Source organism: Channa argus, chromosome 8 (genome assembly GCF_033026475.1).
Source record: "Channa argus isolate prfri chromosome 8, Channa argus male v1.0, whole genome shotgun sequence".
NCBI lineage: Eukaryota > Metazoa > Chordata > Actinopteri > Anabantiformes > Channidae > Channa > Channa argus.
The window spans coordinates 52,149-340,506 of NC_090204.1; the positions used below are offsets into that span (position 1 = coordinate 52,149).

General features: G+C 38.8%; 5 protein-coding genes and 1 long non-coding RNA gene across 15 annotated transcripts; 3 read left to right on the plus strand and 3 right to left on the minus strand.

Annotated features, from left to right (window-relative positions):
* The first annotated feature begins 16,886 nt into the window (after positions 1-16,886).
* On the plus strand, positions 16,887-29,516 carry LOC137131478 (desmoglein-2.1-like). The gene is made up of 14 exons (XM_067512800.1): positions 16,887-17,055; positions 19,040-19,168; positions 19,491-19,649; positions 19,875-20,016; positions 20,147-20,307; positions 22,009-22,143; positions 22,333-22,518; positions 22,753-23,225; positions 23,308-23,450; positions 23,927-24,148; positions 24,979-25,209; positions 25,730-25,860; positions 26,036-26,356; positions 26,848-29,516. The coding sequence occupies exons 1-14, from the start codon at positions 17,011-17,013 to the stop codon at positions 27,919-27,921; spliced, it is 3,552 nt and encodes a 1,183-aa protein (XP_067368901.1). The 5' UTR covers positions 16,887-17,010; the 3' UTR covers positions 27,922-29,516.
* A 1,350-nt stretch (positions 29,517-30,866) lies between these two features.
* rfc4 (replication factor C (activator 1) 4) lies at positions 30,867-36,230 on the minus strand. The gene is made up of 11 exons (XM_067512802.1): positions 36,072-36,230; positions 35,532-35,655; positions 35,119-35,197; positions 34,556-34,635; positions 34,312-34,431; positions 34,030-34,173; positions 33,813-33,933; positions 33,556-33,681; positions 33,387-33,467; positions 31,545-31,658; positions 30,867-31,210 (listed from the first exon to the last, which is right to left on the minus strand). The coding sequence occupies exons 2-11, from the start codon at positions 35,645-35,647 to the stop codon at positions 31,115-31,117; spliced, it is 1,077 nt and encodes a 358-aa protein (XP_067368903.1). The 5' UTR covers positions 35,648-35,655; positions 36,072-36,230; the 3' UTR covers positions 30,867-31,114.
* A 1,220-nt stretch (positions 36,231-37,450) lies between these two features.
* On the plus strand, positions 37,451-135,896 carry mcf2l2 (MCF.2 cell line derived transforming sequence-like 2). The gene is made up of 34 exons (XM_067513021.1): positions 37,451-38,093; positions 65,130-65,213; positions 70,337-70,451; positions 71,133-71,223; positions 71,359-71,478; positions 73,769-73,885; positions 73,986-74,135; positions 75,140-75,264; positions 75,382-75,496; positions 75,879-75,998; positions 76,099-76,290; positions 78,091-78,282; positions 78,653-78,842; positions 79,260-79,357; positions 80,102-80,190; positions 96,332-96,398; positions 96,686-96,801; positions 97,924-97,993; positions 100,341-100,433; positions 100,812-100,904; positions 102,198-102,320; positions 104,878-104,958; positions 105,993-106,133; positions 108,189-108,281; positions 109,542-109,620; positions 118,241-118,277; positions 118,585-118,682; positions 121,608-121,703; positions 123,295-123,393; positions 124,379-124,450; positions 124,760-124,867; positions 125,495-125,604; positions 128,034-128,128; positions 133,416-135,896. Exons 1-33 carry the CDS (start codon positions 38,015-38,017, stop codon positions 128,115-128,117), a joined length of 3,537 nt encoding a protein of 1,178 aa, XP_067369122.1. The 5' UTR covers positions 37,451-38,014; the 3' UTR covers positions 128,118-128,128; positions 133,416-135,896.
* Positions 80,562-95,042, minus strand: b3gnt5a (UDP-GlcNAc:betaGal beta-1,3-N-acetylglucosaminyltransferase 5a). Of its 4 annotated transcripts, none has more exons than XM_067513022.1 (2): positions 94,416-95,042; positions 80,562-84,720 (listed from the first exon to the last, which is right to left on the minus strand). In XM_067513022.1, exon 2 carries the CDS (start codon positions 84,198-84,200, stop codon positions 83,013-83,015), a length of 1,188 nt encoding a protein of 395 aa, XP_067369123.1. In that variant the 5' UTR covers positions 84,201-84,720; positions 94,416-95,042; the 3' UTR covers positions 80,562-83,012. The 4 variants fall into 4 exon arrangements, with proteins under 4 accessions (XP_067369123.1, XP_067369125.1, XP_067369124.1 ...); XM_067513024.1 differs by lacking the exon at positions 94,416-95,042 and adding an exon at positions 94,266-94,406; XM_067513023.1 differs by lacking the exon at positions 94,416-95,042 and adding an exon at positions 87,960-88,113.
* A 10,684-nt stretch (positions 135,897-146,580) lies between the features above and the next one.
* ect2 (epithelial cell transforming 2) lies at positions 146,581-183,025 on the plus strand. Of its 7 annotated transcripts, none has more exons than XM_067514060.1 (26): positions 146,581-146,924; positions 147,483-147,662; positions 148,872-148,951; positions 150,954-151,046; positions 153,366-153,548; positions 154,217-154,306; positions 154,432-154,539; positions 155,045-155,118; positions 155,348-155,478; positions 156,612-156,727; positions 157,229-157,291; positions 162,152-162,434; positions 163,535-163,659; positions 164,192-164,311; positions 164,404-164,472; positions 165,036-165,146; positions 165,362-165,458; positions 165,754-165,835; positions 166,118-166,196; positions 166,321-166,440; positions 168,791-168,929; positions 169,877-170,031; positions 172,970-173,077; positions 174,897-175,031; positions 177,518-178,085; positions 181,586-183,025. In XM_067514060.1, the coding sequence occupies exons 2-25, from the start codon at positions 147,530-147,532 to the stop codon at positions 178,052-178,054; spliced, it is 3,231 nt and encodes a 1,076-aa protein (XP_067370161.1). In that variant the 5' UTR covers positions 146,581-146,924; positions 147,483-147,529; the 3' UTR covers positions 178,055-178,085; positions 181,586-183,025. The 7 variants fall into 7 exon arrangements, with proteins under 7 accessions (XP_067370161.1, XP_067370162.1, XP_067370166.1 ...); XM_067514061.1 differs by having other exon boundaries at positions 162,152-162,368; XM_067514067.1 differs by lacking the exon at positions 177,518-178,085 and adding an exon at positions 162,519-162,707 and having other exon boundaries at positions 146,763-146,924; positions 162,152-162,368.
* A 73,904-nt stretch (positions 183,026-256,929) lies between these two features.
* LOC137131270 (uncharacterized) lies at positions 256,930-285,065 on the minus strand. Its single transcript, XR_010914975.1, has 3 exons — positions 284,747-285,065; positions 257,874-257,937; positions 256,930-257,033 (listed from the first exon to the last, which is right to left on the minus strand). It is a non-coding gene; the product is annotated as an uncharacterized lncRNA (long non-coding RNA).
* Positions 285,066-288,358: the final 3,293 nt, after the last annotated feature.

The window sequence follows — 288,358 nt, forward strand, 5'->3', positions numbered from 1 at the left end:
AACAGTAACTAGTTTTTGCATAAAACCACAAATAATTGTGAAAAGGTCACTCTCTTCACTTTTCACTAGGCCCTGTATTTCCTAACATTGCCAATGTTTTAAGTTATTATTTATATTATGTTTATATTATTGTTTTCTAGTATAAGGGTCTGTTGTAACAGAATATAAAGAGGTATAGGCACTTTGTGATGTTTGCCGTAAATTAGATTTCTAGTCCTTATATTTTGCCGATTATTTAAGATAATCTGTTTATTTTACTATGGTCGTCACCATATGCTTAACTGTACTGGAGGTAGGTTCCAGCACAGTAAGAAAATAAAATTCTGCGTTGTTGAGAGGAAGTAGTAGCTTGCTTTGAGGCTGCCATTTTTTTTTTATTAATATAATTTTCCTTTTGTTGTTTTAACTTAGGCTTTTGTTAATTTCCTGGGGGTTTGATTTGTCTCTGTTGAATATTTGTTAATGAATGCCACCTTTTATGTACTTTTATGCACCTTTTCCTGCCTGGTAAGCTTGACCATAATAATCTAATGATATAATGTGCACTGCTGAAGACATTTTTCTATATTAAGCCATTTTTTGTTAACACATTTTTGATAGTAAAGACTTGACTTAAATTTGCAAAAGTTGAGTTTTAAACATCTCTGGTAAATTGAGTGTGTATCTGGCACAGTTAACTTTTGACAATCAGTTGACCTTTGGCTTATGAGTTTGAGGGGAGGCAGGAGGGGAATTGCATCATGACCTGCATAGGCCCATATCATCACATCGGACATGATGGTTGCCTCGTGTCTCTTATTCGGGACTGCTCCCACATGATCAGTTAGCACCCTTACAGCACTTTACTCAAGTGATCATCTGTTGTTTATCAGCTGATGAAGATCGGCATCAACTCAGCCACCTGCAACTGCTACATAACAACCAGCATACTGGCAGGGCCAAATGGAAAGTAACTATTCTAACTAACTGTGGATGAGCTCCAGGAAGCAGAGGTTGAAATAATTCGTCATTGCCAGCCGAAGAGCTTTCCGGATGAAATTTCAGCTCTGCTAAAAAAGGAACCAGTGAAACAGAGCAGCAACATACATGGACTTAATCCAATGATACAGGATGGAATCCTTCATGTAGGCGGATGGCTCAGTCGAGCTGCCAATGCCAGAGGAATCCAAGCACCCTGCTATTCTCTCTAAAGATTATCGGGTATCTCAGCTTATACTGCAGGACATCCATGAGCATATAGGCCATGGTGGTCGCAACCATGTCTTATCTACCTTGTGTCAGAGATCTTCTTTTCCTTTCGGCTGTTCCCTTTCAGGGGTCGCCACAGCGAATCATTTGCCTCCATCTAACCCTGCACTTAAACTCTTAAACTCTGCTCCCTGTAACCTGACCGTTCCACCTGGGTCCCTCTCATTCACACACATGTATTCTGTCTTACTGCGGCTAAGCTTCATTCCTCTGTTTTCCAGAGCAGACCTCCACCTCTCTAGATTTTCCTCCACCTGCTCCCTCCTCTCACTACAAATCACAATGTCATCTGCAAACATCATAGTCAATGGAGATTCCTGTCTAAACTCATCTGTCAGCCTGTCCATCACCAGAGCAAACAAGAAGGGGCTCAGAGCCGATCCTTGATGCAGACCCACCTACACCTTGAACTGAAGAGAGAACACCATAGAAGAATAGTCATGATGTTTGTAGGTTATTGTATGATTTGTTTTGTGTTTGTGCAAAGTAGCTTAGTATTCGTTTCCAACATTAAATGTTTCTAATATTGGAGCACAATTAAGGGCCCAGGTATGTAAGAGCCAACCAAGGGTTTCCTCAGTTTAGTTTTTGTTTTATGTAGTATGTAGTGTGAATTGTCAACTGTACTGTAATGTGTGTTGTGTTATATTTCTGCCTACGGATGTAATTAGTGACGTCATACCGATTTGATAGTTTGCCTTTGATGTTGCCTTTGTAGTTTATCCTTTAAGTTTGTTGTGCGGTTGTCAAGGCAACAATGCAGCGCAAAGGGTTTGTGGCAAGAGAGGCAGTTTAGCTCATCTACTGAAAGGAGCAGACGTAATGCAACCGCAAGGGGGCACAAGCCAGTGTCTTCTTGTGCCAGTCCCAAGTCTGGATAAATGCAGAGGGTTGTGGCAGGAAGGGCATCCGACGTAAAACACATGCCAAATCAAACATGGAATCGTGACAAAGACTTCCATACCGGATCGGTCAGGGCCCGGGTTAACAACGACCGCCACCGGTGCTGTTGACCTACAGGGTACCGGTGGAAATTGGACTACTGTTGGTCGAAGACGAAGAAGAAGAGGAGGAAGGTGTGTTCGTAGGCAGAGAGAGAAGAGGAAAGCTAGGAATGTAGGACTGACAGTAGGGACTTTGAATGTTGGTACTATGACAGGGAAGGCTAGGGAGTTGATCGACATGATGCAGAGAAGGAAGGTGGACATACTGTGTGTCCAGGAGACCAGGTGGAAAGGTAGCAAGGCTAGAAGCTTAGGAGCAGGGTTCAAGTTGTTTTACCATGGGTCAGATAGGAAGAGAAATGGAGTAGGAGTTATATTGAAAGAGGATTTTGTGAGGAATGTTCTAGAGGTGAAAAGAGTATCAGACAGGTTGATGAGTCTGAAGCTGGAAGTTGAAGGGGTGATGTTCAATGTTGTGAGTGGTTATGCCCCACAGGTAGGATGTGAGTTAGAAGAGAAGGAGAAATTCTGGAGTGAGTTAGATGAAGTGATGCAGAGCATCCCCAGAGGTGAGAGAGTTGTCATTGGTGCAGATTTCAAAGGGCATGTAGGTGAAGGGAACAGAGGTGATGAGACTGTTATGGGCAGGTTTGGTGTTCAGGACAGGAACGCAGAAGGTCAGATGGTGGTTGACTTTGCAAAGAGGATGGAAATGGCTGTAGTAAACACTTTCTTTCAGAAGAGGCAGGAACATAGGGTGACGTACAAGAGCGGAGGTAGAAGCACTCAGGTTGACTACATCTTGTGTAGACGCTGTAATTTTGAAAGAACTCAGTGACTGTAAAGCATTGGAAGGGGAGAGTGTAGCCAGACAACACAGGATGGTGGTGTGTAAAATGATGCTGGTGGTGAGGAAGATAAGGAGGACTAAGGCAGAGCAGAGGACGAAGTGGTGGAAGTTGAAAAAGGAAGAATGTCGTTTAGTTTTCAGGGAGGAGCTGAGACAGACTCTGGGTGGTTTGGAGGTGCTTCCAGATGACTGGACTACTACAGCTAATTTGATCAGGGAGACAGGTAGGAGGGTACTCGGTGTGTCATCTGGAAAGAGGAAAGCGGACAAGGAGACTTGGTGGTGGAACGAGGAAGTTCAGGAGTGTATACAGAGAAAGAGGTTAGCTAAGAAGAAGTGGGACACTGAGAGGACTGAAGAGAGTAGACAGGAGTACAGGGAGATACAGCGTAAGGTGAAGATAGAGGTGGCAAAGGCCAAACAAAGAGCATATGAGGACTTGTATGTTAGGTTGGACACTAAAGAGGGAGAGGTGGATTTGTACAGGTTGGCCAGACAAAGAGATAGAGATGGAAAGGATGTGCAGCAGGTTAGTGTGATTAAAGATAAGGATGGAAATGTATTGACAGGTGCCAGGAGTGTGATGGGAAGATGGAAGGAGAACTTTGAAGAGATGATGAATGAGGAAAATGAAAGGGAACGAAGAGTAGAAGAGGTGACTGGTGTGGAGCAGGAAGTAGCAAAGATTGGTAAGAGTGAAGTGAGGAGGACATTGAAGAGGATGAAGAGCGGAAAGGCAGTTGGTTCCTGATGACATACCTGGAGGTATGGAAGTGTCTAGGAGAGGTGGCAGTAGAGTTTTTGACTAGTTTGTTTAACAAGATCTTGGAGAGTGAGAGGATGCCAGAGGACTGGAGGAAAAGTGTACTGGTACCAATTTTTAAGAACAAGGGAGATGTGCAGAGCTGTGGCAACTACAGAGGAATAAAGCTGATGAGTCACACAATGAAGTTGTGGGAAAGAGTAGTGGAAGCTCGGCTAAGGGCAGAGGTGAGCATTTGTGAGCAGCAATATGGTTTCATGCCTAGAAAGAGTACAACAAATGCAGTATTTGCTTTGAGGACGCTGATGGAGAAGTACAGAGAGGGTCATAGGGAGTTGCATTGTGTCTTAGTATGTTAGAGTGGTGCAGGACATGTATGAGAGCTGTAAGACAGTGGTGAGGTGCTGTAGGTGTGACAGAAGAGTTCAAGGTGGAGGTGGGTCTGCATCAAGGATCGGCTTTGAGCCCCTTCTTGTTTGCTCTGGTGATGGACAGACTGACAGATGAGGTTAGACAAGAATCTCCCTGGACTATGATGTTTGCAGATGACATTGTTATTTGTAGTGAGAGGAGGGAGCAGGTGGAGGAAAATCTAGAGAGGTGGAGGTCTGCTCTGGAAAACAGAGGAATGAATGGTGAGACCAGCAATGTTGTTCGGCTTAGAAACAGTGGCACTGAAGAAAAGACAGGAGGCAGAGCTGAAGGTAGCAGAGCTTAAGATGTTGAGGTTCTCTTTGGGAGTGACGAGGATGGACAGGATCAGGAATGAGTACATCAGAGGGACAGCTCATGTTAGATGTTTTGGAGATAAAGTCAGAGAGGCCAGATTGAGGTGGTTTGGACATGTTCAGAGGAGAAACTGTGAATATATCGGTAGAAGGATGCTGAGGTTGGAGCTGCCAGGCAGGAGGTCTAGAGGAAGACCAAAGAGGAGATTTATGGATGTAGTGAGGGAGGACATGAAGTTAGTTGGTGTGAGTGAAGAGGATGCAGAGGATAGAGTTAGATGGAGGCACATGATTCGCTGTGGCGACCCCTGAAAGGGAGCAGCCGAAAGGAAAAGAAGACTGAAAGGAGCAGACGTGACACGGTCGCTGGAGCAGAGGAACTGACTACAAGGTGGTGTGGACTGCAACAAGGTAGAAGAAAAAGGTTCATTGTGTAGCTGTGGAGTTCTGCGAGTTCAGTGAGTTCAGTCATACTTTGAGAAATTTGTTTGATGAAGCTGTTTGCGAACGTGCTAGTGGGATTAGTGTACTTAAACTTGTATGTACAATTGACATCGTCATCGGCTAAGTGGAGAAGCAAGTACAATAAACGTGGCTCTCCGACTAGATCCGGGAACAACGCACCAAGCTCAAGAGTGCTGAGAGGAAGTGGAGCAAATCCAAGACTCCATCTGCCCTTGCTGAGTATCAGGATCTGCTTGGATCTTTTTCACACAGTATCACCAGGGCAAAGATTGATTACTACCAGGATAGGCTCAGCAACACCTCGGACACCAGAAAGTTGTTCTCCACTTTCAAATCACTCATCTACCCACCTTCACCTCCGCCATCTTTGTACCTCTCTCACTGCTGACAACTTTGTCGACTTCTACCAATAAGGTGGCACCTTCAGCTCACAGTTCTCTCCTCCAGACGATGACATCCGTCTAACTTCTCCCAACAATGCATTGCTCAATTCTGACTGAGGATGACGTATCCACCTTCCTCCTCTCAAACCATCCGACCACCTGCTCTCTTGATCCAATCCCTTCCACTCTCATCAAGCAGTTGCACCTGCACTAATGCCAGCTATTAGACAAGTCATCAACACGGACTTTTCTGACTCATTCAAGCCGGCCCAGATTACCCCACTGCTCATGAAGCCTTCTCTCGATCCGATCTGTCTCCCTTCTTCCATTTCTGGCCAAGACAATGGAACAAGCGGTCTTCAATCAACTCTCAGACTTTCTTTCCAAGAACAACTTCCTCAATGTCAACCAGTCTGGCTTCAAGAGGGGTCACTCCACAGAAACGGCACTCCCTGACTGTTTTACAATATCTTCGAGCTGCTAAAGCCACAGGTCAGTCTTCTGTCCTAATTCTACTAGATCTATCGTCAGCCTTTGACAGTTCAATTCAATTCAACTTTATTTATATAGCGCCAATTAACAACAAAGTCATCTCAAGGCACTTTACATAATAAAATCCACTGCAGGTGGTACAGTATTATAAAATCCACATCAGATCCTCTTGTCCACACTCCACGATGGTGGAAGGAGCTACCAAACTGCACGCTCAGCGGACTCTCTCTCAATATTCAAAAAACTGCTGAAAATAGAACTCTTCCACTCTTCTTTCTCACACTTGCATCTCGTGAAACTTTTCACTTTTCTGATAGGACTTTGCTTTCATGGTTTCTCCTTGACTTAGATTTTTGCTTGCCTTGTACCTCACTTGTAAGTTGCTTTGGATAAAAGCGTTTGCTAAATGACTAAATGTAAATGTTCAGTGTTCGTCTAACGACGATCTCTGGAGTTAAGTTTTTGCTGGAGTGTCAGATTCTTCAGATTCAAGTAAGACCACCTCTCTATTTTACATGCACAAAGGATCAAATCATTGCTAACTTACTCTGATCTTTGCATTTTAATTAATACCTCTAACTGTAGTTTGACTCAGGAAGTTGCACATTGCCATATCATCATTACAGTCTTTGTTTTGCCATGAATTGCAACAAAGGGTGGTTTGCTAACTGTGCTGTCTTTGTGAGGATGTGCATAATTCATCTTTACTGGGATAAATTACAAACGATGTGCCTGCGGCTCCTTTTGGATTGAGATGGAGCACAGGAAGTGGAAAAGCATAAGGTTCTGGCTGTTTGCTTAACATTGGGTTAAGCCTGGGTAAGTCACACTAGACAGAATGTAGTATTTCTCCTTGTGGTTCTAAGTCACTAACTAACCCTAAACTACCGTAAAACAAATTCAGGTAATTAACAATAACAAAATATAATTTATACATTTCCGAGCACTATGAGACAGGTCACTTACTGAAACTAATGAGACGGGCGATACTGAGATCTTGATTGCAGTATATGTTGCAGGTCAGGTTTCAGAGCAGTACTAGAGATGTCTAAAATGTCACTTAGGTGGTATTCAGTGAGTCTGAATTTCATAGTTCATAACAGAGAATGCTTGCTCAAACAATTATGTTTGCGAAGAAGCCCGACCCGATCTGTTCCACCTTCTGTTCCGGACTTTGGACACCCCTGGTCTAACTGTAATTTTCCCATGTTAGGAAAGATTTTCACCGGTCAAAAAGTAATTGCCTGGCACCTGTCTAACCCAGCTATTTTTGCAAGTACACGTATTAAATTACTGAAAGGACCAACTAACACTCGCTGACACATACAACAGCTCTCAAAACACCACTCCCTGTTTGCCTATTTTGTAGCAAGCACACATGCCTGCACAGCTAATTTTTATCACAGAAAAATGGTTTTTTTAAGTTTCACAGAATTTCTTTACTTCTTACTTAACTGTATCTTCCTGACAGCGTTATTCCAAATATAATGGTACAAAGTTTGAATCCTCATCCATCCATTATCTGTAATCACAGGGGTGCTGGAATCACAGCTGTCATAGGGTGACAGGTGGGGTCCAACCTGGACAGGTCCCAGTATTTCAGGGCCAGTAGAGAGACGGCCATTCACACTCACATTCACAGGAAATTGAGTGACCACTTAACCTAGCATGTGTGTCTTTGGACTGTGGGAGGAAACAAAGAGTACCCGTAGGAAACCCACACATGGACAGAAAAAACATGCAAACTCCACATACCGAGGCCACAGGCAGCAGGTAGATTTGAACCAGGGACTTTCAGTCTGTGACCTACCAGTGCTTACCATTTCATCAGTGTGCTGCCCTCTGCTCCTTACAGATTGCAAAACATACTCATCTTAATACAACATCTGCTCTTCATTATCTTATTTCAAGTTGCTGCATGTGAACATTAGTCTAGTCTTTTTAAGCATCTCACCATTAAAGCAGGCCTAGACTTGCAGACAGTGTCTCAGAGTTCACGTTCCCTAAATATCACTTTTTGCCCTCTAACAGGTGTTTCAGAATTCCTCGGTGTAGGAGAAACATGCTAAAAAAAACTATTCTATATGTATGTTGTTGAGTTTTGATGTGTTTTTCTATTATTCCTAAATATTGTTGCTTTTGGTGTTCGCGGGTGCTTTTGATTAAGTAGCAAAATTTAGTCAATCGAACTGACTATAAAGTTGTATCATATTTTATTGATTTGTATTGTGTTGTATCACATCGTAGTGTATCTTTGTTTTTGCATTGTTATATATTGTATTTATTTATTTTTGTCCTTCGGCTTATTCCATCCATTCAGGGTCGCCACAGCAGCTCATTAGTCAGCATTTTGATTTGGCACAGTTTTTATGCCCTTCCGGATGCAACCCTCCCCAATTTCTACTGGGCTTGGGACTGGCATTGCGCAGCTCGGGATTGGCAATGGGCTGTTGGGAGTTTAGTGTATTGCCCAGGGACACTTCAACATGTTGTTGGAAAGAGCGGGGCGTGATCCTCCGACCTTATGGTCAGTAGGTGACCTACTGCACCGCTGCCACTGTTTTATATTGTATTATAATGTATTGTATTCATATTGTATTATAATATTTACATTTACATTTAGCATTTAGCAGAAACTTTTATCCAAAGCAACTTACAAGTGAGGTACAAGCAAAAATATTAAGTCAATATCAAAAAGGGAGGGAAAACCACAGCTTTACCTCGACATATAAGGAGATAGAATCTGATATTCAGCCATATCATTGCATTTTTACTGTGCTTTCTCTGTGTTACAATGGTCAAACCTGCGTAATATTAGAAAACAAATTTGATGCCCTTGCCAGGACAAACATCACAGTGTGCTGTGAAGTTCAGTTCTCATACATCCCCTCATATGTACGATAAAACAGTTAAAACAGCAGTTGTTCACAGCGATTCACTCACACTAGAATACAGATTTTGATGCAAGGACTGAGAAAGGAAATTTAAACTAAGCACATGGTCCGTGAAATGCTAATATGTGCTGTACCATATAAAAGCCACATGTGACAGTTAGGTAGTCTACCAACTTTACAGCAGCAAATTGTATTTACACATATTACACTTAGTGTAACTAAAAGTTTCGGGGTTCGCCTAACTTAACAGTTTCATAATAAAATAATAGGGGTACAACTTTAAGCAGTCAGTACTTCACTTTACCATATTTGTCAACACATGTCTAGAGCTTTACAACCATTCCTATCTAGGGTTACTCATCTAATACACAAAACCACAGTCAACATGCTGTAAGACAATCTTAGATATGCCCCCCCTCCCCCCCAAACAAAATGTTCCTTGTTCCACTCTCAGAAAAACAGCACAGGGCACCACCCCAAACAAAACTGCATATTACATAACAAACGCCCAAACCAGGTACTAGACAGGTCAACTTTACATTGAGAAAACAGAGATATAAACAATACACAAATGTACAACTGTGAGCGTACAAAAAGAGTAAATGCATGGTACAACTGGTTCCTTCAAAGTTAACACAACTTTCAATAAGTACTGCAGACGTTTATATTTTATTTTCACACTTTCAAATTTTATAGGTCGGGATCCCAATTTCACTTCATACCTGTGATACACATGTTTGTGTGACTGACAGTTTTTGTTTGATCTGTTCTATTTAATCACTACTCTGCTACATACATGTGCTTAATTAATAATACTGTACCACCTGCTAGTTTTTAATGTTGTGGTGGATGGGGGCCTGCATAGTCGGAGCCTGTTCAGCCTCAAAGTACATTTGTTCATCATAGCCACCATTAACTTTTTTCGAATAAAAAATAATAATTTTCAAGGATAGACATGCCTGCTACAATAGCCACCAACACTATAGCCATCTAGGTGAAAGAGTTTAATGACGACTGTCTCAGTAACATCGGGAGCATGTGCACAATGAATGCTGCTGTTATTTCTAGATGCTCTAGATGAAAATTCCTAATGAAGTTTGTCCAGTTTATTCAAGTTTAGCCATTACCTTAGAGGGCACTCAGGGCAAATGACAGGTGGGACATCTCATTGGTAAGGTGAATACTACTCCTGAATATCTATATGTAGGTGAAAGAAATAACAGGTTTTAAATCATAAAAGCTCAAACAAAAATCAATGAGCATCCGCAATAACTGTTTTAAAGGTTCAATCAGGGCTGACTGTTCATTTTTACGAACATGTTGGTTGGATTGGAAGTAAAAGCTAAACTTTCAGAAACAACCAACAAACACAACTTTAAGCATTTTCATTGTTTATTCCTTCTAGTTATCAGTTGTGGTTATCTCCAAACATGTCCAAACATAACCAGAGCTAGATGCAGTTTGAGTTTTGTAGCCTCCCTAAGGTACTGTAGGAATTAATTCCCTGTCCTCTTGCTGTCACATTTCCATACTTCGATAGAAAAGATCCACTAAAACCTTATTTTAAATTTAATAGCACTTTAAATCAGAGTGTCAACTTCCATTATTAGCAGTCATTAAAAATATGAGTGAATTGAATGAAGGCCTATTTAGCCCAAAGTGCTAAAGTGCTTTCCCAGCCTGCTGGCTCTGCCTTGTTATCCTTGGCTAGATTTGTTCTGATACACAAAAATACAAAAATGAAAACACAGAAAACTAAGGGCTGCCAAAGAAAATCATATTTGTGTTCTGCACATTTAATTTCTTTGTCATATTGCCTTCAGACACTGCTGTAACTTACCTTATATTTGCAGAACATTAAGCCAAAGATGTTATGCTGTGCAGCTCCTTTTAATGAGCACATTATTCCAGGGTTTCTGCTCTAACACAAAAGGTTGATTGTCAGGTTTGCTGTATCTGGATGGAACATTATAAAATATTAAGAAACATGTTAAAAGAGACACTGTTAAGTCCTCTTTTTCTAATTTTAGGAATATACAGCCATACGTACTTGTATATGAATTACAGGTTGGACTCAAACTACAGTCTCAGCCCAATATAGTCTATATCTATGCCTGGAATTTTATTTTCAAATGTTAAATGTTTACAAAATGAGATATAAAATATGAAACATTCTTTTGTGGACAAAAGTATACTACAAAATATAATACAAATGGTTATTTTTAACCAAAATGACAAAAGTGGCATAAAAACACTTTGATTTTAACACGGGTCATTTTTGACCCACTTATGGAGTGGTGTCTGGTCCAATCACTCATGCATCTAAGGGTTAAAATGATGCACAGTTTTTTCCCATGTACTATGACATTTGGTTAAAAAATGTTAATTATATAAAAACAGTTTTATTCATAGGTATATACAACAAGACTGCAGTCAGACATTCGGACAGACCTGACATAGCCTCCATTAATTTTTTAACAACTTGTTTTCCCTGTGCCAGAACAGCCTTGAACAGCATCATAAACAAACATTTGTGTTTGCGTTCCAGGGTAAGCTAAGGGGAAACAGTAAAAGCCCTGAAGCCCTGCATCCCAGTATTGTATTGACCAGATAAGCAATCTCCTAATCAGACTGTTTGACTGTAGTTATGATAATAATCTATGCAGAAAAATGTTTATTTGAAATATTTAATGTAAACAATTTTCAAAATAGAATTTAAAGAGGAAAAGTTCAAAACATTCTTAAAATCTTCAAAATCTGCCCCAACACAACCACCCTTGTCAAACTTTGACTTGTGGCATTCTGAAAGATAACAATTTGCTGTGACAGTTAAGTGGTTAATAGGTATTGGGAGTGTCTAGTATCAGTAATGCTAAAAAACTGGTTCATGCACTTCTTCTAGACTAGACTATGGTAAACCCCTACTATTGTAATGGCCCAGAAACTAGTCTCCAGTACACCAAAAGAAAAAAACTGTTGTGATAGTACTGACTGGACTTAGCAAGAGAGATCATACAGTATTTCTCCTTCATTAGTTTCTCTCCCAACAGACCACGTCTCTCTCTCAGTGCAGGTCTACTTGTGCTTCTCCCTCTCACTGTACTTTTTTATGTATCCCTGACTGTGGATACCTTTAAATTTAGACTTTTCCAATTTGTAGTTCCTGGCCGTAACAAACTGCCCAGTGTTTTTCTGGCACTTTTTTTTGTCCCTCCTCTTTCTTTTCTCCACTCTCCACTCACTCAAATTGGTCAAGGCAAATGTCCACCCAACCTCAATGTGGTTTTGTTGGAGGTTTCTGCCATTAAAAGGAGTGTTTTCTTTTGCACTGTTGCCTAGTGCTTGCTCAAAGGAGATTTATTTGGTTTTCTCTTTAGTTCTGCGAAGTCTTACCTTGCTATGTAAAGTCCCTACAGATGATTATTGATGTAAAAAAACACTATATAAATAAAATGGAATAGATTTGATAAACCCCTATTGGGAGGTCTAGTAGATCTTTTGTTAGCTGAGCAGAAAACGTAGATGGTACATAATTTCATTTTAGCATCCTTCTGTAAAATGCGTTTATGTTGGTCATTTTTGCCAGTTTGTACAAACGACCTACCGAGTCTCCAGCATCAGTAGGTTTATAAACTGGGTCTTCAACAGCTGGAATTTTAATTTTGACCTCATACAACCATAAAACATATGAACACTAATATATTGTGGTGGGCTAACAGATACAACTTCAAGCAGACCCGACCCAAATGTAGACAAGCAGACACAATGACTGGTGAACTTTATTGCTGTATTAACACAGTAAATTTTCTTGCTTGTCTCCAGCATGTGAGATGACTTTGAAATTATTTAGATCAATTTATGCTCAAGCCAATAAAGTCAGGATAGGAAACTGACAGTATCACCACTGTCATCTAGTGTAATGAGAAAAATACAACATGTCACATTTTAAAAACGTAACGTATTGAAAGTGACAGACTTTGTACAATCCCAATTCAAAAAAAGTTGGTACAATGTGTAAAACATAAACAGAATAAAATAATTTTTTTTAAATCTGATGGTAGTAGCACATGTCAAAAAAGTTGGAACCCTTGGATTGGTGAGTGCTCAGCTGTGCACTTATATCATTCACCTGATGGTTTTACTCTGGGTTTAGTATGTATGCTTAGTCTGTCCTTAATATGTCCTTGTCTCCTGTTTGTTGAGTGCATATGTTGAGGGACTGCAGATTAGCTATTAGTAACAACATATCTTTTCCTAATGAATGAAATTAATATTTTCATGCATGGTCTCTGAAACAAGACATTAATGATGATAATGCTGATGATAACACTGACTGATGATAATACAGTGAAGGGGTAGTATCACTGTAAAACTCACAAACTTTCTACTAATGTGATATTTTATCCAAATCAGTGTAGTAGCGTCAGATACACAGTATATTACAGTATCTGTGACTACAGGAGTAATACAGTGCTTTGGTATGAGTATCAGCCAGAAAACTGCAGCTGGCAAATAGTGGTTCCCTTTAGCATTGCAAATGCATGTGTCAAGTTTATTGTTGCTCAGCTGAGGTTGCACACATTGAACACCAGCTGGTATTAAAATTTGCTTAAAACTTTTTTCTATTTTGGTGAGAAGTTATCATCAACATCTTTCTTTGAATTAATTTGTGACTAACAAGCGACATCAAATTACAAATCACATGACCACACAATATTTGCACATCTGTCTCAGGGCAGATGAGTTGCTAAGTAAACATCTCTGGACATGTCTAAATAACTAAATTAGTCAGCGTCTGTAGGTATATGTTTGAGTGCTGGTGCTTCAGGTTGGTAGTGGAACCTGTTTTCATTGTAATGACACTGAACAGAGTCACTCCACCCTCCTAGTCATTGAGACTTTTTACTGATTTCCCGTAAGTGTTCAACACATATACACATATATAACACCAACAAATATGTGTGTATATATATCTATATATATATATATATATATATATATATATATAGATATAGATATATATATAGTCCTAGTTTATAGTCTATAGTCATAGTTTAACATGTCAATTGTTTTAGTGAGCCCTCTGGTAAAACTAAGATTTCTTTGACAAACCAACAAGGTTTCTTTACTCAGTGTAAAACTCTAACAGTCCATCTGCAACTGAAACACAAGGGAAGCTCCTCTAAAGACAACATATTCCACATTTGACCGAGATTCTTCTGTTCATTCTTAAACTGTCTCTAATATTTTTTTTTATCTCCGTGTGCTTTTTGTGTATACTTTTGGTCACTGTCTTTTTTGTTATTTTATAATTGTAGAGATTTTGTGTGTACAATGTTTTGTTTCTCTTTTAGGTCATCGTACATATTTTTTGGTCATGGTACATGTTTTGAGCTCTAGGAAGAGGCTAAATATTAACTTTCACTTCATACACAGGCTCTGGCCCACGGGCCACTTGACCTCCTTGGCCCCTGAGTCTGTGCTCTTCAGCAATAAATTTACTTAACCTTTTGTCTATTTCCATGATGTTAGCTCAGATTCCAAGGTAAAAAATATATATCAATTATCTACAGATTATTCTTCGGTTCATCTTGGATCATGTAGGCATAATGACTCAGTTTTTAACAGTGATGTTTGCAGTCATTTGATTGATTGTAAAAAGGTTTTTTCTCATAATCTGATGCTTTGTAACTAATTTGGTCTGGGTCAGGTCAACCATGCAGCAGACTGTATTTTACTATGATCTAACTCAATTATAAAGTGGATCGGCCTCAGGGTCCCAGAAAATCCTAAGGTAGGTGGACAACCACCCTATCTCGGTACAAGTTCCTGGTAGAGCCAAAGGTTTCAGGTAATGCTGTCTTCGCCACCCAGGCCCCAGGGCTGGCTAACGCAGCCATTACTTTTAGGGTTATAACTGCCAAATTGCTAAAGGCACCAACAGAAACTTCCCAACCATTTTTATTTAACAACACTGTGTTGCATGACTCACAGATGAAAATACCTGCACGTACTTGTAGAAAAAGAGCACGCCCTGTTTGTTTTCTATCAATACACAAATCCATCCACGACTAGTTTATCTGATTCAAGGTGAAAGGAAATAAAAATCTTTTAATTACAGTTCCACAGAATTTCTTTCCCCTTTAGTTCCCACTGGCACAGTATTCCCTCACCTAACAGCTTTAATCCAAATTTAATGGAAATTCCTCTTAACCCAAATCAATAATATAGTCATGGAAACACACACAACCCAAAAGAAAAACTAAACACTTAAGTTGTTGCATGTGAACTTTTGTTTAGTTAAAACCATCACCTCCACCTATAATGTCACAGAACTCTTTCATCTATACACATTTTTACAGAGCTCTATGTTGACAAATTGCTGGTTAACTCTTTAAATCAGAGATGTTTCTTTCTAAAATATGATCAACTAAGGGGAAATGAGAGGGTACCACCCACATTTATTTTCAGTTGAAGTAATTTATTGTTTGGAATTCATGTTCAGATTGTACATACAGTATGTCACTGACTGTAGATTTGGGGTTTCTATTCACAGTTCTCACACTTAGAGGCAGGATACAGACAAAGAGACAGTACAAGGGAGATATGGCGTGTCCTAAAGTCAACCCAGAATAACAATCATACAAACATATCAGTGGACACTTGTGTATATTTGTTACATAATTTATCATAAATACAGCAGAAATATGCAAGATAAATCAAAAATAACTTGCATGCAAATCTTTAAGAATTGAGGATGTTAGGGAGAAGGGCAGGTCAAATTTCTACCTAACATCCTTTTTATTGTAAGCATCATACAGTGACAATATAGGGTACATATACACTCATAGTGTGTGCGTGTGTGTGTGTGTGTTTGTGTGTACAGGTATATATGTGTATGTGCATATAACCTAATTTTGCCTTGAACCAAATAAACAAATCTAAAACAGTACAATTTTGTACAATCAACCATTCCTACCTTGATAAACAAAACAGTTATCAAACCTGTTGATAGGTTAAAATCTAGTTCCCTCAACATAACAAGGCACTTTTGCGCTGTGAAGTTCAGTTATCATTCATTCTTTCTTTTCAAAAGACACATGGGATATTGAATATACAGACACACAGACATGAGGTCTGCAGCAGTCCAGTAGAATAGGAACAGGAAGTCTATTACTTTTGTAACATGGCTTATAGAACTGTGCTGCAGGCACATCTCATCACAAAAAAGGACAACAAGATCCTACTCCAATGGAACAAACATTACATCTTCTGAAGGCCCTATCCTCCCTGACAGCACAGACTGATGTCTCTATGGCAACGCTTGTTGTCTGCAGGGCAAAAGAAGCAAAGGTTTCACAAACAAAACATTGTTCGCTCAGACGGAATTCAGAGTTACTCATGTTACAAGGGTGTGACACCATCAGAACACTAAATGGGATAGGTACAATTATAGTTTTATGTCACTACCCATTGTACTCTTACCTTTCTGGAAAAACAACTTTCACCCAGTATCTAGATGTCTAGAGAAGGCTTAAAGAGATATCAATCTGACAGGATGTAAAATGCGTGTCAAATCTGTAAAAAGTAACAGGCTCTACATTTCTAAACTATTCTAACAAATCTAGAGTATTGATTTGTGCTTTAGCCTGTGTAGGTCTATTTGAGACATAAACGAGACACTGACTCACTGATTATGCAGGATGATAAATACAACCTGTCAGTCAACTTAACCAAAGAGATTTGTTTTAGATGAAGTCATTGATAATATGAAAGTGTCCTGTTTCACTTCTACTTGTTGTGCAGCTGCTGCCACTTTCTGATGGTCACAGCTGTTTTACAAAGCCAAAGAAAAAGGAGGCATATATGCTTAGTTTATTAGTTTAAAATTGTGTCCATTGTATGTTCTGGCTTGTGACCTGAAATCATTTGAACATCAGACAGGTGTGGTTTTTGTGTCACCTGATCTCTGGGTGGCACTGGCAGAACCTGGCACACCTGAAGCTATGCCATAGCTATGAAAGTTCCTGTTGTGTTCAAATATTTTAGCCTAACAGCAGCCATCTCACTTTTTTTTTCTCCCTTTATTTTCAGGATGCAGGGGAGTGGTGGAACACTCCCTTGTCTGTCATAAACCTCCTCCTTGCATCTATTAACTCACAGTCAATCAGGAACTCTTGTTGTTGACATCAGGACTCAATCGCTTTACCTTACAGACACCGCATACGGACTTTTCTTCAATCATGATTCTGGTTTATTGGCCAGTCTTTGTGCTGTTGCTCTTTGATGTGAGTACTGGACATGTCTCCTTATTCTTCTACCTACCCTTTTTTCCCTCTAGGTTAAGATTTCTTTGTTGCTTACCTTGAATACTTGGGTTTATTTGTAGTAATTGGGAAATTCTGTGGGTACCTGGGTTTGTATGTAGGTAGCCAGGTACAGGACCAGCATGCACAAGAGGAGGGACTGTTTGTTTACTACTGGATTGAATAAATATTGTGAAACGTAAATATTGGATTGCACAATAAACTGTTTTGCCTCAGCACCTTCCTGTTCCCACAGTGCATCAGTGGTCTTGACGCTAACTTTGTTTTGACTTTACAGTTTCCGTCATTTCTTTAAACTTTATTTCATGTTCAGGTCTGGAAGACCCTTTTAAATGTGTACTATACAAAATATAGACAAAGTATGAAGAAAATAGTAGGCTTTCTTTATATCTATATCAAACAAACAGCCTTTAATGGTGTGGAGATGAAAACTTAGTTCTATGACAATATAGGTTGGACTTTTCATTTAAGAACCCTAGTTGATGACATCCTGGAGCTTTTTTTTATTTTGGTTGAGCGCTGCTTTCCCCTCTCTGCAGTGTTTACTAAAGTTTAAAAGCGTTATTAAAGGAATTATTGTCCTTAGCTTAGTTTTTGTGAAGAACATAATAAAAAAACTTGTGCTGTCAAGCCGTTAAAAAACTAATATAATTAAATACATACCTTGCATTAATTTATCTAAAATAATTGCATACATGAATTTTTGCTTTAAAAATACTTTTTGTAAGGGCATCCAAACTTAACCCTAAACCTAACATAATAACTATCCACATTTAGCGAGTACAAATGTTATTCCATCTATAGACGTAAAAATAAAACGTTGCTTACAAAAGTTATAGTAAAATAATAAAAACTATAATATTGCAAAAATGTGCTTGAATAAATAAAAACTACCTTTAATTTTTAATTAAGGAACATTTGTACTAGGTCAATGTGTATTATATATTCTATTGATAGATATTATATTGATGAAAAAAATCTTTTTCCCTTTTCAAAATAAGGGTATGCAAACTTTTACCCCCAACTGTATATCTCGTGTACTCTCTTAAGCTAAAATAAAATATTAATTACCCTATATATTATCTATTTAATTGAGGGAACAATAGCAACATCCTCAGAGATATTTTCTCACACTAATTAAGAACTAAGAACATTTTGTGCTCAGCACCTTTTCATGCATGTGCTGGTGAGTCAGACTTTCTCGTTTCTCATTTTCTATGCAAAATTTGAGGCAACTCCCTTTTCTTGTTCTTTTCCTGACATGCCCAAGCATTGACTGAATAGTTGAATCCCCAAGGAGTGGTTGGGTGTGTTGGCCTGGCCTCTCCACACTCAATCAGGCACTCACAGTACCTGACGTGGATGCTGTTACACAGCTTACACACATTTTTATTGTGTGTGTGAGTGCGTGTGTGTGTTTGCGCAGACTTTGAATACAGGGATTTTATACTCATGGGATATGAAGAGATGGCTACTACATGACAAGCATATGATATAGAATTATGTGTCTTCAAAAGGGTCTTTAGTTTTGTCACCATACCTGCTCTCATTTAACAGTCAGATTAAAAAAAATCACATCTGGGAGAAAATGTAAATATTTGTCCTATTTCATGCTCTTCCCTGCTGCAACCTTCCCAGTATATCCTAACTCGGGAAGGGCACCAAGGCAGCCCTTGGTGGCTGGGCGGGGCCACACTTGGTGGGGTGGGATTCAAACCCACGACCTAAGTCACACATGCCATTTTATTATGATATGCAGCTTAACTGGGTAATGGAGGTGTTAAAAAAAAAAAAGTATTTCAGCCTTTTTTTCAGTTTATGAAGCAGCAGAGGGCCACCAGGAAGCCTTGAGTGCTATAGCTGCAGAAGCAGCCTTACATGTACAGACTGGATTAATCAGCAAGCTGAATGTTATTGTGAAGTAATGATATGTGTTGTGTTACAGCTCCAGGCTGTTGATATGGCAAGGGCCAACTCTGAAGACAATCTGGTTAGAAAAAGAAGAGAATGGATTCCTCCGCCAAAACAAATTCCTGAAAATGAAGACTGGACGCATATGGAGTATGTTGCCAAGGTAAGTTGGCAACATAATAAAGCCTGTAATCGACTTGAATGGCTATGATTACATAAACTTTGTGTCCCCGGTTTTGTGCATGTTATTTCCAAACTTACCCAGAAGTCATACTACTATCCTGCAGTATATATCAAATTATAAATAGACCAAAATGACCAAATCTGCAATGCATGAATGACTGTATTCATTAGGTTTCCAGATTGTTTGTGGTCCCCCTCCTCTAATGAACTTCACTTGTTTTTCTGCCACAAATGTTTTAGTTTCCTTCCTTCTGGCAAACTAAAAGTGTAATATTTGAACCATCTCATGTTCTCTGTTTTAGATTCATTCCGATTTTGATGATAACACTGGCAACATTTACTATCTTCTCGAAGGCATTGGTGCAAATGCGTATCCCTTTCATGTGTTTGTAGTGGACCCTAGAACTGGATTCATTCGTGTGACCCAAACACTTGACAGGGAGATAATTGACACGTACAATGTGAGTGATCCATGACAGAATTTATTCTGATTTGTTGCTCTTTTTTATTTTGATGTCACATTACCCTTCTTATGATTCAGTAGCCAAAGCTTTCACGTTTAATATTGAAAGATTTGGAAACCACTTACTATGCATTAAAGTCAGCCTCTAGTTTTCCTGTCAATATACTCACTAAGACAGAGAATTCAGATGACAACTTTGAAATGTGATTTTCTGCTGTTTCAGCTGTCAGGTGTTGCACGATACAATAATGGCGACCTGGCAGAGCAAAACATCGACATTCGATTCAAGGTTTTAGATAAGAACGACAATCCTCCAGTGTTTGGAGACATCAGTCCTGGGCAGGTGGAGGAGTGCAGTTCTGTTGGTTAGTGCTTCCGATTTGTGTACAGATCTTGGCTTTATGAGTAATGTGCACTAATCTCAGTTCAACGGGGAAGGTTTTTCAGGAAACCTTTTTCTAAGGAAGTTTGATCACTGTTTCATTTTTATTACAGACACTTCAGTTATGAAAGTCTTTGCAACTGATGCTGATGAACCAGGGCATAAGAACTCTCAGATTGCCTATAGCATCATAAATCAGAATCCACCTCATGACATGTTCTACATGAACCGTGATGGAACAATCTATGTCAAGAAATCTACCCTAGACAGAGAGGTATTGTTTTTAAAATTTATTTCTAAATTTGTCAAATGATACAGTGTTTTCATTGCATAAATCAAAGGAGATGCGTGCATGTCGCAAATTGATAGGAAATCATACAGTTCCATGGAATTTAATGCAGCTTATATTATTGGGGCGACTTTGGCGCAGGAAGGTAGAGCGGTCGTCCACCAATCTCACAGTTGTTGGTTCAATCCCCGGCTCCTCCGGTCACATGTCGAAGTGTCCTTGAGCAAGACACTGAACCCCAACTTAGTTGCTCCCGGTGAGTGTTGGCCAGCTGCAAAGTAGCTCCCCCACCGGTGTGTGAGTGTGTGTGTGATTGTGAGTGTGAATGGGTAAATAAGAAGCAGTGTAAAGTGGTTTGAGTGCCAATAGGTAGAAAAGTGCTATATAAGTGCAGACCATTTATATTAGAGAACTGACACATGTTCCCTTATTTTCTTCTGGACTGCTTTTTATTTCCATCATCTGATGATTTCAAACTTTTTTTTGACCTGTCAGTTGCTATCTGTCAAAAGACATCATTCACTGCTCCTTCAAGGCAAGCCCACACGTGATTTTTATTGGAACTGTCACTTCCCAGGAAAATCTTTGGAAAAGTGTGCCTGTTTTAGCTTCCAATTTAGATGCCTATAATTAACCTTCTTCAGCGGTAAAATTATTTTACTTTTTCCCTTTATGAGTTTCTCTCTTGCAACTTCACGTTCTTCTCTGTTATAAACCCCTTGGTGCAAACGTACAGTACATACCCTTATAGAGAAATTAGGTTGTGGCCATATGCAGATTATGAACTGCAGGATTTAGAATGGTTTTTACTATCATTCGTATTGTGCTAAAAATCTAAATGGGCTGGTGCACACATGTTATGTACCTATTTTCGCATGCAAAGCAAGAACATTTCTGAGAATGTATTGCTAAAGTGTTTGCAGCAGCAGCAGGTAGATAAAAAAAATAATAAAAAATTGAGTTAAGGCAACATTGGGGAAACATGCTGGATATTCAGCTGAATTATATGCCTCTTAGTCATGCCTGCTACAAGCTTTATGTTGTATTTCATCTTGACTGAAGTCCACTTTAAAGTCATGTTGCAGTGTACCCACTCTGTACTGTACTGTAAATCTGAAAACAAAGTTTGCTAGAATCATTTATAAAAAAGTAGCTAGTAAATGCATTAGATGTGCCAAAACCTCAAACAAACAGCATTTCAGTATATGCTTGTATATTTGTTGACTCTGGTTTTACAAAACTTTATTTTAGAGCAATTACTGAATTCATCAAAGCAGTGCCCACAAAAAAATCTAAGGATTATTTCTAGATTTCCAGATGCTGGTGGTGTTCAGTGCCATCACTTCCACCTATACAATGTCCATGAATGAGAATCCAGGGTTTAGGCACAAGTGAATAATATATTTTGCAATGTGTAGCCATGTGTAACAGCTGTTACCTTAGCTGACATGATATATTTATAAGGATGCTAAATTCTTTAAAATGCAAGTGGATGTTTGTGGGTATGGTTAGGGGTGGTTTGAGACAGATTCAGAGCTACATCCTTCTAAAAGTGAGACACTAATAGACAGGTAGGGGGGATGTGACATGCCATCTGGTTTCAAACCTGTTAATAAAAGAAAAAGTATACATAGCCTTTTCTTATTATAGCCCAAATGAAGATATATTCCTTTTTTCTAATATCAGACTTTAGATCAGTACACTCTAACAGTGAAAGCTCAGGACCTTAATGGCGAAGTTGGAGGAAACACTGCAACAGCAACTGTTATCATTAATATCCTAGATGTGAATGACAACCCTCCCATTCTGGAGAAAGAGCAGGTAATTTTTACTTTCCCATTCCTCAATATCAACATGTTAAACTATATATTGATGGCTCCCATGAAGATTTTCAGAGTCAAGAATAGAAATTAACATATGCAAAAATTGGATGTGCAGATGTTATATGTGATCAACAAATGTCATTAAAACAAACACTGAACTGAACCCCAGTACCATTTTTTATTTCAGTATGAAGGGAGCATTATGGAGAACACACAGGGTGTGGAGGTGATGAGACTCAAAGCAACTGACTTGGACCTGAAGAACACCGACAACTGGGATGTAGTATATGATATTGCCAAAGGCAATGAAGCAGGGTACTTTAGCATTAGAACAGACCCCGTCACCCACGAGGGCATCCTAATGCTCGACAAGGTACTGCAGGTCTATTTTAAATTAAGTTATTTGTTGGTTGTATTGTGGTATATATACAGTGATCATGCTCCATTCACAAAAAAACTGAAAAAAAAAGGAACTTTGACATCAGTCAGAGGTGTGACAAGGGCATGACTTGAATAAGCAGTAACTCAGCCCTCATGAGCCTACCTTGACAAAGGGTATTTGTACAAATTATAATATTTTTCTTTGTTTCTGTTTGTCATTTCTAAGGCTGTGGATTATGAGGATGTGAAGAACCTTGACCTGGGCATAACTGTGAGAAACAAGGCTCCACCATTTAATGGACACTGGACAAGCACAGGAGGGAGTATAGGTTTTGGAGGAGGGGGAGGAGGAGGTGGAGGAGGAGGGGGAGGAGGAGCAGGAGGAGGAGCGGGAGGAGGAGCGGGAGGAGGAGCGGGAGGAGGAGCGGGAGGAGGAGGTGGAGGATCCTCAGGAATAGGAGGAGGAGGTGGAGCAGCTACTGGTGCTACTAGTGGAAGTTCATCATGGCAGAGTCTGACCGGAAGTAAAACCTATCCGATCAAAATCAATGTGATGAACCAGCCGGAGGGGCCACGTTTTGACCCCAAAGTCAAAGCTTTTCCTGTATCAGAGGGGGACCATACAGTCAATATTAAAGATGTTATTGGTTACTACCCTGCAATGGATGGAGACACTGGGAAACCAGCTGAGAATGTCAGGTTGGTGTAAACAGAAGCATTTACAGTTAAAACTACAATATCAGCTTTGTTAATTGTAACTGACACTGTATTTTTGCTGTAGGTATGCCAAAGGCTCAGACCCTGATAACTGGCTAACCATCGACCCAAAGACAGCTGAGATCCGACTAAACAAGAAGCCTGACAGAGAATCTAAATACCTGGTCAACGGGACATATATTGCTAAAGTGATCTGCATTTCAGATGGTACATGCTTCCATTAAATATCTGCTACAGCTGTAGGTGTAAAATACAATCACATATTTATATAATCTCCCACAATTAACACCAATTGTCAGGACAAAAATCAAACCAAAAAAACTGAACCCAGTGAAATTGTGATACACAGTGCAGGACAATGGAATAGATACTGTACATATATATATATTTTACAAATGTAAGTACCTGCGTGCACACAGTGGTCTCAATAATTGTGAAACAGAAGAGGTACCAGATCTCTTTTTAGACTTGATTATTAAGGAATCAGACAAAAAAGAATCAAAAGTTAAACTCCACCAGTTCAAAGCCACTTCCCAGCCATACTGATGGACGCTGAAAGGATCTGTCAGAGCAACCAGTCCTGTATACCTGCTGTCAAACTGCAGTAGGAATAAAGTCTTCTGTAAAGAAAGTCAATAAAAATGCTTAATGTTCTTCTCCTATTTTGGTTTTTTCCATCACAGACATGCCAGATAAAACAGCCACTGGCACCATAGCTATCCAGGTGGAAGATTTTAATGACCACTGCCCCACCCTGAGCAGTAACGTGCAGAATATGTGCACCACGGATGATGCAGTTATTGTGAATGCTGTAGATGAGGATGCATACCCCAATGGACCACCCTTTGACTTTGTCATTGTCCCAGAGGGGACTCAGGGCAAATGGCAAGTGGAACATCTCAATGGTGAGGAGCAAACCACTATCACGTGCATGTATTAAGCAGCTTAAGATGAAGTACGCACAGATAAGTAGAATTATTTGGAATAAATAAATCAACAAGTACAGTATATCTAATGGCCAAAAGACACTGAGCCGACTGTCAGTCTTTAGTTAGTGTCAGGCTGTTGGAGAACATCCCTCAATCCTAGTCCTTGAGGTAGCCCATACTGTCCATGCTTGTCAGATGCCTGGTGGCAGCCTTTCAGTCAATTCCACATGTTGAATGGGGGCTGTAGCTCAGCTGGTTGAGCACATTCATGAACCACAGAGTCAGTGGTTTGACTCCTGGTCTTCCTGGCTACTACTGAAGTGTCTCTGGGCAAGACGCTATACCCTACAGATTTCCCTATTGCCTACTACTTGCTAGAAAGTGGGTTTGGGTAAAGTAATTTGCTAAACAAGTAACTATAATCTGCATCTTTGAGAGATCACTGTGATTGGCTGTTCAGATAAGCAAATCAGTGTTAGAAGATAGAAGATACCACAGTATTGACAATGCAGAACTTATTTTAGGGCTGTATTTTAATTATACTTTGTCAGAACTAGTTTTTCTTCATACCAGATTGGTGGTTCATGGTGCTATGACAGAAATCCAGGGCTGAGGGTTCAGTTAGTATGTATTTACAGCAGCATAGCCTGCTTATCAATGTAAATCCCAGTTATAGAACAAAACATCTTTTGACATGAATACTGGCTTTAAAGGCTAACATATTTAAAAATGTATTTACAGCTGTCAGTGTGTTACTGTTAACCTTACAACAAAGCGTACTGATATTCTACTTGTCTTGCCTGCAGACACTGCAGCGATCTTGAGGGCCCACGAGCCTCTGTGGCCTGGTTACTATGAGGTGGAATTCGTTGTGAAAGATGAGCAGGGTGAATCCTGTCCAGAACCACAGAAAGTCAAGGTTCAAGTTTGCACCTGTGAGAAGGGAGTGATGTGTGGGCAACGAGGTGTCAACAAAAAATCTGAGTTAGGACCTGCAGGCATTGGGCTGCTATTGCTGGGCCTGCTGCTCTTACTATGTAAGTATATCATCATCATGCTAATTCTAATAAATGGTTAGCAATTAAAACTAGAATGTAGGCAGTAAACATTTCCTTTTAAATGTGACATAATGGTTATAGAGGTGAAGGGTGTTACATTTAAATATTTCAATATCCCAACAACCCTCTGAGGAGTTATGTTGCCTTACCACTTTTCTTTACCCCTAGTTACCAAACAGAATTAGGACAACCCTATATATACCGTGCAAAATAGAGGGTTAAGGCTAAGATGTAGGGGCATTGAGGTACAAATGGGTTGGACCCAAACAAATGTCTCTCTTAAAATAGGCAAAACATTTAGTCTATACCTGAAAGCTTCAATTTGAGGGGCTATGTAGCCTCAACAATTTGCCCTACCCTTGCTGCCAATTACAATTGTAACACCCTTGCCCTATACATGGTTGTTCAAAATAAAATTAAACTACACTGTTGATGATCACTGCAGTCTCCTCACCAAGTTTGACTTTTGAGAACAATTAAGATTTTTATGTTTTCGCAGTTATTCCTCTGCTGCTGCTCTTCTGTCTATGTGGAGATGGTGCTGGTCTGACAGGGAAATTCACTGACATGCCTTTTGACACCAAATCACACCTCATCAACTACCGCACTGAGGGCCAGGGAGAGAACACGGTAACACTGTTGAGGACAGGAATAATGAAAGGAATAGTAGCTTACTCACTGGTCACTTGCTATTAAGATTATATCTGCTTTAAACCATTTTGTTGCATTTGGTGATTTATAACCACTAGGCAGCTGACAAAACTGTTGAATCTGTTTTAAAGTTTGGATGCTTGGCCTATTATAGGAGGTGCCACTGCTGACCATGCCAACACAAGGGGATGCATATACAGTCAATACAGGAATGGGCATAAATAGGAGAACTTCAGTAATGGTGCCCATGGAAAGTTTGGATTTCCGTAAGTCAGTCACTTCAATGGATGGTATGAACAGAGGAGTCTATCAAGGTGCTGCAAGTGACCATGGAGAAGGAATGTGGGGAACGATGAGCCAGAGGAGAGGTAGTGGCTTCTACCGGGAGTTTGAGGGTGTAGAGTCAAGAGAAGGTGAAGGGATTTTTGACAGCATGGCTCTACCAGACCACTTCTTCAGACATTACTACAATGAGGTGAGAAATAATTTATTTATTCTAACTTAAAAGCTTTCTGTATCCGACTGTAAGCTTTTATTATCCTGTACACAATAATGATCATCTGTGGTGCACATACTCTGGTTGTTACGGGTCAGGGTGAGGCAGTGGTCATTAAAATCTTCCACCTGTTTGGATATGGTGCCGTCAGCTGTTTTATCAGGCATGGTTGTGATGGGTTTTAAAGGACAAACCAAGGGCTTATAAAGACAAACTTGAAAAACTTTATTGTCTACTGTAAGTCTGATGTTATGTGAACGTACGCATCAGCCTGGTGTTTTAAAATGACTCATAATGAGATTATTACTATATGATTTTCAATTTGACAAGTTGTTTTACCTTGGGTGATTACCTACTACTTTCATAAAAAGTATTATTAAAACAGACATTTTACTCTGACTATCTACAAATGACCTCAGTAGACCAAATAGAAACCCTGAAATTGTTTGCTTTATGTGTTTTGCCAACAGAAGGCAATGAGTGGAAATGAGAACCTAACAGTGAAGGACAGTCTGTTGGTGTATGACTATGAGGGCCAGGGCTCTCCTGTTGGCTCAGTGGGATGCTGCAGTCTCCTGGAGTCTGAGAATGACCTGCAGTTCCTTGATGACCTCGGACCAAAGTTCAAGACCCTTGCAGAGGTGTGTGGAGGAAAGACCATCCCAACTGAAGTCAAACAAGTGTCCACACCCATGCCCAGCTTATCCATCAACACTCAGACATCAGTATCAAGTGTTGTCAGTCCCCCTCAGTTGCCCCCTCCACCCAAGCTGCAGCAGAGTGTCACCGAAACAAAACAGAATTTGGTCAGGAAGACACCTGAGCGTTCCCAGGTGGTGAATGAAAGCACGGCCACAGCAAAGGGAGGGGTAACTACGGTCAAGCAAGGGATGGGAAATCAAAGCCAAATGCTCTTGGTACAACAGCAACCTGTCTACTACACCACCACCCCGATGCTGCAGCCCGTGCACTATGTAGTCCAGCCACAGGTTCAGAACACTGTGCTGCTGGCTGAAGCTCCAGCTGCCAACCTGCAGGGCATGGTACTAGTTAACGGCACCCAGACAACACCTGCTCAAGGTATGATGCTTCAGGGCCAGACGGTGATATCCAGTGGACAAGCCCAGGGACCCGGTATGGTGCTGGTGGAGCACAGCGGGGTCCAGGGGGCTGGTTCCAACCTGATTCACAGTGGAAAGCTGTCTGGGTCCCAGACAATGCTAGTCATGGAGGGTAAGGTACCTGCAGGGTCATTAAAAACACTTAAAGGGAGCCAGACTGGCCTTTTACAAGGGGGTACTCTGCAGGCAGGAGGGCTTTCAGGATCTCAGAGAGTCCTGGTGGTCGAAAGTTCAGCAAGCAATGGAGGTCAGCTGCTCCAGGAACCAAGAGGATTGTCCCAGTTGAGTAGCCTCTCTGGATCTCAAAACGTTCTCTACAATATGGGCAGCACACTCCATGGTTTTCAGAGTAATGTGGTGGGTTCCTCTACAACCCCCACCTACCAAAAGGTGGTGGTGCAGGAGACCAGAGAAACTCATTGAACTGTGGTGGAAGAAATTTCTATTTTTTTATTATTTTTTTTAATGAGACATTGTGTCTGCAAGTCAGCTTTTGGTGGAGGGTGGGCTGCCACAGTTTGTCAATGAAAAAAGCTACAAGTGCTTGCATCCACATCTTTTACTTGGCACAAACATGTACAATTTTCTTAATCAATCCAACATACAGGTTAAGTACGTCATTAACTTTCAATATTATTAACATTTCCATTTCTGAAATTTAAATCTTAACATAGATTAGGCTGGTAGGCAAAAAGGTTTGTACAGACCAATAACTTTGGTGACGCACATTATCAGGTTAGTTGCCTGTAAATTAAGTAGTAACACATTCTACATGTAGTTGGATGAGTAGGGAAGACAACATTTTTAACTTGGTCAATGTCATCATCACTGTATTTTTTAGTACAAACACCATGACACTCACAAAGTGTTACCATGCACTTCCAACTTTGACCACAGGTGATTCTCTTGGTGATTGATTCTCAAAATGAGCCAATTTCAAAAGGTGCAAAAGGTCTATGTGGATTCAGGAAATGCCTTCAGTACTTGATTAAGTGTTGTAAAACAGTGGTGTAGTTTAAGAAAAGGTCACCAAGAATTGATCTCCAGGCTCATCAGTAGGTCATTACTGTTGCCTTAAGGGGTGACTTCACCAATTTTTAACTTGCTTTCTATGGCATTAGTTAAGAGTGTAAATGTACATTAATGCTTTTAAACTTTTCTCTGACATCTCTATATGAAATTATTTCTCCAATTCTAGCTGAAAACTCCCTCCACATGACATCACCCAGAGGAGATTCTTATCATTAGTTCAGTGATATCATCTGGGGGGAGCTCTGGAAAAGCAATATGCCCATTATTACACACTCCATAGTGTGAGCAACAAGAATTATAGTCTGAAGTGAAGGTTCCTCCAAGTGATATCATCTGGAGGTATTTTTCAGTAGTAGTATTTTGATATAGAGATGTCAATGGTTAGTTTAATGTCATTTATGTACATGTACTACCCAAAATAGAACTATAAGAAGCAAGTTCAAAATCTGTGAAGGCATCTTTTAAAATGTATAGCAATGTATGAGAGGCACAAGCTGTGACTAATGGTGATCAAGACCTTAAGACCTTAAGTAGAATCTAACTTAAGGCCTTAAGTTTGTGCTGTTGTTGAACTGTAATGTTTCTGTTATTTAGCCTCAATACAATTCAGCAGCACCACAAACTGTTTTAAAAGATTAATCTACTTTTATTGTATGAGATTTGAATGAACTAGAGTAAACCATTTTTGTCCATGTTGGACCAAACCTGTAAAATCGCAAATTAGTTAAGGTTCACACTGATTTAACTCCAGTATTTAAATCAGATTAGCATTACTTCTCCTAAATGTTCTTCGAGGCTTTCTTCCATTTTGGGTGGCCCTACACTGCATTTTTTGTGTTTAGGTATTCATAGGTAAATGTGCTAATCTCATGCTAATGCTATATTGAAAAACTCAAAGTCATGAAACAAAAATGATTTTGATCAGAATGTAAATTTAAAATTTCATTGTATATTGTATGCAGTGACAATAAAGGCATCTCGATCTATCTGAATGGATATTATTACATCTGAGCTCTTCCTCCTGATTAGCTTTTGCTGATAGCATCTGATACAATGATAGCATTGTGCTAACAACAGTGTTTTGACCAAAACATTCGTTTTGATTTACTTTTATTTGGACTGTTTTTGGACACAATATAAATTAGTTATTTTGACATCTGAAGAGCCTCTTTGCTATTTGTATATTTAAGGATATTTTTTGCAAGCCATATTTGGCAGTAGTTGAAGAGGTGGCTGTAGCTCTGTGGTTCGATCTCCACTCCCGGCTATATGTCGAAGTGTCTCTGGGCAAGACACTGAACCCCTAACAGCCCTTTCCCCTCCCTAGCTGTGCAGTGCCGGTCCAAGCCCGGTAGAAATTGGGGAGGGTTGCGTCAGGAAGGGCATCTGGCATAAAAACTGTGCCAAATCAACATGTGGACAATGCTCTGCTGTGGCGACCCTGAACTCACGGGATTAGCCGAAAGGACAAAAAATAAAAATAAAAATTTAGCAGTTGTTGGTAATTGACAGGAAGAAAACTGCCTGAAGGAAAAATCACAATGTGATGATTAATTTCAGCATCCAGCAGGTTTAGTTTCATGGTGGCTTTCAAATCATCACATTGAAATATGCCACAAGTATCTACACTTTGTGGATATTGTTTTTACTTGCATTTGACTTATATGTATCTCTTAAGTAAATGCCAAATAATTTGGTGTTTCATCAAAGAGAAAAAAAATTAAATTTAATGATGACTCAAAACGATACGCCCCAGGTAATTATCTCCATAACGATGTGCGCACAGGACATCAACATTTTAATAAAGATACATGAACACAATACCTAGTATTACCTCTACAGACTGCCACATTACTTATAGTCCCATTGCATATCCCATTAGACACAGTGGTATTTAACTTCTCTTGGTGAGCAACTAACAGCAGTCCTTGCTGTACCAGTGACTTGAATGCAGCTTATGAAGTCTAAGTTGCTACTCTCACTATCAAAACCAGCAGGTATACAAGTTCTACATGCAGGATATTGAATAAATGGGAGGAGATTGGAGCGCAACTGGCTTAAGCACATGCCCTTTACCTTTACAGGCATAAATGTTTACAAGAGAAGTTTATTTTTCTCAGTTAGCAAACAAACATTATCCCAGATGTTGTTTTGATATTGTATGTAAACTGATTCCGAAGCAGAATCTGACCAGTTTATTTCTAATTGTTGATTTGTACAAACATTTATCTCTATATAAACATGGTTGTAATACATAATACACTTAATTTTAAGAAATTACTCATTTTGTGTTTGTCCTAATCATATGAGCAATGATTTCACAGACACAAACAGTAAAACATTTACAAAACATTATTTATTACTTTCAAAATACAAAAGTGTATACAGGTCTGTATGCAAGTAGTTACATGACATCTCACTGGTATCTAAATTACTCAAGGGCTCATTGCAGAGCAAAGGAGACAATAGGTGCAACAGTCTGAAGATCCACCACAGTCCTCCGGTGTCCACTGGTAGGCATGATATCTCAAACTCTAACTCTGAACAATCCAAATGTAAATCTGAGTGAAACACTGATGTCTCTTTAGTTATTCTGGGCAACCTGCTGCATGATGACTGAACAGAGACTCAACATCTGCAGATACTCGTCCGCCCCGTCTGAGAGGCACTTCCCCACAACCTGAGCCAGAGCAGACAAGCACTATAAACCAGAGCACCCAAAGCCCACTACAGGGCTTTAGTATAAACCTGATATAACTGTAGTTTTTAAACATATGTAGTCATATTTACACTATTGCTAATGACTTGAATCTGCATACTGTGTGCTCACTGCATACCTCCTTTAATTAATGGAAACTAAAAGGTTTAATCTGTCACTGCAAGGACAAACAGCTCTGATTAGTTCAAGAAATTAGCTGCTGTCACCTGCTGCACTGATTTTTATTCATATTATTGACACTTCCACCAGAATCTCTAATGCTCATCCATAGGTAGCGATGTCTTTCATCACTTACCGCCATCTTCTCTGTAATTGCTGACTTCTGCTTGTCAGTAAGGTCCCCCTCTATAATGGCCTCATGGAGCTGGATCAGAATCTGTGTAGCTGCGTAGCCTTCATCCACCATGTTCTAACAGAGAAAACGTCATTTGAGAGAATGTGATGTACAACGTGAACAGCAAAGTCAGCATAATACATGTGCTCACCAACATCCCTAACACCTACAGCAGTATAACTATTATCCTCACTATCCATAGTATTGTCTCTGGCCTGAAACACATTTGTTTTTGATGCATTTTGTGTATGATGTACTGTCTGCTTCTTCCTACTGCCCACTCAAACATCTCTACCTTAAAGACACTAGGGAAGACCCACAGAATGTTCGTGATTAAAGGTAGCTCAAATCACACTCTAGAACTCTTTACCTACCTATTTAGCACAAATCCAGTGAGATCTCAGAAAACAGCTGAATGCCATGAGGTGCATTTATTTTATTTTTTTTTATAAAAAGAGAAACATACAGACTCTGTTCAACATCCCCTTATGATTATAATGTTAATTTTATATATTTATATTTATATTTATATATATATATATTTATATATATATATATATATATATATATATTTTATAATGTTGGCATTGTCAAATTCATGGAAAATAAGAGGTAAGTTAAAATGGATGTAAAACAGACCTGACCTGTTTCACAATTTGTAATTTTAATAAAAATGTTACTAACGATAATAAAAACCAATGGTCACATAAGGTAAAGGCAAAAGTAATGAGAGCATAACGGTTTTATTTGTGTTTGCTGCCATCTAGGGGAATGACACAAAAGTTCAACCTTGTATCCTTTCTTCCTACTAACATATTCTTAATGGTACCACAAGTGCAAACAACAACAAATGTTGACAAAGAAAATGGAAACGTTATTAATTAAAATGAAGACCCTGGTGCCCCCAGAGACCTCTAGTCCTAGTTCCTATTGTTCTGATCCTTGCCTCATGTTCTACCTATATAAATAATGGAAATTCCCCATTATTCTCAATATCTAACATGCACAAATTGAACTAAAACTTTACTATTATTTATGTTTCTTGTCTCTAATGCTGTAGGCCTGTTCCAAACTTTGCAATGAAGCCTGAACAATATGGGAAAATAATGTACTTACAGCTTTTGAAATGCATTTTATTTTTATTCACTCAGCTGTCTGGATTCTCTATACAGTCTGCCTGAAGTGCAGTCTCTGTGTGAGGGCTGCTGTATCACTTAAGTATTATAAACAAGACCTTAAATCTGGCCTTACTCACTTATGTAATTTCCTACAAACTTAGCTATGACCTGCGTAATGTCCTGGTGTCACGAATGTCTATCTACTTGAAAACTTGTATGTCAGGTTTAAAAACAGATAAGGTTTATGTATTTTTCTAATTGTTTAGAGAAACATATGAATTTTAAAAACTGTAGCTTTGCAATTAAAAAAAAAATTTAAATATAAAATGTTTGTTCAAAATGATTAACTGCCTTATTTGCCATCTGTCTCAGCCATGTCTAAACAGCTTTCCTTCAAACTATTTTGATTAAAGACATGCAGGATTTTTGCATGTGGTAGGTCCTTGAGAACTTTGACATGACTGATGAAATCTGTCTGATTTAGTGGCTACAAACCCACGTCCGTTTCTGTAACCTTACCCAAATTAGGCAAAACTGTCAAATTTCATTCTTTAATAAATATTTTGTTCCCCACATTCATTAAGATAGAGGATCATAATTCAACATTTAAGCAGATCGTCCACCGCTACTAAACCGTTAATAACCACATCTCATGTAGGACAAAGTACTGACATTTTAGACCTACCCTGACTGTCACCTCTAGCTTTTCAAATGTTCCTTTAAAGCAAATCTGCAGCAAGTTGTCAATCATCTTGGGAGGGACAACCTGTAATAGAAAAAGACAGAGTCACTGGAATATATAGTATAGCAAAGTTAGAGGTGGACAGGCGTCTGCATCCTGTAATACATCTCACCCCAGCTATTTCAATCACAGTGCACTCTGTGACCTCCTTGTCGACGTTAAGGCGTGCTGCACTTTGGAGGAAGGTGATGGCCTTTCTCAGGTCTCCATCAGACACCCTCACCAGTGCTGCTATACTCTACATGAACAGAGACAATCATCACACATCGATGCAGACTTTTCACAAGAATGCTTCTGCACTTCTTTACTACACAGTAAATGTTTCTTGAGGTCCACATTACATCAGCACTGTTATCCTGTTTCTTTTACCTCTTTGGTGTACTTAAGGTTTTCTTTGTCACATATCTCCAGCAACCGCTCTTCCTGGATCTGATTGGCCAGAGGCTTAAAGCGAAATTTGGAACATCTGGAGGTCAGAGGCTCAATAATCCTAAAGAACACACAAAAACATATAACAGGGCTAAGACCAGAGTGTGTGTCAGTGGATACTGTAGTTAATTGGGATCAGTCCGCAAAGTCAGCAAACCTGCTGATGTAGTTACAGATGAGGCAGAATCGGGTGGTGCGGGACTCTTTCTCCATGGTCCGCCTGAGAGCCGCCTGTGCTGGTGCTGTCATAGAGTCTGCTTCATCCAGGATGATGATCTTAAAAGGAGGACATAGCTTCCCACTACATATCCAGCAAAACACAGTGACACACAATTTTAACAATGAACACTAACACCTTGAAAAACTTCAGATGATTGCTATAGGAACAACCATCTGGAAAATCCATGCATATAATCCATGTATATAACTGCTGACTCACTCTGTGCGAGTCCCAGCCACAGTGAGCTGAGCAAAGTTCTTGACCTTCTCTCTGATAACCTGGATACCTCGTTCATCCGAGGCATTGAGCTCCAGCACCCTCTGTCTGTAGAGCACTGGGCTAGAGGAAAGACAGCGGAGGATGGCATGATTCATAGTAAAGGAAAACCCATCAACAAGGCGCACACACAAAAAACCCTAATATTTCTGCTTTATATGCAGAACTTCACAAATAGCTGACTCACCCATAAAGTTCTCTGGCTGCAGCTAAGATAGTGGATGTCTTCCCTGTTCCAGGAGGACCATAGAAAAGCAAGTTGGGAAGCTGCAATTAGAACAGAACAGGAGTTTCATCTGTAGGGCGAGAGAAAGACTGCATGGCTTAGCTGATGTTTGTGTCCTTTTCAAAACAAATTCAAAATCTTTGTTATACCATTACCTCTATACTGTGTCAATGTAGCTCTTTTATTGTGATATTCCATGATCGGTGAAACACTCATGAGAGCTCCCTTTGAATCTGGATCAACCAGTGTACAGTACAGGTTTCTACTGTGAGTACATTTTACATGAAACTACAATGGTCAGATGTTTTTGGATACTGAGACTTAAAAATAAAACTATATATTTGATAGCAATTTTAAAGATCTGCATCATCATGATTTGGAGCTATGTTTTTGGCTTAGTTGCAGTAACATTTTGCGATTTGTTTGTCTACAATTGCTTAGAACTGGACTGCACCTAGGATATGGGGCTGGCTGTAAAAAGAATACAACACAAAGACTTTTGACCTCAAGAGCTAGATACTTACATCTGCTCCTTCCAGAGACTTCTTCAGCACTGCTACCACCTCCTCCTGAAAGGCCACCTCATCAACACACTTAGGCCTGCTGGAGTTTGCAAACGAACATTAACATTATTATACTACTAATATAGGTTAACATTCACATGATATGTTTCAAATTAAGTAAGCCAAGGTGATAAGACAGGGCTGAAAAAGATACTACCTGGAAAGGAGCCTATGTTTTTCTAAAAAATTACTTGAAACAATGAAACTGACAAATGTCCTTACATAAAAAAAGAATCCAAAAAACAAATTAAAAGGAACCAGATCTGAATTTGGATTACATTTGCAGCCATAGATACATGGACATCAACATGCTCAGATATGGGGCTTGCTGTGCTTGTAATTCTGTAGATACAATATGTACAGTTCTCACTTACTATTTTTCTACCCAAGGAATAGCCTTGGCTTTTTTCTCTGTACTGGGTCCTGCTGCTGTCTTGTCTTTCTGAGGCCTGGTGGTCTGAAAAGTCGCTCCTTTCAAGAAAGCCTGCATGACTCCAACTAAGCAGCAGAAATGGACCGAGACATACAAACACACAGACGCAATAAGAGATGGACACACATAATTATTATATAGAACAAATACACGTCAATATCATTGTTTTAAACAAATATTTTTTATAGTGCATTAGTTTTTGTTTTGCTTTACTATTCAATATAAACGTAAACATATAACTTTTAGCCTAGCTGTTGCATTTAAAAAAATGCTTAACACTCGCTATATATACACAGAGTTAACCCAGATATCAATACCGTAAGTAAATATATCTAAGTTATAATAAAACCGTATTTACACATATCGTGAAAACTTTAGTATTGCTAGCAACAATTAGCTAGCGAGTTAGCTAGTGCTGCCCTGTTTAATGTTGGATAGCTAATAGTAGTTTGTTGATTCAGCACAGACTCGTCCCGTTTACCTTCTATACCAAACGCAGTGAGGATGAACTCCGACCTAAATATACAAAAGTTGGAGTTTTCACGTGTTATCTTAGCCGCAGAATAGTTCAGTTGTTCATGTTGTAACAGGAGTACGGACTCGGGCTTCCCGCTCTAGTGAAGAATATAACTTCCGGTGACGTAATTTGGTGGTTTCCAATCAGAAGATGCACATGGTGGAGTTTGTTCTGCCCCTTGTTTCGTCACTTACATCTTCTTCCATCCTTTTTTCTCCTCTCCTCTTTCCTTTCTTGTGTCCTCTCTCTCCCCTCACTCTGAATATATTATAAGCCCGCCCCTTTTGTGTTAATGTACATTATTACTTACAATCCTAACGTTAAATTCTAGGAATCAGCAATGCTGCTAATGTTGACTGAATTAAAAGCAAATTTACTTAAGCTAATGAACAGACAATCCTAATATTTTTATGAATAAATGATGAATAAATTTTCTGCAAACAGTAGTCATTGACTTTCAGATGCTGTACCACTATACATGTCCATATTCTATTCTTTCAAAACCCTCAGCAGGGCCTCTAATTGGCTGGCAGGGGGAAGATGAGTGAGTGGCGATGAGGGTTGAACCTGACCACATATGTCTAGGGCTAATGGTTTTCTCCCAAGCAACTCCTTATTCCCAGGAGCCCTAGGCTCACAGAGCGATGCTAATACCCCTCCCTGCCTGTCATTGTTGCCATTGCCTTAATGAAAATATGGAGTGGTAAGAGCGGAGTGGCTTCTAGTAGCACTGAACAGACCAAGAAGGTAGCTGAAGTATAAATGATAAATGATACATGGAGACTAATGATTTGTTTTGTTTGAGCTCTCATGAGATGATGATGGTTGAATCACAGACACTTATCATCAATAATATTGTCTTTTAAGCTACTCAAAAAGGTGTTAATTTGAAAAAACAATCTGTTTTTTTTTTCAGGAAAAATCGCACGAAATTGGCAAATATTGTAGCCTGAGGATCAATCCGTGTCACTGGCTCCAATCCATGCACAGCACAGCTCCAGGCACCAGTATTTCTCTCCAATCAAACCCCACACCCTCTTTGCCCTCCCCCCTGCAGTCTGTGCATCTCTCTCCACCCTGCAGGCAGGTATAGCAGCCATGTGATTTGTTTCCCACTCATTGTGACTTGGCTTCTTTATCAAGAAAAACAGGACATCATCATCATCAACAAAGCAGTGGCAGCAGCAGCATCAGTGCTTTCCTACCCTTAGCCTGAAGAGTATTGTGGACTCCTTTTTTAAATTCTAACTCTTAATATTATTGGTTTTTGACTCAGTGGCAGCATCATGGAAAGGACTCAGCCTACTGTCTGGGTGGCAGATGTTTTGTTTATTTATTTTCCATTTTAACCAAAGTTGGAGTGTTATTTTCTCACTTACAAACTGGATATTTCTTTAATGACTTTCAGTTTTTCCCACTAAATTGAGGTTTATTGGCTGATGAACCAAAGAGATATCCTTTGTTCTGAGTGACTGTGCGTTTGATTTTTTTGGTTGGCTTTCAGAAAAATGTAATTGCTATTTTTCTTCACTAAACACTTACTGACTGCTTCTCTCAATTACAAACTGACCTACTTGGTTATTTTACCGGGCATACATGGTGCTTACATTGTTCATGTTTAGTTTAATTTCTGGGAGTGGCATCATCATTATCACCCTCAGGGTTTGGGGCTGCTTGGATGTGATGGAAGCTGTGGGGGCTTGATGCAAGATAAATTAAAACAAGAAAGAACTATAGGCAAGAGGCAGCAGAGTTGAGAAAAAACCTGGGAGGACAACAAACTGGATTAGAGAGGAAAAGCTGGGGAGATTGAAGGGAAAGGAAGGGGCGAGGAGAGGAGGCGTGGTAGCAGAGAGAGAGAGAGAAAGAGAGAGGGAGAGGACAGTAAATGCGACCCACACCCTGAGATGCTGTGCTGGCTGAAGGAAGACGAGATGTCGGTGCAGGAACTACTACAGAGGGTGCAGTGTGTCATCACACATGTCGGTAAGTCATCACATTTCTCCCCTTGTCTTTCTTCCCTTGTTAAGTTCGATGCTAGCTTTGGTGTAGAAGATTGTCTCCTCTGGGAGATTACCCTCCTCCTGTCAGTTGCAGTGTGTGGTGGGAGATGTTATTAACTGGTTTTGTCTCCTATTTTTTGGGGAAAATTCAGTTGGTTGCAAGTGTGAAGGGAAGCAGAGCAGAGCAGATGAATGGCATGCAGGGAAGTGTCATCCTCTCATCACTTAGTGAAAAGGGAGGATACAGAGGGAAGCTCTGCAAATGGGCAGATAGGAAAGTGTGTCATCATGGTGCAACACTGGGGGAACATATTCACAGAAATACGAACTGTTTATTTCACTTTATTTAATGTGTCAGGTGATTCTCCATTTAGCAGCAGACATTAATTGCAAGTGAGATGTGTTTCTGCTGATGTCTGAGGGAAAATGTTTTGTTTTTATTTTTAAATTGATTAATGAGAGTACGCATTAATAGCCACTTCAATTTTAAATTCCTCTTTTAGCCTTTTATCTCTCCTTTGCTTTTTCCTTTTCATTCTCATGTCACCCTCATTTTTCCCCTCCTTCTCCTTTCCTCCATCCTCCCACGAATCCTTCACCATCCCCTCCTTCTCTCTCTCGTCCACTTCATCGTCCTTCCATCCCATTTTCCCACTTCCTTTTATTTCCTGGCTGGATGCGGAAGTAGGTTAATGTGCCACGCTGGAGACTATCGAACAGCATCCTCCATAACTGCAATTCTTGCACCGTATTGTATTGAAGCAGAATAGAGGGGAGGGGCATGGAAAGTGAGCTTGTGGAGAGCATTACTATGGAAACGGAGCTTGCTTTTGCTAAGCAAGGGACCTGGAATTGATTTATTGGGAGCTAGACTCACACACAGTTTCACAACTCATAATTTATTGGATTTTTTTTTGTCTTTTCCAAACTTTTTAAATGAGCATGCAATATTGGACTTCACTCAATTTTGCACATATTACTTATCTGTGTGACTCTTATGGTGGTTCTGATAAAATCTGATCATCTTAGTCAATGTGTAAAGTATGCTCCAAGTTAAAGTTTTATTATTTTTTCATTTGACATTAACAACTTCAGAACCATATGGGTTAACTCTGAGTTGCTTTTGACGTTGGAACACACAACTGTTGTAAGATTCCATGATCACACACACACGCACACATGCACGCACGCACACACGCACACACAAACAAAACCAATGTACTCACTAAAATTAAACCAATGGATGCAAGTAAAAAATCTGTGTTTTTCGCATGACCATTGTTGCAATGCTTGTTTTTTATTTCAATTATATTTATTATCTTTTACTTTATAAAGACTGAACGAGGGTGCTATTGTGTTAGCTATGTTGTTTGTTCACTTGTGCCTGCTACAGTGGATAGAATTGATTCATTCAAATTTGATGACGATGGGATGAGGAGATGGGAAGATGGGAAGAAATTGGATTAGCAAGCAGCGGTATTTGTAAAAAAACTAATAACAAGAAATACATAATTAGTTTTACAGTGGTTCCAAAAAGATAAGATGGCTGCCCTACTGACCTACTATGGCAGCAGCACTGCACCAGCTTTTCAGAATCATGACAGAAAGTCAGAAAACGAACGCTAAGTCACCAACAGAAAGGCAGAAAAAAATCTTGCAAGGTGGTACCAGCTCACTCAAAAGTTATCCTCATAACTCACACCATGGTGTGACATCAACTTTAGATTTGGCATCCTTTCAAAGTAAAACTAAAACTACAAGGTATCCCTAATTTTTTATTAGAGACACCAGCACTGCGCCAGGTCTGTCTGAATAAGCGGCACTGTGCAGTGTTGCCTGTAGTACTGCTGATAAAATACGGATTCCTATATTTCTTACTACTACTAAAAATTGCCATCACATACTTGGAATTATGGGCAACTTTGAAGCTCTATAGATAAGATAAAGACGATGCACTCCGAATCACATCACATTTGATTCTTTATGCATATGTTTCAGCTAAGGCATCAGTACAAACAAATCTTCGAGTTCTTCACACGTTGGTGTCACTTCTCTTTTAGGTTCTCCAGTACAGTAGTGCTGTGAGGTGTGTAAGTGAAACCATTAGACCAAGCTTCCTTAAAATTGTTGCATTAGGCCTGTGCAATATAAAAATATTGCCATTTATAAACTACTTATCTTACTGAATTTATTTAGATGAGAGAAGCACAGAAGCCATTAGTTACTGAGTCTAAGGAGGGGAGCAAAGGAGCTCTCCCATCATTTCCTGACCTTCACATTGTCTTTGCTTCTCTGTGTGTTCTGGTGCCAAAAACAGCAAGTACGGTTCACAGGTGAAAAGAGAGACCCAAAAAAGCAGCAAATATAGCTGCTACAAAACATTGCAGCACTCATCATCATACCTCTGACACCATGAGAGTTTTTATCAGCAAGACCAAACTGAGAAGATGATTCTTTATTCACTGTAGATATCACAACTGTTTCAGAACTCACCCAGTCCTTTTGAACTTTCTGCTGCTTTCCCCATGTTGTAGACTATGAACGAAACAAAGTATTTGCGCTGACTTTTTAGCCTCCCCAGTCAGCCCAGTTTCCTGATGCAGATGCAATGCAATGTTATGCGCTGTTACAGATATTAAAATTAAAAAAAGATCATTTTTAGAATTGTTCTATAATATTTTTACTTAAAAAAAGAAGCCACAACATGGTTCTATTTGACCATCACTATGAGATCATATTTATGTCAATAGTAACTAAACAAAAACATTTAAACAAAATAATGTAAGTGCAAAAAACTACAATTAAGTTTAAATAGATTGTTGCAATAAATCACAGTATCCTCTAACAGAAACAATATTTCGTTTCACTGCCAGATGTTTCAGTGCTGAATTGGTCAGATTTGCTGCTAACTGTTTCAGTGTCAGTTTCTGGCACACAGCTACCACATTAGTGTGGAAGCTAACAGGCTCACTGGGTGCAACAGCTAGACAAGACAAAATGTAGTTACAGTATCCTGTTGCATTAAAAAGATTAGAACTTTTTTTTTCATAATTTTTGTACTAGAACATGTGATTCCACATTGTTCTAGTACAAAGGTACAATCTAACAATGCAGAAATTGTCCATCTGCATTACCAGAAGCAAACAGAACTGAACCGAGAAACAGTCACCCCAGAACCGTGATATGAACCAAGCTGAAATGTTCCATCAATTATAGAGTCATATGAAATAGTTTTACTGTAGGTACAGGGTGATCATCTATTTGTGTTCAGTGATACAGACATCTGCTCCAGGGCCATTGGCTGTCACTAGAAAAGTTGCTGACCAATGAGGTCACAGTTTGTCAGAGACATAGGCTACTTATAGTCAGAAATAAAATTTAAATGATAGTTTTGCATTTTAAGTCATTTTAATTGATTTTAATTGTTTTTATCCACATTCAGTTTCTTTTTTGTTTAATTTGTCTTTGGCAGTAACATGGATTTTATAATAGTTTATACTTTAGAGATAATGATAAAGTTAAAAATAATACTTTTTTGCCTATAGACCATGGAGCAGCATGACTCACTGCAGCTGTTGGCCTATGGTGTTATCGTGCAGCAGCAGGATGTATAATTTAACGTAACTCCTGTGTTCCCCTCATGCATAGTTCATGACTGCACATGCCACATTAAGGACATCTGATCTAAAAATGGCTGCTTGTGTGCCACCGATGTGTGTTGTGAGGATGATTAGTACTGAGGTCTGCAGATAACAGCATGCTGCTAAGACAGAAAAATATATTCTTGTGCAATATAAAGCTCTGTCCAGTCTGCGAGTGCCTCCTTTATTAAAGGAAGGTGTTTTTGTAGGGGCCTCATGAGTGACATTCATATTTTCCAGTAAAAAGGTAATGTTGTAAGGGAGGGATGATGCTGAATGTGGCAGTGTTGTGTAGTTTCAGGCAAATGAGAGAGTCTGGGAAAATGTGGCATTAATGCTGGATTCGTGGGGACTGCCACAAGGTGGAGTGAGGCTGTACCACAGCTTTAGAGAGACTGTTGCTGGATATGGATACAACTCTTTCTCTCTTCTCAAAACTAACTTTATTGAACGTGGTCTATTGCTATTTTTGCTATTTTTTCCTTTTTTTGTTTTTTGTTTTTGGCCTCAATTCTTTGTGGAAATACAAATATAATGCTCACCAAATTCCATAGAATTCTCTAAATTCATGCTTAAATTACCCATGGAAAAAAAATCAAACCCCTTTTCTTTAATTTTTCAATAAAGGTTGATATTAGGTTGGTATTAATTAATAGAGTAATCAACTCAACTGATTATAATTAATTAAGTAATTTAATGCATTATTTCCTTAATGTAAGTTTTGTTAAAAAGCATTTTCATTTCTTGTTCTAACTCTTTTGAGCTCTATACATAATCACATAGAGTTTTGTTTTGTTGGTATACATCATCCATACAACTGATTTTTAAATTTTGTGTATAAAAACTACTTCTTTGGTCAAAGTGGCCATTTTTTGTCATTTTGGATTTCTGAATCTTCTGGTCCTCCCAAATCATGATAACGTTGACCTGACATGGTGGGCTATTAAATGTAGATAAAGACAATAATCATGGTGGTCAGGGAAGGTTATAGCATAATTTTGGAAGTAAGTTGATTTTATAATGGCCATTAGTGATGTTGCAGTGGCATCAGGCTCAGTATGGCAGCCCAGATGTCTCTATCCACATTCCCCAGCTCCTTCAGCTATGGGTGTTTCCAGACCATATGACATATGTAATATCCACAGCATGTCCCAGGGTCCCAGTTGGATGCGGCCAGAAAATTTGCAAACAATTTCCAAGGAGCCATCCTGACAAGATTCTCAGACCACCTGAACTGGCTCATTTTAATATGGACGAGAAGCTACTCCACTCAGTCTCTAGGGCTCAACCTGACATTTAACAGTTTTCCTTTGAAATACCAATATTAGTCAGAAGCACCAGAATTTAATGGTAATCAGAATGTAAAACTGTAGGAAATACAATCTTAAATTCTAATAAACCAGACTTAATATCCATTTCTGGACAAGTGAAGAGCACCTGCCTCCTAGCACTTCAGTATGCATAAAGTAACCTACTTTCTGTCTTACTTGTGGTGCTCTGTGAACACACTGTTGGAATGAATGAGTCATATTAATGGGGCTAAGAGGATTAGCTTGACAGCCACAACTGACTGAGCCGAACTGAGTGTGAAAGGAATCATTGAAGCAAAATCTGAGAGGGGATATTTTCTTTCTTTTCATACTTCACCAAAAATGTACAGTACTTTATAATTCACTGCAAGAAACGTTGCATGGGAGAACATTTTGACACCTTTGAGAGTGTGACACCGAGAGCAAGGGGGGGGTATGGAGGGGAGGGATGATTAAACATTAACATGTCTGGATAATGGTGGCAATATGTTGGCTTCAAGTACTAAACTCATTTTTAATGTATTCATAAGTTGTTGTTGTTGACGCCAGTGTCAGTGACAATGGAAGTTATCGTGTTTGACCTATTGCTGACAGGGACTGATGAAGTCTTTAGATCTGTGGTAATACACTTTGTTGTGTTTAATATATTTGTCTTGATCGAGTATTCATAATCAGGCACAATGCAACACGTTATTACCGTATACCATTAGGCACTGTGTAATTATTTTCAGTAAATTTACAACCACTATCTTCAGAGGGGGCCCGGTGGATCAATGGGTAGAGCATTGGGTTGAGATGAAGAAGGCTGCATGATCGAATCTCACCCTACCAGGTGTGGTCCCCACCTAGCCATCAAGGGCCACCTAAAAAAAAAAAAGTCATGAAAAAAATCAACATACAGATTTTGTTCCGCTATGATGACTCCTGAAGGGAAAAGACGAAAGCCATTGATTTTTTTGTGACAACCATTATCCTTATCCTTTCTGATTTTTAATAGCTACACTAGTTGTGTCTCTGTTTCAATTCAATTCAATTCAACTTTATTTATATAGGGCCAATTCACAACAAAGGCATCTCAGGGCACTTAATAATAGTCAAGATTATAAAGATGTATAGAGAGAACCCAACAATTCCCCCTGGAGCAATAAGCTGATGTATTGTGTTTTTAACACACAGTTATTAACACTTGTGTGTTTCTGTTAAGTTAAATAAAATAAGAGGTAATATAGGTAAAATAAAAATATAAAGTTGTCTGCAGCTTATAGAATAATGGAATATATCACTAAATTTAACCAAAAGCATATGCTTTTTTACTTTTTATATTAATAATTACTTCTACTGCAATTAATTTGCAAGTATTTGTTTTACTAGTGAAAATAATAAGCAAACATGAAGAAAAACTTTCCCAAGTCCTTATCTGTGCTCTGATGGATGTTACATAAGTGGTTCCACTTGTGACAACACAGTAGCTAAGACACAATAGACCAAAGGGATGCTGAAATTCTAAAAGTTGGCTACATATTTTGTCTCACTCTCACAGAGATGAAGCTGCTGTGGCCTAGAACAAAGAAAGGTGAACAACTTGGATCCCTCCACAAAGCGAGGTGAAAAATGACATTGTCAGAGGTCACAGCTTGAACAGACCATTTCCTTTTAATTCATGCAGTCTCCTTCCTGCACACTTCCTTGTTGTGATGATGGAAACTATGAGCTTTAACAACAGCAGCAGATGTGCATCCAGAAGTTGTTTACACATTATGAACATGTAAACACTGGACACTAGACAATGCTCTTGGTTTACCGCATGATAAGGAAGATAAGGAGTTTTCTATTGTTAGACCGGGTTAATATGCCGTATTCCTGAAGACCGTCATTGCAAAGGTTCACTGAGGTCTTTAAATGAAGCAAATAACTAATCTAGTCTTAAAACTAGATGAAGAAAAAAAATTACATTCAGTTATTTATTGTGGAAACTGAGATGTGCTCACGAGCATGAAGAAATTATCAGGCATAGATATAAATGCTGAGAAATACACGGCTTTTATACAATTGGGGTCCATTGTCTTAGCCAGGGACACTTCGACATGTAGTCGGGATGAGTGGGGCAAGAGCCTCCGACTCTATGGTCGGTAGGCAGCACCTTTACCAACTGAGCCTACATGGTTAGTGGACAACATATAGTGGAAAGTTTGTCAGCCAAAGAGTGGCCAGTTTGTAGTGTTTGTGGCAAAGAACAACCCATAGGTAACTGAAGTGTTAACTGTGGACTTTTTGTGGACAGCCTGTCTCCAGCTTCATACATTATAACGCAGCTTCATACTATAATTGTTCTTAACAATTATTTTTCCAGTTATATGAAGCAATATTTTATTTGCAGATTGTCATCATGGACCATATTGTGCATGTTAAATGAAGATTTCCTCGCCATCAGCAATTTTTAGCTTGGGATTTGTGCTATTACCTACCGGTCCCTAAGCTCTGTTGTAATGACGTCAGAGCTGAATTCTCTCTCCTTCCTCTCCATGTGGCTGGCATGGGGGTGGTGCTGGAGGTGAGAGGGTGGGTTACTAGATTCATTAAAAAGAGTCTGTCTTCTGGACTGAGGCCAGCTGACCAGCTCTGCTCACAACAATATGGCTGAACAATAGAATTCTATCCACTGGGCCACAGGAGATCTGTGATTTCACAGTCTGACCTAATTTGCACTGATTTTCCAAGCAGGTCAGTCCTCAGCAGATCATGTGAGCCAAGGTCAAGTCAGTTACAGTTCTAAAGTAGTGCAAAAGGGACATGGACACAGAAATCCACACAGTGCAGAAGGCACTGAAAATCCATTCATATAATATTTATATCAGCGTCAGTATCAGTGTGTTTGTATCAGTTTTTTTACAGTCCAATGTTCTTGGTCTCTGGGATGCGCCAAGAGATACTGATGGCACTTGGGTTTACATTTGCAGCTTCACTGGGCTGCCTCAGAAAGTAGAGAGGCCGCCCTTAAGCTTGGGGGGAAGCCAGTAGACTCAGTACTTGTCTAGTATAATTCTGGCTTTGGTCTATGTTGTCTTAGATCCTGTTTACCTGTTTTTGCTTTTTATTTACAGCTCTCCTGCAGCCCACTGGATGCTCCTACCCTCTCTCTGAAATATCTCTTTGCCTACTCAACTTTCTCACCAGTGTTGCCTTTTGTACTTTGCTCCACCCACCTGTGACCTATTCCCCAATTTGTGTCTTGCTATGTATATCTGCAGTTTCTTGCTTCCTAGCTGGGGTGTTCATAGCTTTGTTCTAGTATTAATGGATTTTGTTTAGATTCTTTGTTCTGTCTCTTGTCAAACTCCCTAGACTGACCATTGCCTCCAGTTCTTCCAATTTTGGTGCTGCTGCTTGGACTTGTAGTACACCTATTATAACTCGGCTGGATTACTGTAATTCTCTGTATTTTGGTGTCTCTCACTTCTCCCTGTCCCGTCTTCAGCTGGTACAAACTGCCGCTGCACGTTTGTTAACTTGAACATGGAAGAGAGAGCACATCACCCCGGTTTTAGCATTGCTGCACTGGCTGCCTGAATATTAGAGTTAAGTTAAAATTTTTTACATTTGTTTTTAAGTCCTTAAATGGTCTTGCTCCGCCCTATCCCTCTGAGTTGCTATATGTGCACTCCCCCTCCAGGTCGCTCGGGTCAGCTGACCAACTGCTCCTGGACGTGCTGAGGACACTCAGCTCAGGGGAGACAGAGCATTTGCTGTTGCAGGTCCCAATTTGTGAAATGCACTGCTTTTGCAAGTTAGACAGGCCTCCTCACTGTCTATTTTTAAATCAAAGCTGAAACCTTACTTTTTCTCCCTGGCTTTTGACCCAGTATGAGTAGGTGACTGTATTATTTTATTGTATTTTTATTCTTTTTATCCTTTAATACTTTATATGTATTTATTTTGGCTTTACCATTTTAAATTGTTAAGCACTTTGGACAGTTTTTGCTGTTTCTTAAGTGCTTTATAAATAAAGTTGGCTTGGCAATTTCTGGTTTGATAATTAACACATCTGTGATATCGGCACTTGGGCCCTACCTTCCTTATACACACATTTGTGACAGCTGTAATTTATTTTATTTGATTGTATGTGTAAGGAATGTCTAAAGCAATATTCAACACATCATTTATCAGGAGTCTAGATATTAGAATTTAGCACATTATTTTAACTTCGATTGGTTTAAGTCTTGTTCCCAAAGAATACCAGAGAGCAGTAAACTACAGCTGACCTGTAGAAATAGTATGTTCTGGTGGATTTTCAACATCCCAAACTGAATGCACAAGTTTTGTGAGTTTCATCTCTGTATGAAATCCTTTGGTTTCTTCTTGTTTTGCTCCTCTTTGTGCTTTAGTCACAATTTGTCAGTGCTAGTGCTGGTGTTGGTGTTCTCACTAAGCTTTGACTTAGTTTGTGTGAGGCTGATGTGGTCTATCTTGACTGGGCCCAAGAGGGTGGGATTGCTGCATTTAGTGTTTAGGTAGGAAGAGAGAGAGAGAGAGAGAGAGAGAGAGAGAGAGAGAGAGAGAGAAGCATTAAAAGTAACTAACTAACTTGCTCAAAAATCAGCTGAAATCTGAATACCTTAACCCACAAGGCTACTCTGGCTATACACACACACACACAAACAAGCACACACACACACACACACACAAACACACACCACACAGAGCCATTTAGACAGGTGATTGACTCAAGACTATGTTCTATTTTCGTCAAGCTGATCTCTGATGCATAGGAACCTTTTTTAGAGTGGGAGGGGAGGAAAAAGTGGAAGGAAGAGGTGGTGTTTTTGGCAGGGATGGAAGCTCAGATTTGTTGCCAATTATTCCCAGTTGTCCCTTTTTGTTTTGCAACAAAAAAATACCTTGCAGTCCCCAAACACCATTATGGTTAAATTGATGTCTGTAAAGCTGTAAAGAGTTTATACTGAATTTTTGTTTTGATGCTGATTTACTGTATGGTAGTTGAAAAAAAAATTCTTTCCTTAGTATTTGCTTTCTTAGACAGGGCCTTTCTCCCAAGTTAAAATGTGCAAAAAGAATCAATTTTTAATGTAATCTGTAAAACTCCTACCATTATAGCTGGTAAGTAAAACTAAGGTTTCATTCAAAGCTCAATTTAAAGCCACCAAAGTAATGTAAGTGTATTTATACTTCGGATTAGCTAATGGCTTCTGTCAGGAATGGTCAAGAATGAAATAGGAGTATATAGGGGGCTATTAAGTCTGTGCTACTAATGAGTGTAATGTTTGGGATAATTCTGTAATCTGTGGTAAGAACTGACTCACAAACTCATTTAGGTTGGAGGACTTGTCTGATGGTATTGTGTCTCATCCATGTAACTGTAGTGGATAATTGAATTAATTTTTGGGTTTTTAGTTAAAATTAATTTAACAGAAACCCTGACACACATGTGTAGAACAGGCAGACCACATGCAGAAACGTTAGTACTGGCCAGTCTGGATTCAAAATGGGGGAACTTGACTTATACAGCTTTACTGAATGTGGCTTTGCTTTTAAAGCCGGAAAGTAATGTTGCTGCTCAAAGTAATATCGACATGCCTCTCTGTGCACATAAAGTTGCAACCAATGACACTGGGGGAGGCTGAGGCTCATAAAAAAGACATCTATGAGTTTCAGGGGTGGGGGTTTAAATCCCGATTTGTACTGGCCATCATCTACGTGCAGTTGTTTAACAACAATTATTATTATGAGTTTAAATGTAAGAAAAAGGTTAATGGTCTCTGCCACAGATCTTCTGGATGGAAGATGAAACATATTGCCACCACTTCCTGGTTTCGCTGTCACTTGAGAAACTGCTGACCAATGAGAATGCAGTTTTGTACAACCCACCCACATAACAGCTGTGTGTAAAGTGGTAAAAAAAAGAAAGAAAGGAACTGGAAAAATGGACGCAATGGAGAGTGAAAATTGTTTATTCACTATATAAAAGTTACCATTTGATTTCTGAGAGATTGTGTTTATAACCAATTCCACTTTAAGGCTCTAATCCCTCCTCTGAAAATACAGTATCTCCCTCCCTCTCTCTCTTTCTTGCTCTGTAACACTCCAAAGAGGAGGGCTTGCCTGGCAGTACTGTAGGAGATCTCCAAGCCGTTAGGACTGGACTGTTTTGTCACCAGACCGTGTGTGTGTATGTGTGTGTATTATGTTAATGTCTACGTTAGACTTATTGGTTGTTTTAGTCTTGCCTCAGCACCTATTGTCTGTGTGGACTGCATCAGAGCAAGAAAAGCAACATGGGATCAGTAATGTGTAAGTGATATGTGTGTGTTTTTTTGTGTGTAATTGACATATTCTGTAACTAGTAAATTTGAAAGATCAGCACCTAGAACAGCTTAGATCAAGTTGTAGTCTCCTTACTCCTACATTGTCAGTGAGGATGAGGATAGGGTCCCTGACCAAATCCCTCTCATCTACCTATAGGAGTATGGTTTTAGGATCCTTTTTGAGATAACCTTTATGGCACAGCTGGAACTCCTTTAGTGTTTGTTAATAAATCTCAAAAAATGTTGACAGGGTAATGGATGTGTGAGCAGAAAGACTTTACCTACAAAAGATTTCTTTTCCAATTCAAGAAAGTGTGTCCAAATGCTTCAGTGTGGAACAATATTGACCGATCATTATGGGGAACATTTAATGCTGGTGTCAGAACCCAGATTAGCTGTAGATGACTCAGAAAGTCCATGCAGAGCCCTGTCTACCACTACGTTAAAAACACAAGTTGGTGTTTCTGATGCTGATAGTTGTATCTGTTGTTCAGTGACATACACAATAGGTAAAACTAATAAGCATAGGTTCTTTTAACTCCTTTTTTGACACACACTTGTCACCAGTAGTTGCATAGCTCTAGTTCTTAGCTGGGGAAGCAGCATTTTAAGATAGTTTAAATCTACATTGTGGAACTTCAGCTGGCGCTATCACTTTTTCTTTCGGTTATGGTTGTCTTTCTAGACTGATATAGCACTTTTCTTTTCCTAACCAGTCTCTGGAATGTGTAAATCTGAGACCACTGCCTTGACATTTTATATGTATGGGAAAAGCAGAGTTCTGGTAGGAGGAGGGGGCCCAGCCTTTTACCACTGTGGCATGTAATTTAATGGAATTTAAAAAAAAAAAAAGTTTTTTTCAGCATAAAATGTTGGTGGTTACAGTATGCTATTATTTTGTCCACCTTATTTACATCACTGAGACTGATTATAAGGAATGTGAAATTACATCACCCTGTTAACCGCTGGGAAAGCAGATGCCATCTTGGGATCTATGGAGTCTATTTACCTGTGCCTGTTGACTGGAGAATGAGTAGAATTACCGGCATTTGTATCATTTGCATGAAAAGTTTAAATTGCTCAAATTTGATGGGAAGAGGTGAAGAGGAAGAAAAGGGACTCTACTGTACATGGTCAAAGTGAATCTGCTAATTAAGATCTGCTAATTCGAGTACAGTTGAACTTGCAATGATAAGGTACCTCACCTCTACTTAACCCACTTTGGAAGAAACACAGATGCTTTTCAGAATCATGACAGGGTCCAACTCACCAACAGTAAAAGTCTGCAGCAGGCATAAGTAAACAGACACCATAGAACACAAGATGGCGCCTGCTTCCCATAAACAGTTCTGTTCTCTATATTTCAAAGTCACCCTCTCAGTTTCAACACAAACTTAAGTATGATAATATCATAGTTATCAGTGTAAAAGCAAGTTGTTGTTTTTTTGTTTTATTTTGTTTCTGGTAGTCTTAGTTGCACATGCAAATGTCCTGTGATCAGCTTAACTTGAAATGCAGAGAGAATGTAGGTAAAGGCACCATTCTCTCAAGGGACATATGCCAAAACTGCTGCACTGGAATTGTTCTTGGCAAAAGGTGTGTCTGTGTGGGTGGTGTGTATGTGTGATCAGAAGCATGGAGAGACTACTTCAGTGACTATGCAGCAGAGCCAATCAGCAGGCTTGATGAATACATATAGTAAATATGAACATTCATCCCGGGTTTAAGACACTCTTAAACGAAAAACTGTAGTAATTATCAACCAACATTTTACACTTTGTGGACTTCTACCATGGAGATAGAGGGATAGTGGTCTATTACTTCCTAGGGGTGTGTCAGGATACTGCAAAATACAGTATAGTATATAGTATACAGTATTTTACCACCCCTCCATCCATTATTCTATGCTATTGAAAATGTGTGCATTTGTGTAGTATCTACCTACTTGTTTGAGGCTTACCATGAGTTTGCAGATGTCCTAGCAAAACTATACCATACTACCAAGTGATCAGTGTCTCAGTTGTGTTACTGATCGAAAGAAAGCTCTGGAGTGATCAAATGGTGCTATAGTTAAGTATTTGGAATACATACAGATACTGAAAACATTTATGGTTGTCCCATAAATGATAAAATAACTGACTCAAATAATTGTGACCTACAGAGCTGAACAGGTACACTGTTGCTCAACAGCAACAAGGTCCTTTGTTTGAACCCACCACCTGCCTGGGCCCTTCCTGTGTGGAATTTGCATGTTTTCCTCATGTCTGCATGTCCCCCCCAACTTCCTCAATAAGTAACAATAACTTGTTCATATCAGACTGATTTAATGTACGTGATCAGGTCATATTTTGCTGTGATTATAATAAATATATATACATAAGCACACTAGGATCTACTACTAAATTTAACAAACCAACCCAACCAAACATTTATGTATGGACTGCTTGACTGCTTAGGAGCAAAAAAACTGTGTTACAATAGCCACCAGTTTGGTGCCTGCCATCAAGGCAATTCCACCAGGCACCAGCTGACATAGAGGTGCTCTTTCATTGAACCCTTCTGGCGCTTGTAAGAGGCTAATGACAAACCACATGTAGCTGTGGGTTTATAAGTTGAAATTACTTAGAAGTAAATAAAAAAAAAATAATTATAGTAATTATACAGATTATAAGACCGGTTACATTTCAATACAATGCTGCATTTAAACCACATACCACAGTTAGGTCTTAACATTTAACAAGTAGCTGACATAGCAGTGTGTGACATAACATTTGGTGGATCTGTAGGTACAGTAGCACAGGTGTGCTAATGGAAAGCTGCTACTTTAGGCTTCAAACCACATGGGACTGTGATCTCACAAATATGGGGAAATGTCAGCTCCAGTGCTATTGTAGGAGACAACAGGAACCATTTTGGCCCTATACTGCAAAGAAGTGTAGTAAGAGAGGTGTAGTGACAAACCACGCATATAGTATTTTAGAATGGACAGCTTGTTGCACCAGGATGCTTGGTTTTCCAGTGATCGCAACAAAGGCAACCTCCCATGCTTTGTCACGAGTCTTACAGAGAGATAATGTAATCATTTGTGACTATAGTGAGTCAACTCTTGTATTTGGTGTTAAGACAACTTTATCAGTGCCACGACTGTTCCTCAGTAGTATTTGTCTCATTTAGTGTATATTCCTCAGTAGTGTATGTCTCATGACGTGATGATATTTTTTGGAATAGTATGTGTGCGTGTCAGGGGAAGAGAGAGTCCTCTTATCAGCAGATCCTGTCATTGGACATCCTCTGATTGTCTCCTTGCATTAATGCCTTCTTCCTGAGAAATCATAGGAAACTCCCCCTCCTCTCCCTGGACTTTGAGGAATGACCTCCCAAAAATATCACAAGCTGTGCACAATGCATGTGTGTGTCTGCATTATGTGGACAAATTTCAGGAAGATTGTTATGGGACCATTCTGGGTTGTCGCTAGTCAAGTATTTGTTTAAGGGATATGGTTAGAATTAAGCTTAGGTTGGAGTCAAGCCTTTATTTGTGACAGTTTTTGTTTGCCACATTGTATGAATGATGATACATTGGTAAAAGTTATACCTAATGCCCTCCAAACAGGCCAATAAGGAGTGTGTGTGTGTGTGTGTGTGTGTGTGTGTGTGCGTGTGTGTGGTAAAAGTTATACCTACCTTCAAGGTATGATTACAATAATGTCCAGTTGTTTCTTTTTTGGCCATATTAACATATCCAGAGACTGTTTTTAATCACACAAATAAAATTTAATCAAAGATGAACAAAGGACATCTGGTCATGGTCCCTTGGAAGGTGTAGGCTTTCTTATAGTTTAAGTAAAAATAAAATAAATCAATGATGTCCCTGCTTCAATGCCCCCCAAACAGGCCAATAAGGAGTGTGTTTGTGTGTGTGTGTGTGTGTGTGGTAAAAGTTATACCTACCTTCAAGGTATGATTACAATAATGTCCAGTTGTTTCTTTTTTGGCCATATTAACATATCCAGAGACTGTTTTTAATCACACAAATAAAATTTATTTAAATAGGTCAGCCTTTAAATCCAGTCAGACCCATAGCAGCCAAAAGCTACTGCCACAGCATGGAGAATGGGCCTTTGCTGGAGATGGGCCTCTGCTGGGCCTCTGCTCTCCCTTTCTCTCAGAGCTGTATGGTTTTTATGTAATGTAGGGCAAACATTTACTGTACTGTCATTCTTGTTTGGGCAGTAAGCTCTATGAACATGTAAAGAGTCAGTTGGGAAACAGCTCAGCAGATTACCTGAGGAGTTCACACAGTAAAATGAAAGTTATTGGAGAGTTTGGAAATCTTTTCCTGTTCATTTCCCTCATTTCAGTCCCAAAGGTCTGTGACACAGTGTCACAGTATTGAATCGGCTTACGTTGCCTTGAGCACACTCCAGACGTCAAGACGTCTAGACATGAAGCATGTAACAAGTTCCATGCTAACATTTACATTTAGTCATTAGCAGACGTTTTTATCCAAAGCAACAAAGTGCAAGAAAGAGCAGAAAGGAAGGGTTTTTTTATATTAATTTTTTTTAGTTTAGATAAAGACCTGGGACCACGTGTATATAACAGCTGTAACCAAAGCATTGCTAGATGGTTAATAACTGCTTCTGAGTGAGGATGTGTTCCATAAGAAGTTACAAGTGGTACTACTGTTGTTAATACCAGGGTCTATTCTCGTGCACTAATTTACTAAGCTGAGTATCCACTGAGAAGATTTAAATGAGGGGTATCCAACTAGATCCAGCGGTATGGGACACATCCCAAAAACTGGGGTGAAGGACACTCACTGATGTCCATCACTGGGTTGGTGCCTCACAGCCCAAGGATACCAAGCCAGGTGGAGTAAGGGGTTATTGTGAGTTCAAACGTTCTGCAGCAAATGCTGCAAAAGCTCTTCTTCTGGTCAGGCGTTTGCCTGAAATATCTGGGATCAGGGGGAGTGACTTCTCGATGATCTTCTCTGCTGTGCTTGCCACTCTCTGCAGGGACCTGCGGTCCGAGGCTTTGCAGCCACCAGACCAGACAGATCTGCAGCTGGTCAGTATGCTCTCTAGAGTGGCTTCATAGGAAGAAGTGAGGATGGGAGGGAGAAGGGGTGCTCTTTTCATCCTACGCAGATAATGCAGGGGCTGATGGACTCTCTGTGAGGCATGCAATGTGAGGGGACCAAGTCTAAGTGTCTGTTATTTCCATCTCCAGGAACTTGCGCTGTTTACCACCTCCATAGATGTTATTTATGAGGAGTGGTGTGTGGCTGTGTCTGTGACATTGAGGACCAAGTTAACTTTACAAGTGACTGAAATGTCTCTAAATTTGGTGTCTCATATGGAAACAAAGTTTGTGATTTATGTAGATATTGACAGATTATGTGAAAATGGATGTCTGGGTGAGTATCTCCACCCCTGGCATGTAAGATTTCTATGTCAGAGCGAGACACAAAGTGTTGACAAATGTGTTTTTTTTAGTCATTTTGCATCTATTTTTGGTCGTCAAGTGTCTCCTTGTGGATATTTAGTGTCTATTTGGTGTTTGCCTTTCTCTTTTTCTAACTCTGTCTTTCCAGCTCTTTGTGGTGCCCCTGACCTCTCAGATCAGCTACTGTGTGCAGCAGTCTCATGAGTACTCGGTGAATATCAGCATGTAATTACTTGCTGTGAGAGTGTGGTGTCTGCATTGTGGTAGTCCCTGCCATGGCAGGTCATGAGATGTTCATGTCCTGCAGGGTCTGTGTGGATTGGTCACATGTTGCTCTAATAGTAGACCTCTCTCAGACCTGCTGAGAAGAAAGAGAAGACTTTTATAACTTGCAGTGTTGATAACATTTGTTTTGAGAGAGTAGTTTTTAATGTTACAGCTCACAACTAAGTATTGATTTTAAGTAAATAAGTATTGAACTCCAAAGCAAAGCAGAAAACAAGACATCAATTGCAACTAGAACTTCTTTCATTTAGTTGTCCGTAAATGTCAGCACAAAGTAGAAATGCCTCCATGTAATATACCTTCAGTTTTATGGTTCTTCTATGCTCTGTATTTATCGGTGCAAAGATGTATAGATGGATGTATGTTTTAAGCTTCATTTGGTTCAAGTATTTCCACATGTGACATGTTACGAGTTCTTATATACAGTTTCAGCAAAGATGAACAAAGGGCATCTGGTCATGGTCCCTTGGAAGGTGTAGGCTTTCTTATAGTTTAAGTAAAAATAAAATAAATCAATGATGTCCCTGCTTCAATGCCCTCCAAACAGGCCAATAAAGAGTGTGTGTGTGTGTGTGTGTGTGTGTGTGTGTGTGTGTGTGTGTGTGATCTGCAAAACACTGAAAAGAAATGCCATATTTATCAAGGATGTATCTTTAGGGAAAATGGGTGGGACCAAGATTGGACTCTTAGGATACCACACAGTCTCCCAGAAACATGTTTTAATTTGTTCTATGTTTTGTGTAATTCTTATTCTCAGTAGCACAGTTTTCAATAAACTAAGGAACACAATTTCTATTTAAACCACTATCTTTCAAAATATCCATGCATGTTACATATATTTTTTTTTATTATAACACTAAAATGTAGTAAACAAAAAGTTGTTTGTTATTACTGCGGTGCTAAAAGTTATTTTATTATGAACATAATTACTGCAGTGTGTGGGATCATATATAAAAATATTGTAGACTAAGCAAGAAATTCTATATGTAGTATTTTGGCACATTTTTGGTATTTTGTATATTTGGTAGTATGGATTTTACTCCACTGATGGTATTATTGTTATTTTTGTCAGTTGCCCAGATGACAGGACATGGAAGAAAGGACTCAGGCTCATACAGGTATCTGTGGCCTTATGAATGTAGGATCCACAAAGGCACAGGCTTGAGCAGTTAAAACTGTTTTTCTTTGCAAAAGTATCTACAATTAGCAGCGACAAACAGAGCAGATCACAACAGTGGAGACTTAAGTGTGCAGTCTTAAAGTAAATGGAAATTACACAAGACACTGTGAAAATGGGAATAAAGAATATTAGAGGTAACTTTTAAACAGCAAACCTTTGTAAAATGAGCATAGACAAAATCATCCCGTAATTGAATCTCTATTCCTTGTTTTATGGTAGAGGCCTGGAACCAAGGAAAGCTTCTGAAGCTGGACTTTATCATCCAGTAGAAGGTGTATATTTGTTTTCTAATGTTGCTCTCCTCTTTCCCTTTTAGTGTACAAGGAGAGGTGCAGAGAAGATGTTAGTTTAATAATAAAACATAAAATAAATGACTAAAGAATAAAAGAATAAAAAGAAAGAATAAAAAACAGTAGCTACAATTTAACAGAATAGAATAATTTTCAGCCCTGTGGTTTAGCAGCACTCAGAGTAATCTCCACTGTTATGTAATTGCTTTATCATAGATGCTATTCTGAATATGTGGGAGGCCTGCTGCTATAAGGACGTTAGAAGAAGTTAAAAATGTCCAAAACTCAGTATTATAGTTTTGGAGCTCTAGTAAACATAATACTCTCACATTATTTAAATCCACCTAAGATTGTTGACCCATCCAGCCACCTCCTTACAAAGAGCGGGATTTTTCCACAGGAGACCGGAATTTGAGTCCAGGGTTAAACCACTGCTGTCACTGTTATTGTAATGATAGTCACTATTACACGTCCTGTGAACAATATTTATTTGGGTGGTTCCAACTCTGTTTTCTAACTGAAAAGGTGAGAGAAAGAGTGGGGTCTGGGTTAACAGATAAAAAAGTGACATCGCAAACATGGTTAATGAACTTTAGATAAAACTACAGATCCTCTCTCACCTGAGTTAAACCCGAGTCTCTAGTGTGACCTACCCCTTCCACCCCATCCAAGGTCATTGCTTTTCATAAATGCAGCACCTTATTCAGTCCAAAACATGGTGCATCAGAACATAATCCTTTACGTGATTGATTATATTTAAAATTTTAAATAAATCTAGTTAGACACTGTGGGAATCTGATGTCCCCAGATAAACCACACTTCACATGGTTATATGAGATATATGTCAGATAAAAGAAAAAGATCTTATTGTCTGACCGCACTTCATGCTTCAATAAGTGGAAGTGGAAGTCACTTCCTTTGCTCAAACTTTTTGTTTTTGAAAAACATTTGTACAATTAGTGACACACAGAAAACACAGAACTTGCCAAGAAATGAAAGATTGTTTATGCTCTTGTTGAAAAAATCGTTCCCAAACCACACCTGACAGTATGGTGGTCATTGTGTTGAAAACAATGTGTGTGTGTACACATATTTGTATATGAGTGCTTACACAGACTGCATGCGTGCATTAATACCATAATACACGTCTGTGCGGACTTTGTAAATGATTGCATAATGTGTGTGTTTACATACAGGTACAGTAATTCTATACCTGTATGTACTGGTCTTTGAAAAGCTCTTATACCAGTGTTGTACTGTCAGAGGTGGCACATTCAATATATGAGCAAATCTGGTGTTTCTACCAGTCACGAAAAAAAAACCTACAAAAAAGTCTTAACCATTGGCGACATCTAGTGGCTGTACTGAATATTATTAGTCCAGTGTGAGATGACTGCTGTTGAGTAGTTCAGGTCTCATGAGACTGGATGTGACCTACATCCAGTACAGATTTTTAGGCCTGACATAAGGATTTTACTAGTGCCTAACCCTAACCTAACCTCTCTTAGGTTAAAGTTTAAGAACTCTTTGAACAATACAAAGAGACACATTCCACCTTTGAATGCTTTGAAACATTTACTAACATGCTGACAGCTCCATGCAATAAGCTTAGCTTTGCAGAGCCTCATCCAAATTATGATTTTTCTTAATACAATTTTCAAAAATGTAAAAATTTTAATCTTTTTTTTATTCTCTGTGCCTAAACTAAACAATATAACAGCAAATAATATCACATAATAATCTACTGAGCCAGGTATCATGTGGAGAAGGGACCAATTTGTCCATCTCTATGCTGGTACAACAAAAAATGAATTATGCATTAACATCCACAGACATATTTACAATACTTGAGTACATGTACATTCTACATACATTTTTGCTTTTTCCCTTAATTCTCATTTTCTTACTGCTCTTAAAAAAATATATCACCTGTTTTAAGGTGTATTGAGCAGAAAATAGCTTCTTGCGCTGCATGTTATGCAATCTTGACATGTACTTGACATTCCCAATCGCCTGAATCTGTGTAATACAATAAACTGCGTAATACAGTAAAATTTTTGCTGCACCTGTATGCTGATTTTGCCAAGTGAAATCTTCTTTAGTCTGGTGTTGATAAGAGGGCCGTTTTTTATTGTGCAGTTCTAGAGATGCAGTGATGTGATTCCATCACAATGATGGAAGTTGAGCATCAACAAATTTAAAGGATTCATAAAAACCCACTAACATAGTATTTGAGCACGAGAATGCAAAAGCTGATTTTTCTGCAAAAAACTTCACCAGTTCCTTAGGGTAGAATGTGACAGTTCTTCTTTGGTGCCTTTTTGTGGTTCTTTCAGTGACTGGAGAGAATGATCCCTCAAGTACACATTCAATTGAAGTATAAATGCTCTGCTTGCATAGCCCTGTTATCCAAAGCACTTGTTGTTTTGTATTCACACACACATTAATGACAGCGGTTGCCTAGCAAGGGACCAACCAAGAGCAACTTTGGGTTTAGTGATTTTTCTTTATGTACAACATGTAGCAAGAAGGGGCAAGGAGTTGAACCAATGATTCTGTGGTTTATGGACAATGCTCCACCACAGAGCTACAGCTGCCCCTGATATATCTGTGGATGCATTGTGCTGATGCTGGTTGGAGCTAAATAGGTCTCCTTGGTGGACATTCTGTCATTTATTTGGTGTTATTTATCTTTTGCAGCCTTGCACGGATCCTCTTCATCAAGGTTTGTGAGGTCAGTGTGGAAGTGATCTTATAACCTCCAGCGTGCCTTCAAAGACTTCCTTGGAATATTTGTAAATTCAGACAAAACATATTGTGTGCCTGATAGGACTATTATGGACATGTAACTAAATGCATGGGGAAGATGGGGACAGGACTGAGTCGACTAATGCCTGTATGACAATCAATAGCAGAGTCTCATTGCCAGGCTTCTCCAGTTTGTGTCCCTCTCTCACTGTATCTGCTTATGCATAAAATTTTAATGTTTTTGAGAGAGGAGAGAACATCCTGTCCCTTTATGAGGGAGCTACATCTGCAAATGTTAATTGGGCAAAGAGTTAGGCCTTGCTAGTGTGACATTGGAGAGGTCAGCCAGTGCCTGGTTTGCCTGGAGGACTTCAGTGGGGTTAGACGGGGCTGAAAGTGCTGGGAGTTTTTCTTGGCTCTGAGGATTGGTAGATTAAAAAAGGGAGAAGGTTTGCATTCAATTGTCTAAATGGAAATTGTTGCTACCTCAGTTGTCCTATAGGCAAAGAGTTCTTGTTTCCGATAGCTTGGTTGCTTCGACTCTGTGGCACAGGCTCATTGCCATGACACCACCAAACGGCCTGATAGAGGAGATCCAGAGAATCATCATGGACTTTTTCTGGTCTGGTAAACAATGGGTCCAGGCAGAAGTTCTCTATCTGCTTGTGATAAGGGGGTCAAGGCCTGATTGACATTCACTCCAGGATCGCCTCTTTCAGACATTATACTGCACAGAATCTGCTTTACAGCTGTGGGTCCTGCTGGCTTGACAATTCTCGCCTGCTGCTGATTATAGCGAGGTGATTGTGGTATGATAAGTGATTTTTCTTTCTAAAAACTGAGGAAGTGGTCATCTCTGTACTGCAGGCGTGGCAGGTTTTTAAAACTGCATGTGCCAGTAATGACACACCGGGCATGTGGTTGTTTGAGGAACCCTTATTTTTTAACAACTTCATAAGGACCTAAACAATGCAGTCCACTAGTGTTCGAACCAGTATTCAGCCATCTTATCAAGAATAAATTCAATGCACACTCTGAGAGAGACCACCAGAGTCCGATCAATCAGGCTAATAAAGTCATGGAGGATGTTTGGGCTGCCTTGCCACAATCCTTGGCAGAGTGTTCGCAGAAAACGTACTCTGTATGATTGAGTCGCAGGAAGGAGGAGGTCAGCTTCGGTCATTCAAAATCCTGGAACTGACTACATTTAACTGCAGAGAAAAAAAGCGATCTATCAAACCTATGCAAAGGTTTTAAACTTGCGGTCTTTGTAAGCATTTGAAGAATCGAATTGGACTGAGTTTTTTGCTCAGGATGTACAAGCTTCCCATTGAAAAGCGTAAAGCAGACTTCAGGTGGAGGGTTGTACATGGGGCAATAGCCACAAAACAATACAGAGCTCGGCTAGACCCTAACTCAGTGGACCAATGTTTCTGGACAAAGACATTAGAATACATATTTATTTAATGCCACAGGCTTTCAGCAATTTTTGACCTTTTAAAGATGTGGTTTGAGGTTCTTGCAGAGGATTTCTCTTTTAGCCTGTTCATTTTTGGCCCAAAATATTTTGCAAGGAAAAATAATGTAAATACTCGGCTGAACTCTGGATCTGGGTATGCTAAACTGAAAGTGTGGGGCTGATGACAGACAATATGGAGGCTTTCAGTCACAGATGGACAGTAGAGGATTTTATGTGTATTGTAGTTGAGGAAAACCCCTTCCATATTTCTCCGTCCTTTCTACTTTCCTCTTCCCCATGTGTGTGTTTTTCACAAACACTGACACACACACACACCCTGCTTTTTCTCTCCTTTTGATAGGGTATTCACTTGTAAGAGCTGAGCTGTTTCATTCCAGCTGGAAGTGGAAAAACTAACCTCAGACATATGTAACAACTACAACACACAGTTCATCGCTCTGCTGCAGCTGTGTGTGTGTTTGTGTGTGAAACTGTAGAAACAAGAAAAAGTTTTGGTTTTTTGTGTTGAACTTCTGGAACTGCCTGAACTGAGCATGGTAATAATGATGAAGAAGCAGCTGTTGTTGGACGGGTCAGAGCTGCTGTGTTGTTCTTAGTGGTTTTGAATACCATGAGATTACTGTCATTTAACGGGATTACTGCTCCTCCTAAACATTTACACCTAAGTGCGTGTTGGAGCCAGCAAGAGGATGAAAAGAAGAGTGTCAAATGTTTGGCATGTGATCAGTAATGTTCACACACACTGTAAAACCTGCGTTGACATGTTTCATCTCTCAGCTACGACTATTAGAAATAAGTATATACATTGAGCAATATATGTTAATTTTTAGAGCAATATACTAATTATATAGACTAATTATACTGTGTCTGGGCCACTGAAAAACATTTGGACACAATTGCAGTTTTTGAAAGAGGAAGGAGGGTGTCACCTATGAGTGAAAAATCTTAAATTTATGATATAAGCCACAAATTGTGACTCATGTCTGGAATGGCAAAGAAAAGTGTGATCATATGCCTTGTGGATGGAGAACCTACAGAATCACTGTAGATACAGTTTAATCCAAAAGTATTGGGACAGCAAGACACGTTTAGTTGTTTGCTTTACACTGAAGATGTACAGCACTGAAGATAAAAGAAGAGATGAAGGTTGAGAATTTCAGCATTTATTTGATTGTGTTGCAGTTTTTGTATAAAATCACTCATTGTATCTCTACCTAAAGCATTGGAACAGACAGTTCTGTGTAAACTTAATGTTTGTTTGCAAATCATTTTATCATCACCATCACCAGTTGTTGGTTGTTTTCTCCCTTTAGTCTCCTCTTCAGCATGTGGAATACATGTTGGCTTGAGGTCTGGTCTAAAACCTTAACCCTGTGGAGTTAAGTGTGTTTTTGGATCATTGTCTTGGTGCATGATGGAGCTCCTCCTAGATAATTTTGATGCATTTTTCTGTAAATGTGCAGATGGGTCGACTGTAGCTCAGTTGGTAAGACAGTCATCCCGGGATCTCAGGGTCCGTGGTTCGATCCCCAGTCCCGGCTATATTTCAAAGTGTCTCTGGGCAAGACAACCCCCAACAGCCCTTCCCATCCCCAGCTGTGCAGTGCCAGTCCAAGCCCTGTGGAAATTGGGGAGGGTTGCGTCAGGAAGGGCATGAAAACTGTGCCAAATCAACATGCAGACAATGATCTGCTGCGGCGACCCTGAATGCACAGATAAGCCAAAAGGACAAAAAATATATAAAAAATCTGTAAATGTGCAGACAAAATGGTTCATTTCCTAATTCATTCTGCTGCTCCCATCATGATTTATATCATCAATAAAGATCAGTTAACCTGTTCCAGAAGTGGCAATGCAGACACTACCTCTACCATGCTTCACAGATGACCTTGTGTTGTTTGGATCATGAGAGGATCCTTCATCCCTCCACACTTTCGCCTTTCCATCACTTTTGTAGAGGTTCGCTTTTGTGGATCATCTCTGTACTGTTTTACAAATTCCAACAAGGCATTCTGATGCTGATGAGGTGTTTCCATTTTGTGGTATGGCCTCTGTACTTCTGCTCATGAAGGTTGTTGGAGATGTTACTGACTGTATGATTGAATTTGTTCCTCACAGCTTTCACAATGTTTCTCTCATCATCTGTTGTTGTTTTCCTTTGCTGACCTGTTCTGTGTATGTTGCTCAGTGCACCAGTGGGTTGACTTTTTCACGACCAAATTGCTCCAAATGGTTGTATTGGCTTCCCCCAATATTCATGCCTTTTGATCATTGTTTAATCATTTCTCACCTTTATTTGTGTAGAGAGAGTAAAAGATCTGTGCCCAAAAAACATTGCACTAATCATAAATTGCATTTAATTTGAGAGCAATGTTGTTTTTGCTCCATGACACCTTTTAAATTCTATAGTTGTACATGTTATAGAATAAACTTATGGTCTCAAAGTAATTTCTGTACTGTTAGGAAGTAAGAAGTAAGGTCTAATCATGTTCCCAGCTTTGCCTTGTTGGTTTGCCCTGCTCTCTAGTGGTTTGAACTGTGTAATGCAACTTTACTCCAGATAACTGGAGCTACTCAAAATAGTTGATATATTTAGAAGTCCAAATACAGGTGTTCAGAATTTATAATACCATTTTGTGTTTTTTTCCTCAAGCAGTCTTTGAGTGTCCTGCTATTCCATAGTTCCATAAGGAACTCTCTTTTTTTCAAATGGTGGAATGTTGTGGCCTTTGAAGACGACCCTCAGGGTTTTTCAGCTTTCATCGTGAAATTACACAGAGACACAAATGACAGTTAACTAGCTGGCAGCTGCCTGTATTAGCCTCAAACATCAACTAATTGTCTGACATCAGTGCTAGTCTCTCAACTTCCTAACCTGTCATCTGCTTATATGTGCAGATGACCCCCGCCTCCTTAATCGTAATATAAAAAAATAGTGTTTCTGAGTTTTTCTGTCTAGTCTGGATGTGGTCATCGATCATGTCTGCCTGCACCACTCCTCTCCACTTTGATGTTCGCACAATACAGAACATTCTCCCTGCTTAAGTGCATAGCTCTGGTTGCAAAACCCTGCTGTTCTGTACAATACTGGATGAATTCTGAATAATATGTATTTTTTTAACCACTTTCAGAGTGGTTAAAAAAATAACAGAGTGTTCCATCTCTCAGTTGATTTATTCCATTGTATTGCCACTTTTGATGTCCACTTGTTTTGGTTCAGTTGAGTCTTTAGTGGGTACACGCTCAAATAAAAATCATCCATTATTATTTGATCAATTGAATAAAGCACTATCACACAATTTAAACCAGCTTTTTCTTAAAACCAACCCAATCCACTTAGGAAGCTGGAACTCAAAGCTCTGCAAAAAGGTAGTATATACATTCATTTTTAAATCTACATATTGCAGTGTGTGATATACTTAACATACACATTTTAGAAATTGCTGTGTGTGATATTTAGTGAAAGATTCAAGGCCATGCTCAATACCATCCAGTATATTTTTTTATCTTCCTCTGTCTGTTCCTGACAGCAACAAGACACAAGCTGCTCATGTTATAAAATGGTGCAATATCCTTGATGACCGAGAAAGAATATTTAGGTTCCAAGGCATCATGGTAGCAGAGGGGTTAGTGCTGCTGCCTTTAAGCAGCCAGCAGGCCTCCAGGTGGAGTTTCCCCATCCTTGCATGGACACACACTATTTGGCTTTATAAGGGGCACACACACATTAGTGCTTTAAGACACATGATTGGAACATATGGATAAAGAGTGTGTCTTAAAGCACTAATGTGTGTATGCCACTTATAAAGCCATATTGTGTGTGTAGGGCATTGGATTACATCTGGTATCTGGTCAGTAGGTGGTAGTGTGTTCAGATCTCTTTATCACTGCATGACGTTCACTGTTTGTTTAGTTGGAGAAGAACTGAGCTAATCAGAGCTTTGTTGAGTGTTTTGGAATGAAGACATGTGTCTTTGGTGTATCTGGCTAATGTATTTGGACAATCATACGCGTCTATTGCACAGACAAAGATTACCCACATAAACCTCCCCACATGGAGGCAGGCCCCATACACATGGAATATATATGGTGGAGAGATAGCCTTGAGATGATGGAGAATCAATCATTTTCTCTAGCTGATTGAAATTATCTACAGTATGATTAGTGATTATAAGATATACCTCTTTGATTTGAAGATTTACCAGTCACCCAGGAGAACTAACTATGTATGTCTGTTAGCTTCTACTGGAATTCTTGAACAGGTTCCTGTGTATCTGCCTACTGTATATCTGACCAGTGTGTCTTTCCTTACAGATGAGATTATGCAGCAAGAGATTAGGCCCCTGCTGGCTGTAGACATCATAGAGCAGCTTCATCGCCAGTTTGCGTTGCTCTCAGGTATGTAACAGAAGCTGTCCGACTTTGTTTGAAAGAGTTAGTTAATATTGCAAGAACAATGTGGTCCATTAAACATTCAAAACTGCTGGGACATATTTCAGTTAGTTTTTTAGTATTTTAAATAGCTTGAGACAAGATAAAATTTTCACAGTAAAGCACATTTTTTCAAAGTAAAATGTGATAAACAAAGCCATGAAACACAACATTAAATAGAATAAATGAAGCTATAAATTGTGAAAATCTGACAAAGACATCTCAGTTTGTACCTTAGCAGTTTTCCATTGCAGTTGCATAAAGTTGGAATACTAAAGGCAGATTTAAAAAAGGTACCCAAACCTGCAGCAGTACGTCACATATTCTGCCTCTTGCTCTTGTGTGGATTCATTTCAAAATTGATACATTGAGAGAAAATAATAATAAGGTGCTTGGGAAACTGACATCAGTAAAGAAGGCCTCAAAGTATCTTGAAAAGACACAGTTATCACAATATACAATATTACAGTCACAACTTACCAATCTCCAGTAAACTGGAGGAACCACAACCTAACTCATTTCTTTAGTACTAAACTTGGAAATAAACCGTATAGTCACGAGACTAATCTTTTCCAAAGCATAAGAAAAGTTACCTGTGGTAGACCCAATCACAAAGTCGGACACTTTTCTTTTAAACAGAAACTGGACGTAGTTTAAAAAAAATAAAAACAAACAATACATTTTGAGATGATTACTGGTTGATGTCACTAGAAAACAGTACTGACTCCAAGAAACTGTTACCAAGCAGACAAGAAACAGTCAAAACACAAATTCCACATAAAACACAGTGTTGTATTTACACTATTACATTTATTCAAGAAACAACCGTGATGCTGTGTGTTACAGTGCATACAGGCTTCCCAGGTGCTGATAGGCAGGTTTTGAAATTTGGTATACACTGTAACCTTGAAGCTATATGTTGTGGTATCGTTGGTGATTTCTTTGCTAATCCTCAAGGAGCATCATCAGGATGATTTCTATTTTTTTTTTTTTTTGTATAGAACTGTGATTTATACTTCAAAATCTAATGGTATTTCAATCAGTTTAAGCCGTTCTTTAAGTACTAATTAGCAACTGATAGCATGCTGACACTACACTGCAAGGTTGTACTGCAATGTTACATTGTTACTGTCAACACATTAGCATAGTGATATGAGCATTTAACTTAAAGCTCATATGTGTCTAATCACATCCTCACATAGCTACTAGCATGACTGGAACTTGTTTGCAGTGCAGGAAATTAATTGTGTTTCTATCATGCTTTATTTTTGTATGTTATGAAGCCTTATTTAATCACCAGAATCCAGCTGGTGGAAAGTCACATTCTTTTTTAAATTTCAGAACCAGCATTTTACCACCGCAGCCCTCAGATTTTCCAGATGTGCTGTTACTGATGGGGCAACCGTCTGATTGGTTTTCCAGGCATGCTTTTCATTTCTTAGGTCTCTCACAACAGCCAAAATAAAAACTGTCTCCAAAAAGCCCTCTCAGAGGGCATAATTTTAACACCACCGTGATTTTTTGTCTTTTTCATTACAACATATCCACTTTATGTTCATGTGGAACAACTCTTTCTAGAAAGTCCTAAAGTTGATTTGAATCCGGTCAGTCACAGTATACATTTACAGTATATTTTGTTTTAGTCTCTGTTCCTGACCTTTGCACATTTACACATTCTGATTTATTCTTTATCCATGTAAACACTTTTACACAGTGTCTCAGCTTTTTGTGTTAAAGTCTGAAATTTAATTGTCCAATGAACTACAGGTGCATTTCTACTCATGTTGTAAAACTGCTACCGCAACGTGTTGGCCAAAAGTGCATATTTCTACATCTAGCACTAACAGTTATTTCTGGGAAAACTAGTCCTTTCTTTTTTTCTTACATCTTACACATTATACATTCATTTGTACTATTGATTTTTTAAAGTGAATCATCAGTGCAGCTTTATATATATTTGTGGTCAACTTACTAGATTCAATTTTCAATTAAACTTTATTTATATAGCGCCAATTCACAACAAAGTATTCTCAAGGCACTTTACAGAATAAAGTCAAGACTATAAAGATGTATAGAGAGAACCCAACACTTCCCCCTTGAGCAAGCCCTAGGCAACAGTGGAGAGGAAAAACTCCCTTTAATGGAAGAAACCTCCAGGAGAACCAAGCTCAGGGTGGGCAGCCATCTGCCCAGACAGGCTGGGGTGAGTGGAAAGTGAAGAGAGAAAAGAAAAAGAGCAACAAAAGCAACAACAAAACATCGGGCAGGTTTGTAAGACCAGTTGCTGCACACTGGAAAACACACCGCTTTAAAGCCCCGGGACACCTTCAGAGAGGGACAGAGAGAGGGGGACAGAGAAGGAGACTACAACTACGGGAGAAAACACACAGAGTTAATGTCATACAGTAGTTACAATTTTTAAGTGAGAGGAGAGGAGAGAGTGACAGGAGGAGGGGGTCCCCCAGCAGTCTAAGCCTATAGCAGCATAACTATAACTAAGTATAAGCTTTAAGAACGAGGAAGGTTTTTAGCCTACACTTTAAAGTAGAGAGGGTGTCTGCTTCCTGAATCAGAACTGGGAGCTGGTACCATAGGAGAGGAGTCTATTGGTCTATTGGGGTGATATGGTGCTATGAGGTCTTCTATATATGATGGAGCCTGACCATTCAGAGCTTTATATGTAAGAAGCAGGGTTTACACTCTATTCTAAATTCAATGGGAAGCCAATGGAGAGAAGCTAGTGAAGGTGAAATATGATCTCTCTTGCTAGTTCCAGTCAGCACTCTAGCTGCAGCATTTTGGATTAATTGCAGGCTCTTTAGGCAGTTACTGGGGCATCCTGAAAGTAGGGAATTGGTGTAGTCCAACCTAGAGGTAACAAATGCATGGACTAGTTTTTCGGCATCACTTTGAGACAGGATGCTCCTAATTTTGGCAATGTAGGCTGTTCTAGAGATTTGTTTTATATGTGAGGTAAAGGACAAATCCTGGTCAAAGATAACTCCAAGGTTCCTTGCAGTAGTACTGGAGGCCAGACTTATGCCATCTAGAGTAACGATATGGTTGGACATCATATCTCTTAGATTTTGGGGCCCAAATACTATGACTTCAGTTTTGTCTGAGTTTAGAAGTAAAAAATTATGGGACATCCAGGCCTTTATGTTTTGTAGGTATGCTACAGGTAAGCTTGATTAGATAGATATAGCTGGGTATCATCAGCATAGCATATAAGCATATAAAGTAAAAAGTATTGGCCCTAACACAGAGCCTTGTGGAACTCCATAGCTAACCTTTGTGTGCATGGACGGTTCATCATTAACTTGAACAAATTTAAATCTATCAGATAGATAGGATTTAAACCAACCTAGTGCAGTTCCTTAATCCCAATTTCATGTTCCAGTCTCTTTAATAAAATGTTGTGATCAATGGTATCGAATGTAGCACTAACAGAACAAGTATAGAGATGAGCCCATTATCTGATGCCATGGGAAGATTGTTGGTGACTTTTACCAGTGCTGTTTCTGTACTATGATGAACTCTAAATCCTGACTGAAAGGATTCATACTTCATACAAATTATTCCTATGAAGGTGATCACATAATTGTTTTGCAACTACTTTTTCAATTATTTTAGAAATAAAGGGGAGATTCAACATTGGTCTGTAATTGCTAGAACACCTGGGTCAAGACAGGGTTTTTTAAGTGGTGGTTTAATTACAGCTAACTTATAGGCCTGTGGTAGATATCCTGTTCCTAAAAATAGATATCTAAGAAATGATATCTAATACGAATGTAACTATTAAGGGTAAAGCTTCCTTGAGCAGTCTAGTTGGAACAGGGTCTAGCAGACAGGTTGTTGGTTTAGATGAAATAATAATTGAAGTTAGCACAGCGACATCTACAGGTAAAAAGCAGTCTAACCCTCTTAGACTGCTTTATACCTTATAGGGGCCTTATTGATGATTCTAGCAATGTTGTACGTGAAAATCTATCTGTAATATTTGGGGGGAGGATCTGGTGAATTCTTTCTCTAATAGCTACAATTTTATTCTTAAAGAAAGTCATGAAGTCGTTACTGCTCAGAGTTAAGGGAAATACTAGGCTCAACAGAACCATGGCTCTTAGTCAGCCTGGCTACAGTGATGACTAAGACTAGACTGACTAGATGTTTTTTTATCAACTCAGTGCATGATAAAACAAGCATGCTTACTGGTTGGAATGCATAGCCTCCTTACAAAGATAATTTTGTATTCACATTTTTCATAAATAGTTAAGATTAAAGCAGATTTCAAATATTATCAAGGACACGATTCAGAACCTTTTCCAACCAGGTGATTGGAAAATAAAATCCCATTGAGGCAATTAAATAAGATGGGGATTTACCAAAATAATAAGGATTAAAAAGATTTGTACTAACGATAACTTGTCTCATATAAGATTGATTTGTTTGATTATCTGCTGTGGAAAATACAGACCTCAGTACATGGTTTCATACTGTATGTGATTTAAAAAAAAAATTTGGGGGGATGTCTAAGTCAATTTAATAAAACAACATCACACTCTGTATCTAAAACTTGCACTACCAAGGCTGTCTAACACACATGTGCTTTATGTATGGCACACACTAGTAAAGAGGCAACAGAAAGGATTTATAGCTCAAGGTCGCCGTCTTGTGGTGGTGTTATGGAAGTGTTAGATGGGAACATATGTGTAATTATGCGTTTGAAAGAATTAGTTTTAAGACTAACCTCTATCTCTTAATTTGTTCTTCCTTCACTTAAATGCCTTTCTGGGATACACTCAAACTTCCCAGAAATCTCACTGTCATATTGGCAGGAGAGTTCTGCAGAAAAACCTAAAATTATACTGCATGTGGCAAAATTACAATAAGTAATTAAGCTGAACCAGTGGGGAATGTGTACCAAACAATAAAAGACTACATCAAGTATAAACTTTTAACATATAGCTTTGGGGAAGAGCAGCCGATACAAAATATACTGTGTATGGGATACTTTCAAATAGTGTTAGAGATAAGGATTTATGTCTGAAGTTAGAGATGTAAAATTTGTGTTGTCTTTTTTTGTGCTGCAGGAGGACGAGGAAAAGATGGTGCCCCCATTATTACCTTCCCAGAGTACTCAGGTTTCAGTGACGTGCCCGAGGAAGACTTCCTTAATGTGGTTACTTACCTGACCAGCATCCCCAGGTAAAAAAAAGCTTCCTTTTTTAATAATTTTATTTTCATTACATGATTGGACCCTTACCCATTAAATCAGGAATTAACCAAAAGCAAAACAATCTGCTCACTACGCATCAATGAACAACCTTGAAGTAAATCCCAGTTAATCTTATCTCATTACTGCTTAACAGAAGGATCTAAACCCTATAAATTCAAGTTTTATTATAAAGCCCAGCATCAGGGCCAGATTTATTTCTATATAGCCGTGGGCAAAATGATCTACTCTGCCTTTTTTTTTAATTGAGAATCATATGATCAGTAGTGTCCCTTAATGAAACATGAACCTAAATTTATGCATAACATGGCCTCTGTGCCTTTATGAAAATAGAAGTGCATGAACAAATTTGGAATGAGCACATTTGACATTACAGCATAGTGTTAGCAGAGATCACGTGAATTAAAAGTTCAACACCAGTTAAACAGGACTATGTAACATTGTATACAAAAGTTTCTAGTTTTGTGCGAGACCTAGCAAATAGCTATTTCTGCAAATTGCTGCATGGTGGTGAACTGGTGTATTACTGTACAAGATGCTTCTGGGCTTCAGCTGAATGTGAAATCTTAAGGGGCATTCAATTTTCAGTAAGTTTCAGTTTTAATAAACTCAATGTCAGTCTACTTTTCATAATTTCTGTTTCTTGTTTCCAGTCTGGATGCTGCCAGTATCGGCTTCGTTATCATCATCGACCGGCGGAAAGACAAATGGAGCTCAGTAAAGGCTTCTTTGTCAAGGATTGCTGTAAGATCTAAGACACCCAGTGTTCATATATTGTTATTTTGTAAAACATTTAATGTTTGCTTAAAGAAAAATACTAAATTAACTGATGGTCTAGTTTAGAGAGGTTGTAAAAGTTCATGTTATTGTGTTATAAAGGGGGCATTTCCAGGAAACCTGCAGTTGGTGTTGGTTCTAAGGCCATCCAGGTTCCTTCATAGGGCTATGGCTGACATCGGGATCAAGCTGCAAAAGGATGACTTTAAAATGAAGGTACCGGTAAGCATGCTTTGACACCAGCCATATGGTTGCATACAGTTATGACAAAGTATTTTATGTTTCTGTCCTATGGACAGATGAGACCAAAGTTAAGTCGTTAAGTTGTTAAGTCATTAAGTTGGCCTTAATGGTCTGTGCCATGTTTGTGAAAATCAAACACAGTATTTCAGCAGAAACACCCCATGCCCACTGTCCAGCTCGGTGGTGGAGTGGTGATGGTTTGGGCTTGTTTTGCAGTTATAGGAGTATTGTAGAGACAAATATGAGGCCATCTCATGTCAAATTGGGTCATGCCAAATGACAAGGATCCAAAAAAGATCAGAAGATCTACATCAGAATGGTTGAAAAATAAAAGAATCAAGGTCCAAACATTAACCCAATGGAAATGCTAAGACAGCACCTTAAGAGAGCTGTGCATAAGAATAATGTGCCAAAACCTCAAAGAACTAAAGCAATGTTGTAAGGAAGAACGAGCCAAAAATTCCTCCACAACAATGTAAATGACAAATTCATACAGGAAATTATTACTTAAAAAGGTATTGCTGCTAAAGGTAGATTTATAACCTACTGAATCATATCATGAGTACTTAGTATTTTAGACACTAACTTTTAAACATCTTCTTCTTTTCCTTTCGGCTATTCTCTTTCAGTGGTCGCCACAGCGAATCATGTGCCTCCATCTAACCCTGTCCTCTGCATCCTCTTCTCCCACACCAGCTAACTTCATGTCCTCTCTCACTACATCCATAAATCTCATCTTTGGTCTTCCTCTAGAACTCCTGCCTGGCACCTCCAACCTAAGAATCCTTCTACCAATATATTCACAGCTCCTCTGAACATGTCCAAACCACCTCAGTCTGGCCTCTCTGACTTTATCTCCAAAACATCTAACATGACTCTGATGTCCTCATTCCTGATCCTGTCCATCCTCGTCACTCCCAAAGTTAACCTCAACATCTTAAACTTTGCTACCTCCAGCTCTTCCTCTTGTCTTTTATTCAGTGCCACTGTCTCTAAGCCGAACAACATCACTGGTCTCACCATCGTCTTGAACACCTTTCCTTGCTTCCTTACTGATACTGATACTTTTTTATCACACAACACACCTGACACTTTTCTCCACCCGTTCCAACCTGCATGCACTCGCCTCTTCATCTCTTTTCCACACTCTCCGTTGCTCTGTACCGTTGACCCTAAGTACTTAAAGTCCTGCATCTTCTTCACCTCTGCTCCCTGTAACCTCACCGTTATACCTGGTTTCCTCTCATTGATACACATGTATTCTGTCTTACTTGGCTAAGCTTCATTCCTCTCTTTACCAGAGCAGACCTCCATCTCTCTAGATTTTCTTCCACCTGCTCTCACTACAAATCACAATGTCATCTGCAAACATCATAATTCACGGAGATTCCTGCCTAACCTCATCTGTCAGCCTGTCCATCACCAGAGCAAACAAGAAGGGGCTCAGAGCTGATCCTTGCCCGATCTGCCCTTAGCCTAGCTTCCACTACTCTTTCCCACAACTTCACAACATTGTGTGGCTCATCAACTTTATTCCTCTGTAGTTGCCACAGCTCTGCACATCTCCCTTGTTCTTAAAAATTGGCACCATTACACTTCTCCTCCATTCCTCTGGCATCCTCTCACTCTCCAAGATCTTGATAAACAAACTAGTCAGAAACTCTACTGCTACCTCTCCTAGACATGGTCATCTGGACCAACTGCCTTTCCAGTCTTCTTCCTCTTCAACGTCCTCCTCACTTCACTCTTATTAAACTTTGCTACTTCCTGCTCCACACCAGTCACCTCCTCTACTCTTTGTTCCCTTTCATTTTCCTCATTCATCAACTCTTCACTAAATTTTACACATGATTGTAATAAATGTCATCGGTTTGTAAACTAAACTCCATGCACAGTCGCTCCCACTTGCTTTCATAAAACATCAAAGGCTCACTTCTTTGCTTGGCCCATTGCTAGGCTTCCAAAGGCTGGCCAATCAGAATTGATCAAACTCTAAGTGGTGGCTGCCTTAAAGAGATAGGAGCTAAAACAGACAGTGTCACACAAAGCTGAAGAAGAGGTACTGCATAAATGTTCATAAGAAATAATAAGGAGTTTTCTAAATTGTGATTCATCCAAAATTTTTTCAACAAAGCCCTAGAATAAAAATGTAAGACGAAAACTATTCATAATATAGTCTCTTAAACTTAACTCATGTGTGGCACAATAAGCTTCACTGCAGGTTTAATTTATGTCATGGACAAAAGTACTACATTAACTGTATTTGCAGATCGTGATGCTGAACTCTCTGTCTGACCTGCATGGCTATGTGGATAAAGGCCAGCTTACACGGGAGCTAGGAGGAAGCCTGGAATACTGTCACAGCCAATGGATACACCATCGAACTGTAAGTAAATGGACTATCTTAACAGATCTAATTTGGGAATTTCCAGGTTTTAGTTCACAGTGACTGTATTGTTAGTCTTATGTGTATCTCTTTCTCTTAGGCCATAGAGAACTTTGCCATGACAGTGAAAACCACAGCCCAGATGTTACAGAAGTTTGGGACAGACCTTGCAGAGACAGAGCTGCCCAATGATGTCCAGTGCACCAAGGACCTGCTCACAGTGCACACAGACAAACACAACAACCTCAAGGTTATTTAGCACATATACTACACCAGCTTATCTCACGTTGTTCATAAATGCAAATTTATTCCACTGTATTTGTTTGACACTGTTATGTTTTTCCTGAAAATATTTTGGTAATCTTAATAAACAGGTAGTATTGAAAGCTATTTGGCCTTGGGCCTTTTTGGCAGTCATCCTTTAACTACCGTAAGTTTAGGATACAAAATAGATATGAAGAGAAAAGCTTTTTCAAACTGTGTATCATTTGGTGCTCATGACATATAGTGAGGGTTATACTATATTTGATAATATAGGGGAGCAAATTAATTAACTTAGCTAATTTTTTGTACTCTCTTGCTTATGTGGAAGGTCAGCACAGTTGTTTGGTTTTGATCAGTGAATCGAACCATCAAAGTTAATTACAGTTGTGCTTTGCATGAAAGCAAAGTCAGTTCCAATGAAGAAGTCCTATTATAGTCTGAGCTGCTGTTTACTGTTTCAAATGCCAGTGTGACCTGCTTAATAGTTTGAGCACATGGTTACAAAATGTTTAAGGCCTCTCATAACGTCACTCGACTTGAATCTTCATTAGCAGTTTACAAAGCACAAGCCTGCTTTCCGGAGTTAAATTCACACTAAATAGTGTGGCGTCTCCAGTTATTATGTATAAGTATAGTGATTTCGCAATATCTAGTGGCCATAGTAAATTGGACAGAAGCAAAAGTGACAGCTGGTGATGTCAGCGACAGAAAGGCTTCCAAAAGTCTTAGATAAAACGAATATGTTGATAATTTGGTGGAGTTAGCTCTCCAAAATGTCAACAAATAGGCTATAAAGTGATTTGTAAACTAAACAAATTTTCGTTTTCTTTGGTGAATGCAATGTGCCACAGTAGAATACAGCTCAGTTCATTTTAATAAGTCAATGCTGTAACTTTATTTAAATCTCCACCATGGTCTCTCCTACACCTACTTGCTTGCAGTACAGGCCACATTCATGTTATTTTTAATGCTTTTATGTCTCTATACTAGGATGAATTGAAGTTAGCTTTGAAGCAAGGTACCACCTTGCTCGGTTGTATCAAGGAGCAGGCTGCCAAGTCAGAGACTCACAAACTCAACCCTGATGAGATGGAGAACCAAACCACTGTGGAAAGGTTACAGCCTGCAATGCTTTTCTTACACGTTTATGCTCTTTCTCAGTTTACAGTATGTTATGACAATGTAGTTCTGTTGTGGCTCTGTGTGTGTGATGAACCTATTGTGTGTTTCAGGCTCCTAGCCCAGCTGGATGAGACTGAGAATGCCTTTGAACAGTTCTGGTGTAACCACCATCTGAAACTGGAGCAGTGCCTGCAGCTGCGACACTTTGAACAGGACTTCAGAGAGGTATAGAGTTGGTCGGTCTGTCTGTCATCTCGGCTACCCCTGGCCTGCAGATCTGGGTTCTAATCTGTGTCTCTTGTTCACACAGCTGCAAAAGACCTCACCTGTGAAATAGTACTGAAAAACATGCATTAACACTAAGTCTGTAAGAAGGCTGTAAATATAGTAACTCTACTTTAGTGGTTCTCAACCCTGGTCCTCAAGGCACATGCTGATTACCTTGGCTGATTGCCTAGGATCAACACTGGTGAACTAAAGAAACTGACCCCAAATAAAATCCCAGACCAGGATTTGGAAGAGTCTGGATATGAAAAAATAAATATGTTGATAAATGATTTTCTCTGTCTTTTCTAAATCTCTCTATTTCTGTTATATGGTTCTCTAGGTCAAAGTGTCTCTAGACAGTCTGATGGAGACTCTAACCAGTTTATCAGTTATTGGGGATTGTGTGGCTGGAGTTGAACACCAGCTAAAAGAACTAAAAACCCTGCAGGAGAAGGCTCATGTCAGTCAACACACACACACACACACACACACACACACACACACACTTTACTGTGTACCAACATGACAAAACATATTCAATGTAAGTATTATTTCTCCAGCCCACACTGGAAAAGGCCCAGCTTCATGCACTGCACGGTGACCAGCTGATCCAGAGCAACCACTATGCACTGGACTCCATTAGGCCCAAATGTGCGGAACTCCGTCGGGTCTGTGATGACTTCAGCAATGAGGCCAAGAAAAAGACAGATGTCTTGTCCAAATCTCTGCAGATACACATTGGCATTGATAAGGTGAGGATGTGAATTTGACTTACACCCATCTAGAGACATTACTACCTGAAATTGTGATTTAATGCACTTGGTTCGTCTGTCATTGCAGGTGTAGATTAAAAAAATATTGAGATTTGAGACCTGCATTTACTAAGCAACATTTTTCAGTTACCTTTTCTGCTATCATCATCATAATTTCCACAATAAAATTTTTATACAGTCTGCTGTCAAATAATGGAACCTACAAATACTGCAAAAGCATTAAGCCTCGTTAACTCAATGACTATTAGATGAATCAATAATTTGTTACAGAAAAATATGTGATCAAGCAAATTTATATTAAACTTAGCTTTTATTTTGAGTACTTTTGTATCAAAATAATTGCTTAAATGAAAACACAGACAATAAGGCCAACAAGCAGGTACAGTAAAGTGGTGACTTTAAGAAACTCTATGTAGGCGAATCCAGAATGCAAACAGAATGTAAAGACAAAAATGTAGTCATTAACAAGACACTGAACCCCCAGCAGCCCCGCCCCCTCCGCAGCTGTGCATTGCTGTACCAAATTAAACCCACAGTCCGCATGCAAATTTGGCAACATGCGGACAATGATACGCTGTGGCGAGACTGAACTCACGGGATAAGCCGAAAGGACAAAACTAAATAGACACAGTAGTGGTAGTCTAGAGCTGCAAGCAAACAGTTCCTGCGAACAGGAACTGTTTGACTTTCAAATAAAGTGTTTTGTTTCATCTTAAACAAACGTTGGCTTGTTAAGAACCTGTGTGACCTTAGTGTTTCACTAAGGCAAGACTCCTAATCAGTCCCTGCTCTGGGAGAGCTTTACTATGCTCATTATGCTCCTCTACACTCTGCACATCCCTTTAGGTAGCAGTAGTTATCTAGTTATAATAAATGAGAATCCTAATAAATAATAATCAAGCAGAAATCATTGCTATTCTCTGATTAGTCAGTAGGGTAGGCCTCGCCCAAAACACTTTTTTTATTTTATAATCACTTTTAAAAGTGAATATATCTGCTATAACTTAAAGAAAAGTACTCTCTAACCTTAAGAAAGCCAAGAACAGCCATGGATGCAGTTTTCTGTTTTCATGCTATTATATTGTGATAACGGGAAAATTATTTCATTATCTCCGGATAACAATCCGGACACCAACAATATTTTTTTTTATTTACAAATGATTGTCTCAGCTTCACATCACAGATCACAATTAACGCCTTGTCCTTCAAAGTTTGTATAAAAATTGTGATTTTGCTATCATTCAACAGTGAATATAGGCTTTTTGATTTTATGTGTGGTTGTAGTTAAGACATCAAATGCAACTTTTCTTTTTCAGATGTCTTATGACCAAAAAGCTTCTAAACTGGAGACTGCTCTTACACCTAAACTTTACTTTCCTAAACTAAAGAGAGCCTGCTTAGTCCAAAGAAGTATTGAAATAATATACTTAAAACTATTATTAACTTACTAGTACAATTAATATACTTAATGCCTAAATGTACTTAAGTTTGCACCTCCGATATTTTAAAACATCAAAAAGAGTAAAACAAGGAATTTTGTCATCATTATATTTATTGCAGAATTATTAATATAAATACTGTGTATATTTGACTTCTGTATGAGTTTTCTCTTGTGATCATACCACAAAAGACTGAAGAACAGGTGATGATACAGTACATCTGTTCTTGGTGGTCCCAAGTGATCCCCTCACCAACTGCCACTTTGAAATGAATGGTGTTAGCTACTGTACATGGAAATCTTTCGCACTTTCAATCAGTTTAAATTCCTTCTGCATGCAGGTGAACCAGTGGTGTGAATCTGGAATCTACCTGCTAGCATCCCAGGCTGTGGACAAGTGTCAGTCACAGGAAGGGGCAGAGTCGGCGCTGACTGACATTGAACACTTTCTGGAGTCCGCAGAGAAGGATCAACTGACTGAACTAAGGAACCTCCACAACCAGTATGAAGTAGTCCTGTCGAAGGATATCAAGGTATGGTGCACACATATACACACATGGGGCGACTGTTGAGCAGGAAGGTAGAGTGGTCGTCCATCAGTCTCACAGTTGTTGGTTCGATCCCTGCCTTTTCTGGACACATGTCAAAGTATCCTTGAGCAAGACACTGAACCCCAGCTTAGTTCCTCCCGGTGAGTGTTGGCCAGCTGCAGCTCACCCATCAGTGTGTGAGTGTGTCTGTGATTGTGAATGTGTGAATAAGAAGCAGTGTAAAGCACTCCAATAGGTAGAAAAGCCCTATATATGTGCAGACCATTTACATGCATAAATACAACTCAAAGGATGACGGAATAGTCTGTTACAAAAATAAACAATTTTTTGACAGTGAGATCTTTGTATGCAGGCCAGTGTCCTGAAGGCACTGAAGCGTCTGGAGGACGTCCAGGAGATGTTTGAGAAACGGCAAGTCAGTCTAAAGAGGCTGTCAGCTAAACAGACGAGGCCCGTGCAGCCTGTTGCACCCCGGCCTGAGTCCTCCCCCAAACGGCCTCCGCCAAAGACCAAGGGGTCTACAACTACATGGAGCCAGCAGCGTGAGTTAAATGTTGTTCTGAGTTCATGCAGCAGATAATTTGAAACCTAAAAGTAATAAGCTGGAATGGTTTTAAAGGTGCAGTGTGTAAGATTTAGCCACCATTTAGGAATGGAATACACTGTAGTATTCATAATTATGTTTTCATGAGCGTGTTATCATCTGAAAAAATATTACACTGATTGAATATATTTATGTTGTGAAAGGTCTGAGGCTTCAGCTACTGTATCTTTTAAGAATATGTCCACAGGTCTCTGCAAGTGACCCTATGCATCCCCCTATGTATTTATTGTGGTATTTAATCAAAAATCAAGTACAATTTTTATAAACAGAAACTTGACACCAGGGAGCTGTATTGTATGTATGAAGTATTTTTAAGTATAGATTACTTATGCTGTATCCTGTTTATTTCTTTTAGCTCTGGCTCGCAGAGCTTCTGATAATAGCAGCAAGCAGCTACCTGAAGTTGATCCTAACAAGAAGAAGATCGTACACAGGGCAAAGGCAGGCATCAAGGTATCCTCCCCTTTTCCTAATCTTACTAAGTTATAAAAACTTTTTAATTTTTTGTTATTTCCTGTTCTATCAACTACACAAGAGCAGCTATGACACAAGGGTCAAACAAACTTTACTTTCATCTGTAAATAAATATGAATCTGTGGTTGAGTTTTACAAAGTTTCTGTTTAAAAATGGATGACAGTTAATACAAGTGAAGGCTGATGTGTAAGAAAATTAGACATTTCAGTTTTTGATTCATTTGCAAAAACATATAAATTCATGTTTATTATGTCATTAGAGGTTAGTGAGTGTGTGGATTGATACTCAAATTAACTTTTTTTTTTTAAATTTCAAAATGAATTTAGGCAAAAAAGGAATAGGTCTGAAACTTCTGTGACTGATAATCATATCTTAGAGCAAGTTTTCAGACATAAAGAAATATGTTTTCAGTAGATCTGTTTTGTCAGTTAGAAGTTTTTGTTAGTTAGAAATATGGCTAGAAATTTGTCCAGGAAAATGTAAAGTAACTACAAAAGGACAAAGAGGCTTTGTCAGACTGGTCAGAGGGCACATGCTGATCCTTTCCTTCTATTAAATTTAATGTAACAGGTGGTATTAATATTGTGGCTGATCTGTGTGTCTCTTTTGCACCACTGAACAGCACAACTGGGATAATGTTTGAAATAAATCTTTGAGTTTTACTGAAATTGTAGTAAAGCCAAAGCCTTAATAATAAACAAATTGATGTATTTGTGTAACAGATTGAGGTGATGCATGAGGGAAGCCAAGGAGGCTCCACCCATGTCGTTGTGGCCAATGAGACAGAGGAGAGTCTGTCCAACAGACGCAGGTAAGAACCTAATACACAGCTGTGGGTCTCTGTAAGACTTCAAAATAGGTGGAGAGGTAAAAAAAAAACATGAATTTCCCACAGAAGGCGTTCAAATGTTATTGTGTGATCTATTGTAAGATTTATGATCTTACAGAGTCTTCCAGTCAGTCTTGATTTGAGTCTAGTTGTTTTCTTAGGCAGCATGGCCCCCTGCACTTCCTGTGTTTGTTTGCATGACTGTAAAGTGGTGTAATTTTATGTGTTATGTTGCCTAATACACACTGCTTTAAAAGAAAAGAAACATGCAATGATAACATAACATTTTTATTCATTGTCACACCATACAGACTTAGGCTTATTCATGTATATTTGGGTACAGATTAAAAAAAGGTGCCAAAATACCAGCTCCTATTGCTGAGCTAGGCCAAATGATCAGGTCACTACAAAGAGCTGGAATTCCCATTACTAGCATTGGATAAAGATGTCAACATATCAGTGTAAAGGGTACTATTTCAATCTGGCATCCAAAAAATATTTCAGCTTTGTAATTTAATTTTGTAAATTACTTTATTCATGGTAAATGCACTTCTTTTCTTTGTCCTTCTCTGTGGAGTATTTTGTAAGCCACGATTTCTTGTGTTACCTTGAAATATCTTTAAGCAGAAAACAACAAAAAGAAATGTCAATGACCAATTAATAATTTTGTTATTAAACAGTAAAAACATTCATCCATTCAAATCATTGTACTCTAGATGGAAATACAAAAACTAATTCTGGCTGATAAAAATCCTATTAAATATACCTGAAGTAAGCACTAATGATAAAACAGAGTATCATTTCTAAAGTTTTATTGCCAGACCTTCACTGTAAATACAAGTGTGGTGAATCATTTGTATTTGTCATAAAGAGCATAAACAAAAATATAAAAACATATACATATTCAGGAAGCCAATGAGGAAATTCCAGAAGCCCATACCAGATAAACCTGGAACACCAAGCTGCTTTGATATCACGCCTAGAAAAATTACAGCTTGAGAAAGAGGCACACGGCCTAATTCTCTTTGAGATCAATTAACTAGTTGAGCTTTTAGGAGTCTGTTTTGGAGCGTGGGCTTGGACAGCAGTCTTTCAGTGGATAGCAACGTAACAATCACTTATAAACTGTGACACTGATGTTTCGGAAGCAAGTTCCTAGCTGTGATATCATGGTTCCTGGGTTCCTCCTGACCATATGAACCAATGTCCTCTCAGCTGAGGTAGATATTTTGGGTCTTCTTCCAGTATGAGTACTAAGAACATTACTTTGAACTGATAATCTTAGAATCAGCAGTTTTTTTGGAAATGGCTCAAGAGATTGTCCTCTTTCTCTGTACTTTTTATGTTTGTACAGAGAAACCACCAGCTGTTGTCAGTCACAACAACTTACAAGTTACGAGGATTTGTGCTTGGCAAATTAAATAACATTTAAGCACTTGCTGAGTGTATGTGTACTGTAGTTTTGGATCCAGTTTGTATAAAGTTGGGGGGAGGTTTGTTTTTGATGTTATACTATCATAGTATGTTAACCAAAAAAAAAAAAAAAAAGACAACTTATAATTTATAAGCCTAAAATGAAATAATGTAATGTTCATAATGTAAACTTTCAATTGCTGTACTGTAGTTTAAAATGTGGATAAGCGAACTTACCAAGCCTTCAAGGAGGGACACTGCAAGGACATTTTTCAGCGTCGTGGGTAGCAAAAAATACCATATATCATAGGTTATTTTAAGACAGGACATCTATTCCTCATACAGTTCCTTAACGAGCATCCTTATTGCTTGAGTACCTCATTTTGTACATTCTGATATCACTGATTGATCTGCCAATGATTCTTTCCTGTCAAACATTGCATAAGATTTAACAATATTACTCCAGACAACATTTCTCTCATTGTGAACCTGTCTTTTAAGCAGTTTTTCAGTTTTTTTAAGAGATCCTTCCAAAAGAGGATTTCTCGCCGTCAATTTATGCAGAAACATAGAAACAAGACAATTAGGTCTCAACCTTCCGAATAAATCTCTAAATGTATTTTTCCATTATGGCAGCATTTATAGTGCAAGTTTCTCTTTCTTATGACAGTGACCCAGAGCATACCAAAAGAATGGCTTCACCAATGGAAATCAAAGTTGTGGAATGGCACAGCCAGAGCCTGGAAAATCTTAGGGTGACCTGATAAGGGCTGTGTACAGGAGATGCCCTTAATTTGCATGACAGTTGTATCATCTATCAAACCTTGTTAGCAGCCTTAAAATCTTATGGCAAACTTTGTGTTTGAAAATTGTTGCATTCACCTTTAAACGTGTCACAAATGCAAAGACTTTGATTTTGGAATGTCATATCACCTAGTTTACACGTTAACTTAAGACTTCACAAAAAGAGCTGAACCTCTGCAGGCACTGGCAGGTGAATAACAATATGCAGCACTGGGGATATGTGTACACAGAAGCAACAAGCTCTCATGTAAATAGAACTGTGGTTTAATCAACAGAACAGCTCTTAATTCCAGCACAGTAGCTGTAGCTTAGTTGGTAAAGGGTCTGTGGTTCTATGTGCCCTTGGGTGAAACACTGCACCCCAAGTTGCTCCCGGTGGGCACAGGTGAGCATTTGTGTTCTGATCAATCAGTGTGTTCAGGTGAGAGTGTTTGTGTCAATGGGAAATCACATTGTAAAGCACTTTGGATAAAAGTGCTATATAAAGTGGCCATTTACCATTTACCAAATGCACAGCGTAGCCATTCAACAGGGACATGTGACACAAAAAGTGAGACTGTGTGAGCTACTCTTATTCATCACTCGATTTATGCAAAAGCTGCCATACAGGAGTATGTGCTCTGGTAATGTGGCAAACACAGCAGCATGGCTCTCACCGCTGTGCAGTACACGTCACCAATATATCCTCTGGAGCTGTAAACTTTAGGGTCTGTTGCTGCCTGCCATAGTGAGCTCATATCTTTTGCATGACCGTGTGATGTGATCATATGATCATAGACGCAGGAGTGGTAAGGAGTCTTTGCCTCACCTGAGAAGTACACATGCTCTTGGGGAGAAACCCCCATGGTCTTGGCACAAATCCCCATGAAAACGTCGTCAATGTAAATTGAAGGGTTTAGGAACAGGGTTGCATGGTAAATCTTACTGGCTACATCAGCTGAAACCACATACCCTGCTCCGGCAGTGTAGTCTGGGTAGGAAGGCCAGGGGTACAGGTCATAGGGCACGTGGTACTTGCTGTGTTTATAGCGATCCGGAGGGGATCCTCTATGTACGTGCCCCACCCACAGGTTTTTAGCCCCTGATTTGCTACTCACCAGCTGCCGCAAGTACTTAACCAAATTGGGCACGTGGACAAAGACGTCATCGTCTGCAGACATGAAGAAGTGTGCCTGAGGACAGTAGTCATGGACCCAGTGAAACTGCAGGATCAGTTTGGTGGTTAAGTTGTGGAAGGTGTCCAGAAAGTTCTGCTGTATCAGATCATCATAGGTCTGATCCTCCTGCAGCAGTGCCAGCTGAACCCTGGATCTCCACCTGAGCTCTTGGTGCATGCCGAGGGCAAACACCACCTTTACACTCACCCCCAGTTCTGACGCAATTAAGCTCTCATTTCCCCATGTGTTCCTGATGACTTGGCGCTGCTCAAAGTTCTCTGGCGAAGACTTCACAAACAAAAGCAGGAAGACGTCCTCCCAGATTTTCCTACTTCTTCCACATTTATCTGGGTGGTTAATGAGGTATGTGTAGTTCCTAATCACACCAGCCACACTGTGGGAACCATCTTTTATGTTGTTATTGTTGGAGGCAATGGTGAAGGAAGAATTAAGAAAGTCATAGCTGTTGATCAGGTAGCGGTATGTATAGGCTTTTATGTGACTCAATATGTGGTGGTCCAGCTCTTCCCAGCAGACCATCATTGCACACAGAAACAGGCCTGTGGTCAGCAGCTGCACACAGCGGCACTTGTGGATACGACGGAAATTTACGAACATTGTGACTACTGCTTCTTGCCTGTATATATTCTGGACACTTATGAAGATTTACCTTCCTTTGTCTTATAATTTATTTTTAGATAATTCATCTATGGCTTATTTAATTTTCAAGCTTGATTTCTCATTTGACTTTAGCCTTTAACTTCCCTGTCTTCAATTATCATGTCTTGTGTCCCATGTATTATTTTCCTCTCTGTGTCCTGTTTTACAAACTGGCTTCTCTTTTTGATGCTGTCAAGTCCAGTAGGCCTTTGTCAGGCTCCTTAGCAGTCTGGGTGCTCCGCAACTTATCTTGCTCTGCTGGGTGAGGCTCAGGCTCTGATCCGTCATAATGATGAGAGTACACCCAGCTCAGGAGAAACCTCACTTTGCCTCCTTCAGCTCCAAAACCTCATGTTCCTTTCTCCTTCTCTCCTGAGAACTTCTTGTTTTATCCCAATCCCCCACTTCTTCTCAGTCTTCCTCTGTGGCTACTGTAACCTCAGCATCTGGCAAAAACACACCTGATGCCTGTTGCCACCTGAAATGATTGAAACAATTAAGATAAGATTCTTTAAGGTTTTACATGCTTGGGCATACCTACCTACCTACACATACCTACATATATACAAACATATACAAACACACACACACACACACACACACACACACACACACACACACACACACACACACACACACACACATATATACATATATATATATATATATATATATATATATATATATATATATATATATATATACATAAAAGTTGGCACACTGTACAAATTGTGAATAAAAAAGGAATGCAATAATTTACAAATCTCATAAACTTATATTTTATTCAGAATACACGATAGATGACATATCAAATGTTTAAACTGAGAAAATGTATCTTTTTAAGGGAAAAAGAAGTTGATTTTAAATTTCATGGCACCAAAACGTCTCAAAGATGGGACAAGGCCTTGTTTGCCACTGTGTGGCATCCCCTCTTTTTTTTATAACAGTCTGCAAATGTCTGGGGACGGAGAAGACAAGTTGCTCAAGTTTAGGAATAGGAATGTTGTCCCATTCTTGTCTAATACTTCTAATGCTTCTAATTGCTCAACTGTCTTAGGTCTCCTTTGTCGCATCTTCCTCTTTATGATGCGCCAAATGTTTTCTATGGTTGAAAGCTCTGGACTGCAGGCTGGACATTTCAATACCCGCATCCTTCTTCTACGCAGCCATGTTGTTGTAATTGATGCAGTATGTGGTCTGACATTGTCATGTTGGAAAATGCAAGGTCTTCCTTGAAAGAGATGACGTCTCTATGGGAGCATATGTTGTTCTAGATCTTTGATATACCTTTCAGCATTGATGGTGCCTTTCCAGATGCCACATACACTCATGCAACCCCATACCATCAGAGATGCAGGCTTCTGAACTGAGCGCTGATAAAAACTTGGGTTGTCCTTGTCCTTTTTAGTCCAGATGACATGGCGTCCCAGTTTTCCAAAAAGAACTTGAAATTTTGATTCGTCTGACCACAGAACAGTTTTTCATTTTGCCACAGTCCATTTTAAATGAGCCTTGGTCCAGAGAAAACACCTGCACTTCTGGATCATGTTTAGATATGGATTCTTTTTTGACCGATAGAATTTTAGCCGGCAACGGCAAATGGCACGATGGATTGTGTTAACCCACTATGTTTTCTGGAAGTATTCCTAAGCCCATGTTGTGATTTCCATTACAGCAGCATTCCTGTATGTGATGCAGTGCCGTCTAAGGGCCCGAAGATCACTTGCATCCAATATGGTTTTCCGGCCTTGACCCTTACGCACAGAGATTGTTCCACATTCTCGGAATCTTTGGATGATATTATGCACTGTAGATGATGATAACTTCAAACTCTTTTCTCTCAGAAACTCCTTTCTGATATTGCTTCACTATTTTTTGCAGCAGCATTGGGGGAATTGGTGATCCTCTGCCCATCTTGACTTCTGAGAGACACTGCCACTCTGAGAGGCTCTTTTTATACCCAGTCATGTTGCCAATTGACCTAATAAGGTGCAAATTAGTCCTCCAGCTGTTCCTTATATGCACATTTAATTTTTTGGCCTCTTATTGCTACCTGTCCCAACTTTTTTTGGAAAGTGTAGCTCTCATGAAATCCAGAATGAGCCAATATTTGGCAAGGCATTTCAAAATTTCTCACTTTCAACATTTGATATGTTATCTATATTCTATTGTGAATAAAATATAAGTTCAGGAGATTTGTAAATTATTGCATTCCTTCTTGTTTCACAATTTGTACAGTGTGCCAACTTTTTTGGAATCGGGTTTGTATATATTTACATACATACACATCATCTGGCAGCAACGTGCACAGCTAAACAATTCCTTAACAGATATATATCCACTGGCATTATGCTAAAATGCCGCTTTACATAGGATCATAGAGCGCCCTGTTTTAAATACAACCAGCGCTCTAAACGTTTCATACTTAAAATTCACTTTCCTTCACCTCTCCTGCCTGCTTTGCGCGCAGTAAGAGAGATGATGATCTAAAGCAGTGCAACGCCAGTTCTTGGTTTTCCTGCACTGAGAGCAATGACAGACCGTTTTCTGTTTAACTATACATTGATATAATTAACTGACAACATTCTGTTTTTTGTCCACAACTGTTTTACACTGAAGGCAGCAGGGCATACGCGGTAGTGGGCAATAGGGAAAGTCGCGACCACCACTCTGCTTACCTGGATTAAATAAGGTGCAAATAAAAAAATAAATGCTACAGGAGAACCACAGACCTTACACTCATGTTTTCCTTTGGTTATGGGATATCTGTGATCTATTAGTTCTGTGCGTCATTACCTTATTTCAAGCTGTTTTGTGAGCGCCATGTATAAATACTATTACTTTCGCGATGTGATGATGTAGAAATAACACACAAATAAAGCATAGGATCATATAGGGTAAACAGCTTCAATCAATAATTTCTGTCTATTAGCCCTAAGTAAAGCGCCATGTTAGCCTGGTAGATCAGCATAATAACTATTATCCTGGTTTCAAATTCTTCACAATAAAACGATGACAGCACAACTATTTTATAATTAATACCAATGCAAATCTCTCCTATAGCTACACTAAAAGACACACAATTTAAAGTAATTTCAACTGCTGATTCTTCACTAGCTGGCTCACATTTCGTTGAAGCGAACTCATACCGACCCAGACCAAGCTGCTTCGACATATAGCCAAGCCTGGGGATCGACTGCCTTTACCAACTGAGCTACAGCCGCCATCTAGCTGCTTCAGATAATTGCATGGAAGTATTGGAAACAAAGTAATTATTATTAGAAGCAAAATAACCGTGTGAAACCTGTTCAGCTCCCGCACATACGTTTTCTTTGGCTTCTATCTCTGTTATACTATTACCTCTGTTTCTGACCGTCGCCTCCTGGAGATGAGCCCGTTTGAATTATGTGGAATAAGTTTGATTAGTTATCTGGACGCAAAGTTTAGGCGTCGGAGTTAAAGACATAGTGACTCCATAGTGAGCAGCAGCTCAAAACTGATGTCTCCCAGTTTCCACTCTCAGATTGTCAAACCAGACTTTAGCTTTAGGTTTGTTAAACCTGCTCCCCCTCCGGGAAAATCCCGACAGTCAATCCGTTAACCTGTGTCCAAACGTTCTAGTGACTCCAATAACTGATCCCTGTCAGTTCGGGCACCAGGGAAAAAAATTAAAAACCTGAGAGCGATATAGAAGTCTCCTAACCGTGCGCTACTCACCGAGAGCCTGTAGAAACCAGAAGAATGGCAGTTAAAGAACTGAACTGTAGAGGATGAGGGTGCGTGTGTCGTTCCCACGGCTGCGTTTTATTCAGGCACAATGTACTCACTTAAGAATTAGCAGCGTGGGAAATGTGTGTGTGTGTGTGTGTGTGTGTTTGTAAAAGACAGAGACACGTGTGAAGGCAGATGTCAGATCTGCCCTATTCAGTTTAATCTAACTAATATGGTAAACTATCAGGTGGTTTAGTCGGTTGAAATTTAGCCTATAGGTTCAGAACCTTTAGGGGTTAGTCCGAGTAAATCTACAGGAAAGAACCAAGCACAATTCTCTGCTAGATAAATTGCATTATGTCTAATGATTGCAATTTGTAAAAACTGTAGAATTTTACTTATTTGTATTTTGTGGCTAATGTAATTTATTATGTTTAATTTAAAATGTTAATTTTATCTTTATTTTAATTGGGGAGAAATGTGACTGATTTATGTTGAATAGTGTAAACTGATGGCATTCCTGGAGCGTCCAATACTGGTGTTTTCCTGTTCCTCTCTAATGATGTCAAATTCTTTAACAAACATTCATAGTTAATTTAACTTGTTTTGTAGATTGTTTCTTACATTGTACATTGTTACATTGTTGTTGCATTGTGTCTCTATATGGGAAATCTTAAGGCCCAGACTTATTATTTCCCTGCTGTCTGCCTGTTATTATCTAACTTTCTATGTTACTACTTTACTGTAAATATTTTCTACATTTACTCAAATATATCCACATTGATAGTGGTATCACTTATACATTTTTGCAAGAGAGTAGAACTGATGATGTTTCATCTTCACATGAGAATGTCTTTATACAGTAGTTGACAGAAAATTGTGTCAAGATTGACGTAAGTTTAGGTTAGTGTGCTTAAATGTGTGGCAAGAGCAAAGATGTCTCAACAGCATAGTCTTTTTCTTTTTCTGGGTATCATTTAAACAATGGAATACATGGAATTATGAGTAAGTTGAATGGGTTTCCTCTTTATGAAAAAGGTCTTAGCTTTTACAGAGATGTCAGTATACTATACTGTATATGATAGTGTTCAGTATGTGATTTCCTGCCTTTTGTGGCAGGAAATATGCACGTTGGGCTCAACGTGTATAGCTATGGTTATATATAGTACTATGTGCATGTAGCAAAGGTATAGATTGTATGGCTAATATTGTTTAGTCAAAATACAGGGCTTAAATCAAATCAGTGTTTGCTATGAACACATGCCTTTTAACAAAAGGCAAGTAAGTAAAAGTATGTCAGACCACATAAATTCAAAAAGATGGTTTTCAACATCAAATATTTCAGTATGTTCAGTAGTATAAATCCAGTGGTATTTACTGTGGCTGATTCAAATTTCTCTGACCATGATTTGCTTCCATGTGTTTTTAAAAATAAACACGGGCACTGAAAGTTTTTAAATACTGGTCACATTTATCCACAGCAAAGTAAAAGTTAGATAATGTGCAATCCAAACCATAGTAGGTATAAAATTCAGAGTGAAAGTGAACACTCAGATTATCTTTACCTATCAGCATAAAAATTGCACTTGCATGATGTTTTAAATGAGTTTAAATATCATGGGATAATCACTGGTGTAAACTGTCATGGGAATGACACACAGGGATGCAGTGATTATATTTTATGAATAACCTTTAACAGTTTTGTGACTTTTAGTGGCTTTTTGTTTATTGCTTGGTATTTCTCACTGTGTGAAGTCTGCGTTAATCTGATTTTAAAGACAGAAATAGCTTTTTCTGAGCAAATTGAGTTTGGTAACTCATTCTACCACCAAGATGCTGTGTTTAAAATAAAGAGGGTGATCATAGCTAAGAGTGTACTAACGGCATACTCATACCAGGCAATCCAATCCATGCCAAAGACGGTTTCACTGCCAAAGTCTGCCAAAACCTGACTCCATGCTCAGGCCATTCTAGTGTACCTTGCCAGGGCCCACGTCAAGACATGGGCTTGGGCATAGTTCCATTGGACTTGGTTACAATAAACTTCTAGTGTGATCCCTAAAGGTTTCCTAAAGGTAGATGCTGCTTTGTCCTTCACTGTTTGTGTAGACACATGTATAGCCCATTTTGGTTCAAGTTAAACATTATGTTTAAAGTATGTCAAGAACAGAACATATTTTAGTATCTAATTTTTCTACTTTTTCTACACATAAATCTTCAACCAATCAGGGACCATTATGTATCTGTGTTTTAGTCCCTGTAGATCAGTGTTCTTTTATAGTCCTGTCCTGTTCCATCTATAACCAAATTATGTTTTGTTACTATATTAGGATTATGTCACACCGCAGATAGTAAATGTGGGATATAGTTAGTTAGGTCAGGTTCTAGTGAACTCTTTAAATTGAAATGCGACTCTGTGTTCACAAGTCATACATACAAGTCAGTCATGCATCATACAAGAACTGTATGATGTAGCAATGCTTTTCCTGGAAACAGCACAGTCACTGTGAATGAGGAACCTTTGATCTCAACGACTATCAGAAAAGACTCAACGTGCCTGAAGCTGATAAACACACACAAAGACACACACACACAAAGTTTATGTTTGTAGACTGCTTTGACTACCCTGGTTTGAATCCTGGCTTGCCAGTGGAGGCCTTTCTCTGTAGAGTTTGCATGTTCACCCTGTGCTTGCACGGGTTTCCTTCTGGTACTCTGCTTCCTTCCACCCGTAGGTGTGAATGTGAATGTGAAGTTTCGTCTCCCATTGTTTCTCTGTTTCAGTTTAGAGATACTATAGACTTGCCATATTGGGCCTTGCTTGTTCAACCAATGACTTCCCACTATCAGAACACTATTATCTGCATGTGACTCTACATATGACTTGCATGTGACTAAATATGGTGAAAGTACAGGGCTCTGAGTCTGCTGCTTGTCTACTCTATTTCTTTTGTGTCGTACTTAGCCTCTAATTATGCATTAAAATTTAAGCAGAGAGATCCCTCCACACATGCCAAATAGTCATTCATTGTGGAGGATGCTGTGAATGTAAATGCCCACCTAGCAAAGAGAGTTATAATAGAGGGGCTTTAGCCCAACTGCTGACATCTATGCAACACTGCAACACAATAAGCTGAACACATATTTCCACAGCAGCACACTTTGACTGGACACCAAGGTCACTCAACAATAGCAAGGTCTGACAACTCATAGCGGTGTCTTAATATCCAAAGGACATGCGACCATGTAAATGTACAATGAGCGGATCTACTGCCTAGACATTTTGACACTGCAGTAAAACAAGCTGCTTTATTTTTAAAAGGAAATTAGTTTCCCACTGTTACCTTATTCAGCTACCTATTAGTTTTCAAATGTTTTCAGTGGGTCAGTTCTAGCCTGTCTGGTTTGGATGTACAGTAAAACAAATGTTACAGTCACACATCTTTTTTTCATTATGGGTTATTCTGTTTGACTGTTTTTGCTTTTAACTCTTTCTGTTCCACTGCTTAGGAGTAACACAGTTGTTTTTGTTCAGCTTGGATCTATTTTAGTGCAGAAATGTAGCTTACTCATCAGTAAAAATAACATTTAAATTGCTTCAACAAAACATCCTAATTTTGCATGCATTCTCTTACAACTTTTAACATGTTTAATACAGTAGAGAGAGGTGCACCTCTGTTAAGAACCTTTTGAGCAGCATGGATTTTAGAGTATTTAGTCTAGAAGCAGGTGTTGATGGCAGAAAATTGACCGATATAGATTTAGAGAGAACAGTTTACAATATTGTCTTCATCAGGTCCAACATTTACTTTAGAAAAAAACAAAAATTTACAACAGCAAACACTAAATAGAAGGCTAATACTAGCAACACTCCTTAACTGTCTTGGTGCAACACCTGACTACATTTTAAAAAGGCCTAAGTCAACTCCAGGGGATGCAAGGATCAAGCAATTCCTAATGTAGTACCCTATAGATGAAACAGTAGGTTAAAAAGCCTCACAAAAATAGAATATGTTCATTATTTGTATCACACCTAATTTTTTCAGTTAACAAAAAACACAGTTTATGTTTTAACCAATTTAAACAAATGGGCTCCATAAAGTGTACCTGTTTCAGACCAGCTCCTCCTGGCTGATTTGTATTCCGACAACATAACTTCACTAACTGTACAAACCCAAGGCCCACATTTACTTCAATAACAAGCTTTACTAAAACACATGGTAAGCAATTAATCAAATATGTCCACGAAGGTTATGCTACCAAACCTGTAGCACGATCAGCTGTTTTTTTTGCTCAACTCGTCTTTTTCTTTAGTTAGTCAGAATTTCCCACAATAGCCAACATACTCCTCTGACCTCCAAACTATTTCTTGCCTGCATTGACCCATTGACCCTCTGACATTTATGTCTCTATTTTTGTTTTCCCATTTCTGTTGTATTAGATGGCCAGTAACACAAAAAAGTTGATTCATTATGATGAGAATATGCAGTACATAATAATAGACACCAATAACTAGGTGTTTATATTTGACACTGACCAGTCTTTAATGCTTGATGGCCTAACCATGTTATTTTTTTCTACATTGCAGGAGATTAGGCAGTTGAATGAATCTTTCATTTGCATTTTACTACATACAATGACAGGCCCTGGAAGTAGATTTTGGAGAAGTCTCTCATCACAGCAGTCTGCTTGTTTACAGGCCTTGCTTCCCTTGTAAATGAGCCGTTTTGAATGTAAGCAAATGCACGGCAGAAGTATCCCTGGGTGGTGAGATGGATCGGAGATAAAAGGCTATCTGCCAGAAAAGATGCGTGCAGTATTCTATGTCAAACCATCATGAAATGTAACATAATTAACTTGACATTAGTTCATGCTAAAAGAATGTAGAGTATTTCTGTTATGCTGTGAGGCGACGTGTTTATTCAAGGACATTAATCATACTTTATAATATGTTGGATCTGATAGATGAACTGGGACATGCCCCAAGATTGCTGGCCCAAATACAGTCATTTGTAAAAGTTAGTATCCCTCATTTATTTATTCATTAGCATTTGCATCAAATTAATCTGATCATAGCCTCAAAGATCATGTCTTAGTATTAGGCAAATTCAGCCTCAGACATAACATAACATAAACATAACTTTGCTTCATTGTGCCATTATTAATTTAGCAAATAATAAGTCAAAAAGGAAAAAGAACAATTGGGCAGTACTAAGTTCCCTCTTTTTGCTTCTGTAGGAAGGCTTTTTCAGAAAAGAAATATTTCAGTAACACAATGCCAAACACCATTCTGTGCATAATGTGAAAAGATGGGTCAGATGCAAAACAAATCTGGGTGCAAAACTGACCTGCCTACAGTCGACATGTGTCAGCTTTAGAAAATGTTGGGTGAATTATGGTCAATGGTCTGCACTTATATAGCGCTTTTTCTACCTATTGGCACTCAAAGCACTTTACACTGGTTCTTATTTCCCCATTTGCTTTCACAATCACACGCAGTCATACACCAATGGGGGAGCTGCTATGAGTAAAAAAAAGAAGTAATTCAACAACTTTTTAAGAGATGTTATTGGAATCAAATTTAACAAGAACATTTACATTTGTAGTTTCAACATTTCACCTGTTGTCTTTATGCTATTTACAATCAAATGACTGGTTTCAAATGACTTGCAAATCATTGCCTTCACTTTTGATTAGATTTGAGCATCCTAACTTTCAGTCTGGACATGGGATGTGTTTTTCAGTAAACTAAATGATCACTTTGGTCACACAGGCGTGAGCAAGGTGCAACCAATTAAATTTTATTTTATTGGCATTGTTTGAATCTTTGGAAACCCCAAACCACAACATTCCTAGGGAGGTCTGTCATTGCTGTTAGTGCAGCAGTTTCTTGTCCACTCAAAATGAGGATACTTCTGTTATAACTTTAAGAGCATGCTAAACAAGGCTTTCTGGCACTTACATCCCACAAAACAGAAACTTCTCTTTTCATTGCATTCTGAAATTCTCTTAAAATAATCTATAGCTCACATTTACACATTGTACATGTGTTGTAGAGAACTAACTGATTATTTTTTAGAACTTTCTGTCACGTAGAATTTTTAAAGGTCTGTTAGCTTTTACATAATATTGCTACTTTATGTTTCCCTGCTAACCCAGCTTGCTTACAGTCTGGGCATGAATTAGACCCCCACCCCTCCCCAGCCTTACTGGAAAACTCATGTAAACTCTGACTCAGCAATATCCCGACAGAGAAGCAGTGAAAAAGAGCTTTGAGTTCATTTTGACACATCACATTTTCTCTGTTCTTACCTCTCCAACTCCCTGAAACTGCTACTGCAAGCTGACACCTTTAACCTTGTCCACATGAATTTTCTTATTATACAGTAGACTTTGGGGAACAGCCTTCAGCACACACACAAACCCACAAAAAGACACACATACATTGCGTTCCTGACTTACCGACTTTTTAACACTTTGATGCATATGTGAGTTAGATAAATTCTCCGCCTACTCCTCTGTGACGTTCACTTTTCCTGTAGTTGTTTTATTTGGCTGCTTCCTTTTATATTTAACAAACTTCCCTTTCTGCCACTTTGACAGAAATTTCTCGCTCTAGTCTTTACTCTCCTGTCAGTGGTTTAGTTGACTTAAGCTTCACATGTGTCTGTGTGTCTATCTAGGAGAGATGTTATTTGCTGAGATGGGTGGGTGCATGTTGAACCCGAGATGGATCCTCCCCTTCCTTTTCATCTTTCTCTTTTATACTAAACTCTTAAGTTGACCTGAGACTAGTTGCTTCTTTTTTCATACCTAAAAAAAAACTTAAAACCTTTTAGATTTATCAGTTGTTGTTACATCGCCTTTGTTTCTTAAAATATTTCCTCTCTAACTTCCCGTCCAGGACAAGGGATCGCACAGCTGTCAGTTTTCAGGAAAATTTCTTTCAGTTTTTATGGTGGTGGATTGCTGTTGTGGAGCAGATTGTAAAATCCACTGAAGGCTTAGTTAGCTGTAGACACTATAGGATGACTATTGGATATTGATCAGTTTGCTTTCATGTTGATGTGAAGATTTTGTGAATACATAAATTGTCTTAACGAAATTGTGACCTGCATTTCATTTCTCTTCATAACTACTGCAATGCCCTACTAACAGGGTAGGGGGGAAAACACACACACACACACACACACACACACACACACACACGCACACGCACACGCACACACACACACAAACACAAACAGAATACACACACACACACACACAAACAGGAAACACACACACACACACACAGTATACGAAGGTAGGTAGGATACAAACTTTTGATGAAATGCAGACAGAGTACCAACACGTACACATACTATGAACCGGCAGAGAACACTGGGGAGAGCAGGGTATAAAAGGACAGGGGAAGAGGTTAAACAAATCAGGACAAAATGAGGAAGGTAAGGAAAGAAAGGAGACTCACAGCAAGAGACACAGGAGGATCAACAAAAAAATAAAATATTAACCAAAACAGGAAATAAAGCTAGATAACTAAAACACGGGCACGGACTGTGACACAGTTCTTTTTAATCAGCTAAAAAGGACTACATGTCTCAGCTTCCAGTGGTGGCCTACACCCAGTTCAAAGTTTACCCTCATTGATTGTAGTATAAATACACATGTATCTGGAAGGTCCAGTAACTGGCAAGTCCATATGCTGGCCAAAGACTACATCATAAAGACATTCATCAAAATAAATAATTCATAAAAACAACTCAACAAAGGTCAGAATGAATACCAGCACTTTTCCAATTTACCACATCGGCTTTGATTACTTTTAAATTCATCATTGAGAAATGGAAGGAACATCCTGGGTCATTCACCAGTCAACCCTTAATGGACAAACAGCCCAGAGAAATCATATTGATTCATAGACTTTTTCAGAAAGAATGGGGCAGACTCAGAAGTAAACTGGAAGAAGGTTCTATGCTGTGATTGGAACACATTTAAACTTTTTGATCATCAGATTAGATAACCTGACTGGTGAAGAACCCAGGAAAAACAATGATGCTACATGGACAGAAAGAGGATCACCAATGGGAAACAAATCCTGAGATAGTCTGATCCCCCTGCTCATCTGAAGCACCTACAAAACACTGTTTTTACTGAGGGTGTCATAACTGCTTTGCTAAGACGGCAGAAATTGTGTTTCGAAGTTGTCATTAGTTGTAATTTGTGACCACAGTACAGTCTTATGTGACCAAGCATATTTGATACGAGAATTATTGTTGGTTATGAGTTGATTTATTTGTTGCACGTTTGACCTTCTGCTAGAAGGCTTTCACTGACCTGCATTAAAAATGACCCCATTCTTTACACCTCCTCTCCAGACACATCATGACTGAACTGATTGAAACAGAGAGGCTATATGTGGAGGAACTGCAAAGCATCATGGAGGTAGAGTAGGGCTTCCTTACCTATTTCACATTGTGTTCTGGTTTACTTGCAAGAGAGGCAAAGTCCATAAATCATATGCTCAGGGCACTTTTTTAAGCCTTATACAATACGGAAGGCCAGTTTACCCTTGTAATTTAGAGATAATCATTTGCATTGATGAGCATGAAGAATTCTGCATTTCTTTTCTCAGAAATTCAAGCTTCCTCCCTATTAGGTCACATACTTTAGCTCCTGGATTGTAAATGTGCAATTGATTCCTTTTTTTTTTGTTCTATCCTCCTTTCTAGGGTTATTTTGCAGAGCTAGTCAACTCAGAGCTCAGCCACCTCATCCCTCCATCCCTGGAGAACAAAAGGGATGTGCTGTTTGGAAACCTGCCAGAGATTTATGAATTTCACAACAAGTGAGTGGAATTATTTTTGCACATTGGCCTGTTAGATGCTGTATCATGTCTTGGAGACACCTATATCAGTAATAAACAAGAATGACCATGGAATAAAGTTGTACAGGTCTCAGACACCTGTCTACGTTAGATTAGGGACCATGTGAGAACATTCAGAAAGCAAGACAATGAACACATTTGTCCATTAATTGAACACATTGTTCATTTATCACAGCAGTGATAAATGAACAATGTGTTCACAATTTTCAAACACAATTGTCTGGAAAGCTGAAATGAATTCAGAAGAACAAAGATGGCCTACTGCAGGAATTCAAATCCCTTTATTTATCCCCTGGCGGCAATTTAAAAGTGCATTAAATAAGCTTAATATCATTCAGTTTTTACTGTCAGTACCTGCTAACACTGTTTCTGTGTTGTTAATTTTCATACACATTTGAAACTGGTCTTTACTTGAGAGTTCAAAAGTTTAAGTAAAGCTGTAGTATATAGCAACATTCACTGGCTCCTTTAGCACTTGTTTAACAAACATGCTGTGCTTTGCGATCTGCTCTTTCTCTCTCCATCGAGCCACAGTGTTTCTTCCGGCTTCTTTGGTTATTAAATGCCATCACATACATTTGCACACATATACACACATCCTACTGGCTTAAAAAGTTCTGTGTATTCCTCAAGATACCAATTTTTTATTAAATTGTTTTATTTGATAAATGGGAGGAAAAACAAACAAACCATTTAAAAAAACATCTCCGTGTCTTGTTATGTGATAACCTTGCAGGTCCACAGTTTTGTAAAAGTTTTGATCCAGGGTTCCTTTTCAACACAACCAGCACAACTGTTCAATACCCTAATTTTACTAGTACAACCAATACTTTGCAATGATTAAAAGTCTCCAAATGACACACATATATATGGTTTGATAAAAAAGAAGATGAAAGAGAGCAAGTGAATACACAATTTACATAATTTCCCTATGGGATCAAAGGAGTTGTGTGAATCTTGAATAACTACAGCAGACTGAAGGAATGCTTGAGCCGCTGGAACTAATATTTGCTTACACACCTTAGTTTAACAGCTTTGTGGCATACACCCTAAGGCAGTTTGCCATGTGCTCTTATTCTGCAGGACATTTCTGAGGGAATTGGAGAACTGTGCAGAAAATCCAGAACTGGTGGGAACCTGTTTTCTGAAAAGGGTAAGTAGTGGTGCACAGAGCACCTTAGTACATTTAAAACAATTGTTTCCAATTTTGTTAGTTTACAAACTACAGCCTCAGCTAAATACATTACATCAGTTATTAACATTATTTTCTTTGTGAATCATTGTATAGGACCTGATAAACTAGCTATACTGTGTATATTACAACAAACTATTCTCCAGAGTGAGTGTCCTGGTTGCTTAGTGGTAGAGCATTGGGTTGGGATGCAGAAGGGGGTGGGCTCAAAACCCACACCACCAGGACCCACTCTGCCACCAAGGGCAACATTGTTGCCAGTTCCAAGCCCGGACAAAAATAGGAGAGTTGTGGCAGGCCTGGCATCCAGCCAAATTCATGCCAAATCAACGTGCAGAACATGTTCCACTGTAGTAGCCCCTGATTGGACATGCGAAAAATTGTGACTTCTCCAGAGTACAGTCTTAGTCTCACTAATTGCGTTCTTCTTGGTGTCAAAGCCTATGTGCTTGTAATTCTAGCTATTTATTGTTAGAATTATGTAACTACTTGTTTCCCAGCAAGTTCATAGTTTGGGGCGACTGTGGCGCAGGAAGGTAGAGCGATTGTCCACCAATCTCACAGTTATTGGTTCCATCCCCGGCTCCTCCGGTCACATGTCAAAGTGTCCTTGAGCAAGACACTGAACCCCAACGTTGCTCCCGGTGAGTGTTGGCCAGCTGCATAGCAGCTCCCCCATCGGTGTATGATTGTGTGTGTGATTGTGAGTGTGAATGGGTGAATAAGAAGCAGTGTGAAGCGCTTTGACTGCCAATAGGTAGAAAAGCGCTATATAAGTGCAGAACATTTACCATTTAAACTTGTAATTATAGAAAGTAAGTTAGGGTATACTGGTTTTATGTAGCAGTAATTTCTCTTTGTTAATTTGGTTGTTTCTTTTGGTCATGTTTTTAATAACTTTTTTCCATTTTCAATCTGATGGTCTTTTTTCAATTTTTTTAAATTTCTATTTAGTCATTTTGCCGATTTTAACAGAACTCTGCAACTTTCAAACAAAAAGTGGTGCCCCCGGATGTCTTGGGGCCCAAGGCCTGTGCTCAGTGGGTCAGTTCCGTAATCCATCTGTGGCCGGTTTATTTGATTTAAGACTTTGTGGATACTGGCAGCTTTAAAAAAAGGTAGCAGAAGAACTTTGCATGGGTTATTCGAAATGTTTGGAACCTCAGTCCACATCCTACTAACAAGTGGCCAAGATAAGGAAGAGCAGACCAGCATGAACCAGCTTAACAAGGCATCCATTAATAAAAGGCTTCCCACCATAAGACCCTGCAGAATGTATACTGGTATTGTTGCTGATAGTAAAATTACTTTATTCAGAGAGGTTTCTATTGGTATGTTTTTCCTCTTGTTGATACAAAAGGTAAAAGAATAGCATTTTGAAGATAATCTAGAAAATATTATCTGTTTTGATATCCATAGCAGCCAGTGTAGCTGAGTGTAGACATTACACTGACCGCTATTTTCTCACCTGTGTACTGTAAATGTTGCCTATGAATTCACTGAATGTGCTCTCTGTCACATTAATTTGATGATACATTAGGGCTAAAAGTTATGTTGCTTACATTTTCACTACATTTTGGCAGATGCTTTAATCCAAAATGACTTACAAGTGAAGTGACAAAAAAGGAAGAAGAAAATGTCCACATGTGTCTTTGTGCATCAGAAGCTGTGGAATATTTTTAACTTTCAAGAGTTTTTTTAATTTTAGGAATGCGGTTAAATAGTTTTTTCCCCCATTGTGGGATCACTGAGCTGATGTCTTCTGCTGGTTGGTACTGCACGGTGTGTAAGGACCATCAGATATTGTTTGTTTTGCCGAAAGCAGTGGATCAGAGGAATTGTAGAGCGGAATTAGGGTCTGCAGGTAGGAAGGTGCCATTGATGTGATCAGAGCTTTGATCCTGATACAGGTAAACTCTGAAAGTCATGCAGAGATATGAAAAGCAGCCTCACATTGTATTTTTGACTGATCAAAAATTAGATTGCTGCTGCATTTGGATCATCTGGAGAGGTTAAATTCTGCATACTAGCCCTGTTGCAGTAGTCAAGGTTAGATATGGCTAGTGCTTGTGCAAGGAGTTGGTCTAATCTTTCTGACATTGTAGAGGGCAAATCTACCTCACAGGTTTATGACAGCATGGCCTTATGTCGATCCTGCATCCACTTTTGGAAACATTTATTTTGTCAAATGCAATTTAATGTAAATTGAGAAATGGAAATTTTCAATCTCATCTCCCTTATCTAATAGTCCAAAAAAAATTAAGCGAATTGACAGAGAGCGACAAGATACATGTCTTTGTGTTATCAGAAAGAAGAGCTTCAGGTGTATGAGAAGTATTGTCAGAATAAACCCCGCTCTGAAGTTCTGTGGAGACAGTGCGGAGACAGCCTCTTTTTCCAGGTAAATCACACATAACACATTAAGGGAAAACATTAGCTTCTCGTTGCATTTGTTTTTATCTTAGGTTGATGTAGAAACTAACTGCCATTCTTTGGGACATCTGTCAGATTCAGTAAGTTAAGTATTGCCTTCTTTGGATTAAACTGTGGGGCTCAGTTTGTACAGCAGTCATCTATGAACTGCAGGCTTAGTGGTTCCATTTGTTTACTGGTTCCATGTTATCCTTTATTTAGTGACTTTTATTGGTCCCATGGGAAAACTTCATAAACAGAGGTCTAAACTTTCCCAGTGCAACTTTGACACTAAATTCTTTAACATTAAATCATTTCTGTGAAGTGCGCATGTACGATGGACAATAGTTGATGTCTCTGACAACAGGAATGTCAGAAGAAACTCGACCACAAGCTGTCTCTGGATGCCTATCTGCTGAAGCCTGTCCAAAGGATCACCAAATATCAACTCATGCTCAAGGTAATTTACCTTTTAATAAAAATTTCTGCCCTGTTTTAAAAATATTTAGCTGTCAAAAAAAATGTTTCTCTTCAATCAAGCTTTTGTATTGTAATGTTTTTCTGACTTCTGCGATTTTCTTACAGGGAACAGTAGACTCACTTTGTAAATTTGTACAGTCCAAGAGTGGAACTTTCCTTTATTCACAAGAACTTCACTATTAAACACAACATTTACCATTGTATTTTTAGATAATTTTAAGAACGCATCAATTAAACCAATTATCTAAAATGTCAAAATCCCAAGCATGTCATTGTGTCATTGTGTGTTGTTACTGCACTCATCTATATCATTTGAGGTTGTCACACACTACATTACTCTATGCCTTCAAACAGCACACACAAGATTCATGCCACTAAAAATATTAAAAACAGCCATGAGCAATGTCAGCTTCAGTCCAACTGCAAAGTTCAAATATCTAAATATTTAGAGTGGTGGAGATAATGAATCACTCTGTACTGATCAAGTGCAGATCATCTTTTCTGTGATGTGCATCAATGATAAATATATAAATAAAGTTTTAAATTGAACCATTTTTTTTCACTTGTACACAGCATGAAACACATTTTGTGTGTAATCTAAATTAGTTTATCTTGTGTTTCTCCACAAAACCTTTTTTGAAGGCCCATTATGCTGCGTAATATGAAGGGACCTGAAAATGATAAGTGATATATAGATAGATGCTTTATGTATCCCAATGGGAAATTTACAAATGATAAATTACAAATTCCACTACATTTGCACAAACTCAAGGCAATGTAGCCAAGCTAGAATGTTAACCTATAGCTGGGAATAATACAACCCATTATATAGCGCTGATGAGGTTGCAAATTATTTTATAAAGTACTCATTTTTGTGAATGACGATTGGTAAATGGCAAATGTTCTGCACTTAGACAGTGCTTTTCTACCTATTGGCACTCAAAGCACTTTACACTGCTTCTTATTCACCAATTCGCACTTACAATCACACATACACTCCTACACTGATGGCTGAGCTGGTATGCAGGTAGCCAACACTCACCGGGAGCAACTAAGTTGGGATTCAGGGTCTTGCTCAAGGACACTTTTACATGTGGGGGCGGAGGAGCCGAGATTGAACCAACAACTGTGAGATTAGTGGACAACCGCCCTACCTTCCTGCGCCACAGTCGCCCAAAGAGTTGCCCAATACTAGTAGATTTATTTTGTTTATTTTCTTTAATACTTTTTCATTAGGTCTTTCTAACAACCCTCCTTCTTTTCTGTCTTCCAGGAGATGTTAAAATGCAGTAAGAGTGAGGGAATGGCTGAGCTAGAGGAAGCTTTGGCTACCATGTTGGATATCATCAAGTCTGTCAATGACTCCATGCACCAGATAGCCATCACTGGTTTTGAGGTCAGTTTATATATATGTAGTGAATTCTTTCATCATCATCATCATCATCATCATCATTAGGGCCAACTAATTGTAGTTGTAATTGTAATTGTTTTAAACACTTTTTTATAAATTATTAAATGAAAACTGTTTAGCAAACTATAAATTATTGGTTCTGTCTACAAACATTTTCTGTGTAGTTTTTGCAGGCCAACTTTAAGTTATCTTTTGGCAACTTAATACTTTAATACTTACCTTTTAGTTTTAGTTGGTAAACTATATTTTCAGTTTTATTAAACTCACTATAGCAGAGACAGGATTCATTACCTCATGTGTCACATTTGCTGGATGTATAATCTGTGGATGAAATATTTGAAATGGCTTATTTGTTGTTATTGTTAATTGGAGAAAATAACACACTGCACATTTATATCCCAACTTGATTCAAATGTATAAAAAAAGGCTTGTTGGGGAATTTCTACACACATACAATATGTTCTGATTGACTTGTTTCTTTGGGGCTGGGTATTGTTAAACGTGTCTGAAAACAAAGATCTTTTGTTTTTCCCCTCTTCCCCCCTCGCATTTTTATACGTTTAAAGCCACTGTACTGTTTAACCTTTACTTTACTCTTGTTTTAGCTTAATGTACCTCAAACACTTACAACTAAGTAAAAATCCATTGATCCATGTCTACAGCTGCAAACTCACATAGACTTAAAATGTGTCTTTGATTTAGTCCTGGTCTTAAAAAAAAAATCAAACATAAGTGTTCCAGGAGGGGAAAACTCTATTGAAAGCTCCCAAACAAAAAAGCAGAGAAATGATTAAGAAGGTCGACTTCACCCAGAACATAAGAGCCACTATTACTGTAGCGATGAACGAAACCGCTGATATTAATGAGCTTAAAGACTTAGTTGACAAAAAAAATTACATGCAAACAAAGTTCATGTAATTTTTTTAATAAAAAAAACAAACTGTCAAGATAGAGAAAACACTGGTATTTACGTCTGTTTGGATCAGCCAAAGAGGAAAGGAAAAAATGTTTCAGACAAAGTCATCTCCAAATGTGCAGAAAAAGCACCAGAATATAAACATAAACTACCAGTGATCAGGGACAGTGCATATCTTGGTCGTCCTGCCACCAACAGCAGCCTGCAAGGAATTTTTAATCCAGTTTCCATCCAGTTTTCCACAAAGTCCCAATAGTGCCTTCTGGGACTTGTTTAGAAAGCATCTAAATCCTCAACATCACTATTGGCCAACAATTTAGGCTTCAAGGAAGACTCCCTTCTGCCACACTGGCACTTTTCCAGTGACAAGACCTGCCCCAGATAGAGTGTTTTAGTGTTTAAAGGAATTTCTTTCTTGAATGCTCTCCTTAGTGTTGTGTTAATTTTAAGGGTTAGGGTAAGATTTTAAGGGGTCCTATACGTTTTTCCTTCAACTCAATGACCTAATAGATGTCTAACAAAGATGAGGGAGCGTACCTCATCTCCCCCTGTTGGAGAAAACAGAGGAAATCCCTTAAAGGTTAACACGGTTATTTATGAGATAAAAGAGTTACAAAGCCATCTCTTATAAAAAAATATTGATGTGCAAGATGTTCTGTCTTCTTGAAACATTTCCTGCAAGAGTATCATGAATGTGCATGTCGCTTTACCACTCTCAGCTTTAAAAACAGTTAATATTTGATCAGCAGCACAATAGCACAAGTAACTAGTTGAAATTATGTCTCTAATAATTAAATTGAATATATGTAAAGAAAATATCATTAATGATATGACAACGAGTTATCACATAGTGTTTTACTCAACATAAAATGCAAAAAATACTGTCCCGGCTAATAGGACAGAAAGGCCTTTAGAAAATATGAAAATTAATTTACTATTATATAGTAAAACAAATATGACATAACATTAAAAATCCCAAAGGATAACTTTATATTTGTAAATGCATTTACACTATATCGGTTATAAATAACTCAACAACTTATAATGAACCCTAAGATGCAAGACTGTATGATTTATAAAAGACCGTAAAGAAGATTAAGGTTGCATGTTGAAAGATGTTAAAGTTGAGAGCTTCGTCAATTCCATTGTAGTCCATGCAGCTGTGCTGAAATCATGTTGATACCATTTTATTATACAGTATTTGTCAGTCATTTTTATGAATGACATCATTTGCTGTTTTTCACATGGAAACAGATTTTTTTGGATGTACTGTAAAACCTGCACTTTTGTTTGTAGCGACTGATCAAAAGAATTGAGAATGACTGCAACCAAGGAGCCCTTAAAAATTAGAAAAATTTCTGTCCACACAGCTTAAATTCAGCTCAAGATCATTTATTAACTAACCAACCGCATGTGGACCTGTCTTTCTTCTGGAGGTCAGGGAGTTGAACCGATACTTGGTTAATAAATCACTGAAGTAGTTATTAGGATGTGTGTGTTACATAACAGATTTTGAGTGCACTGTACACCGAGTAAACAACCAGTGGATTTATGACATTGAAATAGAACAGGAAATAAAAGTTTGAGATAAACAAATTCTATCTGTTTGTTGATTTTTTTTTTCAGGGTAACCTGAGTGAACTGGGGAAACTGCTAATGCAAGGATCCTTTAACGTCTGGACTGACCACAAGAAAGGCCACAGCAAGGTACAAGTCCACACTCGAGACAATATCATTATTTTCCCTACAAAGTTCTTCCAGATCACATCAACCGGAGGAGTTATTCATCATTAGGAGTTGAGATGATGTCATCTGGAATTTTAGTTTTTTTTTTGCCTTAAACTAACCATAGTTGTTTCTTAACGAAACATTGCCCTGAAGTTGTTTTTCCTAAGACCAGTCTAGTTATTGTGTATATAAAGTTATTCCTGTCGCATCAAAATGGAAGCAAAAGTGCACTTGCAGTGTCAATACCACACACAGTTGTTCTCAAGGCGTCAAATAGTGGCACTCCTGAAGCATCCAATAGTTTTGCCAAAGAGTACCTGTGGTGTTAATATGATATGCAAAAGGATGTAAAAATGAGAGAATGAATGAGGCGAGAGCATGAAAATATAACCCCACGTGAACACAACTGAAATTAATGGAAATCTAGAAAAATAGATTTTTAACTTATGTGTTCATTTATCTGTGTTAAGAAATGCAGTTGTAATTCTGTATTACTTCTGTTTGACTGTTTACAGAAAATGGTACAGGAAATGGTTTTAGGTGTAAAATTGTTGATCATTTAGGGTTTTCCATTTCCTGTCTATGGTGTGTCACCTTCACATGACAGTGTCATTATACAGTAGCTGATGTGTTGGTATTTATACAATTTCTGCTTTTCTGACTGAGCCCCTAATCAGAACTGTCAGTTACTTCCATTGCAGTTCAGTGGGCACAGGATCAATAGTTTTGGCCCACAGTGCACTAAAGTCAAAATATCATGCCCTTCTTTCTCTTTATTTAAAGAAATCATTTTTGAATCAAGAATTGTAACAAACTTTATCAAGAGTCAGAACAGAATAGAATGTAATCCAGTTTTGAGTTTACCGTTGATTCCCTCCTTATATACGTATTAGTATAAATACTGTAGTATTATATTAATAATATAATTAACATAAATGTAAAGTAGGCCAATATTTAGACTGTAGAATGATGGCTTGACAAACCTACAGATAAAATAACTGATTTAATTTCAGGTGAAGGACCTGGCCAGGTTTAAGCCCATGCAGAGGCATCTCTTCCTGTATAACAAGATACTGCTGTTTTGTAAGAAAAGAGAGGAGACCGCAGATGGGCAGGAGAAGACCCCATCCTACAGCTTCAAACACATGCTCAAGGTGAGATGCAAAAAGGCTTTGGTTCTTTTTCCACCTGTCACTTTGGTTTTATTTGCAGAACTCATCTCTGTAAAAACCCACTGTAATCTGAATGTCTAGAACAGGGCCACCCACATTACATTGGTTTGCAGCAGTTGGACAGTAAACACTCAGTTCCCTTTAGCATTAATTCCACAGGAAAGTAAAGGCCCTAGTAGTGTGTTTTATTGTTTTATTAGGTTTGTACTGTTTATCTAATGTATGTGCGCAAAACAAAGATAGGAAAGAGAAAACTGCTAGCAGGTGACATGTGGATAATTACTTGATTAATGTGTCAATCTTTGTGCCAAAGGTATCCTTTGAAAGATCTTTAAAAAGATAATAGACAAAAAAGCTTTGCAGTGGGAAAGAAGATTAATGTAACATACATACAATCAATACTAACAAATAAACTCATCAACAGTAATCAATACAGCATTGGTACATTACAGTATTTAAACACTGAAGGCATAATTTAAGGTGATTTTGAGTTACTTACTCTTTCTAAGGGTAAGGATAAGTGTGTCACTAGTTGCTAAAAGCTATGCTACAGTATATTCAGTTTTCTATTTTCTATTAGATTAGAGGAGGTACTATACAGTGGGTTTTTACTGATAACAACTGTCTGGTGCTACTGCGGGCAGTGCTGGCGTTTCCATATACTGTAGATGAACTAGGCAGTTATCTTTGGCAAATGTTGGCCAATCAAAAAACAGTTTACGCTAACAAACTACTGAGGAATGTGTCAATTATGCAGCACCACTCCTGATAGGCTTTCATGTGCTGTTGCTGGTGTGTGACACATTGCATGTTCTTTCTATAAAAACACTAAACCTGTGTGACAGTCCTTCAACTAGTTTTTTAATTGGAAAATTCCCAGTACTGTGACAATGAGCTGAAGATCTAAATCTTTCAGCAACTATGAGCAAATAGTGAACCAGCTGGGAACTAGTTTCATTGGTGTATTAATACACATTTAGTTGTGTGAGGGGAATTTCCTGTGTGCTATTAAGTCAGAACACAGGGTGTGTCTGTGTACATTGCATTTTTAGAAAGAGGGGACGTTTAAGTAAGTCCTTGTGACTTATAAAGGCTGTTTCAAGGTTCAAACTAAGTTTTAGGGTTAGAATAAGGTTTAGTTTAAGATTAGCGTAAAGGGCTAGGGATTACACTTTACGAGTGTCCTCATAAAGATAGAAGTGTGTGTGTGTGTGTGTGTGTGCGCACGCGCGCGCGCGCGTGTGTGTGTGTGTGTGTGTGTGTGTGTGTGTGTGTGTGTAATGGCTATAAAAGCTTCAGTGAACACAATCTGAATCCTATAAAGTTGAGTGTTTGCAGTGTTCTTCCAGCCTGGCCTCTTAAGGCTAAAATCATGGATAGACTTAACAGGAAGTAATTTAGGCAGTATTTAAAAATTTTAAAGCACTTATAGATTCAAGATGTTTTTTTGATGTATGTATTGTATTTTTTAGTTTGAACTATTTACGAGAAATTAAGTGAAATCTTATTTAAGTGACGTTACATCTGTTTATTCTTACTGAGCCCAATTTCTGTCTAAATCCAACCAGACCACTTGGGTCTGACAAGTCCCATCACATTTGGTTTGGCTACTAAGCATGTGTTCTTGGTTGTGAAGCATGATGTTACCCTCTAGTGGTGGGGTTCACTTATGTGTTTCTAATTGATTTGGGACAACAATAGAGGTCTATGGCAAAGAGAACGAGATTTTTCACGCTTTGGAATTTCTGCTGAAGAATTTTCCAAATATATCTAGCTTTATTCCTAAATTGTCAAAATGAAGTTTTGTTGAAAACAATATAACACAAATTAGATCGATATTTTAACACAGAGGCCTAGAAGTTTGTGTGAGGCTGATGTGGGCTCAGGTGAATGTGGCAGTGCCAGGTTGCCTCCAGTTTTCAGGTGATATCATATTGGGGTAAACATAGTTTTTATTTTAGACTATTGCAGTAAATCCTCATAAGTCTTAGTAGCTCCTGTATCTCATATAGTCTCTAACACACTGTCTTTGCCCAGATGAGCTCTGTGGGGATCACAGAGAACGTCAAAGGTGACAACAAGAAGTTTGAGGTGTGGTACAACGGTAGAGAAGAGGTTTACATCATCCAGGTATGTCAATGCTGCCTGAATAAAACAAACTTTTTCTTTCTCCTTTGTCTTCAAATTTAAACAGGATACCACATTTTTTCTGTGGAAAATAACTGATTAGATTTATGAAAGGTTGACATACTTGTATTTGAATCTACAGTATTAATTTTATATTAATTATATATTAATCCTCCCTATTACTTTTTAAACCTGTATTTGTCAGACATACAATAGCTACAGATTATACTTTCATATAAAGTAAACTTTCATTTTTTAAAGTGTATTTTATAAAATACAATGCAGTCCTAACGCTTAAACCAGTGAACCCTAACCATATATATTCTGTTAGTGTGACCCTTTCGAGGGAGCTAAGCCTCTTGGTTAAAAACCACTGGACAACATGTCCATGAATTCGAGGCAGACAGACTGGCTCTATCTCGACCGCCTAAACCAACTGTTGACTAGTGATGGAGTATCCCAAGGATTTTACCTATGAGTAGCAGTACTGATAACCAGCATCGGCACCGATCGAATCAATTTACTCGAAATTGCTCTAATATGTCCCACAGTTTTAGTCTTCTGGCATCATGAGAATGAGAATGAGCAGTATCACTGTAGCACAGTGAAATCTTAAATTAAAAATAAACGCACAGTATAATAGCTCATTCCAATATTCTTCTTTTACCCTTAAATGTTGATTTAAACCTCATTAAATGAGCATTTGCAATTTATCAACACTACATCAAACCTTGCAGCCTTTTGAGTACATAAATAAAATATACATATTTTGTTCTGTTTATTAGGTAAAATTAGAGAAAACTTTCACATGTAGCACATCTCCATGAGGTTGATTGACACACACTTGAACTCTCTGAACTAAAAATAATTCATTAACAGTTTGTAAAAATGTATAGTTCTCAGTAACCAGCAATTCTCTTGACACATAAGATTTTAAACATGTCAGTTCAACATATTAGGACTTGATTTAAACACTGTTTTGCTTTTATAAATCCTGTCAGTGCACTGGAGCACTGTGCTATGCTTGTGCCAGAGATAATTTATTTTTTGTATGTAGATAAAAGTGAGAAAAATAATTGATTTGAGCACCTAATGTTGTAAATTAACAAAGATGTTTTGTTTTTTGTAAGGAATAGTTTTGAAATTGTAATAAGTATAAAGGTAGTTTTCTTAGTTTTGAAAAGATCCAATCAATATTTTTAGTCCTAGATGATGTCTCACTCTGACATATACAGTATGTACGTTTATATTCTTCTTCTCCAGGCTCCTTCCATAGATGTGAAAAATATGTGGGTGTCAGAGATTCGTAAAGTTCTTACTGGCCAGCTTGAAGCATGCAGAGGTACATACACACAAACACATCTCTGTACTAGAGAATATGAGCTTTCTTGTGTATTTTTACCCCTTTTATTAGGAATCACTTCAATTCTGTTAGCTTCTATTAGACCAGCATACTTGTAATGTCATACACAGTACATGTACATATCCAGTACACAGGGTATGCAAATGGAAACATTGTATTTGTAATGTGAAGATAAAATGATTTTGAATTACTGGGAATGGGAAAATGCAAACATACATTTCTTGCAAACATTCTACAAATTCTGTTGCAATTACAAATCACTTATAACATTTTCAAATTCTTGTTCATATACTGTTATATTTTTTTATTTTATTGCTCACATATAATTGTAGGATTCACAAATAACTTCTGTTGATATAGCGTTTTTGTACTGTTTTTATCAGTTCTATCAATCACTGATCACAAAAGTCTTTCCAGAACTTTGACTAGACTAGTCCATAATCTTAATTTGGTAATTTGGAGGTGAATGTTTATGCTCTTATGCTTTGAATCACTGTCTCCCTGCACAAGCTACTTACAGTTATGTTCAAATGATTGACGGATGGCTGGACATTGTCTCTCAGGATCTTCTCATATAGACAGTGGCATTCACGTTTTCCTCAATTTTGACTCGTCACCCTGGTCGTGACCTAGCAAAGCATCCTACACCATCACAGTACCACCACCATGCTTGACCATATGTAGTCTGTTCCTTTTGTAGAGTTTTGCATTTGGTTCACACAAGACCCTGGTCTTCCAAACTTTTTTTTTGACTAATTAGTCCATTAGGTTTTTGACTCCCCCATGGATGCCATTTGTGACTAATAGCTTTCTAATTACAGAGGTTTGATTGACCCTAAGCGAGGGGAGAGAGGCCTGCAGGTTCTCAGATATTTTCCTTGGCTCTTGTGTGACTTACTGGATGAGTCATTGCTGTTCTCTCAAGGGAGTTTTAGCAGCCTAGCTCCTCATGGGAAGGCTGACATTTGTGCCAAATTGTCTCAGTATGGAGATAATGTCTTTAAAAAAACTTTGCAGTCTCAGAGCCTTAAAAAAATGTTTTGTAAGCCCAGACCAACATATTTCACTTACTTTATCATCTTTGATTGAATTTTCTTTTATATATTTGTTTTCATTGCAGTCAAATGCTAGGGAAATCATATTATATTTCAATGTTTGGTAATATTCAAACCCTATTTCCAGAAAAGTTTAGATGCTGTCTAAAATGTAAATAAAAGGAGAATGGGTACAATTTTGCAAATCAATAAAACCTATTTTAATTTCTACTATTATATTTGCAATTTACAAATTGTTAAGTTGATGCCAGCAACAGATATCAAAATAATGGGGAGAAGAGCAAAAAAAGACGGTAAAAAAATTGTGTGATTCTGAAAGACACAGTTGGTGTAACACATTGCAACTAATGAGGTTAATTAACAGCAGGTCAGAATCAAGGCTGGATATAAAAGAGCATTGGAGACAAGCTGAGTCTTTTAAAAGAAAGAATGAGGCGAGATGTCCTGAGAATAATGTTTGTCAATGTAAAATTGCGAAGAATTTCCAGAGTTTATTATTTACAGCTTATTATCCTTCAAGCATTCAGGGAATCCAGATAAGCCTTTTTGTCAACAAGGGACAAAGCCAAAAACATTATTGAATGGCTGTGATCTTCTGCTGACACTGCAATAAAAACAGACCTAATACTGTAGTGGAAATCACTGCATGAGTTCAGGAACACCTCGACAAATGTGAGTTACAATTCCACAATGTAAAGTAACAACCATATATAAATAAAGCCATCCTCTCAGAGCCTTAACCTGACCTGACGGACTGAGATGAAGGGGAAAACTGCCCTGTGACAAGTTAAAATTAGAAAATCCACTAACACAATAGAAGAGTCTATGTAATCAAACTGAGCACGTAGTGGGTTTATTTTCTTACTCCATTTTTATTTCTTATTTTCTTTTAATTTTCAACAGTGCCTTTTGTACTTGGCAGCAAAGAATTACTGCAAATAATATTGTAAGTTATTGTGCATAAGTCAACCCAATGTAGTTTGAATTGTTTGGAAAATTGAAGTGACACAAACTAGAGTTTCACAGTCCATCACATGGTCTGTAATCTTTATCTTCTGTATTAGAGGGATATTAGAGGGACTTAAGCACAAACATGATAAAAATAAATACATGAAAAAAAATAAAGAAACCTGCATCACGTACATACGCAGGTTAAATTTCTCATCCCAAGTTGACATTAAATTAAATTAGTATCGTTATTAATATTTGCAAAAATGCATTTACACATAAACTGAATATATGTGTAGACCCTTAGCAACACAGAACTCTCTCTGAGTCGGCTGGCCTCTGTAACCCCACCCCCTTCTGTATACTTGTCTACTTCTCTCAGCTATAGACCAGTAAGCAGTCATCCATAGTTCCACTCCATAGTCCTGACTGACAGAAAAAACACTTTCTGTGTGTCACACACTCTTCCCAACTGACATTCTGTCTGTGTGTGTGTGGGAGTGAATGTGTGTGAGCAGACTGACTAATAACAGCAGTCCTGTCATGAAGCCTAGAGAGCAGAGGCTGTGGGAGACTTAGCCGGTATAGTGCAGAGAGCGCATGTATATGTGTGTTATTTACACTTGATGTGAGGAGGGTGAAAGAATGAAATTGGACTGGGAAAAGAAAAGTGAGGAGATTGAAAGTAATGAGAGGGGGAAGAGGCCAGTAGAAAGACACATAGAAAGAGACAAAGAGACAGAGACAGGAGATTTTCAGGGTGCAGATGGAAGCTGAAAGGCAGGACCGAGGGAATAAATGGGGGCTTGAAGGAGTAGATATGCCAAGAGGTGTAAGTGAAAGAAGAAAGAAAGAAAGACAGTATGAATGGGATGGGAAATATGGATTATAATGTGTAAAATATTGATTATCTGTATATAACGATACGTAATGAAATAACAGGAAATTGGCTTATATGGAAATTAGGGCATAACCATGAACCAGCCCTTGGAGATTTGTTAACACAACAACATACATTATGCATTCAGCTGTACATTATGTGTAATGTTGTGTTATGCACTGAGGGCGTTGTAAGACAGCCATGTGTGCTGTTTCACTTTCGCAATTTGCCCATTTCTTCCAACATCAACATTTGACCCCCTACAGGATGTGGATGGACTGGCTCAGGGTCTGTGGGCATACGTGCTGGCTGAGGGTTTCTCTCTATGCTTTCATCAAAATCAATGCCAGGCTCAGAATTGACTTAATCCTCATTTTCTACATATTAATATTCCAAATCTTCCAAAATAGACATCCAAAGTAACTGACCTGTTTTCCCAAAACCTGTCCATTAGCCTCCTGAATATACAGTAACATCTTTTTGCCATAATGTACATGTTGCCATACTGATCTGATATGGAGCCAGACAGTCACAAATAGTGTTGTACAGGTTTCTGGTTTGGCAAAGTTAGTAGAGTATGGGGTGCAAAATAATCTAACTCCCCCATGGAGTTAGCTAAATAATCTAAAAATAAATTCCTATCGGTCCAATCTTGCACTTGTGTCTCATGAACATGAAACAATATTGCTTCTCATATAGCTCTTTGCTTTAATGTTTTCTCCTTGACTTTGCTAGATGATAGACAACTTGATTTAAATAATTGAATGTGGACTACAGGAGACTCAACACAGCTTTAGAAACACCACTGAAGACACCTTTTCAAATAATAAGGAATCACTTCCACATGATTGATAACAGCAAAAAATGTCACTTTTTTCATATGGCTTTTTAATATTGAAAAAGTTTTGAAAGCTGTTTTTTCAGCATCATATTTAGAAATAATGCAAGTTTGATCTTTATATATACCATCCAAAACACCTTTCCTTTTAAGCTAGTAAGAGACCCTGTGTAGCAGTTCGTATTATGCGCCACCAGAGTTCAGTCATGCTACAGACACCTACAAGCAGAACAGCCAAGCATGAGGCGGAAAAGACTCAGAAGTAGATGAAAATACAGGACTCCATGATTTAATGGCAGTTCAGCTACACAACACAGAGAAGGCTTTGTGCACTATTCTTCTTAAAAAGTGGAGCTTGTCATAATCATCATTGTTCCTTACACCTTACATCAGGAATCCTTTTTGAATGGAGAAAGTGTTGCCAAATGGATTGTCTTGCGCTTTCAGTGTTATGCCAGAGTACTCTGAAGTCTGTTTGTAGTAAGTCTTTCAGAGTTAGATTTCTATAATCCCAGTTTTACCTGCAGGGGTTTCTCCTCTGTAATGGGTGTTGCTACAGAATTTATTTCATGGCAAGTGAAAACACATCTCTAAACATCTTTACAGCAGAAATAAACCAGGCAGAAAATCTGTCAAACTCAAGAGGAAAAATTCTCAATGATCCAGATCATGGTTTTCCACCCATGCTACACAGTGCAGATGTTTGCCTCCCAACCAATAGGCTTCTTCAATTTTAACTGAATGATTGGGAGCCTCTGTAGAGTTGTTAAGTTGTTAACCACTGCATGGCCATTGAGGTCAGATTTGGACTGTTGTCCCACTCAACAACCACGTGTGACCAAACGTGGAACAGAAAAAAATCTGCAAAAGAAAAAACTGCTACCAGCAAAGTCTATGTATGTGACTGAAGGATGAGCAGTTTAAATGATGAGTAGTCTCCTTGAATCTCTTTTGGAATTACTGATGACTCAAGAAAAGTCTCTCAGAAGAACAAGATTATTTTTCTTAAAAACAAATTCTCCACAGAACTGCAATAGCTTTAAACTAAGCATTCTTTTTTCTTATCCATATATTAATATTTATTTAATGCATTCTGCATCGAAAAGCTTATTTGTTATATACAATAAAGTTATGTGATCAGTAACAGGTATGATGTTGGCAAAAAGATCCTTTCAGAGCAAGGAGGCACTAAGCAAGGAGAGCACAGGGGGGAATATGAGGTTTAAAGTGATCAAACACGTTTGAATGGGTACTGCACTATAAGATTTTGTATGTCATTAGAAGTATGTCATCTACAATCCAAAATATTTTGAAAAGATTCAGGTACTTTGGAGTACTGTGACCCAACAAAACCCCCTGCATCCAGAAATGCAAACCTAATACTCTATTATGCATTAAGGAATCTGTGTCTTCTGCCACTGAGTTCTCGAGGCCTGAGCTCAAGTCAGTTGGTCTGTAAGACAGTGAAAACGTATTCCGGGGTCAGATGGAGTGGTGAATGACTCAATTTAAGTAAAGATAAGTACATGAGGGTACTTATTAAGCGGTATCCAACATATTTTTTTCTGTCCTTTTCTTTGGATTTGTGCTACTTAATGTTTGTTGTTACAGTAAATACATTTAAATCATTGTGCTATTTCAATTATTACACATCACTCTATTAAAATTACTTGCGATATTAAAAAATATAAAATCCCATTTTATTCCCTGTTGTTCTTTCTTTGATATGGTTCACACCCGTTAGTCTGTAAACCAGAATTTGTCTGATGTTCAGACTGAAATACCCATAAACAAATTTATGACCAATTAGTTATATATATATTTTTTATTGTATAAGCAGTCCTCTATTCAAATTGTTGTACTAGATTGTAGATGCCCTACAAAAATGTCAATAAACACACCTCCTTAAATAGGCACAGATGCTACACCAGAAGTGTAAAACAGGTTTGATTAGAAATGTTGTGGAGTATTAGGTATAGATAGTTGATCTGAAGGACAGGAGTCCAAGAATCATGAGTCAGGTATCACGGTAGGCGACTTGTTGCACTGATGACAGGGACAAACAAAGATGATGAATGATGATGCGACTAGGAACAGGGGGAGAGCTGGGTTTAAAAAGGGCTTAATTGTAAGTTGGAGACATTAACTGGGGACAGGAAACGGAGAAAAGGAAATACAAATTAAAAGTCCAAACCAGGAAGTGAAATTGAGGGCCAACTACTTTTTTCAGAATAATATTAGATTTAAATTTTATTTTGTTATTATTATTTTATTTATTATTATTATTTATTATTTTCTTTTATTTTTTATCTCATAATCTGAAATTATGAGCTCTGCATTACTTGCATTTTGTCATTATTTGCTGGATTTGCGTGTCTAAATTGTAGAATCAAACTCATGGGCTCACCTTCAACATGCTTCACAAACCCCTGCAAGAATTTTGGCCCATTCTTCCAATTGAACTCAAACTGAGTCAGGTTTTTGGATCTCATTGCAAGAATCCGTTTTTTTCCCCAATTTTTCCTTTGGATTTACATTTACATTTAAAGTTACATTTAGTCATTTAGCAGACGCTTTTATCCAAAGCGACTTACAAGTGAGGTACAAGGCAAGCAGAAATCTAAGTAGGGGGGGCAAACATCAAAACAAAGTCCTATCAGAAAAGTGTTTGCATTTCAAAAGATGCAAGTGCGAGAAAGGCAGAAAGGAAGTTGTTGGGGGTTTTTTTATAGCTAGAATAGAAGGTGCAAAAAAGTTTTGTTTTCAGCAGTTCAGCAGTTCTGAAGAGGGGTGTGATATGAGTCCTTTTTGGCTGATTAGAAATGAGGCGCATGCTGCCACATTTTGATTGTGGATACTGGTAATCCCATTAACAAAGCGTTGCAGTAATCAAGACGAGATATGACCAGTGCCTGTACAATGAGTTGGGTTGTATATTCACTGAGGTAGGGTCTGATCTTTCTGATGATTATGTAGAGGCCCAATCTGCATGGCCTAGAGACTGAGGATATGTGGTCCTTAAAGCTCAGTTGGTGAGCGATGATGACCCCCAGAATTCTGGCCAACTTAGGGGACAATCACTGTAGATCCAGTGTTGATGCTGATGTTGTGTTGCATCGAAGGTCTGGCTGGGAAGATAAGGACTTCGGTCTTGGAGAGGTTGAAGATGTCTAAAGATATCTCCCTCTCATCCAGGCAGAGATGTCTGAGAGACAGGCAGAAATGTGTGATAAGACGGTGGAGTTGTCTGGTGGAAAGGACGGGAAGAGCTGTGTGTCATCAGCATAGCAGTGATAGGAAAGGCCATTTGAGCAGATTATAGAACCCAGGGATGTAGTATAGACAGAAAAAGAAGAGGACCAAGAACTGAACCCTGCGGCACACCGGTAGAGAGGATATAAGAGTGAGAAATATGCCCCCGCCAGGAAACCTTGAAGGTTCGTCCCGATAGGTAAGACCAAAGCCAGGCTAGAGCTGATCCAGAGATGCCCAAGTCAGAGAGTGTGGAAAAGAGGATCTGATGGTTTACAGTGTCAAAGGCTGCAGATGGGTCGAGTAGGATTAAGACAGGAGACTGACCTGCGGCATTTGCAGCTCAAAGAGATTCCACAACAGTCAGGAATGCCATTTCCGTGGAGTGACTTTCTTGATTGAGGTTGGAAAAGTGCCTGTTGTAAAAGATGAGTTGATCATTTGTGCAATAGCTGGCATTAGTGCGGGTGCAACTGCTTGAGGGAGAGTGGAAGGGATCAGATCCAGAGAGCAGGTGGGTAGATGGTTAGAAAGGAGAAGGGTGAAATAAAGTGCGTTTTGATGTCCTCGCTCGGTGGACACGTGCAGGTACACTCGCCAGTTTTTACACAGTCTTCATACAAGGAGGCCTAAACACAAGGGCTGACGCTTCCGGATTAACGGTGGGACTTTGTGACGGTCACTTCAAAACTTGACCTTGCCCTTGGGGCATTCTGTTACCACTTTTGAGGTACACTTCGGATTACTGCCCTGCAAAAGGTCCATGTAGCTCACTGGCTGATGTCTTTAGATAAGTTTTATCATGCCGTCTATTTTATGAAGGCCACAATTTCACAAGATAATGCTCCCACCCTGTGCTTTACAGTTTCACTCTCCTTCCTACATATACATTGTTGATCAATATTCTCAAAGCCTTTTTCTAACCGCCTTGTGTAGTCCAGTTCAGTCCAACTTTGGTTTGTTTTCCCACTTGATGTGGATCTTTTATGCAGGTATGAACACAGCAATTGCACAGAGACATTTCATCAGATCAGTCTAGTCCTCAATCCCATCCCAAATTAATTCAGGGGTGGTGAGAGTGTGATCAGACCTTGTTCCACCTCAAATGGGTAGATTTTTACCAGTTGAAAGCAAAACGGAATTTTGCTTTTGGGAACTTTGTTTTTCGAAGTGTAAAGTAGTGTTTTATTTTCAAGGTTTTTTTATATTTATTTATCTAATAAATGAATGAATGTACCGCTTTTTTACACATAAGATATTCAACCAGAAAATTATCTTTTTTCCTGGGTTTAAGTTATTTTTCTATGAGATCCATTTGACCAACAAGTGTTCAAGACATTTCTCACATGACTTGTGTTGAAGCATTTGAGTTTGCTTAAATTTTAGAGGAAAACCACCTCTTACTGCAGTTTGCATTTCCTCTCTGGTTCTTTTGCTTATCGTCCCCTAACTTTAACCAAGTAGCTGCAGTAGCTTAAACTTCACCAGACAGAGATGTGGCAGATCAGAAAATGTTCACATAAATAATGTCTGTAACATTATATGGGTCATTGAGGAGACCCTTAAGGAATAATGTTGTCAAGTGATGAACCGTAACAGTGTGCAGCGTCTCTTTTGTTTTCACAGAAGCCAGCCAGCTCAACATCTACGGAGCCCCCATGAGGTGAGCAATCAGTTTCATCTCATTAACAACAACACAAACTAAACCACTTAACATAAGAGCTAGTATTTAAACACCTATCAAATTATGGACTTTGTTGTCATACAGGGAATATAAATGATGTACAGCCAATATATTTTCTAATAAATATCCCACATTTTTCTTTATTTTGTCTTATTCAGGCCCCCACTAGGCCCATTCAGTGATCCACTGCTGATTATACAGTATAAAAGCAAATTAAGTTGCAGACATTACTGATCATTTCAATTGATCAGCTTACCACTTTTCCCCCGACTCTCTACTCCAACAGAAATGTGCGTAAGATGGTGTTGAGACAGTCAGATTCATCAAGTCCAGAGTCGGGCTTCAGGAGGACCAATCCTATCCCTAACATGAGGCAGAAGAGAGGTAGGAGCTCACTTGTTCAAATTGGTTGTACTCTTTTTAAATTTGTTCTGCCGTCCAAAATCAAACACTTCTCATTACCATCTGCAGTGAAGTGAACTGTAAATGGGGACATAGGTTTGTACATTGCAGCGATTGTTGAGTTCACCATGGGAACATATTCGGAGAAGAAATAAATGGCCAGGTGAAACGATACACGCTGACAAACAAAGAAGAACTGGGAAAGACACTAGTGAAAGGGCAGGTATCCACATATACATATTCAACGACAAAACACAGTTAGATCATGATTTATTCATTTCCCATAAATACTAGATAATTAAATCCAGCAGACCAAGCTGCTGCGCTGCACAGATAAAATCATTATTTTAAATTTACAAGCTCATCTGCTCCTGCAGCGTAAATCTAGGTTAATGGCAACAGATGCATTGTGTGTTTAGTTCCACCATTCTGTTTGAAAGTTCAAACACATGATCTCCCTCGTGTGGCCGGCTTTTACAGGGAAGAACACACTGAAAACACCTCTAAAAACCTAATTTTAGTTGGATCTAAAATTTCCCCAGAACTTGTCAAAACATTTTTATTCCAAAGTAGCTTTCTCTGCTTTCATTTAGCACTTTTTTCTCCACCCTAACCGTAATCCAACCCTACTCAGAAGTGGCTTTACACACCACACATACAGTACATAACTGTTTTTATTATCCTTTGGATACTTTGTATCAGCTTACATTCATTTCCTGGAGACATAACACAACCTCATGCACTACTTGCTTAATCCTAACCCTAAGGAGCAGTTACCAAAAGCTGATGTTTTTTGTATGTCACTCCTCAAAAGAGCGTCTGACATGATCCTATTGTTGGAGCATTATTATTAAATAATTATTACAACTGTGACACGACTATCTACATACACTTACAAATAATAGCACAACAAAAACCTCACTCATCCCCCACAACTCCTAGAAAGTGCCGTTGGACACCTGTTGATAAGATAAGATCCTGTACACAGTATATCAAGACCAGAACCACGCAATGAAGTCTTAGGCACTGCTTTTTTCTAGAATGCACCAAACTGTTAATGGCAGCAAATCAATTTTTGATGCTGTATCTCTAATAGATATTTGGCCTGATGTTAAGCTTTCATTATTATCTTACTGGCTTAAATGGCCACCTCTTATCCTTCATATTGGCAGAGAATTCCACCTCATACTATAGGTGAACATACAGTTAACTCTGAGCCAAGTGTGAGCTTGTTGTATGCATGAGCAAAGATTCACAAAATGACACAACTGTGAAAAGAAATATTTAGTATACTGAGCTTTTACACAGATAGTTTGTGTTGACTCACTTCCTCCCTTTGTAAGTAAAAAAATAAATGAACTGTACATATACACACACATGCATTTGACAAAGAAATATGGAGGACTTTTCATTTCAGTAAGAAAGGAAACATTCTAACTTCAAGCAGTACTATGACCTGTGACTGGTCACAATACAAGCATTCCTCAAACTTTAATATATGGGTGATTGGCTACATATTTTGACAACATATTTAAAGCCACTCTCATCATAGGCTGTAGGCTTTCTTTGGCTATTTCAAATGGGACAGATGGCAGTTTCTTAAGTTAGAACAAGGCTGTTAGAACTGAAGACATGTACCACCCATAGACATGATACTCAGACAAAGCTTTAGGTGTTGGCAAAGAGAGTGAGTTTTCAACACAAAGGGCTTAACATAGAAACAGAACACTAGTTGTGTTGTGATTTGGCTACTTAAAGTGCTGTTTGACTACAAAGTTGGTAAGACTAATTAATCTCAGTGCATGCACACAATTCCAAACACTAGTAATCAGAGGTATTCACTGGAACAAGCATAGAGTGTTAAGAGAAACATTTCTTCAACAAAGTCTCACTTTAGTAAATGTATTGTGTTATATTGAGGGTCGTTTTTCTAAATCTTTTTCAGTGATCAGTGTTAAAAAACAGGAACTTGTCTGTATAATGCAGTACATCTATACCACAATGATCACACAGATAATCACCTACTCGGAAAAACATTATCACCTTCTTGAAGGAGAGTTTATTGCAGTACTGTGAGATTAGACTGACTGAAGATGCATTTCCAGCAGATGTTTTCTGGTAATTTCCAGGAACCTTCACTAAGATAAAAGTCCCTAAGCACGTTATGATTTGCAAATTAGACTGCTGAGCTGTTAAATTTGTGGAAGGCAGGTCAATCAGTGGGTAGAGTGGTCTATGATCAACTGGAGGGTAGGCAGTTTGGGGCCTGAATTCTCCTGGCCATACTGTATATCATGTGTCCTTGGCCAGGCATTAAACCCCAGTTGCTGACACTGGGCAAAGGAGTCACGAGCAAATTGGGGAAGGTCATGTCAGAAAAATCAAAAAAGAAAAGCTGTGCCAAATTGATGGGCAGATTGGATGATCCACTGTAGCAACCATTAATGAGCCAAGACAAAATAGCAAAAGGAATACTGTAAAACACTGTGCGTTATTTGACCAGTGAGCGACTGACCGTCTGACTTTTTGGGGGGGATAGAAAAACGACCCTAGATTAAGATTTACACACTGGTTCCTGTGTTGGAAATGCAGCTAGAGGTAAGAAAATCCTTAAAAGATAGTCCTTTGTTCTTGGTTGCTGGTCCCTGGTTTGTTCTGAGGTGGAAATAAGCCTTTTGATTTTTGGGGTTCATAATAATCAGCCATCTGGGTTCATATCAATATCGACTGAAATAAATACTCTAATAACGTTGCTTGCCCAGTATCTTTTGATTTGTTTTGCATGTTTTCGTTAAATTAACCAAAAGGCTGACATGCCAACAACCTACCAGGCTACTGTATAAGGCATTTACTTCTTTACCTGTCACTGCTTTACTAACTCCTGCTCCCTCTTGCTTTCCCACTCAGTTGACGCTTCTGCCAACCAATCAGGCCACTCGGCTGTTAATGCTAGAAAACGCTTCACATTACAGGGACTTTCCAACAGAAGGTCTCTCCCAGCAGGTAAAAGTATGGTGTAAACATGTCACTTATGCCCCCCTCATTACTTAATTAATTATTTGGCACTTTAGTCCTCGTTGTCCTGTTTGGTTTCCTTTTTCTGTTACTTTAGTCTGTGAAAACCATCTAAAGTTAATCATCATGGTCTTGTTTATGTTTCCATCACCAGCTCTTTTCTCATTTGTTTCCTCTTTTCTCTATTTTTTCTTTCTCAGTTGACACACGTATCTCTATATCAGTGTCGATGTTATTGTTGTCAGCAGGACTGTCCCTTTGTCCCAGTGCCTGCAGCTTCTCAGCAAAAAAAAAAACGCCACATCTCCTCCATTCCCCCCTTTCTGGGCATTTATTGCACTATCCACTGCATCTGCCTACACAACAACAACAACAACAACGAAACTTGGATTTAGGGAGGAGATAAACAAGAAACTGTTGAGGAGACAGAATGTGAGCATTAAAAGACAGTAGGTGATAGAAAGAAGGACAGAAAATCTGCTCCAGTACTGGCAGCAGTGAGTTTAAATTCTGTGGGGCGGCACAGCACTAAATGCCACTCTCTGATGTTCAAGTCCTCTTGACATTTGAAAGCTTATTAGAGTTTTTGGAAGAGGATACTGTAGGCTTTGATTCTCCTCTCTATGTCATAGCAGTCCAGCCAATCTTCAAGTTTCAAATGCTAATGAGACCAATAAAACATGGAATTTGTAAGTGGTATAACGGTCAATTTTCAGAGCCAGGGCTGAGTCCAAAATTACTTCCTTGCTGAGATGGAAGATGTGGTATTCTAATAGGCCGTTTTCTGCTTTTTCATATCTGTCATTGTAACTGTCCATATCAAAACAACAGCATAGTCGAAAATGTTAGCTGAATATACTTCCTACCTTTGTCTCTCTGTCGTTAGACATTCCAACTGTTCCAAGAGACTTTATCTAGATCCTCCATAAATGTTCCTGACAGTCCTGCATATGAACATCGTCAGTCAATTACCTGACCTATATTTTGCACAAGCCTACCAATCAAAACAAAGTAGAGTCAGGGGGCACCTTAAAGAATCGAGAGATAAAACAAAACATTTCACAAAGAGCTGAAGATTAAGCACTGGATAATTACAAAAAACTACATTTTTGGAATTGTAAATCACCCAAAACTATTTCTGTGGAGCCCCACAATAAAAAAATAAACCCACAATTATGCACAGTATGACCTCTTTAAGATCTTCTTTAAAGCCCCTTTTACACAGACCTCAGTAATACGTTAGCATTACCATTGAAAATGAACAACAGTCCGCTGTATGTATCCATTCTTTGGTGTATTGTGTGGTAGTGTCAAGCACTTTTCTGGTACAAGCTTTGTACGTAATGCACTTTAAGCAAAGTCACAAAACCACAAAAAACACTGTGAGCTCATGTAAAACGCAGAAAATACATACATATATAAAATATATACTTAATATAATAATTTCTACTCATCTGCTTCTACATCTTTGTTCGTTTCCCTGCGGTTGCTCTGTTTCACTCTTCTTTGTTTTTTGTCTCCCCTTATTGGTCTTTTTTCCTGTCTCTTCCTCCTGCCTGACCCCTTTCTCCGGTTTTAGAGCCCGTTGCTAAAGAGGCCGATGTCCCCCGCCGCTTCTCTCTTACCTCCTCTATTACCTCCTCTTCTGCTTCCTCCTTCGCTATGCGGCGCACAAAAGGTACCTGATTAGCATTTTGAGGTTTCTATATTTTCTCATACACTCTCTATCACATTACGTACAAGTAATGGACATTTGCACAGAGGTGTGCAGCACAACATGTAGAAGTATAATTATTACACTGCAGTGCTTCATATGCATGTTGTGGTTCAATACATGAGAAACAAATTTGCAATCTACAGCCTTCACCTTTTGGTTTTACAACAGTAAATTGTGCTCAGGTTAATTTTTGACACTGATCAACAGAAAAAATGTTTTCCATGTCAAAGTGAAGCCAGATCTGTACAAACTGAAATATAAGAAAAGCAGAATGTTAGGTAGTGAGTAAAAGGAATGCAGCCAACCCTTGTCCATCACAACATTAAAACCACCAGGTTGTATGAATGGTGTGGCTAATTGGTGTGGAATTGGGGAAACAATAAGTCATTTTACTTATTACCTTCTCCACATGTGCTGCCCTCTTGAAATTTAATCAATGCACAAAGGAGATGAAATGTTTGCTGTGAATGAAAACAATTATACTGTAAAAAAAAAAAAAGAGGAAGGAAAAGAAACAAAAATGCAAAAGAGTAGACCTACAGTAAACATACACCAATGTCTTAGGAAATAAGAATTGAATACGCTGACATTTGAAACATAAAGTGGCATTAAAAATGCCAGTAGAGGTTCAATTTATTGTGGAAACACAGATGAAAGAAGAATAAAAAAAATACAGCAAAAAAGAGGTATTGAAATTTCCCTCTTAAAGTGCTTCCACTCAGTCTGTTCCCTGCTTTTAATCTATTTTTCCCTGCATAAAGGCTCTTGCAGTAATAAACACACACATGACGTCTGCTGTGTAAGAGCACTGAATCTGATTTTTTTTTTTAATCCCAAGGGTCTGGTGTAGTTTATGACTTGATTGAGATGATGCAAAAAAAAAAAAAAAGTGAAAGATGTTGGTGTTTAATTCAGCCTCTTGTTACCCGGCATCTCCTCTGACCAGGTCCCCTCTCTGTAAGCATAAAGAGCAAGAGACATGAGATAAAGAGTGACCCCACTCCACTGGGTTATGAAGGTACAAAGCTCCAGCGTATGTGTGATGTAGAGGCTCTGAGCATGCTGGGCCTTGTAGTCTGTTCTCTGCTTGGTTTGGCTTGACTTTTGTTATTACTGTACTGCATATTTTACTGTCCATAGTTAATTTGTTGAATGTGTGTGCGCACTGATGTACTTGGTTACATTATTTTCATTTCTTGCCTGCTGTCTTGTGATTCGTGAATTCCTTTGTGCTTAGATCACATTTAGAGTTTTAATTGTGACCGATAATACTGAGTGAGCTTTAAAGAGATTGTGACAAAAAGGGATACACGTGGCTTCCTTCCAGATACTTTGCGTGGTGCTATGGCTGCAGTCGGGAAACGTCAGAGCATGACTAGCAGCACTGCTGCTGCTGGGGGCACCTCGTCTGTCCCTAGATCCACCTCCCAACCAGGTAACTGCAGAGGAGGACTCATTTCCTAGAGTACTTAGTTCAGTTGTCTTCTTGTTTTGTTGTGAACTGGGCAGTCTTTAATTTGGGGAGAGTGGTTTTCTAGTGCTTCTCAGATTATTCTGTCTTCGATGTAACACCTTGCAAAATATCGATAGGTTATACCATTTTTGATGGGATGGGAAAAGCTGACACAACACTGGTAACACTGATAACAAAAGTTTAACTGAGTGACAAAGCACTTAAACCCTACTTCACCTGGTGGAAATGCAGGAACTCGGAAAACGTTCCTAAGGAGAAAAATAACCTGTTAGACGGAGCTTTTCATTTTGGCCTAAACTTAGAATAAATGATAAAATATTCTTAAAGTATTCTTAAACATTTCTGCAAGTTTCGTTAGCACAATTACAGATTGTTCTACGTGCTTTCAGAATCAATCTGTAATTCCCTTAAACTCTGCTAAAGGCCTTATTGTCGTGAACAGGCTGATGATATGAGACAAATTACCTAATTACACAATTACATTGGCATCCTGTCAGTGACCTGCCATAACCTGGCAACCATAATACCCAGCTTCTTTATGAGTACAATTCTGTGCTTATTAATGTCCAGTTTATTGAATCCCTCTAGGCTGGACCCAGCGGTGTCTCCCTTCAATGGATGCGGAGGACTTTGAAACAATCCCCTCCAGTGTAGAAGAATCATCCAACTCGTCAGAAGAGGAAGGCAACAATAAAAATGTAGGTAACTTTGGCTATAAAAGGTGGAATAATTTTCCAGACATATGTAATGATCAGCCAAGATAATACCACCTGGTTATTTTAATATAAAAACATAATACGTTTTTCATAAAAAAAAAAATATTTGAATGAATAAATGCTGATGCATCATTATAAGATAGCAGCATACTAAGTGGTGACAATCAGTTCTACCTTTTCCAACAGTAACCTTTGACCCTTATTGTTTTATTCATTAATTGGCATGTTTTGTTATAACTACCATAATTAGTATTGTTGAGAGTACTTTTAGTCCTTTAATTAAAATGTTGATCATCTGCTTAGTACGTTTACACGTATAAAACATTAGCTCGAAGCTTGAACTTTTACTTAAAGTGCAAATTCACTGATTTTCAGCTTGCTCCCTATGGCTCTAGTTTGGAGAATTGATGTAGATGCTGTACTTTTCTTACTGTCCCCCTGCAGCTGTCCCCTTATGCCTAGTTTGTTCTCTGGCCTATTCTTCATTTTCCTCTCTTTTCTACCGTTCTGATCTATCCTTTATGAAAGAGGACCCCTCCACTGCTTAATTACTGTCAGTGGGTTTGTGTCTTGTTAGCAGCCAGAAGTGACAATATGGCATTTCAGAACCCAGGGAGAAGTAATACTAGAGACAAAGCTTTATAACACTGCAGGTCTAATCTTTGTGATATCCAGTAGAAAGTCACACCCAAGAACATTTATATGCTGAGCATGTTAGAATCTCACACATGCCCGCAAACAAACACACAAACTATCAAGAAATTACCAATTTTGCATGTCATTGTTGGCAAATTAAAATCAATGTTTCACAAATAAACTAAAGCATGGAGCCTGCTTAAAATCTCTTGAATTTGTCCAGATCTATATTTTATTACAAAGAAAGAAAAAGAGAAGGAAATAAAACAACCTACTGTAATGAAAAAATGTTGTTTTCCCCATACCCTCTCTTACACCTCACAGTAGCTTTTTTTGAGGAAAGTGCCCACATGGCAGCATGTTACACACCCCTTTGTCAAACCCCTCTACTACCAGGCACCAACACAGCAGCTGCTGTGTCTTACAATGACAAAAAAAAAATTCAATTTTCAATTCAACTTTATTTATATAGCGCCAATTCACAACAAAGTCATCTCAGGGCACTTTACAGAATAAAGTCAAGATTATAAAGATGTATAGAGAGAACCCAACAATTCCCCCTGGAGCAAGCCATTGGCAACAGTGGAGAGGAAAAACTCCCTTTAACGGAAGAAACCTCCAGCAGAACCAGGCTCAGGGTGAACGGCCATCTGCCTTGACCGGTTGGGGTGAGTGGCAAGTGAAGAGAGAAAAGAACAGAGCGATAAAAAGCAACAAAATAAAGAGCAGGTTGGTAGGACCAGTAGCTGCATGCTGGAAGACACACAGCTTCAAAGCCGGGGACAGTGCATCGGGGGGTGGGTCCCCCAGCAGTCTAAGCCTATAGCAGCATAACTATAACTAACTATATGCTTTATTAAAGAGGAAGTTTTTAAGCCTAGACTTAAAAGTAGAGACGGTGTCTGCTTCCCGAATCTGAACTGGGAGCTGGTTCCACAGGATGGCTGACTTAACGCCCATTTTCCCTCTAACCCGTCAAAAATGCTGGATTGCAACTTTGCACAAGCAGTCGTTTAGTTGGGATTCAGCAGAGAGACATATGGAGTGGGTTTAGGCACAAATAAACCATGGTTAAGTTAAGCAAAAATGTCTTGGTTGATTTAAGATCACTGCTTCCTTGACGTTCCTTCCTTACATCACACACATCCCGTTAGTCACAAACATAGCTCTCTTATGGTCACAATAACAACACTCCAGTCTCCTGGGAGGAAGTATATCATCGACCCTATGATACACTCAGCACCCTTTCTACAAGGTTTGGTGTCTAAATACTATGTCCCCATGTCCCCTATGGCCTAATCACTTTACACTACTGTTACACATCAGCTAAAAGTCGAGTAATCATACAGTACATTAATCAAGTAGACCCTATGACTGTATTTGTATGTGATGCCTTGAATTTCGGTAATTGAAACATCTTACAGATCTTTGCTCCAAACCCTGAAGGTCTCAAACTTGAACTTATTAAGCTTGAAATAATGATATGATACTCTCCGTGCAAAGGATTAGTGAGGAGATTCCACTGAAACTGATGTGATAGGACCAGCTACAGGTTGTTAATCTAGAGAGGGAAACTATGTATGGCGCATATAAACTGGAGACCTGTCCAGGGTGTACCCCGCCTCTCACCCAGTGACAGATGGGATAGGCTCCAGCCTGCTGCGAACTTTACAGGGAAAGCAGTTACAGATAATGTATGGATTTTAAACAATTTGTGGCCATATTGACAATGAAATTCCTTATTGTGTTTGTTTGTTTGTTTGTTTGTTTTGCAGGTGCAACTGACCTATGAGTCTCGTAAAGCACGAGACTTCTCTATGGAGACAGGAGACCTAGTCCAGTTTGTGGAAGAGGCTTAAAATGGACACAGGTGCGTTCATTATTAGCGTTTTTCTTCTGCAGGAACCTGTACTTAGCTGTAACTGAACTTTTCCCAATTGCTTTGGTTTCTGCTTTTCTTATCTTTTTTTAGTTCTGAAAACTTCCTACCAGTTTTCGGAACTAAATTTCTTCACCCCTCAATAGGTAATAATGAATTAGATTCGAGGAACTTTCAAGTTGAGGGCTGTGTTTGGATAAACGTAAGACCTAACTTATCTCGGGTATTAGCATAATGGCAATGACACACCATACAGTTAGCCATTGATCAATGTCCGGTCATCTGTGAGTGTCTGCATGTTAAATCAGCCGTGTTCCCTGTCAGTGACAGAGACCACTGGCTATTCAGCTTAGCAAATCAGCACTTGGGAAGAGAAACCAAAATAATGAAAGCAAGCAAACGACAAAGTCAAGAGGTCGCACATGGAAGGGCTCTTCTCATTTTTCATCCTTATCTCAGCGGATTATTCCAGTACAAAGGTATTTTTACAAAGAAAAGGCCATCTGGAACAAGGATACTGTAACCCTTAGTAATACACAAGTGGTGTAACATGATGAGCCAATGCTGTTTTCTTTACTGTTTGAATAGTATTTACCGTCCTAGGTCTCCCATTTCCCCCTTTGAAGGACAAATACAGACTGCCACCACCTGCAGATATTTTCGTCCCACGTAAGCGTAGTGTTCAATTGCCACTTGTCGGCCCAAACAAAGACGGACATCATCATTGCAGCATTTGAGACAAACGTGTCCTTTTCATTCGGGACAACATTGTAAAACTTAGAGATGCCGTCTCCATGGTCTGGCACCGCCACCTCTCTTCACACAGAGTAGTAGACTCACAAGATTGGCTGCTACTGGTAATTTTGTTATTCCTATAAGGAAATTCATTTTGCTAGACAGCTTTCTCAGTGAGAGCTAATAGTTTCTGGAATAACATACAATCAGACATTTGAACATTGTATACATATAGATCCTTCAAATTTGCACTTCAAACACGATTAAAAGACAATCAGGCCAGCAAACATCACTATTAGTTTGCTCTGATTTTACCATAGTTCTCCCAACTTAGTTGTGTCTTTCTGCTTTTCTGTTCATCATGTATTGTTATGTACAGGTACTTGTTTTAGGTTATTTAACTCTTGTCTTGTCTATGTTGTATGGCCTGTTTTACATGTAATGTGTAGTTTGCATTTTAATTTGTCTGGGGAGGCCTTTTCTGTTTGTACAAATACCGTATAGTGTTTTTTAACTGTGTTTTGTTCTGTTTTACTTTGTTTCAATATTGTGTTTTACTTGGCATTTAACACCTTGCAGCTCTATAGGGTTTAAGTCTGGACATTGACTTGGCCAGTCTAAATCCTCCCACTTCTTGCCCCTGATAAACTCCTTTGTTGTTTTGGAAGTGTGTTTTGGGTCATTATCTTTCTGCATAATGAAGGATTTTCCAAACAGTGTGGTTGCATCTTTCTTTTAATTAGCAGACAAAATGTTTCTGTAGACTTTTGAGTTAATTTTGCTGCTGCAATCATGTGTTATATCATCAATGAAGAGTAATAAGCCCATCCCAGAGAAACCATGCAAGCCCAATCCATGACATTACCTCCACTATGTTTTACAGATGAGTTTGTGTGTTTGGGATCATGAGCAGGTCCTTTCTCTCTCCAAACTTTAGCCTTTCCATCACTTTGGTAAAGGTTATATTTTTGAGGCGCATCTCTGTACTTTTTGGCATATTCCAGCCTTGTCTTCCTTTTCTTCTTGCAAATGAGTGGCGTGCTGGTGTAGCCTCTGTATGTTTGTCCATGAAGTCTCCTGCGAACCTCTGGAGGTTGTTGCTGATGTCACAAACAGTTGTTTTAGGGTCTTTCTGTACAGCTCTCACAATGTTTCTGTCGTCATCTGCTGTTGTTTTTCCTTGGACTACCCATTTGACATCTGTTACAACACCAGTACAACAGTGGTTTGTTTCTTCTTCAGGACATTCCAAATGATTGTTGTGGCTATGACCACATGTTTGTGCAATGGCTCTGATTGATTTTCCATCTTCTCTCATCCTCACAATTGCTTTACAATTGTTTTTCATCCAAAGACAGCTCTCTGGTTTTAATGTTTGTTACACCTCTTAACTATAAATGCAGTCAAAACCCAAATCTGAAACTGAGTGTAGACATTCAGTGCTATTTGTTAGAATCATCAATGTCATAGGACACACCTGGGCAACAAAACACACCTGTCAATACGTTCCAATATTTTTGCTCACATGAAAAATTAGTGGCTTCAAACAAAAGGTGCTATCTTCTAAGTTCTGTCTCAGATTCAGACGTAAATACCTGGAAATAAAAGTTGAAATGTTGATCTCTTGTCTCATCTACGTCAGCAAGGTAAACTGCAGTTTGGTCCTCAACAAAGGTGTAAGAACACAAACAGGAGCAACTATATAACATTCAGTACAAGGCAAAAGTAAACTATCTTATATTGCATTATATTTTAGGCACTTATGAGTTGACTCTGTGTACCCTCAGTGTATAAAGGCAGTCCAACTCCTCTGGTCCTGAAAGTATCTTGTAGATACATTTTAATATACTTAATGCTTTAATGGGACATAACCAGGATTTATTAGAACTAGACAAATCAGCATGGGGTGGAGGGTCTATATTAATAAATGTAAAAGATTTTATTTAATAATAATGTGTGATGAACCATTCTACCTTTATGTGTGCCTTGTATTAAAGCAATGGTCTCTACTATATAAAATGTATGGTACAGGAAAAATGACTTTAGACAATTAAATAATCCTTAGAAAGCATAGCAGGGAAATAACTGTGATTGACATAACATAAGTACAACATAACATAGTAGATAAGCTTCAGAACAATATTGAGAGAAAGGGTGATTGGGAAGTGAAAGATTTCAAATGCATTCAGAGGATTTCCAGTCCCTCTTCTTCTCCTCTTGAGGCTGCTTACTTACAGTAAATGTGGTGTGTCAAAAGTTTTCAGTCTTTAGGCCAAATCAGCAGATCCGAAATGTTCAGTGAGTTAGGTATTTTGACAAAAAAGGTCAATACACCATTTCAGAGTTTTGAACCTGGTCTGAAGACGAATCATCAATATAGTAAGAATCATTATAATCCAACCTGTTCAATAGTATATTTAAAAAAATAATAATTATTATACATTAATACAGGGATAGGGATCTCAGAAGACCCCTGTCTCTGATTTGGATGCGTCCATCAAAGATCTGGTCCTTGTCCTTAAAAACCTGCTCAACCCAGTTTTGTCTAGATACGGGTTGCCCTCTCAACTTTTCACCCGAATATCAACGCAGCCTTATCCTGCTTAGAGTGGGCTAAATCCCTTCCCTCTAGATCCCCTTACCCTTGGCATGTAGGAAGCTCTAGGCATTAATTCTTACTGTGAGGAGAAGAAACACCTTATACCACTGCTTTTAGACAATAATTCTGAGGTCAAGGGGAAGTGAATAATACAGTTTTATGCTCAAACAAATACTAATCTATTTGTTAATATTTTTAACACCACACATAAAGCCATAAACTAGTTTAACATAGGTTAACCTAGTTTCTAAACCTATAGCTACTCCAAGTAAACACATCACTGGACATGTTGCTTTTGTGCCTTCAAGGAAATGTCTACCAAGTGGTAACATAATAGTTAATATAATAAAAAACTGAAAAACAAGTAGATATGGATATGAGATACATGTGAAACTGAAGTTCAGGTGTTTGGCTAGACCTGTAAACTCTTTTTTTTTTATGAAGACAATAATTTAAATACAGGCTTTCAGCATCCATGTTGTCAAGAACATCTTAGTGGAACATAGGGACATTTTAAAAACATCTCACTTATTTAAAAAACTTCTTCCTGAAGAAGCTCAAGATGAACATTGATGAACATTTTAAGCAAGTACTTTTAAAACCTTAAAACCATGTTTGCCTTTTTTTTCTAATTGTTTATTTTGCACAATATTTATGACATTAGAGTAAAATCAGCACAGAAGCTGGGGTTTCTATGGAGTTTAATATTTAGACAGCTAGAGTGTGTTTAAGCCTGTTTAATGAACCCTCCTAATGCTCTGTTTTTACTAGCTGCTTACTGGAAAATGTATTCCTTCACTTTTCATTTCAACTGGCTTACAGAGTATTTTTTTTTTCATAATCCTTTCATGATCCACCCACTCCTCTCTCCCGATCCTTCACTCAAATTTAGTCAACAACTGCTCCCTCACTTTCTCACGTGGTAGTTGATCCAAAATCTGAAGGTCTGGGTGGGCCTCGGTGGACCACTGTTCTGCTGCTCCAGGCGAGGGAGGGACTGTTGGCTAAGGTTCTGGTAGAATGGAATGGACAGGGATTAGGGAGCTATGGCTTGTTGAAAAAGCATGATGTCACTAAGTGTAGCACATTCCCTCTTGTTGCTTGGCATAGGGTACTCTATAAAAAAGCAAAGGGGAAAGAATTATTTGGGACAGTAGGCTGATTTTGGATAAATTTGAAAACAATTGCAAAGTCTTGTTCCCAATTGTCACTGTAAAGCTGTGATTTACACATCTCATTTCCCTCAGTTGTAGTCAAATAAGGATTTTACAGTGGGAAAAAAATGCTCCTTCTACTTGAAAACTCTTCTGTTTAATATTTCAATGCATAACCATTTTCTATCAGCCTGGGCCTTCATGTCAGTGAGTTCATGATTTTTTGCCACAATATTTATATTTTTTTTCCAACAGTACAGCCGCTTTTTGTTCAATCACTTTAATGTTTCCTATGTCCTCCATCTATCTGTTAACTATCTTCTGTCTTTCATGCCAGCTTGTAGACTGGTCCTTGAAGTGTTTGTGGCCTTGGTTGTTCCCCCATCTATTCCTCTTCCTCTTCACGTCCTCCATTTTTTCCCCTTTTATTGCTTTCTTCTTGTCTTTTTAATACTTGGAAAACCATAGAACTCACGCACCGGCAGTTGACCTTCAATATTTTGGTTAAGTGGAGCCCATTTACAACAAGCCCACTTCACCTGTCTGTGTTGATTGCTCACGTCTGCGTTCGCTTAAAGTCTGATATTGTTGCAGTTATATAATGCCTCACAATCATTTCTCCTTGTTTTACATTCCTATTAAAGCTTGGGTTTGATTTATCTGCACTATAATCCAGGATGTGGATCCCCTTTCATAAATAGTCTGAATTTCAAATGCCTGTTATATTACACAATGTGATACATATTTATGTTGAAGTTGAAACTGACATGACATGTCTTGTTTTTCCCAGATATCTTCGTCTAACTTGAAGAAAGCGAAGCCAGTAGGACGTGTTTCAGGACATAAGATAAGCTTGGCCTAGGATTAATCTTCATTATGTTGGACTACAAACATGTTTGATGGATGACAAACACAGCTGATAACTGTAACAATAGTTTTTAAACTTTAATTTCCTAATGTGGACAAACTGGACATTACTTTTCTATTTGTACTGTAGGTCTTCCCATTAGACCACAAATGCTGCACGTTATTGTTTTTAACTGTCTCATTCACTAAAGACTCAGTGGAGCTTCTGAAAAAAGCTAAAGCCCTAAATGCCTGTCTTTTAATTCAAGGAAGTGCCAGCTGTCATCAGTGTGGAAGTGATCACTGCATGGATGTGGACAATACGGACAATCCAAAGTTGGATAATTACCATTGTACAAAATGTTATTTTTATAGTGATTGGCCTGGACAACTAAAACTCAAATCTCAACCTTGGGAAAATGTAATAAATCCCAGGTGCTGGCTGTGAGTAGCCCTTGGCAAAATGAGGTTTTGCAGCCCTGCTTCAGCTCCTTCAGAGTTTAGGTTCAAAGTACAGACACTCCAAAGTAGCTGCGGGGACTTTGAAGTTGTCTTGCTTGTCTTTCTTTCCCCTGGTAGAGCAACCATGTCATGTCATCATGTTACATCAGATAAATTATCTTATATGTGCCAATGCTCATACCCTGTGAACCTGCATCATCTAAATGAATTGCTCTGAAAAGAGAAATGTGCTAAAAATCAAGGCTAATCTAAGCATATTTTAATGGGATGGTAGTGGACAATGTAAAGCCATAAAAATCCATTCCATTGTGTTGTTATGTTTTGAGTTTTGCCCATTTCAACTGCTGCTATGTTTTGCAGCTCCAGCATTCCACTGCCTGAGTGAGTCAAAACAACGAGGGTGTGAATGTGAAAAAATAATGTGGGCACAGCGTAAGTGGCCGTCTGTGTTCTAAGGTTTGCAGAATGCATGGATTGCCCAAGTGCTATTTGTCATTAGAAAACATCAGCGTGCCAAATGACCCAAAGATTGTTTGGAAGGGAAGGAGCTCTACCCTCTAAGGCTGTTATATTATGGGAAAAACACTGAAGTTTTCTCTAGCTCAAGAAAATGCATCTTCACTCTACTGTTTGCATAGCGAGGCAAGAAAGGCAATCAGTCGATCTTTACATATCAACAGTGCATCACATATGGAAAAGCTAAATGGATTTGATGCAAAATACTGCAGCAATATGTCTTAAAATGAATGGTGTACTGGTGTAAGTCACGTTTTCAGAAAGAAAACATGGGCTCATTTTTATATCATTGGATTTTTAGAAGCAAGAACATTTCACACTTTACATTTCACAAATTTGCTGCACGCCAGCTTCAATTAATAGGCAGGACAATTCCAATTTCAATTTTGATGAATCCAAGCAATAGTTTATGAGAGTCTTCGGAAGTCCACAACGAAAGCGCTTACACCAGTGTTTTTCTAGCATCGAGACATCAGCATTTGTTAACTACGTGAGCACTGTCAGCACAGGTGAGTAATTTCTCCGGCAGGTCACACTCCCGTCCTTTTCTAAAGCAAATTCCAGTGTGTATTGCAAGAAAAGTCAGAGTTCTCACTTGAAAGTGCTGCAAGTGATTTTTCAGGGAAATGTTTTTTTTTTTTAAGCGAAAGCACCTGTGTTGTTTTCCAACTACAGCTGTATAGGTTTCACCTTTTCTAAGGTGAAGGAAATAGCAGAGAGGCCCAGGGTGAAATTCTGGTAAATGCAAATAAGCATCAGTGTTAGTTTATTATTGTAAATTCCCTTTTTCTGTATGACTGCTGTATGGTCTCGGAGGATTTCTAACAATTTCCAATTTGGAATAATACCTTTTTTCACTGAGAAGCAGTACTGCTGTATTTGCAGATGGATAGCACAACAGATCACACAGAATGGGTGCAAATAGTTCAACTCCTTTGATGTGTGTAACTTATTAGAAATGCAAACAAGAAAACAAAACTGTGCCCAAACGATAAAAATTCATCTGATGACTTTGTTACTCAGTAAGTATGTAACTGAGAGCAGTCTTTGACACTAAGTTAAAGTTTAGACAACCTGGCATAGATAAGCACTTATTAAATGGATGAAAGGATGGATGGATGGAAAGATGGGTGCATGGTGAATGGATGGATTTATTATTTGATTCAAAATGTGGATAATGGGGTGTTGGAAGAATTACACATCATAAACAATGGTTATAATTTCATTGTAAAGAAAAATACTCTTCTTGAACATGCTGTATATTTTGTTTACTCTGCGTTACATAAACTATTGTATCTTTTTAAAGATGATATTTCTATTGTACTGCATCCTGCTGCAATTGAATTGCCATTTTATTATATTATAGAATGTATCATGTCTGTATATTGTATCTGTCATTGTAATGTACATATTGCATCATTGTGATAACATGCATTTAAAACATGAATTTTGTCCGGATTTTATTTCGTATTTAAACTTATTAATATATCAAAGCAAATTGTTCTATACAAAATGGGGAACAAAATGTATAACTTAAAATTAAGTCCATGACCTCCTATAGACCGTATATCTTTCTGCTGAAAAAAATATGTTCTTTTCAGATCAGGAAGACCACATACAATCAAACAACATGCTTTCATAAGAGTTACTATGCAAAACTCAGCTGGTCCAAACCTACAAAAAAGCCAAGGAAGGTTTTGAAAAAGGAAATGCATTTCAGAATCATTATTTATGTAAAATATATAAAAGCTTTTGTTGGTTTTATGTAGAAAGCATAACAAAGCATCCTACATAACATTTCTGCATGTCCCACAAGTTTCACTTGCCCTTAATAATTAATTGATAACACTGGCAGAAGATGCTTGTCCTCCGAATGAGGGTTTTGTTCTTAATGGTCCACTGACAGCAAAGTAGGTCAAAATCCTGATACTTAATGTTAAATAGATAGGAAAAGGGCTGTACCTTGTACATCAGCTAATCAAAGAACATTCCTGTAACAGTCTTCTTCTTTACATGGCCATGAACAAATGGTGGTGTTGGGTTTCTCTTGCAGCTCGGCCATGGACACCATCGTTGTTCAATGTTCTATGGTGGTGGAGTTATTTATGAACAGTAGTATTAGCCTCTGCAAGAGATGCCTTTAGTTTCCTGGATATTACAGATTATTCCAGACTATCCCACACCTTGTCTTGGTGTAATCTTTGTTGGTTGACCACTCCTTGGATAGGTAACAAAGCTGTTGTATGTTTTCCATTTGTATGCAATCTTCCTAGCAATTGACTGGTGGAGTATAGAGTTGTTTGAAATTTATTTGTAACCCTTTTCAGCCTGATGGGCATCAACAACCCTCTCCGGTCTTTAGAGATCTTCTTTGTTTGAGGCATAGCACACTTTTACCAATCAGTGTTGTCAAAACACTGAGGTCACAGGTACATGCCATCACATTAATTCACCTGGCTCTAATTTCTTCTATAAATGAATGAATAATGTTTCAATGGTAAATGGTGAATTGTCGCTTATATAGTGCTTTACATGTGTATGTGTTTTACGAAACACACATCTCATGTCTCTGTTTGTTCTCATACAGCATAATCTATATTTTCTGCCCATTTCTTAGATTGTTTGTAAATTTCTATTGTCTGTTATATCATAGTCATTGCAAGTGTAGCTGATGTACCTTGTTTTAAGCATTGTTCTTCTTTAATGCAAAGATAAGCATATTTCCATGGCTTCTAAAACTTAGCTGCCATTTGCTCAAACTGTTATCAGGCCTTACAGTACCTGAAAACTAATACCTTTAGTGAAGTGTCGTTTCTTTCCAGTCCATACGTTTTTAAGAATAAATGATGCTGACAAAATACTCAAAAGCATTCTTAATATTATTATCCTTGTTGCAAGCTGATTTCTTTTTACTGGCATTTAGTTTTTTCCATTTATCATGCATGCAATTTTACAACTATTTATTATGTCTTTGTACATCTGGTGTCATTGTAGGGTCATGAACAAGAGAAAAACTGAAGCGCTTCATTTGTGTTGGTAATAGTGAACTTGGCCGGCCTGTGAGATGGTGGAAAAACATTGTCTCTTTGCTGTATGCTGAACACAAAATTGAAACATTCACACTGCTATACTCTGCAAGCTCAAGCCCTGAGACAGAGACAGAAAAAAACACTTTGAAAATGGAAGAGATGTGATACTTTCCAACACCTCTCTGTGTTCTTTTTCTCCCAGACAAAACTTGTGTCAAGAAAAGATGGGGGTACAAACATGCTTTTTAAGTCTGTGCCAGCAGGCACTGAATTCACGTAGGATTCTCAGAGGAATGCTCTCTGCATGCTGTTGCAGTCTGTTTTATTTTGATACTACGAGACTATAGACTATTAAATTAAAATAATTATGGTAAGTCAGGCAATAAAATAGAAGTAAATGTAAGGGAATGAGTTAAAAACTGTTATATATCAAACTGATAAGCCTAAGGGACCTCAACCCCCCATTTTCATGAAAATATTAGCTCATTTTGAATTTTATGGCAGCAACACTTCTCATAAAAGTAGGAAGAGGGTGATGTTGTGTAGCATTACCTCTTCTTTTAACAAATGTCTGTATATAAGTGAGGAGATCAGTTGCTGAAGCTTTAGGAGAGGAATGTTGTCCTCTTCTTGTCTGATGCAGGAATCTACCTGCTCAACACTCCTGGGCCTTTTTTGCTGTAGTTGTTGTTTTATGATGCATCAAACATTTATAATTGGTGAAAGGTCTGGACTTGGGGCCTGAAGATTACATGCATCCAGTTTTGATGTGTAGAGCAAGCTGCTCCACTGTGCGACCACCTCCATGTTCTGTGTACTGCAGGTTTAATATTCTCTGTTCATAACCAGTGCGTCTGCGGCAGCTGACTGCACTGAAAAACAAACATGCTAACAATACATGCTCATGTGTCCAAGAAGATGGCTGCTTACCTTCTTTTTCAAACCTCCTTAAGGTTTACAATATGTACGAAACACTTAGTAAGTGGGAATAGTCTACGTGTCTGAGTCACCCAGGATGCCACAAAACACGCACATAACGCCCCGTTATGTGCGTGTTTTGTGGCGACTGTGGTGCAGGAAGGTAGAGCAGTCATAGAGCAGTTGTCCAGTTGTCTTGCAGTTGTTGGTTCGATCCAAGACTCATCTGGTCACATGTCAAATTGTAATTGAGCAAGAAACTAAACCTCAACTTAGTTGCTCCCAGTGAGCATTGGCCAGCTGCATAGCAGCTCCCCCATTGGTGTATGAGTTTGTGTGATTGTGAGTGTGAATGGGTGAATCAGAATCAGAAACAGTGTAAAGTGCTTTGAGTGGCAATAGGTAGAAAAGCGCTATATAAGTGCAGACCATTTACCATAACATCCTGGTTGATACTTTTTCATCAGGATATCCAAATAAAAACAGTTACATCATCATGTTACATCATTATTTATTTTAACTACTTCAAGTGGACCTTGTGTCTGATAATAAGCTACAAACTGTACTGGAATTGGTGTAGGAACCAGTGGAGGACATGGGGCTTAAATTACCAAACCTGCAGTTGGTGAACAGCGTGTTCCACTCCTGTGCTACAACCATCCCGTCATTTGATTTGCATCCCTCTACTCTGTGCCACAAGCACTCTTATCCTACTATAGTTTACTCAGTGAATGTTAGGTGCACAGGGTAACAAGAATGTTTTTCATTTGTACACAATCTGTCTACAGTTCAGAGGCAAAGTCCAAAATCTTAATAAATTATTTTATGAAGCTTTCCAGCATAATGAGCATCAACTACTCTGCTTCTATGGTCTTCAAAAATCTCCTTTGTTCGAAGAGGACACCCTTCTAGAAATCTGTGCTGTCAGGAATGGACTTTGATAAACCCTGACATCTCTTCAAGTCAAGGCCTGCCTGACTTAATACTGATGCCCATCGCTTAGGGTAAAACACCTGACGTCTGCACATGTCTGTCTATGTGGCCCTGCGATAGATTGGCAACTTGTCTAGGGTGGACCCTGTCTCTTGCCCACATTGACTAAGGAGTGACCAATAATGGATTGATTGATAGATCTATCTTGTCTGTCTTATCTAATATTAGGCATGAAAATCATACGTTTTAGACCATAAGTGCAATAACTAAAAATACAGAATATTCGAAAGGGTTCACAACCATTCGACCGCAACTGCAATCCTAGTTTGAAACAAAAATGTAGTGTTCATCAGGTTTTAGGAGTAACTTAACAGAAATCCTCCAGCATGTGCCTCTTTGAGGTATATCAACTTTTATAAAAAAAACTTTATTCAGTTCAAACCTTTTCCGGACTGTAGTAATTCCCCAGAATCCGGAATATTTATTGCTGCAAACAAAAAACAGCAAGTAAGCAAAATTATTTTTTAAATAATTTAAATATTTTAAATACCTGATATTAATGCAGTTACAGATTAATACAGAGTTACAGATGCACAGTGAACCAGTCTAGTCTTTATTTATGTTGTTCTTAAGTCAGATTTGCTCTGGAGCAAAGATGGGTACATAGAGGGTAAAATTAATATTAACCATAGTCCAGAGAGAAAGTAATATTGCAATAACATAACTTGATCAAGGAGGAGAGTTTTTGTGCCTTTCTGGAGATTATAGGTTTCTTTACAAAAATCACTACCTACCTCAAAAGATAAAGAGGTTCTAAGTAAAGCACTTAAAAAGTGTTATACAGTATGTAGATTGGGTTTTCACCAAGTTCCCACTTGGTTTCTATGGGAAGTGCATGTAAATGAATGGTTTTAACCTCCCTCTGCTTTCCTTGAATGCTAAAAGCTAGAATTGCATTGTGGTTATCAAAATCCGAAACCTGTTTATTGCCAGGCACAGTTAAGAACACTTAACAGTACTAGGAATTTGTGTTAATGTCAGGTGTAAACACATAATCTGAAATATTAGATTAAAGTGCAAAGGTGTGTCACACAAAAAACATTGAGATATGTACACATAGAATTATATACAATAAAAAGATTTACATAGGAAAAACCTTGTCACATGTCACAGTCCTGTCCCTGTGTTTAGTTGTCTAGCTTTATTTCCTGTTTTTGGGTTTTATTTTGTCTCTCCTCCTGTGTCTCTTCCTGTGAGTCTGTTTGGTGTCTACTTTCCTCGTTTTGTCCTGATTTGTTTCACTTGTTCCCATGTCCTTTTATAGCCTGCTCTCCCCACTGTTCTCTACTAGTTCATTGTATGTGTGTAGGTATCTTGTTTGTTTGTTTGTTTGTTTGTTTTATTTTTTGTTTGTATCCTGCTTGCTGCATTCTGTATCCTGTCTGATCCCCGTCTGGACTCTGTCATGGTTTTGGTCTGTGGTTTGGTTCTCCTTTGTTACATTTTGCATTAGTTTATCCTCCCTCTGTTTGTTTCATCCTGCTCCTCATGTTAGTTTCTCCTGTTTAGCTCTGTTCTTTGGTCCCTGCTGTGGTTTGGTCATTCCTATTCAAGTTTGCATTAGTTTATCCTCTGCCTGATTGATTTACCATGTTCCCTGTATTTAGTTACTCCTGTTAATTTCCCTCTGCCTCTAGTTTAGTTTGTTTGTTTTATTCCCGTCTGTCTATTCTTGTTTAGTTCTGTTCATTATTCCCTGTTAATTTATCCTCTTACCTGTGTGTTAAATTAGTTATGGTCTTCTCTGGTCCCTGGGTGTACCCTTCTTTGTGTCTTGTATGTGTGCAACCTGTTGGTTTGAATAGCTGTCCTGTCTGTCGTTTACCCTGTTCGTGTATAATCTGATACCTTTGTTTGGCAAGTCTTATTACCCTCCTCGTGGAGTGATTTATTTTTATAAAAATGTATTTATTTTTTAGTTAGCCCCTCCTTTTTCTTTATAAATAAATACCCTTTCCTTTATACCTCCTCTTACCGTCTCCTTACTTGGGTTCTTGCAAATTACTATACAAACCGTAACAAATAAATTCATACCTTTACTGTCACTTGTAATTATTATTATTAATATTATTAACTCATTACCAAACATAGTTGGATTTAATTTATAAATTGCTTTTAATCTGATTTTTATCAGGTCGCTATAAGAAGAAAGGCTTTTGTAGAAGAGAAAAGTCATAAACAAAAGGTGTACAGATCATAAACTAATTTTCTCCAATAATCTAAATTACAATGACATTTTATTTATTTTTTTGTCCATGAAACCAGGGGATGCTAACTTTCAGGATGACCTACAAAAAATGTTATTCCTACAGCACTTGATAATTGTGTAGGTCTACTTTGAAAACGATGGTGGTGAAGCACAAAAGCAGGTTACATCAAAGAGAGAATTGCAGTTTTTCACAGTGATCTGAATCAGCCCTCTGAAGTCTTTACATGGTTTAAGTGCGTGTAAGCTGTCCCTTCACAGATCTCAAGGGGAGTCTTAAAGGGTTAGAGTAGAGATCCCATTATGGCAAACCTGGGATTCATCTACAAAGCATTCTAAAACATGTGAAAGCATGCAGAGTGCAATCGATTCTTCCATGTTAAAGATAACAGTTGGGAAGTGTACTTGAAAGGGGAATAAATCGAATTGATTTGGCCCACCAGGACACATTTTTCTTCTGAAGAGCCCTGTGTTTTCCTCAATGCAGATTGATTTGAAGTGCCCGAGCAAATCTCCTCATATGTCTCTCATGTTCAGCTGGGGATAATCAGGAGCTGCCTAGTAGCATAGGCTCTGGAAGTTGGAACTTTGTAGTCCTGGGTCAGGCTGGGGATTAATGTGCTGTGTAATAAACAATCTTTCAGGAAGGTCACCAGAAGGGGAAATCTGTAGGGAGCTTGCCGGAATGCTGGACAATAGCCTTGTCTTCCATATTTTAACACATTTTAATTATACTTAGACTACAAACCTTTTATCCACCTCTTAGTAAGTCCATGGTCCATGTGACCCAACTTGCAATCAGACTTCTGACACTTGACTGACATGTGAAGAGCTAGGGATTGAATCAACAACTGGTGGACGAACACTCTACCTTCCTGCACCACAGTCGCTCACAGTCACTTGAGGACCCTTTCGGGTTGAGCGCTGTTTTATTTATAAATGAGTTTGCCAGCGTTATTTATGAGAAAAACACAGAAAACAAACTCATGTGTGCAATAGTATTGGTATGTGAGGGTAAGGGAGATAAAGGTCTGCAAATACCTTTTTGAAACATTGACAGAAGTCAATTGTATCAGTGGAGAACAAGCCTTGAAGAGGCTGGAACATACCCTTTGAGGACTACAGGGGCCATTTTCATGATAATGGGGCAAATGCAATGGGCAAAAGGAATTTCAGGTCAGATTACTGGCAATAAAACCTAAAGCCTTATTTGTGCTATTTGCATCTTATTCATTGAATTTGATGTTGGCTGATGCAAGGTTCCAAGCCTATTTGGTCAAACCAATCTATCAGGCTAATGCATATACATTAGAACTGAGAATTAGGTTGTGGTGTCTTCACAAGCACAGAGTGAATGATCTTAAATTCAGTTTCTTGTTAATTATTGCGAGCTTGTTGGCTGATCATTAAGTATGAATATGCTTAAGTGAAAGATGACTGTATGTAGGCTACTGTACAGTAACTATTTAGCCCAATTTGCCTAAAATCCTATTGTTGAGCAAGCTCAGGTGGTCACATAATCGAGAGAGGGGTAGTCTTTCTACATTCTTCATTCTTATTAAACTTTACTTAGTAAATATTGTTAAGATTATTGTTTTTATGTTACATACAGTTGGGTGTAAAAGTTTGCATTGTCTTTGAAAAAAACAATCAAATAAATATTTTCTTTTTTAATGTAGTGCCACATGAGGGCCCAAAGATCACACGCATCCACTTCTGACCTTTGACCGTGTCCCTTGCGCACAGAGACTCCTTCTGAATCTTTTGGCGATCTTTTGGTGGGATCTTCAAAGTTAATGCAACATTATGTTAAGGAACATTATTCTTCCTAATTGTTCCACACTTTTTAGACGCAGTTTGTCATAGATTGGTGAACCTCTGCCCATCTTTACGTTTGAGAATCTCTCACTCATCGTAAATGCAAATTTTTTACCCATTCATGTTACTGACCTGTTGCCAATTAACCTAATTAGCTGTCAAATGCTAATCTATTTGTTTTGGTTAATTTTGGAACTTTTTGTTCACCCCCAACCCCCAGAGAAAAAGGGAAAAAACATTGATTGGCATAAACTATTGAGAAACAAATATTGTTCGACCACTACAAGATACTACTGGCTGGTGACTACAGACCTGTGGCTCTACCATCTCACATCCGGCCCCTGTTTAAACCATCTCTGCAAGATTATTGTTCTTTGAGTTCTCCAGTGCTTTTAACACAATCCAGCCTTTCCTGCTGGCGGAGAAATTAAATCCATGGTTGCCTTGATTTTGGACTATCTCACTGACAGACCCCAGTATTTCCGTCTGCAGAACTGTGTGACCCCCCTGTGTGGGGGGAGTTTCAGAGTATAAATACCTGGGTGTCAATCTAGACAATACACTGGACTGGTCAGTTAATGCAGCATCAATATACAGGGAAAACACAGCGTAGGCTGTATTTTCTAAGATGTCTAAGTTCCTTCAACATCTGCAGTACTTGTATAAACAAGTAAAAAGGAGGAAAAAAACACCAAACCAAAACAATAATGTCTTCGTTTGGTGAAAGTTTTTTCCTTATTTTTCTACTTTTCATGTCAAGAGCATCTGTAACAATAACAAACATGGGATAAGGGATCAATAAAGCAGTTTGAATGTTGAATCTTAATGTGATCGTCTCTATAAATGAATTAGTGATGTTTAGGTGTGAAATAGTCAGTAGCACTTTAAATTATGATGGACAGACCATGGTAGGCTTTCTCTTACGGCTTGCACACCATACCACTCTTTTGCAAGTCTCCGGGTATCTTCTCTAGCATAGCAGTTTTAAAATTGTATGGTGACTACAGTAGCTTATGTATTTTTCAAGAAGGGATGGTCTCCCTTGACCCTTTTGGGCATTTATATGTTTTTATATGTTTATTTTGTGACTGAGCATCAAACAGTAAATTAATTAAATGGCAAAATAAAAATCTATGGAAGTGTAGAGAGGACAAAGCTGGATAGAAGGAAGATACGGTCTTGACAATGCTTTGTTCTGTGCAGTGAACCTCCCAAGGGCTGAATATAGAAAGCCAGACAGAGATTGTGTGTGCATGTCAGTAAAAAGATGACTAGAGGAGTGGTCTGAAAGCCCCATGAATGGGACAAGCATACTAAGGGGTTCACAGAAGTCAAAAAAGAAGAAAAACAAAGGAAATGCTGGAAGTGCTGGAAGTGTACATCCTTTTGACTGCATACTGCTACTGAGAGGTGTGAAATATTGTAGTGGTATGTAACTGCACATTTTGTGACAGATTTCTCTATTTGTGTGAATGTGTGACATCGTGTGAAATGTAAATAAATAGAAAATGCAATGATTAAATCAAATTTTAAAATTGGGTTATAAATAATACAAAGACAACATATTAGCTTTTTGAGAAAGGGCATTGATTGATTGACAACACTCTACAAAAGTGTTTGAAAACTAAGGAGACAAATTCATGACCTTCATAAGTCAAGTAATATGTAATTTGGACTAATTTCATCCTCTGTGCTGCAGACACCTGTGGTTCCAAAACATGTTTTCGACATAAATATTGTCCAAACTGATGCAAATTACCATAACCCCATCACAAATCTCCCAAATGTGTGGTTCAACATCCACTGTACAAGGAAATGACAATTTAGAGAATCTGGAATGATCTTTGTTAAAAATTTGTCGACCAACTGTGTTTTGACTTCTCACAGTAGAATTTTCTCACAGTAGGTCACTGCTGTTGCCAAAGTAGATCCACAGAGATCTACTGTTATTTGGATAACTTTAAATATTTTATTGAAAAACATGAGGAGACAAATTCATGACCTCGGTCAGCCACAAATTCATGAATCAGTCAGCCACCGATTGTGCAAGTTCATCTGCTTAAAATGATGACAGAGGTCTGTAATTTTCATCATAGATATACTTCAACTGTGAGAGAGAGAATGTGGAAAAAATCCAGCAAATCACATTGTAGGATTTTTAAAGAATTTATTTATAAATTCCTGCGTAAAATAAATATTTGGTCACCTACAAACAACCTGCGAAGAGTGAATCGACAATAGGCATTGAAGATGAGACGTGGCTGGGTCTTCCAGCATGACAATGATCCCAAACACACCATCCGGGCAATGAAGGAGTGGCCGTAAGAAACATTTAAAGGTGCCTGGAGTGGCCTAGCCAGTCTCCAGACCTTAACCCTATAGAAAATCTGTGGAGGGAGTTGAAAGTCCATGTTGCCCAGCGACAGCCCCAAAACATCACTGCTATAGAGGAGATCTGCATGGAAGAATGGGCCAAAATACCAGCTACAGTGTGTGCAAACATGGTGAAGACCTACAGGAAACGTTTGACCTCAAACGTTGATAACAAAGGTTATATTACAAAGTATTGAGTTGAACTTTTGTTATTGACCAAATACTTAGTTGGGCGACTGTGGTGCAGGAAGGTAGAGCGGTTATCCACCAATCTCACAGTTGTTGGTTCAATCCCCACCTCCTCCAGTCACATGTCAAAGTGTCCTTGAGCAAGACACTGAACCCCAACTTCATTCCCCGTGAGTGTTGGCCAGCTGCATAGCAGCTCCCCCATCGGTGTATGAATGTGTGATTGTGAGTGTGAATGGGTGAATAAGAAGCAGTGTAAAGTGCTTTGAGTGCCAATAGGTAGAAAAGCGCTATATAAGTTCAGACCATTTACCATTTATTTTACGCAGGATTTTATAAATAAATTCTTTAAAAATCCTACAATGTCATTTCCTGGATTTTTTTTCCACATTCTGTCTCTTTGTCTCTCTCATCATAGGTACACTTCAAAAAGCACAATTTTGCAAAAATCTATTTGTCATTTGAAAGGGTAATACAAATTTCCGACAGTACGTGAAAGTCACAAAGCTGGGCAGCGCACCCAGTGAGCGTTGAGATTTGAATGAACGGACCAATCAGAGGCTTCGCGTCAGTCTTGCCCAATCAGCACGTCCGCCGTTGTTTGCCTTCCTTTTTGAATTGAGCTCAAACAGCAGTCAAGACATCTTTTCTGGACTACTATAGACTAATTTCATGTCGAGAAACGAAAACAAGTCAGGTTTTGGCATATATTTGGACTATTTTCAAAATAATTATTAACATGGATTGAAAGCACGCTTGAGTTTTGACGGAGCGTTCTAAGGTATTTTTTTGAACAGTGCTTTTGTACCGGTGAGGAGTTCTTCGTTGTATTGTTGGCTTACTAGCTCTATAGCTAATCAAATTTCAACTGGTTCAACAGCCAGTTCATCTACGATAGGTTTGCTATCTTTTATTCTTTTATCCAAGTTACGAGCCATCAAAACAGTTGGTAAGTTTTGTCGACTTTGAGTACTTTTTTTATGCTGTTAGCAGCGCACCGTACTTAACCTTTAGCTAACTTGTGACGTTTGGCAAAGACGAGTTGGTGTTGTAAAAGCTGTTGGAATAAGATTGCACATTTGAATTAAAAATCTAAGCCAGGGAGGAAACATTAAAGCTAAGTGCCACGAGAAGAAATGTTTTAGTTTTTGAGTTGTCATTACATGAAGCATGTCTGCGAAAAAAAGCATGAAGATAAGTAAATAATTGAACAGTACTTGCTATATCATTTCAGTTTATCATTATACTTATGTTGTTATGTAGTGTTGTGTGGTTAATGCCATGTAAACAAAAAACTCAAAGTTTCAGAAGGAACTTTTTATCCATCTTGCCTTGTGGTACCACAGTTCACAAATGTTTTGTTTTCTCTACAGTTAAGTGTCAGACTCATGCAGTAATAGTGTTTGAAGTTGTCTCTCGAATTTTACTTTGACAGTTGTCACCCTCCTTCTCACTTCTCTCTGCCTTTCTGTGTTCTCCCTCCGTGCCTCTTTTTGTTGATTCACAGTAACTTTTGATAGTTTGGGTAGTTTGGTCCCTCCTCGGGTTCCTACCATGGCTGACAGCAGCATAGTGACTTTAGGGACAGCTCGGAGTCTGTTGGTGGATTCATCAGTCTATGATTCGAGGAGTGCCGAAACCACAAAGGATCATCTATTTCTTGGCATGTCTAGTGAAGATGTGGAAGGTAGGCTCTACAGGCACCACTTTATTTCTGCTTTTTTCATCCTTCACTAAATACCCAACATAATAAGATATCAAGAACAGAATTTAGGTTTAGAATGCATTATTTTACGTTTTTATTAATACTTTTTAAAAAATTTTATCATTTAGTTTAATAGGACAGCCGAACCTGCAATTAGCAACTTTCATAACAGTGCCTCTGAAAATATTTTATAAGGGTTTTGTTTACTTGAAACTTGATTTCAAGTAACATAACAAGTACATTAATATAGACGGCTAAGCTAGATGGCTTACGTGGATTTCCTTACACCAGGTTTCTTAAGTGCATGTAAACACCTTACCTGAAAAGGCTGATTTCTCTGAGTACCTTGGTTACTTAAGTGCATGTAATGCAATCAGTGTGTGCTCCGTCACTTGGAACTTAAATGGCAGCTGCCATGTGCTTGTGCAATAGTGGGTTTGTGAGTGTGTCTTACTAATTATAAGGAAGTAAGTTACCTCTGAACCACATAGAGATAAGCATTAAACTAGGTACGTCCTTAATGACCAATCCACAATTTCTGTCCTCTAACAGTACTTGTTGTTAACAGTACTTGCTAGATATTATATGTGTGTGTAACTTCAGAGATGTATATATGCCCATAAACAATAAAACTTATGTCCTATAGTCCCAAATACTCTTATTAGATTAAAAAAAATGTTGAAACAAAAGAGAGCTTGAACTTTGTGGTTTTACCTATATTTTCAAGCACTTAGTTTGGAGATCATACATAGAAATAGATAAGAAGGTTGGTCTATTATCAGGGGGGAAAGTGTTTGATTTCAAATGTTTAAAGTGTTTTATTTTGGTTTGTGTATGTGTTTTTTTTTACTTTTGAATGTTTTTATGTTTTGGGGGAAAAGAAATAAGATAATTCATGGTTATGAATTGAAATCAGCTATGGACCGACAATTTCTTGAGATAAGAGATAAAAAGTTGTGAAGCAGGGCATGTCTGAAAGGGTCAAATAGGAATGAACAGTTTTTGAAACTGTAAATCTGACAAAACGTTTTGAGCAGGATCCAAAAATGAAATTATAAACTTGAATTATGTATAATATGGCCTCTTTTGTCCGTTTGAGTGAATCAGGTAATCAGTGTGTCTGTGTGTGCGTCCATGCATTTGTGCATCCATAAACACATTGTTCACTCTCTTTGCCTTCATTTCTTTCAGACATGCTGCCAAAAGTAGAGACGAGGGTTGTTCTGGTGGGAGAAGCGGGCAGAAATGAAGCGCTGGTCAAAGCACTACAGGTACAATGTTAACTGCACTCCACTGAGGATCACTGGCTTTTGTTATGGCGATTGGCCTCTACAGTCTAAGCAGTCATTTTGATAAGTAGGACATGGGGAAATTTGTTTTGAAGGGCAGTGCTGATGCTTCTGAGTTAAAACTTTCAATAGGTGAGAACTTGGTAGTTTTTATTGTTGAATTTGGCTCTGGTGATTTCATGATGAATGTTGATGAAAGTACAAAGACGTGTGATTTACGTAAGCATGCAAATATCATTGAAATAACTCCTGGAAAACTCCTAAATCTGCTACCATGTAGGTTGGGAGCCGACTCAGGATCGGGAAAACTCTTGAGATATTGCTATGACATGCAAGTAGCTAAAAAAAGTGGTAATTTTCTTTTTGGTATCCAGGCCCAACCAGTAGTGTGCTCAAGAACAGATGCAAGGTAGTTGTCAGGCCTTCAGGAATGAAAATATCAGGCCCTAAAAAGTCTTAAATACATTCTTTAAAAAGTGTCACTGCCATAGAATATTTGGGAGCTTCTCTATGTTTCTTGTTTGCAAAGCTCTTATTTGTATCACTTCAATAATTTGTGAACAACAACGTTGCTACTAAAAACTGTCTTTACAGTTTAAGTTATACATTATTATCTATGCGACTGTGTATGAAAATGTACAATGACATCCATACGTGGTTATTTCTTTTACTTTCATCTACCGAATATGTGAACTGCAAGTGTTTATTGAAATGTGCATCATTAAAAGCTGTGATGCTATAGACTTTAAAAACAAAAAGTAATGGTGAATTTTATTCAGATTCGGCCTGAATTAATTTCAAAAAAAGTTTCTGCATATACTATACTTATAAAAAATATACCTATGATTTAAAAAATGACATCGTAGCTGTTTGAACCGCCATAGTTTTAGCCACTTTAGCAACAGTTGCTGTTTAGTGTGATGAAAGCTCTCTGGATTTGTTCAAGATAGAGTGTAGTTCACCTGTATTTCTGAAGTGTTCAGAGCCCAGTATGCAATTGCTATATGTAGGCATTATTTTATTTACTTAATTCTTTTGTTTTGTTTTGCACAGTTTCAGTTTGCGTTACTCTTGTTGTTACTCTTTTTTTCCCTAGATTTTTTTCCTATTTAAGTTAGTTAAATACCAAATGTGCCTCCCCCCCTTTTTTTGGACATACACACAGACAGAAACACCATAGTGGGGATGGCTTAATAAAAAATAGGCATCCATGGAGTAATTGATTTATTTTTTTCCTTTTCTTTTTGTAACATATCACAATTCACAACGTAATTTAACACCCTTTCACTGTGTTTTAATTAGTGTATTCATGGTGTTTATTTGTGTCTTCAGCGGTTTTGTGTGTTAAAGTGTCATGTGAAGGTCATATAAAGGTGTGGCGGTGTACTAAATGCTGCTAAAATGACTTAGTTCCCAGGTGTCTTGGGCAGAGTCACTTGAAAGGGTTTTGTCCTTAAATCATCAATTTCTCCCTGCCAGCCTGCAGCGCAGCCACATCTAAAGACATCTGCCTACATCTCCATCACAGAGCTCCCGATTGTCTGCCTGACCACCTGCCATTGTCGCTCAGTCAACTGACAGAAAAAGAGGCCCTCGTACTATCTTTTTTTTTTTCTTTTCTGTCCCCTTTATTTCTCCTCCCATCCTCTTTTCTTAGAGCTTAGAATTTTTATATACATTTTTAACAGAAACTTCCTCTCCCCAGCCTACCCCCCCTGGAGTTTAATATGTGTTTGAAGCTAATGTCTTTATATTTTCCAAGGACACAGACCCCACCCCTTCTCCTTTTCTCCTGCTTCTGTTATCCCTAAACCCACCCACCTTTTTTCTCTTCATGTGGGGTAAATTATATGCATTTGTCTCTGCTGTTCGCCTTTAGTCTTTATTTTTCATACAGCCTTCTGTCCCTTCTATTATTTTTCTGTGCTTTATTCTTTGAAATACCAATGTTTGAAATCCACTTCCTGCTGGTTGGTTTTTACAGGCAATCAGTGTAATGGAGGTACCGGTGGTAAAGATAAGAGAAGGCGAGGCGGGTGCCGAGGAGAAAACAATGATAAAATCTATAGTCAATATGGTACAGTACGGTGTCTGCCTATCTGTATGAGTGTCTGACATCTTGTTTTGAATGTGGGGAAGTGCTGCACAAATTTTAATTCACAATGGGCACTGATTTAATCATATTGCATGGCAAAATCACAGATGGTGAATTGATAAGGGTGAATATTTACGTGAAAGTGAGATGGTACTTGGTATCCACATCAATCTAATGGAGATATGCACTCAAATGTCAAAGATCTAATATTAAGTTTCAGGCATTCTTTGAATCTTGAGTCTTGCATTAATGATTTTTTTTTTCTTAATGAAAACATCTAATTCCCAGCTGTTAGTGTCTCATGCAATTCTATCCAAAGTTTTATGCACACAAACGATTTTATAAGACCTTATAAGAAGCGTGAACAAGCATTGTGCCTAAAAAGCTTTGATTTTTGAGTGTCATCTCCTGAAGAAGGAATTTTACTTTTTCTGAAATGTGTACATCTGCTTTCTTTCGGAGAGGAGTTGAACAACATCTCTAACATTCTCAAGTCTTTAAAAATGTACAGGGATGTTGCAGTTTCCTTAGCATCACAGAAATCACAGGGAAAGCTCACAGGGATAGCCTTTACTTACTCTTAGAATTCAAAAATACATATTACTTTTTAATGTGTACTCAAAGACAGCAGCAATCTGTAGCCACACTTGTGCATGTCTGGAGGATTTAAAACGCTAACCACAAGGCGCTCAGGCATAATCAAGAGCCCGGCTCTTCCTTAGCACATGTTGAAGGGTCTGAACCCCCCAAAACCCATCCCCATTCCCAGCTTGGCAGTGCCAGTCCCAAGCCCAGTAGAAATTGGGGAACGTTGCGTCAGGAAGGGCATCTGATGTAAAACTGTGCTAAATCAACATGCGGACAAATTATCCACTGTGGCGACCCTGAACTGATGGGATAAGGTGAAAGGACAAAAAAAAAAGTCTTTGTAGATAGTTAGTTCTATTCACCTAATTTTACCCATGCTAAACTAAAAATATGAAGTTTAACATTTGGCATGTTGGCAATGAGAACCACAAAATTTATGAGAACCACAAAAATCGCTGATGTTCCTTTAGCCTCACAGAATCTCCAGTCCAGTTTTGCAACCTCACAGCTGCTCCATAATGTAACCAATCTGCTACCCACAAGTATTTCTAAATTAAATCTATACCCATACTGTTGATTTAACATATCTAGTACGCTGTCGCTAACTTAAAAGGTTTTCACTCATTCGGTTTCCAATATAATACACAGAGAGCAAGTTTTTGCAGTAATTATTACAAATCTACTTTTTAAATTTAATTTTGTTTGTTACCTCTCAGGCGAGTCTAGGAATCTGACAAGGTGTGGTATTCCTCCCTGGCTGTGGACTCTTTTATAGTTTTCTTTTTGTCTTGATTATATTAATGTGTTCATTAGTGATCTATGGAACAGTTTGTAGGTAAAATTTTCAACTGTGGAAAAAAATTAACAGGTTTTGCCTCAGGTTCTCATAGCCAACATATAAACATCCTGTCTATGAAGATGCAGGCTTGATATTGGTATTGATCTGTTCATCTGCTCTTTAGGAAGAAGGCAAATAACTTTGTTTCTCGAAAGGTTCATTTCCAGGGCAATGTGGCTCCTAACAGTGTCGTAACCAATATTTTAACACTGTCTGTATGTATGTCACTGTTGAAGCGTCTCCATTTTTTCTGACTAATCTTCTTTAGTAATTTGTCTTATAAACAGGTTTATAGGTAACACAAGCAATTATCACCTAGGCTTAAATGCCCACTCTGACCATAGCCAAACTATGCACTGATTTAATAGTAGGAGATTCTTTCATCTGAGAGAGTAAAAGTGATTTTAATACAGTAATGAGCATTTTCTTTCCCACTCTAAGTCAAAGACAGGAAATAAGCTTGTCTTTGGTGTGTCAGAGACTGATTGTATACTGTAGTAAATTTTTATTTTAATAATTTCCTGATTGATTGACCTGCAATAATATTAAAAACTTTCCCAACTTTGGCAGTAAAAGGAATAATTAAAAACATTGTTTTAAACACTTATTTTTAAAGGTCATAATAGACCTGGTTGGTTTGGCCATTGGATTTGCTGACTGTAAGACATTATAGTATTGTCCTTGTATATTTTATTTCTTCGAGTTTTTACTAACTAGAAAGAAAATCCTTTTTATATTGAATGAATGAAATGAACTAATAAAATGTAAACATACAACATTCCTTTCATTAACACTGCAGTAATTTTCTGATTTATTGTGTTCTTTAGAATGTTATGTTTATGCTGCTTTACTATATTGTGATTCCTACTCTTCAGGACATCAGCACACCATACATAATGACAGACACTGTGCAGGAGTTTGGGGATGGAGAGAACACTGAATTTGAGACGGTGTTCATCCTGACAGACTTTGACTCTTCTGACTACAACTACCTCTACAAACGCGACAATCGCATTGTTGGGCCTCCTGTTGTTCTGTACTGTGCTGCAAAGGAGGAAGTAAGTTTTTGATTCATAACATATTTATTTAATGTAAAAGATTCAGGCCATGAAATGTTTCCCAAACTAAATACAAAGAAATGATGGCAAATACAGAATTTTAGCATTTGGTTAAAACATAATTTTGCTTTGAATTCAACCTTCAGCCTTGCATTTAAATAATACCATGAGGTAAAAAACCCAATAGAGACAAGCCTGAGATATGAACCTTTAAAAAGTAAATAAACTAGCATGCAAAATAGCATGTTGGTTCTGGGCAAAATAATGAGCAGGAGTTGCCTCTGACGTGCCGTCTGACATGACCCAAATGCCTGATTGTAGGTTGCAATAAACAAGACAGACCACGCCATGTTTGTGCTTAAGATGGCACACATACACACGAGTGTAGAGTTTATTTTGCAGAGCTGCAAAAAGTTCTACGGTACATTTTGTGATAGTGGGCATAGTGTTGAGCCACTTAAAGAAAGCTGTAGGTAAAACATTTTTTTCTCCCCATACTCTGGAGTTATTTTGTGTTGAAGTTCTTCATTGAAGCATCCTTTTAAGTTACTAATAGTTTTTAATACATGCCAAATATAGTGCTGTAATATTTGCAGTAGTGTCCTCAAACTGTTACTTGCAATGGCAAAAGACGAATGGTATTATTAATGTTTTTCCCTTTGCCACAGCCCCTACAATTTTCATGTCGTCCTCTGTACTCGACCACCATGCTTAACCTGTCGCTGTGTTTCACCGGCTTCAGAAACAAAGAGGAAATGGTGAGTTTATGAACAGAATGAAATGAGACATTATTTCTCTCTCCCCCCCCCCTTGTTTTTTTTTTTTTTTTTTTTTTTTTAGGTTTTGGTTAAACTTCTTTTTGGTATATTTGTTGTTGATGTAGAAGAACTTGGTAAATCTGGTTCATCACATGGGTGGAACCATTCGGAAAGACTTCAGCACCAAGGTTACGCATCTCATTGCCTACTCCACACATGGGGAAAAATACAGGGTATGTTTAAATTATTTTTGTTATTTTTTTTGCATGCTGTAGGTTAAGACAAAAGCAATGATTTTGTCCTGCTTCTTTAATTACAGCACCGATTTAAAAAAATAAATAAATAAATAAATAAATAAAAGTTGGGGCAATGTGTAAAGCGTAAATAAAAACAATACAATGGTTTTCCAATCTTATTATCCCATATTTTATTCACAATAAAACATAAACAACATATCAGTTGTTGAAACTGAGACATTTTACTATTTCATAGAAAATAAGTGATGAGGGATTATTGAAAACAAATGTGCTATAAGCATTCACATTGAAACTATTTAAGTCTCAAAGTTGTAATAGTGTGCATAGATAAATATTACGTTATGTTTCTCTCTGTCATATTTTGGATGCACATTTACTTTTTATTTTATTTCACTTTTCACTTTTGTTTATATTTGTTTTTGTTTGTTTGTTTTTTGCCCCTCCCCCCCCTCTACCAAACTGTGTCAAACTGTGCCCTCAGCTGGCAGTGTGCATGGGGACACCCATCCTCACTCCATCATGGATTTATAAGGCTTGGGAGAGAAGAAATGATGTGTAAGTTTAAAATTAAAAGAACGTAGCACCTGTTAACTCAATGTTACATTGCACTGTCCCAGGTAGTGTTGAAGCAGGGATCATGTGTCCAGGAATGCCCATTTTTAGTAAACCGTATGCTAGATGTTTCACATTCACTGCGGTTCTTGTCCACATCAAAAATGTTGAATGATCACAAACCCACCGGTAGAAATTGGATAGTAACCTTGTTTTTCCCACCGGTTTTTAGTTTCTTCCATGCAGGAGAAGAAGAGTTTCGAACTGAGTTTAAAGTGCCTCCCTTCCAGGACTGCATCCTTAGTTTTTTGGGTTTTTCAGAGGAGGAGAAGGCCAACATGGAGGAGCGTACTCTTAAACATGGTATGTGGTAAAGCTCAAAAGGTTCTGTCATAAATAGTGTGTGTGTGTGTGTGTGTGTGTGTGTGTGTGTGTGTGTTGTGCAGAGCATCTTTGACTGCACAGTATTTGCACAGTTGCAAGTTTTAGATCTTTATTTACCTTAGCACATTACATTTGTAGTAACAATATATTGAAGTGCCAAGTCTTAGCTTTAAATTGTCTGGGTTTGTCACAATATTAAGATAACTGTGGTAAATAAACAAGAACAATTTAAATATAGTTGGCGACTCTGTTTCTTGGACAGCTTTGTGTCATTTTATGTAAGATCATGTGAAAAGGAGCTCAAACATGACTCAGTTGGTTAAAAATTAAAAGTTGGTAATTATTTATAGTATTGAAATTGTGACCTGGAAAATAATATAAATTGATAACTAGGTTATATAAGGAACTTTATTTAATAAACTATACAGAAACCACTGGTGTACTGAGCCTCATACACAAAACATATCAGCAAAGGAAAACAATAGCTGATTAAACAAGCTTTGTTTAAGCTTTGAAGACAGCCCCAAAATAACGAGCAGTGACAAAAAAGAGCAGGTTGAAGATGTCACAATCCACTATGTGAAGACCATTACATTAGCAGACACACAGAGACCATTCCATAAGACGCCTCATCAGCAGAAAGAATAGGCGAAATATGTTTTATGGATTGATTAGACAAAGCTCTATCTCTACAAAAGTCCTGGAACATGACTGACTGTGTTCAGAGACATTTTATGGCAGTTTTGATGAAACAAACTGGATGAACTCATTTGTAAGAGGGTTTTGTGTGTTCAGGTTGAGCTAAGTTCATCAAAACATACTGATTAACTGTGAAGAGGTGACAAAACTTTGGGAAGTTTGGGAATTATGGTTCTACATTTTTTTTTTTTTTTTTTTATTACACAATTCATTTTATTTAATGATGTAAACCTAATAAATTTTAATTGAGACTTGGTGCTTGTAGTACATGTAGAATACATTTATTCTGTTTGAAACTGAGTAACCTAAAAAAAACCAAAAGTGTAACTATGCAAATGTCTGTACACCTACTGTTTGTGTATTCATATTTTGATATGTTTTAGAATCCATGTCTCTGTTCTTCTGTGTGTAAGGTGGGAGGTATCTTGAAATTGGAGATGAGAGGTGTACACATATGGTAGTAGAAGAAAACTCCGTGAAGGAGCTGCCATTTTCTCCATCCAAGAAACTATATGTGGTCAAACAGGAGGTAGGCCTTTGTTTTTTTTTTTTTTGTTTTTTTGTGGTTAATGCTAGCATAAATCTGTTGGTAGTATAATATTTGTAGAATTTTAGATGGGATTTGAAATATTGTAACTTTGTTTTAAAAATTTAAAAGAGACTGGGAAGAGTAAAAAAGAATCAAGAACTTATAAATCCTCTTTTTTCAAATTATTTGGCAAATTGCCAAAAATGTTTCTGATCAGAATTTCTTTTAAGTAAACCCTCTGTCAATATTCTTCCTTTCCTCTGCCTGATGTCAAAAGAGTGACATCAATAATAGATTTCACCTTCTAGTAGATGAATAATTTGAACCAAGGTAGAGTGGAAGTTTGGCTTTAGTTATAGTCCCACAATCAATACTAGATATTCTTTACCAGTTTTGATTTTTAGTGCAGTGTCTTCCCTCCTTTGTATCATAAATCCATTTTAACCTTCCCTTTGTGCTAACCCAGGAATCAGTAAAACACTTGTCTCTTTTCTTTGCCAGTGGTTCTGGGGAAGCATTCAGATGGATGCTCGGGCCGGAGAGTCCATGTACTTCTATGAGAAGGTGAGCAAAAATATTTTTGAAAGTCAATGTGCATTTTGTTCACTAGTCTCCACAGCAACATCATAAATCAGTTTTTCTGTTACTTATATTTTATACATTTATGTATGAAATATGAAACCAACTAGTTAATTAGAAACAGGCCTAACTAAATTGTGAAATTTGTATTAATGTATTTTTCTAATTATATTAGTAGTATAATTCAAACTCTGTTAATTTAATTATTGACCATCAACATCTGTTATCTGAGCATGGAATAAGTAAAGTGTAAAAAATATTATCTTGATAATATTCAATTCACTTCAACTTTATTTATATAGTGCCAAATCACAACAAAGTCTGCTCAAGACACTTTACAGAATAAAGTCAAGACGATTAAGATGTATAGAGAGAACCCAACAATTCCCCCTGGAGCAAGCCCTAGGCAACAGTGGAGAGGAAAAACTCCCTTTAATGGAAGAAAACTCCAGCAGAACCAAGCTCAGGGTGGGCAGATCTGCCTTGACCGGTTGGGGTGAGTGGAAAGTGAGGAGAGAAAAGAAAAGAGCAAAAAAAAGCAACAAAATAACATCAGTTAGGTTGGAAGGACCAGTAGCTGCACATTGGAAAACACACAGCTTCAAAGCCTGGGAACACCTGCAGAGAGAGACTGAGAGAGGGAGACAGAGAAGGAGAAAGACAACTACGGGAGAAAAGACACAGTTAATGTCATACAGTAGTGACATTTGTAGGGTGAGAGGAGAGAGGGACAAGAGGAGGAAAGGAGCTCAGTGCATTGGGGGGTGGGTCCTCCAGCACTCTAAGCCTATGGCAGCATAACTATAGCCTAGACTTAAGAGTAGAGAGGGTGTCTGCTTCCCGAATCAGAACTGGGAGCTGGTTCCACAGGAGAGGAGCTTGATAGCTCAAGGCTTTTTCTGCCATTCTACCTTTGGAAATTCTGGGCCTGCATTCTGAGATTGAAGTGGTCTACTGGGATGATATGGTGCTATGAGATCTTCTATATATGATGGAGCCTGACCGTTCAGAGCTTTATATGTAAGAAGCAGAGTTTTAAATTTTATTCTAAATTTCATGGGAAGCTAGTGAAGGTGAATTATGATCTCTCTTGCTAATTCGTGTCAGCACTCTTGCTGTAGCATTTTGGATTAATTGCAGGCTCTTTAGAGAGTTACTGGGGCATCCTGAAAGCAGGGAATTTCAGTAGTCCAACTTAGAAGTAACAAATGCATGGACTCATTTTTAAGCATAACTTTGAGACAGAATGCTCCTATTTTGGCAGTGTTTTGTAGGTGGAAGAAGGCTGTTCTAGAGATTTGTTTTATATGTGAGGTAAAGGACAAATCCTGGTCAAAATAACTCCAAGGTTCCTTGCAGGTAGCACTGGAGGCCAGACTTATGCCAGAGTAACGATATGGTTGCACATCATATTTCTTAGATTTTTGGGCCCAGATACTTTGAATTCAGTTTTGTCTGAGTTTACAAGTAAAAAATGATGGTACATCCAGGCCTTTATGTCTTGTAGGCAGGCTTGAAGCTGGATTTACTGATTTTTATTTACTGAATGAAAATCCTGTGTTTTACTCTTTCTGTTATTTAAAAAAAAAAGGGGATGCACCTGCCACATCTTTTGTATCTGCCACTGTAGATACTTCATATTATAGATGAATATTTAGCCAAATATTCATCTTGCTCTGCTTGTTTTGAGACTAACCTTGCACTACCTATTGCTGATCACAGTGATCAGGTGTGTTCAGTCAATCAGAAAGTGACAATGGCGACATAAAGCCGTTTAACCAATGGGTTATTCAGATTTCATGTTCATTACCAATAGCATAAAAGACCTGCTACTGGAGACGTTTGTCATTTTAACCAGTAAGTGCAACATCAGTACTGGCTGAAGAAGTTGCTAGCTGAATGTGAATGTATACTGACATTTGCTACTGATACGCTAAATGGTACAAGTTTGGCAAATCCATCTTTGGCATTTTGTCATCATAACTAACTGATCTTTGTTTCCACATTAGCATCAATTCTTATTCTCCTCTACAGCAGAATTCTGCAATCTAGATTCTTCTGTGAAGGATGGAAGCAATGATGCCAAACAAGCAGGCTTATTTCACTAAAGTAAATCGGCTTCAGATAGGCTTGATTTTTGTCGATACCAAGCTTTTCAAAAAATATTTGAATTGCCACTAATACCAAATATGCGGATTGAATTAATATACCTCTAGTTTCATTTCTATATGCCTACAGAGAATTGTGGAAGGTTTTTTTGAGTCTTAACTGCAGTTTCTCTTCAGAACCTTTTTCCTCAGCCATGATTACGCATTATTTCTACTGCAAACTACTTTTTATGGCGTATTTTCCAGTTGGGTCTAACAGCAAAAGTACTTTTAGCTCTTCCAAGTGACCACTCTCAAAGGTGGAGTGATAAATCTGCTATTAGAGAAAAGAGACAGGATCACTCTCACAGATGGTGGTAAAAGTACTAAGTTATTGGTGCTTAAATTGAGAGAGGGGTTCACACCCTGCCTACTTTCTGACCTCTTGACTTCTGACCAGTGTCCAAAGTGGGCATGCTTGTAGGATTGTTGGTTTCAAAAATTGTTGCACTTGACATCCCCAGTTCTGACATTTAAAATGTGTAATGTGGGATGGGGTGCTTTTTGCCATTCTGACAAACACTTCACTGAAGTACATTCACACCTCAAACTTACACTTTTCCTCCCTTAAACAAAACTGTCTCTTTAATAAAGTGATTATTGGAACATGTGAAGTGCTTGTCACTAGAAAGAAAGCACCGTTTTTAATGTTCCTTTGTTCGTCTCTCCAAATAACTGAAACTTGTACCTGAATTCATGAAATTAAGAGGTTCAGCAAAAACCCCTGCACAGTAATGTTGTTGTGTCTACCTGCTGCTTCATCTGATCACACCGTGCTGGGATGTAGTTAAAAATTGTAGAGCTGCAGACTTGTTACTGTACCATTACTTCAGTTTGTGCGATGACCCTGACGCATGACCCAGTTTATTCTGTATTGTTAGGCTCTAGCTTCTACTGCCAGTTACCAGTTGAGGTAAAAACTTACAGGTGAAATCAGATGTTTACATACACTGTATAAAAAGACACAAACTTTTTTTTTTCTTTCTCACCATCTGACATTAAATCAGACTAAACTTTTCCTGTTTTAGGTCTGTTAGGATTACCAAAATTATTTCTCTTTGCTAAAAGCCGGAATAATGAGAGAAAGAATTTTTGTTTTTGTTGTATTACTTTGTTCGAAGTCAGAAGTTTACATACATTTCCTTAGTATTTGGTAGTATTGCCTTTAAACTGCATGACTTGAAAGACCCATTTGCTCCCAAACTCCCCCCCCAAAACATCATGCTTCCACCCCCGTACTTTACAGTTGGGATGGTGTTCTGAGGTTTGCAAGCTTTCTCATTTTCCTCCAAATGTAACAATGGTCATTTACAATGTCCAGTTACATTTTAGCTTCAATCAGACCACAGGACATGTCTCTGAAAGTTAAGGTCTTTTACCCTGTGGGCATTTTACAAACATAATTTTTATGTTGCTTTTGGAGTAATGGGTTGTTGCTCGCTGAGTGGCCTTTCAACCCATGCTGTTACAGGACTCGTTTCACTGTGGATAATGACACTCTCTAACCAGCTTCAGCCAGCATCTTTTACAAGGTGTTTTGCTTTTGTTCTGGGGTTCATACTCACATTTTGCACCAAAGCACGTTCATCTTTGAGGCACAGAACCTGTATCCTTCCTGAACAGTATGATGGCTGGTAATTGTCACGGTGTTTATACCTGCGTATAATAATTTGAAGAGATTAATGTGGCACCTTCAGGCATCTGGAAATTGTGCCCAAGGTTTAACCACACAAAATTTTGCTTCCTAATAACTTACCAAATTTTTTTTTTGTTTTTCTACTTGGTAAGTTTTTTTGTCCCCCATGATTTAAAACAAGAAAGCAGTGTGTTTCATCCACAGGTGTGCTTCCAATTAACTCAAATGTTGTCAATATTGTTCTTGGTGTATATAAACTTCTGACTTTGATTTAATTTCAGACACTGAGGGGATAAAAATGATTGCATTAAAAAAAACAGTGCATGTAAAGTTCTGATTTCAACTGTATGTCCTTTTGAAAGTAGCTCCTAGCACTGTAAACACGTCAACTTTACCCGCCTCAAGTTAACTTATGCTCCTGTGCTCCTTTTTTTTTCATCTATAACCTTCCTATGTAATTAGCAAAGGTTATTACCCCCTGCAACATTAAGCTTGATACTGCCACTGCATGTTTTTCATGTGCAGTTCCATCATAATTGCTTCACTGTTTGCCAAGAGTATGGGGTTAGAAGAAGTTAACTATCACAGGTCACATTCCAGATTACCCTGACATATTTTTCTACAGTGCGATCACTTAAGGTTGGTTTGTGATTAGATGCGGACAAGAGAAGTTTCATGTCTGTCTCCCTCTCGCACACGTACACACAACCTTGCAAAACATTTTAGACAACCATATCCACTTTAGAATTATTTTTTTGCAGAATTTAGTGTGAATATATTTTTAACCGATGCAGCCACTCACTGATTCTTGCATTGGTTTTTCAGTTCATATAATTTATTCCTTACACCCATAATAATTTTTTCCATTAGTGATAATTTTTATTGTAAAGCAAGCAGCTTGACTAAACAACAAAGCTCAGATTTTAACATGGTGCAAAACCACAAAGATGACCGAGAAGACTAATGGATTAACTGATTATTGATTTAAGCTTATTAGCCTTGTGATCATTGTTTCTGTTCTTAATATTTTTTCCCACTTTATTGGCTTCCATTGTATTTTAGAATGACAGTCCAGCCATGAAGAAGGCAGTATCTCTTCTGTCCCTCACCACCCCCAACAGTAACCGTAAGCGTCGACGTCTGAGGGACACACTGGCCCAACTCACAAAGGAGACAGAGATCTCTCCCTTCCCTCCACCACGCAAAAGGCAGTCAGCAGAACACTCCATAGTTTCTCTGGACTTCTCGAACACCCCTGAGGCATGCAGGGCCTTGACTGGTAAGAGGACAACGACGGGAGACTGGAAAACCTCTGCTAACAGAACAAACCCATGCTTTCTTGACAGTAAGACCATTTATGGAATATATTGATGAATTTTTCTCTCGCTTATAGGAGAACAATAACAAGAAAACATTTTTGTTGTTCCAGACAGCAGAATAGGAAACAGTTCAGTGAGCATTGCGGACAATAATGTGACCATGAATAGGATAAGAATAAGGAAAACCAGGGAGAGGAGAGTTAGGACAGACAGGGAGGATTTGAGGAAAAGGTCCTGCCTGAGTACAGGTACCCTTCAACATCCAGAGGAGGAGCAGAAGTGGCTAGGAACTTCTGCAGGTTTGTTTTCAAGAGTAAAGGCCCATTCTTGCTTTCTGCATTAGCATGTCTGCTACGGTATGTAATATAAACTGTGTTATCAGCTAAGCCCTTTAAGGCTTGAGATTGACATCTGCATGTAGCCTCACATTTTGCATCCACACAGTACCATGTTCATGTTTTATACTTCTTATTGAAGTACTATATTATGCATACGCCAGCAGGGAGTTGTGAAGTAAACATGTGAGAATGGACCTGCACAGGCTGGAGTACCTTTCCTGACAGCATAAACGTATTTAAGCATTTTTTATTGTGTGGTCTTTTCCTCAGATGGGAGAAAACTAATCAAATGAATACCAAATACCCCTGCCTTTTGTTACACAAGCCGATTCAGATGAATTGCAAGGGCAATTAAATTCCATACTGAGCAATTCATCATATTATTATAATTGTTCTTTAATATTATGTTCAGGATGACAATAGGTGATGCCAACTACGGCAATACAATTAATATTACTAGCATTATTTTAGTGTGGAATACTAAATTAAACAATAAAATGACCCACCGAAGAAAAATTTTAAACGGTGACATCCTGAAGTTGAAATGGAACTTAAAAAAGAACATTGCAGCATCGAAATTGTTGTGCTACGTTCTGATAAATGGTTCAATTTTAGGACAGATGCCAACAGGTCTCCTATGGAATAATTCATCGGTGATAGAAAACAACAGATAATGAAGTAACATTTCCTTAGTTGTAATTGACTAAAAAGAATCCAAGTACAACATGTTGTCAGTACGGTATGAGCTTAACAGTTTGTCTTCCTCCCTCCCACTCTTGTTCCCCTAGAGAGCTCAAAGCCATCAAAGAGTTCGACTCCAGTTCTCTCCAAGCAGTCAGCCAGATGGCAGGTCTCCAAGGAACTCTACCAGACTGAGAGCAACTACGTAGACATCTTAAACACCATCCTAAAGGTAACTGTCTGGGTCTTTGTGTCCACACAATGTGCAAAGTTCTAACACTCTCTCACAGGTTTGCCAGTCTGTTGCCTCCGACAGCAGTTTCAGGCCGAAATACAACTACTACATGTGGATGTGGGCATGCATGCTCTCACTTGGCCTGTCTTATCAGTTGGTTTCAGCAGAGTCAGACAGCTGACCAGTGAGGGGGAAAATGACCTGCCTCACCATTTCTCTTTCTATCTTTCCTTTAAAATTACATTTTACTTCTATTTCTGTATTTCTTTGTTTTTCATTGTTTCTCTGCTTTATATTCAATATTACTTTGCCTCCCTATCATTTGCTGGACCAAACAACTTTCCTTTATTATTTTGCAATTGATTTGCTGAGTATCTCGACACACCTAGTCAGTAGGCTGGGATTTGATCCTGCAGAGTTCTGCATCCTATAATGGTGCTCTACCCAGTTGGGAAAGTCAATGTCTGTGTGTCTAGGTTTGTTCATCTTTGTGATAATTGCATTTATCTGTCTGTCTATCTATCTGTAGCTTTTCAAACATCCATTGGAGAAAGAGGAGCAGTTGGGTGGACCCATCCTGGCCCAAGAAGAAATCAAGACTATATTTGGCAGCATTCCAGACATATATGATGTTCACACCAGAATCAAGGTAGTTTTTAAATTACCATATTATTTTGGTGTTGAAACCTTTTAACCTTGTGTTGTTGAACATTTATTTTCTATTTGTACTTAATTTACCAGAATGACCTGGAGGAACTCTTGACAGAATGGTCGGAGGAGAGGAGTGTAGGAGACATTATTCTCAAATATGTGAGTTGAAACAGATTCATATTAGTGTGTGTGTGTGTAATTAGTGTATAACAGAAGCAACATTAATTGGTAGGAGAGTCTAAAGCCTCTTTCACATGTGAACCCTGGACAATGTCGGGAGAAATCCACTTTGGACAGTTTCCAGAGTTTTGTTTTGTAACGCACAGCTTTACAAAAAAAAGATTCTATCAACTAACTACAATGACAGTTGACTAATAGAAATATCATCAAAACACACATTTGCTCGCTTTAGATCTGAACCTGAAAATTTGGGACAGTGCAGCGTGCTGCAATCACAAGCTCACACATAAAACAGCATTGTACTAGAGAGCTCGAAGGATACATGATAAAGTCGGGAGCATGTTACTCAGGCATTTGCATTCCCACATACACCCCCTCCGAAAAGTCAGGAGAGTGTCAGAATGTGTGAAAGGGGCTTAAGATAATAACATTGATCAGTATAACTAAAATTGCTTAGCATCAGATTTAACTCCTATTAGTCTGAACTTATATCTGAACTTCTCTTCCTGGTTTTAACCTGCCCTTTTCTTCTTGAATTCCAGTCTAAAGAGCTGGTGAAGGCTTACCCACCGTTTGTCAACTTTTTTGAAATGAGCAAGGAAACTATTGTTCGGTGTGAGAAACAAAAACCACGCTTTCATGCTTTTCTCAAGGTATGACATCTGGATTTGTATTCTGTTTGTTTCCCTGAATTTGACACACACAACAATTTTTGAACAGCAAACTTATAGATATAGGCCTTTGTAGGTAGAGAAGCGCTATATAGTGCAGACCATTTACTATTTACTTTATTATTTATTGACTTGTAGCATAACTATGCATGCTTATACAAACACACAATTTGCAACATAAAATTTTTATTTTATAGATCAACCAGGCTAAGCCAGAATGCGGCAGGCAGACGCTAGTGGAGCTGTTAATCAGACCTGTACAGAGACTCCCAAGTGTGGCCCTTCTTCTTAATGGTAACACACATGCTCAGAAGCGGACCCTTTTGTTCAAATCTTTATTAAAAATAAAAAAAACATTAGCAAAGGAATGAAAAAAAAAAAAATATATATATATATTTTCATTGCTTTGCTAATTGCATCCCTTTTTCTCTTTATCGTTTTCCTCTAACACCTGCCTCAGTCTCCATTGTCTCCTGTTGATGCCCTTCTATAATTTCTTTTATTTTCAATTTCTTTACACGATTTTTATCTTTCGTCTGTTCCTTCTACTACTTACCAAACTTTTCCTTTTCTTCCCCCACCTTTACAGACATAAAGAAACATACATCAGATGACAACCCAGACAAGATAACAGTGGAGAAAGCAATAGAGTCTCTAAAAGAAGTCATGACGTAAGTTGGCTTGACCTTAACCTTTCTTTTGTGACAATCACACAGCCAGCATATTTCGATAATTTCGAATGACTTGTGTGAACTCTGTCCTGTCATACGAAGCCTTGACCACAATGTAGATTTAGCTTATAATAATTGACCATTGTTAAGCCAAGATTTAGCAAGAAAGACTTTTAAGAATTGCCATATATGAGACAAGAATTTAGTTCTGTTCAATGCATTTTCAAATTATTGAGATGAACAATAACATTATTGTTCTTCCCTCTCTTTTCTTCCATGCAGTCACATCAATGAAGACAAGAGAAAGACTGAAGGCCAGAAGCAGATATTTGATGTTGTGTATGAAGTTGATGGCTGTCCTGTAAGTTTAATTGCATTTGTTGCATGGCAATGGTTGTATAAACCAAGTGCTACAATGCTACTGTGTTTTAATCTCTCTTTTTTTATTTTATTTTTATTTTTTTGTGTGTGTGTCCTCTCTATAGGCCAACTTGCTGTCCTCGCATCGTAGTCTGGTTTATCGAGTAGAAACAACTGCCCTAGGCGATCAGCCATGTGACCGTGGAGAACATGTCACACTGTTTCTCTTCAATGACTGTCTAGAGGTAAGAATACATATAAACCCTACCGACCTTTTAACCTCTGACACAGTTAAAAAGTTATGTAGTCTAGTGCAAATGCTGAAATATGAGGTTTGCAAATTGTGGCCCTCATTCCTACTAGTGTTCCAGTGAAAAATAATAATAATTTGCAGACTCTGGAAAGCACAAAAGCTTTTCGCAACTGAGACCCTTTGTCTTAGGTTTAAATATCATTCAGGTTTCTGTCAAGACCAGCTTTTCCTTTAATCCTGTAAAGGTTTGTGGCAAAATCCTTTCAAGTAAAATTGCCATGATTATTTGATTTACACACAGAAATTAAGTATATGTCTCATTACAAGTTAGACATTCGTGACACTGAATGCATTTACATGCTCTAAAGTAGTCAGATTGCTCAAAGAAACCAGGCTTCAGATGTACAAGCACTTAAGAACCATGGAATATCTGCATGTAATCATTTCTCCTCTACCTCTGACATATTTTGGAAGCATCTAAATATCGACACAATGCAGTTTCCTAACTTTATTTCCAACTGCTTTTGCTCTGTCAGTTGGAAGAGACTGACGGAAGAGAGAGTCAGATAGGTGGAATAAACCTCCCTTTTACAGGGCAAATTGTTTTCTTTAAAACATTTGCATTACTAAACAACTAATATGGAGTTCCACGTGCCACTGTTCAGTTTTAGTCAGACCAAGGACCATCTTTGGAGGTATTGCTTTGTGTAATGATCTCTCCTTTGTCCAGCCACCCTACTCTACTGCTGTCTTCAGGCTTTTGTCCTGCACATTCATTCATTAAACTGCTTATTAGAAACTTGGTTACACATAAACACAGTAGAGAGGTCAGCGTTCTACTAAAGAAACCTACCCTTGGATGTGAGGTATTTTCCATTACCTCACTTGCAGTGTCTCATTTACATGATATTAGAAGACTGGCTGTAGTCTATTTAAGCGAATGCAAATGCACTGATAGATGAACAGACCATAGCTGTTGACCAAAAGCAATCTTGAATGCTGCACATGCAGTGGCAGGATAAAAGGTAATAGACTGGAAAGGTGATCAGTTAACGAGTGTGAGGTATATCATAGCTGACACACTCGATGTGTTAATTGGCATAAGAACAGAGACAGGATAGGAGGCTTCTCATGGATTTTTGGATGTTTTGTTATAGACAAAAGTCATGCAGGCATGACTGATGTTTTACTTGACTCCATCATCAGTAATCTTTGATTAGCTTGGGTGACAATATTGATTTGCACCCTTAACCATTATATTGGGGTCATAAATTTTAAAGCCTTATACAGGTGTTTTCAAGCCAATGATGATTGTTGAGGGTATTAAAAATCAGATAATCATATATTCGCCCATGTTATTTTTTTATTTTATTATTATTTAAATAGAAACAAATTATGTTAAAAAAAAATAATCACCCTTAGATAGTGTGTAGTTCTGGCAGATATTTATTGAGCTAGACCTGGCCTAACACTGTGTCTACACCTGACGCATTACCTAAGCATTGTGTAAATGTAAATTGGTTTAGAGGCTCTCTATGGAGTGTTTTATGGATGTACTGAAAGTGCTTTAGATCTAAACAAAAGGCAAGCGAATGAGACACGACACAACAACACAGTGTTGACAGTTAAATTGATTAAACTAGTATCAGTTGATTGACGTGGATGTTACACGCACATTAAGAATGTGGCAAACATTCTAATCATGTAGACACTGTAACAATCCCTCTGATAAGATATAAGCTGTGTTCTGTAAAGGTCATCTATATCTTTAGCAGTAAAATGTTGAGACAAAGTAACACTGACAACTTACTTAACTGCCCTCGATGAAAATATGACACGTTTCCATGAATCTTGATTTTTTTCGCTGATTTAATTTTTTCAGTAAAGATGGTATAAACTTGTTTTTAATTCTACTATTTCATTTCTGTCCATAAAAAAATTCAGGCCAATGCTTGATTCAACCACAAGTGCAGTGTACCTGTATAGAGTTATGTTAACAGCTCACATTGTGAAAAGCCATACAATAACTACTCTCAAAGCTAATTAAAAAGAAATTGAAAACATTTTAAAATTAGCACCCTACTCCAAAAACGTCTACAAATGCTCTGTAGATAGATGTGGGTAGTTTGATTTGGGAAACTCAACGGTTTGATTAGTTGTCATCAGTGAAGTTACAGAGCTCGATGCTGGTCAGACTATATAGTAGCAGCAGATGATAAAGTAGCTTCGGCTCCAGCAGTCTGCCTTTTTTTTTTTTACCTTTAATATATTGTTACTTATCAGAAGAAATAAAAGCTAATGCCAAGTTATTTGCAGTTATCTATGTATCGGGATCTTTACAGATTGCAAGGAAGCGGCACAAGGTGATCAACACATTTAAGAGTCCACTGGGACCGACAAGACCACCTCCCCCACTCAAACACATCACACTGATGCCACTGTCCCAGATTCGAAGAGTGCTGGACCTGCAGGACACAGAGGGTAACAGAGTAACAACATGCACACACTGGAAAACAATTAATCATTGAGGACTGCTTTCCAATCGATCACAATTTAACGGAACACCGACTAAGCGACACAACATACCCTCACGCACATTATTAGCTGGACTGCAGTACTAGAGCTGCACGCAAACATTTTGTGGACAATACAGGAATGAAAGAATTACTGATTTCAAATATTTTCCTGTGTTGCTGGCCTTAGTGGAAACTAATCAAGTTATTGCTCATCATGTCACCTGTACTCCTAATCTGCTCTCCATTATAATACCCAAAGTGCTTAGATACCCTTATGTGCTATTGCTGTCACACAGCTCAGTAGCAAATCTACTCTAAGATCATGACCCTCCTTACAGTATCTGAACATCTAAATATTTACCCATTGTAATTCAGTTAAAAAAATATTAGAAGATATTATAGCTATTACAACAACAAAATGCATTTCTTTTTTTCCCAGCATTTTGCTGTTTTGGTACTACCCTACTAGTAATACGTGGAATTGCATCCTGTGTACATGTACTATTAATTTCTAAAAATTAACAACCAATGCTTCACGTTAATGCAGGCAACTTCATTTTGTGTAAACGTACGCGTAGATAACAGCAACTCTTTCATGACCCGTGGAATGCTTTGGTCCAGCCTTTCTAGTACCTATGAGTTTCTTTTTCACACTATTTTATCATTTCCTCTAGTTTTACATTGAAAAGCATTTTTCAGAGATAAATGGTCTTTACACAGGGAACAGTTTAGTCAAAGCATTTATTTTCCAAGTTCTCTGATCTTTCTGTTTCTTTTCTCCCTGTCCAGCATTTCTTTCACCACTGCAGTGTGCAATGGTTGCACTGTCTGACCCACCTCCTCCCTTCTTCTTGTTACTCTTATCTTCTCCCCCTAACTTTTCTTTCTTGTTCTTTCATCTCCTCCCTTCAGAGTGTGTTAATGCATTTGCCTTGGTTGTTCGCCCTCCGACTGAGCAAGAGAACTTGTTGTTCAGCTTCCAGCTGGTTGGAGAGGATACCGTTAAAAGCACCTGGTTGAGGACACTTTGCCGCCACGTCGCCAACACCATCTGCAGAGCTGATGCGGTGAGAAAACCCTCCCCAACACACAGTTGGACAGACTTACTGGCAGGGAAAAAATCTGTGATAGCTCAGCAGCATCCTCAGCAACGCTTTACACTTGAAAATTAGTTATTTTTGTCTTTCAAAAAATTAGGCCAATTTTAGACCCATGACCCACCACTGCCAGGCATTTGGTTCGGTTGTCGGTTGTTGTTGCCACTATATCTTTGATGTTGGGTTGGCGTGTTGTCAGGCCAGTTCATACTTTCTATGTCCGGTTGGCTGAAAACCTATTTGTACTGCAAACATGCAAAGGACAAGAAGAAATCTGAATTTCATTTTCAAGGGTTTATGCTGAAAGCCACTGAGTATATTTAAACCTTCACGAACTTGGAGCTGATGATATTTACATGACAATACCCACCACTAGGAATGAGCACTACTTACTGACTGTATATGCACCAATGGCACACATTGGTGCATATACAGTCAGTAACTACCTGGCTGAATCTCAACATGGATTTCAGTGCCACTTCCGAGTCAGTTGAAGTATTTGCAATTTGGTTCTCTGAAACAGACAGCTAACAGACGTGTCACTGAATGTGATGCTCTTATGCTATTTAGCATCAAGTTATTTAATTTACTTCAACTTTATTTATATAGCACCAACTCACAACAAAGTCATCTCTAGAAACTTTACATAATAAAGTCCTACCTATATAAGTATGTAGAGGCAACCCCACAAATCCCCCTTGAGCAAGCCCTAGGCAACAGTGGCATGCATTAATGAAAGAAACCTCCAGCAGAACCAGTTGTGTGGCCATAAATAAGAAGACACAAAGTTAATGTCATGCACTGGTGACAAATAAATGTATAGAGAGGAGAGGAGCTCATTGCACTTGCTGGAGCTACTATAAAAAATACATTTATTAGAATTCTTTACATGCACAATATATGTTGGTGTAGCTTGCATAACTGAATGAACCCATACTCCACAATACAAATCTGTACATTTTTTTGTCATTACCTTACTCTGATGACTTGCACTGGATAGAATTAGCCAGGGATGCATAGTCCGGAGGCTATCTCGCTAGTTTGCTAGAGATTTGCAGCACTTGGTGCTGTTGTATGCATGCGCATGCGCTGTGACCCATGTGTCAGAAAAAGTTATATGTCAGACTGGCTGCCCTGTACGTCAATCAAGTGACAAATTTCAAAGTGAGGAGGGATGACGGGCTGATGTCTACTTTGTTAATTCCATGATCTACCCACACTACCTTTGCGACCGACTGGTAGATCGCGATCGACACATTGGGCACCCTTGGTCTAAACCTAAAGCATAATGACTAAGATGCTTACCAAAAAGGAAAGTTGTAAGCCTAGTCTTAAAAGTAGAGAGGGTGTCTTCCCCCCCGAATCTGGACTGGGAGCCGGTTCCACAGGAAAGGGGCTTGATAGCTAAAGGCTCTGCCTCCTATTCTACCTTTGGAAACTCTGGGAACCACAAGTAGGTCTGCATTCTGAGATCGAAGTGGTCTAAACGGATGATATGGTACTATGAGGTCTTTGAAATATGATGGAGCTTGACCATTAAGAGCTTTATATGTAAGGAGCAGGGTTTTTATTTATATTCGAAGGAAAGTAATTAAGGAGAAATATGATCTCTTGCTAATTCCACTCAGCAGCAGTCCAGCAGTTGCAGAATTTTGAAATAATTGAAGGCATTTTAGGGAGTTATTAGGACACCCAAAAACTAGGGAATTACAGTAGTCCAACCTAGAAGTAACAAATGCATGGACTAGCTTTTCAGCATCACTTTGAGTCATGATGCAAGAGGGCTGACTTATAACTTATTAGCTTATTATTAGGTTAGTTTTTTAGAGAAATTGGCTAAAAAGGGACTATAATACTAGTGTTTTAAAGAAGACTGTAGGTTTATCAAACTTAAGTGAAAAATCTTAAGTGATTTAATAAAATTTTAAATAAGCTGATGAAATCCTGGTCCTTACTTACATCTACTCCACTGCTGAAATTGTTCTAATCTTTACTTCGTTTTCTCCTCATATCTGGAGTGCCTATGTAGATCTACACAGACACAATGGAACAGAGCAGAGGTTATGTGTAGTTTCAATTTAACTCGGTGCTTGTGAATACAATGCAGTAAAGTCTATAACAGAGACAGTACAATGAATATACCAGCTGTTGAATAAGATAAGTACAAACTTACACAAATGTGGTGCTTTCTTTGCAGTCAACTCACCTTGTCTCCTCTTCTCCCTAAACCAGTGTAAGTTGGTGTTTTACAGTCATGACTTTTATACATATTTAAAAACTCCAGTAAGCAAGTGCTTATGCATGTATTAAAATAATTGATATTTAGTTTACAGTATATACTGGTCAATTATAGGTATAAATTGAAGTTACTGTATATGGGCAATACTTGTTAGTTGTATCAGTTCCACATAGGTTGCTTTTTATGTTTGTTTGTTTTTTTCTAATAGTATAAATACAAACATATTGCCAACTTAATTATTTGATCATTTCAGGAAATTATGACCAAACCGACTTATGTGCTGATTAAGCTCAATGATTAATCAGCCCACTCGAGGATATGGAGGTGTGGCTGTTGTCTGTATTTAGCAGAGCAAGCAGTAGAGGGCGATGCAGGTCCTTGCTTTGCCTGCTGCCTTATATTCAGCATTCCTAATGCTGTTTTCACTGGGTCAGCACTGCAATGTGAATATCAATAAGACAGAGCCCTGGTTGTTAAAAAAAAGACCATTGCAGGGTGAGAGGGAGAGAAAAATAAAGGCTGTGTGTGAATCCTACTACACATCTCCTCTTGTAACTATTTTGCCCGGAAAGTTATGTGGTGAATGTTTTGTCAGTGATGGCGTGACTTGTCCACTTGAGGTCATGATCTATCGTGTTGATTTTGAGGCTGTGTCTGTTTTGTAACCAGGAGGACATGATTCAGTGTACAGACCCAGACTCACTGCAGGTCAGCACCAAGGACATGGACAGCACCCTGAGCAAAGCTTCCAGGGCCATAAAGAAGACTTCAAAGAAGGTAAAGACAGAAGAATCAGGTTCTCATTTGTACATTATTATAATTACTGATTGTTCAGCTGTCTGAGACATTGGCAGCCATGCAGAGAGATGTAGTCAAGACAATAGTAATGGGTGATCAGGTAGCTGCTGGTACACAATAATTTGCCCTTGTCAAAAATTTTTGCCTACTACTAAAGCTATGACTTTTCAGACACTGATCCTACTCAGGAGCTGTCAGAAAAGCAAATGAGTGTGGAAGCTAAGCTTCCTGGATATTTTTAGCTTTACAGTAGCCCTATAAATCTAGCAAATAAACCCAAAAATGTTGAAATGCTGCTTTTTAAGTGCTTCCTACTTTTTTCAAACTCTTTTCTTATTTTCCTTTCTCTTCTCTGCACTAGCATTTACTGATTTTTTTTTTGTTTTGTTTTTCTTGCCTTGTACATATCTGCCAAAAGAATTCAAATATAAATTGCTCTGTCAGTACTAATGTTAAACAACTCTTAATGTTTATCGTGTATATTTAATATAAACTGTTAAAATCTTTTAATTTATGTGATGAATTTGTTTTAGGAATATTTAAAACATATCAATATTGTTAGCTATATTATACTTTTGGCTGATTCATAATGTAGTAAAAATGTCTAAAGAAGTAGAAGACAAGGTAATAATTATACCAAATTAATTACAAACTTAAATATAGTCCTGGAAAATTGTACAGAAAGAAGATGGGGTATCTAATACGTATCACTGTAATAAGTGTATATGTATATTATAAATAAATTAATTATGTTTGTATTTGAATGATCTGGTAAAATTCCTGAATAAAAATTAAGATTTTTGCTTCTTGTCTCTTAAACAGCAGCATCAGTTTTCTGGAATAACGACAGTAATGTCAGCTGTTACCTTTTTCAAATAGATGCCTACAGTGGGTTGGCTTTACAAATCAACAAACTGGAGTAATAGTGACAAAGCAGGCAAATAAATGACACCGTAGAAAGGTAGTCATGGTACTTCAAATATATGGAAATGACAGACATCCCATTTCCTCTCAAACTCCCCTATATGAGTGGGGTTCACATTGAAAGAGGGGGGGTACTGTGTCTCCATAGAAGCCATAGAGCACCTGTTGGTGCACTGTCACACATTAAAAGTTGCTGTTGCATTCAGAGACGTTACAGTCTAGGCCACCTGTGTTTTAAAAGTGTTGAGTGCTGGTTTAGACAAAGGGGCAGAATTGGGAATAGGGCTACAAATGTGTTTGGACTTGGCTGTAGAGGGTATGTATATATACAGGGACTCTGGCTTTGATAGGAGGGTGGTCTAAAGAATTGGAGCACTGTACCACCCTATTGGTCTTGGCAGAATTACTCAAACTGAATGTGAAGGCAGACCGAGCCATCTAGAGTAAATAATGGAGAGAAGACAAATGTAAAGCTGGGATTTACATCTCCAAAACAAAGTACAGGCAAAGAAAAGAAAATGCATAGTAAAACCAAATACAGAGAGAGTGGAAATGCTTAGAAGGTATACAAATGTGCAGTATGTAACTAAAGCTGTAAAGAACTGGAATGAAACTAAAAGTAACATCAAATTTAAACATTCCAGTATACTGAAGTTTAAGTACCTCATATTGAACCATACCGTTAGTAAATGTACTTTCCTCCAGCCTCTATTAACTATTTACAGTAAACAGGTTGTGTGCCTCAACAACAGATTATAGGAGTGTTGTGAGGCATCTCATTTAGCTACATATCTCCTGTTACATTTAAACATGAAAATTACCATGTAACAAAACCAAAACTTAATTTTAACTCTGTGTTTTATGTGTGTGTTAGGTGACAAGGGCATTTTCGTTTACCAAGACCCCGAAGCGTGTGATCCAGAGGGCATTCATGGCCAACAGTACTCCAGATGAGGAAGGCCAGAGGATAAGTTGTGAAAACCACATTGGCAGCAGCTCCACTCTGGCTGTAAGTCTGGATTATTTGCTGTCTAAATAAACCATCAGTGAAATTATTTAACAAATTTCTTTACTTCTATTCCTACTTTTTTTCTGTTATGTAGTTTAGACTTAAGACATTTTGTTAAAGACATTAACAAAGACATAAAGAAATTTTGACCATACCTTTTAATTATTATTTTTTTTATTTAAACATAAAGTGAAATCCTCTAAAACAAAGTCATATTAACTGACCTGCAGCATTTAGGGAATGAACCTTTAGCTCCTCATCAGAGAAATGGTTTTGTCCACTCAAGATAATCGGTTCAAAACCCACTTGGCCTGTTGAGCTGCTGTTAATAAGAAGCTTTTTACATTCAGCTCAGAATTAGACAAAATGTTGCAACAAAACAGCTGAGCCTTCTATGAACATGCAGCAGCATGCCAACGTTAAACGTTAACATGCTATATTAATGTTACCAACCGATACACCGTTTCCACTTAACCCACTAGACAGACTTTTAGACAAAATGTTAATGAATCATTGTTTGAATCCCTCTGAAGAGCCAGAAACAACTGTTTGACCAAATTAACACAAAAAACCCCTGTAACCCTGGTAACAGTTCATAACAAAGTGGACACTAGAAATAATTTATGTTTTCATCAAAAGATTAAGTGTATCACTAAATCAAAATAATTTGCCAAAATTAACACTAATACTATGGCCACTGGTAATTGGCTTTATAATACTGCATTTTTTACGAAATAAAGGGGGCTGAGGTTTAAAATATTTCTGCTTCACTTGCCTTTAGACTATCTTTATTTTTGGTGAAAACAATTTGACCTTCTTTAGCAGCTTATAAAGTCCAGCTTCCAAATTGGGGAAATGCTACAATTCTAAGCAGAACCTTTTAAATCAAATGTTTTTGTTTTTGTTATGTCCTCTAACATTTGACCCTTTGCCCCCACACTCCCAAACCACTTTACAAATTATCAGTCCAATTAGTGAAACAATGGACTTGAAGGTGGAGGTGTGGATGGAGGTGTCTTTAGAACTATTTGGTTTATAAAATCATGTCCTCAAGCAGGATTAGCCAATGGAAGCCAAAAAAAGAACTACAAACAAAAATTGTTCTTTTGCAAATAACCGTGAAGGATTACAGAGTAATCTCAAAGACTAGAAATCCATCAGTCAAGTTAGACACGCTGTCTACAAAGGAAAACAATGTGGTACTATTGCTACTCTTCACAGAAGTGGTCACTCAGTCAAGTTATCCCCAAAGGTACATCACAGAATCCTCAATAAGATTTAATAAAAACAAAAAAACAAAAACAAACTTCAGCTAAAGACTTGAAGGATTTTTTTTGCAGTTGGTTAACATCTCTTTGCAAACCTTGGACAAAACAGTTGCTTCCAAAAACAACATTACATCATGTCTGAAGTCTGCTAAAGAGCAGGTTGACATGCCGCAACATGTGGAAAATGTGTTGTGGACAGATAGAACAAAGGCAGAATTATTTGGAAAGAACACACAGCATATGGCCTCAAAGGAAGACCACGTATCAACAGGAACAAACATTATCTAAACAGGGGTATGTATGGTGGAGGGAGTATCTTTATATTTAGGTCTGCATGACTGCCTCTTGAACGGGATGACTTGCCATTGTGGAGGAGAAAACGAATTCTCATTTTTATTGAGGTACCCTACAGGATGTCGCAGTGGCTGTGTACAAGTTGAATCTCAGATGAACCTGAACGATATACCAGGACAGTAATATCAAAGCAAACCTACTATAAAAATAGCTTTGGGGTCACAAAATCCTGCTCTTTGAGTAGCCAGAGCCCAAACTTTAACCCAGTAGAAGTTCACACCATATTTGTTAAAAATGTGGCTGATCTGAAGCAGTTCTGTAAGGAATGTATGATCAAAAAGTCCTTAAAATTGTTCATGTCTAATCACAGCTACAATAAGGGCTTGCTTGAGGTTATTGCTGCCAAAGTCGGTGTCCTTGGAGACACCTGCATTCAAGCTTGCTTTGCTAATCAAATGTCTCTCTAAACTGCGTGCTCTACAGTCAAGTAGTCCCAGACTATGTCGTGATTTTAGCCAGAGCATTGGGTTGGGGGTCCCTTTTTCCTATTCCTGTTTCACCAGACACACGAAATATCAACTCCACCATCTGATAAAATGAACAAAAAATACTGGTTAATGATAGCTGTACTCTGTATCAGATATACTGACTTTTAAAATGTTTGATGAGAAAGATCTTTTTCTGTCTCCTGCCAGTATTTTTACATATGTAAAAACACACAGTTTCAAGGTTTGTGGAGACAATTGTGGTGTTAAGTCGTTTAGACAGTAACATACTAATAGACAGTGGGGCTGTCTTGTTTTACCTTCTAAGCATTTCCCCTCTTTCTGTATTATGTTGTAGCATGTATTTTCTCTTCTTGACTTGTCCTTTGATTTATAGATCCCTGCTTTATATTTGTCTCCTCTCTATTATGTACTCTAGATGGCTCGCTCTGCCTCCACATTCAGTTTGAGCGATTCTGCCAAGACCAGTGTTGTGGTACAGCGCTCTAATTCTTTGGACCACCCTCCTATCAGAGCCAGAGTCCCTGTCTGTATGCGTACCCCCTGCAGCCCAGTCCAAAAGTCTAATAATAACCATGGTCCAAGTGCTGCCCCTGAGTCCAATCAAAGACTTTGCCCTAACTATTGCCCAGGCACACAAGAAACACAGTCCATCCATGATGCTCCTCAGTTGACCCAACCAGCACAGCCTCTTTCCAGCCCAACCATTTCCCAAAAGTCCACTATTAAAGCTATCCAAAATTCCTCTCAGCTAAACTCCAAAAACGTCCAACCAGAATCTAGCCATAACTTGTCCAGACATCTTCCTGCTGTAGGGTTTCACCCAAAGACTATGGCTCCCCTGCCACTTAATGCCAAAGAGAGGACCTTTTCTGAACCATGCAGAGATCCCAAAGTCCCTCTGGACCAATGCAGAGCTGTCCTGACCAGTCCTCGCAGGGAGACTCTGCTCTAATTCATCGCTAATCTCAGTCCTGGAGTTTCATGTGAGCAAACATTACTGCTGTGTAGTCTAAATTAGGGGACACCAATTTTAAATTTACCTTTGCTGTCTGCTTCTGTAATATGTAGATTCAGCATCCATATACCACAGATGCAATTACAGTCCAAATCAACTCATTAGAAACTGAGACCCTGTGACAATATCAGATTAATAAGGGTCTGCTCACCAGCTGAACTATGAACTCCAGTGATTGCAAATGAGGGGGTTAGAAACATTTGAATTGTGTGGGTGTAATTTCCCCCCACTCGAGACTGACAAGTTTAAAGGGCAGAGATTCTAAGAGTTGATTTGGAAAACCTGTTACTGTGAATCACTGGGTTACTAATTAGTGGGGCTGGGAATATTCACTTGGTGTTACTAAGTATTGAGCAGCAGAAGAGCTCGGAAGAGTTCTGTCCAGTTGGAAGCCTGCTTTCCTTCAGGAGAGAAAGCTTCCTTAAAGGCATGTCGATAGATTTAAATAGTCTTTTGGAAATCGTTGTTTCTATGTAAGCAGCTCTGTTGAAAATTACTAATAAGTGCAGTCAAGTAATGTATCAGGAATAAAAATCAAAATTTCAAGACATGCCTTTAATTTTGGATGCTGTACTCTGTATTTTGGCAAGGTTACATAAAAATGTCTCACTAAAATAAAATGTCACTGTATTCATGGGAGCAGGGCTGACTTTTTATCTGAGCTTTAATAATTGGTGGCACGTCATCTTTCCTATATTTTAGTCTGTGATGGCTGAGTCGCTGAGCCCATTTTATTCAATGTTCAGTTTAGTCATTTAACTACTCCTTGGTTTTATGAATGCTGCTTTACCATCTGCAATGAGCCCATGCTTAAATAAAACCTACTAGTGAACATAGTAGTTTTAAATTTGAAAGTTTTGAAAATATTGCATATAGCCTCTTTTATTATTATTATTATTATTAAGTGCAAAGTGCTACTGCACCTCCGCTAACCATTTTTTTTTCAAGGAGAAACTCACTACTCATTTTGGCAAAAGTTTGTTTTATCCAACTGGGGAGCTAGCACTGAGTGAACCTGGTGGGTAAGCTGGGACTTAATCCTGCAGACTTCTCCATATCCATCCTGCTGCTTTACCCATTGAGCTACCAGGCCGCAAATGTGCAAAAACACACATATAGTTAAACTTTTGTTTGTTCAGTATCTGCCATAATTGTTCTAAAAGCGACACCAATACCTCACAGGCCCTTTCATACATTCCAAGTTTAAATAGAGGAAGTTGTTACTTCTTTGCATTAGGTAGCATTCAGTAATTCAGATTAAGCATATAAATATCTGCATGTCACTAGCAATTTATAATGACCAAGTCTCAGATGGAGATATTTTCATTCACAGTTGTACAAAACTAGTGTAATGTAGCAGGTGTGTAAGGAGGGTTGGATATGTTTGCTTTATGACCAGAGCTGCCCTTGACCTGGCCTTCCTTTTCCGTGAAAGCAGGCTGTTAAATCTTTTCTGTCATTCTAATCATGCTTTGTGATGGTGAAACCCTCTAGCATCTCTTACAACCATGTAATCATGGCCAGCACCATTCACTAGTTACTGTTCAACTTGTGATACCAATAGAAGGAACAAGAAAGGCAGTGCTTCTGCTTAAATGCTTGTTGAGGGCACTTGGTTAGTGCATAAAAGCCAGGTGGGAAGCTACCAAAGTGTGATTGTGCTGGCAGAAAATGCCTTTCTGAATTAGTTAATTGCCAAGTTTTGGTTTGGAAGACAGAAGGGTTCTAGTAACAGCATTTGTCTTTTTTCTTCTGACTAATTAAAATGAGGCTGGAGCACAGAAGTCAAACTTGTTTTTCACACATATACACACGTGATTGTAAACTAGATATCTTACATGACAATCTATCTTGTTTGCCAGGCTTTTAAAATTGAGCATCGAGTTAAGATGCTGATATTGAATTGAGTTGAATGACTCATGCTTTATTGTTTCAAATGGTAATGCCAAGCCATGCTAAGTATTCGGGTGTTGTTAAAGTTGATTTACGTGGATATTTCAGCTTTTAACCTCTTATTGCTGTTTTTTGTTTGTTTGTTTGTTTTGACCCATAATCTCGCAAATCATTGAATAGGGAAGTAAAAGCAAATGTAAGGATGTTTGAAATATCAGGTCAGGTCAGGAGTGCTGTGTACCCACTATCACAATCTTGTCTAATCTTTAATTAGAAGCCCACACAGATATTAGTAAAACACACAATAATACTTTTAGAAAACTCCAATTGGCATAAAAAAGTAATAGAAGTGATATGTGCTGACTGTATGAGTCATGTGGTGCAAAATGAAGTAGGGTAGTTGAGTTTCCCATGTTCAGCACTCGAATGCCCTCTGGTTTTAAAGGTTACCTTCTAATTTTATCTGTGGGCTACTGCAGCACAGGCATCAGATAAATTGTAGCCACTTAAAAATCTTTAAAATTACATTGTCACAACAATTATGCGGTCACCCATTTGTAGGCTGATGATAATAATGAGACTGAATTGCTATTTAAATTAACTTAGAAATGGTGAAGAGATGTTAGTTGCAAATCAGATGTCTACAATTTTCTGTTAACTTTTCACTCAAGTGCATTAACAGAAGCACTACATAATTTTTAAGTAATGTAGGTACTAAAACAGAATGTGTGTTGTGTACAAATTAATACAACAAATACCTTTGCACAATGGGTCATTCTGAAAAAGTAATCCTTTAGTTTGCGCTGTGTAAGTTGAAGCAAGGAGTGGTGCTTTTAACGCACACTTCCAGGTAACTTTGACTAACCAGTCACTTCAAAACCTATTCGCACCCCTTCTATTTGTTTCATATGTTATCGTGTTGTAAATTGCAATAAAAACATTGCATCCTTTGCACATTAATAATAAATAAAGGGAGTTCTTTTATATAACCCCTCTTCGGGAGTGCACTTCATGTCACCTCCACACCAGAAGCAAATAGCTTGACAGAGTCTTTGACTGTCCTTAAGTGGTTCAACCAAAGCCCAGACTTACTGTAAAACATCTGTGGAGAGACCTGTTGAGAGCAATTTAGACATTTTCCATTCAGTCGTATTGCACTTTTAGAGATTTAGAGAGTTTATCCCTGACAGATCGTGTGAGAAGCTTACAAAGTTTACCAAGCAGACTCTTTAATGTAACACGAAGTATGTAAATACTAGTAAATGAGTGATGCAAGTTGCTGATGTTTCTTTAAATAGGTTTTCTGCCTTACAAAAATGTAATTTACAGCACATTTTTATATGCAAATAGTGAAGGGCTGTGAATATATTATGATACACTGTAATCATTTGACTTGTTCCACACTGTACTTTGATTTACTATGGCAGATTGTTTCTGGAAGATGTAATGGACTAAAATGAACCTTAACAGTACAATTGGGTGTTACAGTTTTAATTTTGGTTTTACTCACCTGATCTGCACTCACCTTTTATTTAAAAAATAAGAAAAGTTAATTTCTGTCTTTTCTCTCAACAGGCACACTATTCTCCCTCCATGGTCAATCTGCCTTCCATGTTTGAGAGGAAGTACCACACATTCAGTCGTTCAACCACCCACCTCATCTAAGACACTCCTGCTTGAGCATCGGTTGGGGTTGACCTGTCTTTCCACTTCTTCAACCATGACTGACATTATCAGTAGAATTTGACTGGACTGGTCTGTGTGTATAAAGTCTAAGCTAGTTGTAAAGTATGGCAATCTAGGAATTGTCCATAGCTCTTTACAGAAGTACAGGACTTTAGCCACATTTGGAGAAAGGCAGCAGTCACATATGTGGCAGTCTCAGAATTATTCAGCTACGGTTATACTGAACTGATTGTCCATCAAACTCAAGCTTATCATGTCCACATGGTCTGTGGACTTGGAGGACTGGCAAGAAGAAAAGTATATTTTCTTATCTACCAGGACAGTTTGGATGTTTTCACACATATACAAGGCTTGAATTAAAGAGCTGACTGGAACGATATTAAACCATGCCAGCAGCCACAGGTGTGCTGTTACCACTGGTTCTGGTAAGGTTTGCCTTACCCATCAAAAATGAAGGACACTGCTTTTTGCATTTGTTTTATTATCTTGAGTCATTAATAGACTTTACCACTTTTAAAATTTTGTATACATCTGTTTTTTGATCAGATTCCTGATTTCAACATTTTGTCGCATATGTTAGTACAAACTAAATGCGAAGTAAACACATCTTCGGGTAAATGCAGAGTATATGTTGTCAGAAATATCCCCAGGTGCAGGTTGAGGTATTTCCATGCAGGTTAATAGTAACAAATGCATGTTTCTAAGCTTTTGATAAGTTAATGTGTCAAATATTTATTTTTATTAACTTTGCAAAAAACCTCTATTAACTGACATTTAAGGTTTTATTGTTGTGGGATAGATTTAATTTCAGCTCATATATTAACATTATTGTAGTTAACCCAACTCCTTTATCTAAACATATTATAGCATCCAGCTTTTATAAAGCTTTTATTTTAACATTTAAGAGATTCAAGAAGAACAAAAACACATGTGCACTTCTTCCCTGTACACCCATCCACATTTTAAAAGATGTGTTTACAGTGTGTCTACATAGTGTTTTTCTGTGTTTAAGAAGCGATTCTGCATAAGTGTGTATATATATTAATTCTTGATTAATGTTTTCTACCACTTTTTTTTTCTCTCTCTCTGGTCTTCTCACTTTTGTATTTGTTTCTTTAATGCTGATTTCATTGACCTTCAATTCTATGGGGTCGTTTCATCTCTGTATTAAATGCACTTAAATATGTACCTGAAGGTTTAAGCTTTTCACTCCTGTGTATATTTTCTTTCTTCATCTAAGGATAAAAAAATTATTTCCGTTCCATTTGTAGAGGGAGCTAACTAAATATACCAAGTCATTTATGTGACAATAAATTATTTTATTTCCTATTTATCTTGTGGAGTTAGATTTTCTGTTGTTTCTGGGTGTCTGCAAAGTCAAATAAAAAACACAAGGGTTTAAGAAAGTTTTATTTACAGTCTTTGGTAGTTACAGTTGGTAATTCCATCACATGGAGCATCCACTTGAGTTTGGCATCTTGAAAGTCTGGTTGTGTTTTGTATAGCAGTTTGAAAGGAGCTCATGGATGCTCTTCAGTACGTCTTACTGATTTGATTTAAGAGTTACTTTAATAGTTACTAGCTCTTTCTAGACACAAAAATTTTAGCTTTCATTCATAATTAGAGCTGCTGGTTTAAATTGAGATTTGAACTAAGTTTGGTTTTTGAAGAAGGATAAGACCTTATGTTCTGGTTTGTTGACAAATGGACAATACTGGGTAACAAGCAGTTATTCTATTCTATTCTATTAAAATTTGAAATAAGTTGAAATAGTTTGTATGTGCCTGTATGTCTAGATGTCATGTCATTATTTCTGTATACACAGCTGTGATGGAGCTGGAGAGTGTGGTTTTCAAGATGTAAGAATTAATTTTATGCTTGTTAAACACAGGATGGCTGTAATCGTTCATTACAAATGGCTCCACCCAATACATAAAATTATGTCTTGATAACCATCATCCATTCTATCTTGGTTTGAAGTAACCAACACAGCAGTGTCATGAAGCTTTGTATTAGAGGTTAATTATTCAAGACCACAGGAACCTTCCCAAACAAGGTCCAGTAAATGGGCTGCACTTGGTAAATGGTCTGCACTTATATAGCACTTTTCTACCTATTGGCACTCTAAGCGCGTTGCACTGTTTCTTATTCACCCATTCACACTCGCAGCTAATCTCACTCTATAAGCGTCTGGTGGCACAAATGAACCAGCTACTGGTACATAAAGCAGTCACTCGAGACTGCAAGACCAGACATGCCAACCTGTGCACTGTTTGGATTAACTACAAGAAAGCCTATGACTCAATGCTTCATACATGGATCCTGGAATACTTGGAACTGGTCAACAGGACTCTAAGATCCTTCATTGAAAACTCAATGGGGAAAACAACTTCAAGCCATTACACAAGTCAGTAGACCACTTCATTCTCAGAATGCAGGCCTACTTGTGGGTCCCAGAATTTCCAAAGGTAGAATGGGAGGTAGAGCCTTTAGCTATCAAGCTCCTCTCCTGTGGAACCAGCTCCCAGTTCAGATTCAGGAAGCAGACACCCTCTCTACTTTTAAGACTAGGCTTACAACCTTCCTCTTTAATAAAGCATATAGTTAGTTATAGTTATGCTGCTATAGGCTTAGACTGCTGGGGGACCCACCCCCCGATGCACTAAGCTGCTTTCCTCCTCTTGACCATCTCTCCTCTCACCCCGCAATTGTCACCACTGTATATCATTAACTCTGACTCTTCTCTCCCGTAGTTGTCTTTGTCCTTCTCTCTCTGTCCCTTTCTGCAGGTGTCCCCGGCTTTGAAGCTGTGTGTCTTCCAGCGTGCAGCTACTGGTCCTACCAATCTGCCCGATGTTTTGTTGTTGCTCTGTTCTTGTCTCTCTCCCCTTTCCACTCACCCCAACTGGTCAAGGCAGATGGTCGTCCACCCTGAGCCTGGTTCTGCTTGAGGTTTCTTCCGTTAAAGGGAGTTTTTCCTCTCCACTGTTGCCTATGGCTTGCTCCAGGGGGAATTGTTGGGTTCTCTCTATACATCTTTATAATCTTGACTTTATTCTGTAAAGTGCCCTGAGATGACTTTGTTGTGAATTGGCGCTATATAAATAAAAGTTGAATTGAACATCAAGTGCGGCATATACAGAGTTGCTCTGTCCCCGCTGCTGTTCTACATAGGCCTGAACCCCCTCAGCCAGAGGATTAGTGAGTGTTAGTCACTATCCAGTATAAAACGACCAAGAACCATGAATACATTAGAACGATGACCCAATATGATGATAAGCTTAGTGAATACGTTAGGCAGCAGAAACCAGAGGAACAAAGGAAAGAACAGCAGGAGTCCTCATGGAAGGACAAACCTCTGCACGGTAGGTACCACTGTCAGAAGAAGTGGCTGATAATAAAAAATCTTAGCAGTGGCTGGAAAAAGCTGCACTGAAAGACAGCACAAAGGCCTTTTAAACCTTGTGTTCTTGTGAGAGTTCTACCCTTGCTGAATTAAAAGAGAATGAATACTTAAGAGGCTGTGACAAATTATGATCCTCGGCATTTGTTTTTTCACTGATGTTTCAGCTATGTTAGCAGTTTTATATATCAGGTTGAGAACAATAACTATGCTGACACTTAAAACTCCTCAACCTGGATTTGATGTTTTGAGTTTTATTTAGAATTTTGAACAAACAAAAAAGACAAATCATTTGAACCATGCCTTGCAATTCAGACATCAGAAATTGGGATCAAGAATCTTTTATATGCATAACCCTGGAAAGGTTTACAGTAATCATAAAATGTTCAGATTTAGTACAATTTCCCTGTATGTACCCAGAGTCAGCCCGTGTTGTCCTTTCACTTTAATCATATTAGTATTTATATCATTGTAGTCTGGGGAGAGAAGTGCTTCTCTTTTGTCCTCTTAATATCCAGGTTTCTCAAAGCATTATAAGATAATCTGTGTCTCCCAGAAAAAGCAAAGGACATACCAGCTGGTGGTAAAGGGCCGTACAGGCCCGAGGCAAAGCAAAACGCAAATAGCCACAATTGAAAAGGCAATTTTTCACGGAGAACATTCACTCTTTTCATATTTGCCTTTGCCTTTACTTCAAAGTGCCTCCGACTGGCTGTGGGGTGAAATGAAGGAGGCTAAAAGGGAGGAAGTGGAGGGCTTAGGAGTGGTGGGGCTCTGCTGACTCCAAGGTACCATCACAAAGAAGGGCACACTCCAAAAATATTATTCACTACAGTCACACTAAATATTGAGAGAATACTGTATTTATGGAAATACTACTGCACATGAATGTGAGAGAAAAACTACTCAAGTGGATTACAGAGGAGACCCAAATTGAAAAAGAGAGCAGTTTGACATTGAAATCCTTCAGTGGAAAGTGGGGATGTAAAGACTGGACCCATCTCATGTGAAGGAGTGCTCTAAAACAAAGATTTCATTATCAGCCAAAGTTTTTTTTTTTGTGAAAATTGTAAAAATAAATAAATAAATCCAGAATAGAAAAGATGGATTTTTTTCGTGGACGAATAACCACAAAAATCGCATTATGACAAAAATTATGAACAATGTCCCAAAAGAGACAACAAATAAATAAAAACAAGCAATGACAAAATTAGATACAAAACGTCCCTCCCTCTGTGCCCTGGAGCTCATATTCTCATGATATGTCCATAAAAGCAAACATTTTATTCCACCCTAGTCCACCACAGGTGAGTTTAATGATGATGATGGTTTCTAAATGCCACAATATGTACAAGTGAATGCTGAACTATTAACATGCAGTGCATCCAGAAACTAAACACAGCTCTTAACATTTTCCTCATTTTGTCACTCTGAATGAGAACAGACATTTTTTGGTCTGATGAAACAAAGATTGAACTCTTTGGCCCGAATAACAAGTGACATTTCTGCAGGAAACCAGCTAGTGCTCACCACCTGGCATATACCTCAGACTGGGGTGACAGTTTGTCTTTCAATAAGAGAACAACCCAAAGCACACAGCCAAGATATAAAAGGAGTGTCTATGGGACAACTCTGTAAATGTCCTTGAGTGGCCCAGCCGGGCCCCAGACTTGAACCTGATTGAACATCTCTGGAGAGCTCTGACAATGACTGTGCACCGACGCTCCTCATCCAATCTGATGAAGCTTGAGGTGTACTGCAAAGAAGAATCAAAGAAACTGCCCCAAAACAATACCCTAAAAGACTAATACCCAGGTCAAGACTGTAATTGGTGCTAAAGGTGCTTCAACAAAGTATTAAGCACAGTTGGTGACATTTACATGTGAGTTTTTTGTTTTGTTTTGTTTTTAATTTTTAATAATTATGCAAAGATTTCAAACAAACTTCTTTCTCATTGTCATTATGGGGTATTGTTTGTAAATCTGAGTAAAATAATGAATTTCATGCATTTTGAAACAAGGCTGTAACATAACAAAATGTGGAAAAAGATGAGGAATACTGGGAATACTTTCTGGATTTTTTATTTTTTTTGTCATTACGGCTTATCCTGCTTATTCTTGGTGAGGAGGTGGAGGTGGTAGAGAGGTACACATATCTTTCACCTCAGCAACAGCCTGGACTGGACATGCAAGACAGCGGCTGTCTACAGAAAGGCTCAGAGTAGACTCTACTTCCTGAGGAAGCTCAGGTCATTTAATGTGAGCAACCAGATTTTGCAGATTTTTTACCATGTTGTGGCCAGTGCAATCTTTTTTTGATGCTATCTGGTGAGGCAGCAGCATCAGAGCCAGTAACACTAATAAACTGAATAGACTGATTAGGAAAGTTGGCTCTGTCCTGGGGACCAACGTGGAAACTTTGAAGTTGGTAGTAGAAAGGAGGATCCTGCACAAACATCATGTTAAACATCATGGAGAACAGCTCACATCCTCTCCACGAGCTGCTGCTCAAACAGCAAAGCAGCTCCAGCAATAAGCGTCTTCAGCTCTGCTCTGACAAAGAATAGTACAGAAAATTATTTCTGCCAACAGCCATTAGTCTGTACAATGACCCTGTGGTGTCAGGAGACAGACCTTCAGCATTTCATCACAACATAACTACAATAACTGTAACATACAGCCACAGTATAAAGCATGCACTAAGATATTTCAATTGACAATACAGGAACATCTCTGGCTTGTTGGACTGTTCACCTCACTAAACTGCACAGTGTACAGTGTATTCATTTTTAATTTTTTTGCTTCATTGATAGCTTATCACTTTGTATGTATACTGTAATAGCTACTGCTATTAAAAAGTATCTATATATCTAAAATAAGCTAATATTTTCCACAAAATGGTAAAATTTCTCAGTTTCAACATCTGATATATTGTTAATGTTCTATTGTGAATAGAATAAGGGTTGATGAGATTTGCAAATCATTGCATTCTGTTTTTATTTACGTTTTATACATCATCCCAAATTGTACATTATTCTGAATAGGTCCATTCTAAATAGTGATGGTTTAGTTTGGAGTTTGGTACTTTAAATTTCATACTGAGTTTCTAATGCAAATCCATTGATTGCTTTTTGCAATGATAACAGAAAAAAGATGGTTTATCTACATGAGATTCTGCTGAAGATTTCTATATTGATAACTAGTTAAACCATTTTTTGAGTTTTAACATTGTCATATATTAAAGTCTTGTTGCAAAAATTTGCCCTTTTAGTCTGAAATAGTGGGGTAATGTAGTGTTCAGTATTATAAGGAAGATAAAGGTGTCGATGAAAAACAACAATATTTTTACTGCATCAGTTTAAAATTTTTTTAAATCCTATAGTGTGGAGTGCAAGGCTAGATCAGATGAGTGGATTAAAAATTTAAACATGGTTAGGGCATCAGTCACTAGTGTTTAAACATTAAAATGAAAAAAAAAATGTTGGAAAATGAGGAATAATGAGTCTTACGCAATACATTATAAAATCAGCAGGAGTCAAAATCACTACACTGAAACATTAACCTAGACAGTGTAAGTCTCTTTTATGTCAACTACTGCCACCTCAGTGGCTGTGACTGACAGACCAATTATGGTCTTCCTTCTCCCTCTACCAGCCACGCTGGACTCTGATAGGCAGCAAGGAGTGAAGAAGTAATTCCACTTTTTGGTCTTAAAATAGAGACACCAGCACCTGAATGAGAAAAATGTCATCAGCAAAGCTTTCAAAAGCAAAGGGTATACACAAAGGAGGGTTAAAGGAATCGTGAGGTTGACAGGTTGACTGATATAGCATCAGCAATAATGCAGATGTTGTACGGAACCGTTGAAGTGAAGAGGGAGCTAAGCCATGAGGCAAGGCTCTCAATTTATTCAAGTTTGGGTAATAAACAAAAGAATAAGATTGTGAATCCAAGTGTCCATAATGACCTTCCTCTGTAGGGTGGCTGACCTCAGCTTTAGAGAGAGGGTGTAGGGCTTGGACATCTGAAAGGAGCCCCTGCTACTGCACTTTAAGGTGGTTTGGGCATCTTGTAAGAATGATTCCTGAGCACCTCCCGTTGAAGGTCTTGCAGGCATGCCCAGGTGGTAGGAGATTGAGAGATTCTATGTTAGATCCGGAACACTTTGGAGAGTTTATAAATCTAATCTGGCTTGGAACACCACAGAATTCTATCTTGATCCGATACCGGAACCACCTCAAGTGGCTACTTTTAGACAAAGGAGCAGTGACTTTACTCTGAGGTTGCTCCAAATGTCTGAACCCTTTACCATAACTCTCAATTTACATTATTCTGGAAATCACACAACCATGGAGCATTGAGTGAATCAGGACAATCCAAAAACCTACAATTTGTTGTACTGCACTGACTTGTGGGCACACCCAAAAGTTGCTGCCCACTGCTTGAATAAACAAAAAACCTGATTAGCCTGCTTTTGTCTTTGAACTTCCCAAACTCCACATTAACAAATTAGTCTTTTATCAAAACAGGCCAAACATACAAACATGGCAACCCACTCTTAAAATGCTAAGTTGGACTGTGCAATTTTGCCTGAGTCTCAAGCCTTCAATTAATACCCAAAGCTTGTGCCTTTGCCCTCTCTTCACAATGGTCCAGTACATTGCCCATATCATGCTGAAACTGCACCATTGTGCCTCTTAATAATATTCTCCATTTTCCCCTCATTAGCCATGACTGAATGAAAACTGTACAGACTCCAGTCACTGCTCTAGGAAACTGAATTGAATTAAAGTAAAGGAGGAACGTATTGCTACTTGTTGTTTTATTTAACTAAGTGCAGGTACACACTATATTGAAAAGCCTAATTTTTAAGTGACTGCTAAATGACCGAATGACTAAATGTAAAAGTTTTTGCTGTCAGTTTTTATCCAGTTGAATCCTCCATTCTGATCTTTCAAATGCAATAAAACCCACTCGCACCTGCTCATGCTAAAACAGATTTAAATTTCCAACTTGCATCGAACCACGTCGGGTTTGGGTGGCATTTGTGCACTTAATGCTCTCAAAATATAAGCATTGTCACAACAAAACTATGGCATCTAAATCAATTAATGGATTTCTTGCAGTAACAGCTGCCAGGTTTCTCTTAGGACTAACAGAGCTGTTGCCTGCATGGGTCCCTCTTATAAGGCCCAGATGAATGAACATGGATGAGAACTTCATTAGGACACACATATTTTTCTCTGCCTTTTCTTAGCCTTTTTCACAATACTAAATTCTTCTGCTTTTTCAATATCAGGCTTCTTGTTGGTAATCCTCCTGCTGGAGTGACAAGGCCACAAAGGTGACACAGGTCTAGGTACTGGAGTCTTTACATGAAGACAGTTGGAAATAGGAAAAGGGGAGATGAGGATACATGACTCAAATGATGAAAAATGCCTAAATGTCACTGAGAGCATCCATCTACATATAAGTCCTTAAACAGGTGACAAAGTATCGACATTTCCCAGACAGAGTATTTACTTATTAGAGGCGACATCAAAGGAGGGATGCTTCAGGTTATTTCAATGTTTTACCAAATTGCTGCGATAAGTGCAATAAATTTGGCAGGAAGGGAAAAAGGATGCAGATAGAATCATTTTTTTCCTTGAGCTGATGCTGTTAACATAGAAGGACGCAGACATCTGTTCACATTAACTGACTGTAAATACAGCAACAACTTTTCAACTTGGATGGTGGCTTGGTATTTACTGCAGGTTGCAGGACTTTAAGCCACTGTGTGATTTTAAAGGTTTTTAATGAAAGTTAAAGTATAATAAGAAACTAAATTTATTGATGCTTTAATTTTCTTGAATCACACAGTGGATCCATCCATCATCTGTAACTGCTTATCATGTTTAGGGTCGTATGGCCCTGGAGCCTGTCTCAGCTGTTATTGGGTGAGATTTAAGCAGAGTGCAGCATCTGAAGATGGGACTGATCAAGTGCACCAAAACTCCAGACAAGGTTAAAAGACTACACAGTGACACAGAGGCAATGTGTGTATTTGTATAGCTGTGTCGGTGTGTGTGTGGTTGTGTGCGCACATGTGTTTGTGTCACTGACGTGTGTGTAACACACTGTCAACCCCAGGACTCATTGTGTTTGCTTTCATGAAGAGTCATTCATTGGAATTCAGAGCAAGGTCTCTTTATTTCCACCTCTACACATGCAAGAAGTGTTTTATATCCTATTCAGACTGAGACACCAATGCTGGTTAAAGCCACATTGCATTAGCTGACTCTCCTCTGTACCAACGTTACAACAATGGCTTGTATGCTGTTTTTGGTGTACCTGTAGAAGTGAAGTGATATTGCTAACAGGAGCAGAAATAACTTAAATGATACTGATAAATCATTAAAGCAACCCACTGACAAAGAGAGTATTGTGGCCCTAAGGCCTCTGCCAGGGTTTGTGGGTGTTGTAATCTTACATTTTGTGGTACAAACCCAATTCCAGACAAGTTAGAACCTTTTCTAAAATGCAATAAAGGTGAAAAAGGAAGCATCTATGATAGTACATCAGTGCCATCACAATGAGTGATTTGCATATGAAGGAACCATTAATATAATTGTGTGTGCTTGAATGGCTGGCATTTAGTCTAGATCTGATCCCTTAGAAAGTGAATAAGCATCATAAAAAACAGAATCCGACAACATCAACTGTGAATGGTGAACGACTTGTATCTAGCTGTAATATTCTACATGCAAAACTGCAGTAATTAGTATTTTTATTTCCCAAATCATTCAAAGTGTCTTTTAAAGTAAAGGTCATGTAACACAGTGGTAAACGTGAGTGTGTTGATAGCATCAAACTCTAACCGTATATTTCCGTATATATCTTACCGTATATTTTTAACAAATGCATAATTCGATCAGAGAAAACCTTTTGGTTTTTTGTTAGATAAATAAAAGCTTGAGTGTGTGGGGGCGGGGGTGTGTGGAGATTTTTAATTTTTATTTGTTTGGGAGCCTCACAATGGGATTTTACAGACAGTTTCTATTTGTTTGGCTTAGTTGGTTTCATGAGGGACACATGAAGGTACATTTTTACCTTTTTTTTGCCCTGTAATGATATCTGTACAAAATAAAGTGTTTCTCCTTGAGGATTTGTTTGCTTATAATCAAAAGCAGAGAGGGAGAGAAACGGAAACTGTATGCATGGGTGATCCGGACTCAGCGTTAAATGATTCAGTGTAATTCTCAGGTCTGTGCTGACAGTGAGAAGCATGGTGACAGCGAAAGACAGAGCCCAGCGTGGGAGTAAAAGTGCTATAACTGTTCCAAGTTAGTCTGTAAACAAATACTACATATCTTCACACACAAAGCATTTTTCCACTCGCTCAGCACATGCACATGCCTCACTTACACAAACACACAAACACGCACATGCATGCGTGAGCACACACACACACACACACACACACACACACACACACACTCTTTTCAGCAGTAGCAGAAAACTACATAAAGGTCAGCACTCAGGAAGCGGAGCTGCTGCTGATGAAAGTGAAGTGGCAGCAGATGAATTGACCTGTCAGTGGCTTGGTGCCTTAGCCTCAGATGAGAATTAACTGATGAGGTGTCTGCTTCTAATTTTGCTGTGTCTGTTCACTGGAAAGCACACAATACACAGTGGAGGTTTTATTTTTTGGCTTGTTTTTAGATGCTGTGGAGGGAGTCCTGAATGCAAATGTGACTTTAAGTTGAAATTGTATTTTTAAAGGTCAATTTATCAGAACAACATAGTGCTTTTATCATAAAGGCTGGAGTTTTAAAACACAGCTAGTTTCCGAAAATGAGCCTATTACATTATCCATAAAGGGGCTCCTAAGGGTGTTGTGATAAACTAGTTTATGAAGGGTCCACAACAAAACGGGTTCATCGAGGGAAGCAGAAACATGCATTGCAATTTGCTATAAGGTCAAAACGTGACCAGTCAAGATCTAGCCTTATGGATAACGTTGATAATGGCCTTACCTGATGTAAATAAGCTCCTTGGGAGGACAGTTAATAGGAAGAATTAGCTCAGCAGATGGACATTAGGTGGTTTGGCAGCTAGTGTTTAAAAATAAGGCATTAGCATGATTGTAGAACTAGGTTCAGGTTCTCTCCATCTGCCCATAAGACATTGAACCCAGAGGACAAGCTGACTGTGCCTTCAAACGTTTTTCCAAATCATAGCTTAGGACTGGAGTTTCCAGTCAGAGACAGTAGCTCTTGGGACATTATGGACACAAAAATAATTTATGAGAGAGAAGTTGAGTTCTTGGGTTTTGTTTTATTGCATAGTTTGAGTTTACTTGACTTCTATGTATGTATGTCATTATCTTGAAATTTTGGTGTTGCTGTTTTAATATACTTTTATTTTGTAATCTTGTCACTTGCATGCTCTGATTAACAGGACTTCCTGTGACTTATTAGCTAACTCTTCGCACCTGTGGCTAATTAGAGACCACTCACGGTGTAAGGATAGAAGGGAGCCTACAGGTATAACAACCTGGTCGCAAACCTCAGAGATATTAGATACAGAATCTGGTTTGGATAGACAAGAACAGGAGGCCAACTGAAAAAAGGCCTGGGAAGGAAATGGAAAATGAGATGCAAGGAAGATGCACCTGGGGAAGGTACCCAGCAGCATGTGGGTACTACAGGCAGCAGAGGTGAGTAATAAAGACCACAAGTTTCAGGATCCAGATGTGATATGGAGGAACACGAAGACAATTTTATAACTGGTAACCAGAGAAAGAGAGACTCTGCCCACAAACTTTTGATGGTAGTGTTCTGCTTTGTATGCACATGTATGATGGGCCTTTGACCGTGTGTGATCTTAGAACAGTTAGGCATAGTTCTTTTTTGGTCTCTTACAGGTTTTTGATCTCGTGATCTTTACAGACCACAAACCTCTGCCCAGTCCCCTCTAGCAAATCCGTCCATTCATCCAGTCCCAGTTTTACGACCTCTGGTTCCCATTGCTGTAGTCTTGCTTTGGTTCCTAATTCCTAGTTGTTGGTCATTGGCAAACTTTTTTTACATTTAAAAAGCAAGCGTGAAGGAAGAGCGGAAAAAAGGAAAAATCTAATTTCAGCATCATCAAACGCTGTTTGTCCTTCAGGTTTATAGAGTGAACAGGTAGAATGATTTCTGCACATTTTCTAATTGTCTTATCAAAAGGTTTCCAAATGCCTGTATGTGTCAAAGAGAGACGAATCTAAAGATGCTAATGTTGATGATGATGCAATCCTGGTGGTGCCATTTGAAGATGTTGCACTTCTCTGAGGATAGAGAGGAAGAGACGAAGTTTAATCTTGATGTTGACTGAGAAATTAAGGACCGACTCTCCTGGTTGGTAACATTTTATGACCTTCGTAATTGTTGTCATGCCTGTATTGTTCAGTATACACGAATAGTTTTCTGATCAGTGTTATTTAGAGAAATGCTCTACAGCCTATGTGCTGATGTTAAACATGCCAAACCATTTACTTCTATCTGTTTGAATATTTGTGTATTTGTGGAGGCAGGACCTGTGGGATTTCTTCAGTTGGGCTCCATCACACAGATTATTCCCCCATGCAAACAAACTGTTCTGAAGATGCTGAGCCTGAAGGTGACCTCCACTAGTTGATGTACTGTATGGGAAAGCTGTAACTCCAAGGGATACACACTCAGCCCCTCTTAAATTACTTTTCATGTGCTACTTCAACCTAAACCGTAAGTTCACTATATTTCAATAGGAAATCATAAATTAACTCCAGTACATTTATTTGACAACGTCAGTTAATTAAAAAAGAATCATGGTTGTGATATGTTTTGATCTGGATAGAGGTCAAAAGATGATAAACTAACTTCCATTGTTTGCTGCAATGTTGCAGCAATAATAGATTTATTGTATCCCAATAATTTTAAATAAAATAAGCCATGCTGCATACACTTAAACTTATTTTAATTGTTTAAGTTATATATGTAGATAAAGGTTCACTGTGCCAGCTTTTTCACATTTTTATTGACATGCTCTAGAATTTGTTGGCTGCATTGTGTTGTCTTGGAGCTGAATATAAAGATTGAATGGAGGTGCCTATAAATAGTTCATGGGAGCACTACAGAAGACATTCTGTAGCTAAGCTTTAGGTTAAGTAGAATTATACCTCCCAAAAACTTAAAGTAATCAATGTTGCAGATGAAATGCAGTGAGAGGTGCAGTGAAATCCTCTAGGGAGTCATTAAACGGCACTTGCAGTGCTGCAGAGATTTTCATCACTGTTCCAATCAGTCCAACTCAGGTGGACTGATTAATCAGAATTTTCTTTTTTGTTTAATTGGTAAGTATTAGTTTTAATTGTATTGCAACCGGAAGGGGGGACAAGCCAGTGTCTTCTAGTGCCAGTCCAATGTCTAGATAAATGCAGACAGTTGTGTCAGAAAGGGCATCTGACGTAAAACGCATAACAAATTAAAAATGCGAATCATGACAATGACCTCCGACCTCCACTGGTGCTGGTGACCTACAGGGTACCGATGAAAATTGGACTACTGTTGGTCGGAGAAGGAGAGGAGGAAGGTATGTTCGTAGGAAGAGAGAGAAGAGGAAAGCTAAGAATGTAGGACTGACGGTAGGGACTTCGAGTGTTGGGACTATGACAGGGAAGGCCAGAGTTTGTTGACATGATGCAGAGAAGGAAGGTGGACATGCTGTGTCCAGGAGACCAGGTGGAAAGGTAGCAAGGCTGGAAGCTTAGGAGCATGGTTCAAGTTGTTCTACCATGGGTCAGATAGGAAGAGAAATGGAGTAGGATTTATCCTGAAAGAGTAGTTTATGAGGAACATTCTAGAGGTGAAAAGAGTATAGGACAGGTTGATGAGTCTGAAGCTGGAAATTGAAGGTGTGAAGTTTAATGTTAGTGGTTACGCCCCACAGGAAGTTAGAAGAGGTGAAATTCTGGAGTGAATTAGATGAAGTGATGCAGAGCATCTCTAGAGGTGAGAGAGTGGTGATTGGAGCAGATTTCAATGGGCATGTAGGTGAAGGGAACAGAGGTGATGAGAATGTTATGGGCAGATTTGGCCTTCAGGACAGGAATGGAGAAGGACAGATGATGGTAGACTTTGCAAAAAGTATGGAAAGGGCTGTAGTGAACACCTTCTTCCAGAAGAGGCAGGAACATGGGGTGAAATATAAAAGCGGAGGTAGAAGCACTCAGGTCGACGACATCTTGTGTAGATGTTGTAATCTGAAAGAGATTAGTTCAAAAGTGTTGGTAGGGGAGAGTGTAGCCAGACAACACAGGATGGTCGTGTGTTGGAGCGTACTCAGTGAGTCCTCTGGAAAGAGGAAAGTGACTTGATGAGACTTGATGGTGAAACGAGGAAGTTCAGGAGTGTATACAGATTAAGAGGATAGCTAAAAAGAATTAGGACACTGAGAGGACTGAAGAGAGTAGACAGGAGTACAGGGTGATCCAGCATAAGGTGAAGGTAGAGCTGGCAAAGGCCAAACAAAGAGCATATGAGGACTTGTATGCTAGGTTGGACACTAAACAGAGAGAGGTGGATTTGTACAGGTTGGCCAGACAAAGAGACAGAGATGGGAAGGATGTGCAGCAGGTTAGGGTGAATAAAAAATAAGGATGGAAATGTATTGACAGGTGCCAGGAGTGTGATGGGAAGATGGAAGGAGAACTTTGAAGAGTTGATGAATGAGGAAAATGAAAGGGAACAAAGAGTAGAAGAGGTTACTGGTGTGGAGCAGGTAATAGCAAAGATTAGTAAGAGTAAAGTGAGGAGGACGTTGAAGAGGATGAAGAGAGGGTGAAGAGTGGAAAGGGAGTTGGTACCTGTAGAGGTATGGAAGTGTCTAGGAGAGGTGGTAGTAGAGTTTCTGACTAGTTTGTTTAACAAGATCTTGGAGAGAGAGGATGCCAGAGGACTGGAGGACAAGTGTACTGGTGCCTATTTTTAAGAACAAGGGAGATGTTCACAGCTGTGGCAACTACAGAGGAATAAAGCTGATGAGCCATACAATGAAGTTGTGGGAAAGAGTAGTGGAAGGTAGACTAAGGCCAGAGGTGAGCATTTGTGAGCAGCAATGTGGTTTCATGCCTAAAAAGAGTACAACAGATGCAATATTTGCTTTGAGGATGCTGATGGAGAAGTACAGAGGGTCATAGGGAGTTGCATTGTGTCTTTGTAGATTTAGAGAAAGTGTATGACAGGGTGCCAGGAGAGGAGCTGTGGTATTGTATGAGGAAGTCTGGAGTGGCAGAAGTATTTTAGAGTGGTGCAGGACATGTATGGGAGCTGTAAGACAGTGGTGAGGTGCTGTAGGTGTGACAGAGGAGTTCAAGGTGGAGGTGGTTCTGCATCTCTGGAAACAGGGGAATGAAGGTTAGTTGCAGTAAGACATAATACATATGTTAATGAGAGGGACCCAGGGGGAACGGTGAGGTTACAGGGAGCAGAGGTGAAGAAGGTGCAGGACTTTAAGTACTTGGGGTCAACGCAAGGTCAACGGTTCAGAGCAACGGAGACTGTGGAAAAGAGTTGAAGAGGCGAGTGCAAGCAGGTTTGAATGGGTGGAGAAAAGCGTCAGGGGTGTTGCGTGATAAGAGTATTGGCGAGAATGAAAGAAAAGGTGTTCAAGATGGTGGTGAGACCAGCGATGTTGTTTGGCTTAGAGACAGTGGCACTGAAGAAAAGACAGGAGGCAGAGCTGGATGCTTAAGATGTTGAAGTTCTCTTTTGGGGTGACAAGGATGGACAGGGTGAGGAATTAATACATCAGAGGGACAACTCATGTTAGATGTTTCGGAGATAAAGTCAGAGGCCAGATTGAGGTGGTTTGGACATGTTCAGAGGAGAAACTGAATATATCGGTAGAAGGATGCTTAGGTTGGAGCTGCCAGGCAGGAGGTCTAGAGGAAGACCAAAGAGGAGATTTATGGATGTAGTGAGGGAGGACATGAAGTTAGTTGGTGTGAGAGAAGAGGATGCAGAGGACAGGGTTAGATGGAGGCACATGATTCGCTGTGGCGACCCCTGAAAGGGAATAGCCGAAAGGAAAAGAAGCTTTTTAAAACTGATAATGACTACCTGAAGGGCTTTGGAGTGTAGAGAGTGAAGCAAAGCTGGGGTGGAGCAGAGAGACCTGAGCATCATTTTAGTGCCATCCTTAGTTTAACATTAACTTTAAATATTTTGGATGTAGGATTTTACTACATGCTACTTTCACTTAAGTAAACAACCTGAGTCCTTCCATAACTGGAAGAAATGTTGTATTTTCCTCTAGTCTCAAGGTTGAGAATTTCCACCATCTGAATAACCTCCACCCCACTTCTTCCAAGTGTGTGGCCCCTGGTGTCTATCGTGTGCCATGTCCTCTTCTACAAGTTGTCAAGTGATGAAGGCCACTTTAGATGGCTATAATTAGCCTGGAGTTTTGAATCAATTAAAAGGTTTGATTACTCACATCACTGTCAATTGAGATTAGGAAAAGTGGTGTGTGTGTGTGTCTTAATCTAATCAGTATGAGCATAGACTGATGATACTGATGTGCTCAAAATAGTGAACTGACAATGCAGTGAAAATAAAATAATTTTAGTATTTTTCGCGCAACAGCGGACTCTCACTGACTCAATATTTATCTTTTAAAAGATCAACGGCTTTTGGCTTGTCCCTTACAATTTTTGTAGGGGGGGGGGGGTTGGGGTCGGGGGTCTTGGTGCCTGGGCAGGGTCATGCCTGGTGGGCAGGAATTGCGGATTCGACATCATGAGATGGACACTTCCCAAAGATTTATATATTAATGTCCTTTAGTCTATGATGTGGCAGCCACAGGGACCTTTTAGTTGTCACTATTCAACTCCACACAAGCGGCATCATTTGTGCCTGCCTGTCGGACTGATTTTATTGTAGAGCTTTTGATTGCATGTATTAACTTTATCGTTCCCTCATAATAAAAATGTTGTTCAGACATCTTCATGAATGTGTGCGCAACTGTGAAATGATTGAGGCACACAATGCCATACTCTGGAATCAAATTGTCTTCTGCGGGGAAAGTACTGTGTCTTATTGCACCATCCGACCATCTCCCTATGAGGACTTTTGGTTTTGTATAGTATGCTATTCCTTTAGGCGTCAAATATTGATGCACCCGGGGTTTGAACTGGGGCCCCATGTTTCTATGCTGACACAAATTTGTACCTTAGCTTCCAGCCAAAGGACTGGACAAAGCATCTGTTCTAAATTTTAGGTGGATACACACTAATGAAAATATAATTATATTCAGCTAATGGATTTAATCTTATACGGCATCTTTTAACAGCACTATTGGACTGTTCCAGCATGTGTCACTCCAGCTAGATCTTCAAACTGAGAAGGTCATGCATCAAACATAAGCCACGTCTGCTCTTCCCCCTTCCCATGTTCAAAAAGCTCACTAAGATATGGTGAGAAATCTTTAATTAGTCTGGAGATGGTGAGGATTATAACTGTATTCTATGCAGCACTTTATGGATAATAACTCAAAGTGCAAATTACAGTGAGGCCTAATTAAGATTGACACTTCTAAAAAGAAACTATTTAACAACTTCAATCAAAACATTTAATATTTTTACATCGGTGTAATAAAGAGGTGTGAAAAATGACACACACTAAAGCCTTTCCATTCCCTGTCATTGCTCATAGTTCTCTTATCTATTTTTTTTCTAGTAACTTTAATTGTGCATGAAAAAGTGTAATTTAAATCTGAAGAACTGCAAATTAAAGGGATTTAAAAATATATATTCTAAATGAATACTAATTGAGGCCCCAATTAGTATTGTAAAAGAAAAAAACAAATCGCAATATACATGTAGATTAGAGGCCATATATATGGACCACACTGCAAAAAACCCTACTAACTAGCTCCATTTGCTTTAAAACAAGTGTTTGCCATCTGAGTGATTTACATCTAATGCAATATTTTTCAAATGGGTCAAGATGTTCAGCTACCAGAAATCTTTAAAATGGGATCAGAGAGACAAATTACTTAAAAGTAAATAAACATTTATCAGATTCCGAGATAATACTTAATTATGGTTGGCGCATCCACTGCTTTGGATTACACTAAGACATACAGTACAGATTTTGCTTGTCCATAGAGGACAAAGCATGTGCATAACCAAGGGAAGCATTACTCATAATGGTGGAAGAGGTCTCTGAGGTAGCTTAATGCACCATGTGTGAAAGGTTCTGAAAAGTGTTGGGATGTCATGACTGATGTTCATTATGTTAAAGGGTACTGGAAAGGGTAGTGTCAAACCTTAAATCCAAATAGGACAACGCAGATTCAGTCCTGGTCATGGAACAGTGGATCAGCTTCTATTGTAAGGCTGTTAAAAGGGTAATAGGAGGATCCTCCGCATGTTCTGATGATAATCTGTTACTTGGCTGATACACTAATAATGTCTTTAACCTAACAAAATATGTACATTGAATTAATACAGTGAGTTTATGTTAACTCTTACTTCCATGAATACAAACTGTAAACATATTTTGAACAGGAAATGGGAAGAAGGCAGACACCTACATGTCCAGTGGATTTTGTGCTGTGTAGTTTTGTCACTTACAATGATTAGGTGGTTTTTTCTTTCAGAATTGGATTTCAAGGCTCAGATGAGGGAGCAGTTTGTCTGGTTTGGAAACCTCAGCTCAGTATTACTACTTTGCAGTTGATGCTGGGTGAATCAGACTGTCACCTTTGGCAAAATTGGAAGTTTGCAGCCCAGTGTGAAGCAGTCAGAATGAAAATCAGCCCCAATTCAATTCATGTCTGAGGTCATGAATAAAAAATAATTTGTGCATACCAGAGGCCACAATAAGCTTTCTCCTAAGATGCTTGATTTAGAATTATTGCCTGCAGTTCACTGTGAGAATGTCAACATGCTGACATTAGTATTAAGCTCCGATGCTAGTTTGGCAACTACAGACTTTGGTAAATGTCCAATGGTTCTTGATTAAATCTACTGACTATTGTTTGACTATGAAGACCTCTGACAAAGGTCATTACATTTTGTATTTACTTTTTGCACATCTAATCATGTGTAATAGATCTCCAAATAAACTATGTAACTACTGCAATCCCAGTGTGTAGGACTCAGTGAATGCCCCCCCCCTATTTTTAGAATTGATAAACCAATTCATACAACACATTAAAAATGGCTTTTATCAATGCTTATAGTTTTAGTTTAACAATCTGTCATTAATAAAAACACAAATACATAAATCACACATTGAATGTGTCACATCCATATTGAGGAAATATGGCCAAATAGACTGTTTAGTGTATTAAAACATTTTCATCTCATGTAACCACACTAGAGACTGCTTTTGAAGCTGCAAATGAAAAATTTTTATTCCTGGAAGCGCATAAAAAATGGCGTTAAAAACTAATGCCAATTCAAAGTGTGGAACACAGTCCACCGAGGTGACCCCTAAACGGACAAGTAAATGGTTGGCTGTGGCTGTAATCCAAATACACTTGGGCATTTCATTTTAGGGACACAAAGGTGTTTTGCGTTTGGGCTAATTTCCTTATACACCCCAGTGTTCTTGTCCTGTTCTTAAACGAGGGCAAGAAAGTCTGAATTGAGTGTATAAAAGTTGTGGTGACATTTATCATCCCAGTAGACCACTTCGCTCTCAGAATGCAGGCCTACTTGTGGTTCCCAGAATTTCCAAAAGTAGAATGGGAGGTAGAGCCTTTAGCTATCAAGCTCCTCTCCTGTGGAACCAGCTCCCAGTTCAGATTTGGGAAGCAGACACTCTCTCTACTTTTAAGTCTAGGCTTAAAACCTTCCTTTTTAATAAAGCATATAGTTAGTTATAGTTATGCTGCCATAGGCTTAGACTGCTGGGGGACCCACCCCCCAATGCACTGAGCTCCTTTCCTCCTCTTGACCATCTCTCCTCTCCTCTCATCCAGCAATTGTCACCACTGTATGTCATTACCTCTGTGTGTTCTCTCCCGTAGTTGTCTTTGTCCTCCTCTGTCCCCCTCTCTCTGTCCCTTTCTGCAGGTGTCCCCCGGCTTTGAAGCTGTGTGTCTTCCAGCGTGAAGCTACTGATCCTACCAATCTGCCAGATGTTTTGTTGTTGCTTTTGTTGCTCTGTTCTTTTCTCTCTCCCCTTTCCACTCACCCCAACCGGTCGAGGCAGATGGCCGTCCACCCTGAGCCTGGTTCTGCTGGAGGTTTCTTCCGTTAAAGGGAGTTTTTCCTCTCCACTGTTGCCTATGGCTTGCTCCAGGGGGAATTGTTGGGTTCTCTTTATATATCTTTATAATCTTGACTTTATTCTGTAAAGTGCCCTGAGATGACTTTGTTGTGAATTGGCGCTATATAAATAAAGTTGAATTGAATTGAATTTAGAGTTGATATAAAAAATAATCACATTTTATAGCAGTTTTAATTGCTTTCTTAGATTAGAACTTCATCACTGCATGCAAACAAGCCTGATGCATGCTCTACATGCTTCTCAGAATTTAGTATGTTGGATGAGGTGCGTTTCCTATTTCACATCCTTGTCTTCTTCGCTTGTCATGGTGCTCTGAGCAGATGTTGTTATGCCCTGTATGGCAAGTTATTTGTCCTCATCAGCTCCTATTTATAGATTGGTCAGTCACCTGCTATTTAATTACAAGACTTTGTAAGGAAAAGGCTAGTGTGGATAAATGGGGGGCCAAAACACAGCACGTAGAAATTACACACACCAGTTTATTAGTTAATATTAATAGTATTATTGTGAAGTTACAGCAGTACTGCTACTAATAATTTCCAGACATCATTATCAATGTGATACAGTCTTTCACCCCTACACTTGTTTGTGTAGTTGTGTGGACAAGTCTACAACAGCATAGAGACCCTGATGTAAAAAGGGGAAAAAACAGTTCCAGTTCTTTGGTCTTTAGAAACACATTTCTTATCTTATTATCACACACATAGGAAGAAGGAGAGGAGGAAGTCGTTGGATTGGGTCCCACCTATAAGTGAGCCAATCATCATCAAGGAGACACATGATAGAGCAACGCAGAGCTATTTATTTTTTTAAATGACTGGCTTGCGTCCCCACACAGGTTAGGATGACATAACTGTGTGGCATGCAGAGTTTTGCGACACTGTCCACATCAACTGGAATCCAATTTAAGACTGCTAGCGTGCGGAACAGGTGCCCTGCGACCCATATCTATTATGCAGATAGACATAGATAATGACAATTGAATGATGTGATGACATCTGAAACAGGTGCTCCACTCCAGCTCTCTGAGTTCTGTTTGAGTTGTGCTGTTAAATACATTTAGCTCAGTATTAGCTTAGTATTTGGAAGGTGACAGTTTTTATTATTTTGAATTTCCATAATTTTTGTACACCATCACCTTGATTTATTTTCAAGGTTGGGCAAACCATATAAGGATTACAACAGTTTTTATTTAAAAGGACTTATCATATTGTCCATATTATATTTAGAGATCAAACAAGCTGCACAGCTGTTGTGACAGGAAATTGGTGTGACTTTGTTGTGGGGTTGGTAAAACATTAACATATTTAGCAGGCACAACTAGATTACGATGTGGTCTTTGAACAAACAGAAAATGACCATAATGACTGCGGTGGTGTATTTGTGTAAATAAAAACTGTCGGGGGTGATTACAGAGGTAGGGTGGGGTTTATCTGAGCACCGGGGCCATTTGATTCCTATTGTTCAGAAAATAATATTCATGAAATCAGAGCTTTGCTTCACCTGCCTCCCGCCTGATAATTTCTTGCTTGCTCTTTTCTTCTCCGCTCTTGACATCTTGGCCCAGCTCCAATCTCCTCCTCCAGTAATTGCTTCACTAAAAAACGTTCTGGAGAGGAGTACGGGAGCTTTGTGTGCTCTTTTGTATACTGACAACGCTGATTGTTCACAAAAGGGTTGGCAGCCTTTTCATTCAGTAGAAGGTAATAAAGAGGTGCAGTCAGGGGCCAAAGGACAAGAGGAGATAGGAGGTGGGGGGCCATGGATGAGTAGAGACTAATGATATTGAGCAGACAGAGGCGGGGAGATGAGTGGAAAAAATAAAAAGAGAGAGGAAGAGGAGATGTGGTTAAGTGTACTTACACAAAGAGCTTCCCCCAACAGCACCAATTAAACTCTTCCAAGGAAACCATCTCAGTCAGGATTAAAAATCTAGAAGGTCCCATAAACAGAGGGTTTAAATCCCCAGCTGGATTCTGCCTTTCTGTGTGGAGTTTGGATGTTCTCCTCGTGCTTGCATGAATTTCGTCCCACAGTCCACAGAAATGCATGTAAAGCTAACTGGTGACTCCAGATTGTGTGAATGGTTGTGTGTGTGTGTCTCTCTGAGACAGACTGGCAACCTGTCCAAGGTGGACCCCACCTCTAGCCCACAGCTAGGACAGGATAAGAGATTATAGATAATGGATGGATGGATGAATAGTTTCATCTGCAACTTTCACAAGGTTGGCAGACACGTTTGCTGAGGTGCAGCTGTTTTGTGCAAGGAAAAGAGTAGAAATGAAAGTATCAGGCCTTTTGTGCTATGGGCCAAGAAATGTTGACTGCTGAGGTTTTAGCTTGTGTGTGAGGAATGAGGAACTGTCTAGAATGAATGGGTCAGCATTTTTGCAATACTACTATGTTTGACAATACTACTATGTACTATGTGTCAGACATCTATTTTAATCAGTCTAAGATGCAGTTGGTTGCAGTCAGTGTCCGCAACATTAGGATTAGTAGTAGTAGTAATGGTAGGTTCAGTGTGGTTTGAGCAGGATACTTCATCATGAAATATCCAAAAACCAACCTGCAGGGTCTAATCACATGATATAATTGCTTCCCAGAGTTGTCATTTTACTTTCGTTCCAGACTTTTGTTTTTCGGGCTTCAAAGTGAGGTAGTTGAGCTGTTAGTATAACTAGAAACAATTGAACACACAGTTATCGTCTTCCCTGTTTGAGTATCTGCCTTGGACAGCTGAAAAAAGCAGGATGTTCAGTTGGAGGTTTCTGTACTTAAAATGTATACTCAGGTGTAGCCAGGCAGAGTAACCTCACAAAACTTCAGGCTATATGGAACAGGAGTCTCTCTCTGTGTTCAGAAATGATTATGGTAAAGAATTTTATTTAAATTTTGTCAGGCACTTGATTGACATGCATGCACAAACTTTTGTGTCTATTGATACCTTCACTTAGTTGATTTTATATAACTGCATGCATTGTATCAGCTGTCCTGCTATAGGAAATGGAGGGGAGGAAGAGGATGTTTTGTCTCTTTCTTGCAGTGTTTGTGTTTGATGACTGCTCAAAAAGAAAACAAACCACAAGCTGGCTTAAATGTTATAGGCTGACATCTCAAACGAAAGTCGGGTTTTTTGGGGTTTTTTTTTATGTTTGGTCTAGAAGTGATGATGCTGGAAGGTTTGGGGAATTACTTCACTTCAAGGTGAGCATATTGTATACTGTACCTTATGTATTTTCATAGCAGAGATTCAACTTTCCTCTGACGTGCTATGATGCATAATTAATATTCTAACGATCATGACAAAACTTTAGTCATTAACACATCTATTGTCATATGCACAGAATTGCACATAGTCATCTCTCATACTATAGAGATTTGATGTATATCTGCAGTGTAGTTTAAATCAATAAGGGAAAATAAAATAAAGCTTGTCTTTGCCTTCTTGGAACTGTTTGCTCGTTTGTACCCTTTGCTGCATCACCTGCCTGGTAGCAAATTCAGGCTTTGAATTATTACTGGATTTTGTTGTCTGCCATTTAATTTCCTGTTTTCTCTGGAATTGTCATTTCATGAACGATTGCTAGAAAGACACTGGGTACATATCAATTGTACGGTGGCCCTGAGAGGTCAAGACACTGCTAATTGAGAAAACACAAGCAAAAAAAAGTCATCAATTTAATACTATAAATAAAATAACACAACCAAATTGAGAAATGCGATGCAAGGAGCACAGACAGTAACGTTTCAAAGAGAAACTAAAAAGCACCAGTTAACTGTTCATGCAGAATACTGTAGATTTCATGAGATTAATTACATTTGCAGGATAAATTTAATACAACTTTATTTATATTCACAACAATGTCATCCTAAGGCACTTTAGGCACCTTCATAGAATGCAACAATCTTGGTAGTCAACAGGAGTTAAAAAAAATAATAATAACTTAAAAAAATCTGAAAATTGACGTGTTACCCAGCTCCTTTTCCAACCACATGAAATGTAAATTTGTGTGTCAAACTATGGTAACAAGTGTGTCCCAGTTGTGGTCGTCAGTTTTTAGTGTCCCCTGTAACCATTGTAAACAACTGTTATAGCAATATTTCATGGGGACACTAAAAACTGATGGACATTTTGATTTGTAGCTGTATCTTTAGATGCTAGCAGATTCATTTCTGTTGTGTTGTAGCTTTTTGCATTATGTTCCTTAATGCTGTGCCTGTGTTACACTATTTTGTATTTGCTTGTGTTAACTATTTGCACGAGCTCTCAGGGCCACCGTACTTTTACATTTAGTGATTTAGCAGACGCCTTTATCCAAAGTGACTTACAGCTGAGGTATAAGGCAAACAAGAATCTAAGTCAAGGAGAAATCATCAAACTGTTTATGTTCTCCTGTGATCCAGATTGGCACAACTATTTATTGAAAACATATATATGATCAGACAATGCAGTTGATCAAACTGATCTGACAGTGCTTCCTAACACAAGTACAATTCTATACTAAGCTACACAAATAACAGAACCAATGTAAAACTCACATTTTTATCTCTCTTTTCAAAACCTTTTCAGATTCAGGTGATTTGTAGATCTGTATCAGATCATACTGATAAAAGAAACATTAAGAATTTTCTTCATTTATTAAATGTTTTTGCCGCAAGATCTAGGTGTTTTTATTTTTTATTTTTTCCAATTCTGAAGAATAATTAAATGGCGAGGAGCAGAGTCTGTCTTCAGTAATAAACTATCATCGTCATGTCAGTCAGGCTGGAAATACACATGCCTCAGCTACAGTTAGACTTGAACCTCACAATTAACCTACTGAATAAGTAATTTACAATCAGAATACTGATGTGTTGCATGAGTTCATGCCTATCCACTGTCTTTTCATCACTGAATAAGATTTCTACACGGTTTAAATTGATTTCAGTTTAAATCTGGCAGTCCGGAGACAGGGAGTCATTATAAGGTTTTCCAGGTGATGCTGTGGCTCATACAGGTCCCCCTTCGCTCTGTGCTGGCTGTCTGTACACCGGTCACCTAGTGCCCATACTGGGACCTCAGACACAGGTTGGTGTGCAAGGGTCCTCAACCTCATAGAACCTCAGCTGTAGTGTTGTGGGCCAGTAAATATCTTCCAGGCACAATGGTGACTCTCCTGTCCCTGTTGCAGCAGCTGTAGAGCATCTGGGTCAAAAATGGGTGATGGGTTCACTGGCAGCTTTAGCAGGGAGTCATGATCATCGTCTTAGAAGTGCGACTAAGCCAACTACAGGTGGTGTCTTTAGACGCTGAATTTCGCCATTGCGCTGCTGGAAGTACAAGCCTGTTACTGTTGGATTACAGTATGAGTCTAACCACTAAGTTGATTTTAGATTCTTTGACATGTATTTCTGTCATTCTGATCACAAATGTGTGTATCACCAGAATTGTAGGTGCATATTCATCTTATTTTTAAATGTTTGGATCCTTTTTTCAGTTTTACAACCATAATTTCTGCATGCAGGCTTTGTTTTTGTGTTTTTCTTTTTAAATCCGTTGATGTTCTGACATGTAAAATACTGTCAGAACATAATACTCATACTGTAAATTCACCTCATAGATCTATGGTGTAGAAACAGGTCTAAAGCCATTGTACATTAGGATCCATCTGAGTAACTTGTGGGATGCAATCAACTTTTTATCTAATAGTAGTACTCTAATAGATGAGTTATGACACTGTCAGTGTGGTGTTTTTCTTATTTTCCTCTGTTAATGATAAAAACAAATATGCACACCATTTATTACAGAGCTTTCTTTATTATATATTTCTATATAGGTTGGACAGCTTTTGTAATGCCCACTTTAGGCTGTGAGTTTGGGAAATGTACAATCTAGCCTCCTCTGGTTCACTGCATTTTCTGAAGGACAACAGTATTCAGTACAAGGAATGAGGCTGTAATTCTCAATAAAACTATTGACCTGTATGGGGGTAAAGTTAAAGTGCCCGCCTTCCACTCTGTTGGCACCTGGAAGTACAGTAAATAATGAAGGAATCATTACCTTGAATTTGATAACAGCATTTTAAGATGGACACCACATGTACCGTCATTTTTCCTGGATCCTTAATGGTCCATTATTCAGATTTTGAGAACCTTTTTTGTGATTATTGCAGCCTAAAATGCCTGATTTCATAGCAGCTTTCATTAAAAAAAGGTGGATGTGGAGCATTTTTTTTTTTTTTTTGCAAGATTACACGCTTCATGTGGGATTGAGTAAACTGTTGCAATCGCAGCATCACAAACTCCTAGAGGGACTAATTATTGTAAATTGAAATATTAGATTTTCTGGGAAATATTAAATGTGTAGTTTCAAAGCTGTATCTCAGAATACGTTTAAGGTTGTGATTGTTACACTGAGTGGGTTTATTTACATTTTGAGATAAGCTAACTGACTCTAGTAATGATGTGTATGCAGGGTTGAGGTAATAACTGTCAACATGTACCTGAACAGGAATAACCGTAATAAAATTGAAATTACTGTACTCAAAATTTTGCCCTACATATGCAACTCAAAAAATTAGGGATATTCAACTTTCGGGTGAAATTTATGGAAAATATAAGTTTATGCTACAGTGGTGATATATTACGAAGTTAGGGCATCAAAGAAGAATCTCAAAGAATTTCTTTAAACAGTGGTAGGTATGCCACCACAAAAAATGTCAGTTTTCAACTTGTCAATTGTTGTGTCATCTTGGTCTTATGATGTCAAAATGTGAACATGATGAAAAGGACTGTTTAAATTTAAACTGTCAATGAATAAGAACATTTAGTGGTCTCGTGGATGAGACACTTTGTGATTTTTGACGTAATCACCTAGTTACAGAAGTACTGAAGCATCCAACAGTTGGACAGGTGCATTTAAAGGTTTAGAGAAGGTCAAATTAAGTTCACCTGTAAAGGTTGTAGTACATTTTAGGTGCATTCTAAAATTTCAAACAAAACCACAATATCCCTAACTTCTTGTGAGTAGTATATATCCAAAAATGCCAGTAACTTCGCAACAGATACATAATGGACATATGTAATTCTCATATGTCCGTTATCAGCACAATATTTAAGACCCAGTTCCTGGGACAAACATAGTCAACTAGACAAACATAGTTTAATGGAAAGAAAATGATTTTTGTTATTCTTTGTATGTATAAAGTTACAAAACTCTAGATAGTTGGACAGCACTTGGTTGAGGCAAAGGTTTTGGAGAGCTGCTTACTTCTGGCCACACAAATGATTGCAACATGTAATCTTTATTGTAATTAATAAGGTAACAGAGCCAGTCTAATCCACTGAGTTGAATGTAACACATCTCAAATTTCTGTACTTTAATATGCTCAGATATTACAATATCCTCTTGTCTTTGCAAACCAATGCCTTAGTCATCAGCAGAATCCTAAAAGGTTTATTTCCCATATGGGCCTGTGTGCATGTCTTCCAAGCTGATTCAAAGGTACATCTCATTGCCAGCTGTAATGCCTGGTTAATTTAGTGTAGCTGCCAGCAAGTGGATCACACAGACTCTGCCTCCATTTACCCTCCTCTAAACATGTTAACCACTAAGTAACTGAAGGAGGACAGAAAGACGAGATTCATTCACACATGGGCAAATATGTGAAATTATACATAATTCTGTTATAGAATCTATAATCTAGTCAGTTTTGCATGGAAATAATTAGTGAAGTTTGCATTGAGGCTGCACTGCCTCCACATACAAAGTGCTACAAAGTTTTTAAATTATTTAAAATGTTCTATATTTGCACATATGAAATAAAATGAGGCAAGATCCCCATCCAGAGAAAATGAAAGCATACTTTTTCATTTATTTATGATACAAATCATCTACTATTAAGCATTTGTAGTAGAATGTGTGAAGTTAATGATTAAGAGTCATAAGAGTGGGAGGACCTGTTCTATTAAAAGAACCCAAACCCTCCTCTTCCCAATCAGGTCACAAATGCTCATCCTACTTGGCAAGTTGTTTGTTTCTTTAAGTTTCCACTTTCATTCACGTCTTTTGCAGGTTTCTATTGAAGCCTGCGGGGACATGTGTTTTCGCCTCCCTGATGGTATACAATTTATAAAACAGTTTTTAAAACTGCCACTTTGTAAATTGAAAATTGCTCTCTCTTAAATAACATACACTGATTGTTTAGTCGGAGTGTGTCTTGCTTTGATCAGTGAAGGATCTCAGGGAAAAAAGGTGTGATTCTTGAAGAGGTTGGAAAGGTTATACCTGATGGAGAGTTTGTGCTCCATCAGTCTATTACCAGCAACACTGTGCAATTGGAGGGAATTCAATACAAATTCAGTTATTACATTCCCCAGGAGTGGTTGACCAACACACCAATTTCAAAGAGGTTCCAATGAACTCCTTAATGTCTAAAGGCTGTGACACACCAAGCTTATGTCAAAGAACTATCTAAGATAAATGGCAATTTTCAGCATCACCTTTGACAAGGGGTATTACAACACATTGCAAAGACGAGCCAATTGACATGCAGTGGAACAAGTTCTGCAACTGGTGTGAGAGGAAGAAAAAGCAGAAGACTTAGGACCACATGTAAACTGGAAACAAAGCAGCATTAAATACATCTTGTTCCCCACAGATGGTTTACTAAGTGAGGATGTGTCTTATAAGAAGTTACAAACAACAAGAAAAATCTTATCTAATCACACCGAGTAAAGACTAAACCTGCAGCCCCAATGCTGCATTTCTTAAACCAATTTTCTATTTTTTTTCATCAGCCCAACTTCACTTGAAATTCCAAAATGCCTTAAAGAGCTATTCTTTGTGACCTATAGAAGATAAATGGAGCAACATATCATTTTGCATTACTCAGTGAGGAGATGTGTATTTCAGAATGACCTAATGTACATTATTAAGGGACCCTGCTTTAGTAGCCAATGATTGTTTCATGGATTGTAGATTCTGTTGTAGTGAGTGATGCCTTGGAAGGAGGGCAGAGGCTCCCTGCCACTGCTTATTCACACATTGTTACCCTGGAGACACAGATCCCTGCAAGTACTCATGCGCATGCATGCACATACAGAACAGGGTGACTGCAGTAACTTTTGGCTGAGTCAGGTAAAACTCAGAGGGGATCGGGGTGTTTATTTGATGGGCATTTCAATTTCCCTTAAGGGTTTCAGTCAAAGGAAAATGGGTGCTGCTGAAGACTTAGGGTGCAAACTAATACCTTCAATACTCTCTGTCCTCCATCTAAAAGAGAACATGTTCATTTTGTTCAGTATTGATAAACAACATTCTGATGCTTTGTACTGCAAATTCATTGATTTGTGGATTTATTCAGTGTGTAGGACGTGCCAGGTACCTTTGTACCAAGAAATTGATACTGAAGATGTGCTTTGTCTGCAATGAGTGGTTTGCAAGCTGTTGTTTATAATATAGCTCAGATGAGGGTTGCACCAACTAAGTATAATAAAGTTCAATGTACATTACTGTATATATATGTGTGTTTATATATGTATGTATGTATATATATATATATATATATATATATATATATATATATAAAAACAAAGTTGGATGAAATGGAAGCAAAATCCTGCAGTAGGGTATCATGCTGTTGGTACATGAAATACATAATTAAAATCACATAATGAGCAAAGTTTAGCACCACACTGAGTGTGCTGATTTACATAGGGAGATAATAGTATGGATAGTCCAAATTAGTCACACATCCTCAACTCATGATTTCTTCATTTATTCAACAATATCTATGTCTAGTCATTTTTGAAGTGATCCCTCCCCTCACAAGCCCCTTGATGAGTACTTTATTCCCCAGGAGATTCCACAGTGAGACATCCACTGCAGCACGCATACAGTCACCTAACCTGTTTGATTGGCTTCACAGCATGCAAAAACTAAACCTAAAGCATGTACTAAATGATGCAATCTCCATGTAAGAAAAACTGTTTGTGTGGTGCAATGCTACTACATCTGAAGTAAAACAAATCATCGCACAACGGCACAACAGAAAGAGGTACATGAGTATATCTGTACAATCCGCGGTGCCAGTAATAGTGCTCTAGAGTAGAGCTTGGCCAGACAGCTAGTTACCCCTAGTTTAAGTACAGATAGTACTTGTAAGTCACTTTGGATCAAAGCATGTGCCCAATGTACAGTAATTATAAAAAGAACTAGGCTCAAGGAAGTGACAACAATGACGTCGTACAATTTCACACTCCCTAATGTCATCAAAATGAACTTTAATACTGGCCTAACAACAACAAGCTGGTAGTCAAATTTAGAAAAAGGTTTATTAAAAACACCAGAAATCACAGCTCAAATGCTTACACATTAGTATAAAAAAAAAACATTGTGTAAAACAAAAATATTTCAAAGCATCTCTTTTTGCATTAGAAAATTGCAGACTAATAAAATACACACATTGGGTCAGCAAAGGGAAAAAACAGCTAATGACAAAAGCCTTTGAGAGTTCAGATCAGTGACATCACTGAGAACATCCACAGACCTGGGGTGAAGATATTACAGTCCACTTATTGAGACTAAATGCAATTTATCAAGGTATATACATCATCAAATTAAAATATCAAATGAAAACCTCTGAACTTTTGTTTCATATCCATTAGGGCTGCATGATATATTGCTTTAGTATCATCATCACAATGTACACATGGACATAGTCTCAACAGGTGATCTTTTTGCTGCGTGATACAAAAGGAAATCTATTATCATTCTTGATTTACTTTTACTAATCTACAAGAGAAGTCTGGCTATGCTTTAAATCTATACTCCACAAATTCCAGGATTTACAAATTCCATTTTGGAATTTTACATCCCCCACTTTAAGACTGCTGTAGCCTGTTTACTCAGAAAAACTAGTAATTCACCAACCACAATGTTGTATTCATGCTACATGGGAAAAATCTAACACTAGCAGCTAGTGCTAGCTGACTGTAAACACAACAGTGACCACATGATAATCAAAAAATGAATTGTCAAAATAAAGATCATAGTATATAGCTATAAGACCGTAGTAGTTCCACAAAGCATTTTCCTATTCCTAGTCTGTTCCCAGTCTGTTACTTTAGATATTAATTAGTCGCCATCGTTTTTCATATGTAACGTCTGCCACATGCTTTGTGTAGCTACAGGTAATGTCAGAATGAATAGGCCAGCACCATCTTTACCCCCTTATTGTAAACATATGCATATTTACACCAGCTCTGATAACGATCTTCAATAGAATATTACTTGGGGTTTACTGTATTAAAGTGGGTCACACACACACATTTGTGGTGAAATGCACACTTTCAACACACATCAGTCATGTTCAGCCAATCATATTCAGACACCAAATCACAGTAAATGTTTTGGAAAATGAAAAATTGTCAGTAGGAAGGATTATTCATTCTGACACTAACATTTGCTAGATGAGGCAAAGGCAGATGTTACACACTGAAAGCATAAGGTGGCGCCGCACCTTGCTATCAGGATTCATTCAATATTATCAATTTTCATTCACTATATACAATTTCATACCATGTATCCATAATTTCTTCCAATAATCTTAAGGTCCATTATACATTGTAACTTCCATTCAATATTTTCCCAATCAATTCTCTCTCAAATTAGTCTCCAAATGGCATGGCATTTGTAGATAGATACACTGTTGGATTTTGTGGCGTGTTCAAAATAGGAGGACACCTTCTTGTCCCTCAACCCAACATTATATAGTCAGTCTGTTTTATTGCCGCTGCAGCTTCCTCCGGTTACGTCTCTTTCAATGTTTTCTTCCTTACTTAAACATATATACATTGAGGCTGGTTCCTGTCGTTCAGCCTCTCACTCTCCTTAGTGGCTTTGTTTTCCAATGTTGACACAATACTACATTATTTAGTATTTAATGGAGAAACTACTACATTTTCTACAAAACATTGTGTTGCCTAGTGACGGACAAAATATCCATCTTGGCAATGCTACACGCAGATTTAGGTACCAAGTTCTAGGTGACCTAGGTATGTCTAAACAGTACTTAATAATTCTAAGTCTATTGAATTCTTATAAATATTCATGGACAGGCTAAGCATACAGACTGACATTGACTGTTCTCAGTTTCTCTGTCATGTCAATCGTCTGTGCAAAACATCCTGATCATAAATATGCATCAAACGGAAGGAGGGAAAGAAACTATAAATATTCAACAGCCCCTTTTAATAAATATCAAATTTAAACTATTTGAAACACAACTACAAGGGTTTCTAAAGCTTTTAAATCCCTAGTGACTCCCTTCTTGATGTACTCAGTTTGGTGCAGCAAATTAATATTGCTTGATAACAACATATTTTAGTTTATGCAAGCACTTGGGAGCTTTTATACAGCCAGGTTAACAGTAACATAGTATGTCTACTTCTCTGTAATTGTCAGTCTTAATCATGTCTAGCATTTTTGACGGTGTCTTTGTAAAACTGTTTTTATATAATAATATAATGTTATTTAGATTTGGATTAGATTTAGACCTCACTATCCAACCTATTTTTTGGTATCTGCTATGTTACCATATCTAATTATTTTCTTTTTTGGCTTTATAAACAATCCATCTTATCCACTAGGACAATCTTGCAACATCATTAAAAAAAAGCTTTCATGAACAGTTTCACCTGGCTGTCCGTCATGTATCAATTTATTCTTTGTGCTAATAACATCTCCACCCATTGTAACGGGATTTCTGACTTTGTCTCCTTTCTCATTTAAGACCTTTAGAGCCACAAATGCAGCTACTCACGCAAATCTGAATCTGACTTTACTTCCACCTTTTTTAACTTCAACAACTCCGACTGGGTTATGTCTCAGTGCTGTTACCTCTATGTTTTCTTCCTGCTTGGCAGTGATCACTCTAGCCCCCAGAATCGAACCTGACAAGGACTAACTGCTCATCCGCATGTTTGCTGGAGATTATTAATCTGAACTTCAGAAGCAGACAACGCCTCAAATGTTTCCACCATGCACACCCCTTCCTGTCACTAGTCTATAACTCCCCCCGATTCAGGTCAATTGTATCTGTTCCTTTGGAATTTTTTTCCTAATTGCCTAATTGCTTGCTCTTGTCCTACCAGCACTAAGGTCGCATTCCCAGGTTATTATTAGTCAATTATATTCTTTCCCCTGCCCGCTGCCTCACACATGACGTCTCCACATGCTCACCTGAACTTTGCCATGCGCCTGAGGTAACAGGCTGCCTTCGACTGCTCTGTGCGAGTGAATAGTTTGATTGTCTGCTTGTATGTTGACTTTGCTCTTCTTGTTGTGTGAGCAGTACTACTACTACTACTACTACTACTACTACTTCCTGATATGGTCTATAGATATCATTGTGAGGAGTTTAAACCGGGACAGAGGTACTCGTCCCGAGGAAAAGGAGCACTGCTGGTGTGCGTCATCTCATCCTGAGGTGGAAGTACATTGGGTGTAGAGCTGGAGCAAAAGTTAAGACCAGAATAAAACACTAATAAACAGTAAGCGACGGAGATATAAGCCATCCATTCCTTCCATACTAATGGGAAATGTCAATGCAGTTCAAAACAAGATCAACAAGTTAGGTGCCTTAACAAAAACCCTCTGGCTGCATTTTATCAGTTTGTGGATTGCCCTTCCTGCAATAACACGACCATTGACTTGTTTTATGCCATACACAGCATCTCCACTGTAACCATTGGAGAAAGTCTGACCACAATCTGATCTGCATGTTTTCCTATGGTTAAGAGACTGCCTATAACAACTCGCTTCTTCAGGAAGTCTCAAACTAGTACTGAGGAAATCCTCAGACTATTTTGAAACCATAGACTGAAGTCTACTGCTAGATTTAGAGACATTCTGAGACATTAAAGGTTGGTTTTCACGAAATTTCTGAAACTTAATAGCAATAAAACCGAATTTCTACCTGTAGAAACTAAATCCAAAACCAATAGTTTCTCAGTATATATTAACTATTCAACCATCCCACCCTCCGCTCACGTTAAGAGTCTGGGTGTCATCCTGGACAGTATCCTCTTATTTTTTGCCGATATCAGTAATATAGCACAAACTGCCTACTTCCATCATGGTAATATCAACAGTCTCCAACCATCACTCACTCCCCACAGTACAGTCCCTCTAATCCACAGTTTAGTTATATCCCATTTAGATTTAGATATTGTAATTCTTTCTTGTCTGGTTTGCCTCAAAAATCCCTCCAATTCAGCTTCAGCTGGTCAAGAACTCAGCAACTAAATTGGCTCCCGGTCCTTGTCCGCATTAACTATAAGATATTAATTCTCACATTCAAAGCCTGTCAGACCTCCTTCAGTCATATACACCCTCACATTTCTTACATTCATCCTCAGCCCACCTCCTGTCCACTCCACAAGCATTCAGTCGCTCTGCTCCCCATCTCTGGAATTCTCTCCCATCAGAACTTCGATTTATAGACTCTCTCCCCAAGTTCAAATCCTTTCTTAAAACTCTCCTTTTCCATCTTAACTATTATACCTAAAATCAATAATCAAAACATTCTTCTTTTTCAACTGAATATTTAATGTTGGTTTTTCTTATATGTTACTATCACTAATCAGCTTGTTGCATTGTTATGTCTGGAAGGTGACCTTGAGTGTTGAGAAAAGCACCTATATCATCAAGATATACGAGTTTTTGACCAGATTCTGGAATACAGCCGAGGCAGATATATGTAATGACCTGCCAGCGTATTGAATCCATTCATCCCCCTCCAGGATTCTCATAAGGTGATGAGTGGTGTGCAAGTCAAGCTTGGTGTAGATGCCTGAGCCTTGATGGAGTTTCGAAAGCTGAACTGGAATCTATGTAGCAGCTGATCGTTGAGTGAACGGATCTGGAGTGGCTGAGGCAGTGGGGTGAGTTGAAGTGCTATATATGAAGTTTGTGTCAGCCCCAGAGTTAACGAGAGCAGTTGCGGGAACTTGGCAGCAGTACCAATAAAAACTTGGGTTAGGGAGCGTGAGTCAGAAGACTCATAATGTCCTCCCTGCCCATACTGAGCCCATATTTCAGCTGGACAGGAAGAAACTTTATGACCTGATGTCCCGCAATAAAAGCATAGACCCTTCTTGAATAGTTTCTCTGTTTCCTCAGGAATAGAGAATGGTTAGGAAGGGGATGGGGGTGCGTAAAGGTGGGGTCTTGGATGGTTGAGAGGCATGAGAAGCATAGCGGTGAGCATGGGCTCTCTCTAGAGGGTATTGTCTATGGCGGTTGTTAAGGTGAGTAACTGCCTCAATGAGGTCCAGGGGCGTCTTGAGTTTAGGCTGCTAGGCTAATTGCGGCGATCTGCAAGGCCTTTGTAGAATGCATTGTAGAATACTGCATTCCATTCACTATATGCAGCCGCCATGTGAAAGTCAATTATATAATCTATGACTGGGCGTGCACCCTGGTCCAGACTAGGCAGACTGAGTGCAGCCCTGGTATAGCAGGATCAAAGGTTCTAGAGAGCTCATCTCCAAAGAAAAGGTAGATCAACAAGCTTTCTGGTGGGACCAAGCTCCTGTTCCCCAGGCCAGTGAATAGAGCAAGACCATAAGCAACTTAGGCGTCCTCTGATGGGAAAGATGAGAGTTGCAGTCGGAACTGAATCTCGCACTCCTTAAGAAAAGCTCTGCAGATTCTGGGTTCACCCCCATAACGTTCAGGGGGCGGAAGCTTTGGCTCGCTCTCAGGGTGAGAGAAAAAGCTTGTGGTAGTAGCCTGTGGAGAGTCTATGGGTTGGGTAAATGTAGCCTTCTGAGAAGAAGAGAACAATAGTCTCCATTTTAAATTATGGGCCACAGTGTAATTACTGTGTAACTACAGATAAAGGGTAAGAGGCTCCACTTTAAAACTATCACACCTATCATCAATATCAACATCATGTGATATTTAATTATTTATCAATAAGTTTAGAATACTAAACTTCAACTGATTTAAATTGGAGTTCCATGCTTTGAGCCAATAAAAATAAAAGCCTGAATGCTTTCTATTTTCCCACAAATTACTATATCTAAACCTCTGTGGTATACACTAGGTACAACAAATTAGGGCTGTAAGTTGAGGTGGAGCATCTTACCTTCTTATTTGTACTTACCCAGTAGTTACATCACAAATATTCATACCTATCATGTAATATTTCACAAGTACCCCTTAACTACAAAATACTTACACTATAGGTACTTTTCCTATTATCTTGTTACCGTGTTATTCTCCAAAGTTTGTTTGTTATAAAGTAACAACACTTATGCATCCATAGATACTCTGTAGGTACACTCTATGTCCTCTCTCACTACATCCATAAATGTCATCTTTGGTCTTCCTCTAGACCTCCTGCCTGGCAGCTCCAACCACAGCATCCTTTAACCAATATATTCAGTCTCTCCTCTGAACATGTCCAAAACCACCTCAATCTGGCCTCTCTGACTTTATCTCCAACACATCTAACATGAGCTGTCCCTCTGATGTCCTCATTCCTGATACTGTCCATCTTCATCACTCCCAAGGAGATCTTAAGCTCTGTTACCTCCAGCTCTGCTTCCTGGCTTTTCTTCAGTGCCACTGTCTCTTGTCGTGGCAAAAACTGTAAGACAACTTAAGGAGGCAAAAGGCAGCTCACACTCTTGGTTTTGGTGAGTTTAATAAGCAAAACTGAGAAACATGCAGAGCAGAACAGAACTACACTCATCAGTAGGTCAATGAGATTAACCAGGTTTTACAGGTTATGGCTTTCTTTTAACCACTCAGGTCAGCAGCTGAATTTACATAAAAGAACAAAGGAATGACTCAATGCAAATCAACCTTGCAGAGGGTTGTGTCAGGAAGGGCATCCTACGTAAAACACATGCCAAATTAAAAATGCGAATCATGAATTTCACACTGAAAATGACTCTGATACCGGATTGGTCGGGGCCCGGGTTAACAACGACCACCACTGGTGCTGTTGACCTACAGGGTACCGGTGGAAATTGGACTACTATAACTCAAAGAAGGAGAGGAGGAAGGCGGGTTTGTAGGCAGAGAGTGAAGACGAAAGCTATGAATGTAGGACTGACAGTAGGCACTTTGAATGTTGGGACTATGACATTAGAGGAGTTTGTGAGGAATGTTCTAGAGGTGAAAAGAATATCCAACAGGTTGATGAGTCTGAAACTGATAACTGAAGGCATGATGTTCGATGTTGTTAGTGGTTATGCCCCACAGGTAGGATGTGAGTTAGAAGAGAAGGAGAAAATCTGGAATGAGTTAGATGAAGTGATTCAGAGCATCCCCACAGAGGTGAGAGAGGGGTGATTGGTGCAGAGTTCAATGGACATGTAGGTGAAGGAAACAGAGTTGATGAGAATGTGATGAGCAGATTTGGTCTTCAGGACATGAACGCAGAAGGAAAGATGTTGGTAGATTTTGGAAAGAGGATGGAAATGGCTGTAGTGAACACTTTCTTCCAGAAGAGGCAGGAACACAGGGTACCATATAAGAACGCAAGTAGAAACACTATGGTGGACGACATCTTGTGTAGACGTTGTAATCTGAAAGAGATCAGTGACTGCAAGTATTGGTAGGGGAGAGTGTAGCCAGACAACACAGGATGGTGGTGTGTAAAATGATGCTGGTGGTGAAGAAGATGAAGAGGACAAAGGCAGAGCAGGGGAAGAAGTGGATGAAGATGAAAAAGGCTAAGGTCAGAGGTTAGCATTTGTGAGCAGCAATATGGTTTCATGCCTAGAATGAGTACAACAGATCTAGTATTTGCTTTGAGAATGCTGATGGAAAAAGGGATGGCAGCAATCCTGGCTGCCCTTCTTTGGGTCCTGGAGAGATACAGCTTCTGCAGAGATGGGAGGTATTGTCCTTGGCCGTGGCTGCAGCAAACTAGAAGGAAGATGTGTGAAGGGATTCAATGATGGCAGTGTAGAAGTTCAATGAAATCCACTATCATCTCTACTGTCTTGATAGTGTTGAGCTCCAGGCTGTTCATGCTGCACCAAGACACCCAACGGTTCATTTCAATCCTGTAGACTGTAGACTAGGTCTCAATCAGAGATGAGGCTGATGTTTCATCTGCAAACTTCAGAACTTTGACAGACTGATAATCATATGTGCAGCTGTTGGTATACAGGGAGAATAACAGAGGTGAAAGAACGCAGCCTTGGGGGGGATCCCGTCCTAATGGTCATTGAGTCAGAGACATGCTTCCCCAGCCTCACGAACTGTCCTGTCTGTCAGTAAGTCTATAATCCACCTGCACATGGTGTCAGGTAGTTCAGCTGAGAGAGCTTGTCTCAGAGCAGAGCTGGAACGATTGAACTGAAAGCAGAACAGAAAAGTGGGGCTGCATGTTTAAGCAGGAGCAACGCAGAATTAAACACACTTCAAGTCTACTTTGGTAAACCTTGTTTTGGGGGATGTGAATGGTTTCACAACATCCACAGGACATTTGTTCTGTTTTTCCATGTTTTTAATAGAAAGTATAGTCTATTTAACACACCAAAGTCTATTTAATGTGCTTGAAAAATAATAATACAAAACAACTAGTTGTAGTTAAACAGGCCACAAAGCAGAGGGAAGGAGGGATACATCAGATAGTAATATGGGAGGGAAAGGAAGATTGAACAAGAGAACATTTGAAAACAAGCAGCAAAACTATTAAAACGGAAGGAAGAAAATGAAGATCTAGTGAAGAGAATAAAGAGGTGGTGTGGGAGCAGGAATGGACAAAGACCCAAAACCAAAAATTTTGAGTGCAGCAGAGGAGCACAGTCTACAAATTCCCTTATAGATATTTAATGGAACAGAAAACATGATGGAGCCCCACATTTCTGGTCAGTCCTAAGATGGAAAAAAGGGTGAAAGAAAAGGAAGGTGAAATGGACTGCGGTTATTTCCATGGAATAGAGTTTTAAATTTAGGTGATCAATTTTGCAATATGCTGCAGTGCTGTCCAATTACTTTTTAAGAGTTCTGTAAAATCCGAGCACACGATACATCCTTGAACGCATCATGCGGGTTTTTTTAACAGTCACATCGTAAACATCTATGACACATCCTAACACCATCCCCATCATACCTCATAGTAAGATCTTTGAGATGGGTTTAAGCAGTTGCTTCAAGTGTTTTTATTTTTAGAAAACTCTAATCTGGACTCATATTTATTAAGTGTCAGGATTGTGCTGAAAATTTTGTTAGGACTTAATATTACTCCTACTTCAGAGTAGGACCAAAAAGGAGGTAACAGAAGATATGTTTGAGATATGATTTAAAGCAGTAATACTTCTGTAGCAGGGTACATTTATTAGAAAGTCCCTGTAATCCTCTGTAATCCACTCCCTTTTCCTGGGGTGTGTGTGTATTTAAGGATATTGTATTTTGCCTCCGCAACCATGAGTGTCAAAGATGTGGTAACCCTTTCAACCACATGTCCTTGTTGGTGCAGGGGTGTTGATTTTAATGAGAGTTGTTGATTTGATGACTCCTACAACACCAGTAAAACTAGTGATTTGAGTAAGTGCAGCTGTTTTTCCTTCTTTTGAAGGCTCTGGCAAATGGAGTGATCCCTCTGATCAGTCGATTAGATAAAGAAATGCCAATATGAGTTGTTATGAAAGGGAATGAAAACATTCTGGTAATTGGCTTAGATGACCTGTGTCTGAGTCTTGAGGGCTTGTGCCCACAAAACATTGCTTTGAGACTTATGCCTCAGCTCTAAACTAATGATAAATATAGAGGGTGCAGGAGAAAGGAAAAAATGATGTGCTTTTAGGTTTGGATTGGATATTCCTGCACTGTGTGTAGTTACTTTACCAGTGTGTAAATCTGAACAAAGATGTGTTGTAATGTGAAACAGCAAATTAAAATGATCTGTACATTGTTGTAAGATGCATTAGACAACTGTTTTGCACTAGCATTTGTTAGGCAAAGCTTTCTGGATAAAGAGTAGAATTCTCTTTAGCAAAAGCCACACTCTGCAATTGATTTCTCAAGCTGTTTTGTACTGGAAGCCTAAACTTACCTAGAAATTGTCCCGAGGAGCTTTATGTGAGAACACAAATGGCTGAATCAGTTCAACCAGACACTAAACAGGCCCTGTCGGTTTCCTAGTACAAAGTCTGTGGGATTTCCTATTAGGCCTGTTTCTGAATAGAGCAAAACACAGGTTTCAAATCCAGAAAAATACATACATTCAAAGATGAAGGCTCAGGTCCATTACTTATCGGCAAATACTGAAATTTCAACTCTGTCCCCTAAAAAAAAATAAATAAAAAAATCTTCCCACTGAAAACGCGATTATGTTTTTGTAGCATTAGTAACTTATTCATTATGTTCCGATGCCATGTATTTTGTGAACGACGCAAACTGCATTTTTATTAAAGGAAAGTGTGCAGCTGCCACACTCCCCAGCTACTTCCTGGCAGCTCAAAGTACTGGACTGTCAAGCAAAAGACCCCAGCTCAATTCCAGAGTCCTATGTTGGCTTACGTTCCTGTAAGAAAACCACTGACAATAGAGTTAGAGAAAGATCATAGATGTGTTTAAAAGCAATAAAACCTATTTTGTGTAAAATGCTACATTTTCCTGTATTACAACAACCCTTGATCTTCCTCTGACACTAACCAGCTCCTGTACCTGCCTAATCACAACCATAAAATGCTTTATCCTGCTGTAGTCACTGCAGGATCGCATATTGCGGCAGAAAAAGAAACTACATATTTTGCTGCAACATCAGATATTTTGGTGGACAAAAATACGTTATGAGCTCAGTATCAATGTATTCACAACTCGCCATTTACAGTACATGTCGACATATTTTCATTATGTTCACAGGAAACATAATGTGGTTGAAATACATTTTCTCAGAAGAACATTGTCGTGTTTGCAGTTTAGTTGTATAGGAACATAATTTTTAGGAGACGTAGTTGGAAATTGTAAGAGAAATTCAAGGATTGGCTCAATGGGACTCAATGTATATGCACCACTGCTACATGTGTGAAAGGGCAACTCTGGATAATGCCTGGACCTGGTAATGTCTAGATTTGTTTTAAAAAAACGGCTTAATGGATAACGTTAGTTACTCTGCTGCCTGGATTAGCTTATTTTTCTTGAATTGTTGTATTGTAGAAATAGTACTCTGGTTTAGGTGAGGGGTAATACTGTAAGGTTTTACTTGGACCTTGGATTTGCAGATACTGTATATGTTAATACACTGACACAACTTGGATTATATTCTAACTGTAGTACAGGACAACAGTTGTCTGGGCAGTCCCTTCTTTCAGAGGAGTCATGGGGGTTATATGTCACTTACTTCCTTCTTGTACTGATTCTTTCAGTTTGGAATGAGGAATAGGAACTGTATGTATCCATTTAAAAAGACTCTGGCTCTCCAAGCTGTAGAGAAAGACATGTGTGGCAAAGTCTTTAAAATGAAATCTTTTTCTCAGTTTGAGTGCACCTGAGGGTTATTTTTACAGATGAAGAAGTTCTTAGTCAAATATAATTCTGGCTGACTGGCATCTTTCTAGCCTTTGACGTTAAAATAGTGGAGAAAGTGAGATCAGGCAATTATGCTGTAATCCATTGGGGGCAATAATGGGAGCAAGTGCCAAGCTAATCAAGCCATTAAGATGATTCGTTACAACATAAACACTGGTTTTACACACAAATGCAAGAGAGCAATAGATTTGGGATGCAGCTGTACCTCAGTGTGTATTAGTTCGTGTTGTGTGTGTGTCTGTGTTTGTCAGGCAGTGGGTGATGATGTGATTAATACAGGCCATCAGTAACAGCAGCAGCCCCACTTCACGCAGCAGAAAGACTTGCATGGCAATTCCCCACCTTCTTATCACACTCACAAACACACACACCTGTCTCATTCATCATTTGAGTTGCAGGAGTGCAGGAAGCTTTAAGTACTCTGCCTTTCTTTGCTCTTAGCCTGCTCAGTCCCACTTTTTCTGTCCACTATGCTACACTACCTCAGAAGCCATTAACTCTACTCCAACTCCATTTACCTCTGTCAATCTTCCTATAACACTTAACTAAATAAAAAAGTCTAACCTAAATGACCAAATAGTTTGTTTATCTCTACCATCTGATAGAACCAACAGAAGAGTTGCATGAATTGTGTCCCTCTCATTAGCAGCTGTACTAGGCCATTTACAAGCTTTATTTCCAGGGTCCCATTTTCAACATTCAATATCATGTCTTTGTAATATTTACAATGACAAAGACATTTCAAATGATTTGTCAACACAAAAATTAAAGATTGCAACACTTTAAAATCCATTACTTATGAGAAACACCACTCTCCTGTCATTGACTATGTAGAGGGGTTTAGTAATTGTGCCTTGTTTCTAAATCCAACAAATAATTAAGATAATAACTGTATTTCTTGTGTATATTCAGGGTATTTTAGCAGCCAGTGTATACAGCAGATGCTGTACCTTGTGCAAGAAGTTTGATACCCTTCACTGCTGTTTCAAACACTGCAACATTTCACAGCACAAAGAAGTTTGTCTCCCAGAGTGATGATAGTAATGGTTTCAATAAATTTAGTACTAAGTACTATTAAGTGTACTAGCCACATAGTTATAATAAACACATTATCATTACATTGCTGAATGTTAGAAACACTTGGCCCACTGTGACAAATTTGGACCCAAATGCATGACAGGAGGGGTGAGGTAGGTATAGTACTTTAACACTGTGAGAGGGGACAAACCTGACTACACATTAACACACAACACACAGAAGGTTACTTACAATGGACTTAGAAACTGTGAGGTTTGTCCATGGCAAAATGAAAGGAGTCTGATAAAGCTGGCATGTGAAGAGGCAGGAAAATCGAACAGTCATTATACACAAAATATGTTTTAGCGCTTTAAAACACATTCACAATCTTAATCTAACCCTAAAGTCATCAGTTTTCTTGCCTGAACCTAAACAGACAAAGGACTCCAGAGCCGGAAAGTCCACTTTGTCCTGTTCTTTATACACCGTCCCCAGCCATCTCCTGGAAGCTCCTTTTCTTTTAATGAAATTACTCTTTGAATCATTCAAAACATATGTTGCATCAGAACATAATCATTATGTATGCTACAAAAACGTAATTGCGTTTGCAGTTTAGTTGTATTGGAATGTAATTTTTAGGAGACAGGGTTGGAACCAGTCCATGCTCTGAATAGACATTATCACTGTTTTGACACTCGTATTGTTTTTGCACGTAAACCTTTTTCAAACTTCAATCATCTGTAAAGCACTTTGAATTGCATTATCTATACAAAAACTGCTATATAAATACAATTTCAATTGCTTGGTGGGACTGCTGGGTCTAGCAAGAAACAAAAGGTGTGATGCTTATAAGGTCTAACAGCTAATTAAAAAACTTACAGGGCCGGCTTGTCCTGGGCCTTAAAGGGAGAGGACCTAAAACAAACGGTTTTACACAGAGAAAATATAGTACTGCAATTTAATAATGTTCCAGAAAAAAACGACAAGCACAATATGGCCACTTTGAATGTTGAATTAATGATTTTATTTGATCCAATCACACCAATGCCATGCACAATCACAATTTTATACACAACATCCATAGTCATTGATGATTTTACATCTTACCAGAGAAGTACACTGTTTACTCTCATCGTTTAGTCTATTCCATAGTTTCACACCCAGAAATAAAACACATTTGAGATTAGTTCTTGCTTTAACGCATTCAAAAACAAACAGACCTCTTAAATTATATAGACCTTCTGTTAACTTAAATAATTCTGAATCTAAACTGTAAGACACTTATTTAATACTCTGTACATTATTTACAATATTTTTATATATAAAACATCCCTAAATTTCAAAATATTAATTTGGAAAAATAATGTATTAGTTGGATCATAATATTCAGCTTTAATAATTATTCTAATAGCTCTTTTTGTAATTTAATTAGCATCTAACCTCGTTTTTGTCATGATCTGCCCATCCCAGTCACTACCTGCCCTGGACTTTTATTTTGTCCCCATTTTTCTCCACTTCCTGCCCCCAGTTAATTTCTCCAGCTTACCTGCCATCAACAGTCACCATTGTTTTCAGCTGTTCCCCTGCCTTTTAAAAACCCAACTCTCTCCTTGATTCCCTGTCAGGTCGTTGTGTTTGTGCAACATCCCGTCTCCAAGTTTCCACGTCTCCAAGTTTCCACGTCTCTGTTCATCTTTTTTATACATGCCTCACCCTGTGTTAGAGTTTTCCCTGGCTCTTAGTTTTTGGACTCCTGACTTTTGTTTGTATGGAGTTCTGTTATCTGCTTTTGGTCTGAGATTTGATTATGTTTTTGTCTTTCTTGGTAGCCCTGTTTTTGTCTTTAACCAGATTTCACTCTGTAGTAATTTTTATTTTATTCTAGCCTTAATCTGCGTTTGCCCTCTGTGTTTTTTATTAGGTTCCCTGGTTTTGTGCTTAGTTTGTGTTTTATTTTACTTTTACTGTTTTTCGGCCTATAGCCTTTCTTTTAGATTTATTATTCTTCCCTTTTTTCCACACAGATAAAATTACTACATTCCCACGTCACTCTCGGAGTGTTGCCTCATGTGTCCTCAGACAAAGCCCGGACAGTTTTACTATACCATTTCCCCTTATTTCAGAACATCAATATAAACAGGCCATAACCAGTGAGGAACATCATATTCACACCCTTTTCATTTATTAAATCTCTTGCTTTAAGTGAGAGAGCAATAGATATTGCCACTTTTAATATGTTCGATATATAATTTCAAGTTTACCATCTATGATTACACCTAAAAATAATTTTTTCATAAACTTTCCATTTCCACTACATTTTAATATAACTTTGCATTACAAAATGTCCTATGACCTGCAAATACCATAAATTTATCACCTCCAAAAAAGAAAAAGTGATAACATTTGAATATTAAATACACTGTCACAATAAGGATTTCACACGTTTTTCTGGATATTTGTTTTAACTAAAAGTTTGATTGCAGGACATTTCATTTTGTGTAGTAGTATTAATTGTCCAACATAAGATGAAATGTCAAAGCATTACTCCTACCATATACATTTGCTTGCACAAGCAAATGCGCGTCTGTCATTTCTATAATACAAGCACTACGTTTCTGTTTCTTAAAAGATCAGCAAAATCCTGGAGGGACTGTGTATGTTGCCTTAAGAGGTCTCAAATAGTAGATTTGCATTATCACCCCTGCAAAAAAAAAAGGCCACATCCGCCTAGTTCTGTGCAATGGTGTCCTCTCAAAAGATAGACTTCAGAATTACTGCCACGCCTGGTTTATTAGGCACTGAATGGTTAAGGGCCAAAGACACATTACTGATATGCTGCAGCAAAATGAGGTAATATAAGGTCTGCTTACTGTCATCTGAGGGGAAAATAAAACACAGTTGAGGTCCTATTTACCAAGTCTGTAAACAAACTGCAAGTCAGTTATTAAAGTAGAAATGGCATTATTTATTAAGATCATGCACTGCATTGTATTCTCCTGCTTAATCTTACTTAATGTTTTAATTGTATTTAACTCTTTTGAGTATCTTGCCCTAATGCCTGTCATGCCTTATGAATAGAACATTGAATTGCCTTTTTTAAATGTACTAGACAAAACAGCATAAACTACAAACCAAGTTACTTAAATGCAGATGGTCTTAAAGTACAAACCCCATATATAGTAAAATTGGGAGGCTATGCAAAATTTAAATGAAAAAGTTATTTTTTTTTAAGTTCAGTACTATAAAGGACAACAACATTTCATTCATTAAAAAAAAAACTTACATTAAAAACATTTGGACTAGTGCACTTTTTTTACTGTATAAAATCATCTTGTCTTTTAACAACTATCTGTAGCCGTTTGGGAAGCGAGGAGACCAACTGCTTTATTTTTAAAAGCAGTTTTTCACCATTTTTGCTTGATGTAGAATTCCAGCTGCCTAAAATTTTAGCACCTCCATTGTTGTATTTTTTTGCTCCATAATGCTCAACATGTTTTCAGTGGGTCACATGTCTGGAATGCAGGCAGGTCAGTTTATCACCTGGACTCAATTAGTACTGAGCCATGTTGTTGTAATATGTGGGAATATATTCTCTTTAGCATAGAGAATGTGGCATCCATAAATCCCAAAAGGAATTTCACATTGTGACTCGTTAGAATACAGGACCATTTTCCACGTCATCTCATTCCATTTTAAATGAACTTAAGCTCAGTGAAGTTGTTAAAATGGTTGTTTCTTTGCATCTTATTGTCTTTGTGTCTTCAAAAGTGTTCTTGGGTTCATACAGTGATTCACTACTGAAGCATGTCTGTTTCAGTGCAGTTCTGCCTGAGCGCCTAAAGATCAGCCAGCCATTCTTTATTTTTTCTCAGCCTTTGGCTAAAGATTTCTCTGGACCTTTTAATATTATGTACCATTAAATCCCCAAATTGCAAATTCTTTTAAGTTTTAAATCTGTCTGCCCACATAATTTTTAGTGTTAATGTTTACAAGCATTCGGCTCGGTTCATTCTAAGTATTTAATTACATTCTAGTATGTGTAAAAGGAAGCAGTCAACAAATTCTTTATCATATGATAGATAACTAAAGACATTTTTAAGAAATTTTTTATTATACATTTATATTCATTTATTTACAGCTCTACCATATCATAATAAAACAAATTAAGTCTGTTTATTCTATATTTTGCTCCAAATGTTATTGATTTTTTTTTTTTTTTTTCCTATTTCTGTTTCTTTTGTTTGATTTTTGATTCCCAAATCCTGCAGGAGCTGTACTGTTTAAAATAAAGATTTAAACCTTTCACTGTTATCTACTGCAAAACAAACAGGGAGAAAAGAAACCATTACTGTAGATCTACTATTGCATTTGTCAGACTGGGCTCCAGCAGAAAACAAATAACAGCTATTAGAGACTCTCTGCCTTCCACTAACAACATTTCTATTTATATGTATTTTCTTATGTTTCCTGTATAATTTATCTTGGAGGGGCATTATTTATCTCACAGGAGCACCAGATAAGTAAGACACAACCTAGAATCAAATTGTTACACCAAACTGGTATTTTGTTGAAGATGTTTAAGTCAAATTTCATGTAAAATCAGTCGGCCCAGCCTTTCTGGAAGTTGCATTGAAATTCTTTAGCATCTGATTTGCTTGATAAGCTGACTCAATTTCCATTGGTTTCAAGTGATTATTCAATCTGAGACTGTCGTCAAGTTAGCCTCTCAAAGAAATTGGCTATTTTCCCCTGTCCAAGTGACATAATCAACATGTCAATATCATTTTCCATCAGCATAGAAGCTGTGGTAGCAGCTGCTACTGTATCAGCTGTTAGCACAACTGAAGTAATATCTTAATTTAAAACTTTTTTATTTATGTAAATTCACTTATTACTTTATAATCTGCTCAGCTGGTCATATGAGTTTTAGCCACATCAGAATATCTCCGGCTCAAAAATAATCACAACTCTGTGTTGTGGAACGTTAAAAAAACATTTAATGTTTGACCCCCATAGAGTGAGGATCTCCTCACTGTTATTCTTGGAGGGGTATTTTGCTGAAACAGTTTTGTTCAAGGTTAGCATTGTGGTGGAGTAATTAACGCTGCCCCTTCACAGCTCCATGTTCGCAGGTTCAAATCTACCTTCAGCCTTTCTACGTGTTTTCTAAAGGTTTAGGTTGGACCCAGAAAGGAGCAGAACACTGAGGGTTGTAAGGCAGTAACAGACTTTATTGAGGGGAGTAATGAATGGGGATAACTGGGGTGGCGAAGCAGGTGGAGTGGTAGGGAGCCTGTTTTAACTAAAAGACAAAATAAAGGTACAATGGAAAAGATGCAGGGGAGAAGGAAAACTCAGAACCTGAATTATAGGCTTGCATATAAAGATCCTCTTGGTAAACAATAAATCCACCAAGTTCTTAATCTGCATACAGATAGTTCAAAGTCACTTACTGAACAAGGAAAATAGACAGACGTCCTTAGGAGCACTGCCGCTGGACAGGGAGGCAACAAAGTATCAAAAAAAGAAAAGCTCAGACGAGAAGGACGATCTGGCAGAGTGGGACAGGTGAACGGAGCATATAAAGGAAGGCAACAGGTGAATGGAGTGAGGCTAATTGGAGACCAGGAGAGAGAGGAGAGACGCAAGAGGAAAAACAGAGTGGAGAGAAGAGAGTGCTGATCACCAGGGAAACAAGAATTAGCGTCACAGCCGTGATAGGGTGGAGTTTGCCAGTTGTTCTGGTTGTCAGGATAGGGACAAACATATATAGAATGTATAATAAACATATATATATATATATATATATAATGTATTTGAGTTAAGATATGTAATTTAAGGCGACTGTGTAAAATTTTGTGAAATTTAATGGTTCTGTTCTAGTTTGATAGCAGTGCTAAAAGGTTTTCCAAACGCTCTCTCTCTCATATTCTCTCTCTCTCGCTCTCTCTCCCTCTCTCTCTCTCTCCCTCTCTCTCATATTCCCTCGTCTCTCTCTTTTTCTCCTTGCCTCCCTTCCACACAGACAATGTTTCACCCTCTTTACTTAGAGCATTTCATTCCAGACACATCTAGTATGACTCCTCCATCCTCCCAGTTCATCCATGATGTCTGTCAGTCGAGCCTGCCGCTGTGAAGGGTTACACACACACATTATAGACAGCTGAGTGATGGCACTTCTTTTCTTTTAATAACACTATCTCACATCAATACAGAGACAAACAAATAATTTTCCCATCTGTACTCCATGATTCGCCTGTCCATAACTCCACTAAATTGCGTATACAGACACACACATACACACGTTTGCAGCTAATTAAAAATCCATTTGCTGGGTGTTAATTTTCATTTTGCTATGTACAATGTATGCCAAGCTGTCACTGAGCAGAATGCCTGGCCATTTAGAAAGGTTTAAGCTACTGTAACTCACAATCAGACAGCACAGTCTGGCTCCAGTGTTTTAAACCACTTATAACTTTGGCAATAAAACATTTTGCATTTCACATTTTTATTTCAGAGCAATAAAATTTGAGAGCATTCAAAAATATCTAGAAAAGGGTATATATAAATGTACTTTAAATTAATAGGAGAAACCAGGCCTTGGACACGAGAAAATGTACAAGCTGCTAAATATCTCACAAAGTGTGTTCTTTTGTCTTCATGGTGAAGTGTTAGACCTTTTTTTTTTTTTTTAAGTGCAAGAAACTTTCCAGATACAGGTGGACTTATACTACAATCCTCTCAATACACTCACTGCACCCAGGTAATCTCTACCTAACTGTGTCACTTTGGAAGTTAGTATTCTGCAGCAGTCATGATTTAGATGAGTTAGTAAGAAGGGAGTGAATACCTATGCAATCAATGATTTCCAGCTTTATTTTTTTATTTTTATGGATAAAATTAGGCTACTTTTTTAGAGACCTGTATCATGAATCCTACTGTTGAGACAGATCCAACATGTTTTGACCTTTGTGTAGTGTGTTTCAGTGAGTGTAGAATACATTTTTTCAGTTGTATACAAAACACCAGGTACTTGTAATTACTGTGATGACACACTGGCCTTTCAATTGTTATGTTTTTTCTTTTTTTTTTGTTAGCTCAGAATGACTGTATCACATAGAAATTAAATATAAACTTAGAACTTGGTAAACAGGGTTTAATATACTGGGGGTCTCTTGGAATGAAAACAGGCTCAGAGTCATACAGGGTCACACATGTCAATGGGGAATTCCATAGAAGCCCACCAGCAGAGCTAGTAGTACAACCCCAATTTAAAAAAAACTTGGGATGATATGTAAAATGTAAATAAAAACAGAATGCAATGATTTGCAAATCTCATCAACCCAGATTTTATTCACAATAGAAAGTAAACATATCAAATATTGAAACTGTGAAATGTTACCATTTGATAACTAAAGAGGTTAATTGGTAACAGGTCACAGCATGACTAGGTATAAACATTTAAGAGAGGCAGAACCTCTGAAATATAAAGATTGGCAGAGGTTCATCCATCTGTGACAAACTGTCTACAAATTGTGGAACAATTTTAGAAAAATGTTCCTCAACCCTTCATTCCTGATTCCTGATCCTGTCCATCCTCGTCACTCCCAAAGAGAACCTCAACATCTTAAGCTCTGCTACCTCCACCTCTGCTTCTTGTCTTTTCTTCTTCATCGCTGGTCTCACCACCGTCTTAAAAACCGTTCTTTTCATTCTTGCTGATACTCTTTTATCACACAACATACCTGACACTTTTCTCCACCCGTTCCAACCTGCCTGCACTCGCTTCTTCACCTCTTTGCCACATTCTCCATTGCTTTGAACCGTTGACCCTAAGTACTTAAAGTCCTGCACCTTCTTCACCTCTGCTCCCTGTAACCTCACTGTTCCACTTGGGTCCCTCTCATTGACACACATGTATTTTGTCTTGCTGCGGCTAAGCCTCATTCCTCCCCTTTCCAGAGCAGACCTCCACCTCTCTAGATTTTCCTCCAACTGGTCCCTGCTCTCAATACAAATCACAATGTCATCTGCAAACATCGTAGTCCATGAGATTCTTGTCTAACCTCATCTGTCAGCCTGTCCATCACCAGAGCAAACAAGAAGGGGCTCAGAGCCGATCCTTGATGCAGACCCACCTCCACCTTGAACTCCTCTGTCACACCTACAACACACCTCACCACTGTCTTACAGCTCTCATACATGTCCTGCACCACTCTAACATACTTCTCTGCCACCACAGATGTCCTCATACAATACCACAGCTCCTGTCTCTGCACCCTGTCATACGCTTTCTCTAAGTCTACGAAGACACAATGCAACTCCCTATGACTCTCTCTGTACTTCTCCATCAGCATCCTCAAAGCAAATACTGCATCTGTTGGACTCTTTCTAGGCATGAAACCATATTGTTGCTCACAAATGCTCACCTCTGCCCTCAGCCGAGCTTCCACAACTCTTTCCCACAACTTCATTGTGTGGCTCATCAGCTTTATTCCTCTGTAGTTGCCACAGCTCTGCACATCTCCCTTGTTCTTAAAAATTGGCACCAGTACACTTCTCATGCAGTCCTCGGGCATCTTCTCACTCTCCAAGATCTTGTTAAACAAACTAGTCAGAAACTCTACTGCCACCTCTCCTAGACACTTCCATACCTCCACAGGTTTGTCATCAGGACCAACTGCCTTTCCACTCTTCATCCTCTTCAACATCCTCCTCACTTCACTCTTACTAATCTTTGCTACTTCCTGCTCCACAACAGTCACCTCTTTTACTCTTCGTTCCCTTTCATTTTCCTCATTCATTGACTCTTCAAAGTTCTCCTTCCGTCTTCCTATCATACTCCTGTCACCTGTCAATACATTTCCATCCTTATCTTTAATCACCCTAAACTGCTGCAGATCCTTCTCATCTCTATCTCTTTGTCTCGCCAACCTGTACAAATCCACCTCTCCCTCTTTAGTGTCCAACCTAGCATACAAGTCCTCATATGCTCTTTGCTTGGTTTTTGCCACCTCTACCTTCACCTTATGCTGCATCTCCCTGTAATCCTATTCTTCACTTCTCTGTGTCCCAATTCTTCTTAGCTAACCTCTTTCCCTGTATACATTTCTGAACTTCCTCGTTCCACCACCAAGTCTCCTTGTCCACTTTCCTCTTTCCCGATGACACCCCTACCTGTCTTCCTGATCACATTAGCTGTAGTAGTCCAGTCATCTGGAAGCACTTCCAGACCAACCAGAGTCAGTCTCAGTTCCTCCCTGAAAACCACACATTGTTCCTTTTTTAACTTCCACCACATCGTTTTCTGTTCTACCTTTGTCCTCTTTATATTCCTCACCACAGGAGTCATTTTACACACCACCATCCTGTGTTGTCTGGTTACACTCTACCCAACCAATACTTTGCTGTCACTGATCTCTTTCAGATTACAACATCGGCATAAGATGTTGTCCACCTGAGTGCGTCTACCTCCGCTCTTATATGTAACCTTATGTTCCTGCCTCTTCTGGAAGAAAGTGTTGACTACAGCCATTTCCATCCTCTTTGCAAAGTCTACCACCATCTGTCCTTCTGTGTTCCTGTCCTGAAGATCAAACCTGCCCATCACATTCAATTAAATTTCAATTCAACTCTATTTATATAGCGCCAATTCACAACAAAGTCACCTCAAGGCACTTTACAGAAAAGTCAAGATGTATATATAGAGAACCTAACAACTCTCCCTTGAGCAATCCTTTGGCAACAGTGGAGAGGAAAAACTCCCTTTAACGGAAAAAACCTCCAGCAGAACCAAGCTCAAGGTGGGCAGCCATCTGCCTTGACCAGTTGGGCTGAGTGGAAAGTGAAGAGAGAAAAGAAAAAAGAGCAAAAAAAGCAACAACAAAACATGGGGCAGCTTGGTAGGACCAGTAGCTGCACTCTGGAAAACACACAGCTTCAAAGCCCGTGGACACCTGCAAAAAGGGACAGAGAGTGGAAGACAGAGAAGGAGAAGGACAACTACGGGAGAAAACACACATAGGGAGTTAATACCATTCTCATCACCTCTGTTCCTTTCACCAACATGTCCATTGAAATCTGCACCAATCACCACTGTCTCACCTCTGGGGATGCTCTGCATCACTTTGTCTAACTCACTCCAGAATTCCTCCTTCTCTTCCAGATCACATCCTACCTGTGGGGCATAACCATTAACAACATTGAACATCACCCTTTCAATTTCCAGCTTCAGATTCATCAACCTGTCGGATATTCTTTTCACCTCTAGAACATTGCTCACAAAGTCCTCTTTCAGGATAACTAGTACTCCATCTCTCTTCCTATCTGACACATGGTAGATCAACTTGAACCCTGCTCCTAAGCTACTAGCCTTGTTACCATTCCAACTGGTCTCCTGGACAGACAGTATATCCACCTTCCTTCTCTGCATCATGTCAACCAATTCTCTAGCCTTCCCTGTCATAGTCCCAACATTCAATGTCAGTCCTACATTCTGAGCTTTTCTCTTCTTTCTCGGTAAACTGTGTGCTCTATTAGTGCCTACAGTGTGGTCAGCCTACACATTTGGAAAGGCATCATCAATGATGAAAAGTATATATAAAGGTTTTTGAGCAACATATGCTCCCAACCAAACCTTGCATATTTCAACAAGACAATGCTAAATCACAGACTGCATCCATCATAAGAGCATGGCTTTGCAGGAGAAGAGTCCGGGTACTAAACTGGTCTGCCTGCAGTCCAGACCTTTCACCAATAGAAAACATTTGGTGCATCATAAAAGAAAAAATCCGGCAACAAAGGCCTAGGACTGTTGAGCAGCTAGAATCCTACATCAGACAAGAATGGGACAACATTCCTCTCATAAAACTCCAGCAACTGGTCTCCTCACTTCCCAAACGTTTAAAATGTTTGTTAAAAGAAGAGGGGATGCTATACAATGGTAAACATCACCCTGTCCCAACTTTTTTGAGGCTTCGCTGCCATCCAAATCAAAATGAGCAAATATCTCCTCTGAAATAGTAAAATAGTAAAAAATTTTAACATCTGATATTTTGTTAATATTCTATTGTAAATATAATATGGGTTGATGAGTTGCTAATCTTTTTTTGTTTTGGGGTTGTAGATTTACATAAGTCAAGAAGGAGCCATTTCTGTGCATTCTAAGATAATCATTTCAAACAACTACTTAATGGTCAGCATTTTTCAAGGTCTGAAAACTGTTTCATTCAGCTGAGAGGACATTCATTCATATGGTCAGGAACCATTATAGAATGGTTACTGGAACACCATTGTCTCTGATCAAACACATTTCACATTGATGTGGACTAAAGATCTGCTGTCCAAAAATTGACGACCTTGACTGAGATTTTCAGCTGATCACATTGACAAGAAGAAAACCTTCTGGAGGAACGTTTAATGGTCAGATGAGACAAAGATTGAGTTGATTGGCCGTCAGACCAGACTCTATGATGACCCAGGCAAAAGTTATTGTATGAACAGGCTCTCCCATCTAAGCTGCTGAAGCTTCAGGGGAGTGTTAAAGGGTCTTGGTGGCCTCCCTCACTAGTCTCCTTCTTGGACAGTCAGATTTGAGGATCGCCGTGCTGCTTTTGTTTTAATTATCAATTTAACTTTACTCCAACAGACATTCAAGTACATTTACAGGTATTGTGTATGAATACAGTGTATAGATTAAAAAATGTATTGAGACCTTGTTAAAATATGAACAAACATTCTGGGAGGAGTGAATTGCATTAGAAAATCCATCTGTTATTGTAGTGACACGTTCATAGACACTGGTTTAATATTTATGCATTTCCTAACTTATACCCAGTGCCAGTTCAGACAAGAGGGCGACTATGGCACAGGAAGGTAGAGTGGTTGTCCACTAATGTCACAGTTGTTGGTTCAGTCCCTGGCTTCTCTGGTCAACATGTCAAAGTGTCCTTGAGCTCTAAGACACTGAACCCCAACTTAGTTGCTCCCGGTGAGTGTTGGCCAGCTGCATAGCTCTCCTTTGTGTGTGTGAGTGACTGTGAGTGCAAATAGGCGAATAAGAAGCAGTGTAAAGGGCTTTGAGTGCCAAAAGGTAGTAAGTACAGACCATTTACCAAGAGCTTTGGAGACTTGCACAACTTTGTCCTTTTATCGCCACTCCAGTTTATATTTATTGTTGTGTAGAGGCTAAAAGATTATTCTGCACATGCCTAAGAATGGTTTAACATGATGTTATGGTCTAGTCTATTTAAACTTTGACAAATTAGAAATCAGTAAGGCTGTACATCAAATAAGTGAGTTATTAATATTTCAGATGTGGGGGTGGCCGTAGCTCTGTTGGTTAGGGAGTCGTCCAAGGACCAGTGGGTAATTATTTTGATCCCCAGTCCTGGCTACATGTCGAAGTGTCTCTGGGCAAGACACTGAACCCCTAACAGCCCGTTCCCATCCATAGGTGTGCAGTGATGGTCACCGGTAGATATTGAGAAGGGTTTCATCAGGATGGGCATCTGGCATAAAACCTGTGCCAAATCAACATGCACACAATGATCCGCTGTGGGGACCTTAAACTTACGGAATAAGCAGAACGAAAAAAATAATATATATATTTCAGATGTACTGTGAAATATTGTAGTGTGGGACATTTTGTTCAAAAAGACTTAAATGCTGTATCCAGTATTCATTTATAAATTATTTCAGTTAATGTCCTACAATACATTATGTCCTAACCATCTGGCGCCACTGCCCTGCTTGCTTCTCCTCACACACAGCATTTCTTGTACATATCACCACACGCAAATACTTTCCACTCTTTACTCATCTCTTCCCAGACTCACAGATATGGGACAGAAAAATGATTAGTCTCTACCTTGTGATTTCCATCTCTAGTCCTCTTCATAAATATTAATTTCCAGGCTCTCATTATTATGAACACAGTAATTTAGGACTTTATTAAAACAAGCCAGCCTGAAGAAATGCACATTTTAAATATTTAACAGCTAAAAGAAGAGGAAATATGTTCAGGGCTATATGTTATTCTAAAACATGGGCTTCACCTCAGCCTAAAATAAATTGATTCTCCATTATTTTACTAGGACTTCTTCAGAATTCTCAGGCTGCTTAGATGTGATGTAAAATGATCTCTAGTCCAACTAAATCTTGTTAATCTCTACCAGGAAGTATAATGAGAGCTTTCCTTAATACATGAACTGTGAACATGTGCACAGCAAATGTGCCGACAAAGACAGTTGAAACTATACCAACAACAAAATGTGTTAGACAAAGAGCAACTTCTCCACATGCTCAGACTCTCTTATGTGTTGACATGTCAGTCGCTTGATGACTCATATGACAACCCAAAAATTGCACTCCACTCAACAGTGCTGCTCAAAAACTAAAACACTACAGTCCAGTAAAATAAAAGTCCAATAAAAGCATTCAGTTGTTTTGATTCAAGTAGTTAGTGTAGCCAACTGCCTGATATACTTATGGCCAGTAACTTGGCATTGTTTGAAAAAAGGAATTATGAGGTTGATGTAGTGAAGTTAGTTGAGAGCTAGCTGTTATCATCTAAGAATGATTTGCCACATTCATGCTGAGACATTTTTTAAAGTGAGCAAGACTCCTGTTTTTGTTGCTGGCATCCACTAATGTTTACACTAACTTTTTGGTGTCACAGTGTAACAATTCCATACAATGCAGGGGTTGTTCTTCCATGAGGGTCCTGCTCTTCTTTCCATTGCTACTTTCGATTCTGCTGCCTGAGGTATTCACTAAGCAGGTCATCACAGGGCCATCTTCCTGATGTACTCATGGGATTTTGTTGTTTCAGACTGGATTGTGGCTCTGATGCTCACTAATCCTCGGCTTCGTTCCTTCCGCTAAGTGTCTCAGGATGCAGGATTTGCGGAGAAACCCTTTGTGTATTGTATGAAGCTTTCTTGTCTTGATGTCAGTGGCCTCCATCTCCTTTTTTGGCCAGCCTATTATACCAGCAGTGTACCTGATGACCAGGAGGGCATAGGTGTTAATTGCCATTAGGGGTGAGTGGAGAATTTCCACTTTCTCCCCCCTTTGAGGTGGTCTTTTTCCTTCCTTCAAGCTTGGGTCCTCTACCATGCAGGGGTTTGTTCTTCCGTGAGGGGTCCTGGTTTTCCTTCCCCTGCTCCTCTGGTTTCTTCTGCCTGAGGTATTCCTTAAGCAGGTCTCCACACACTAATTATAAGGAAACCACAGTACTGCAGCAAATTAAACTGAGGAGAAACACTTGAACCTACCAAAATGGTTTTATCCCTCTTGTTTTATGGTCAGACAGCATGCTTTTACTTCACCAGTGTGAAAAATATCCTATTTTCATATTTTGATGTTTCGGTGGTTTGCTGCCACATCATCTCACAGTGGTGGAGACTTTGATAGCCACTGCTTATTAACACTTTTGAATTTGCAAAGCCTAAAGATAGCCTAAAAAATAAGAGAGACGTCATAGGGTCAAATGATTCTCTGATGTTGGATGTGTCCATATGGTCTGTGGCCCTGAACCTCTGTTGTTTGTGTAGTTTTGTGGATGCCAGGTAATAAGATTAAGACAACATTCTTATGGTTTATTCATTTACACTGAACCTTTTCTTCTACCTTGTTGCGGTCCACACCATTTTGTAGTGAGTTCCTCTACTCCATCTACTTTCTCAAGTCTGCAACCTGCAGTAGCTGAGCTGAACTGCATGCTCTCTTGTAGTCAGTTCTTCTGCTCTAGCTACCATGTCATGTCTGCAAACTGCAGTAGCTGAGCTTAACTGCCTCTCTTCTCACAAACCCTTTGCATTGCATTGTTCCCCTGACAACTGCACAACAAACTTAAAAGGTAAACTACAAAGGCAACCATCAAAGCTATGATGTTACTAATGACATCATCAGTGCACAGAAACGTAACACAACAAACAATACAGTACAGTTCACAATAGACGCTACATAAAACAAAGTAAAACTGACCTTAAAACCAAAGAAACCTTTGGTTGGCTCATACAGAGAGGTTGAGCTTAAGATGTTGCTTTCTCATCTAAACAGAGAACTCTGAGAGACGAGCAGAAATGAGTGATGAGACAGTGGAGTCAGCCAATGGAAAGGAAGCTGTTTGTTGTCAGCATAGCAGTGATAGGAAAAGCCACTTGAGCAGATAATAGAACCCCGGGATGTAGTCTAGACTGAAAAAAAAAAAAAAAGAGGACCAAGAACTGAGCCCTGCGGCACACAGGTTGTGAGAGTTAGAAACATGATGTTGATTGAAGACTCCTCATTCCATGGTCTTGGCCAGAAATGGAAGGAGACGGGTCTGTAATTCCCAACAAAGGAGGGGTCACGAGAAGGCTTCTTGAGCAGTGGGGTAATCTGGGCCTGCTTAAGCGAGGTTGAAAAAGTGCCTATTGTGAGAGATGTGATGATGATTTCTGTAATAGCTGGCATAAGTGTGGGTCGAATGGTTAGAGAGGAGGAGGGTGGATACATAGTCTTCGGTGGGAGTTGAAAATGAGTAGAGCAATGCAGTGTTGGAAGAGGTTAGCATGAGGTCATCATCTGGAGGAGAAACTAAGCTGATGGCTGCCACCTTATTAGTAAAGAAGCAGGCAAAGTTGTCAGCAGTGAGAGAGATGACTAGAGTAGGGGGAGATGGATAGAGTGGAGAACAGCTTTCTGGTGTCCGTGGTGTTGCCAAGCTTTTTCTGGTAGTAATCAGTGTTTGCCCTGGTGACACTGAGAAAAAGACACAAGCAAACCCCTATACTTGTAAAAGGACTAGTTTTTAGAGTTGAACCCAATAAGATGCTTGACACGACTCCTCAGTGTTAATTAGTTTTATTAAAGAAGTGTTGGCAAAGCAGGATGTTGAAGTGGTAAGCCCTCCAACTCGCTAGGTGGCGCTGATCTCCAGTCTATGAGGGAGGACAAGCAGATGAGTGCTTAACACTGGCTTGTGGGAAATGGAGTCTGGAATAAAAACGAGACTTACTATAGTGCGTGGGGAAATGAGCTGAGCCTGGAGGGGAGGATCTTACGGGCAGGAGTGAAGAGTTGGTCCTGGGAGTGTGTGTCTGGAACGTAGCCGTGAGTGATCTCCAGTACCTGGCGAGAAACAGAATTCCAAAATCCTTAGTTACAAAGAGATCACAATTCCAAAACCCCCTGGTAAAAACATACAATAATATCCAAAATCCCTTTCAGTGAGCATGTGCACTAGGTAATGCTGAGGGAGTCCGTGACGCTCAGCACAATAATCAAAGTTTCTTACAGTAGCCTGAGTCTCACAGGTAGAAAGTCACATGAAGCAATTGGCAATTACGTATGGCATGGAATCAAGCATGAGCATGGTATGGAAAGCTTTCTCTTTCATGAGGTCCGTGATGATAGCTTGGTTTCTTACGGGAACTTAGCCATACTCAGGGTCCATGGCGTAATTTACCAAGTTGGTAACAGAGAGTCAATAAGGGGTTGTACACACTAACACAGAGTGGCAGGCAGAGACAGGTCAATAAACGTACCCGTGGTCCGAACCTTTGTCAGCTTGGTCAAGAAACTGAGGAGGTACATAGACAGAGGGATGGGAGCAGGTGAAACTGATTACTGGTGATTAGTGAAGCGGGTACAATGTAATGGGACCAGGAAACAGGAAGTGGTTGCAAAAAAAAAGTCCTGACGGAGGAAGTTAAGTCGGTGATCCTGACAATACTTGGCTAGAGCAGACGGAGTCTTGAATTTGCACCACTTCCTCTCAGCACTCCTAAACATGGTGCATTGCTCACGGATCCAGTCGCTGAGCCACAGATTAGAAGCTGAGGGACAAGCATTTCTAGAAGACATGTTGCAGAGACTATCCAAAAAGGATGAAAGTGTATTGCAGAGGCTGTGGTTGCATCTGTATCGAGGGTGGAGGGGTCCGGTGGTGGGGGCAGAGTTGCAGAGACCCGAAGAAAACTGCTCCGTATTGAGTGTCCTGAGGTTGTGGTGCAATGTTACAAGTGTGGTAGGAGAATGCTAAGGTATAGAAATTAAGACTGTGAGCTGAATTAAGAAGTGATCTGAGATCTAAGTCACTATTTTAAAAAGAGTTATTTGTCCCTATCCTGGGCCTGCTTCTGCTGGAGGATTCTTCTGTTAAAGGGAGTTTCTCCTCCCCACTGTCACCTAAAAGCTAGTTCAAGGAGGATCTGTTGATTTTCCTCTACATATGTGTCTTGACTTTATTATTTAAAGTGCCCTGAAATAACTTTGGTGTAATTGGGTGCTATATGAAGTTAAGACAAAGTTGAACTGAATTGAACAGAGTCATTGTGTTGCTGAAAACATTACAATAGACAAGACGGGAAGTGACCAGAGAGTGGATAAGGACAGAAGTGTTATGCAGGGTAAGACCAGGACGAAGGCGAGCAAGTTACAAAGATAGAAGTAAGATGTTTTTGTGATGCTATTGACATGGTATACAAAAGATAAGGTGCTATCAAAGAGAACACCCACGTTCCTAATCTGGGGGGAAGGAGTAACAGAGTATCCATCAGTGGGAAGAGAGAAAGTCTCAGAGAGGGTGGATTTGGTAACTTTCAGTCTTGTTAGTATTAAGCTGGAGGAAGTTTAAAGTAAACCATGATTTTATTTAATATAAACACTTGGTGAGACAGGTTAGTGGGATAGAAGAGTCAGGCTTGGTGGATATATAAAGTTGTGTATAAAAATGCATAACAGTGAAAGGTAATACCATATTCCCTAAAAATATGGGCAAGGGGGAGGAGACTGAAACCCAGGCTGAAATTATTCAATGAGATTCTCATTAAGATAAAGATAAATCTGTGCTGCAATTTCTTTTTTCCCAAATTCTTCCTCGAAATCAGCATAACAGTTTTATTTGTTTATACAGTCTTTATTGTGGATTGTTGATCAGTTTGTTTTTTCATAAAGCAAGTTTCCTGTGGTATTCAAAAGATGCTCAATTGATACTAAGAGGTCCTCAGTGTGCCAATATTCCCCATACCATTAGACCACTGCCGCCAGCCTGACCCATTGACTTAAGGCAGCATGGATCCTTGCTTTTATATTGCTCACAATAAATTGTAAACCATATCTGAATACTGCAGCAGGAATCAAGTTAGACCAGACACCATCTTTCCAATCTTTTATTGTCCAAACTTGTTGAGCCCTTGTGAGTTGTAGCCTAGAACTTTCTTGTTCTTAGCTGACAGGACTGGAACCCGGTCTAGGGATGGTTAGCTATCAAGCTCCTCTCCTGTGGTACCAGCTCCCAGTTCAATTCGTTCAATTCCTCTTTGATAAAGCTTATAGTTATGCTGCTATAGGCTTAGAATGCTGGGGGACTGGGACCCACCCCTTCAATGAACTAAGCTCCTTTCCTCCTCTTGTCCCTCTCTACTCTCCTCACAGCCCACAATTGTCACCACTGTATGACATTAACTCTGTGTTTTCTCCAGTAGTTGTCTTTCTCTTTCTGTCTCACTCTATCTGTCCCTTTCTGCAGGTGTCCTCGGCTTTGAAGCTGTGTGTTTTCCAATGTGCAGCTACTGGTCCTTCCAACCTGCCCGATGTTATGTTGTTGCTTTTTTTTTGCTCTTTTCTTTTCTCTCCTCCCTTTCCACTAACCCCAACCGGTCATAGCGGATGACCCCCCCACCCTGAGCCTGGTTCTGCTGGAGGTTTCTTCCATTAAAGGGAGTTTTTCGACTCCAGTGTTGCCTAGGGCTTGCTCCAGGGGGATTGTTGGTTTCTCTCTATACATCTTTACAGTCTTGACTTTATTCTGTAAAGTGCCTTGAGATGACTTTGTTGTGAATTGGTGCTATATAAGTTGAATTGAATGGTGGTGCCTGAAAATCCCAGTAGATCGGGAGTTTCTGAAAAACTCCTCTAAAGTACCTTTTTTCTCATTGTGATACTCAGTTTGGACAACAGCAGATTATCTTGACCATTACTACATTCCTAAATGGATTGACTTGCTGCAATATGATTGGCTAATTTGATATTTGTGGTAATGAGCAGTTGAATAGTTGCTAAAACCTACCTAACAATCCTAACAAATGCTCTTTTTATCTACTGTCTAGGTGGTGCATTAATCAAACCAATAATAATCTAAGATACTGTTACTTGTTACTACATGTTAGTCTGTCAACATGCAAGGCTACTCACAAAGGACAAAAACTGTCATTATTCTTGTCCCAAAATTTATTTTGTTTTGCCCCATTGCCTCTTCTGTCCCCCATACCCACCCTCTCCCAATTTTCTGTCTGCTTTCCCTCTCATTACCTGCGAGCTACATTCAGCTGCTCCCACTCCCTAGCTTTTTCAGCTCAGTTCAAGAGGTAATTTCTGTGACTCTCACTGCTTGTGGCAAAATCAGAGATGTAAAAGTAAGGACAACATGGACTAACGAGCCAACTTCATTAAACATCAGTGGGTAGCCTTTCATGTTGACAGACTAACATGAATGAGTCAAAGGAATCAAGAAAGTAACAGTATCTTATATTATTATTTATCAGGTAAAGCTATAGTTACTGTATGTCTGCCTCAGTTGTGACGTCATGTAATACGACTGTAAATACAAAAATATAAATATAAAAAATAAAGTAAATAAAAATCTTTGTGAAAATGGAAGACAGAGACTGGGTCTAAACTAAAGACTAGAATCTTTACACAACACAGACTTAACTGTCAGCACCGACTAAGCCAGATGCACTGACCAGGACCAACTAGGTCTGAGCAGTCATCGTGACCAAATCACATTCCAATCACTCAATCAGCCCTAAGCCTACACAAACTTTGGGAGAAACACAAAGTACAAGACATACACAGGTTAGAGTCAATAGATGAGCATGTAAGCAGAGTTTTTACCAGATTTTCTCCAAATATCCAATTATTTTTTTCTTATTTAACCTTAAATACAAGTACAAAGACTGCCTTTACAGTTTACAAAGAACAAATTAATTTTTTAACTCAATCACAACTTAATGTTTTCTTTAATATTGCATATTGTGAATACGTCTGTCACTTTCAAGAAACAGTAAGTTTTTATTATGTACATTTTATTCAAAGTATTGAAAAGAACATTCTAGAGGGTTTGACCTGAAATAGTGCATTCTCTGTCTGTTAATTTTGTTTCTTAAAAAATCTTTGAAGCAAGTGATCTCTAAGATGATCATTCAACTAATCATTTCAAGTTGAACAATTTCAAGATCAACTCATGTAAAGTACAGTTAAAAACTAGAAAATCTATATTGAATTAGCTTGTAAATATAAAACGTAGGCAATTAAATTAATGAGAATTAGTGGAGTCCAAAATAACTATATGATGATTAGGTGAGTATTGGTTTTATTTTGAGCAAAATTGGGGAAACATGTTTGTCATTTGTTACCCAGGGGTCCCCTGTGACATTGTCTAAACAATAAATGGCTATAAAAGACCACTTTTGAATTTTGATTATAGAAAGGATAAAATGAACATGACCAGATAACATGACTTGCTTTTCTATAACAGACAGTGAAGTCTGAGAAAAGAGAGGAAAAACAATCAAAAGGTGTTGCACGAACATGGGTATAACCAATACAACAATTTGGAATGTACTAAAAGAAACTACTGCTGTACTGATCACCATAAACAGAATGAGTTGGCTAATGAAAAAACAATAATGGGTAACAGGAGCATTGTTAGAAAAAAACAAAAACACCACAACTTTCACAGAGCAGTGGTGACGTGACACAATCTAGTATTTGAAAAAATAATTTGAGCACAAATCCATAGGCCATACCACAAAATGCAAATAACTCATCAGTAGTGAAATTTATAAAAAAAAGTACAGAAATTAGATTACTGAGAACAAGATTAACCTCTACCAAAGCAATGGCACAGCCTAACAGTGCAGGAAGACAAGATTTTACTGATCTAAAGCGTATCGTGGTAGTGGAGGTAGATCATTTGGAACATGTATTTCATCTGCTGAATAAGCCTCTTTAAAATAGGGGGGTAAAAACAACTAAATGAGGCTGCAATAAAATAATATCAAACAAATTTTGTTTGGTGACATCAGTAAGTAAAAGGCTTGCTGCAGTTTTTGTAAAAAAGGAGTTTACAATCCAATATAAATGTGTTTGTAACTTTGTAATACTTTTGCTGACGTAGAAGTCTCCTACTTTAATGTCAATTATTTGTTATCAGAACATTTTAGATGTTGACCTCTTCCACTTGCACTACAATGTTGTTTGGTTGTGAGACTAAAAGTGCATGCTTTTGGTTTAGGCTTAGTCCCAAAATTAGTTACAGAAACATAGTGGGGTGGGTTATAATACAAAATCTTCATCGTCTTTCTCCTTTAAATATCTAAATAATTCAGAATTATACTGTAGCTTGAAATGTTATATATTTTAGAAAGGATGTTTTTATTAAAACTTTTACAGACATTTTGTTAATATAAAGTGTTAATAATTCACATATTCTGCTGTGTTCTTCTATCAGTAAAGGGCAGTGCCTCCATAGCCACTGAGACTGTACCAAGTAGCTGTAGCACTAGGTAATTTTTAACATTTCTGAACATTTTCTGTTTGGCAGAAAAATAACAGTAAGGCTGGACAAACAGCCAGATGAGTTGGGTATTGTTGCTCATGTAATCAGGGCTTGTTTAACTCTACTTTAGCTAAATTATCTTAATATTCAATCATTCAATTTTTCACACAACTCCCTCAACTCCCTACAAATGAAAAAACATGTTATTAATTACTATATCTTTTCTTTTCCTTTCGGCTGTTCCCTTTCAGGGGTCGCCACAGCGAATCATGTGCGTCCATCTAACCCTGTCCTCTGCATCCTCTTCTCTCACACCAACTAACTTCATGTCCTCTCTCACTACATGGCAGCTCCAACCTCAGCATCCTTCTACCGATATATTCACAATTTCTTCTCTGAACATGTCCAAACCACCTCAATCTGGCCTCTCTGACTTTATCTGAAACACATGTAACATGAACTGTCCCTCTGATGTCCTCATTCCTGATCCTGCCATCCTTGTCACTCCCAAAGAGAACCTCAACATCTTAAGCTCTGCTACCTCAAGCTCTGCCTCCTGTCTTTTCTTCTGTGCCACTGTCTCTAAGCCGAACATCGCTGGTCTCACCACCGTCTTAAAAACCGTTCTTTTCATTCTTGCTGATACTCTTCTATCACACAACATACCTGACACTTTTCTCCACCCGTTCCAACCTGCCTGCACTCGCCTCTTCACCTCTTTGCCACATTCTCCATTGCTTTGAACCGTTGACCCTAAGTACTTAAAGTCCTGCACCTTCTTCACCTCTGCTCCCTGTAACCTCACTGTTCCACTTGGGTCCCTCTCATTGACACACATGTATTTTGTCTTGCTGCGGCTAAGCCTCATTCCTCCCCTTTCCAGAGCAGACCTCCACCTCTCTAGATTTTCCTCCAACTGGTCCCTGCTCTCAATACAAATCACAATGTCATCTGCAAACATCGTAGTCCATGAGATTCTTGTCTAACCTCATCTGTCAGCCTGTCCATCACCAGAGCAAACAAGAAGGGGCTCAGAGCCGATCCTTGATGCAGACCCACCTCCACCTTGAACTCCTCTGTCACACCTACAACACACCTCACCACTGTCTTACAGCTCTCATACATGTCCTGCACCACTCTAACATACTTCTCTGCCACCACAGACGTCCTCATACAATACCACAGCTCCTGTCTCTGCACCCTGTCATACGCTTTCTCTAAGTCTACGAAGACACAATGCAACTCCCTATGACTCTATCTGTACTTCTCCATCAGCATCCTCAAAGCAAATACTGCATCTGTTGGACTCTTTCTAGGCATGAAACCATATTGTTGCTCACAAATGCTCACCTCTGCCCTCAGCCGAGCTTCCACAACTCTTTCCCACAACTTCATTGTGTGGCTCATCAGCTTTATTCCTGTGTAGTTGCCACAGCTCTGCACATCTCCCTTGTTCTTAAAAATTGGCACCAGTACACTTCTCATGCAGTCCTCGGGCATCTTCTCACTCTCCAAGATCTTGTTAAACAAACTAGTCAGAAACTCTACTGCCACCTCTCCTAGACACTTCCATACCTCCACAGGTTTGTCATCAGGACCAACTGCCTTTCCACTCTTCATCCTCTTCAACATCCTCCTCACTTCACTCTTACTAATCTTTGCTACTTCCTGCTCCACAACAGTCACCTCTTTTACTCTTCATTCCCTTTCATTTTCCTCATTCATTGACTCTTCAAAGTTCTCCTTCCATCTTCCCATCACACTCCTGGCACCTGTCAATACATTTCCATCCTTATCTTTAATCACTCTAACCTGCTGCACATCCTTCCCATCTCTATCTCTTTGTCTGGCCAACCTGTACAAATCCACCTCTCCCTCCTTAGTGTCCAACCTAGCATACAAGTCCTCATATGCTCTTTGTTTGGCCTTTGCCACCTCTACCTTCACCTTACGCAGTATCTCCCTGTACTCCTGTCTATTCTATTCAGTCCTCTCAGTGTCCCTCTTCTTCTTAGCTAACCTCTTTCCCTGTATACACTCCTGAACTTCCTCGTTCCACCACCAAGTCTCCTTGTCCACTTTCCTCTTTCCAGATGACACACTGAGTACCCTCCTACCTGTCTCATCACCTCTGTTCCCTTCACCTACATGCCCATTGAAATCTGCACCAATCACCACTTTCTCACCTCTAGGGATGTTCTGCATCACTTCATCTACCTGTGGGGTATAACCACTCACAACATTGACCATCACCCCTTCAATTTCCAGCTTCAGACTCATCAACCTGTCTGATACTCTAATCACCTCTAGAACACCTCTTTCAGGATAACTCCTACTCCATTTCTCTTTCTATCTGACCCATGGTAGAACAACTTGAACCCTGCTCCTAAGCTTCTAGCCTTGCTACCTTTCCACCTGGTCTCCTGGACACACAGTATCTCCACCTTCCTTCTCTGCATCATGTCAATCAACTCTTTAGCCTTCCCTGTCATAGTACCAACATTCAAAGTCCCTACTCTCAGTCCTAAATTCATAGCTTTCCTCTTCTCTCTCTGCCTACGAACACACCTTCCTCCTCTCCTCCTTCGTCTTCGACCAACAGTAGTCCAATTTCCACGGGTACCCTGTAGGTCAACAGCACCGGTGGTGGTCGTTGTTAACCCGGGCCCCAACCGATCCGGTATGGAAGTCATTGTCACGATTTGCATGTTTGATTTGGCATGTGTTTTAAGTCAGATGCCCTTCCTGCCACAACCCTCTGCATTTATCCAGACTTGGTACTGGCACAAGAATACACTGGCTTGTGCTCCCTTGCGGTTGCATTCCCCTTGCAGTTGCATTATGTAATTAATCTATCGATCGATCGATCGATGAACAGTTTCAGTTCTTTACAAAAACTGCTTCCAACTCAATGACTCTGTTGCCACATTTGACTTGAGACTTTCTGGAATAGTTTTGGCAAACCACATTTAGCATTATTGACTCTCTAAGCATTTAGTGACTAATTTCTATGGCTAAAGTGCAGCACAAATTTAAACGTGCAAAAAGTGCTTAATCCATAACAGGTCTGCCTGTAAACTCTTGCCTTTCTCTTTGAAGAAAACATTATTAGCAGAGACGCAGATAGTATTACTTGTAAATTAGCATATAATGTAATCTGGCACCATTGCACACTTTTTTAAGCAGCAGGAAGAGATTTGTAGTATAACAGTATAACAGCGGTATAACTACATTAAAATGAAAGCAACATGGGCCACTTTCTACCTTGGATTAAGAAGCACTTGATTGATTTGTATGTTCACTCAATTTTAGAATATATATTCATAATTTAATTAATTTATTTACAAAGACTAAAACACACAATCCATGTGCACAATTTGACCATAAAATGCAGTGATCAGAGCAGAAATATTACTTTGGGCTTAATGTTTCGCTTGTTTGCTGTGCCATTTGCACACACCCCACCCACCCCAACACACACACCATCTGTCAGAATCCTGCTGCACGACAGACTGTCACCTAATACTGCTCTGTGATGACTGTCAGCTGTTGCCTTTAAGTTTACTGATTATGACTTTAATGGCTTCATGCAGCCAAAAGCTTGCAGTGTCAGTACCACATCAAGCATGTCAGTATGCACAGGAGAGAGCAGCTGCTGAAAAAAGACCACTGCTCAAGATACTTAGGTATTTTTCAGAAGCGCAAAGTTTTATCCACCCTATCACGAATTTTAAATACTTTTTTTTTTTGTCCCAAAGTCCACAATAACTTGGATTCTTGCAGCTTTAATAAAATAAAATAAAAAGTAGAAATAAATAGCATAACAGAAAATAAAGACAAATACAGCAAACATTAAATGAGTGCACACAAATACACTGTCCATAGATCCACAAAATAATAATAAATGTGCAACACAGTATCTTTAAGAAAAACTTCAAATTTCAGATGGACTGAAACATAATGTCCCAGAGGTGTTCTATTGGATTTAGGTGAGGTGAGCATGGGTGACAGTCAATGGTATCAATTCCTTCATCCTCCAGAAATAGCCTGCATACTCTTGCCATGTGAGGTCGGCCATTGTCATGCACCAGGAGAAACCCATGACCCCCTGCACCAGTGTAGGGTCTGACGGTGGGTCCAAGGATTTCATTAAAAACCTAATGACACTGAGGGTGCCTTCGTCTAACCTGTAGAAATTTGTGCATCCCTCTATGGATATGCTTCCCCAGACCATCACTGATCTACCACTAAACCGATCAAACTGAACAATGTTACAGGCAGCATAATGTCCTTCATGGCTTTCCAGACCCTTTCACATCTGTCAAGTGCTCAGGGTGAACCTGCTCTCATCTGTGAAAAGCACAGGGCACCAGCGATGGACCTGCCATTTCTGGTTGTTCTATTGAAAATTCCAATGTGAATACAGGGCCTACTAGAGGACATCAGGCCCACAGAACACCCTTATGAATCTGTTCTATTTTCCACAAATCAACACCCTCATCCAAGGCTTCAATCCGTGGCTCTTCCGGTCACATGTCGAAGTGTCCTTGAGCAAGACACCGAACCCCAACTTAGTTTCACCCGGTGTGTGTTCTCCAGCTGCATAACAGCTCCCCCATCGGTGTATGAGTTAGTGTGTGTGATTGTGAGTGTGAATGGGTGAAAAAGAAGCAGTATTAAGTGCTTTGAGTGCCAATAGGTAGAAAAGCGCTATAAATGTGCAGACCATTTACCATTTACCGTAGTTTGGTCAGAGACGATCACACCAGGGGCCTGCTTGAGGACATTTCATAGGGCTCTGGCAGTGTTCATCCTGTTCCTCCTTGCACAACAGAGCAGATGCAAGTCCTGCTGATGTGTTGAGGTCCTTTTACAGCCCTGTCCAGCCCTTCTAGAGTAATTGCCTTTCTCCTGGAATTTCCTCCATGCTCTTGAGACTGTGCTGGAAAGCATAGCAAATGTTAAATGTATCGATGTGCCATCCTGAAGGCGTTGGACTACCTGTGCAACCTCTGTAGGGTCCAGGTATAACCTAATGCTACCAGTAGTGACACTGAGCCTAGCCAAATGACTAGCTAGTAAAAAACTGTCAGAAAAGATGAGAAGGGAAAAAATGTCAAATCGCATCCAACTGTAAAACCATTCCTGTTTTGGGGGTCGTCTCATTGTTACCCCTTTAGTGCACCCTTTGTTAACGCTAAAGCAGCTGAAACTGATTAACAATACCTCTGCTACTTAATTGACCAGATCAATATCCCAAAAGTCCAATTTACTTGAACTCTGATACTCTGACAAAAACGTTTTCCTTTTATTTTTTTCAGCAGTGTGTAGGACACTGGTGTAGAGATAACAATTAATGGAATTAATAATTACGTGGAAATGTATACGGACAACACATTTTTGTCAAAATATCCGATCTTGTAGCAAAATATCCACTTTCATTTTCTGCCATAATATGCGATCCTGTAGTAAAATGTCTAGACTACAATGTTATTAAACCTCTGGCTTTGTTCAAAATCACTATCCATTCAGTTTGTGGCCATTTTTGACCAAGAACACACTGAGTCTGTAATTTTTTTAGATGTTTTATATTTTCTGATACTTTTACTGCATAGTGTTTTTGATTAACATCTGTTCTTGCTGTAAGTATAAAATATCCATAAATTGTCTTGACTTGTTAGAAAACAACCTCAAAAATTATTGTTTTCTATATTCTAATTGTTACTGTTTTTCTCTAATAGAAAAGTCTGAGATATGTAACTGATTAAGAACATTGCTAATTATTATTTTAGTATATTTGTGCAGGAAATGCAAAGTACATAAAAACTCCCACTCAGCTTGTTTGTAATAAATGTTTTAAAATTTGTATCAGTGCTGTTCATAAAGAGCAAAATTTCCATCAAATTCAGAATTTTATCCCTTTAAATTACACAATCCTGTTCCTGTGTTTAGTTGTGCCCGTTTTTCCCACATTTATTTCCTGCCCATGGCTTTTATTTTTGCTGTCCTTCCTGTGACACTTCCTGTTAATAGTCTGTTTGGTTTATCAACCTACCTTGTTTGTCCTGATTAGTTTCACCTGCTTCCTTGTCCTTTTAAACCTGGCTTTCCCCTCACTCCTTTGTCAGTTTGTCTGTTTGTTGCTCCCTGTTGCTTTGCCACATGCCTTTTAGTGCTGCAGTCTCCTTGTTCTCTCATGTTTGGACTCTCGTTTCCCTGCTCTGCCTGATCTCCTTTCTTTTGGACTGGTTTTTGTCTGGCTGGATGTGCAAACCACAGTAAAGTGGTGCTAGCAGACACACTTTCCACAGCTGGAGCAAGTTGTTGCCGTTCTCCTGTAGGTACACAGTTTGCACCTTCCCCTCATTTTACACGCAGGCTGTGGGTCATGTTCTTATTCGAACTGCTGTATTTTGGCAACAATGGCAACGTGAGCTGTTGAACGTGGGGGACAAGGCCATCTTGCAATTGCTGGGGTCACCAGCATATGCCCCAGTTCTTCCAGGAACGCCCTCCATCGGTAGGTTTTAGAGGACTCCCGCTCAGGATGGATTGATTTCCACAGAACAAAGGTATTCTATGCCGAGACATCCAGGAGATTGTAGAAGACAGCCAGTGGCCAACAGCTGGTTTTCCTTCGGGAACTGTAGGTGTCAACAACCTTGTCTAGGTTATCCATACCGCCTTTGCACAGTAGTCCAGTTTTGCTAGTACTCCAGTATTGCTGCAGGCTTCCTCTTTTCCACGACGCTCACTGCTGGTTCCCTGTGCTCAAAAAAGCACATTCTTCCCTCGATAGGGCATGTAGGATAAATGGTGGGAGAGTTTGTGGATGCAACTTTACACATAAGCAAATGTTTTTTCCGTCTACACACAGAAATTATCTGAAATCCTCAAGATCACTCATACATTGGCTCCACTGAGGTGTAGTAAGCCACCATATGCCCCCAATGGAAACTAAGAATATTACATAAAATTGTGACATAGTGAAAAGTGACATAAGATTAAATAAGTGTTGAGTTTAGAATGAAAACAATTTTAATTGATTTAAATTGTATGAATTAATACTGGAAATAACAACAAACTAAAAAATGTTGTTTTCATGGGTTTCAGTGTGCCAAAAGTGGCCATGATGGAGCCAAGTTGTAAAATTGTATGTATACAGTATATTATTGATATATTTAAGAGCTGAAGTAGAAAAATAAATAAATCTGAAAAATATCCAGACCCTTGGAGAAATGTCATTCCATATGCATTAATACAGCTAACATTTCAAAAAAAAAAGTGTGCCGGGCAAGTGGACACACACGACCAGCATAGAGCCCAGAGGGTTAAAGTATTTTATGGTGATTAGGCAGGTACAGGAAGATCGAGGGCTGGTGAAATACAGGAAAAAGTCATTTAACACAAAGTCCTATACTTGTACATCCACCACCCTCCCCAATAACTTCCTGGCAACTCTTTACAGTTTAATTCATTCAGAAAACCGGTTGCATCAGAACATTATGATTAAGCTTGACAAAAAAATTTAATTATGCAGTTTAGTTGTATAGGAATGGAATTTTTAGGAGACAGGGTTGCATTGTCGGATTCCTAGCCTATTCTACGACCGTCCTTTAATTTCCCCTTCAGATGGACTAGTACTCCTGGAGGCTCACATACTATTTAAGATTTGCAAGTTTTACTACAAAAAATAGCGTATTTTGCAAAAGGTATAGCGTAAAAAAGTATAGCAAAGCAACAAACCAAGCGTTTCAGTCTCAATAAAATATAGCGATATAAGTTACTCAAAGAAAGGCTTTGTCAGGTTCCAGTTTAATACAAAGATGGCCAAGTATTTCAGAAAATTGTGCCTTTCTCAAGCAGCAGACTTGAATTTTTACAGACAGAGCGGGTCAGTATACCATGCCTCAGGCCAACACATACACACACAATGCCTATGAAAGTCTAGCAATATTTAAAGAATGAGCTGGAATCCACAGTGTAAAATCTGTCATCCTCCTTCCACCTTTTCTTTGTACTCTCATTCTAACCCTTTTGTAGGACACATTATTCTCCCCATATCCCAGGTGATTTCCAGAGATGGAGTTTAATGGAATCTAAATTACATGCATGTACCAACACAGACATGAACACAAACCACACACGGCGGATTCCCTGAGGTCTGTGTGCTCTACTTGTGACACTAGTGTTATTGACAAAATAAGATGGAAAAAATAGAGTTCACTGCAGATTGTTGATTTTTCAGTATATAGATGAAGTAAAAAAGCAATTTACACTTTGCAATGTCTGCCTGAGGGCTTAAACACACACACACACTCACACACACACAGACACACACAGACACACAGTGTTGCTTCCAAACTAATAAAATGAAGAAAGGCAGTCTGTCAAAAGGAAAACATAGTTTGACATTTAAGGAAAAAGCTACCTATCAGCATTGAGAACACACAGATGTTGGTATGATTCACAGAATGAAAGTGGATTAACCTCTGGCATTTTTAAAAAAACAGTGGAATCAAGTCCTTTCTCAGTCTGGGTTAACAAAAACTGAACATTATGCCCTTCTGAGAATCTATTGCTGAGATGTTAGTTTTAGCTTGGTGTACCTAATTCACCAAGTGTACCTTAGGGGCGACTGTGGCACAGGAAGATAGAGTGGTTGTCCACCAATCTCACAGTTGTTGGTTCAATCCCCAGCTCCTTCGGGCACATGTCACGTTGTCCTTGAGCAAGAAACTAAACTCCAACTGAGTTGCTCCCAGTGAGTGTTGGCCAGCTGCATAGCAGCTCCCCCATCGGTGTGTGAGTGTGAGTGTAAATGGGTGAATAAGAAGCAGTGAGTGCCAATAGGTAGAAAAGTGCTATATAAGTGCAGACCATTACTTAAACCTATTTTTTCCTCTTTTTTTATGTACATCACAGATCTCTATGCTCAAACCTCAGAGTCTCCTAACTTCAGCTTTTTAAAGAATGCCCTCAGTGTCTAAACAATGTGTTCATTAATTTAAATGTGTGAACAACTGCTTGAAAGACTTACCAAACTATAAAAACACTTTTGGCCAGAAGTTTGAATTTTATCGCTGGAGCTTATTTATAATTATATTATGTTGAGACAGTTCTCAGTTTTTGATTTAAACATTGCAGAAAATTAACAATGAACACTTACAATTATTTTTAATCAGTTTTATGCATGAATGTGGTGAAAGGCTGCTTTTCATCAAATGTGGTCATTTTTTTGTAAATATTGAATTGAACAATTAAGTTTGAACCTGCATAACATGAGCGGCAAAAGCTTAATTAACTGGATGTGTCTCCACAGTTGTGTGACTGTTTTGTTTCTCTGCTGAATTTACCTGTCAGGAAAAAAGTTTCAACTTCTTCCTGTTTTTAATTATCCTATTTTTCTAACTGAAAAATCATCCAAAGGCAGAGTTGCTGGCATCTATTTGAGTAAAGAATATCTGATATACTGTATTTGGAGATCATTGTTATTCCAGCAGCAACTCAATAAGCTTTGTCTGGAGCTGACTGAATTTACCAATCTTGTCATTGTTAACCTCTGCATGTTGCAGGGCATGTAGGACATGTTAGCCCAGCTATTCTCCTATTCTCACCTGATAAATATAATAACCAGCATCTTTGGCAATATCCATTTTTTTCATGCTTTTGAGTTTGTTTATTTTTAGTATTAGATTTAGTATTATTCAAAACTAGAGGAACTCCAATGCACTAATGCTTTAATAAAACAGGGTTATGTGGTAAATGTGTGTGAGATTAGACCAAAAAATCTTCTCTGGTTTTTATTTAATTTTGATAAAACTTGACATAAAATTGGCTGTAACTGAAGTGACATTTGGTGATGAATTTAAATCAAGTCAAATCACATTTTTTTCCTGACCTTGTCATTTTTGTGCCTAAATCTAATCGTAAGCATGTGTCTAAGCCAAAGGGCCTTGCAGTGCTTAAAGGGCAACTTTACCAATTTTCAACTTGCTTTCTCTTCCTTTAATTTAGGGTGCAAATGTACATTATTGCTTTTAAACTTCCCTGTGACTTCACTATATCAAAATATTTCTCTGCTTCTAGCTGAAAAGCTCTTTGAGATAAGGAAGAAGGAAGAAAAAACTAACTTTGAGTAGGCCAACCACAGTATATACGTACTTATGAACCCAAGAAGCAACAAAAACTGCAGCAAAGATTAGCAAACAAAATTTTGAAACTAATTCCAAATGAGCTTTATTTCCACTTTTCTTCTTAAATATAAGTCTTTTTCATAGTTAGTACATTTTTTCTTTTTTAATTATAGGCTTTATTGTTTTTAAAATGCATAGCATGTTAAACCCCAGCAAAATGACTGTAAATAAACCTGTGAGTGAGCAGCATTTTCTCAAATATATTTAGAGCAACATGCCATTCTGCCCCCTCTGAAAGTCAAAGGTGATGAGTTAATGTGGGGCACAGTGGCAGCACCCAGCAAGTCAATAGTCTGGTGGAGAACGTGGACACCTCTGGGGTCTGATGGGAATAAAAAGGGAAACTGTTTAATACAGGTCAGAATGATTGTTGTTTGGATCTGAATGTAATGTATATCAGGAGACGGCCGTTTTTATTTGCCAAAGAAGTGCAGCTACATGGAGAATTGGCATGAATGTCATTGATATATTTCAATGAACCCTGCACACACTCATCAGATATGTACTTTTCCATAAATACTTATTCTTGTTTGAGGTGACCTTATGTCTTAAAATATATTTCACTATGCAACTAAATTGTAAACTCAATTAAATTTTTGCAGGGAACATATTCACTGGATGGATTATGTTCCAAGGTAATATTTTTTTGAATCACATAAGTACAACATTTACTAACAGAGTAAAGCATAGCATTTTTAAAGCAATATATGTAATGTACATTTAGTCGTAGAAATATTCCTTAATCAGAAATTAATTAAGCTAATTAATCAATTTGAAGCAATGTAATTTTCATTTTTTACGCTTACTTTTTTACACCCATTTTGACTATTTTGATTACTTTTGATGATAAAAGTACAATACATTATGAGTACGAATATTAAGTACGAGCATTTGCAACTTGTCATTGCTGTTAATAGTCAACATAGTCTTTGTAATTAATAAAAAGTAATAGGTTCTCTACAAGAAATATTAGCAGTTGCAGTTAGGTTGTGTGAAATTTAATTTCTATGGAAAAAAGTTTTTGGTGTCCTTGAATGAAAGGTGTATTTAAAAAAAAATATTTAATCAATATAATTTAGCAAGTATTGCCATCAGTTTGAAGTAGATAATAATTTTCTAACACATAATTATATAATTATATTATGATAGAGGAAGTTATTACCTAAGAGAAATTTCTGGAGGCCTGCTCCAGCTGGGACTCAGAGATGGAGTACCCTCCAGAGAAACTAGAAAACAGGAGAAATCTATTTTGTGATAAATGGCACCTCAGGAGAGACTTCATGCTAAGGTCTTGGGGACCATGCAGAGGAGTAAAGAAAGAAGTAGCGGAAAAGGTGAGAAAATACAGTATCTTCCTGTCCTATTATAGCAAAAGTAAAAAGGCCAAAAAAGAAAAGATTGATTGTTAATGAGATGTGCTGGAAAGAACTAGGAAGCAGAAGGAGGAAGAATAAGTTTGGGGTATACACTGGGGGATTTATGATCTCTGGTTGTGAGGCGGACACTTTGCCATGTCCCCAACTATAATTTTATAAAAATTCTCAGTGGAGAGTTTGAGATTCCCGAGGTAGAGATTCCATTTTCTAGGACTCGCTGATGCATTCACTTGTTTCAGTGGAGGGTTCTGAGAATTTCATCAGCACCGGTCACTTATATCAGTCACTTATATCAGTCAAGGTGTCCTGAAAAAAGAAATAATAGAGAAGGTACAGACAAAGAGCACCTAGACTCCAAGCAATATCCTTCAGCTATAGTGTGTCCTAGAGTGGTGATCTACTGTCACAAAGTTATCCTTTTCTGTGATCTGCTTGCTGTCTCTGTTTTGAAATATTTGTGGCCACAACTTTTGGGTGTGTTTCGGTAACTGTTACTGTTGTAGAGTGTCATTAAGTTTGGTTAGTATGTGTATTTGTGAGGCTCTCCCACAGAAAAAAAAAAACACCTCATAGGTTTATTTGGTAAGAGATTTTTACATCCTATTGTTAAAGTATGGTTTTTGCTCTAATGCATCTAGCAGCCTTCAGTGACAGTCCTTTTTAGCAAATACCCCCAGATGACATGGTCACAGAGAAATTATGACACAGATCAGCTTTTAAAACCAATTTGTGAAACTAGTCAACTGCAAATGATTGCATGATGCTGACTGCAGATCTTACATGTACCAATTAAAATGAGACCAAGAATATAGATGAGAATTTATCTGCTACTGATCAAAGATCAATGGCTTTCGGATTGTCCTCTGTACCTTGATGTCTATTATCCTGCAACCATAGAATTACAGATGTCCCTCTGTCAAAAACATTTTCCAATTCCTTGAGTGGAATCCTGAGGCTTTCCAGGTCACATTAGATGGACTGTACTCTGGGGACTCTGGTAGTTGGATGTGACTGAAACACCTCCAATTTCTGATATATTATTAATTTTTGATATAAACAAGCAGTGGCTCCGATCTGAGCTCACTTCAAATGTCTAAACTCCAAACCTCATCTCTAAGGTGAAGCCTGTCAACTTTATTGGGGATCACGTGACTTGTTTGCAATCATATTCTTTCAGTCATTAACCAAATTTTATGACAATAGGTGAAGGCTGCAACCTAAACCCACCGGTAGATTGAAAGCTTTGCCTCGTGGCTCATCTGGCTCTTCTCCACAATAGTCTGATAAACTGTCCAAACTACTTGCTGACACTGCACCAATGTGCCGGGCAATCTCCCATTTCACTTCTGACCAATAACCCAAGATATTCACACGGGGCAACGTTCAACTCAACCCCAATCTGAGGGATGCTGTCCAGTCTAGTAAGGCAGGTGTGTTCTCACTGTCCAGCATTAGGTCAGTGAGTGAAAGTTTGAGTACGCTGGTGCAAACAGAGGTTCATGCCGTACTCTAGTGTTGTGTTGTTATGTCTTTCAATGATTCTGAATCCCATTCTCTTTTTAAAGTTCAAGGGCTGTGACACAACAAGCCAACATCAGCGAACTAGTGCCATCAAAACCCAACTGCTTGTTTAGGTTACATCAGCTTTTTCCGGTCCAAAAGGTGGTACAAAAACTTGGAGCAAAGTCCAAAGCCAGTGAACATATAGCGCTGCAAATTCTTTACTTGGGTTAGAGGAAGTGAAGGTAGAAGACCTATAAACAAAGCAGTTGGCTTACCATTTTCAAACCACTTTGGCTCATCACAGCCAATTTGTAACTACATATGTAGACATTCATTTTACTGTGGTATGCTTCATAAATGCATGTGTTTCAACAGTGAAGTAGCCTCATAAAATCCGATCTGCTGTTGTTCTTTTAGCAATCAGGCGTCACAAGGTTATTTCTTTGTCACCAGTACAGAGTAAAGTCCTGCTGTCTTTTATGCATAAACAGCTTCTTTGTCAACACAAATTCTGTCTCACTTCAAGTTGTTTTTGGAATATGAAGTGATACATTTACCTACAGACATGTAGGGAGGGGCAGCAGCTGAGTGTTGGCGAGCTGGCAGAACGTAGCTCGACAAAACCAACACATTTTTCTCTCCTCCTGTGGCTGGAAAATCCTGGGTGTTATGACCCAAACCTCAACTCACCTTCTCACTTTAAATAACATGTGACTTTGCTCATTTCATAATTACAATGTACACTGTTACTTCACTGCAATATTTTTTCTATATAATCTTGTTATAATAACCTGTTGTCACCTATGGATGTCTGGTATGGTAGTGTTTCACAAAAACACCTTTCTCTAATCTTAAATTTACAATATGCAACTTAAATATTCAGTGTGTAACTTTTTTCATTTCTTTTTTTAAACTACAAATATCTATCAAAGCATTTTTTTATGTAGAGACATACTATCAAGATTTCCTGTCGCACTCTCACCCAACTTCACTGGCAACAGTGGAAGTGACATGGCAGAGTGCAACAGATCATAAGCTTATAGAGTAAGTAGAGTGAGAGTTCAAGGCTGAGCGAAGAAGGGTTTTTCGATAGCAGTAATCTAAGTTGCATGTTTTCAGGTAAGAACCTTTTACAAGTGTGCAGTTTTGCCATATTTTGCACTTTTACCTAAATTGACAGTAAAGAGAATGGATGGACAGGTTTGGCCCAGATTCTGTAGATTTTTATTTTTGCTAAATGCATCACTAACTGCCTTCATTTATTTTAAACCCAATAAAAACATGTGTTCTGCTATTAGAGGTATACGATTCGAGGTGTAACTTGCAGACCTTTGGGCCATTGTCGTGAACAGCTGGAAACCCTTAAGTAAGGTGAAGAAATGGTTCATACATCTATAGGGCGGATTTGGAATCGTCTTGATGGTTTCGAGAAATAATCTATAGAGAATAAGAGAAGCTAGAGGAAACAAGGAAATCTAATGCAGACCCTACTGAGCCATTCACACTGGAGGTAATATAATCTACAAGATGAGGTAAATTTATGTGTGTTGTTCTCTCTGAGCAGAAAACCTGAGTGTATTTTTGGTGGTGATGGTAGTGGGTAGATGAAGAGAAGTAGTAGAGGTTTTTTGAATTAGTCCAAAAACTGTGTGCAGATTTCAACCCACACATACACACTTCATCTTGAAAGTCACAGGATGGAGAAAGGGGAATGAGAAAAGAGCAGAAACATGAAGACGGTTGATGTGCTGTGTATTAAAAGCCCTCCTTGCACTTATTTCACATGAAGCAAATACAAATGGCCAAGCTTGGATCGTGAAAACACACACATCATCAAAGAGACATGCACATATACTTAAAACAGACAAAGATTGGGCACTGCTCCAGTTTGTAAGTAGTTGGGAGAGTCTTTGTTATCCTGGAGCTGAAGCCACATGCCCATATCCCACTGTCCTTAGAGAGACAAAGAAAGAAAAATTAATTTATCAATCATTCAAACATTTATGGCTTTGTCTTCCACTTCTGACATGCTGTTATGCATCTTTACTTCAAGCGTTTCCTCTCTCCTCTTCACCAATGTCATGTTCAAAGTTCTAAATGGTAAATGGTCTGCTTTTGCAGACAGCGCTTTTCTACCTGATGGCACTCAAAGCGCTTTACGCTGTTTCTTATTCGGGAGCAACTAATTTGGGGTTCAGCGTCTTGCTCAAGGACACTTCGACATGTGATTGGAGGAGGTGGTGATTGAACCAACAACTGTGAGATTGGTGGACCAACTTCCTGCCCCACAGTCGCCCACAATTAGCCTGATGCTCAGCCTTATACAGTCAGTTGTTGATTATTGTTAGGTCCCAACAAAGCTTTATAAGCCAGAGTTGTCAGAAAAGGTTCTCAGATTTTAAAGTGTTGTAATTGTGTACATTTTTGATTAGAGGCAGTGCTTCCCTAAACCCTGGTGCTGGTCCCGAGCCCAGATAAAATGGGAGAGTTGCGGCCGGAAGGGCAACTGGTATAAAACACATGCCAAATCCACGTGTGGAACACGCTCCGCTGTGGCGACCCCTGAAGGGACATGCCGAAAGCTATTGATCTTTAACTACAGATGTACAAAATAATAGTAAATTTTTGCTCCTACAGTGCATTAAAGAAATTAAGATTTTCCCTTTGAGGCACAAATTAGTTACGTGGTCAAGTTCAGCTTTTTTTATTGGAGACAGCTGGCCAAAGCAAAAGCTTTTCTTTCTCTGCATCACTTTGAGATTTGAATCCATGCTTTTAATACAACTCACTTAAACTACTGCAATGCACTTTATGTTGCGCTTAGCAACATGTCACTTGTTCATCTACAGCCTGTTCAAAATGCTGCTGCCCTGCTTCTTACTGGTACGAAAAACAAAAGTGCATTACTTCAATCTTGGTATCTGTATGACCTCCTCCTCCTTTGGCCAACTGTGTTGTTTTTAAGATGTTTTATTAATAAAGCTTGATTGGATTGGAAAAACATTCATTTATTTGTTTGTTCATCAAAACAGTTCGGAAGATAAATCTTTATGACAGTTAAATTAAATAAGCAAAGGAAATATTATCAAACACAATATTTGTAAATTTGTCATGTTTGACGGGAACAAAACAAAAGGGTTACAGATTTTCCCTTTTTGCAGTTTGCTCTAGTTGCCATACAAAAAAATCAAAAGTATTTAAACGATTTTAGCCTTGTTTTCTTTCTCCAGCTGATTTAAGTATTATCAAGCCCATTAATTGTTATTAGCTTTTGGATTTCTTGCTCATATATATTTCGACATACAACATTAACCAATATCTGTCACTTGGTTAACTGCCTAATAAATGCCAGGTTTTTATACCCAGGTGGAAATGTGAAGACATATGGTACTGGCTGATACTTCTGCATCTTTTACTGTGTCCATTTTTAAATGTAGGTGTTTAGTCTGGACACATACTTACACATTCACCTTTTGATGATTCATTATAAACACTTTAGCAGACCTAATATAGCACCCATAGGTTGCTGAACAGCCATGAATGATGGGCTGGTGAAGACCACAGTCGGCAAGTCTTTTCAGCAATAATGATTCACAGACACACTACTCCTCTGAGCGCCCATCTGTCCTACTTGCCTGCCAATAGAGTTTAAGCTGCATGCTGATATGGCACTTAGTGCCTCCCAATACAATACAATACAGCCAGTCAGCAGTGTGTCAGGAAAACGTCAATCAAAACAGAAGCTTTTACCAGCTGATAGTTGTTGTGGCAAAAACTGTAAGGCAAGTTAAGAGGCAACAGGCAAAAGGCATGGTTATGGTGAATTTAATTAGCAAAATGGAGAAAACATGCAACAGAACAGAACTGCACTCTAGAGTGGGCCAAATCAGATTTGACCACGCTGTGTAGGTTCTTTAGGTTTTTTAGACATTTAGCTCAACAGCTGGGTTTATACAAAGAACAAAGGGATAAGTAAATGCAAATCAACCTTCACACAACGTGGTCAGGAGTCTAATTAGCAAGTTCTTGTCACTTTGACCTTTTGTCTTCCATGTCTTAAGTCCTTGAGAACTGCAAGCATTATTATTCCACATGCACATGGAATAAGGCAACATCTGTCGCAGTCCCCGTTTTTGGAGTAGACCAGTGTGCAATGTCTGAGGCCACTGCTGGGAGTCTGTGTATTTCTTTGGCCAGCATGACAAGGGCACAAACTCCTTTTCAGTTAGCTGGGAGAGCTCTAGTTGGCTTGCCACACATCCAGTATACATCTGGCATGGGATTGATTCCTGCATCAAAAGCATTTCTCTTGTAGCGCCTGCCCTAAAATCCATCTTCAATAGTGTCCTTGGCAACTTCAGAACTCTGTGAATGTCCAGGTTTAAGTGGTGGGTAGAGGTTATTTGTTTTTGTGCAGTTCAGTGGTGTGATACCTACTGACACAATACCGTAGGTCCGATTGAAGCAGACAAACTTAGCTTGCAGTGCAGGCTTGGCGTGGCTTAGTGTGGAGAGAAGAGGAGGAATTGATATTGCACTGCGATGTGGTGGGCATTTTTGGAATAAAATGCCATTCTTGTCCCGGGTCGTCTGTCTGGAGGCTCGAGTGATGATGCAATCAATAAGACAAACTTTACTAACATTGTCCATTGTATAATCTGGATCCTCAGGAAGTCCTACCACTGATAACTTGGTCTTGTATCCCTAGCAGACAAGACACAAGGAGGTAAATATGGTCCTGACAGAGTAGTTGATGTACTGCATCTACAGGTTTTCCATCATCCATAACGGAGACCATGTGGAAGAATATGGGTCAAGTAAACTTGCAGTCTCGGCCACACTTCTTGTCATCCTGGATTTGTTAGTGAGCTGCTGGGTGATCAGTTCGTTGTGCCAACATTCATGGAGGAGAAAAATGCAGGACCTGATCTTAAACTCTTTTGATCTAAGTGAATGCTCTTGTGTAGAATTATTCATCATTGGACACCAGATGTTGCCTTAGTAATAGGTGTATTCAACTATCTTGATGTTTGCTGGAGCTTGAAGTGCGGGCTGAGCCCAATCTGCATTCCTCCCCACCTCACCGGGGTGAACAATTCAGGGGGCAAATTTGACTGTCTGTACCTTGCTGGTTGTTTTCCACAGCGGTTGTCTCCTTGTCTAGTCGGTGTACGTCTGGGTGTAGTTCCTCTTTTTGGTTCAGGTGTGGGGATCCTCTTGCAGTTGCTGGCGTGGACCCACATGACACATTGCTCCTCCTTCACTGCTGTGTTTGAAGTCAGCAGTACTTGATATGGTCCTGTGAAACGTCTCTGCCTTCAGCGTTTCCTCCGGTGGTCTTTGATGAGCACCCAGTCACCTGGTTTGAGATTGTGCAGGCTGGTCTCTGCAGGGTAGACAGGGCTACTTTCACCTGGGGACTAAGGGCTGAGAGAGAGAAGGTTTTGCACAATAATCCAGCATCATATCTTCATGGCGCCCACTCATCAGACTTTGTTTGATAGCATTAAGCCCTTCACTTGGAGGTTTTCCAAATGTAATCTCAAATGGACTTAACCCATGTGTTGTTCTTACTCATGTACGGATATAGAATAACACCAATGGTAATGCTTCAATCCATGTCAAACCTGTTTCTTCACAGAAAATGGAAATAACCCTTAGTCAAGGGTCGTCAGCAAGGTTTATCATCTGGGCCAAGCCATACCCCATTTTGTAGTGTTGCACTTGAGTTTTTCAATAAATTTCTTTCAGATATGCTTGACAGGTCCAACTGTGTGTTGAGTTCTTGTGGGAGAGAAGACTGAGTTAGGTGAAAAATTAATATCATCCTGGCTGCTGCATTTGCTGCGGCATCTGTTTCCGAATTTCCTGCAGAAATGGGATGTGTTTTGTTAGTGTGAGCATCATTTTTTATTGATATTTGTTTAGGCAACAAGATTGCATTTATGAGTCCTGCACCCAGAGTATAGTGTGCAATTGGTGTTCTGATTTCATAAAACTCCTTTGACAACCATAGTCATGAACAACACCAAATGCAGATTGTGAGTCAATGTAAATATTAATGTTTTTTCTTTGGCCAATTTACAGGCTTCCGTAGGGGCTATCAGCTCAGTGGCCTGTGCAGACAGGTGAGAAGGTAGTGTACCACTGGATATGACACTATGTTTAGTGACAACAGTCAGCATTCAAGATTGGTGTGTCCGTGAGATCAGGTCTGGGAGTACATATGGTTTCCAGCACCTCAGTACAATTATGAGAATCTTCATCCTCCAGTGTAGGAGCAGCAGGATTCAAAACATTACATCTTTTCACAGAAATGTTAGGCATTTCACGCAATACAGTGTGGTATCTTAACCCATGCTGAGTTGCAGCAACAGCTCTCAGAGAGAGGGGGAGACCTGCTGGTACTGGATCCTGCTTTGATGAGAAATAAGCAACAGGCCACACCATGAGGTTGGCATAATACAGAGGTCATGTAACTTTTTTATCAACAAACTGAGTAAAAAAACATGTTAGGATTAGGCAAACCCAGACTGGGAGCTACAGTAAGTGCTGCCTTAAGATCACTAAATGCTTTTTCTCCTTCAAGAGTCCACTTAATTTTGTCACGTGCATAAAGTTGTTTAACATGCACCATAGCAGACATGGAAGCTTCGCGCAAAGAGTAATTTGGGATCCACTGTCTGCAGAATGATGTCATGCCAAGGAAACTCATGATCAGTTTTTTTTCGTGACAGGCTTAGGAATATTTTGAATTGCAAGAATTCATTTTGGTGACAGTGTTTTGCCCTCTGGGATCATCACATGGCCCTGATATGTCACTTATTGTTGCACAAATTGCATTTTTGTAGGATTTATTTTATGGCCATTATCTGCAAGATGTTTTAACAGGTGGACTATATCAATTTAGCATGCATCTTCAGTTTGACTACAAATCAGCAGCTCATCTACGTACTGTAAGTGCGCTGAGCTGGCTGCCAAATGAAGATCTTGGAGGTTTCTGTTGAGGGCCTGATGAAAGTAACCTGGACTCTCAGAATAGCCCTGAGGACAATGGATCCAGGTATAAACCTTCCCTTCAAATGAAAACGCGAACCAGTACTGGCTGTCCTTGTGTACAGGGACAGAGGAGAAAGCATTGGCCAGATCTATTACTGAAAAATTAGTTTAATTTGGTGGTACCAGAGACAAAATGGTTTGTGGATTACTTACTTCTGGCACACGGGGGTGTATGGCTGCATCCACCACCTGCAAATCTTGCAGGAAGCGCCACTCAGTTGACCTTGGTCTCTTATTTTTTTAACAGGGAATATGGGAGTGTGCACTGGGGAATGGTCATATGGAATTATTACACCTGCTTTTAACAAAGAATTGAACACAGGCCTTATGCCATCGATGGCTCCCTGGTTTAAAAGATGTTGTTTTTGACATGGCCTGTACAGGTTCTGCATCTCTCATAAGACCTACATCATATTTATGGGCTGCCCAGAGAGATTTTGAGAGAGACTTGCTCGAGCTCTGGTGGTGAACAAGTTTTTGTGATGGTATTGAGCTCAACTGTCCTATAAGCTTGTACAACTAAATTGTGTACGATGTACATCACCCTTTCTGCTGTATTCTGTCCTAGGATCTGATGCTGTTGGTTGAAAATCCTCAAGGAACAGCATGTTCTGGAACCATGGGCTCAGTTCTTGTCAACTCCAGTCAGAAGGTTTAGCCAACGTGACATGTGGGTTATCCCCCTTAACTACTTCGTATTTAGCGGAGAATGAGATAGAGGCCACCGCAGCAGTCCTTGTCCAATACACATTTGTCAAACATATCACTTCAGATTCCCCATTTTCTATATACCACTGACTTTCATATACACCTTCTGGTCCTATATTTACATGTGCTGTGCAGTGTAGTGACTTATGATGTTGGAATGTTTCTGCTTGTGTGCTGTGTGTGTGCAAAGTCTGTATATTGCATATTGTAAATGGATTTTAATCTACTGATTGAGCTGTGATGGATATTCTTCATCTCACTGTTTCAAAACTTTGATCCCATCAAGGGTTGAACATAGCACTATGCCAAATTGAAACATCAAATCTTTACCTAGCAGATTTACTGGACAGTTTGTGACATTATGAATGAGTGTTTGGTGGTCTGTTTTTTCAAAGTGCGTTTGAGAGGAACAGAGCAGTTTTCTAAAACAGGTTTTCCACAGGCACCTATTGTAACACATGATCTACAAGTCATTTTAAGAGGACTCGGTAATGAGCCAGTCTTCAGAACAGAGCTTGTAGCTCCTGAATCAACTAAGGTCACTTCATGATTTTCAACTGGTAAATCTCTTGGAATATCTTCTACTTATTAGAATGACTATACATGGTAAAATTATGCAGATCATATCTGGGTTTTGTTTTTGTGTGTGTGTGAATGTGCGGGTCACCTGATCCAGTGTCTGCTCTCCCACTCAGTCAGCCTGTTGCTTATTCACAGAGCAGTCCCTTGCCCAGTGGCCCTTCTCACCACACTGGTAAAAAGCTTCTGGGTCACGGTGATGTCGTCTTCTTCCCGGTCCACGTCCCCATCTTTGTCCTCCGCCATGAGCTTTCATGTTGGCTATGGCACTGAACATGGTGTATTGTGCACAATCACGCTTATGTTGGTGCCTCTGTATCTTTTGTTCTTTATTCCAACTCTGTGTCTCTTCTGTGTGTTCGGCATGTTGCAGAATTTCTCTAAGTGAACAAATTTTTCAAGTCAAACAACTCTGTTTCACTGCCTCAGCAATTTCTGGTTTCATTCTGTTTAGAAATGCATCCTTCAGGTGGGCCTCATAGGCACCGATGGGGTTCCTTCCCAGTCCGTCGTCTGGTGGAGCATGACCACTGTGGACATCATATCCCTCAGTTAACCGGGCGAGAAATGCTCCAACAGACTCATTTGGCTCCAGCTGTATGGCACTGATCACACTTGTGTCTTGCTTAAGTGGAAACTTTGCTTGCATACTTTTTGAAAGTTTCTGTATAAAGCATTGTCTTCATGTTCCAAATACTTGCTGCTTCAGACGATGCTTGAGATTGGAGTTAGATTGGTTTGATCCCCGGCCCTGGCTATATATGTCGAAGTGTCCCTGGGCAAGACACTGAACCCCTAACAGCCCATTCCCCTCCTCAGCTGTGCAGTGCCGGTCCGAGCCCGGTAGAAATTGGGCAGGGTTGCGTCAGGAAGGGCGACCCTGAACTCACGGGATAAGCCGAAAGGACAAAAAAAAAAACAAACAAGTGTCTGACCTTGTGAAAATCATCCCAGCTGTCATTTCAACAGGCAGTCCAGTTCCTGAAATGTTGGTTTGTAGTCACTGGAAGTCCTTTCCCCACTTGTTAGCATTTCTTTTTGAGTGGGTGACTTTCTCCATTGCTTATTTAATGTCCAAATCTGTCCAGGGGCGGAAAAAAAGTTAAGGCCCGGGACCTCCTCCCACCTCAATCATGGGAAAAGTTAGGATATGCATATCATCTCTTTTCTGTTCCTAAAGACTGCGGGAAAAGTTCTGTCCCTTTGATCTGGTATGCATTTTGTATACAGATTTTGAATTACAGAGGACCCCAAGTCAAAAAAAGTTGAACTAAGAGAGGAAAAGTGCCCTTGTCCAATCAGATGACAGCAGATTGCCAGACTGTCCTGAGTTAAATGAGCAATGAAAAATCAATGTCTCGCCATAAAATGATTGCATCATTGAATAAAATTAAGTAAATTCGGCAAATTACTTGTAACAGACACCTCAAGTGTAATCACTAAAGAAACCTCAACATCCAGGATGTTATTAAAGGTTTTATTATCTTGCAAGAGAAAAGTGCACAAACAGAGTCTCAAAGTCTCCGTTCCAGTGCAGTTCTAAAGTCTTAACATGTCTAACATGAATTTATATTCCCCTGTTGCTGGGCAGAATACTCTTTACCCCCTTAGGCTGCTGCCTCAGCTTTTCCCTATTATGGTAACTTTTACAACATGCGTTAAGCACATAGGAACTTGGTGCAACCTGGAAATGACCCCATGTGGGCAGTCAACCATATGACCTTGTTTACCTCTACAGGCACTCCTCAGGTCAAAAACATATCAAACCAAGTATGACAACATCCCCATAAAACATCCCGCCAAGCATAATGAGATCATTCCATGAATACAACTAAACTAAACGTAAGAGTTAAAAGTATAGAAGCTTGATTTTCCACCACAATGTGCCAATGTAGCTCATTTCTCCCCAACAGTAAAATCTGCTACTAATCTGTCAGATCACATCTCAGAATGTGGGAAGATGAAATCAAGATGAAATATTTGCCTTATCTCTCCCTAATTGTGTGAGTTTTCACTAATTTCACTTTCCAGATGAGCTACATCAGTAAACAGACTGGGACTCCAACCTGAGTTGATTGCTACCAAGATAAACTTTACACATAATCCCCATTGCTTAGCAATGACAAGACCACTTAAAAGTTTACTTTTTATGTCACAGGAAATACAGTTACAGTGCACTGGAGCACATGTGCTGCATATGTAAACAATGTCAACCAAAACAAAGTTATCATATGATAACCCTCTATAACTGGGCACTAGAAAATAGTAATTTTGTGCCCATAAGATCTTACAAAACACAGTGAACGTAGCTGAAAAAATATGCTTCCCTCCATAAAACAAATACATAATTGTTGGGGCCTAAAAAAATAAAGGGATGTCCCACCCAGGTCCCAGCTTCTTCGTCCTCTTAAAAAGCTGATCAACGGTCAAACTTTTCTGCTGGCTGTACAGAAGCTTCTCACCCCTGTGAACCTAAAAGGGCAGGTTTGTGTTTATAAATGCATCAAACACTGATAACATTTATCAGCAAAGATCCTCTATTTTTTTGTTAGTAACCTCCATAGTTTTTATCCAGTAGCTGCTGTTGCTATGACAGGTACTGAAATCCTCTGCAGCTGTCCTCTCAAAATTAATGTGGACATTCCAGGCTGACATAAGCATTTGATTCTCATTATGGAAAATGGAAATCACCTAATTCCAGTTGCTGTGTGATCAGAGCACCACCCAGTTGTCAATATGGCTAAGCCTTTACCAACTATTCCCCAAGAAATTGTTTCTCTCTATACAAACACAACACGTTAGAATGCATATCCAGATGTACAGTAACCCCCCCCACACACACACACACACACAGAAACAAACATGCGCACACACACACACCTATAAAAAGGGCAAAAATGTCAATAATGCAGATTGACCACTTAATCCCCACTGGTCCTTCTGTCAACCAGCAACAGGGGTGGCCAGAGATCAATACTCCTATTACCTGATATAAGAAGAGAGTGAAGGGGTTGGAATGAATGGGGGAGGTAACGTGTGAGATAGGGGCCACTATTTTATATCTCACATCCAGATAATAAAACTGGTGGCCTTTTGACAGCTGTCTGGGTAGAAAATAAGATGAAGGATAGAGAACACAGGGGAATAAAGACAGGGAGGGAAACCACTGTTGCAAGTAGACGGAGAGACAGGCAGATATGCTAGAAAAAAAATAACACAGATTAAAGGACAGGTTCAGGTTTTACCACCCAGCCTGTTGTACTCATACACCATATTTAAGTTCAAAGGTTACTGGTTGCTGTGATTGTTCTTCCTCTCAGTACTTACACATTGTAGCAGCATAGTAGTTAGGCACAACACCTCTCCAAAACACAACCATACCTTTTTGTAAAGCATTTCTTACTCAAATAAACTAGGATGGGCTTTACCCTCAAAGGTATCACCAATGACTGTGGGCCCAACCCTGTTCTCTAAAAATACAACTAAAGTACAGTACGTTCTTCTACATACACAATTGTGACTGGATTATGTTTTCTGATAACTTGAGGACCTTAACAGTGAATGTTAATGGTAAGTTGCAAATGTATGGATGCTGACCGTATCAATAAAATGTTAGCAGACAATATAGTTAGGGCTAACAAAATCTTGCAGTCTTACAGTACAACATCCAGCTTTTTAGACTGCTGCTCTATACAACTTTTTTGTGGTTATGTTTACGCACTCAAAGCACTTGATTAAGGATAAATTGTTGTCCTTGGAGTCGAACTCAGGCATGTGGTGTAAACATTCTGGTTTTGTAAACCATCCACGACCTACACCTACCTTCTAGTGTGTAGTTTGTTGCATCAAAATATAGTCCATCTAGTACATTATGTTACCTGCAAAAAATGTAATCACAATTGCAGTTTACGTAATACAGTAGATAGTAATTTTTGGGAGACAGGTTTGGTGGGCTGTAGCATGGTCTCATACCAAGTCTACATAGAAGTCATTTTACCTGCATTCATGTCACTTGTGCCTGATGTAACTGATGTATATCTGTAAATCTATATACTGGAGGCTATATTTCATTTTTGCTTTATGTGGATAACCACAGCCCAGTGTGTATTTTTACACTTATGTATGTTATATGTGTGTAACCATGTTAGTATTAGGCTCTCTTTTATTACTCATGTCATTTCATCCAAGATCCTGAGACATTCATAACCAAATGGGATGTAAGCATCTGAGGATGAGTTTTCCTTTCATTGGTTGTGTCAGGAATCACCTGCTCGTTGTCACAGAGTAATCTGTGTGTCTAAGTTAAACCTGACATCTGTTTTGTCTGGGGCAATAGCTCCACATCAATTTTGAACTGTTTGCATCATTTGATTTTAGTGTTTGCTTCCTTTACAGTAATGATGTGGAATCAGATAGTGGTAAAAACTCAACAGGTTTACTTACATTGAAACTTTTTCAACTGACACAGTTGAGCTTAAGGCGGATTATTTAATGAGGGTAGCTTAGCTTTGCATATAGAGTGGAGGCAGTAAAAACATTGTCTGGTGAACTCCAAAGCTAGAAAATATCTTGGTCTCTGCTTATGATAAACTTTTTCAAATGGTACCTGATGAACAGGTAAAACATGTTCAACATAGATCTCTCTCTAGACCTCCTGCCTGGCAGCTCCACCCTCAGCATCCTTCTACCAATATATTCGTAGTCCCTCCTCTAAACATGTCCAAACCACCTCAGTCTGGCCTCTCTGACTTTATCTCCAAAACATCTAACAAGAGCTGTCCCTCTGATGTATTAATTCTTGATCCTGCCCATCTTCACCATCCTGTCTAACCCCATCTCTCCACCTGTCCATCACCAGGGCAAACAAGAAGGGGCTCAGAGCCGATCCTTGATGCAGACCCACCTCCATCTTGAACTCCTTTGTCACACCTACAGCACACCTCACCACAGTCTTACAGCTCTCATACATGTCCTGCACCACTCTAACATAAATGGTCTGTGCTTATATAGCGCTTTTCTACCTATTGGCACTCAAAGTGCTTTACACTGCTTCTTATTCACCCATTCGCCCTCACAACCACACCCACACCCACACTCATAGACCGATGGGGGAGCTGCTATGCAGCTAGCCAACACTCACCAGGAGCAACTAAGTTGGTGTTCAGTGTCTTGCTCAAGGACACTTCAACATGTGACCTTCCTGCACCACAGTCGCCCCCCAAAATACTTCTCTGCCACTCCAGACTTCCTCATACAATACCACAGCTCCTCTCTCTGCACCCTGTCATATGCTTTCTCTAAATCTACAAAGACACAATGCAACTCCTTGTGACCTTCTTTGTACTTCTCCATCAGCATCCTCAAAGCTTATACTGCACCTGTTGGAGTCTTTCTAGGGATGAAACAATATTGCTGCTCACAAATGTTCACCTCTGCCCTTAGCCGAGCTTCAACTACTCTTTCCCACAACTTCATTGTGTGGCTCATCAGCTTTATTCCTCTGTAGTTGCCACACCTCTGCACATCTCCCTTGTTCTTAAGTGTTCACTACAGCCATTTCAATCCTCTTTGCAAAATCTACCACCATCTGTACTTGTGCATTCCTGTCCTGAAGACCAAATCTGCCCATTACATTCTCATCACCTCTCTTCCCTTCACCTACATTTCCATGTTCTCACCTCGCAGTGGATGCTGTGACTCACTTCATCTAACTCACTCCAGAATTTCTCCTTCTCTTCTGACATTCTACCTGTGGGGCATAACCTTGAACATCACGCCTTCAATTTCCAGCTTCAACCACACTCATCAACCTGTCTGACACTCTTTTCACCTCTAGAACGTTCCTCACAAACTCCTCTTTCAGTAAAACTCCTACTCCATTTTGTCTTCCCATCCGACCCCTGGTAAAAAAAAAACTTGAACCCTGCTCTTAAGCTTCTAGCCTTGCTACCTTTCCACCTGGTCTCTTGGACAAACAGTATATCCACCTTACTTTTTTGCATTATGTCAAACAACTCTCTAGCCTTCCCTGTCATAGTCCCAACATTCAAAGTCCCTACTGTCAGTCCTACATTCTTAGCTTCCCTCTTCTCTCTCTACCTATGAACACACCTTCCTCATCTCCTTCTTCTACCAATAGAAGTCCAATTTACACTGGTACCCTGTAGATCAACAGCACCGGTGGCGGTCGTTGTTAACCTGTGCCCCGACCGATCCAGTATGGATCCAGTATGGATTTTTAGTTTGGCATGTGTTTTGCGTCTGATGCCCTTCCTGACACAACCCTCTGCATTTAACCAGACTTGGGACTGGCACAAGAAGACACTGGCTTGTGTCCCCTTGTGGTTGAATTATGCCCATGCAGAAAACCCTCTCAAAATCAGTTTTTGTGTGTATTAAAAGTTGTTCCCATAGTGTCAAAAGGTGAAGCTACTGGAGCATCCAATACTGATGCCAAAGTGTGCCTGTAGCGCCAATACCGGATGGCATTTTTCCCAGGGTGTCGAATAGTGGCGCTCTTGGAGCATCCAATAGTATTACTAAAGGTTGTCTGTGGCATTAGCATGACACACCAAAGGATGTACAAATAGGCACAATTTAACGCCTTAGGAAACATTATTATCTGATAGATAAGAATGTGTTGTCTCTACTGTTTGAAGAAAAAATGATCTCTGGAGGACTGTGGAGATTGTTCTTCTTTGTTGTGAGTGTAATACATTTCACTAATTATTTAAATAGCTTTTTTAGTCTAAGGACAAAACTTTCCTTGAACCAACTTTAAGAGAGCTGGTTTTATCAGACTGAAGATGTCATAACCCTGTCCAACTTCTAGTTTTACCTGCTTTATCCTGCTTCATAAATATACAGCCTTCTGCATCCCAACACAATGATCTACCACTTAACCACCAGGCCCCATAATCATGTATATGTGAATAAGGGCATATTAGTCTTGCACTAAGTTTTAGTACTTTTTCCTAAGGATTTTGAAAGGTTTAGTAGATACAAGTTTATGCAAAGGCTACATTGTAAATAAATGAACTGGAGTGACTGATTCATGCCAACCAGCAATAGTGACTTCAGTCTTTTCGACAGATAAAAGTGGTGTCAACTACATGGTGTCCTTTTAGCAGGGAAAGGCCAGAACGGTGCAGTTGAGCTTAATGTATATGATCTTACAGTCAGAAACACCCCTCTAAAATATGCTTCAAGCAAGCAAGAAGGCAGGCAGGCAGGGAGAATGTGGCCATTTGCATTTATTGTCATTTTCCTGGTGTCAGCACTCTGCATGCACAAACGTTTGTTTTCTTCGTTCTGCCACATTTCATTTATATTATACTCATTCATGTTAACATTTAGACCAGGGGTGCCCACGCTTTTTTGGCTTGTGAGCTACCTAAAATAAAAAAGTCATAAAATGACCAAGTCAAAATAATCTCGCTTCTATAAAAATACGCTTCTATTTCTGAATATATTGAGAATTCTTTATATATATGTTGGTGTTGCTTGCATAATTACATGAACCCATATTGCACAATACAACTCATTCTTTACATTTTTTGTCATTACCTTACTCTGATGACTTGCACTGATGTATTGACTTTGCCAAATCATGGCGCTAGAGTTTTGATAAGAGATGTTGCATTTTTCATTTGAAAGCATTAACTGAGCTGATCATATTGATCACGGTTTTGTCTTCTCCTTGCAGGATCTAGATTAAGGTCATTCAACACGTTGGTCAGATCGGTTAAAAATATTTAGTTGGTTGTATTCTGCATGTTTAGCTACACGGAAAAATTTGCATGTGCGTGACCCATGTGTCAGAAAAGGTCAGATGTTAGACTGGATGCTCTGTACGTTAATCAAGTGACAAATTTCATAGTGAGGACGGATGAGCGCCTGACGTCTACTTTGTTAATTCCATGTGATCTGCCCACACTACCTTTGCAATCAACTGGTAAATCGCGATTGACATATTGTGGACCCCTGATTTAGACTAAAGAAGACAAGAGGCCCTGTTCTTTATGACATGGAGAAAAAATTTAAAAAGAGATGTTAAAAAATAAAAAAAATAGATGAGAAAGATGATAAAGGTGAATAAAATGAGAGAAGGAGGTGCTAGAAACTAGTCAGTGTGGAGAAAATTTTAAAACTGCTTGGAGTCAAAATAACAAGAATCTTTGTAAAAACTAGAAGGCATACTTTTTCAGTGACGTATGCAAAGTTAAAAGCAGAAGCAGAAAGTACAGGATGTTCATGAACTGACAGATTCTCTTTTCCCACCTGGAAAACTCCAGATGTCTCTCTACTCTCAGCGCACACTGACTAATCAAGTAGGTTAATTAAGGATGTGGTGAGATGCACACATTGCATAAGCACTGATGGAGCTCTCAATTGTCCTGTCCCTTTAGCACACAGGCCAAACTGCAACCGTATGCTGGAAAATGAAGAGAATATTTGGGGGCTTCAGGGCTTACAAGATTTGTTCATGTACAAAATTAAGAATACACTTAGCATGTGGAATTTGGTGGGTCTCACTGCTGCAGTTCTGATGGACTTTTGCTGCCTGCTAGTGTAACAAAATTTAATGTACATACAGTATATAATGCCCCATAATTCACAATATGCTTTAGGACAAAAACCCAGCCATCATGTCTAAAGAATTCTACATAGACCTCCATGATAAAGTTGTGGAAAGCCACTGATTAGTGCAAGCACAGAAAACAATTTCTAAATAGCTTTAAGTGGTCTCACGACCGCAGTCAATAATTTAAAATGGACAGTCTAGCCAAACAAAATAAGCAACATGTTCTCCACCCACAGTTGCATTTTTACATTCTTTGGTGTATCATTTTGACGGCACAGGTACCCTTTGGTGTTACCAATGGACGCTCCAGGAGCATCTCCATTTGATACTATAGGAACGATATTACATACACACAAAAACTGCGTTTGGGTTAGGGCAAAGAACTTCAGGGTAAGGTTATGTTAAGAAACAATATGGGTTAGGTTTAGGGAAAAAAGCTTCAGGATAAAAGTTACAATAGTTAAGATAAATTACATAAAAACAAAATGCTACATACAGTGACACTTGCACACACATACACTGTGCATCACATTGTGTAATGATGATCATCAAAGCGTATGTCTCGCAATAGACTCGAACCCTGGTCTCCTGTGGAAAAGTCCTGTGTCCTGTTTTACTATTCACAACCCTGTCCACCTTCTTATGAGATTTTCTTAACTTTTAATAGTATGCCATTGCTTTAGACTTCAAATATTGAAGTGTCAGGGTTTCCAATCAGGGTTCCATCAGGGTTTCCAATTGAGTGTCAATTACAACACAAATGGTTACCCTAACCCTCAGCATGTAATGGAAAGGGTTTGAAGAAAGTGGTCCTTTTTGATGCCTCAGGAATGAAAAGGGCTGGAAAACAAGAAGGGCCCTGGTCAGTAAAGTGACCAAAAGACCAACAGTCATGTCCTTACCAATAAACCATCATACAGAGACAGGAACAGGCTAAGAATCATTGAGGAAATGTTGGCATTACAAGGTGCAGCTCAGTAGTAATGTGTACAATAAGTGTCGAGGGAGAGCAAGTTTGTACAAAAGCTGTTACCAGCATTATCTTATTCAAGTTTGTGCAGGATGAACTGCAGCTAGCACGTAGCCTACAGTTCAGCAAATGGGAAGTAAAGAGTGGGAATTGACCATCACAAAAAATTGCAAGTCCTTAATGTCTTACGGTCATTCCAAGCCAAATATGATGTGACCTATGAATTTGTAAAATTCACCCACTGCAACCTGAATCTATCTGTAAATGCTTTTCCCTTTCGCCAAGTTTTTTGCAGTTTATTTTTTGGTATTAGTGCATATTGGCTGCTCTGTCTGAAACTGAAAAAGGTCAATTAAAGGTGTGTCGTAAGTAGTGTGATCTAACTGAACTCAAGGCGTCCTTCATAGCTGAAAGCAGCTTGTTGTCGGTTTGATGTACAGTACAGGTGTGTTGGCTTTGCTCTACAGTGGCTTGAAAAAGTATTCACACCCCTTAAAATTTGTTATGTTTTGTTACAACCACTAACATAATTGTGTATTGTTGGGATTTTATGGGACGAATCAACACAAAGTGGAAACTAATGGTAAAGTGAAATGAAAATGATGAATGGTTTTCAAAATGTTTTTACAAATAATTATCTTTAAAGTGCGGCATGCATTTGTATTCAGCCTCCTTTACTCTGATGCCCCTAACTAAAACCCAGTGGAATCAGTTGTCCTCAGAAGTCACCTAATTGGTAAATAAAGTCCACCTGTGTGTAATTTAATCTCAGTATAGATATGGCTGTTCTCTGAAGCCCTAAGAGGTTTGTTAGAAAACATTAGTGAACTAACAGTATCATGAAGTCCAAGGAACACACCAGACAGGTCAGGGATAAAGGTTATAAAAATACATCCCAGGGTTTTAACATCTCATTAAGCACTGTACAATCTATCATCGGAAAATGGAAAAGGTATGACACAACTGCAAACCCACCAAGATATGGCCATTCACCTAAACTGAAAGGCCAGGCAAGGAGAGCAATAATTGGAGAAGCAACCATAAGGCCATTGGTAACTCTGGAGTAGCTGCAGAGATCCACAGCTCAGGTGTACTAGGTGTTCACGGGACACAAATTTGGCCTTTATTGAAAAGTGGCAAGAAGAAAGCTATTGGCAAAGTAAATGGTAAATGGTCTGCACTTATATAGCGTTTTTCTACCTAAAGTCACCTATCTAAAGTCAGATGAGACTAAAACTGGACTTTTTGGCCTAAATGCAAAATAAATATGTGGCGGAAAGCTAACACTGCACATCAGAATCTATGGCACACGTTGAAAATTGCTGTTTACAGATGCTCTCCATCCAATCTGACTGAGCTTGAGCTATTTTGAAAAGAAGAATAGTTTCATTCTCTAGACTTGCAGCTCAAATTGCAGTAAAAGGTGGTTTTATTGACTCAGGGGGGCTGAATACAAATGCATGCAACACAAATGGAAAACACAAATACTAAATTTACTGTCACCAAGATTTGGAAAGACAAAATCAGTATTGCCCAACCCCATTTGCATGTCACACTGTCAGTAACATGTTGTTTTCCACAACCACCCATATATACTGTATGTCAATCTCTAGCCACAAACATTGACATTTAGCAATTTCGCAGATGCTTTTATCCAAAGTGACTTTAAACATTCATAGTACCACTGCAATCTCACCTGCATCGAAAAACGACTACAGCAGCACGTAAATCTCTATACACGTTAAAGTCCCTAAGCAGTTGGAGCTTCTGAGGTGCTTTGTTGCTCCTCAAATTCTTAACTGTACAGTTTGCAAAATAATTTAAAACTGACAATGTATTTTCTGATCACCTATGTGTGACCTAAACTATCTTCAAAAAGGTAAACATCTCCATTGAGGTGAAATGCCTGGAGTCACAGTCAGTGGGGAATGACCACACCTTTCAGATGAGAGTTGAAGCATCATTATGAACCTCAAGTCCAGTTTCCACTAAAGAGCATTTTTGGAAAGTTTCTGTTTCTTTAAATTCTGCTTGAGTTTGATTTTGACCCACTGTCTGCTTTTTCAGTGTGTCAAAAGACTCCTCCCTCAGTAAAGCTAATCAAGGTTAAGAGATGGAGGCAGAGATAGTAAGTGACTAAGTTTGGACAGATGAACGGACAGACAGTCAATACTCTCTAAGTACTCTGACCTGATGACAAGGGTGAACAGAATGAAAAGATTTAATGGGAGGACAAAATGGAGTGGATGAAAAGAAACTGAAGAACCAATCTCCCCATTAGTGTGGCAATATGAAAATAAAACCCAAAATTCAGTGTTTTATTTTCCTTTTCTATTGCGTTCTCTCTTTTCCACTTCCAAATAGTGTATCTCTCTGAAATTCATCTGAGCTCCAACTTTAATACTTTCTTCCATAATCTCCACATTCAATGTATAGATAAATTATTAAGTAGAAGCTGCCACTTTCATGAAAAATTATGAGATTATTGGCTCTGAGTTGTATAAAATGGCTTGTTTGTGGTGATGGATGTTTCAGGTGAGCGGTGTGGCAATAGGCATCGAGCAAGAGAGTGAGCAGATCGCTAAAAGGGCATAATGATTTTTCATATTAAAACCAAAAATCTAAAGTATTTACAAAGTGTGTGTTCCTTCCTGCATGGGTGCCTGGCTGTGATTTGTCCAGCATTTGTGGAAGAAAACAGTTTGTTACATTCATACATTTGTAACATTTGTTACAACTGCAGCAGCAGCTGCCATCACCAGAGGCTGCTGTTCTATAGTTGATCTAATGATGCAACAGCAGTGTCCCTTAATTTTGTAACAGTTTGCCTTAGTACAGTTTCCTCTATGGAAAACATTGCCTTAAAGTGATAAAGTACAAATGTAATTGTTATTAAAGCTCAAAATTTCCTATTTAGCAGAGGTACCTCTTTGTTAAGTACTTTTTTGTTTGCTGGTACACAGGCTTCCAAGTGCTGATTATCCACATCTTAGTGTGATGTTAAAACACGTGCTATTAAACAGCTTGAACAGTCATTCCCTCTGAAGGTAGCAAATTCATTTTTCATAGGCTATTTAGAAGCATTATTGGGTCAATTAGACCTATTTTTATATTCATGTCTGACAATTACTTCCATTGTCTCCTTAGTTTATGAACATAATAACTTTATACAGTGCAATTCCAAAATGGCACGAAAAGCAAAAATGTAACAAAGTGTGATGTCAATTTAACCTTCTCAAAATCCACATTTATGGGAAACACACCAGGACAATCCTTTAAAACTGTTTTTAATTAAACTTTTTTTTTTCCACCTTAGAGTTCAAGTGAATAAAATTTTGAATGTACCGAAGTAGGATTAAATATTTAGATGTGAATCATTTGGGATGCAGGCAAAGTGAGAGAAGTCTTAAAGAGAGAGCTTTTTGGAAAGACCCTGAACCTAATAATGGGACAAAAGTAAAGTTTTTCCTATCTGGCTTAACTTAAAAACAAACCACGTACATCCAGAATAAACTTTGTTACACACATTTGCAACAACAAGTATACATAGGTGGATTACTAGGGCGCATATGGGCCAGAGTGCCCATAGGTCCATTATCTCTTAGCTCGTCCATGTGTGTAGGAGTGTGGAGGTGGGGGAGAAAGGTGAGGTAGGAGAGGACTTGGTTATGTTGTGTGTTGTGATAAAAGTCAGTTCAGTATGAATTGTATGCATTGTATGCAACCAAGCTACATGTAAAATCCTGCTTGCACTCTGAAGCATGTTGGCAGTGCCAGGGTATTTTGCTCTTAGTGGAGTCTTGCTTGGCTGTAATTGATTGTTTTGGCATACAAAAACTGATGTGTTTTTTGATGGAGATGACTTTACATTTTTAGAGTAGGTAATGATGTAAAACACAGTAAAACACAACCAAAACATGACATTGCTAAACAGGAGTTTTTTGGTTTTTTTACAGGAAGCAGAAGGCTTTTCAAATAGCAATTTCTAAAACACTAAAATCTCCCCAACCTTTGACAGAATGAGTAGGAACTGAAACAAGATAAATACAAAAAGGAAGAGAAGAAAGCAGCCTTGCAAAAAGCAGCAACAGCAGTGACAGCATGGTGGTATGCAACAACAACCTGCAGACATCAGACTGATGGATGAAACGAGGCAGAGGAAGCTGCAAAGAAAGGATTAAAAAAATGAGGCAGCCATATAGAAACGTTATCTGTAACAAGTGCACTTCAAACATAAACAGTGCTCCGCAACCAATATTCATCCTTCCACTATGTTTCACCACCTTTCGGCTCCTGTCAGAGAAGACGTTTACAATATTTTAGCTTTTAGGAACTTCAGAACAAAGCATTTGTAGCTGCAGATGCTTATTTAAAAGTTTGATCAGCAGCATAAAGCTACTATAATTGTTTTGCATTCTAACAGAGAATCTGAAGTTACTATATTAATTGTTGGTATGCATCATGTGATTACCTGTGCATATATATATGTGTGTGTGTGTGTATATATATGTGTGTATATATATATATATGTGTGTGTGTATATATATATATATATATATATATATGTGTGTGTGTGTGTGTGTGTGTATGTATATATATATATGTATGTATATATATATATATATATATATATATGTATATACATGTATGTATATATATATGTGTGTACACACACACACACACACAGACACACACACACACACACACACACACACAGAGACATTCATTCCACACAGACTGATATATGTCATGTGTTTATTTCTTTTAATTTTGATGATTACACCTGACAACTAATGAAAACCCCAAATTCAGTATCTTGGATCAAAAGTACTGATTGGGTTTTTTTTATTTTGGCATGACATAAACATTATAACCTGGGAGAATGTGAAAGTGATGCAAGATCAAGTGGTTTTACTAGTGAAGAGATTTCACTCTGTTTTGATAGTTTTTGGGACCACAGTGAAACTTAGTCCTCTCTGATTGTTAAACGTTGACAAAGAGTGATACATACACTCCCCCCAAAAAGTATTGGAACATTGAGGCCAATTCCTTTATTTTTTCTGTAGACTGAAAACATTTGGGTTTGACATTAAAAGATGAATATGAGACCAGAGATCAACATTTCGGCTGTTATTTCCAGATACTGTATGTACGTCTGGCTCTGATGCATGTCTTAGAAGATTACATCTTTTGATTGAACCCGCCCTTTTTTAATTTCTCAATTATTTAGCAGTATAAATGCGAAATTTCTGCTGTTTACCTTGAGATCCTCATTCCCAGTTACGCAACTAACCTCCAAGGTACTAACATTATCTTTAATTAATTCAACTAAACTTTATTTATATACCACCAATTTACAGCAAAGACATCTCAAGTCACTTTACATAATAAAGTCAAGACTATAAAGATGTATAGAGAAAACCCAACAAATCCCTCTTGACCAAGCCCTAGGCAACATTGCACGGAAAAAAAACTCCCTTTAACAGAAGAAGCCTCCAGCAGAACTAGGCTCAGGGTGGGAGGCCATCTGGCTTGACCAGTTGGGGTGAGTGGATATTTGAGAGAGAAAAGAAAAGAGCAACAAAAAGCAACATCAAAACATTGGGCAACTTGGTAAGACTAGTAGCTGTGCACTGGAAACCACACAGCTCCAAAGCCAAGGGCACCTGCAGAAAGGGAAAGAGAGAAGGAGAAGCACAACTACAGGAGAAAGAAGACACAAAGTTAATGTCATATAGTGGTGACAAATAAATGTGGGGTGACAGGAGGAAAAGAGCTCAGTACATTGGGGGGTGGGTCCCTCAGCAATCTAAGCCTATAGCATTTAGAAGTTACTATGAATTTGTCTAACATAAAAGTAACAATATTAAACTCCTGTTTGTAAAATGTTCTCAAATATCACCTATACACCGATATCACCTCTATGATATTTTCCAAATATTTTTATAGCCGATCATACAAAGAAGTCCACTCAGTGAAGTCACATTGTCTAGACTATGGATCAGGCTGCATATTTCTATCCAAATCAACCTCAGCCCAGGACTGTAGTGGCTGAAACTCATCTGGGAAAAATTAAAAATGTATGTTTTCTGAACCTGACACTGTTGAGTTTATGCAGTGTTTTCCTAGTATGGGTTGTGTGTTCCTTCATGCTTGACTCTGAAGCAGACCTACGGGGCAAAATGTTAGCCTCCCCTGCCAATTAAATCATGCTTATATTTTAAGTGTTCCAGCAGTATATTTCTGTGTTTGGTGTAGTCAAATCATAAAGTGGTTAAACTGCTAAACATAGTAATATAATAAGGCAGTCGTCCATGGACCACAGAGTCATTGGTCCAATCCCCTACTCACTCTTGACTATGTGAGTAACTTTCCTTGGGTAAGACATTAAACCCCAAGTTGCTCCCTGTGGGTCAGGTGAGCACCTTGCATGGCAGCCACCACCGTTGGTGTGTAAGAGTGTGTGTGACTGGGTGAGTAAGAAGCCACATGGTAAAGCGGTTTGAATAAAAAGTGCTACATAAGCAGCCATTTAATATTTACAATATCCTATCCAATACTTTTATTTTGAAAAAAAAAAACTTTTATTTTGGGTATTCAACCTTTAACAAAGTGTACAGACATACTCACAAAAAAAAATATAACCCAACAAACTTAAATTTTAAACAAAATTACCTCAATGTAGTCAAAGAGTGGCTAGTTTGCTTTCTGAGATACTGTACTGTTTGTATTATCAGCACATTGTCAACCACATACTTTTACCAGTAAATAGGGAGTCAGACTTTTATTGCTTTGCACCTTCCTACTGCATAGAGATGCATACAGTAGCATTTCTGTTTAGTTGTCCTCACTAATCTGACTTATGAAAACAAAATAATCATTTGAATTGAATCAATTTTAATATGTACATTATGTACCCTTCTGTTCAGTGCATTTACATAACCAGGTTACATTCTGTGATCTCAGGTAAATTTCTTTTCTTAACTTTCATGCAAAGGTTTAAGCACATCTTAACTCAGTCTTTCTGACAATTCACTTCCAACAACCCTCATTCCCATCGATGTTTAAATACAATGGGCTGCCATGAAACACAGTCGGTCTGAATGCAAACTAATCGCCTTGCACTATGACAACCATCAAGGCAGATTTCGTGTCAGTCTGTCAGGTTTTTCTATGTGGACTCAAACTTAAAACGACTAGGCAGAAGTAGGCAGGAAAGTACAGAACACACGAAACTAGGACTAAACTTAACTTACTTTCAGACGGCAGGATTACAGAAAAGGGAAAACCAAAATCACTCCAACTAGGAGGACAAAACAACTCAAGGGATATTGCAGACCACAAATAAACCATATAAAAGGGAACACCAATCAGGAGGGAACTAACAACTAGACAGAGTAAAAAAAATAACAGGGGAAGCTGAGTGGGGACCAGGCTCAGACTACAAAGGAACAATATAGCCAGGGGAGACAAAAACACAGTCCGTGAACAAAACCAAACTAGGAAGTAGACATAGATTGAGCAAGCGGGTTAATTGAAGTGGCAAATAAAACCTAGTGACTAAATGGCTAACAGAGTGAATGTAAGGAGAGAAAACAATAAGCAAACCTTAGACCAAGATGTGGGTAAGAGAAATGCACCAGAACGGAGGCAAGAGTCCCAAAAAATCATGAGACAGTGACGCACAGATTGCAGAGACAAACAAAGACAACGATCTAACACTGAACCAAGAGGAGAGCTGGGTTTAAAAGGGCAGGGGGATAGGTGAAAGCAATTGCGAGCGGTGATAACTGGTTGAAGCTGGAGACAAAAACTGTGGACAGAAAGTGGAGAAAAGGCGGAACAAAATAAAAGTCCAGGGCAGGAAGTGAACGAGAGTGTCGGATTGTCACTGTGAGAGGCTGCAGGGCTCATAGACACAAGCAGCCTTGTCCCCTAGAAATCATTTAAAATACATCAGCTAATACATTTTGTAGAAAATAACCAGATCCACATGCATTTCTGTTGTTTTGGATAATTGGTTTAGGTTTCCGAGCAGAGGATGTCTTCTATGTGAGGAGGAAACTCCAGCTCCAGGAAAGGAGTGGCGGTATCCTGCAGTGTTATTGTGGCTGTGTGGGAAGTGTTTTTTTCCCTCAGGTCAAACTGGGGCCCCGGTGTAAGTTTGCTCAAGACCCCAGGGAGCCTGGTTCATTTTATTGTTTGGATAAAGTTTCTTTCCTATGGGGAAGATTCAGCCAGTATTGGAATCCAGTGGAGAAGCGTTATGGCATTATGGAAATGTGAGCCAGTAATAATAGGGTTCCTTCATCGAAAGCCTGTGAGCTATTCTAATAAACCAACAACAAAAGCTCTGCTCTGTCTATCAAGTGAATACCAACAGTGGCTGCATGCATTACATGCTTCTAAAGTGCTAGACTTCGAATTGCTCTGCTCTAGGGCACAGTGGCAGCTAACAGCAAGTGGCAACTGCAGCTCACAATTAAGCTTTTTATTTTCAGGCCATACTTCTTTCAAGTTTGCTGCCACCGCTCAGTCAGAACTGATGCTGACTCACACAACTGTGGTTATTTATTCATTTATATATAATGTGCTTTGTTATTTACTGATGTTTTCATGTAGTTTATATCTGATATCCTGTACACCACCTTTTCAGTACTGACATTGTGAGTAAAGCTAAAATTATCTGAAGGATTGTTTTGGCCTTTTATTGGAACAGATCTGCTTAAAGCAAGGCTTGATTTTACTGTGCTTAAATATTAATAAGTCCATTACATGTATTTGTTACATCCACAGTGCTCCTTAGAACCCAACACACTGCAACTTAAGCACACATACATAGACAAAAGAAATTAGAAAAGTATTAATGAAGTGGGCTCATTAGGTCATGATTACATGTGCCAGTTTGTCTGGTTTACTCACAAATGCATTAAGGTTAGTGAATAATCACTGGGGTCAGTTAAATTTCACAAACTGTATACCATCCATTCATCCATTTTCTATAAATCCACTTGGAGCCTGTCCCAGTACATCATGGACTGGTCTCCATTCACTCTGGGCCAACACAGAAAGACATACACAGACAGAGAACCATTCACACCTACGGGCAATTTAGAGTCACCATTTAACTGAACATGCATGTCTTTGGAATGTGGGAGGAAACTGGGGTAAACTTAAAAAAAAAGAAGGAGAGAGACTGTGGGGCTAGTAAGGAAGTAATTGTAGAAAACTTACCTCAGCTGCAGAGGATAACTTCATTAAATCAGAAATGTGAATCTTGGAGGTGGATGTGTCATAGCCGGGTATGCTTTACTGATACATAACTGGTATGGTTACTAGGGAGCAACATACTATCCTATCCAATATATTAAATATTAAAGCGGATTTATACTTCTCCTTTGATACATGGAAACATTGTTTTGTTGGAGCCCCAAATTAGAACTATGCAGGGAAGGGAATTATGGGTCTGTAGGCCACAGAGGCCGGCAGATGCCCCGACGCGCACACCTCCCTAACCTCAACAACTCGTTGTGCGGAGATGTGCATCAAGCAAGCTGATTGGTAATCCTGGGAGGAGGAATCAAAATGGGAAAGTTATCCGAAAGAAGAAGAATGAGACGTAACATTTCGTACCTGTCTAGATGGTCACACTGATTGTATGTTGTTTTATATATTCTATTGTTGCGTTGCAGCTTTATTCAGTCCTTTTTGTATTGATTTTGTTTTTACTGGGTTTTGAGTTGCCATCCAAATAAAACCACAAAAAATCTGTACTTTGATTAGAATGCACCACGGTCCCACTTGAGTTTTTAGAGGTGTCTATTTCAACTTAAACTTCAACTTTCAACTTTTTCTCATAAGTGTATCATTAGGTCCATTTTATTGTTCAAATCTGTGGTTACCTGTCTAAACGCTGAACGTTTACAGGTCCATTTAATTCCCATTTCCCGATTGTTTGTTCATTTCAAGTTGAGTTTTGCCAACGTGTCCAAACATAACGCAAAGGTATAATTCCACCTTCAGTATGCTCACTCACAAAGAACAATGCTTTGGGATGGGTTTGACTACAGAGTGAAAAAGGAGCCAAAAGAGAATGCCATATGACTTTCCACTAATGTTTAAGTCACTTGCCTTTCCTCACCTATTCATACACCTGTTTCCAGTTTTCCAATCATTCAGCCAGTTTTTAAAGTGGTCTGTTTCACCAGTTCCTTGTTTTGCACTTTTGAGTATTTGTTCTTAGACTCTGTGATCTTTTGTACTGCAAAAGTAATGCAAATGCAGCAAACAAATGCTTCATTCTTACTGAAAGCAATAATAAAAAGCCAACCCAGCATGGTAATAAGCAATCTGTCTAATGAGACCCTTACACTTTTTCATGTTGCATGTTGCTATGAAGATGTCTTTGAAGAACCTAAAGCTAGTCCAGTGGCACAGGAAATCATACAAACACAGATGAGATGACCTTTGCTACCTAAGTGAGACAATACAAAAAACATTACATTTCACTATAAAGCTGGTATTATGACTTCTTGACCAACATTTATAAAGTGTACTTTTAAATAGATCTGTGAAATGTATTTACCCAAGTTGTTAAATAGTTTCAATTTAGCTAAATCCATCTTTACGAACAGACCAGATTCCCATCTCTTTTAAAGCAGGCTAATTTGGAAGTTGTTAACAAAATTTTTTTAAATAGAAGTTGCTTTTGGAAATGAAAACATGTCAGTGTGTAAACTGAATGAGTTAAAGCACAGAGATTCTTGAAAATTGTGCAGCAAAATCAGTTTGCTAGGTACAGCTAAGAACACTACAGTACTAGGAATTTGTTTTAGCGATACGTGCATACACATAATCTACAGTATAAA

Coding starts and splice junctions, on each gene's coding strand:
- LOC137131478 (XM_067512800.1), top strand. CDS start 17,011: ATGATTCTGGTTTATTGGCCAGTCTTTGTGCTGTTGCTCTTTGAT. Junction 22,519..22,752: donor GCATCCTAATGCTCGACAAG/GTACTGCAGGTC, acceptor GTCATTTCTAAG/GCTGTGGATTATGAGGATGT. Junction 23,226..23,307: donor AAACCAGCTGAGAATGTCAG/GTTGGTGTAAAC, acceptor TTTTTGCTGTAG/GTATGCCAAAGGCTCAGACC.
- rfc4 (XM_067512802.1), bottom strand. CDS start 35,647: ATGCAGGCTTTCTTGAAAGGAGCGACTTTTCAGACCACCAGGCCTCAG. Junction 34,636..35,118: donor AGTCTCTGGAAGGAGCAGAT/GTAAGTATCTAG, acceptor TTCTAATTGCAG/CTTCCCAACTTGCTTTTCTA. Junction 34,432..34,555: donor GCAGCCAGAGAACTTTATGG/GTGAGTCAGCTA, acceptor TCTTTCCTCTAG/CCCAGTGCTCTACAGACAGA.
- mcf2l2 (XM_067513021.1), top strand. CDS start 38,015: ATGCTGTGCTGGCTGAAGGAAGACGAGATGTCGGTGCAGGAACTACTA. Junction 70,452..71,132: donor TACCTGACCAGCATCCCCAG/GTAAAAAAAAGC, acceptor TCTTGTTTCCAG/TCTGGATGCTGCCAGTATCG. Junction 102,321..104,877: donor TAGCCATCACTGGTTTTGAG/GTCAGTTTATAT, acceptor TTTTTTTTTCAG/GGTAACCTGAGTGAACTGGG.
- b3gnt5a (XM_067513022.1), bottom strand. CDS start 84,200: ATGTTCGTAAATTTCCGTCGTATCCACAAGTGCCGCTGTGTGCAGCTG.
- ect2 (XM_067514060.1), top strand. CDS start 147,530: ATGGCTGACAGCAGCATAGTGACTTTAGGGACAGCTCGGAGTCTGTTG. Junction 154,540..155,044: donor CACATGGGGAAAAATACAGG/GTATGTTTAAAT, acceptor CTGTGCCCTCAG/CTGGCAGTGTGCATGGGGAC. Junction 164,312..164,403: donor ATGTTCACACCAGAATCAAG/GTAGTTTTTAAA, acceptor TTAATTTACCAG/AATGACCTGGAGGAACTCTT.